At 50.2% G+C, this 257,648-nt stretch overlaps 6 protein-coding genes and 2 long non-coding RNA genes across 24 annotated transcripts; 5 read left to right on the top strand and 3 right to left on the bottom strand.

Annotated features, from left to right (window-relative positions):
* The first annotated feature begins 7,773 nt into the window (after positions 1–7,773).
* LOC113896135 lies at positions 7,774–19,934 on the top strand. The gene is made up of 5 exons (XR_003512001.1): positions 7,774–8,304; positions 12,812–12,920; positions 14,540–14,593; positions 18,730–18,825; positions 19,701–19,934. It is a non-coding gene; the product is annotated as an uncharacterized LOC113896135 (long non-coding RNA).
* Positions 19,935–19,993: 59 nt separating this feature from the next.
* JAK3 (Janus kinase 3) lies at positions 19,994–38,226 on the top strand. Of its 2 annotated transcripts, XM_027548230.1 has the most exons (24): positions 19,994–21,160; positions 23,960–24,156; positions 24,621–24,744; positions 25,073–25,184; positions 25,441–25,586; positions 25,987–26,281; positions 26,869–26,991; positions 27,097–27,254; positions 27,669–27,780; positions 27,995–28,181; positions 28,993–29,120; positions 29,351–29,482; positions 30,206–30,290; positions 31,085–31,212; positions 31,902–32,034; positions 32,118–32,269; positions 32,410–32,560; positions 33,185–33,324; positions 33,396–33,585; positions 34,182–34,306; positions 34,836–35,008; positions 35,427–35,544; positions 35,878–35,988; positions 36,905–38,226. In XM_027548230.1, the coding sequence occupies exons 2-24, from the start codon at positions 23,973–23,975 to the stop codon at positions 37,010–37,012; spliced, it is 3,315 nt and encodes a 1,104-aa protein (XP_027404031.1). In that variant the 5' UTR covers positions 19,994–21,160; positions 23,960–23,972; the 3' UTR covers positions 37,013–38,226. The 2 variants fall into 2 exon arrangements, with proteins under 2 accessions (XP_027404031.1, XP_027404030.1); XM_027548229.1 differs by lacking the exon at positions 19,994–21,160 and having other exon boundaries at positions 23,165–24,156.
* A 1,621-nt stretch (positions 38,227–39,847) lies between these two features.
* Positions 39,848–41,589, top strand: INSL3 (insulin like 3). Its single transcript, XM_027548228.1, has 2 exons — positions 39,848–40,215; positions 41,032–41,589. The coding sequence occupies exons 1-2, from the start codon at positions 40,023–40,025 to the stop codon at positions 41,235–41,237; spliced, it is 399 nt and encodes a 132-aa protein (XP_027404029.1). The 5' UTR covers positions 39,848–40,022; the 3' UTR covers positions 41,238–41,589.
* Positions 41,590–58,680: 17,091 nt separating this feature from the next.
* On the bottom strand, positions 58,681–78,733 carry B3GNT3 (UDP-GlcNAc:betaGal beta-1,3-N-acetylglucosaminyltransferase 3). Of its 4 annotated transcripts, none has more exons than XM_027548224.1 (4): positions 78,594–78,733; positions 65,199–65,258; positions 62,903–63,519; positions 58,681–60,232 (listed from the first exon to the last, which is right to left on the bottom strand). In XM_027548224.1, exons 3-4 carry the CDS (start codon positions 63,467–63,469, stop codon positions 59,681–59,683), a joined length of 1,119 nt encoding a protein of 372 aa, XP_027404025.1. In that variant the 5' UTR covers positions 63,470–63,519; positions 65,199–65,258; positions 78,594–78,733; the 3' UTR covers positions 58,681–59,680. The 4 variants fall into 4 exon arrangements, with proteins under 4 accessions (XP_027404025.1, XP_027404027.1, XP_027404026.1 ...); XM_027548226.1 differs by lacking the exon at positions 78,594–78,733 and adding an exon at positions 70,729–71,358; XM_027548225.1 differs by lacking the exon at positions 78,594–78,733 and adding an exon at positions 66,070–66,091.
* Positions 78,734–82,658: 3,925 nt separating this feature from the next.
* FCHO1 (FCH domain only 1) lies at positions 82,659–112,555 on the bottom strand. Of its 3 annotated transcripts, none has more exons than XM_027548221.1 (29): positions 112,432–112,555; positions 107,672–107,720; positions 107,352–107,437; positions 106,877–106,947; positions 101,389–101,480; positions 100,253–100,327; positions 99,023–99,164; positions 97,089–97,241; positions 96,739–96,843; positions 95,643–95,741; positions 95,472–95,568; positions 93,868–93,912; positions 93,674–93,752; positions 92,657–92,681; positions 92,197–92,254; positions 91,326–91,504; positions 91,199–91,223; positions 90,765–90,816; positions 90,098–90,189; positions 89,457–89,732; positions 87,667–87,779; positions 87,476–87,563; positions 87,211–87,319; positions 86,117–86,272; positions 85,692–85,824; positions 85,086–85,285; positions 84,161–84,216; positions 83,485–83,649; positions 82,659–82,942 (listed from the first exon to the last, which is right to left on the bottom strand). In XM_027548221.1, the coding sequence occupies exons 4-29, from the start codon at positions 106,901–106,903 to the stop codon at positions 82,920–82,922; spliced, it is 2,664 nt and encodes an 887-aa protein (XP_027404022.1). In that variant the 5' UTR covers positions 106,904–106,947; positions 107,352–107,437; positions 107,672–107,720; positions 112,432–112,555; the 3' UTR covers positions 82,659–82,919. The 3 variants fall into 3 exon arrangements, with proteins under 3 accessions (XP_027404022.1, XP_027404023.1, XP_027404024.1); XM_027548222.1 differs by lacking the exon at positions 112,432–112,555 and adding an exon at positions 109,162–109,180; XM_027548223.1 differs by lacking the exon at positions 107,672–107,720 and having other exon boundaries at positions 112,432–112,505.
* Positions 112,556–112,674: 119 nt separating this feature from the next.
* On the top strand, positions 112,675–118,173 carry LOC113896129. The gene is made up of 2 exons (XR_003512000.1): positions 112,675–113,298; positions 117,829–118,173. It is a non-coding gene; the product is annotated as an uncharacterized LOC113896129 (long non-coding RNA).
* Positions 118,174–121,405: 3,232 nt separating this feature from the next.
* Positions 121,406–156,118, bottom strand: MAP1S (microtubule associated protein 1S). The gene is made up of 7 exons (XM_027548219.1): positions 154,798–156,118; positions 153,439–153,540; positions 152,008–152,090; positions 150,852–150,992; positions 147,849–150,210; positions 124,099–124,334; positions 121,406–123,178 (listed from the first exon to the last, which is right to left on the bottom strand). The coding sequence occupies exons 1-7, from the start codon at positions 154,916–154,918 to the stop codon at positions 123,023–123,025; spliced, it is 3,201 nt and encodes a 1,066-aa protein (XP_027404020.1). The 5' UTR covers positions 154,919–156,118; the 3' UTR covers positions 121,406–123,022.
* Positions 156,119–174,306: 18,188 nt separating this feature from the next.
* On the top strand, positions 174,307–243,807 carry UNC13A (unc-13 homolog A). Of its 11 annotated transcripts, none has more exons than XM_027548209.1 (45): positions 174,307–174,496; positions 183,907–183,936; positions 184,528–184,627; positions 186,665–186,782; positions 188,388–188,511; positions 189,218–189,291; positions 190,141–190,195; positions 192,108–192,143; positions 195,394–195,601; positions 203,438–203,971; positions 204,480–204,588; positions 206,326–206,372; positions 208,190–208,268; positions 208,432–208,437; positions 208,926–208,997; positions 209,286–209,505; positions 210,498–210,725; positions 211,925–212,066; positions 212,184–212,353; positions 213,340–213,455; positions 214,741–214,904; positions 215,271–215,421; positions 215,731–215,799; positions 216,113–216,202; positions 216,432–216,566; positions 218,470–218,603; positions 219,757–219,842; positions 220,038–220,164; positions 220,937–221,033; positions 221,408–221,551; positions 222,380–222,460; positions 223,034–223,111; positions 223,339–223,427; positions 224,092–224,244; positions 225,405–225,528; positions 226,454–226,459; positions 228,022–228,060; positions 229,183–229,212; positions 230,633–230,689; positions 231,045–231,125; positions 232,246–232,393; positions 233,561–233,617; positions 235,947–236,039; positions 236,764–236,923; positions 238,801–243,807. In XM_027548209.1, the coding sequence occupies exons 1-45, from the start codon at positions 174,475–174,477 to the stop codon at positions 239,099–239,101; spliced, it is 5,184 nt and encodes a 1,727-aa protein (XP_027404010.1). In that variant the 5' UTR covers positions 174,307–174,474; the 3' UTR covers positions 239,102–243,807. The 11 variants fall into 11 exon arrangements, with proteins under 11 accessions (XP_027404010.1, XP_027404009.1, XP_027404012.1 ...); XM_027548208.1 differs by having other exon boundaries at positions 222,380–222,463; XM_027548211.1 differs by lacking the exon at positions 183,907–183,936 and having other exon boundaries at positions 222,380–222,463.
* Positions 243,808–257,648: the final 13,841 nt, after the last annotated feature.

Raw genomic sequence — 257,648 nt, 5'->3', positions numbered from 1 at the left:
GATGAACACTTGTGTGGTTTCTACTTTTTGGCTATTGTAGATAAGGAAATAATGACATTTCCATGCAAATTTTTGTGTCAATGTATGTTTTCATTTCGCTTGGATATTGCCAGGGGTGGAATTGCTGAGTCCCTTGGTAATTCTCTGTTTAACTGCCAGAGTGGTTTATAAAATGCCTGTATCATTTTACATTCCCATCAGCAATGTGTGAGAGTTTCAATTCTCCACCTCCTCACTGATGCTTTTTATTCTTTTTCTCTTATAACCATCCTAGTGGTGTGAAGTGGCATTTCATTGTAGTTTTGATTTGCTTTTTGCTGAAAAGCAATTTTCATTGCTTTCGGGCGTCTTTTCCTGTGCTTATTGACCCTACCTGTATCTTCTCTGGAGAAAGTCTATTCAATTTCACTGCCCATTTTTAAAGCATTTATTTTATTTATATATTTTTGACTGTGCTGGGTCTTCCTTGCTGTGTGTGGGCTTTCTCTAGTTGCAGTGAGTTGGGGGCTAGTCTCTAGGTGTGGTGCACAGGCTTCTCAGCGTGGTGGCTTCTCTTTTTTCAAAGCCTGGGCTCTGGGGCACTCGGGCTTCACTAGTTACAGCGTGTGGGCTTAGTAGTGCGTGGGTTTACCTGCTCTACAGCATATGGAATCTTCCGGAAGCAGGTATGGGACCTGTGTTCCCTGCACTGGCAGGTGGGCTGTTAATCACTGGACTACCAGGGAACTCCTGCCCATTTTTTCCCCCAGAAAAGGCCTCACATATTTGTTACTAAGGCAAAGCACTAGCTAACAACAGAGAACCAACCATTCCATCCGTCCTATAGAACACATGTGGGCTGTTCCAATGGTAGTTTAGTGGTTAAGTGATATGGCAGGATGCCAGCAACCTTGATACAGCATGCTGCTGCTGCTGCTGCTAAGTCGCTTCAGTCGTGTCCGACTCTGTGCGATCCCATAGATGGAAGCCAACCAGGCTCCCCCATCCCTGGGATTCTCCAGGCAATAGTACTGGAGTGGGCTGCCATTTCCCTCTCCAACGCATGAAAGTGAAAAGTGAAAGTGAGGTCTCTCAGCCGTGTCCGACTCTCAGCAACCCCATAGACGGCAGCCCACCAGGCTCCCCCATCCCTGGGATTCTCCAGGCAAGAACACTGGAGTGGGTTGCCATTTCCTTCTCCAATGCATGAAAGTGAAAAGTGAAAGTGAAGTCGCTCAGTCCTGTCGGACTTTTAGCGACCCCATGGACTGCAGCCTACCAGGCTCCTCCATCCATGGGATTTTCCAGGCAAGAGTACTGGAGTGGGGTGCCATTGCCTTCTCCCTTGATACAGCATAGATGTCTGCTACTTCGTATGTAGTGAATATGAGAGTGAGTGTTATTGTTTCCTTCAGATAAATATACAGAGGTGGAATTGCTGGATCATATGGGGCTTCCCAGGTGGTGCTAGTGGTAAAGTACCCGCCTGCCAATGCAGGAGCTGTAAGAGACATGGGTTGGATTCCTGGGTCGGGAAGATCCCTGGAGGAGGGCATGGCAGCCCACTCCAGTTTTCTTACCTGAAGAATCCCATGGACAGAGGAGCCTGGTGGGCTATGGTCCACAGGGTTGCAGACTCTAACATGACTGAAGCGACTTAGCACACATAGTAGTTCTAATTTTAATTTTTTAAGGGAACCTCCAAACTGCTCTTCATAGGTGGCTTCATCAGTTTACATTTCTGCCAGCAGTGTGACAGGGTTCTTTTTTCCTCCATGTTCGAAACTCCAACTGTTCTCTTGTCTTTTTTTTCTTTCTTTCCTCAATGCAGGGCATGAGGGAGGCTTCCCTCATAGCTCAGTCAGTGAAGAATCTGCCTGCAATGCAGGAGACCTGGGTTCAATTCCTGGGTCAGGAGGATCCCCTGGAGAAGGAAACGGCAATCCACTCCAGTCTTCTTGCCTGGAGAATCCCAGGGACAGAGGAGCCTGGCAGGCTCCATAGACTGCAGTCTATGGGGTTGCAAGAGTCGGACACGACTGAGCGACTAAGCACACACACAGGGCGTGAGGGATCTTAGTTCCCCTACCAGGGATGAAAGCTTCAGCCCCTGCAGTAGAAACTCAGAATCAACTGCTGGACCACTAGGGAAGTCCCACTCTTGTCTTTTTGATGGCATTTTAACAGGTGTAAAGTGATATTTCATTGTGGTTTTGATTTGCATTTGTCTGACGACCAGTGACTTTAAACATCTTTTCATGCACTGTACCTGATGGCCATTTGGATGTCGTCTTTGAAAAAAATTTCTATTTGGTTCTTCTGCCCATTTAAAAAAATCACATTCTTTGGGTTTTGAGTTCTTTATGTATTTTGGATATTAACCCCTTGTCAGATATAGAGTTTGCAAATATTTTCTCCCATTCTGGAGTTTGTCTTTTCATTTTGTTGATGGTTTATTTTGCTGTGCAGAAGCTTTTCAGTTTGATGTAGTCCCACTTGTTTATTTCTTTACTGCTTACTGTTGCATGAAGCAACTATTTTCTAACATAACATTTTACTTCCTTTAATGATTTTTCTCAGTATATATTTTGAGTTATTTCCTTAGTGACTGTTCTGGGGCTTACCATATGCATTTCAATTTAGAATCTCCTTGGATTTTTGCTGTCTTAAATTAAAAATATATATATTGATTTATTTTCGCTGCACTGGGTCTTAGTTGCAGTATGCTAACTCCTAGTTGCATCATGCATGTAGGATCTAGTTCCTCATCTGGGGATCAAAGCTGGGCCTCTGCATTTGGAGCACGAAGCCTTACCCACTAGACCATCTGGGAAGTCTCCATGCTGCCTAAATTTTAAGGACATATATGGAAATGCTGATCTTACATATCTCATTTCTTCTTCCCCATTTTGTCCTATTATTATGTGTGAAAGTCGCTCAGTTCTGACTCTTTGTGACCCCCTGGACTGTGTAGCCCACCAGACCCCTCTGTCCATAAACTTCTCTAGGCAAGAATACTGGAGTTTGTATTCCCTTCTCCAGGGGATCTTCCCGACCCAGGGATGGAACCCGGCCAGGTCTCTGGCGTTGCAGGCAGATTCTTTACCATCTAAGCCACCAGGGGAGCCCATGCTATTATTGTTATTATTATGCTATGATTGTTCTACATATTGCATCCACCTGTGTTACAGAACAAATAATTCATTGTTATAATGATTACTCCATGCAGTTATGTGTTTGATAAAGAATCCAAGAAAATAAAGGAGGGCAAATATCTAGAGTTGTTACATTGGTTTTCTCTTTTTGAATTTCTGGTTCGATTCCTCTGTTTTTGTCACTTAGAATTACCAGAATGGAGCAGGACCCTATGCTCTTCTGTCTGCCTTTTGTCTGTGACAAAAAAACTTTAGCCAAAGAATAAGTTTAATCAGAGAAGTGATAAAATGCAGAAACAAAGGGAAACAGTTCAACAAGACTAAACAGTAACAGTTTAGTCATTAAACACAGTCAAGGACTTTTAGTTCCTCTTCACGGGTTGTAAATAATATTCTGAGCAGTATGCTGTGTGCTGTCTTTAAGATACTGAAATCCCTACCAGGTGGGAGACGTGAACTACATGATAACCAGACCCTAGCCATGACATAAGCTAAGCTGTTACGATTTCGAGAACTGGCCTCAAGGACTTGGGAACAAACTGACCCTGGAACTGAAGATTAACTGTACAGAAACAGTCAGGGTGACGCTGCAGACCACTGAGCGACCAATTTGAAGACGACTGTCAGAGCTGGCTGTGCTCTTTCTGCATGCAGCCCCCTCCCTCTGTCTATAAAACCTCTCGCCCACTGATTGTCAGTGGGTGGGGGGTGTCAGCCTTTGGAAGGAATCCACCTCCCCTTCACCCCAGTTGCCAGCATCCAAAATAAAGCAAACTTGCTTTTCCACCAACTTGCCTTTTTATTGGCTTTTGAGCAGCGAACAGCCAGACCCCACTTTGGGTGACATTAGTACCTGGTGTTATTTCCTGATTTCAATACAGCTTTGTTCCTCTCATCTCCTTTGTGTTATTATTGACAAATATATTACTTTTCTACATGTTATACGCCCTCAAATAAAATTAATAATTTTTATACAACTGCTTTTTAAAATCAGTTGAGACAAAAGGAGAACTATGCATGCATGCTGTTTTTTTATAATTACAGAATTACCTTTATTTGTGGTCTTTAATTTTTTGTATGCATCGAATTAATGTCACTCCCCTCCCCTGCCCACCTTTTGGGGTCTTTCTCTGCTGAAGGGCCCAGGAGGGAGACTAGTCAGTCGATGCCTTTCAGGCGGACACTTAGAGTGTGAAAATTTGAACGCTTGGAGGGAGAAGAACATGAAAGAGAAAGGGTGGTCAGGGCCTTAGGCTTGCACCTTCCTGACTCTGGCCCCGCCCACGGCCCACTGGCCCGTGAGAGGTGACTGCATTCGAACGGTGCTGCCGTGAGTGTCCACTAGATGGCAGAAGAGCCTTTGCCTGTCTTTGCCAGGCTGAGGCCAAATAGCCTAGGACATTGATGTGGTGGTGTAAGCAAATTTCCTGGGCATTACTACTCTGGCCTCAGTTTCCCCATCTGCAAGATGAGCCTAATTATAGTCCCCAGCTTGTAGGGTTGTTGGGAAGTCTGGTGCGTGCATCCTCAGTCGTATCCACCTCTTTTGTGACCCCATGGACTGTAGCCCGCCAGGCTCTTCTGCCCATGGGATTTTCCAGGCATGAACACTGGAGTGGGTTGCCATTTTCTCCTCCAGGGGGTCTTTCCGACCCAGGGATCAAACCCACATCTCCTGCATCTCCGGCATTGGCAGGTGTATTCTTTATAACTGGGCCATCAGGGAAACCAGTGGGCAGTTTAAAAGGTGTATAATTGTCTGTACCGGGGTGGTAGGGGCTGTCTGTCTTTGCTGGCTGTACCCCTCCTGTTGTTGTGAACTCAATGCTCTGGGTCTCAGTTTCTCCAGGCTTCGGAGAGGGAACAGGCAGTGGAAAGAAGTCTTAGAGCCTGGTGCACAAAATGAATCCTGCGAGGGCAGGAGAGGATCCAGAGGAGGGGCAGTAGGAAGGACGGGGAACAGAAGGGAGAGGAGAGGAGGGTGAAGTGGAGAGGGAGGGTGATAGGAAGAGCCCTGGCCTTGGGACCTGGTGCTACTGTCGCCAAAGCCTGGGTCAGGATGACCCTTGCAGCTAAGAAGAGGGATGGACACTTGGGGTGTGTGTGTGTGTGTATTCTGTCTAAAAATGTTTTTTTGTTTGTTTGTTTTTATGTTTTGTTTTATGTTTTGTTTTTATGTTTTGGCCCTACCTGGCTTCTCTGCTAGCTCAGCTGGTAAAGAATCCACCTGCAAAGCAGGAGACTCTGGTTCGACTACTGGGCCTGAAAGATCCCCTGGAGAATGGATAGGCTATCCACTCCAGTATTCTTGGGCTTCCCTGGTGACTCAGATGGTAAAGAATCTACCCGCAATGCAGGAAACCCAGGTTTGATCCCTGGGTTGGGAAGAGGCCCTGCAGGAGGGCATGGAAACCCACTCCACTATTCTTGCCTGGAGAAACCCCATGGACAGAGGAGCCTGGCGGGCTGCAGTCCATGGGGTTGCAAACAGTTGGACACAACTGAGCGACTAAGCGCAGCACAGCACAGCACCTGCCTGGCAAGTGCTGTCATGGTTCCCGCTGCGCCCTTGACCCACCCTCTTGCCCCTGTGCACCCCTCCTGGCTGCCGACCCCGCCGGGGCCAAGCAGGAATCTGACCCGATAAGCTGGTTCTGGACCAGAGATCTCAAGCCAGGTGGCGCTCCCTTTCTGTCACATCATTCAATTAGGTGCAGCCAAGTTCCTGATTCAAGAGGCCGCCCCTGAGTGCCCTGGACCAGTTTGTTAATCCAGGCTTCTCATGCAATCCTCGGCTTGCATATCAGGTTGCCCTCCTGGGCTGTCCTGGCTGTCACATGTGGAGCTCCGCCATCCTGACCACTCCCTTCTCCACCTTGGCACCTCCATCCTTCCAGGGCTCTGCTGGCAAGAGTTCTGCCTCTGTCCTTTTGTCCCCCAGATGTCTGCAAGCCACCTGCTCCCCCGTACCCCAGGTGCCACCCCATCCTTGCGCTAGCCTCATTCCCCCCTCCTCTCCTGTCCCCAATTGTCCCTGCTCTCAACCTTCCTAAGGTTCCTCCTCTGAATTCATTCATTCATCACTCATTCATTCATCAGTACCTACTGTGTGCTGGGAACCGGGGACACAGCTGTGACCATGACAACCAAAAGCTCCAGCTAGGAGGGAGCTGACATAGCAATGGCGGAAATGGCCAAAAACAAGATAAAGAATAAAAATATGTACCACAGCTGAGTGTGGCGTGCAGGTTAGGGAGAAAAATTAAGAAAGGAAGGTTGGTCTCTGTGGGCGCTGTGCCGCTATCTGCCCTCCCCCCGACACACACCCAGGGGCCAGATCCCTATTTTCATTTCTCAGTCTATCTGGGGGGCATCCTAGGGCATTGTGAGGAGAAGCAAAGCAAACTAGAGGCTCTTTCTTCCTGTCACTCAACCGCCCCCAGCCTCAATTTTCCCCTCTGTAGATGGGTATCGCAGTTCACACCTCTGAGGTTGTTTCAAGGATTAACTGCATTACCCTCAGTGGGCACCTGATGTACTGGTGATCGCTTGATAAGTGTTGTTCTTATCACCAATGATTGGTTTGGTTCACTGTCAAGTTCTGAACAGCAGCTACAGGAATTCCTGTTCCCCGCCCCCCACAATCTATGTAATTAAATATACTTCCTTTTTTGATCAACACTTGAATTTTTTATCATTTTATTTACTTTTGGCTGTGCTGGGTCTTCATTGCTCTGCGGGCTTTTCTTCAGCAGTGGCGAGCGGGAGCTACTCTAGCTGCCGTGCTCCCGCTTCTCATTGTGGTGGCTTCTCGTGCAGCACAGGCTCTAGGGAGAGTTGGCTTCTGTAGTTGCGGCCCATGGGCTCAGTAGTTATGGCTCCCGGGCTCTAGAGCACGGGCTTAACAGTTGTGGCGCATGGGCTTAGTCGCTCTGTGGCACGTGGGATCTTCCCAAATCAGGGATTGAACCCCTGTCTCCTTACCATTGAGCCATTGCAGAAACCCTTAACTTTTAAACACTATTAACAAATACGAGCTTCCCAGGTGGCACTAGTGGTAAAGAATCTGCCTGCCAATGCAAGTAACACAGGAGATGAGGGTTGATCCCTGGGTCAGGAAGATACCCTGGAGGAGGAAATGGCAACCCACTCTGGTAATTTTGCTGGGAGAATTTCATGGACAGAGGAGCCTAGCGGACTACACTCTATGGGGTTGCAAAGAGTTGAACACGACTGAGCGTCTGAGCACAACAGATACAAAATTCAACAGGTACAAAAAGATAAACAGCATAAACCGTCTCCCTCTTTCACTTATCATGGCTCTCCAGTTCCCCTCCTCAGCAGACACCACGTGAAAAAGTTTTTTTTGTCTCCCTGCAGAGAGTCTTTGCCAGTATGAGGAAATCCTCAGTCTCTTCTCTTTCTATACAAACAGAAGCCTCCTGCCCAGGCCTTCTGCACCTTGCTTTTTCCTTCACAGAGTACCGGAGTGCAGGGGTTAATAATCAGCCTTCTGTTGCTCTGGCTAAGCCATGAGAAAATCACCATAATTTTTACGGAAATTGGAATAGAATTCCAAGCAAAGTATAGCAATACAGTAGAATCTAAACAAAAGTACATCGGGTTGATTAGTTGGGGTCATCATGCCCTGCTAAGCCAAGGATAAACATAGTGTGGACCTTGGAACACTGGGTCAGCGCAAATTCAGGACGCTGCTTGTGCACACACCAAGATGTTTTCCCAAAGCATATGCGGGTCTATGACCTCCAGCTGGGTGATACCCCTTGTACAAGAAAATAGCAAAGATAGTTCAAAGTAATCAATAAAATGGGAGATGTGACTGGGGACACAGGAGGCTGATTTTATTGTAACACAACAGATACTTTCTGCTTGCCAAGACACTAAATAAATAAAAGAGGAGCAGGGTTCTTGATCCTAGAGGTCTTGAGTCTCCCAGTCCCATCTTTAATACTTTAATTCTGTCTCTAGTTTCTTTTTTCCAAACTGTGCATGGATTACTTTCGATCCCTACCTGCTGCGCTGGCTGCAGCAAGTGGCACCCAAGGTGGGGCTCAAAAGCGAAGGATCGCCGAGAGCAAAGCTAAAGTTGAAATATCGGCACAGGGTCCTGAGGAAGAATGGGGGGAGGCCTCTGAAAATCTCCTTTTGGGTAAGTAACACTCTCTCAGGCATTGAAACCAGTGTTAAGCATGGGAAATTCAGAAAGCTCAGAACAATACCGGCCATATATATGCCTCTTAAGGCAGCTTTTCAAAGCAGAGGGAACAAAATTAAGTGAGGGCAGGCTATTGGAGCTTTTACAAACCATTGAGAAACACTGCTCAAGGTTCCCTTCTCTTGGTACTTTAGATTTAGGAACGGGGAGAAGATAGGTAGTGAACTAGAAAAACTTCTTTGCAGGGGAGTGAGTGCCCTTGCCTGCATCCATCTGGTCAACCTGGGCACTGACAAAACCCATTTTAGAACCTTTTCAGACCCCAGATAACTCAGAAGGGAGTGAGGATGAATGTGAAACCTCATCAAAGAGACGATCTGAATATGCTAGAGCCCGAGGTGGGTAGAGCAAAAAACTCAGGAGGCTCTTAAAGCTGCAGTTCCTTCTTTGCCTTTGTTTAGAGAAGACGAAGTTCTCTGCCTCCTCTTCCTCCCTCTCCTGTCTTAATTGCTGAAGTGTCTCAAGCTTTTCCTTTCTTACTACAAACGGCAGTTCTGTCACCCCTCCAGAAAGGTATTTGGTGGGCTTGACAGGAGAGTGACTTGAAGGCTATGGTGACTGGAAGGTGACTATGGCATTTCCAGTGACAATACATGAACGGATAGCTCCTGGGGCAGATCTTAATAATCCTAATGGGGTGTATGAGGCTGTACATAGATTCCCTTCAAAACATAAAGGAACTTAAGCAAGCTGTTCAGAACTATGAAGTTCTCCTTTTACCTTGTGAACAGTGCAGGGACTAGCTGAGGGTTCCTGTTTGATTATGGCGGCTCATAACCAAGCCAGGCAGATCCCCGTCTCTTTAGATCAATTGACAGACAATGGAAATTGGGGGAGAAGTCAAGATTGAGAGTTTATGGAAGATCAGGTGATAGAACAGGTGAGGTGATACTGCTTAAGAGCCTGGGAGAAAATAGAAGTTAAAGGACAGGCTTTCTTTACTTTAAGAGAAGACCTCACTTCCCCAGAGAGACAGTCCCTGCTGGAACATCTTGTCAGTCAGGCTATCTGGTCATCAGAGCCGATTTAAACATTCTCTGATTTAATTTTTAGCTATGAAACTATGATTACAAAAAAAGAGATGACATTTTTGACACTGAATAGCCATGATATTCTTTAGACTCCGGAGAAAACTGGTTAAAATAAATCTTTTTTGAAATTACAAAACCAGTTCTTTTTGCACATGCAATTAGGAATAAGTTGGCTTATTAAAATACTTTTTTGGAGCTCCAATTCTGCCTGAGAAACAACAATAGGCTTGGGTAAAAACCTGACGTTAACTCTTATCATGTCCTTGGGATACACAACCCACTCTATCTGGGACTCCAGCCATAAACAAATTGGTAGAACTAAAACCAAGAAAAAAAGAAGAGGCAAAGAGACATTTTAAATTTCAAGTGGAAAACTATGAGATCTCTGTCTGTCTGTCTGTCTCTCTAAATTTATCTGTGTCTCAGTGTGTGTCTTCGTTTTTGGATAATATGAGGTTAATTTATAAATGAGCTCTATTTAAATTCAGGTTCATGTGAACTGAAAAATATTCAATATTAAATATCTAACATTAATGTTTGTCTGCTAATCTAATTAAGACATGTCTCGAGTCATCAACATTATGTAACACTTTTAGTGTGCCTAGGTTTAATGTAACCTAAATTTGTCAGCAGTTCATGGTTGCTTAAAGAAAATGATTTATGTTTTTAATAAAAAAGGTATTAAAAATGAAATTACAGTCTACTAAAAAAAAAGTAAGTCTTAAAAAAAAAAGTAAGTCTAAATTTACAGGTGGCTAAGAAGGTAATGGCACCCCACTCCAGTACTCTTGCCTGGAAAATCCCATGGACCGAGGAGCCTGGTAGGCTGCAGTCCATGAGGTCGCTAAGAGTTGGACACGACTGAGCAACTTCACTTTCACTTTTCACTTTCATGCATTGGAGAAGGAAATGGCAACCCACTCCAGTGTTCTTGCCTGGAGAATCCCAGGGACGGGGGAGCCTGGTGGGCTGACTCTATGGGGTCGCATAGAGTCGGACACGACTGAAGCGACTTAGTAGCAGCAGCATTCTCTAAAGAAATAAATGAAGCAATGAATACAAAAAGTGTAAAAAAAGGTTTGTGGCAAATGAAAGAAGAGTTTTGTGCATGGTACAAGTTTCTTAAGACATTAAACTGCTTTTGAAGTCTTATTGTTGCTTTGACTAAGTAAATAATTATTTTTTCACAGTGAATATAAGCTGGGACCAATGTGGAATTTGGTTTTCTCTTCCTGTTAAAAGAACAAAGTTTTTTTGGAATATGGCTTTTGATAACAGACTATATAAAGTTCTTTGTCTTTAAGTGATTCATACTTGCGTTTAAAATCTTTTGTTACTTTGATAAAATGAATGAGTGTTATTTCACAATGATCCATGGAGACTATGGCACACATAGACAAAGCTCGTTCTGCTTCTACAAAATTAACTCCTCGTCAGGAGATTTAAAGTGGATAAACAATGGCTGTAAACCAGTCAGGGCTACGGGAGGCCCAAGACTGCTCGGCTTTCCCCGGCTCCCTGACAAACCTCGATTTTATTTGATAGGATAAAGCCTTTCCTGACTTCAGGGTTAATATCTCACAATAGAGGCAAAATGGTTAAAATGTGTTTTCTACAATCTCCAGTTGATTGGGGCACCCACTTTGCTGGACAGGTCATAAAGACATTGACAAAAAACTTCATAAACTTCTCCGAACCTATCGTTTTTACCGACATCCTCCATCGTCGGGCAAGGACCACAAAACAAAGAGACTGGTTACGTGAGATTGAACAGACTGCTAAATATGACTACAATTTTCATGACTTTTTGTCTGACATATTACTGGCTTCTAATCTTTGTTTTCAAATATAAAAAAGCTCTTCTCCTCAAGTCACTGATGGTTTAAAACAATTTGGTGATTTATACCTGTGGGTAAAATTAAAACATTTTTATTTTCTCTCTGCCTCATCCCTCCAGAAATTGGAGACATTTGGGTTCTGACCAGCCTCATCCAGGTAAAAAAGACTATTTCCAGACATATACAAAAACCTCAAGAGTATACTGGGGAGCTCTAAAAGAAAAATCCACCCAACTGTTGTCAGGCCTATGGTATCTATTATGTTTCACTGAATATTAAGTTCTAGCTTTGTTAATTAAGGTCTGTATTTATAGACTCACTTCTAATATAGTTCCTTGTGGTTATGTAACATTGCTAGGAGGTTTAATTAAGTTATTAAAAAGGACACTCTTAAGTTTGTTTCTAAAGCTTATCTCAGTAACTAGTCTTTAAATAAAGGTCGGATGCTCCAGGATCTACAACCAGGAAATTAACAACAAGCTATAGTCCTTTAACAAACTAAGTCAGATGACATAAAGATGTCACTGGACTATATCTAATGAAAGTTCTTGACTTAAGTTCTTACTTGTGATTTTACTATTACTGCTAACTATATTGTATTCTATATTGTCTGTTTCAAAAGGTGTTGTCCCCTACATTATGTGCGTGTAGTCACAAATGTGTGACTGAGACACTGATATAATGATGGTATCAGTTCAGTTCAGTCGCTCAGTCGTGTCTGACTCTTTGCGACCCCATGAACTGCAGCACGCCAGGCCTCCCTGTCCATCACCAACTCCCGGAGTTCACTCAGACTCACGTCCATCGAGTCAGTGATGCCATCCAGCCATCTCATCCTCTGTCGTCCCCTTCTCCTCCTGCCCCCAATCCTTCCCAGCATCAGAGTCTTTTCCAATGAGTCAACGCTTCGAGTGAGGTGGCCAAAGTACTGGAGTTTCAGCTTTAGCATCATTCCTTCCAAAGAAATCCCAGGGCTGATCTCCTTCAGAATGGACTGGTTGGATCATACCGTTCCATATAAAATCGATAGTTATAATGGATATAGCTCATATATCTTCCTTTGGTAAGCTCTCTTCTGTACATGTGACTATTAATATACGGACCACTACTCAATCCAGTGAGACTACGAAACATGTACGAAGACATTTATACGCTTGTTTTGCTGTTATAAAACAACCAAAAGCTATAAAAACTGATAATGGCCCTGCTTATACCAGTAGAGCATTCCAATAATTTCTTAAAATTTGGTCTATAAAACAGTCTACTGGCATTCCCTATAATCCACAAGGACAGGCTATAGTGGAGAGGGCTAATCAATCACTTAAACATATGATACAAAAAAAAAAGGGGGAGATGCCAAGGACAACAAACAATATTGAATAAAGCTTTATTTACCCTCGATTTTTTTGAATATTTCGGCACAAACTATGGAAACTGCAACTGAGTGACATTTTCAGGCTACATCCACAAATACAACTAAGCCTGTGATTTGGTAGCAAGATCCACTAGCAAATGCTTCGTCACCAGGGAAGTTAATTCCATGGGGAAGAAGGCTTGCCTGTATCTCCCCAGGAGGAGGTCTAGAACCTGTGTGGATTCCAGCTCATGGAGTAAAACTGAGCAGAAACAACCAGTGACTCCAGGCAACCTGACCCATGGCTACGCTTGCCCTGATATCACAGTGAGTATAGCCCTGGCTTTGGCAGAAGCAAAGAATTAACCTATTGGGCCTATCTATGTGCCAAACCCCCCATTGGTAACGCCTGTTAATTGGGGTGAAGGATCTATCCCTGTTTATGTTAATGACTCTTCCTGGATCCCTGGTCCAGAAGACAAGCATTTGCCCATTCGTAAAAAGGAAGAGGAGACCCCCTTTAATAGCACTTTGGGTTTTGACACTTGGCCTGTTTGCTTGGGTGTTGGCCAGGGCTGTCTTAATCTACCAATGCAGGCTTGGCTTTCTGTAAATTCTTTAAACAGAAATCACACTAAGGTTCAACTGCATTTACTTTCTGGGTTGAGCTTCGGATATCAAGAGACTAATAAGATAATCTAACCAAGCCAGATAGACCCCTGCGTGAGAACAGCGCATGTGGGCCGACAGACAAGGTCAAATACGCAGGGATAATTGTCGCGGGACTGAGGGGGTGATCTTACTTAATGGCTCCTATGGAATTATCTGGGATTGGTCCCCTAAGGGGTATGCAGTCTTTAATTGCTCACACCAAAATTCATCCTACAATCCTTACAAGAAGTTGCATTGGCCTGTATCTGAATACAATCACACTAATATTACTGCACATTCAGAATATCCCATTATCTGGCATGTCTCCTCCATAGCCACAGCTCAAATTAGGTAGGGCTCAAACAGAAATATGGAAGTTGGCCATAAGCCTGAAAAAATATCGAATTTGGGATGGAAATTATTCTCATTCCATGAATTATACTCTGTCATTCAATACATCAACAAATTGGACATTTTATACTCAAGCTGGTGTTAGGAACCCATATGTAATTATGATTGGCACTATAACTATTAATCAGAAAGGAATCTGACCTGCCAGGATCGTAAGCCATATACCTGCTTGAACAGTTCATTATTTAACTTTAATCATTCCTATGTGATTTTGCGCAGACATTTAGGAGTTTGGCTGCCAGTAACGCAAAGTAGGCCTTGGGAACTCTCCCCTGCTATGCAGTACTGAATACCATTCTGAAAAGATCCAAGCGTTTCACTGGGTTCCTTGTTGCCGCCATAATGGGCATTATTGCTATCACCACCACAGCGGCAGTGGGAGGAGTAGCTTTCCATCAGATGGTACAAACTATCACTTTTGTGCAGGAGTGGCATAAAAATGCCAGTTCTGCTTGGGGAGCCCAAATTCATATAAATGAGATTAACAACAAGTTGGTGGATTTAGAAAACACAGTACTACTCTTAGGAGAAGTACAAAATCTTAAATTGAAAATACATTTAAAGGGTCACTGGAACATTACTACTTTCTGTGTAACCCCTCAGGAATATAACCAATCTGAACACACCTGGGAAAATGTTAGACGGCACTTGCAGGGCCATACAGCCGACAACCTTACTCTAGATATTAAAAAGCTACAAGCAAGAATTATTGGCATACAGCATGCTTCTCTTAGACTATTACCAGGTACAGATACACTTCAAGGGGTAGCAGAAGGCCTTAACTCATTAAATCCTCTTGAGTGGATCAAAGGTATTGGAGGTGTTCTCACTGGAACACTAGCTATGTTTTGCTGTTTCACTATAATCTTCTGTTTAATCCTCAGATGTACACAAAAAGCCCTCCAAAAACTAATGAAGAAAGAAGTTGCGAGATCGAGGTATTTTCTGCCACAAAAACAAAAAGAGGGAAATGCAGGGGTTAACAGTCAGCCTGTTGCTCTGGCTAAGCCATGAGAAAATCACCATGGGAAAAGAATAAAAGCAAAATATAGCAATACAGTATAATCTAAACAAAAGTACATCAGGTTGATTAGTTGCGGTTGTCATGCCCTGCTGCTGCTGCTGCTGCTAAGTCGCTTCAGTCGTGTGACTCTGTGACCCCATAGACGGCAGCCTACCAGGCTCCCCCGTCCCTGGGATTCTCCAGGCAAGAACACTGGAGTGGGTTGCCATTTCCTTCTCCAATGCATGAAAGTGAAAAGTGAAAGTGAAGTCGCTCAGTCGTGTCCAACTCTTAGCGACCCCATGGACTGCATCCCACCAGGCTCCTCCATCCATGGGATTTTCCAGGCAAGAGTACTGGAGTGGGGTGCCACTGCCTTCTCCGCATGCCCTGCTAAGTTAAGGATAAACATGGTGTGGACCTTGGAACACTGGGTCAGCCCAAATTCAGAACGCTGCTTGTGCACACACTAAGATGTTTTCCCAAGGCGTATATGGGTCTATGACCTCCAGGTGGGTGATACCCCTTGTCCAAGAAAATAACAAAGATAGTTCAAAGTAATCAATAAAATGGGAGACGTGACCGGGGACACAGGAGGCTGATTTTATCGTAGCACAACAGATACTTTCTGCTTGCCAAGACACTAAATAAAAGTGTTATCACTCCGAGGAACAGGGCTCTTGATCCTAGAGGTCTTGAGTCTGCTGGTCCCATCTTGAAAACTTTAATTCTGTCTCTAGTTTCTTTTTTCCAAACTGTATGTCGACTACTTTAGATCCCTACCTGCTGCACTGGCTGCAGAATCTGGGAGGTCTTCCCACACAGTCAGCATTAAGCTACCTTATTCTTTTGCATAGCTGCATAATATTCAGTGCTGAGAATGGCAAATAGGTTATTCAATGAATCCCCTGTGACTGGACATCTAGGCTGTTTCCAACGGATTGCTGTTATAAGAGTGCTTTCATGACTAAATAATACTGTAAAGGTATCATTCTTGGAAGTCTCATTTGCTAGAAGGAGACTTGCTGGGTTTCAGGGCAATTTCTTCACCCTTGTCTGCTCCCTTCCATAGGGCTGGGTCATTTCCACTTTTTCTTTTTTGGCCACACCACGTGGCTTGTGGGATCTTAGTTCCCAACAAAGGAAATGAGGGGATTCCACGGTGGTTCAGTGGTTAGGATGCCACAATTTCATTGCCAAGAGCGTGAATTTGATCCCTGAATATATAACCTAAAACTATAAGACATCTAGAAATAAACGAAAGAAAAATTTTTGCAAAGTTGTCTTAGCTAGAAAACATCGATAAATTAGACTTCTTCATTTTGCTCTTCAAAAGACACCACTGAGAAAACAGAAAGGCAAGACATAGATTGAGAGAAAATACTTGCAACGCCAGGCTTTCATTCCCAGGTAACCCTGATCTGCTTTCCGTCACTAACATGAGTTTGCAAGGTTCAGAATTTTATATGGAAGCTTCGTGCTCGGCTTCTTTCACTCAGCATGATGATTCAGCGACTGTTCCATGGTGTGGTGTTTATCAACAGTTTATTCCCTTTTATTGCTGAGTCGTATTGCCCTGGATGGCTGGACCGGCTTGTTCATTCATTCACCTGCTGATGAAGTTTTCGGTTGTTTTCAGTTTAGGACTATGACAAATAAAGTTGCAATGAATGCTGGTATACAAGGCCTTGCAGGGACATCCATTCTATTTTTGCTAAATACCTAGGCGTGGAGTGACTGGGTCAGATTGTAATTCTATGTTTAGCTTTAAGGAATTGCCAAACTGTTTTCCAGGGCGGCTGCATCACTTCTCGTTTTCACCAGAAGTGCACTACCAACACTTGTTATTGTCTTTTTAATTTTTCCCATTTTGTGGGTGTGAGATGGTATCTTCATGTGGTTTGGGTTTGCACTTCCCAGGCTAGCGACATTGAGCATCTTTTCACATGTTCGTTGGCCACTCATATATCCTCTTTGGTGAAGTGTCTACTCAAATCTGTTGCCCAATTTCTTATTGTTTATTACTGAGTTGTAAGAATTATTTCTATATTCTGTACGCAGGTATTTTGTTTACTTAATACATACATTGCAAATATTTTCTCCTGATCTATGCATTGTCTTTCTGTTTTCTTGATGGTGACTTTTGAAGAGCAAAATGATGAACTCTAACTTATAAATTTTCTAGCTAAGACAACTTTGCTTACCAGTTTGCAAAATTTTTTTCTTCTGTTTTTTTTCTGAATGTCTTAGAGTTTTAGGTTACGCATTCAAGTCTCTGCGATCCATATTGAGTTAATTTTGTGTATGATATAAGGTAAGAGTTAATGTTATTTTTCATATGATGTCTAGTTGTTCTGATACTATTTATTGAAAAGAATTTCCCTTTCTCCTTTAATTGCCTTAGTACCTGTGTCAACAGTCAACTGGCTATATTTATATGGGTTTGTTGCTCTAGTCTGTTCTGTTTTATTGATCTACCTGTCTATCTTTTCACCAATACCAAACTGTCTTATTATTCTAGCTCTATAATAAGCCTAGAAGTTAGATAGAATAACTACTCTGATTTTATCTTCTTTTAAAAAATCAGCTTGGCCCTTTGTAATTCTATATGAATTTTAAAGTCAGTGCCAGTTTCTAAAAAAAAAAAAAAATTCTGCTGAATTTAGATTGGAATTACATTGACTGTATAGACCAGTTTCCCTGATAGCTCAGTTGGTAAAGAATCTGCCTACAATGCAGGAGTCCCTGGTTCGATTCCTGGGTCGGGAAGACCCCCTGGAGAAGGCATAGGCTACCCACTCCAGTATTCTTGGGCTTGCCTTGTGGCTCAGCTGGTAAAGAATCCACCTGCAATGAGGGAGACCTGGGTTCAATCCCTGGGTTGGGAAGATACCCTGGAGAAGGGAAAGGATACCCACTCCAGCATTCTGGCCTGAAGAAGTCCATGGACTGTATGCCCATGGGGTTGCAAAGAGTCGGACACGACTAAGTGACTTTCACATAGACCAGTTTGGGGAGAACTGATGTCTTAATAACACTGAGTCTTCCAATCCATGAATATGGTATTTCTTTGCATTTGTTATGTATTCATGAGTTTCTCTCAGCAATATCTGTAACTTTTAGTATAACAGTCTTAGACTTCTTTTGTTAGATTTATTCCTAGGTATTTTATCTTTTTTGGTGCTGTTGCAAATGGCATTAAAAATTTTTTTTTTCATTTTCAATTGTTTCTTATTAGTATATAAAAATTCAACTGAATTTTATACATTAATTTTTTAAACTGTGAACTTTGAACTAATAAATTCATTTATTAGTTCCAGTAGTTGTCATAGATTTCCTTGGATTTTCAGTATAAACAATCATATCATCTGCAAACAAGGACAAATGTACCTCCTTCTTTTCAATCTTTAAGGCTTTTATTTATTTTTCTAGCCTCATTGCAATGGTTATGAACTCTAGAACAATGCTGAATAGAAAATGTGAGAATGGACATTCTTGTTCCCAATCTCAGGACACAATTTAGTCCTTTATATTAAGTATAATATTACTTGTAGACTTTTTTGGTAGGTACTCCTTATCAGATTGAGGAAATTCCCATTTGCACATAGTTTGCTGAGACTTTTTTTTTTTAATCATGAGTAGGTGTTGAATTTCATCATTTCCTGAGTCCATTAAAATCAGCATGGTCTCACTATACTGTTGATCCTTGAGCAACTCTTAGGGGTTAGGACTGCTGACTTCTGTGCAGTCAAAAATCCATGGATAACATTATATACAGCCCTCCATACCCGAGGTCCCGCTGATTCAACCAACTGCAGAATGTGCAATACTGTGGTACATAGTTATTGAAAAAAATCTGTGTATAAGTAGACCATCACAGTTCAACCCCTTGTTATTCGAGGGTCAACTCTACTTTTAATTTGCATTTCTCCTATTATGAGTGAGGCCGAGCATCTTTTTCTGGGTTTAAGGGCCATTTGTACTTCATGTTCTGTGATCTATGGATTCATATTCTGCTAAGTCACTGGCATTTTTTTTTATTGTCTTCTAATTGTCGCTTGTGCTTCCCAGGTAATGCAAGTGGTAAAGAACCCTCCTGCCAATGGAGGAGACAAAGTGACGCGGATTTGACCCCTGGATTGGGAAGATACCCTGGAGGAGGGCATGGTAACCGACTCGAGTATTCTTGCCTGGAGAATCCCATGGACCAATGAGCCTGGCGGGTTACAAGGGTGCAAAGAATTGGCCATGCCTAATGCAACTTAGCACTCATGTATGCAGGAATTGTTCATACTATGAAGATATTTTATCCATGACATGAGTTTACCTTTGTCTCCAGTTCCATCTGTTTATTCTTTGCATTTTCAGGATTTATGCCAGGAGAAAATTTAGGATGTTTACATCAACAAAATTTCCAGCTTATTCATGAGCAAATTCTGGGCTGTGCCCCTTGGAATTGCCTCATGGAGACCTCCCACGCCCCTCTCTGGGGCTGAGGGTGCCTTTGCCCTCTCTGCTCCCCTTCTGCTCATTCTCAGTATACCGCAGTGGCCACCCCACTAGAGTTGTCAGTGGCCTAGAAACTCACTCTTTGCATTCTTCTCTGCTGAAGCCATCCCGGAAGTGAAAGAAAAATACTCTGGCTAAGCCCCCATGCAGCACTTCCTGCCACAAGCCTGCTCTGGCTCCTGCTGCACTGAGGATGCAACTCATGTCTCTTCCGTCTCCGCCCGCAAAGCCCACAAAGGCCCCACTGATGCCTCCAAACAAGGCTCAGTACACTTTTCCCCTGCCACCCTGTCCTCAGGAGCACTGTGACCTTACCCAGCTTCTCAGCCTTTGCCTGGGTTGTTCTGCCAGAACTACCCACGCCTCCAGATCACTGGTTAATCCTACTTGACCTCGGGTTTCAGTATATCAAAGTCACTTCCTCCAGGAAACCCTCCCAGACTTAGTGTCTCTCCTAGAAGCCTGGCACCGAGGGCCACTGAAACCCTGACTGGATACTAATTTATTTTCATCTTCCCTGTTGGCTCCACCAGGCAGAGACGAGACTGGATCTGTGCTGTACCCTGCTGTGTGGCCCCAATGCCCTGTACACCGGAAGTGCCCAGGAAGTGTCTGTGGGTGACTCAACTGAAGTCAACAAAATATGTACCAAAGCCAATTTTGTGCCACAGCTTGTGATGGGATTACAGAGATGAAAGTGAAGTGTTGGTTACTCAGTCGTGTCTGACTCTTTGGGACAGTAGCCTACCAGGCTCCTCTTTCCATGGAATTCTCCAGACAAGAATACTGGAGTGGGTAGCCATTCCCTTCTCCAGAAGATCTTCCAGATCCAGGGATCGAACCCTGGTCTCCTGTATTGCAGGCAGATTCTTTACCATCTGAGCCACCAGGGAAGCACAGAGATGAAAAGGTGCTCTAAAATTTATCCCATAGCCTTCAATAAAAAATAAATTAATTAAAAAAATTTATCCCAAAGCTCTACTTTCTGGGGTTTGTATCCTACTAAGGGCACTGCCCTGGCCTCCTGCCTCCTCCACATATGACAGCCTCAGGTGTGTTAAAAAACCTCAAGCAGACCTGGCTCTGTGAGCTGGCTCCTGCTGACTGCCAAACCATCCCCCTCCCTCCCCACTGCAGCCAGTCAAGCCCTCTGAGCCTTAAATAGCTCTACTCACTCTCACCTCTGGGTCTTTGCCCCTATGGTGTTCATCAGGAGTCATTTTTGTCTTGCTTCAAATCCCTGCTTGATCCATCATGTCCTTTACACAGAACGCGCCTCCTCCATCCCCCAAGCTCCCTGCCCCTCATCCCCTCCCTTCAGCCTCAGTCTGTGCCTGTCCCGTCATCTTGGTTTTCTTGGTTATCCATAATGATTAATTGCCTCCCTGCCAGACAAGACAGTGAGGTGACCCAGTCTGTCTGGTTTTCACAGATTCTAGGTCTGGGCTTGGGGCATGGAGCACAAAAAGGGACCGCCATACCTTTCAGGGCCTCATTGGAAAAATACTGTAAAGGAGAACTTCACTTTTGTTTGGGGCTACTTCCCTGCCTCCTTCCTGGGCAGATCCAGCCCAGTTCCCTTCCTTAGGTGTGAAATCAGTTCCTCTAGGTGCCCAACACACGCACACACGCCACAAATGGGTAAACTGAGGCCGGAGGAAGCCAGACTGTTGCCAGGGCCCCACGGAGACTGAGTCCTGGAGCCTGCTGAGACCCCTCAGGGTAACCTGGGCCCTTCTCTCCGCTGTCACTCCTTCCCTGAGTTCCAGGGTCTTCAGCAGGCTCTTCAGCAGCCTGAGCAGGACTGCTGCTGCAGAGGCTTCCGGAACTTTCTGCCCCTCCCCGTCCCCGGCCCCCACATGGCCATGACTTTCGGTAAGTGACAGCAGCTCAGGAAGCTGAGGGGCCCACACAGGAAGGAGCAAGTGGGACTTTCCTCCCGCTGCTGCCCGGCTCTGCCCTCCCGTCGCCAGCCCAGGGCCCTCACCTCCAGGTAAGAGCTGGTGGAGCCACTTGGCTCTGGTCGGAGGTGGGGGTGGGGGAAGACTGTGTGGACGGCCGCTGCTGGGGACAGGACGGCCGCCGCTGGGGACAAAGGCAAGTTTGCCTTCTAGGTCTCAGAGAAAAGCCGTCTGACAAGCTGGGACAGCTGGCGGTGCGGCCTCTGGCAAAGCGCTTCCCCTCTGGGCCTCAACTTTGTGCCGCACACGAGGCCGAGGCCTTGAATTCCCAGCATCCCGGACCTGAAGGAATCCTTGCGCATGCGCCCAGGGCTCCACCCTCTGGGGACACACTTCGCGTCTCCTATACTCCCAGTTCCCAGGCCCGAGCACTGGGTGACCAACCAACCTTCCCTTCTGGGCATGTGGAACTTTTGATGTTAAAACAGGGACGTTTCTCTGGGCACCAAACAGACTTTCTATTTTTACTTTCGATATTTTAAAAATCATGGTGGTTTTTTCTTTTTTTTAAAGATTTATTTTAAACAAAAGACACTGCGCTGTAACATTTACGTAAAGATGCAAAGATCAGGGCGACTGTTTGAAATAAGGTTTTGGGCATCTCTGTGAGAAGTGACACAGCGGGGTGGGGTGGGGAAAGTTCCAATTCCTGGTCTGGGAGCTGGTAACACTGGAGTGTCCCTAGGGGAAAGTTTTCTCTCCCCTAGGTTCTACCTCCCTGACGGTAAGCCTCAAACCACTGTCCTAAGGGACCTTCCCATTTGGTTTGCCTGACATTTGTCAAGTGCTTGCTGAGCATGTCACCAAGGGTTTGTATCATTTAGTGGGGATTAAATGTGTTGATGGGCTTTCCTGATGGCTCAGAAGGTAAAGAATCTTCCTGCAATGCAGGAGAACTGGGTTCAATCCTTGGGTTCGGAAGATTCCCCTGGAGAAGGGAATGGCTACCCACTCCAGTATTTTTGCTGGAGAATTCCATGGACTGAGGAGCCTGGTGGGTTACAGTCCATGGGGTTGTGAGAGTCAGACAACTGAATGGCCAACACTCTCACTTTTAAACGTGTTGACAGGTCGGACTGGACTCCATAAACTACCTCACTGAAGCAGGTGGGAGTCAGTGCACTTCATAGCCGAGAAAACTGTGTCCCAACTGTGCGAGCCCTGCTGGAGTCACAAAGCCAGGATATGGTGGGGCTGGGATTTGAACCCACAGCCTGAAGTTTTCATGGATCCTCAGTCTCAGGCTTATATTCTGAGTGTGTTAAAATCTCATTTACACTCTCTGCCCCCTCCCACTATTATTTTGGAACATAGTTTTGTTGTTGTTTGTTTTTTGTTTTACATTTTTTGGCCATATCCAGTGGCATGTGGAATCTTAGTTCTCCCACCAGGTATCAAACCCACATCCCCTGCATTGGAAGCACAGTCTTCACCACTGGACGGCCAGGGAAGTCCCTGGAACATAGTTTTTATCCAATATTCTCTTTGTATCATCTTCATTTGTGTCAATTTAAGTAAATCTTCTTCATCTTCCTCCTTTTCCTCTGGCATGTGAAACCCAATTCCTTCCTCTACCCAACCCAGGGTCCTGAGCTCTGGGTCCCCCAGGGTGAGAGAGATCTGGAAGGTGGCTGGTGTAGAACTCCTGGAAATAATGTTGGTGGTTTCCTCCTGGACCTAACCCAGGGAGGACTTCCTACTCTGGGGAACTAATGGAACAGAGATGCAGGGATCAGGGGAGACAGAGGCAGAGATCTCTGTTGATTGAATCTGATGATGACTAAGTCTGATGTCTGGATCAGCCCCCGAGGGATGCATTACTGATGCTGCTAAGTCGCATCAGTCGTGTCCGACTCTGTGCGACCCCACAGACGGCAGCCCACCAGGCTCCCCCGTCCCTGGGATTCTCCAGGCAAGAACACTGGAGTGGGTTGCCATTTCCTTCTCCAATGCATGAAAGTGAAAAGTGAAAGTCAAGTCGCTCAGTCGTGTCCGACTCTTAGCGACCCCATGGACTGCAGCCCACCAGGCTCCTCCATCCATGGGAATTTCCAGGCAAGAGTACTGGAGTGGGGTGCCAAACCAGCTGCTAAAGCTTCTTTCCCCAGCCTCAGAGGTGCTAGAATCCTCCAGCTTCACAAGGAGGGGTGGCCTCTTCTATCTCCTCAAACACCCACGTGCACAGGCCACTGGGCTTCATAGGTGGCGCTGGGCAGTGCAGGAGCTGCAGGAGTCCTGAGTTGGATCCCCAGGCCAGGAATATCCCCAGGAGGAGGGAATGACAACCCACTCCAGTATTCTTGCCTGAAGAATCCCATGGACAGAAGAGCTTGGAGGGCTACAGTTCACAGGGTCGCAAAGAATCAGTCACAACTGAGTATGCACACTTGCACAGGCCAATAACTATCTGCTTGCTGGTTAGCAAATCCCTATATCTGTGATTGATTGATCATGCCTGTCTGGAGAAGGGATTGGAATGTGGGTGCGTGTGGAGGCTGGAGGTTGACTAGAGGTGTTTGCCCTGGGCACCAAGAGTCTGAAGTGTGTGAATTCACACACAAATTTGTGTGAATGTCTTCCAGCTTCCCAGCACAGCCCTCACTGGGAGTGGTATGGCTCCTCACCCACCTTGCACACTCAGTTCCCTCTCCCTGCCTTTGTCCATGTCTGCCCTTCTCTTTCTGTCCCTCTCTCCTCCTTATTTCTCCGGCTTCATCCCTACCTCACTCAGTCATATTTCTTTCACCCCCCCCCCCACCCAATCCTACCTCAGAAGATCTGCAACCTTGTCCTGTGATCACAACTGAGGGGCTACCTTTTTCTGTGTTCAGACAGGCTGCACTCATGGCACCTCCAAGTGAGGAGACACCCCTGATTTCTCAGCGCTCCTGCAGCCTCTCCTCTTCAGAGGCTGGTGCCCTGCATGTGCTGCTGCCCCCTCGGGGCCCTGGACCCCCACAGTGCCTGTCCTTCTCCTTTGGGGACCACTCAGCTGAAGACCTGTGTGTTTGCGCTGCTAAGGCCAGTGGTAAGTGAGTCCCTAGAAGGCTTGGTCAGAAGAAGCGTTAGGGTTGTGTGGAACACAGATTGGGAGCTGGAATAGCTGTCAAGCAGAGTCAGCACTGGATCTGGGGCTTTGAGGGATGAGTAGGAGTTTGGTAAGGGAGGAAGTTGCATAGGGAACAGCATGTGCATAGACTCAGAGGCATGATAGTCTATGAGAAGAAACAGATGGTCATCCCTCGAGGTAAGCTGTTAGGTAGAAAGAGATGCTCTGGAGAGAGAGGCAGGGAGCCCTGAGAAGCAGGCTGAGTCCATGGCTTTTCTCCTCAGGGCACTGAGGAGCCCTGGAATGGGTGCCAGCAGGGGTGGGACATGATGTCAGAGCTGAAGGTGAGAAAGAGCCTGTGGGGCTGCATGAGGATAACAAGGCAGCCCTGCAGGGGGCAGGTGGGGAGATTTGAGAGGGAACTGATGTGACCGTCCCCTCAGGCATCCTGCCCGTGTACCACTCCCTCTTTGCTCTGGCTTTGGAAGACCTGTCCTGCTGGTTCCCCCCAAGCCACATCTTCTCCGTGGAGGACACGGGTACCCAGGTCCTCGTCTACAGGCTCCGGTAGGAAGTGTCTCCCCCCCTCCCCCTGCCCTCCAAATGTGGGTTAAATGATCCCGGGAGGGCATGCCTTTTGCTGAGGGCTTGGGAAATGGGAGTTTAAAACCACAGTAACCCTTGGATCATCATCTCCCTGCACCTCCTGGTCGGTGCCCCAAGGGAGGGCATGAGCACTGCTCATTTCACAGATGAGAAGACTAATGTCAGAGAGGGTGGGTCACTTGTCCAACATCACACAGCAAGTCAAGGGTATAACCTGGGCTGTGTGAGGTCTTGGCACAGTCCCCTCCTCATCATATCCCCTACTCCAGGGTTCTCCCCTCCCCCACAGCTTTTACTTCCCTAACTGGTTTGGACTAGAGAAGTGCCACCGATTTGGGCTACGAAAGGACTTGACCAGCGCCATCTTGGATCTGCCAGTCCTGGAGCACCTCTTTGCTCAGGTAGGTGTCTGCATGGGGATCAGCTCAGGGGTAGGGGTAGCCAGGGCAATGTCAGGGCTCATGTTTGGGCAGCCTTGGCTGACTCTCCTGTAAGTAGAGCTGAGGGAGGAGGTGGGAATGAATTGGGCGGTATGAAGAGGGAGGGGCTAGTTGGGTGGGCGGGGCTCAGAGTGGCAGCCCCAGGGTGAAGTTCAGCCAGGGATGGGGGTCTATTGACGACATCAGGGCTTATGGTTGGGCTGTGACCGGCTCCTAGCACCGCCATGACCTGGTGAGCGGCCGCCTCCGGGTAGGCCTCAGCCTCAAGGAACAGGGTGAGTGTCTCAGCTTGGCTGTTCTGGACCTGGCCCGGATGGCCCTCGAGCAGGCTCAGCGGCCCGAGGAATTGCTGAAGACGGTCAGGTGAGGGCTTCCAGGCTGTGGCGCCCAGCCTCTACCTGGGAGCGAGCCAACATGGCTCCACCAGGGCATCATGAGTCCGGCTCCCCACCTACAAGCCTACAGTGTGTTCATGGGACCCAACCCCTCTCCTTGAACCCAGCCCCCCTGAGACTCCATAGCCAGACCTCAGGCAGCTAAAAGGACTATGTCCCTGTCTGTCTCATGGACCCCAATGGCCCTTCCCATGGAGGCCCTCCCTACTCCCATGCCTGTCCCCGAGTGTGTTTCTGTGTGTGTTGTGTGGCCCCCTACTGAGGCCACACTCCAACCCTTCACCTAGAGGCTGGGTTGATGTGCCGCCTCGGTCCTCCCTGGCGGAGACCCCGCCCCATACTGAGGGCCCCATTCCTCCCACTTGCAGCTACAAGGTCTGCCTGCCCCCTGGCCTACGCGACCTGATCCAGGGTTTGAGCTTCGTGACTCGGAGGCGCATCCGAAGGACAGTGTGCCGGGCCTTGCGCGGGGTGGCGACCTGCCAGGCTGACAGGCACTCGCTCATGGTCAAGTACATCATGGACCTCGAGAGGCTGGATCCAGACAGGGCTGCCGAGACCTTCCGCGTGGGTCTCCCCGGCGCTGCTGGTGGTCAGGATACGCCGGGGCTGCTCCGTGTGGCTGGTGGCAGTGGCATCGCCTGGAGCCCAGGAGAACACGAGGTGTGTGGCGGGGCCAAGGGGAGGGGCAGGGTCGTGGGCGGGGATTGGGGGCGGGGCCGAGGGAGAGGAGGGGCAGTGAGGGGGCTTGGGACGGAGGGGCTAGCGCCCAGCTGAGTGAGGTGTGGGTAGGGCTGAGCGAGGAAGCGGAGATGAAAAGGGCGGGACGTAGAGGGAGGGTTTAGTAGGGTGTGCGGGGCTCAGAATGGGGCTAACAGCAGGTGGAGCGAAGAGGCAGGACTCGGGGTGGGTGAGGCTCCGAACTGGACTAAGAGACACCAGGAGATAAAGTGGAGTTAAGTGAGGGAGGGACTCGGGGCGGGGTCGGGGACCGGCCAAGAGAAGGACTCGGGGTTTGGCAGAGGTGAGGGGGCGGATATTTGGGATGAGCAGGGGAGGGAGTTGAGAGGGGTGGTGTGGCAGAAGGAGGCGGGGCTTGGTGGGGGCTTGACGGGAGAGGGATGGGACTCGGTGAGGCTGGGAGGAGAGGGTCTCGTGAGTGTGGACTTGTGGGGTCCCGGCTTCCAAAAAAGGACTTGGGGCGCGGAGGGGGCGGGATCCCCAGCTTCAGCCCTCCCCCTTCTTCACAGGTCCTCCAGCCCTTCTGCGACTTTCCAGAAATCGTGGATATCAGCATCAAGCAGGCGCCGTGCATTGGCCCGGCTGCCGAGCACCGCCTGGTCACCATCACCAGGACAGACAATCAGATCCTGGTGGGTGCTGGAACCCTCTCCCCTCCTGCCTTCCCCGTCCCTGGCGGCGGGGACGCAGGATTGTCACCCTCGGACCGCGGCGGGCCCTGACACCGGTCCTCACAGGAGGCCGAGTTCCCGGGGCTTCCCGCAGCGTTGTCCTTCGTGGCGCTCGTGGATGGCTACTTCCGGCTGACCACGGACTCGAGGCACTACTTCTGCAGGGAGGTGGCGCCGCCGCGGCTGCTGGAGGAGGTGGCTGAGCAGTGCCATGGCCCTATCACGTAAGGACTCACTGGAGACCAAATCTCTGGCACTCCCTTTCCCGGTGCCTCGGTGCCCTTGCCTCTCAGGAGCCCTTCAACAGCACCAGGTGCATAGCTGGCGCTCAGTGAGTCTGCAGTTTCACTTCAGCCGCTTCCCTCCCGTTGGCTCCTTGAGGCCCCAGAGCCATTTCCTGGGGCTGCTCGAGGTGCCCAGGTGTGGAGTTTCACCTGCGGTTTCCTCTTTAATCCCCTAGGCAGAAGCCCAGCTTTCGGTTCATTTTACAAATGGGAGGGAGTGAGGGAATGTTACCTGGTGAGGTTCCCAGGGCTTCAGAGAAACCAAGATTAGAGCTCAGGTTTAGTTTGGTTTCTCTGCCTCCATCTGTTTCTCACCATCTTTGACTCTCAGTTCTCTTCCACCTTTCCCCACAGCCTGGATTTTGCCATCAACAAACTCAAGACTGGGGGCTCACTTCCCGGCTCCTACGTCCTCCGCCGCAGTCCCCAGGATTTCGACAGCTACCTCCTAACTGTTTGTGTCCTGGTCAGTCTACCTCCAGGGGCCAGGAGGGCAAGGAGGGCTTCCTGGAGGAGATGATATTTGAGCTGAGAACTGAAATATGAGTCAGCATGGCTTCCTGAAGAAGGGGAGGGAAAAGGCATTCCCAGTGGAGGGAATAGAATATGCAAAAACTTGGAGATTTGAGGAGAAGAGTGCCTCCCACTTCCACTCAGAAACCACTCACTCCTCTTTGCAGACCCCCCTGGGGCCGGATTATAAGGGCTGCCTCATCCGGTGCGACCCCACAGGAACCTTCTCCCTGGCTGGCCTTGGCCGTTCCCACAGCAGTCTTCGAGAGCTCCTGGCAGCCTGTTGGAATGGTGGGTTGCACGTGGATGGGGTTGAGCTGTACCTCACCTTCTGCTGCAACCCCAGACCTAAAGGTGAGCCTGCTTTCTCCCCCAAGCTGAATAGGCAATCTGGGACCCTGCCTTTCTGTATCTGTTCCAGCTCTTGAGTGGCAAGTGACAAAGACTGCTGGTCAAAGTAGTCTAGGAGGGAAAAAAGGTGATCTAGGGCTTGTGGGATACAGGCTGCTTCCAGGGATGGCTGAATCCAGGCACAGCTGGATCTGAGTGATGTTACTAGCACTTAGCCTCTGTTCATCTCTTGCCTCTTGCTCTGGGTGAATTTTGCTCTCAGACAGACCCCTGGGATGGGACAGCTTTGAGGTGTGAGTTCTCCAGATTTTCCCAGAATCCCTAGTAGGACTTGAGACCAGGCTGCCCACAGCATCACCTGCTCATTTGTACCACTGCAGGGTTCCTTCCATCTGTTCTCACTCTCCCTCCCCTCACTGGGACTTCCTGGAGTTTCCTTTCAAATAAGCCGTGTGCCCTGGAACCCTCATCTTAGTCCTGGCTTCTGTAGAAGACCCCACGCTGAGACAGTTTAGCGTTTGTCACTCAGTTGTGGCTCTTTGTGACTCGGTCTGGCTCTTAGTGACTCCGCGGACTGTAGCCCACCAGGCTCCCCTGTCCACTCTCCAGGCAAGAATACCGGAATGGGTTGCCATTCTCTTCTCCAGGGGATCTTTCTGACCCAGAGATCAAACCCAGATCTCCCTCACTGCAGGCAGATTCTTTATCATCTGAGCCACCAAGGATGTCCCCACACTGAGACAGGGAGTGACCAATCCTTTGAGGACCTTTCACCTTTGACCTCTAGTTTTCTTCCTCCTTCCACTCCCCGTAGAAAAGTCCAATCTGATTGTGGTCCGGAGAGGCTGCAACCCACCCACATCATCCCCTGTTCAGCCCCAATTCCAGTGCCAGCTGAGTCAGATGACGTTTCACAAGATCCCTGCTGACAGCCTGCAGTGGGTAAGGGGCCCCAGGAAATGGGGGAAACATACTTCAGGTGGGATCCAGAGACCAGGTCTGCATCCATCTCTGCTGTGTGGCCTCAGTCGTGTGATATAACCTCTTTGTGTCTCTGTTTCATCATCTGTAAAATTGATCCATTACCTGTGCCTTGCTTGGGCCAGGGCTAAGGGACAGGGTCCCATGGGAGCCCTGTTACTGGCCTTTCATGTTGCCTCCTCACTCTCCAGCATGAGAACCTAGGTCACGGGTCCTTCACCAAGATTTATCGGGGCTGTCACCATGAGATTGTGGATGGGGAGGCCCGCGAGACAGAGGTACTGCTCAAAGTGATGGATGCCAAGCACAAGAATTGCATGGAGGTGAGCAGGGTTGGACCAAACCTTCTGGGTTAGGGCCTAGCTGGAGAGGGGGTTTTGGATTCATAGAAATTTAAAAACACACAGGGTCGGACTTCCCTGGTGGTCCAGTGGTTAAAACTCCATGCTCCCACAGCAGCAGGTGCAGGTTCGATCTCTGGTTGGGGAAGATCCTGCATGCTGCAGTGCAGCCAAAAAAAAAAAACAGAAAAGAAACCCAAAATCAAAACAAAGAGAATACACACAAGGTCTTAAAATAACAGAAATGTAGCCACAGCGTCTCCATGAAATATAGAAGGGTGGGGAATTCAGATGCAAACAGGCAGAGTATACCAGACAGAGGGAACAGCCGGTGCAAAGGTCCTGAGGCAGGGCCAAGTCTGGCATGTTTAAGGAATAGCAAGGAGAACAGTGGGTCAGAGAGGAATGAGCAAAGGAGAAGAGAGGAACGATGCGGGCGGAGGCATCTTCAGGGGCTGGGCAACACAGAGGAAGGTTTGAGCCAAAAGGTGAGTGACTCAAGGTAGACTACAGTGGGGACGTCCTGCCTCCATCAAAAAAATCAAGACACAGAGTGCTGTGTGCATTAATGGTGGACTCCAAGGCCAAAGGAAGCTGGCGGCCAGGTCTCCTGAGGCAAGTTTGTGAGCAGCAAGTTTGGGGTTCATTGATCTGACCCAGGAGTGGAAGAAATCCATACATGTTCTCTCCATTCTTCCCCCTCAGTCATTCCTGGAAGCAGCGAGCTTGATGAGCCAAGTGTCATACCAGCATCTCGTATTGCTCCACGGCGTGTGCATGGCTGGAGACAGTGAGAGACACTCCCCATCTCTGCCCTGCCTCACTGGGCCCACCTACAGCAGCAATAGCAGTACACAATCAGAGCCTGCCCTGGCTGGGGCTCCATTCCACCAGGGTCTATCATCTTGTACTCATGTACCTCCATCATCACTCTTTGAATAAGCAGCTCCTGGCTCCCCCCAATACTTAAGCCCCCAGAATTATCTCAAGTCAGGCAGACCTGGGTTCTGATCTATTGTGTACCATCTCTACAGCTTTGCAAGGTCCATGCTCCCTCTCCAAGCCTTGTTTCCGTCAGTTCAGCTCAGCAGCTGTTTATTGGGAGCCCAACATGTGCCAGGAGCTGGGTGCATAGCATAGAACATGACAGGCTGAGCAGGATGATAAATGATTGGGTGTGGCAGGGCAGCACAGGTCATTGTGGGTGATCAGAGGCTGCTAACCCACTTGGAGGTCAAGCAGTGATTCTGAGTAGGTAAGGATACATTCTAAGCTGGAAAGGCAAGAATAAATAGACATTAGGGAAGTGAGAGAAGAGGGGTGTTCCAGTCAGAAACACAGAACTTGCAAAGGGTTGGGAGTGAGTCATGGAGAGAGTGCAACACCTTCTAGGCATTACAGGCAAATGGTTCTGAGATGGGAAGTAGGGAAGCAGAGAGGTGAATAGGGTAAGGATGGAGGAATAGGGGAGGGAAAAGTCAGAGCTGAGAGTTCAAGCGACCCTTGAAGGTGGGGTTGGGGGCAGAGCCTGTTGAATACAATACAGTCCTACCTCCCAACCCTGCCCCTTCCTACTTCCATCAGGTATCATGGTTCAGGAATTTGTACGCCTGGGAGCACTGGACACATATCTACGCAAGTGTGGCCACCTAGTGCCAGCCAGCTGGAAGCTACAGGTGATCAAACAGCTGGCCTATGCCCTCAACTATCTGGTGAGTGCTCCTCTGCCTGCTCCATCCTCCATTCACAGAGTGGACGGGGCTTTGAGAGTGGGCTCTGTCGTATGGATAGGAGTTTGGCAAGGGTGGAGGGCAAGTGGAGGGCATTTGAGACTGAGGGAACAGCATACATACAGGCTCAGAGGTGTAAGAGCAGAAGGAGACAGCTGACCATTCATGGAAGTTGAGGGGACTGGCCAGCTTCCCCAGAAGAAAGAACATTAAAGTTGGGGCCTTGGAGACTGAGTAGAAGTTCATTAAGGAAAAAAAGGAAGGAGGGCATGTCAGGCTGAGAGAAAAGCCTGGGCAAAGGCTTCAGCTTAGATGTGTTGCTTGTCCAGGAGTGTATCAGGTCTGTTCACCTGGCAGGAGACCATAGTGGAGATGTGGGAGAGAGAAGCCCATGGGAAGAGTGACCAAGAGTTGGATTTCGAAGGGCCTTGAGTGCCAGTCTAAGGACCTTTGACTTTATCCTGAAGGGAGTAAGGAGCCATGGGATGAAGGAGCATTGTTTAAGAAGAGGAGGGACACAGGAGGTGTATTGCCAGTAGTGTAGGAAAGATGTTGAAGTATGGTCTGAGCAGTACCAGGTGGGCTTTGAAGGATGTGTAGGAGTTCGCCAACCAGCATATTCATTCATCCCCACCCCACCCCCGGCATTTCCCTGTGCTTGGTCCACTTAGGAAGACAAAGGTCTCCCTCATGGCAATGTCTCAGCCCGGAAGGTGCTCTTGGCTCGTGAGGGGACTGATGGGAACCTGCCTTTCATCAAGCTGAGTGACCCGGGTGTCAGCCCCACTGTGCTAAGCCTGGAGAGTAAGTGCTGAGGGGTGAAGGAGGGAGGGACCTAGTGGGGCAAGAAAGCGGATCCCTGATCCCATCCTTGCCTCCTGCACCAGTGCTCACTGACAGGATCCCCTGGGTGGCCCCTGAATGTCTCCAGGAGGCCCGAACACTTGGCTTGGAAGCTGACAAGTGGGGCTTTGGAGCCACAGTCTGGGAGGTGTTCAGTGGTGTCACAGTGCCCATCAGCACCCTGGAGCCTGCCAAGGTCAGAGCGCCAGCATTGGCTTCTAGAGCTCTCATTTGACCGAAGGGTAGAATGAAGTCCAGCTTGGGGAGGATGGGTGGGTCTAGGGGGTACCTCTGAGGGTTCAACTGGGGGTAACCAGCCCTTCATCCTGCCTTTAGAAGCTCCAGTTTTACCAGGAACGGCAGCAGTTGCCTGCCCCTAAGTGGATGGAGCTGGCCCTGCTGATCCAACAGTGCATGGCCTATGAGCCAGGCCAGAGGCCCTCTTTCCGTGCTGTCATCCGTGACCTGAACAGCCTCATCACTTCAGGTGCCCACTTGAGCCAGGCAGGGTGGGCAGGGCTGGGATGTCATATTGGACCCAGTAGAAGAGTGAGATTTGTATGTGGAGCCTGCCCTGCATGCCAGGCAAGGTTGGAATGGTTGATGACTGTAAAAGTCAGTATGAGCTTCAACAGCTATTGTAACAAACAAGCCCCTCAGTTCAAAGCCACATTCAATGAATGTTTGGCTCTCATTCAGTGAGGGTGTCCAAGTCAGCAAGAAACTCTCCTTTTGTGGTTCCACCCATCCTATGGCCTTAGGCCCCTATTGGATCCTCTGCAAACAGGAGAGAGAGTATTGAGGGTCCCACGCTAGGTTTTCATGGGCCAGGTCTAAAGGAGCTTCCAGTACATCTCTCTCCCCTGTCACCCCATGGCAGTGAAGTCTGGGAAATGCCTTTCTGTCTGTGTGCAGCATGTGCACTGCATAAGAGGGCTGCCTTTGCCAAGAGGCACCTTTTCCCAGCCCTACAAAGTACCTCTTGGCTTGCAGTGGCCCTGCCATAATGCACAGAGAGGGTAAGCATAAGATGGAGGTCACACAGCAAGTTAGCTTAGGAGTGGGGGCCCAGGGCCCAATACACTCCTCACTCACTGCCTGTGCCCCCCAGATTATGAGCTCCTCTCAGATCCCACACCTGGCACCCTGGCGCCCCGTGATGGGCTCTGGAATGGTACCCAGCTCTACGCCTGCCAGGACCCTACCATCTTTGAAGAGAGACACCTCAAATACATCTCACAGCTGGGCAAGGTGAGGTGGGTTAGGCTGGGGTGGGTGGGGGAGCACTCATGCATGTGAACACCAGCCCCATTGTCCCCCAGGGCAACTTTGGCAGCGTGGAACTGTGCCGCTACGACCCGCTGGGCGACAACACAGGGGCCCTGGTGGCCGTGAAGCAGTTGCAGCATAGTGGGCCAGAACAGCAGAGGGACTTCCAGCGGGAGATCCAGATCCTCAAAGCCCTCCACAGTGACTTCATTGTCAAGTACCGGGGTGTCAGCTATGGCCCAGGTGAACCGCTCTTCAAATTACACACCCTCATCCTTCTGCACGACCATTGAAGGTGGTCTGAGAACACCAGCAGGGGCGCTACTGACTGATCTTGTTTATCCAGATCTGCCTTGTTGTTTAGTCACTCAGTCCTGTCCCACTCATTTGTGACCTCCCTCCTGGATTGTAGCCCACCAGGCTCCTCTGTCCGTGGGACTCTCCAGGCAAGAATGCCGGAGTGGGTTGCCATTTCCTACTCCAGGGGATCTTCCCCATTCAGGGATCAAACCGGTATCTCCTGCAAGTCTCCTGCATTGCAGGCTGATTCTTTACTGCAGAGCCACTGGAGAAGCCTAAGACTACCTTCTCATCGTCAGTTTTCCCACCTGAAAAAAACGGGTCATTATGAAGTTAAAAAGAATTAATGTATATTATAGAAAGTACTCAAATAGATTAGCGATACGTGTCACTGTGGCCGTTCCCATTTTATAGAAAGCAATATTGAGGCCCGGAGGGGACACAAGGTCCCACTCTGATCGGGGAAGAAGAATGGAGAAGGGAAGGAGAGGAAGTTAGGCCCTGTGGTGACTCCTCCCTGCCTCCCCCGCCACCCCTAGGCCGCCAGAGCCTGCGGTTGGTCATGGAGTATCTGCCCAGTGGCTGCCTGCGCGACTTCCTGCAGCGGCACCGCGCCCGCCTCGACGCTGGCCGCCTGCTCCTCTACGCTTCACAGATCTGCAAGGTGCGGGGCGGAGGAGAGCGGGACAACCGTGGACCTGCCGCGTCCACAGAGCTGGCTTGATGGGCGGGGTCTGCATGGATTCGCCAGGAAGGCTGAGGGTTGAAGTTTGGGGTCCAGGTTAGGTTGGAAATGCGGTTGAGTTAGGGCTAAGGTCGGGGACTTCTCTTGTGGCTCAAACGGTAAAGAATCTGCCTGCAGTGCAGGAGACCTGGGTTCCATCCCTGGGTCGGGAAGATCCCCTGGAGGAGGGCATGGCCACCCACTCCAGTATTCTTGCCTGGAGAATCCCATGGACAGAGGAGCCTGGTGGGCTACAGTCCATGGGGTCGCAAAGAGTCGGACACGACTGAGCGGCTAACTAACACTTCTAGTAGGTCCAAAACAATAAGAAGGTGAGGACTGGAGTGCAAGATGGGTCAGCGGTAGGGTTAGGCCTGGGATCTGGGTTGGGGCTGCTGCTGGATTCCAAGTCAGACTTGGGGCCCCTGCGGAGTCATCCTGAGGGTCCACACCCCACGCCCGCCCGTAGGGCATGGAGTACCTGGGCTCCTGCCGCTGCCTGCACCGCGACCTGGCAGCCCGGAACATCCTGGTGGAAAGCGAGACGCACGTCAAGATCGCCGACTTCGGCCTCGCCAAGCTGCTGCCTCTCGACAAAGAGTACTACGTGGTCCGCGAGCCAGGCCAGAGCCCCATCTTCTGGTAGGAACCTCCTCCCAGCCCCACCCTTCCTCCGTACTACCCAGGCAGCTCCGCCTCTCGCGCTTTTCGGTTCCCACCCCGCCTCCCGCGGGGAGGGAGCCCGCTGTGGCCACGCCCCCATAGCCCTGGCTCCTCCCCATCACGCTCCTTTTCTGGTTCTGGCTCCGCCCCTCCCTGGCCCTGCTCCCCACCCCCGCTCAGCCCCGCCCCGCTCTGGCCCCGCCCCGGCCCTGCCCCGGCACCTCAGAGCTTTGGAGCAATCTCCCATCCCACAGCCAGGGAAACTGAGACCTCAGAACTGGCTGGGACTGACTTTCTCATAGTCACCTACCGGGACCAGCTACCCAAATCCAGGGCTGCGCCCTTTCCTGTCCTCTGCCTTACTGTCGCATCCCAAGACCTCCCGGGCCCCCTCCAGGTATGCCCCAGAGTCCCTCTCGGACAACATCTTCTCGCGCCAGTCGGATGTCTGGAGCTTCGGGGTCGTCCTGTACGAGCTCTTCACCTACAGTGACAAGAACTGTAGCCCCTCAGCCGTGAGTTGGCATCCCTGGGTTCCTCATACCCTCTTCCCACTCAGGTCAACCCCTGTCCTCTGTGCTGAGGGTCACCCGGTCCCATCCTTAGATGCTCCAGGAGGACCTCTTTTCACTATGACTGATACCTCCCGCTCCTCCCCTCCAGACACAGGCAGCTCCCTTCCCCATCCATCATAGACAACTCCTCCTCCCCAGTAGGAGCGCCTCCTTCCCTTACTACGGGTGGGTGATTTCCTTCCTCCCTTCACTGTGGCTGACCCCCACAATAACGGGCGGCCCCTCCCCTCTCCATGCTCCTCCCCCACCTCGGGCCCTCCCCCTTGGCTCCAGGAGTTCCTGCGGATGATGGGATGTGAGAGAGATGTTCCAGCCCTCTGCCGCCTCCTGGAGCTGCTGGCTGAGGGCCAGAGGCTGCCCGCACCTCCCGCCTGTCCTAGTGAGGTGAGCTCTGGAGGGCCTGCCTCTGTTTCCCACTTTGTAGATTCACCACGGTATCTCTTGGGCAAGCCTGCTGATCCCTCTGAATTACTCTCCACCGAGGATATCTCTTGGTTGAGAGCAGGGATCAGGGAATGAAGCTGAAGGGGATTTCTGGCCTCTGCTTTGCTGCTCTCTCACTGTATGGTAAAGCACAAACACTTTCAGAGCCTCAGTTTACCTGTCTCCAAAATGGGAATAACAATGCCTTATAGGGTAGGGGAGAACCAATTTGCTAACACCTCTCCAGTGCTCATCTCAGAGCCTAGCATACTGTCAGTCCTCAGTAAATGATGATTCTTACAGTTTCTCATCAGAGCTTTTGTGGAAGTGTCTGACATGTGGTTGGTCACTCACAAATTAATTTGCTCAGGCCACAGACATTTATTGAACTCTGACTGTGTGCTGGGCTTTGTGCTGGGTGCTGGGGACCCAGTGGAGGTCAGAACAGATAATACCCCTCTTTCTTGTAACCACCGGAAGCTAACAAGAATATTCTGGTGGTGATCAATGTCTAGAAAGAGATGAGGGAGGTATAGTCAGGAGCAGCTTCCTAGAGGAGGTGGTGCCTGAGGGACGAAGAGGATACCATCCAAGGGGAAAGCTGGGAGAGAGCATTTTCAGTGGAGTACAGAACAGGTGCAAAGGCCCTGAGGTGGAAATGAGCTTAGTGTATTTGAAAAATGAGATGGGGGCAGATGTGGCTGCATGGAACACGAGAGGAGGTGATGGAGGACTTTTTCTAAGACCCATAGGGAGCCATGGGAAGCTTTGGAGCAAGAGAGGGATGGAGTCTAGTTTATATTTTAAAACTGCAAACAGGAGTCTTGTCCTTTCTACCACTCCCATGTGACCCTGTTGTCTCTTCTCCACCCCTCAGGTTCATGAGCTCATGAAGCTGTGCTGGGCCCCTAACCCTCAAGACCGGCCATCATTCAGTGCCCTGGGCCCCCAGCTAGATGCGCTGTGGAGTGGAAGCCGGGGATAGTGTCCAGAGGCATGAGACTCTCACCTTCACTGCTTGTCTAGAGGGAGAGCACCATTCTCTGTCATTTTTCATATCTCCTGCACACGGACCTCTAGGTTCTGGTCTCCATGGACTTGCTGTGTGACCTTGAGCAGGACCCTGCTCCTCTCTGGTCCTCCTGCCTCACAGAGACCCCTCATAGGGCAACTGACATTGCACTTGGGGGAGCAACCCTGGCTTGCAGGGCAACAGCAACCTTGCGGCTTTTTGAACTTGGAAAGATTCAAGGCAGATGTCATGATGGGGTCTAATGAGCTCTATCCACTCCCCAGAATCAAGGGACCTCATTTAAGGCCCTTCCATTGTCCCAGCCTCTCAGAGTCTGGCCTGCAGCTTCCTGTTCTCATTTTCAGAGGAGACTTTATGTAGTTTTAAATATGTCATCTCCGGCTTCTATTCCCTTCTCCCTCTTTAGCTGGAGGAAGCCAAGGACAAGAGCAACTGTCCGGGCTGAAAATCCACTCTTTGAGGGGGAGCCTGCGGGACTGTTTGGAACCATGTAAGAGACCAGGAGAGGCTGAGGTCCCCGCCTCTGAACCTGAGTGTCCCAGGGCTTCTGTACACTGGCGCCCTTTCTGTCTGGACCAGAGGATCATCCAGTTGATAACAATGGAGCCTAACAGGAGCTTTTCATCAATTGAAGGAAGTAAAGGCATTCTTGGCAGAGGAAACGGAATAGCAAAGGGAAAAGGCTGAGTACAGGGGTTAGGAGCACGGGTGTTGGAGCCCACAGTTCTGCCAATTACTTGCTGTGTGATGGTGGGCGAGTTGCTTCCTTTCTCTGGCTTCAGCGCCACCCTCTGTATAATGGGCAATAGTGTTGGCCCTTGGGCTCCACAGAGTCAACTTCTGGAAGTTTGTGCGAAGGCATCTAGTGCAGGCTCAGCCCCCACCACTCCTTCATACCTGCCTGCAAGGTTTTTCTGCCACTTTCGCCTCCCTGGACAACTCTTATTCATCTCTCAAAACCCCAGCTATCACCTCCTTGCCGCCTTCCCTGGGATTCTCCCACTACTCCCATTCAGCCCTATACTTCCAGCTCTAGGGCTGGGGTACATCTATATCCAGCTCTGTCTCCTCTGACCTGGAGGCTCCTTGGGGAGCTGGGCTGGGGTGGGCACAAAGAGAACTCTGGGAGTGTTCATTGAATGAATAAAGAAGTTCAGTGGAAAGGATGGTTTGTTGCTGGACTTGGGCAATGGGAATTCTTGGGGATGTGTGAGCCAGGGAGGAATGTGATCAGAGTTGGGGGATAGAGACCCCTGGGGGCCACAGTGGGAGCCTCAGGACATGCTGGGGGAGGAGGGACAGGAGGGTGAGGCCCTCAAGGACAGAAGCCCTCCCCCAAACCCCAGCTGCTGGCCTTGGCTCTGTCCTGGGGAGCTGATTACAGGCTCTTGGGGGTGGAGGAAACAGGCTGCTCTGGGGGAGATCAGAGGGCAAGGCCCTATTGGGACGATTAGGCTATGGAGATGGGTCCAACATTACTGGGGGCCGAGAGAGCCCCCTGTTTGCTCCTCAGGACTGATGGAAAGATTTGGAGAGTGACAGAGACAGAGAGACACAGAAAGAGACTCAGAGAAGGACACAGGGAGCATAGGAGAGACAGACAGAGATCTCTGTACCTACCGTCAAAGTCTGCTTTGGTGAAAAGTGGTAGGGGGCTACAACACAGGGCTTTCAGCTCAGGGTCTCCCCTGAGCTGGATTGAGTAACCCTTATGCCTTAATTTCCCTCCTTGGTAAAACTGACACTCGGTAGAGGCCTCCAGCCCCTATCCAAACCAAAGAGACCCTGATGTGGAGGCGGAACCAACAAACACTCCTAGCCCCGGGGCCCAGCCTCTTGTGACCTTGGGCAAGTATGGGGTCCCCTCTCTGAGCCTCAGTTTCCTTATTTGTACAGTAATAAGGATCACAAGATTCTGAATGTCCTTGTTCTCAGCTGGTTGGATGCTCACCAGCACCATCCCAGGGAATTATTATATCTAAGTTTATTTCTCCTCTTTAAAAGAGTTAAAAAAAAAAAAAAAGACTCTTCAATGGTCCCCCTGGAAAAGATACACCCAGGAAGACAGACCATGGCCATTTTGTGTGGCTCTCAGCCTATCAATGGGTTTCCCAGGTGATGCTAGTGGTAAAGAACCCACCTGCCAATGCAGGAGATGTAAGAGACATGGGTTCCATCCCTGGGTCAGGAAGATCCCTTGGAGAAGGGCATGGCAGCCCACTCCAGTATTCTTGCCTGAAGAATCCCTTGGACAGAGGACCCTGGTGGGCTATAGTCCATGGGGTCACAAAGAGTTGGTCACCACTGAAGCGACTTAGCATGCACACACACAGCCTATCAATAATCAATGTGGTGGTTAGACTGGCCCTGGGAGTTCTTATTACGATTGCAAGATTCCTTTCAGCAATAACCATCAGGAAAGTTTGAAAAAATAAAGATGTATTACTTATAAATTACACGGCACACTAGGAGCCAGGTTCTCGTAGAGAAAGCAGCGTTGGCCTGGGTTCCTGCTTTTGTTAGGGTCAAGCTCGGGAGCCTAGAGGTTTGTGGGCTCACTCTTATTGGTGACTTTAACATGGGTTGGAGTTTAAAGCATAAGAAGAGAAGAACAAACAAAACAAAAACAAAGCAAAAAAGCCCAAGTGGCCCCAGTGGTAAGATACTGAAGTCAAGATGTCTAAAACAAATGTGGGAAGAGGTGGTCAGGCTCTTTAGTCATATTTATCAGGGAGCCATGGTTGAAGCTAATGCCTCCGCAATCAAAGGATGTCAGGCACTCACATCATAAAAATGAGAAAACTCAACTATCAGAGGTTCCACGAGGCTTGCCCTGACCCTGCCCTTGACCTCCCTGGGTCCTTCTTTGGGAAGGCTCTGTCCCTGCTCCAAGGCTCCCAGCTGGGGCAGGCAAAGCGCCTATAAGGGGGATCCCCGCTGGGGCCCGGTGCCTCTCACTACCATGGACCGTCGTCCGCTCACCTGGGCTCTGGTGCTGCTGGGCCCGGCCCTTGCAATCGCCCTCGGTCCTGCAGCCGCGCAGGAGGCGCCTGAGAAACTGTGTGGCCACCACTTCGTGCGCGCGCTCGTGCGGCTGTGCGGCGGACCGCGCTGGTCTTCCGAGGAGGACGGGCGACCTGTGGCTGGCGGCGACCGTGAGTGGGGGCGGGCGAGGACTGTGCGCTGGGGTCTCTGGGGCCGGGTAGGGGTGCAGGTGTCTGCAGACGGATTTGCATGCATGTTCTGGCTTCCTGCTCTGGCGTGTGGGAGTCTGTGGGGAGGAGCCCCTGCCTGGCAAGGGAATCAGTGCGAAGCTAGGTAGAATCTTAACAAGTGCAAGATTATATCCAAGCCTATCTTTACTTACAACTTCAATATTTTGATCTTCAGGAATTTTACGTTAATTTTACTAGTAAAATATTCAGTTATAATAGGAGTGATCTTGACTGTTGAGTGTTCCTGGCGCCCCCTTAAATTGCTGGCTCTGGGTCAGCGCCTAGCTCTCTTCACCCGACCCGACCTTGGGGCAGAGGCTATTATGCACAACGTCTGTCACAGGCGTCCTATGCGTGTGAGTCTGCATGACCCGGGTCCAGATGGGTGTGCCGAGATGCACGCGGTGGGGTTGGGGAACCGGGAGGGGCTACGAGGGCGAGTGGCTGTGTCCGGTGTGTACATACATGCACGTGTCACATGTCACCCTTACTGTCTTCTGCTCTGTGAAGCCTCTATGCCTTCTTACCATAGGTGGCATGTGGGAGTGTGCACAGCTGGGGACTTGAGTGTGGGCCTGGGTCGAGAGTGGACATGTCTGGATGGGGTGATTCAGTCTGGGCCTGGTATAGAGTAGGCACTTAATAAATGCTTACTTTGTATTTGTGTGCATGATGCATGTCTGGCTGCCATGCAGACAGTGTGGGTGGGGTCCTCTGGGGTTCCTCCCTCTATGCTGAATTCCTCCCTGTTCCTAGGTGAGCTCCTACGGTGGCTGGAAGGACAACATCTCCTCCATGGGCTGATGGCCAGTGGGGACCCCGTGCTGGTACTGGCCCCACAGCCCCTGCCCCAGGCTTCTCGCCATCACCACCACCGCCGAGCAACTGCCATCAACCCTGCCCGCCACTGCTGCCTCAGCGGCTGCACCCGGCAAGACCTGCTGACCCTCTGTCCCCACTGAATCCTCCTGGGGCGTGGCCTTGGGGGAGCCTGAGACCCACAGGAGTCCAGTTTGGTGAACTCCTGATGCCACACAGCACCATGAAACCCCACATCTAGGGGGATGTTGTTGATTACCTCCTAGGACAAGGTGCTCACCACCTCACCCAGGCCACCTGTCCTCTGGGGGATCAACTAGGGATACCACCAGACCCCAAATCTGGCTTGGAGGATCCTTGGTTTTGCAGAGATGCCAGACACTCTTCTCAAATGTTCTCACCTCAGAGGAGCCCCAGGTGCCCCACTCCCTGCTTTTGACACCCTTCTTGTTGTCTCCTCAATAGTAAATAAATAAGATGCCTGCAGAATCTGAAGCAACGTTGCATTTTCTCACAAGAAAAAGGGACAAGCCAAGGTCAGCCCTCATTTGGGATTTTTCCCTGACAGCTGCAGACACACCAACACTTCTAGAAACTTAATAACAATTGGAGAGTCATCACAATACACAGTGGGGAAACTGAGGCCAAGGGAGCTGGCTGTTTGCCTAGTTCAGACAGGGAGGGAGCAGCCAAGTTCAAGATTCGAATCCAGGTCTCTGTCATGTCTCAAGCCTTAAACTCATGTAAGGTCCACTTATCAGTGAACACGACCCATGAATGTGTGAATGAGTCACAGTGGATTTTTTTTGGCAGGGGGGGGGGGGGGGGGCTATGCTGCATGGCACATGAGACCTTAACTCCCCGATTAGGGATTGAAACTGTGCCCCCTGCAGTGGAAGCATGGAGTCTTAGGCACTGGACTACCAGGGAAGTCCCCTTGTGGTGGATATATATATTTTTTTAATTTCGGGGTGTAGTTGCTTTACAATGTTGTGTTAATTTCTGTTGAACAGCAAAGTGACTCAGCTATATGTATATCTCCTCTTTTTTGGATTTCCTTCCCATTAAGGTCACCACGGAGCACTGAGTAGAGTTTCCTGTGCTACACAGTAGGTTCTCGTTAGTTATCTATTTTATACATAAATGTATGTATATGTTGATCCCAATTTCCCAATTCATCCTCCCTTCCCTTCCCTCTTTGGTACCCATACATTTGTTCTCTACATCTGTGTCTCTATTTCTGTTTTGTGGGTAAGTTCATCTGCATCATTTTTCTAGATTCCACATATAAGCGATATTATACAATATTTGTTTTTCTCTTTCTGACTTACTTAACTCTGTATGACAGAGTTAAGTAGGTCCATCCACATCTCTGCAAATTGCACAATTTCATTACTTTGTATAGCTAAGTAATATTCCATCGTATATATGTAGCACATCTTCTTTATCCATTCTTCTGTTGAAGGACATTTAGGTTGCTTCCACAGCCTGACTATTGTAAACAGTTCTACAGTGAACATTGGGGTGCATGTATCTTTTCAACTGGAGTGGGTTGCCATTTCCTTCTCCAGGGGATCTTTCCGACCCAGAGATTGAACCTAGGTCTCCCACATTGCAGGCAGATGCTTTAACCTCTGAGCCACCAGGGAAGCCCCCAGGTATCACAGTGGGTACTTATTGGTCCAATGCTCACCATTCTTTTCACTTGCATCCTCCTTTAATCCTGAGATGGAAATTATATGATTTGACCCTCTTGGGAAAAAAAAAATGGTATTTGACTATGTGATCTGTTCACATGTATATTTGTTTCCTAAGGCTACTGTAATGGCCACAGATTGGATGGCTTAAAATAGTAGAAACATACTCTCCCAGTTCTAGAAGCCAGAAATCAAGGTATTGGCAAGGGGTTCTTTTTGAAAGGCCCTCAGGAAGATTCTATCCCCTGCCTCTCTCAATTTTTGGTGGCTACTGGCAATCTTTTTTTTTTTGGCTGCACCGGGCCTTAGTTGCAGCATGTGGGATCTAGTTCCCTGACCAGGGATCAAACACCCAGGCCCCCTGCATTGGGAGCTTGAAGTCTTAGCCACTGGACCATCAGGGAAGTCAATCCCAGCTACCGGCAATCCTTGGCTTCTAGGTGAATCTCTCCAAGCTCTGCTCCCGTCTTCACGTCATCCTTCTTTCCCGTGTCCCTCTGGGTTTTCAATTCGGCCTCTTAAAAAAACACACTCGTTGGATTCAGAGTTCACCCTAATCCCACACGATCTTGATTTCGGACGTGCGCAGCACTCAACAGCAGCTTGCAGCAAACAGCAGCGAGGTGTAACTGGAAGCAAGGTCTTCGTTTCCCAGCCCGGGAGTCCTAACCACTGGGCCACAGGAGCCAGCAGTTAGCGCTGGACTCCCTAGTCCTTGCCTGCCTAGTCAGAACGAGTTCAGGCGAGGAGGCAGAAGGTAAAGAGGAAAGTAAGAAGTTTATTGAAAAGTACATGCAAAAAGGCACATGGGTGAGCTGAGAGAGAGACTTGCACTTTCGGGAAGTTTAAATCCTTTATAAGGAGGAAGTTCTTAGGGTCCTTGTCTTCGCTCAGGCCAGTCTCTTGCTTTGTCCCTCCCCTGGTTATTTGTCTCGGAACCCTCCCCTGGGATGCGATGCACCCCTTAGCCAAGACGGATCGCTAAGTGAATGCTGCTGGGAGGAGCAAGATTCATTACAACTTGGAATTATCCTCTGACTTTTGACCCCAAGGAGCCTTTCTGCGCATGCGTAGTGTCTCCCTTATCCTAAAAAGGGGGAGGTGGAGATCCCTTAACCCTTTACTCCCTTATCCCTTAATCTCTTTACAAAGAGAGGCAGGGTTTTGCCTCTCTGTCCTTTGCTGTTGTTCAGTCGTTCAGTCGTCTCCCGCTCTTTGCAACCCCATGGACTGCAGTGCAGCAGGCTTCCCTGTCCTTCACCATTTCCCAGAGTTTGCTCAAACCCCTGTGCACTGAGTTGGTGATGCCATCCAACCATCCCGTCCTCTGTTGTCCCCTTCTCCTGCCTTCAATCTTTCCCAGCATCACAGTCTTTTCCAATGAGTTGGCTCCTTGCATTGATAGCTTATGGTGAACGATGTCAGATTCATGATCTCTGAAGAAGAAGATTTAGCTTCGGGACCAGGGACCAGGCTTGATCACTCAAGAGCTTTTGCGTAGCAGAGTTTTATTAAAGTGAAAAAGGGAACGCTTCTGACACAGACTTCAGAAGGGGGATGAAGAGTGTTCCGTTCCCTAGTCTTAGCAAGGGAAGTATATACTTTTTCATTGGTTATTACAATAAATCAAAAGAATGTCTCAAGATTGTGAAGATCTTACTAGACCCACTCCCATAATACACATTTTAAGATAACAGGATTAGTCAGAAGGTTTTCAGGAAGGAGAAACCTGTCCTCAAACAGGATACATTATTGTTATATAATCCTTACTAAGGAATGTAGGAAAAAACATTTGTCCTTTCCTCCTCCTTGAGAATTCCAGACCCCTTTCTCCTCCTTGGGGACCCCGAAGACTTCTTATCCACCTGCCTAGGAATTGACTTTCTTAGCATCAGGTGGCCAAAGTATTGGAGTTTCTGTTTCAGCATCAGTCTTCCAGTGAATATTCAGGGTAGATTTCCTTTAGGATGGACTAGTTTGATCTCCTTGCCGTCCAAGGGACTCTCAAGTCTTCTTCGGCACCACAGTTCAAAGGCATCAATTCTTTGGCATCAGTCTTTTTGATTGTCCAGTTCTCACATCTGTACATGACTACTGGAAAAACAATAGCTTTGACTATTCATCCTTCTGTAGGCAAAGTAGTATTTCTGCTTTTTAATACGCTGTCTAGGTTTGTCATAGCTTTTCTTCCAAGGAGCAAGTGTCTTTTAATTTCATGGCTATAGTCACCGTCCACAGTGATTTTGGAGCCCAAGAAAATAAAGTCTGTCACTTTTTCCACTGTTTCCCCATCTATTTGCCATCAAATGATGGGACCAGATGCCATGATCATAGTTTATTGAATGTTGAGCCTTAAGCCAGCTTTTTCACTCTCCTCTTTCACCTTCATCAAGAGGCTCTTTAATTCCTCTTCATTTTCTGCCATTAAGGTGATTGTCATCTGCTTACCTGAGGTTATTGATAGAACCTGTTGGTTATTGTCAAGGTTATTGTCCTTGCCATGATTATTTCCTTGAGATGCTTACAAGAGACAAAGACTGGCTTTTGACCCTGTTTCTGTTGTTACTTCTATTTTGGAGAGCAAACAGGCAGCTGATTGTAAATTCTTCAACTGCAGTCCATCTGTCTCTTGCCTCAGGAAATGCAAACGGAAAGGTGGCCAATTGTAAACGCTCAACCTGGAGTCTATCTCCTACCTTAGTCTTATCTGAGCCTTACCTTAATGACATCTGCAAAGACTCTATGTTCAAATAAGACCGTATTCTGAGTTTCCAGGTGGATGGGAAATTTTGTAAGACACTGTTCAATCCAGTGTAGCAGGGTTTTGTGGCTTTCCCAAGGGCAATGGGGAGCCACAGAAGGTGTTTGAGCAGTGGCAGGATGAGGTCAGATCTATCTGGTAGAAACGCCTGCAGCCCCCTGACTCATCCTCCTCTGGCTTGGATGCTGTCTCAGCCTCCGCCTTCCTTTCCAACAGTCTCCACAGCAGCCACAGTGCTTCTTAAAACTTGAAGCCAGTCATGCCACAAGCTTCCCTGGTGGTCCAATGGTTAAGACTCCGCCTGCCAATGCAGGGGACACGGGTTTGATCGTTGCTCCGGGAAGGAACCAAGTGGGACAACTAAGCCCGTGCACTGCAACTACTCAGCGTGTGTGATGTAGAGCCCGTGCTCCAAAACAAGAGAGGCCACGGCAATGAGGAGTCTGCACACCGCAACTAGAGAGAGGCCATGTGCAGCAACACAGACCTAACCCAGCCCCTCCCCTGCAAACAAAACTCAATTGTGTAATTTCCTTGCTCCAAAGGTACCATAACCCTCAAAACTACCCTCTCTCCTCAGCCCACAAGGTCCCATGTGACTTGTCTCTATGATCTGTTCCATCTCCTCCTTACTCACCTAGCTCAAACCAGCTTCCTGGCTGCAATTCAAATGCTCCTGTTGTAGCCATGCATTCCGGGAAACAAACTCACTCAGAAGGAAAATGCAGGTAGCAGAGTGCAGTTTATTATACCGGCGGGGCCAAGGCAGAGTCTCTTCTTAGCCCCAGGACCTCGACCAGTTTTTGTGAAAACCTTATATACCCTAAGTGTATAAGGTTCCCTGAAACTAGTTTGAACAAAGGAAAAAGAAAGATACAATCAAAGTTAACCCGTGATTTATATGTGTTAAGCCTACATAGTTAACAGTGGACAATTATTAATAGGCCTGTGGTCATACCCCAATAAGAATAATAGAATGTATGATTCTGTTTGGTTACACAGATAATTAGGGCAATATGTGAACCGTGAACTTCCTGATGTTCAAGCTGGTTTTAGAAAAGGCAGAGGAACCAGAGATCAAATTGCCAACATCTGCTGGATCATGGAAAAAGCAAGAGAGTTCCAGAAAAACATCTACTTCTGCTTTATTGACTATGCCAAAGCCTTTGACTGTGTGCATCACAATCAACTGTGGAAAATTCTGAAAGAGATGGGAATATCAGACCACCTGACCTGCCTCTTGAGAAATCTGTATGCAGGTCAGGAAGCAACAGTTCGAACTGGACATGGAACAACAGACTGGTTCCAAATAGGAAAAGGAGTACATCAAGGCTGTATATTGTCACCCTGTTTATTTAACTTATATGCAGAGTACATCATGAGAAATGCTGGACTGGAAGAAACACAAGCTGGAATCAAGATTGCTGGGAGAAATCTCAATAACCTCAGATATGCAGATGACACCACCCTTATGGCAGAAAGTGAAGAGGAACTAAAAAGCCTCTTGATGAAAGTGAAAGTGGAGAGTGAAAAAGTTGGCTTAAAGCTCAACATTCAGAAAACTAAGATCATGGCATCTGATCCCATCACTTCATGGGAAATAGATGGGGAAACAGTGGAAACAGTGTCAGACTTTATTTTTTGGGGCTCCAAAATCACTGCAGATGGCGACTGCAGCCATGAAATTAAAAGACACTTACTCCTTGGAAGGAAAGTTATGACCAACCTAGATAGCATATTCAAAAGCAAAGACATTACTTTGCCAACAAAGGTTCGTCTAGTCAAGGCTATGGTTTTTCCTGTGGTCATGTATGGATGTGAGAGTTGGACTGTGAAGAAGGCTGAGCGCTGAAGAATTGATGCTTTTGAACTGTGGTGTTGGAGAAGACTCTTGAGAGTCCCTTGGACTGCAAGGAGATCCAACCAGTCCATTCTGAAGGAGATCAGCCCTGGGATTTCTTTGGAAGGAATGATGCTAAAGCTGAAACTCCAGTAGTTTGGCCACCTCATGCGAAGAGTTGACTCATTGGAAAAGACTCTGATGCTGGGAGGGATTGGGGGCAGGAGAAGGGGACGACAGAGGATGAGATGGCTGGATGGCATCACTGACTCAATGGACGTGAGTCTGAGTGAACTCCGGGAGTTGGTGATGAACAGGGAGGCCTGGTGTGCTGCAGTTCATGGGGTCGCAGAGTCAGACATGACTGAGCGACTGATCTGATCTGATCTTTAGGTGATGGAGAGCCCTGGGGCTCTTCCTTCCGGGGACCTGGTTTTCCAGCTGGGCCTGGTTTTCCAGTTGGTATGTCATGTCCTTATATACTGGGCATATAGCTCAAAGTCCACAGTCCAGCCCAAGATGGAGTCCTGCTTTCAAGACAGAGCCTGTTCTGTTTCCTCCTTCACTCCAAGATCATCTCATTTTCGGGCCTTTGTATATGCTGTGCCTTCTGCCTGGAACATCCTTCCTCCCAATTCTCCCCATAGCTTCCACCTTCAGGCCCCATCTTTGCAGATCCAGCCCCCTGACCTCCTGACCTCCTGACCCATTACTGTGTGTCCAGTTGAAACTGTTAACCACAGATTGGGACTTGAACTCATGTGCTGGGACTCAAACATAGCCAAAACCCTGCTTGATACTTGAACTCACATGGTTCAACCCAGCCAAAACCCACAGTACCTGGTTTCAGAACCTAATGAAGTTCAGGTTCTTGATGTCTCATTGGAGAAAGAATTCAATGAGAGACAAAGTGATAGGTAAGAAGTGGATTTATTCAGATACAGAGGGAAGCACACTCCAGAGTGTGGGCCATTGCAGAAGGCAAGCACAGCCCTGTAATTTGGTGTGGTTGTTTTATATAGGCTGGGTAATTTCATATGCTAATCTGTGGGAGGATTATTCCAACTATTTTGGGGAAAGGGTGGAGATTTCCAGGATTTCAGCCACCTCCCACTCCTTGGTCTTTTAATAGTGCCTTGGAACTGTCAGGGCACCTCTGGGTGTGTCATTGCACTTGAAGATTAAGAATCAAGGTCTAGTCTTATCTGCCATAAGACTGGTCATGATTCAGTTCAGTTCAGTTCAGTCGCTCAGTCATGTCTGACTCTTTGTGATCCCATGAATTGCAGCACACCAGGCCTCCCTGTCCATCACCAACTCCCGGAGTTCACTCAGACTCGTGTCCATCGAGTCGGTGATGTCATCCAGCCATCTCTTCCTCTGTCGTCCCCTTCTCCTCCTGCCCCCAATCCCTCCCAGCATCAGAGTCTTTTCCAATGAGTCAACTCTTCGCATGAGGTGGCCAAAGTACTGGAGTTTCAGCTTTAGCATCATTCCTTCCAAAGGACACCCAGGGCTGATCTCCTTCAGAATGGACTGGTTGGATCTCCTTGCAGTCCAAGGGACTCTCAAGAGTCTTCTCCAACACCACAGTTCAAAAGCATCAATTCTTCGGCGCTCAGCCTTCTTCACAGTCCAACTCTCACATCCATACATGACCACAGGAAAAACCATAGCCTTGACTAGACGAACCTTTGTTGGCAAAGTAATGTCTCTGCTTTTCAATATGCTATCTAGGTTGGTCATAACTTTCCTTCCAAGGAGTAAGTGTCTTTTAATTTCATGGCTGCAGTCACCATCTGCAGTGATTTTGGAGCCCAGAAAAATAAAGTCTGACACTGTTTCCACTGTTTCCCCATCTATTTCCCATGAAGTGATGGGATCAGATGCCATGATCTTAGTTTTCTGAATGTTGAGCTTTAAGCCAACTTTTTCACTCTCCACTTTCACTTTCATCAAGAGGCTTTTTAGTTCCTCTTCACTTTCTGCCATAAGGGTGGTGTCATCTGCATATCTGAGGTTATTGAGATTTCTCCCAGCAATCTTGATTCCAGCTTGTGTTTCTTCCAGTCCAGCATTTCTCATGATGTACTCTGCATATAAGTTAAACAAGCAAGGTGACAATATACAGCCTTGATGTACTCCTTTTCCTATTTGGAACCAGTCTGTTGTTCCATGTCCAGTTCAAACTGTTGCTTCCTGACCTGCATACAGATTTCTCAGGAGGCAGGTCAGGTGGTCTGATATTCCCAACTCTTTCAGAATTTTCCACAGTTGATTGTGATGCACACAGTCAAAGGCTTTGGCATAGTCAATAAAGCAGAAGTAGATGTTTTTCTGGAACTCTCTTGCTTTTTCGATGATCCAGTGGATGTTGGCAATTTGATCTCTGGTTCCTCTGCTTTTTCTAAAATCAGCTTGAACATCTGGAAGTTCACGGTTCATGTATTGCTGAAGCCTGACTTGGAGAATTTTGAGCATTACTTTACTAGCGTGTGAGATGAGTGCAATTGTGCAGTAGTTTGAGCATTCTTTGGCATTGCCTTTCTTTGGGATTGGAATGAAAACTGACCTTTTCCAGTCCTGTGGCCACTGCTGAGTTTTCCAAATTTGCTGGTCATGATTAATTGGTAGCAATTTATTCTAATCGTTTTATGTTGTGTCATTCTTTCAAAAGTTATGCCCTGCCCCTTTCCCTCCTGTTACATTCCCGCTCGGAGGTTTCACTCCCATATTCTTATGGGAAGCAGGAGGGTGAAGGTCCATCTTCTGTAAATTGCTTCGAGGGTGAGTAGAAATCCCTACCTAGCCATCATCTTGATGTAGAACTGCTGTAACTAGTTCCTTAGTCTTCTTATGTATCTTTTTGATTGATGAAGCATGTTTGTACCAGCACCGGTATACAGAAATATCTCTAAATGACAGAAGACTCAAAAGGCATGGTCAAATATCTGATTATAGTGTAACATAAAGTTTGGTTACAATAACCAGAATTAGAAATGATCACATTTAACATAACATACCAGATAACCCTAGTTAAATATTTCTCTTTAAGATGACTCAGGAGCCCTCTAAAACATCCCAAAGTTAGTTTTTAGTCAGATAAGATCGTAAGTTACTGGGAGACAGTCAGATCAGATCAGATCAGATCAGTCGCTCAGTCGTGTCCGACTCTTTGTGACCCCATGAATCGCAGCATGCCAGGCCTCCCTGTCCATCACCAACTGCCAGAGTTCACTCAGACTCACGTCCATCGAGTCAGTGATGCCATCCAGCCATCTCATCCTCTGTCGTCCCCTTCTCCTCCTGCCCCCAATCCCTCCCAGCATCAGAGTCTTTTCCGATGAGTCAACTCTTTGCATGAGGTGGCCAAAGTACTGGAGTTTCAGCTTTAGCATCATTCCTTCCAAAGAAATCCCAGGGCTGATCTCCTTCAGAATGGACTGGTTTGATCTCCTTGCAGTCCGAAGTTATAAAGATCTCAAAAGCAAATACAAATCACTTACAGCAAAGAAATTCACCTCAATCTATTTGTCAAAAGCAGCATTTCAGGAAAACTTCAGAGGGAGAAACCAAATACAGTCTTGTCTTAGCCCATTCCTAACAAAATCCATTTACCCAACTAAATTTAATCCGATCTTAGAAAATCCTGATCATGTGTAACTCTTTGCCTATATTAATCACACCAAAAAGCTTAAACCACTTTCAATGCCAGATATCCGTTTTGTCCTGAACATTTTTCAGATAACATGAGCCTGAAATTCATTCTGGCCAGATTATTTTGTATTTTTGAGTATTTACATGAGTATTTAATTTCCTTTAAGTCAATGAAATAGAACTCCTTTATGAATTAACTTTTGGCAATATCATACATCTATAATGATGCTTCCCTTGTGGCTCAGTCGGTAAAGAATCTGCCTACAGCGCAGGAGACCCGGGTTCTATCCCTGGGTCGGGAAGATCCCCTGGAGAAGGAAATGGCAACCCACTCCAGTATCCTTGCCTGGAGAATCTCATGGACACAGGAGCCTGGTGGGCCACAGTCCATGGGGTTGCACAGAGTCGGGCACAACTGAGCAACTAACACTTCCTTACTTCCTTATACATCTATAATACACATATAAACACATATGAACACACAGACACAGAGACCTCATAGTTCCTGTTCCAGAATTTCAGCCATGATCTTGAGAACCAAACCATTTTTCAAAAATAGTTCCTAAATCCAGGAGAGATTCCTTATCATCTTGTATATATTAAGGTAATCTTAAAGGTGGGATTATCCTTTTAATCAAGTTCTTTGTTACTCCTGCCTTTTCTATCTGTATGGCAAAAGTCTCCACCCATCCAGTGAATGCATCTACCTATCCCAATAAATATTTGTATCCTCTGGACCTGGGCATCTGAGTAAAATCAATTTACCAGTTCTCCATGCTGCTTCCTTGGTGTTGAATGGATCTAAATAATGGAGGAGGGCGTGGCATTGTTCTAGGATTGTTTTGTCAACATGTGTCACATGATTTGGTAATCTGGGCCGCCATCATTTCCATTCCTTTACCCACAATCTTTGTAGTAAATTCCAAAGAGCTTCACATCCATAGTGTGTAGTTTCATATAGAAAGAAAGAAAGGGGAAAGTGAAGTCACTCAGTCGTGTCTGACTCTTTGCGACCCCATGGACTGTAGCCTACCAGGCTCCTCTGTCCATGGGATTTTCCAGGCAATGGTACTGGAGTGGATTGCCATTTCCTTCTCCAGGGGATCTTCCCAACCCAGGGCTCAAATCCGGGTCTCCTGCATTGTAAAGACATAAAGACATAAAGACAGACGCTTTAATGTCGGAGCCACCAGGGAAGTCTAGTTTCATATAAAGCCTTGATTACTTTCCATTGCTGAGCTTGTGTAAACATAATCTTTTCATCTAAGATATACCATCCCTTTTGATTTATTAAGCCTCTACTTTTAGCCCAGTCTTCTTCCTTGGTGTAGCAATGTTGTGACATTTCCTCCGTCAAGCCTAGGACTTCTAAAACTGCCCGTATTTTATCTGCTGATATGTCAGCTGCTTTCTTTGCTTCTTGGTCTGGTGATTTCCCTCTCCAATTTCAGACCTGGGATTCTGAGACTGGTGGGCCCTACAGTGAGCAGCAGCCATTTCTTGAGGGTCTTGCATAGTAACCTGTCAGGGAGCGTTTAACTTTAGGATGTTAAAGCGTTTAACTTTAGGATGTTAGGATGATTGTTTTTTGTTGTTTTCTGTTTCTCGTTAACCCTCTGTTCCTTATCAGTTCCTGGCAGACAGGATTGAGTGGGGCGGCATGCTGTTCCTAGGACTGAGGTCATAGGATGGAACACATGCATGGATTTCCTTCAGTAACCTGTTCCCCTAAGGTAACATTGTTTAGTCACGACCCTCTTACTCAAGTTATGGATTGTCTTCTGGCCTTGTGACGATTGTTATTTCTTGTTATTCCCTTGGTAACGGTTGTTATACGTCTGGTTTTTTGTTCTTTGCCTAATTTTTTACCTAAAGCTTCCTTGTATAACAATATATAAGTGAAAGTGAAAGTGAAGTTGCTGTCGTGTCTGACTTTTCACGACCCCATGGACTACAGCCTACCAGGCTCCTCCGTCCATGGGATTTTCCAGGCAAGAGTATTGGAATGGGGTGCCATTGCCTTCTCTGATATATAAGCTCAAGCAAACATGAATAAAGCACCCTTGTTCCACTAGAGACTTGGGTCCCCCGTGTCCTTCTTTCCCTTTCTGGCTAGTTCTTTGGAGCGTGGAGGCCTGCCAAGCTCATTTTCCTGCCCGGGCTTTCAAGACTTCCTCCAGAGAACGCCCTGTGCCTTTGTGAGCAGTACAAGCCCTATTCTAGGGCTTTATTGGTTTTCCACATAACCCAGAGAATATTAGTCTCTCTCTCTTTTGCTTTCTTTTTGTCAACTCCGATCCACCAGGTCCTGGTTTGTAAAAAAGACTGCAACAGTAGCCATTGGCTCGACCTCTTTGGCCAGACCTGGAACCTCGATATTCTACATTCCAGGGCCTATGAAATCTTCTATCTCAACTTCAGATTCAATCTGTCTCTTTCTGTTTTCTGTTAAAATCATTTGACGATGAGGGTGGTTCCTTTCCCCTTCCAGAAACAGAGTGGCCGCTGTAAGGTAAAGAACTAGAGAAGGTGAGGTTCGGAAAAAGAACGAGACCAGCACTTTACAGGAACAGATCACCTTTAATAAGGCGAGAAGGGGCAGCAGTGAGATTAGAGAGCTGCTGTGCTAGGTCAAGAAGAGAGTACGTATATATAGAAAACATATATGTGGAGATACATTGTTTTGAGGGAGTCTGTTTTTCCTCAAGATTATTTTTGATTAGTTAGCTTTAAGCAACTGGGGCAAGAAATTCCTGAGACCGGCCGCAGACTGGGATTGGCTGGGAGCTGAACGTACTCAATCTTAATGTCCATTCCTTTCTTCGGGGGAGAAAGTTCTTTATTCTGTGTAGAATGGTGGGGAGAACCTGGAGGGGAGTTTTAACTACAGGGTATTTTGAGCCATGTAGCTTTCCTTCAGCCCCTGACTTAGTTAATAAATCTCTTCCCATTAAAGGGATGGGACAATCAGGCACAAACAGAAATGAATGTAAAAACAGCTGACTGTTCATTTCAGTTCAGTTCAGTCACTCAGTCGTGTCCGACTCTTTGCGACCCCATGAATCGCAGCATGCCAGGCCTCCCTGTCCATCACCAACTCCCGGAGTTTACTCAAACTCATGTCCATCACTTCAGTGATGCCATCCAGCCATCTCATCCTCTGTCATCCCCTTCTCCTCCTGCCCTCAATCCCTCCCAGCATCAGAGTCTTTTCCAATGAGTCAACTCTTCGCACGAGGTGGCCAAACTACTGGAGTTTCAGCTTTAGCACCATTCTTTTCAAAGAAATCCCAGGGCTGATCTCCTTCAGAATGGACTGGTTGGATCTCCATGCAGTCCAAGGGACTCTCAAGAGTCTTCTCCAACACCACACTTCAAAAGCATCAATTCTTCGGTGCTCAGCCTTCTTCACAGTCCAACTCTCACATCCATACATGACCACAGGAAAAACCATAGCCTTGACTAGACAGATCTTTGTTGGCAAAGTAATATCTCTGCTTTTTAGTATGCTATCTAGGTTGGTCATTACTTTACTTCCAAGGAGTAAGTGTCTTTTAATTTCATGGCTGCAGTCACCATCTGCAGTGATTTTGGAGCCCCCAAAAATAAAGTCTGACACTGTTTCCACTGTTTCCCCATCTATTTCCCATGAAGTGATGGGATCAGATGCCATGATCTTAGTTTTCTGAATGTTGAGCTTTAAGCCAACTTTTCCACTCTCCACTTTCACTTTCATCAAGAGGCTTTTGAGTTCCTCTTCACTTTCTGCCATGAGGGTGGTGTCATCTGCATATCTGAGGTTGTTGATATTTCTCCCGGAAATCTTGATTCTAGCTTGTGCTTCTTCCAGCCTAGCGTTTCTCATGATGTACTCTGCATATAAGTTAAATAAGCAGGGTGACAATATACAGCCTTGACGAACTCCTTTTCCTATTTGGAACCAGTCTGTTGTTCCATGTCCAGTTTTAACTGTTGCTTCCTGACCTGCATACAGATTTCTCAGGAGGCAGGTCAGGTGGTCTGATATTCCCATCTCTTTCAGAATTTTCCACAGTTGATTGTGATGCACACAGTCAAAGGCTTTGGCATAGTCAATAAAGCAGAAGTAGATGTTTTTCTGGAACTCTCTTGCTTTTTCGATGATCCAGTGGATTTTGGCAATTTGATCTCTGGTTCCTCTGCCTTTTCTAAAACCAGCTTGAACATCAGGAAGTTCACGGTTCACATATTGCTGAAGCCTGGCTTGGAGAATTTTGAGCATTACTTTACTAGCGTGTGAGATGAGTGCAATTGTGCAGTAGTTTGAGCATTCTTTGGCATTGCCTTTCTTTGGGATTGGAATGAAAACTGACCTTTTCCAGTCCTGTGGCCACTGCTGAGTTTTCCAAATTTGCTGGCATAGTGAGTGCAGCACTTTAACAGCATTATCTTTAGGATTTGAAAGAGCTCAACTGGAATTCTATCACCTCCACTAGCTTTGTTCGTAGTGATGCTTCCTAAGGCCCACTTGACTTCACATTTCAGGATGTCTAGCTCTAGGTGAGTGATCACACCATTGTGATTATCTGGGTCATGAAGGTTTTTTCTGTACAGTTCTGTGTATTCTTGCCACCTCTTCTTAAATATCTTCTGCTTCTGTTAAGTCCATACCATTTCTGTCCTTTATTGAGCCCATCTTTGCATAAAATGTTCCCTTGGTATCTCTAATTTTCTTGAAGAGATCTCTAGTCTTTCCCATTCTGTTGTTGTCCTCTGTTTCTTTGCATTGATCGCTGAGGAAGGCTTTCTTATCTCTCCTCACTATTCTTTGGAACTCTGCATTCAGATGTTTATATCTTTCCTTTTCTCCTTTGCTTTTCGCTTCTCTTCTTTTCACAGCTATTTGTAAGGCCTCCCCAGGCAGCCATTTTGCTTTTTTGCATTTCTTTTCCATGGGGATGGTCTTGCTCCCTGTCTCCTGTACAATGTCATGAACCTCCATCCATAATTCATCAGGCACTCTGTCTATCAGATCTAATCCCTTAAATCTATTTCTCACTTCCACTGTATAATCATAAGGGATTTGATTTAGGTCATACCTGAATGGTCTAGTGGTTTTCCCTACTTTCTTCAATTTAAGTCTGCATTTGCCAATAAGGAGTTCATGATATGAGCCACAGTCAGCTCCTGGTCTTTTTTTTTGCTGACTCTATAGAGCTTCTCCATCTTTGGCTGCAAAGAATATAATCAATCTGATTTCGGTGTTGACTATCTGGTGATGTCCATGTGTAGAGTCTTCTCTTGTGTTGTTGGAAGAGGGTGTTTGCTATGACCAGTGCATTCTCTTGGCAGAACTCTGTTAGCCTTTGCCCTGCTTCATTCCGTACTCCCAGGCCAAATTTGCCTGTTACTCCAGGTGTTTCTTGACTTCCTACTTTTGCATTCCAGTCCCCTATAATGAAAAGGACATCTTTTTTGGATGTTAATTCTAGAAGGTCTTGTAGGTCTTCATAAAACCATTCAACTTCAGCTTCTTCAGCATTACTGGTTGGGGCATAGACTTGGATTACTGTGATATTGAATGGTTTGCCTTGGAAACAAACAGAGATCATTCTGTCTGCTGGTTCTCAAACCCAGCCAAAACCCTGCTTGGGACTTGGACCCACGTGACTGGGATTTAAACCCAGCCAAAACCCACGATACCTGGTTTCAGAACCTAATGAAGCTCTGGCTCTTGATATCTCATCACAGAAAGAGTTCAGTGAGAGACAAAGAGATTTTAAGAAGTGGATTTAATCATATACAGAGAGAAGCACACTCCAGACAGAGTGTGGGCCATTGCAAAGGGTGAGTGCAGCCCTGGAATTTGGCATGGTTGGTTTTTGTAGGCTGGGTAATTTCATATGCTAATCAGTGGGAGGATTATTCCAACTATTTTTGGGAGTTTAGTTCAGTTCAGTCACTCAGTCATGTCCGACTCTGTGACCTTATGGACTGCAGCACACCAGGCTTCCCTATCCATCACCAACTCCTGGAGCTCACTCAAACTCATGTCCATCGAGTTGGTGATGCCATCCAATCATCTTATTCTCTGTCATGTGTGATGTCTTTAATCTGCCTTCAATCTTTCCCAGCATCAGGGTCTTTTCCAATGACTGAGTCTTTGCATCAGGTGGCTAAACCTTTGGAATTTCAGCTTCAGCATCAGTCCTTCCAGTGAATATTCAGGACTGATTTCTTTCACCTCACTTTAATTCTCTTCAAAGTTCTTACCACTTCTGGTAACTTCCTATTTCACTGTTCACAGGTTTGTTTTCTCACTATAAGGTGGCTCAGTGCCCACTGACCTTTCCCAGGGGCTGGAGGAGGAGTACAGGGCAAGGTGTGTAGCATACAGTATGACAGAAGGGGAACTTCCCGGGTGATCCAGTGGTTATGAACCTGCCTGCCAATGCAGTGGACATGGGTTTGATCCCTGGTCCAGGAAGATCTCACGTGCCATGGAGCAACTGAGCCTGTGTGCACCAACTGTTGAGCATGCATGCCGTCACTACTGAGCCCATGCAGGACAATAGTGAAGCCCATGCGCCTAAAGCCTGTGCTCCACAATGAAGAGGAGCCCCTGCTCGCCACCACTAGAGAAAGCCCTTGTGCAGTAACAAAGACCCAGTGCAGCCAAAAATAAATAAAATGAAATTGAAAAAAAAAAAGCAGAGACACAAGGAAGGGGACAGAGGAAGGGGACAGAACTGTAGTCCCAGTGGGAGGAGGTGAACCCAGTGAAGAGAGGGAGGGCGGGTGGGAGCATTCACAAGGAGCCTGGCCAGCAGCGGGTGGGTCCAGTGTCCCATGTAGAGAGAGGAGCACTCTCTACATTGTGTCCCTCTTTCCTGAGCCTGCCACTAAACTGGCAGTGAGAATCAGTCTGGGGAGGTAATATTGTTAGGAGAAAGCATGCTGACTGAAACTGCCCACCCTGGCCAGGCACCATAGCAGCCATTTGCGTGAGTTATTTTATGACAGGAGGTCCTTGTAAGGTCCTTGTAAGGAATGCAGAACTAATAAGCCACCATCAACCAGAAGAATTTGGAAAAGGTCAAAAGAAGACATCACGTGTCCAACCACCTCCCAGAATCCTCGCTGGCATCCATCCTGGCTGAGCAATGCGGGCACCACCAGGAAGGATTCTGAGTCAGAATGATTAGTCAAAGGCAACCTCAACTCATGGGGAACTAACCCCATCACCATAAAACCTGAGACTGTGAGCCACGTGGCACAGCAGTTCTCCAGCATTCCCTTACCCTGCTGCTCTCCACCCAGGTGCCATTTCCCAACAAAGTCTCTTGCTTTGTCAGCACACGTGTCTCCTCGGACAGTTCCTTTCCAAATGTTAGACAAGAGCTCACTCTCAGACCCTGGAAGGTGTCCCTCTTCCTGCAACAATACGAGCTGAAGGCAATAGGGAGCCATGGAGGGTGTGTGAGCAGGTGGGGGGATAACGTGAGATCTGCCTGACAGAAGGTCTATAACTTCTTCATCCATGCCCTATTTTTACTGGGGTATATTTTCTTCTGGAAATAAGATTTTAAGGATGAATGTAGACTGATCTGATTTAAAACTTGTAAATCACTGTGAAAACAAAAGACCTCAAATTCTTTTGTGAAACATTTTATTCCCTGAGGTCTGCTCTCTGCAGTGAGACCCCCCTTGCCACCGTCCCAATTCCTGTGAAGCCCATTTCAGACACCTGTTTGAGGGTAGCAGGGTGGGGGGTCACCAGTTCACTTGGATCTCCTCAGTGGGAGAGACACACTGGGGTGGGGGCCAGACTGGGAACTTAGGCGTCCCAAATACCTGGATATCCCCCTTCTCTGGGCACAAAAGAGTGTGTATGCAGGACTTGGACCCAGTCTGGCTTCATTACTCTTCCCTGAAATCTTGGGGAGCACAGATGTGGGTGCTGGGCCCTGCCAGGGACACCAGAAACTCTGAGCTCCCATAGCCTGAGACAGATAGCTGCCTCCCTCCGCTGCTCAATATTCCCACTATTAGAGCGATTGACGCCATAAACGGGGAGGAGGCAGTCACGTTCACAGCCTTTCTGGCCCCTCCCACCATCTGAGGGGTCCAAGATCTGGAGAGGCATGGAGAACAGTAACCCTCTCTCTAGCTGAAAAATCCCTCTCCCTTCAGCTATGTGTGGACCCAGAAGTTCTCAATTGGCCTTGAACCATGGCCAGAACTCACCTACCACAGCAGGTTCATGACCGAGAAGCAGCTGGCCACTGCTTAGGGTTCAGCCCGTGATGAAAGTTAGGGCTAGGAGGTGGGACACTGAAAAGGAATGGATGTAGCAGCAGTAGCTGGGACCTGAGCAGAAGTGCTTCTGCCCTTAACAGCCATGGAAAGAGACGGTCCCTCCAGCTGAGAATCTAGGGAGGAAGATGGAACATGGTCTAGGTAGTACCAGGTAGGTTTTGAAGGATGTGTAGGAGTTCACTGGCCAGATGATTCACTCATCAAGCCCTCCCTAGTACCCTCCTAGCTCCGCCTACTTAGGAGGACAAAGGTCTCAGCTTCCTGGATGGAAGATGCTGCCTTTTCCATAGGGATGGAGATAGTAGCCTCAAGGCTGGGGGCATCGACACCACCTCAGTAGACCTGTCCCTGCCTGCCACAGGTGACATTGGGCTGGCTCAGTGCATCCCACATGAGCAGCATCTCATAGGGTAAGAAGCGGTGCACCAGCAACAGCTCTCGGTAGAAGCAGGGGTCAAAGGAGGACAGGCGGCTGGAAGGGGACTGAACACCAGCTGTGCGAATACCACTGTGTGAGGCAGGCTCCAGGCCCTCCTGCTTCAGGCACATGCCCAGGAAGACATCATCGATGGGGAAGAGGTCCAGGGTGCGGGAGGCGTGGCGCAGGGCGGTGGCCGTGAAGCGGGACAGTAGGAAGCCACCACCCCCGCAGTAGGGCGGGTAGTGTTCCTCCTCCATGATCACCTTTGGCACGTAGTACTTGCTCCATGGAATCCGGATGGGGCCCACATCGTGGATCAGGTGGCCCACAAAGAGGTGGTGGTCAGGGTTGTGGCTCTGTAGGTAGGCGACCATGTTGTCTGTGTGGGCAAAGACGTCATCATCCCCGTTGAGCAAAAAGCTGGCATTGGTGCACCGTGTCTTCTGCCACTGTAGGAAGAGCACCTGCAAGGATCGGGGGTGGGGTGGGGGTGGGGTGGTAGACAGGGCATGAGGGCTTGATGCCTGGGCTATCGGCTTTGGGTCCCTATCGGCCACCCCAGTAGCCCCCAGTCAGGCTAACCTGGGTTCAGTAATTCACTCTGTGGGATGATCTTTGCAACCAACAGCCCCCTCTCGGTGCCTCAGTTTTCAACTTCCCAGACAGGACTTGTCATAAGACCTACCTCCTGGAGTGTTGGGGATCTTCAGAGATGATGCTTTGTAATGTCCCATCACTTCATGGGAAATAGATGGGGAAACAGCGGAAACAGTGTCAGACTTTATTTTTGGGGGCTCCAAAATCACTGCAGATGGTGACTGCAGCCATGAAATTAAAAGACACTCACTCCTTGGAAGAAAAGTAATGACCAACCTAGATAGCATATTAAAAAGCAGAGATATTACTTTGCTAACAAAGGTTCGTCTAGTCAAGGCTATGGTTTTTCCTGTGGTCATGTATGGATGTGAGAGGTGGACTGTGAAGAAGGCTGAGCGCCGAAGAATTGATGCTTTTGAAGTGTGGTGTTGGAGAAGACTCTTGAGAGTCCCTTAGACTGCATGGAGATCCAACCAGTCCATTCTGAAGGAGATCAGCCCTGGGTGTTCTTTGGAAGGAACGATGCTAAAGCTGAAACTCCAGTACTTTGGCCACCTCATGCGAAGAGTTGACTCATTGGAAAAGACTCTGATGCTGGGAAGGATTAGGGGCAGGAGGAGAAGGGGACGACAGAGGATGAGATGGCTAGATGGCATCACTGATTCGATGGACGTGAGTCTGGGTGAACTCCGGGGGTTGCTGATGGACAGGGAGGCCTGGCGTGCTGTGATTCATGGGTTTGCAAAGAGTCGGACACGACTGAGCGACTGAACTGAACTGAACTGAATGTACCAAGAAGTGCTTGAAAATTGTCTTATTTACATTTATTGCTATTCTTTCTCACTCTGCCTTGCCAAGCACTGCCATCACAGAATTACTTGTATGATTCTTATATAACATCTACTTCCCCTACCATGGTTCAGATGGTAAAGAATCTGCCTGCAATGCAGAAGACCCAGGTTCAATCCCTGGGTCTGGAAGATCCCCTGCAAAAGTTAATGACTACCTACCTCAGTATCCTTGCCTGGAGAATCCCATGGACAGAGGAGCCTGTCAGGCTTCAGTCCACGGAGTTGCAAAGAGTCAGACATGACTGAGCAACTAACGCTTCAGTACTTCCCCCACCAGACTCTGGACTGCCGCTGGGTGGGAGCTGTGTCTCTCCTATATGCCATCAGCACCCAGGAGGGGGTCAACACTTCGTAGACTCTGGATTCATGTTTGTCAAGTTGACGTTTATCACAGGCTGTTATGTTTTGCATTAAGAGGTTCTGGGTCCTCTGCCCACCTTGGCTTTAGTAACCTTCGTAACAACTATTGCTGCATGCCAGTACTTGCTCAGTGTCTGCCCTACCTTGAATCCTTAATACAATTTTAGGAAGCAGGTGTGGTCTTCAACCCCATTTACAGATGAGAAAATAGAGGCTCTCCAGAGAAAGCGCCTTGAGTAAGGTCACACAACAGAGATGGTCTATTGTTCAAGGTCTTGAACCCAGACCTTTCTGTACTTACTATGAGCAGGAATCTGCACTGGGTCTCTTTCAACCTGGATCTCTACTCAGCTTGCTCCATCCCTCCTACCCCCCCAAGCTGGTTGGGTCCTTGGAGCCTTCAATTCCTCCTCTGAGCATAAGCAAGATGACCTCGACTTCTCATGGTTTCTCTTCATCAGAAAGGTCTTTGTTGAATATCTACTGCACAGACCTGAGCCTCAGAGGGATTCAGACCAGAACAAAGAAACAAAGTGTGCTCTGTCTGGTGTTCCCCACTGTGGGACGTCGCTCAGTCATGTCCGACTCTTTGCGACCCCATGGACTACAGCCCACCAGGCTCCTCAGTCCATGGGATTTCTCTGGAAAGAATGCTGGAGTGGGTTGCCATGCCCTCCTCCAAGGGATCTTCCTGAGCCAGGGATCAAAGCCAGGTCTCTTGCATTTCCTGCATTGGCAGGTGAGTTCTTTACCACTAGCTCCCCCTGGGAAACCCTACCTGGCACTGGCCTAGGAACTTTATAAATATAATATCATCTCAGGGACTTCCCTGGCGGTCCAGTGGTTAAGACTCTGAGCTTCCACTGCAGGAGGCGCAGGTTTGAGCCCAGATGGAGGAAATCAAGATCCTGCATGCTGTACCACCAAATAAATAAATAAATAAAACCTCATATAATCCTCACTGTAGCCCTCAGAGGTGAATGAGTCCAATTAATATCCCATTTCCTTGATGAGGAAACTGAGGCACAGAGAAGTGAATGATCATCTAGGGCAAACAGCAAATAAGACGTTTGAACCCAGGTCATCAAGGCTTGGAAAGCCAGGCTTGCAAGCTCATACCACACTGTCCTTTCTCCCTGCCTTTCCTGGATAAAGAAGACTTCAGATCACTATAAGGACAGTAGAGGGGCTGGGGGTGAGGGGGATTCTGGTCTCTAGTACCCCTCAGAGGAGATGGTAGCAACTTCGGGCAGGAAGGACAGGTGGCCCCAAGTAGGTGACACCCCGCCCCCCCCGCCCCTCCCCCCACCACCACCCCCAGGCAACCTGCTTGAGCGTGAGGTTGAAGAATGTGTCATAGAAATCCCACTGCAGAATGTCCTCGTGTGTCCGCGCCTCCATGGCCAGCAGCCGGTTGACCTTTCGCGCCTCCAGCGGGTTGGAGTCGGTGCCCACCAGGAAGAGGCGGCGCAGCTGGACACCGAGAATCTGGCGCTCACGGCCCCACGTGCGCCGGACCAGCTCCCGGCGCTCGTAATTGCTGGGCGAGGACTTGATCACTAACAGCAGGAAGACAGGGTCCGCACACTTGTCGGGTGGCACTTCCTGGAGCAACGCGAAGTCGCGGCAGTGTTTGTACAGCAGGAAGTCGCGGATGTGCGGCGGCTGCCCTGCGAAGTCCGGCAGGGACATCAAGGAGGTGTTGGGCTGGCAAGGGGCGGGCGGGGCGCGGAAGTGCGGTGAGGGCCAGTCAGGAGCCTTGGGGGCGCGCGGCGGCTCCTTCAGGTGGGGGCAGGTGGGTGGTGACCAGTGCAGACTTAAGAGAAGGAGGGTGAAGGTGGCTAGAAGCAGAGCCAGGCCCGCCTCTTTCCGCAGGGGACGGGAACACCTCATTGTGGTCCACCGGAGTTCCGGAGTGGTCCGAGGAGACCCCTGGGGAGCTCCTGCAGACAATAACAGTCGCTGAACAGTTGCCAGAGGGGCCAAGCGCTTTTCCCGAGCTACCTGTGGACGCCAGCGCCTGGTTGCAGCCTTACAGTTGCTCAAGTCGGTAAAATGCTGAAACCTACCCCGAGATTCCCCTGCCCCCCACCCCCTCCAGTACCCCATTTGGCTCTGACTGTTGCCCAGGGCCTACTGGGGATCAATATTTACAGAGAAAACAGGCACGGAGATGCCAACGGGAGCCTCCTAGATTCAGTGTGCCCAGAATCCTCGACATCCAACCTGGCCCTCTTTATGTTCCAGCCTCAGAGATGGCTCAGGAGCCTCCCAGAGAAAGAGACAGAGAACTCCCCTTTTAGTAGCTGAGAGCTGCTGGGATCCTTTCTGCTTCCCTTTTCACTTGCCCCTCCAGGAAGCTCTGAGCTTCTGATATAACCATCACTCATTCTACATTCTGGTAGCAGGGCACTGTATGTGGGATCTTAGTTCCCCCACCAGGGGTTGAACCTGCTCCCCACTGTGGTGGAAGCACAGAGTCTTAACTCCTGGCCCACCAGGGAAGTCCCATGACTATTTTTAATGGTCCTGTGAGCTGAGCATGGACTTTCCTGATGGCTCAGTTGATAAGGAATTTCTTCCAAAGCAGGAAACTCAGGTTCAACCCCTGGGTCAGGGAGATCTCCTGGAGAAGGGAATGGCAATCCACGCCAGCATTCTTGCCTGGAGAATCTCATAATCAGCGGAGCCTGGTGGGCTCTAGTTCATGGGGTCACAAAGAGTTAGATGTGACTGAGGGACTAACACACACTGAGCTGAATGAACATGGGCCCTGGCTCTTCACAGACCTCTCAGGCTCAGCATGTCTCAAACAATGCTATCTTCTTTGGCAAACTCCTGTTTCTCTTCTAAAGCCCATCTCAAATGATCCATTCTCTGGGCTCAAATGATCCATTCTCCTGGAAGCCCTCTTTGACCCCTCAGGAAGAGTCCTGGTTCCCTATTCACCACCTCTAGTCCCATGGCCCTCTCTGGCTCAGTCATGGTTCCATGAGGGTGTCTGTATCTGACTTTGATTTCTTAAGCCTGAGGGCTCCTTGAGGGTCCTGGCATTGCCCAGCATGAGGCAGACACACAGGGGAAGCAAGGAGTGTCTGAATGAATAATTTATGAATAAAAGTAAGTTCACTTAGTTTCTTTCTGGCAAACTCTTGTTCATCCATCAAAACCCCTCCTCCTAGAAGAGTTCCTTTCCCATATCTATGCAGAGCCCTTGGTCTCCTGTTCAGATCCTTTCCCAGGCTTCCCTGGACTCCCTTGATGTCCTTTTGTCTGAAAAGGTGGTATCTGTGCTGTGTTCCGGCCCTAAATGTGAAGATGAACAGCATGAAAATGCTAAATTAGACCCAAGGCAGGACCTACCGATCCATTAAACGCTTACTGGCTTATCTCAAAAAGGTGCCCCCTGGAGCCACATTCCTGGGTTTCAATCCCAATTCCGTCACTCCCTGGCTGTGTGCCCTTCATACCTGGGGCCTTAGTATCCTCAGCTATAAAGGAGACACGTGAGCAACCCCCAAGTCACTGGGTTGTGCGGGTGTGAGGAGAGCTCCTGGCACCTGGCACCTAGTGGGCATTCGACCAGTGTTTGTTGAATGACTATGTGAACCTCAGCATTTACCTCAGATTGCTTCAGGAAGTCCGTGCTGGTCTGGGGTCCCCTCGTTCTCCCCTTTGGCACCTGAAACACCGTAGGGCAGTCAGCAGATCCTCCTAGGCCCCTCCAGCTCTAAGCAACTTCAACCAGCTCTTCCCTAAGAGCAAGAGTTTCCCATCTTATCTAGAGCCACAAAAGCGTGCTGGTGCTGGGGACAGGGCTTCCTTCCCTGATCCATGAGGTCGTTTCCCCAATGTGCCCATCATTATCTCTGCACACTGCCTAGCCAAGGACTGTCTGGCCAGGTATGTCCCCAAGAAAGGGCTCAGACTCCACTCTACAAGTTCTACTGTGTGACTTTGGGAAAGAAGCTTGACCTCTCTGAGCTTCAGCGTTAAATGGGAATTAACCCTATGTAAGAATGTGATTGGGATTTTAACCTCAAACATGCTGAGGACCTCAAAAATGGTCCTGCCTTAGGACCTCTGCGCAGGCTGTCTCCTCTGCCCGATTCCCCAGATTTCCACACATTCCCTGTCTCACCCCCTTCCTGTCTTTGCTCAAATGTCCCCGTCTCAGGAACACCTCCTCAGGACACATCGTCTCACTGGCAGCCCCGGATCCTCCACCTCAGCCCACTTTTTCTGTCTTCCACAGCGCTTTTCATCTTCTGAAGTGAAGTGAAAGTTGCTCAGTCGTGTCCCACTCTTTGCGACCCCATGGACTATGTAGTCCGTGGAATTCTCCAGGCCAGAATACTGGAGTGGGTAGCCATTCCCTTGTCTAGGGGATCTTCCCAACCCAGGGATCAAATCCAGGTCTCTGGTATTGCAGGCAGATTCTTTACCACCTGAGCAACCAGGGAAGCCCAAGAATACTGGAGTGGGCAACCTACCCTTTCTCCAGCAGTTCTTCCTGACTCAGGAATCGAACCAGGGTCTCCTGCATTGCAGGCCGATCCTTTACCAGGAGAGCTACCAGGGAAGCCCCTTTCATCTCCTAAAATACATGATAAAACTTTAAAAAGGTACTGCTTTTCATCCATCTTCTCCACCAGAACACGAGCTCCATGAAATGTCTTGTTCACCATTCTATCCCCAGCCCCCAGAACTGTGCTTCGTGCATAGTGGGTGTTCGGTAAATGAGTATTGAACGAATGAATGAATGCTCAAATGCCAAAGATTCTGAAAAAATATTGACTCTTGGGACTTCCCTGGTGGTCCACTGGTCGGGACTACTCGCTCCCACTGCAAAGTGCACAATCCCAGCTGGAGAACTAAGATCCTGGAAACCCCACAGTGTGGCCAAACATACCAACGTATATATAGACTCTCGGAATGACTTTATACATTCATTCAAGCCAATATTTAGTGCTTGTCCTATGTGCCAGGCACCTCCTGGGAGCTGAGGACCCAGTGATGAACAGGCATGGGTTACCTCAACATTTCTGCCACTCTGGGACCCACACTCTCCAGGGGGGAATAAACACTAAATAAAAACGTCAGTGAAATGACTTGGGAGGAAATGGGGTCTGGTGTGTGTGGAGTGTGGATTTTGAGATGACATTTAAGTGGGATGTGAATGGCACAGAGGAGCCAGCATGGCTGAGGTCGGTGGATGTGGGAGGAGGGCAGGAGGATACCAGGGAAGGAACAGCAAGTGCAAAGGCCCGGAGGTGCGGATGAGTCAGTGGAGTCTGAGTAGCTAGGGACCCTGTCTGCTCGTGGCACAGAGCCTGTCTTATTGCTGTGTGTCCCCGGCTTGGCTGCCGGCCTGAGAAGGGGTGGTTTCATCATCTGGAGGGCAGGTCTGTGAGTCCTAAAAGGACATATCACAATCTTGGAAATGACAAATGTGATGCAAGAATGAACAAATCCAAGAAGGACATTTTCCTGAGCTGAAGAGGAGCCTGAGTTCAGAGTGGACCACAAGAAAGGAGTGTTTCAGGCAAACCTGGCAGATTCCTGAGCTCCAAGGATGGGGGCAAAAAACTCAGGAGCTGCAATAGAAAGCCCAAGTCACCAAAAATCAGACGACAGATGTCACAATGTTCTTTGGTGACACTGGTGGCCAGAGACGCACAGATGCTGGAAGACACATGGGACCCCAACTTCTAACTCAGACACCTTCATTCAGAGGGTGAATTCATTTACAGTCTAAATCAGTTTCAACCAGGGATTATTCTGCTCCCAGGGGATATTTACTGGGCAACGTCTGGGGACATTTCTGGTTGTCATGATTGGGGGAGGGTAGAGATATGGGGCTGCTAATGGCATGGAGTGGGCGGACGCCAGAGATGCTGCTTAAATGAACATCCTACAGGTCACAGGACAGCCCCCACAACAGAGAATGATCCAGTTCCAAACGTCAATGTTGTCAGGATTGAGAAATCCTGGTCTTATTTAAATAAATAAGAAACGGAATAGAGAATTGAAAAGGAGGATGGATTCAAAGAGGGGAATGAGGGCTGGACACAGAACCTTGATATAGGTTTAGATAAATTCCCTGGATGGAGTATTTGAGATTTATTAGTGTTTATTTCTATTTAAATAGAAAATCAAACCTAAATGGCCAAAGATCCCTTAGCTGGGAATGTGTTTAGTTCCCATAGCAAAGAAAAATAATTCAGTGAAATAGGAATACCTACAACTCAGCAGGCTTCCCTGGTGGCTCAGTGATAAAGAATCCACCTGCCAATGCAGGAGAAAGGGGTTCAATCCTTGGGTCAGGAAGATCCCCTGGAGAAGAAAATGGCAACCCACTCCAGTATTCTTGCCTGGGAAATTGCACGGACAGAGGAGCCTGACAGGCTACTGTCTATGGGGTCAGAAAAGAGTCAGACACAACTTAGCCACTAAACAAGAAAAACAATTCAGCCAAACCTGGGCATTGGGAAGGGGGAAGGAATGAGAAGGGATAAAATGACTAAGTGGCTCATATTACAGGGATCAGTGTCCGGGCAAAAGAGAACCTCTTGAGGGTGGTCATTTGGTTCTAATTAATTCCATTAATGCTTGTTCTTTTCCTTGCACTTTCTTTCCTCTTTACTTGTAAGAACTCTTTGCATATGAAACATTCACTCTTTGTTGGCTACCTGCATTCCCAACTTTTTCTTGCCAGATCTCTTCTTAAAATGGAGGGAGCTTACAGAGACTCCATCTCCCAGTCTCTGTGAGTCTCCTGACTGGGATCTGAGAGTTCAGGTTGGGAGCAGGGGAGGGGATGGAAGTTCATTTCCCCTTCTCCCTACACTAGACCTCTATTAATGCACCCCAGTTCTCCTTCCCTTTTTCATCCACCAAGGTCACCCTCAGTGCTGACTCATGGCCCCTTGAAACTTCAAGCAGGAAATATTTCCGAACTCACAACATCCCACATCCAGATTGGCATAAAAAAGAACCCCTGGGGCTCCCTTTCAGTCAGGCTGAGAGTACTGGGGATTCACTGATCCAGAATACCTTGCTGGGTATCTCAGTGGATGGTACCCCACGTGGTCCCCAATCTCCCCTTATAGGCTTTACTTTCTTAAAGAGGTAATGACCTCACACCTACTGTGGGAAAGACTGGGTCTTAGGGGCCCAGTTGGGGAATCCCTTGGCATTACTTCCTCCAAGCAGCTATGCAGCAATTCTGGGACCTTTGTTGGGGGGCTGGGTGAGAAGTCCTTCTTGGTGAGAAGTTCCTCTCAGGCCTGCTTTCAATTCTCTGACCCTCCACCCCACCCCAAAATTCTGCTGTCTACCCTCTCCAGACTGGGAAGGACCGGACTTGTAGAAACCGAAATAGCTGCTCACTTTGAAGTCTGGGGGTCTGAATAACTCTGGGAGAATCCCCACCCTCACTCCATAGCTGGGGAAGTGAAGCTCAGAGAGTCATCCTAAGGTGGCCCAGCAGGTGACTTGCATTGCCGCAGAAACCCACTTTGTCTCCAAGTTCTTCAGTCCTAAGAAGGGTGTTGTAGTCTCTTACCCCAAAGCACACATATGAAACATTCATTCATTCAACAAACAGATTCTGGAGGAACTGAGAAGCCTCAGCCCTGGGCCTGGCCCTCCAGAAGCTCTCAGACTTGGGGAGACAAATCCAGACACCTGTGGTTTCAGGTCTGGGCCAGAAGAATGGATTGGGGTATTGAGGCTGAGGTTTTGAAGGACGCATATGAGTTCACCGAGGGCGTTCAGATAGGAGGGTGAATGCAAAAGCAAGTTAGAGAAAGAAAACAGACTATTCAAGGAATCATGTGGTTTATTTGGTTGAAAAGCAGAATTTGGAGAGGGGTTGATTTCTGAGGCTAAGAGGTGGGGCCAGACCCCATAAAGACCTTGAATGCCAAACTGAGTACTGGGGTTCTTTCCTGGGGGTAATAGAGAGCCATGAAATGTATGTGAGCAGAGAGGCCCGATTCCTTGTTGAAGGGTCCCTCTTTGCTCAGAGTTGAACTTGGTTAGGCACTTCCTCTGGGGCATCTATTTCTTTGCTAGCAGAGGGAAGTACTGAGAACATGCCTTGCCCTATAAACACACAATGGGTCACTTTCTATATTAAGTAGCAGAGGGCTTGGCATACACTGACTATGTGGGGACAACCTCAGTAACCTTGGCTTATGGTCCTGGATCCTTTAATGCCCCCAGAACCCCTACTTACAGATGGGGATAATGAGGCTCAGCATAAGGCAGGATTGGAACACAGAATCCGGATGGGTGGGAACCCTGTAGTTCCCACCTGGACGTCCCTCCAGAATCTGTCACAAGGAACCCATGTGCTAAACATCTGATGTAGGACTGAGAACCTGGTGAGCAGGTGGGGCATGCTGGGGGGAAGGAGGGAGTGGGTGGGGGGGACTGGTGAGTGAACCTAGGAATAGGCAGTAATCCTGTTGTTTCACTTGTTGCACTGACTTGTGGGCCACAGAGTATTTACTCTGCACCTACTATGTGCAAGATGCTGGGGACACAGCCACGCCCAAGTCAGCCCCTCTCTTATGATATCAACACACGAGGTGGTTCTTTTAGTTGCAACCGTGTTAAATGCTGTCAAAGACAAAGGGATCCGTGGCAGGGAAGGGACCTGACCAGCCTGCGGATCCCCTTAAGGATGAAGGGAAATCACGTGGGCAGAGCCCTGGGAGGAGGACATTCTAGGCAGAGGGTGCAGCAAGTGCCAAGGCCCTGAGGTAGGCACAACTTCAGGTTTTTGAAGGGAGAGGCAGGAAGTGGTGTGGCTGAAGCCGAGGAGGGGGAGGAGGAGGAGGAGGGGGAAGATGAAGGCAGGGTTGCCAAGGATGGCAGGGGGAGGAGCAGGAAATGGGGCCTGGAAACAGCTCTTGTGTTGCCGGTAAGGAGCCATGGAGGGTGTGTGAGTAGGGGAGGGACAGAGACTGAGTTATGCTTTGAAGATGTTCCCTGTGGCTGCTGAGCGGGGAAGTGCAATCAGGGCCCGAGTTAGAGGTCAGGGCAGCAAGAATTTGGGGACCTGGATAGGGGCTGGCTGGCAGGGTTCAGGGATGTGGGTGAGTTCAGCAAATAGGATGAAGGGAGTAATCAAAATTTAGAACCTGAGTCTTCCCCGGAGGTGTAGTGGTTCAGAGGCTGTGCTTCCACTGCAGGGGGCATGGGTTCAGTCCCTGGTCAGGGAATTAAGATCCTGTATGCAGCGCAGCGTAGCCAAAAAAAAGAAAACAAATTGAAACCTGGATGTGGGGGAAAGAGAAGAATGGACCAGGCAGAAGAAAATGTGGGAGGTCTCTGAGCCTTTCACAAGGGGATGTTATGGGACAGCAAGTGACCCAGGTACAGGGTCTGGGCAAGAGCCTTTGGCACACGATGGCAGGTACACCAGGAAGACCCCCCGGGTATCTGATGGATGAACACATCAGTCTATTGCTTGCACTTGGCAGGGCCTCCTCCCTCTAGCTCATAGTGCCACTATGTAGAGAGTTATAGCAGTGATGTCCAGGCTGACTCTCAAGGCCCATCACCCAACCCCGCACTGCAATACCAGCCAATCCTGCCGGGGGCTGTTTGCCTTCCATGCACCACTGCAAGTTCACCATCACCCAGAGCCTGCTTCTTCCACTGCACACGGCAAAGCCTCTTGTTCCCCCTGACTGAGACCCATGGCCTCTGCCTCTTGCTGTTCAGTCGCTCAGCCGTGTCTAGACCTTGGTGACCCCACGGACTGCAGCACACCAGGGTTCCCTGTCCTGCACCATCTCCCGGAGTTTGCTCAAATTCACGTCCACTGAATCGATAATGCTCCCCTCTCTTGGGTGCTCTCAACCCCCTTCTCCCCCCGCCCATGACCTCTGCCCCTTCTCCTCCACTCCAGCTACACACAACCTCTGGTGGCTCAGACTGTAAAGAATCTGCCTGCTGTGCAGGAGACCGAGGTTCGATCCCTGAGTCGGGAAGATCCCCTGGAGAAGGAAATGGCAACCCACTCCAGTATTCTTGCCTAGAGAATTCCATGGACAGAGGAGCCTGGTGGGCCCCAGAGTCCATGGGGTCACCAAGAGTGGGACACAACCGAGCGACTAAACACACACGCACTCAAAACCCAGGCTTGACCCTGCCACAGAGCCTTTGCACCTTCCACTTCAGACGCCCTTCCCTCCTGCTCTTCCCTTGGTTCTCCTTGATCTTCAGGCCTCCGTCCAACATTATCTCCTTAGAGAGGCCCCGGCCTCCCAACTAAACCACCCCACCTTGGCTCCACCACTGGACAAATCTACTCGCTTCTTTCCTGTTTATTTCCCCAGCCAACATGGAGTCCCAGAAATGGGGCCCAGCGTCTAGGCACTCACAGCTCAGTCCCCAGGTGACACTTGCTGCTGTTTGTTGTACGGGCAAAAATACTAATGATAATTCCCGTATCGGCTATTTCCTTGCGTGTCGTTTCAGCCTAACCCCATGGCAGACAACGACTGTCACCGTTCCCTACTCAGGACCCTAGAGGATGCAGTGATTCAGTCCTGGTAAATCAGCAAGCCCAACCGTGGAGCCAAGGGGGCAGGACCAAGAAGCACTGAATATCCCTGACTCCTTCTTAACATGTGAAAGGGCCAAATATTCCTGGCACTGAAATAGATTCACGGTGTATTTAATGAGCAAGAAGTGTTAAATATGAATGACCCACTAACTATACAGGAGACACTCAGTATTTATAAGACATGAAATAGTTATAAGGCAACAATTAAGAGTTGCAAGGTGCATTTGTTATGCATTAATGAATATGCATATTATCATAATTGTATTCAACTGTTTGCGACCCCAAGGACTGCAGCCCATCAGGCCCCTCTGTCCATGGGATTCTCCAGGCAAGAATATTGGAGTGGGCTGCCATTTCCTTCTCCAGGGGATCTTTTCTACCCAGGGATCAAACCTGGGTCTCTTGCATTGCCAGTGGGTTCTTTACCAACTGAGCCACCAGGGAAGCCCTAATGAATATGCATGTTATCATAATGAATATGATATGGACCAGCCACTAAACAGCCCCGAGGCACCAAGAGACATGCTCACTGAACAGTATTGATTCATTGCATGTATACATACACAGTACTTCTTGTTAATAACTTATTGAAAATTCATGAGACACTAGATGTGCAAAAGAGGCCAATCACTCAGCAGAATTAATTAGGAACCCCCACTGGTGAAAGGTTGTTGTTGAACCACGAAAAGATGCCTGGATTCTTGGCCTCCGGAGGAGAAGAATTTAATCCGGGGCCAGAAACAAGGCTTGATCGCTCAGAGCTTTTGTGTAATAAAGTTTTATTAAAGTATAAAGGAGATAGAGAAAGCTTCTGACATAGGCATCAGAAGGGGGCAGAAAGAGGATCCCCCTGCTAGTCTTCAGCTGGATGTTATATAGTCACTAGCAGTCTGTTAATTAAAGAAAGAAATGTCTTAAAATTCAGAATGGCACCAGGCCCCTCATCCATAAAATGTATTTTGGAATAATCTTGGCACCAGATGAGTCATCCTGGGCCGTAAAACGATTGACTTGAATCTTGTAGAAGGGCAGATTACCATACAAATAGTTTCCTTTACATAGATTAGGGGACAATGTCTAACACACTGGTTTGTCAAGTAGGTTCTGAGCCATTAGGCAAACCGAATTGAAGGCAGAGTCTGGGGTGAATGACATTAACATAGCTTAAGACAAACATTTTCATAAGAAAAATACATCGGTTAACTCAAGGTTTGAAAACTTGTTAACTTCAGGTGAAACCAGGTGTCATTATGGCAACACAGTATTTTAAGAGAAACCTCCTTTTTAAATTTGTATGGAGAAGGCAATGGCACCCCACTCCAGTACTCTTGCCTGGAAAATCCCATGGATGGAGGAGCCTGGTAGGCTCCAGTCCATGGGGTCACTAAGAGTCGGGCACGACTGAGTGACTTCACTTTCGCTTTTCACTTTCATGCATTGGAGAAGGAAATGGCAACCCACTCCAGTGTTCTTGCCGGGAGAATCCCAGGGATAGAGGAGCCTAGTGGGCTGCCGTCTATGGGGTCGCACAGAGTTGGACGTGACTGAGGCGACTTACCAGTGGCAGCCGCATCAGAGAAGGAAAAAATATCGCTAGTTTGTTTCCTTCTGTCGCTTAAGATAGAGAAAAACGTCTGACATTTGCAGCCTATCTCCTCCGTTTGGACACTGCTGGCCTTCCTGCCTGTTACCCTCTCACTGGTAACAGTGCTGTAGCCCCCATCCTCTGTCTACACCCCCAAGCGGCAGCCAAGGTGTGGCAAGGTCCGGGCATGTGTGGGTCCAGGCACCTCTATTCTCACCTGTTCTTGTCACTGTCCCTTGGGAGGCCAGGAAGACAGAGAGGCTGAGACACGCGTGCTTAGTCACTCAGTCGTGTCCGACTCTTTGCCACCCCATGGACTGTGGCCTGCCAGGCTCCTCTGTCCATGAAGATTCTCCAGGTAAGAATACTGGAGTGGGTAGCCATGCCCTGCTCCGGGGGATCTTCCCAACCCAGGGATTGAAACCAGGTATCCCACACTGCAGGCAGATCCTTTACCGTCTGAGCCACCAGTGAAGCCCTGGGACACGTGGGGAAGTGAGAATGCCACACCATCCAGGTTAGCATCCTTGGGGGTCTGGGCCAGCCCCGCAGCCCCACCCGGCACTAGTTCACAGATGGTGAAGGCGTGCCTGGCGCCAACTTGGAGGTCATGTCAAGGTGATTTCCCACACGAGACTCCCAACTTGCAGATGAGAGCACTGAGGTTTGAAGAGGGTGAATCCCGGGTCCTTCTCCAGACCTGTCAGACACACAGCCACCTGCCCCACTTCCTACCCTCCAGTCCCAGGTGCTCCCAAACAGCCCAGGCCCTGGGCTCCGTTTTTAAGTCAGGAACATGAGGGCTCGTTCCCCTCTCACCCAGCAGGTGTGAGGACCAAGAAAGCTGATGCTTCGGAAGCTGCCATGGTGGCCCCTGGGAGTAGGAAAGCCTGACCCAGCTGCTACTGGCCATCTGCAGACTCGGGGCAAACAGCTGTCCCTTCCCACTCCAGGCCTCAGCATCCCCTGTCCAAAGCCGCCTGGTGTCAGCTGACCACTCATGGTTACCCTCAGCACGTGCTAAATATCAGCCACTGGGGCTTTCCTTGTTCCTCCTCTCCCCAACAACCCTCAGCTGGCATCTGTATGGGGATGGGGACCTGAAACATTCTGGGGTGACAGGAGAACCCGATTTGTATATATAACCCCCTGAGCCCTGGGAGAGGCTAGAGGACCAAGCGGTGACTTTTCCTCCAAGTCACACACACAGTTATGAAGTGCCAACATAGTGCCAACAGTAACAATATTAGAGCAGCACCAGCTATTGATATGACTTGCACACTAGTCACATCTGGTCAGCTCTGAGGTGAACACCCAGTGTATGTATACCAGGCCCTACTCTAGGTTCTAGGCACCCAGCCAAGTCGAGGGAGACAAATCACCGTTACCATTGTCAGGGAGGTGATGGGCTAATAGGGGACAGAAGTATCGATTAAGACAATTTTCCAGGAAAGCCCAAGGATGGGAGTCGGGGGTGCTTGCAGGAAAGGGTGCGAATCGCTGGCCTGTGGATGGGCCTCTGTAGCTCTCAGTGAGCCTCCCAGGGAGGTCCCAGTTCCTGGGGGTGGGGGGTCAGGTGAGCACAGAGAGGGCATCCACTTACCAGAGGCCAGGCTGCTGGAATTTGAACACTGACCACCTGGACTGTGGGTGACCCCTCACTGGTTCATACCAGTTTGGCCTTCCAGCAATGATAGGCTGGTCCCTTTTTACAAGAACCATGGGTTGCTTTTGTAAACAGGAATAAAAAGGAGCGAAAGCCCAGTAAAGATAATTTCTAAGAATGGCTCATTATGAGCTGACATTGCTTACCAGGTGTATGAGTGGGTTTTATGCAAATATACGCCCAACATTCACTCTGGTGAACCCCTGGGTGTGGAAGAAAGGGTGGGAGGGGGCAACACATGCCCTTTAGACCCTTGAGTCCTGTTTCCAGGTCCCAGGGCTCCTAATGGATGACTCATTGAATGAGCCAGCCCTCACCTACTGCAGAAACTGCCCGGGGTATCTGGGATGAGCCCAGGAAGGATTCTGAGGCTGGACATAGGCCCCTGATTAAATGCCAGCCCTGCCCCCGGATAAGCCACAAAGGGCATCTCTGGGCTCATTTCTTCAATGGGAAAACTGAGGCTGGGGGAGGCAGGCCATGCATCGCAGATCAAGGCTTCAACTCTTCCCATGATCCAGGGCTGATATGGAAACTGAACCCCTGGGAACCTTCTGAAGGACTCTCAAACTAGGTCAGGGCCCTTTTCCGGGCCTTGTTAATTTCTCGCATGCAACGATCAATAAATGTCATGAATGAGAACATAATCAAAGATAGAGTTAACATGCAGGTCTTGCAGGCAGCCTTTCCACCTGCATTGCGCACCTGCGCTGGGGTAGGGCTACGTTAGCGTCATTTCGTTTCCTAGGAGAACTGAAACACAGAGAGGTCAAGGAACTCATTCAAGGGAGGTTAAGTGGTAGCCCATTCCCTGCCTTTAACCACCACCTGGTGGGATCTCCTTTAGTTTGTGATGTTGGTAGTGAGTTTCCCTATCATGGGGGTCAATCAAGCTGAACCAGATTCCCATCAGGTGGAGGGACCACAGTGCATCCTCCTGGGGTCATGGGGGCTGGAGGGCAAACTATTGTCCCACTCTGAGCCTCAGAGGCCATTGGCAGGAAAAGAAGACTCAGTGACACCTTATCTCCTCCCCTTGGGCTAACCCAGCCCAGCCCTAGGGTCCCTGGGCCAAGCCGGCTTGTCTGGATTCCCCACGGTCTGGCTTGGAGGAGAGAAGCTCCAAGGCCCCTCCTCAGAGGTGTGTGGCCCCTCCCCTACACCCAGAGGATCAATCTTCACACTCTGTTGTTAGGGATCAATCTTCACACTCTGGGCTGAGGGAGAGGTGAAGGGAGGGTGTCTGGGCTGGGCTGTGCAAACATGAGCTGTTCACACACGCAGCTAAGAGGTGGGGGCCCAGTAGCCTAACGCAGGGGCCACACCTCTTCCTCTGGACTCTTCAGACCTGTCTGGCATGGTGGCCACCTGGGAAGGCAGCTATACTCACCATTAAACCACCAATGCTGGCGGCCACCTTGGGAACAGACAGGGCTGTGGGAGAAAGCTGCGGCCCCAGTTGGAAGTGTGTGGCTAGTCGCTCAGTGTCAGACTCTTTGCGACCCATGGACTGTAGCCCACCAGGCTCCTCTGTCCATGGGATTCTCCAGGCAAGAATACTGGAGTGGGTAGCCATTCCCTTCTCTAGGGGATCTTCCCGACCCAGGGATCAAAACAAAGTCTCCTACATGGCAGGCAGATTCTTCACCATCTGAGCCACCAGGGGAAGCCCATGTGGCCCCAGGGCGAGTTCCAAATCCAGCAAACTTCCCCTGGGTCCTGAATTCCAGATTTGGACAAGGAGGCCCTGGCCCAAGGGATAGGGGATAAGGGTAGGGGTAGGGAGAGGGAGTGGAGAAGGCGATGGCACCCCACTCCAGTACTCTTGCCTGGAAAATCCTGTGGACGGAGGAGCCTGGTAGGCTGCAGTCCATGGGGTCGCTGGGAGTCGGACACGACTGAGCGACTTCACTTTCAGTTTTCACTTTCATGCATTGGAGAAGGAAATGGCAACCCACTCCAGTGTTCTTGCCTGGAGAATCCCAGGGACGGGGGAGCCTGGTGGACTGCCATCTATGGGGTCGCACAGAGTCGGACACGACTGAAGTGACTTAGCAGCAGCAGGGAGAAGGGGCAGGAGAGGCCGGGGTAGAGGGTCGGGGGGAAGGGGAACAGGTCCTCAGTTTCTCCATCTGAAAAGTGGCCATAAAAAAAAAAATCGGGCCCAGAGGGAAAGTTGGTGGAGAAGCCATAAAGATGGCTAATGATGCAATGTAATAATTATAGTTACTAATATATTCATGGGGATGGCTGGCTTTCTGTGGCCCCACAGTTTGGCTGCTGCTCTTATTTCACCTTCACCACAGTTCCACATCATGAGCCCCACTTGACATACAGGGAAGCCAAGGCTCAGAGACATACAAGTCAGTTGCTTGAGGTCTTTCAGTGGCCAGAAGCGCCCCCACCATAAAAGCTTTTGCAGGCTAACCGCTCAGGCATCCTCGTGGAAGCTAGGTCATTTTGCTGCCCCACAGAGGGGACACTGAGGTGCATTCAGAGAGCAGGAGCAATCAGAAGCAAGCTATATAGCCAGGCACTGGCTGACCTGAATGAATTAGGCCTGAATGACCAGGACCTGAATGAATCCCAAAGGCAACTGTGAGCTGGGGTCCCGCGAGGGAACCAGGTGCAGCGCCTGACAAGGCTGTTGCTGTTTCTGCACAGACCCTCCCAATCAGCGTGCTAACAATCTCAACAATAACGATAACAGTAATAGTAATGGCCAGCGTGTACAAAGCGCACTCCACTCTTCGTTCGGTTCCCACTCTGTCCTAAGAGGAAGGCGGGAGGTGGGGGTCCAGGGTGGCTTCACTTTGTGCACCACGGCTGCAACGGGACACTTACAGGATCAGGGGCCTCGGTGTCCCTCCATTGCCCAGGCGTGAATGAGGCTTCCTTCGAGGCCAGGACTGATTCGGCCGTGGGAAGCAGGCGACTACTATTACCGATGGGTGACGGCAACAGGGTTATTGAGACCCGGGGCTCCAGGATCTCCCCCCATGGGATCCGCCCCCATGGGATCGCAAGAGTTGGTCACGACTTAGCGACTAAACCACCACCACACTTCAGGGTACACGCAGCGGGATACCGCGACCCCAGGGACCAATCCAGGTTTCCCTAGAGCCCCGACTCCGCCCCTCCACCAGAGTTCCACTAGATCCTCAGGGGCCCCAGTACTTACCCCTAGACAACCGTCCAGCCTCCGACCCCTTATCCTGCTCCGGAGCAGGAGGAAGAGTTTCACTTAAGCGCGAGGCCCCGCCCTTCCAGGCTTCAAGCCTCCGGCCGGACCCCACACCCTAGCTGAACCGCGTTCCAGGAGGGCCGGGTTGGTTTTCCGGCCGGCCCCGCCCCTTCCCTCCCCGGCCCCGCCCCTGTCCCTCCACTGGCCGGATCGCGCCAACCCCGCGGCTTCTAACCTCCCCCGACCCTATTCTGGCCCCAGACCCCATTTGAGGGAGCCTGGAGCCAGAGAGTGAGCACTCCGAGGCTGGAGATACGCAAGAGGCGCCTTCCTATCTCTGGCAAAGGGCCCCAGGATTGGTCCAACATGTGTTCGATAAGAAATTATTAAGAGGGTGTGTGTGTCGAGGGGGTGGGGTGGGGGAGCAAGGAGGCGAGTTGATCCCAGTGGCTCTTCAAGGGGTTACAATATTTCAGAACTCCATAATCTATCCGGAGCCCCCAGACGTCCGGGTGCCGCGGGCTGGCATTGGAAGATTCTTGAGGTTGGGGCTGGCCAAGATGCGAACCCTGCCTGTGCTGCGTTTGAGTGTCTAGAACTTTCTGGTGTTGGCACATTAGATGGGTCGGGTTGCGGAGGAGAGCTCCAGTCCACAGGTGTAAGCCAGGTGGTGATTCAAGCCATCCTCTACTTCCTTCCCCATCGCGATTTTCTCCCTAGGAGGAAGAGGAGCAGGTCCTGGCTGCACTTCAGTTTCCTCATCTGTAAAATGGAGGAACTACACCCGGGCTCGTCCAGCTGGGACAGGTCTGGGGAGCAAGGTCAGCACAGAGCAACTGCATGAGCTACTCTGCGGGAGTTGAAGAGCGATGACATTAAATGTCTGCCTCAAATGGGGGCATCAGATCCCTGGGTCGGAAGATCTCCTGGAGAAGGAAACGGCTACCCAATCCGGTATTCTTGCCTGGAGAAGTCCTTAGACAGAGGAGCCTGATGGGCTTCAGTCCATGGCGTCGCAAAGAGTCGGACACAACTGAGCGACTAACACTTTTGGGCCCCAGAGACCCTAGCTCTTGCACTTTTTCGCAATGACAAACCTTTGAACTATGGAACCCGTTGAGGTTTCCTGGTTTAAAGTTCCTCTTTAAAGGATGTGGCCCCTCGGGTTTCCTGCGTTCACAAGCCCCGTGTGTGTGCATGGTCAAGTCGCTTTAGCTTTAGTCCTGCCCGACTGTTTGGGACCCCCTGGACAGTAGTCCCCCACGCCTCTCAGTCCATGAGACTCTCCAGGCAAGAATACTGGAGTGGGTTGCCATTTCCTTCTGCACAAGAGCCGGGTAGGAGAGCTTAATCAGACAACAGATCTGGTGGGTGTGCCTCTGCCCATCCCCCTCCACATCAGGCAAGGGCCCCCTTCCTGTGTCATCCCTCTCCCCAACCTCCCCTCCCCAAATGTGTGGGCCCTGGGAGCTGACCAGGCTCTCCCAGCCTGGCTGGCCGGCCTGGTAGGAAGTTGGAGTCTCTTATTACAGCCAGGGTAGAACCGTGGGGCTGGAGGGCTTGAGTTCAAATACAGACTAGAATTATCATATGACCCAGGAATTTAATTCCACTCCTAGGTACCCACCCCGCTAAAAATAAAAAACAGGTGTTCAAACAGGTGTACACCCTGTTTATAGTAGATCAAGACAATCACCAAAAGGTGGAGACAACCCGTGTCCATCAAAGGATGAGTGGATGAAAACAATCTGGAATATTATTGAGCCACAACAAAGAAGAAAGCAGTGACACATGCTACAATGGGCTTCCCTGGTGGCTCAGAGGTTGAAGTGTCTGCCTGGAATGCAGGAGACCCGGGTTCAATCCCTGGGTTGGGAAGATTCCCTGGAGAAGGCAATGGCAACCCACTCCAGTACTCTTGCCCGGAGAATCCCATGGACAGAGGAGCCTGGTGGGCTACAGTCCATGGGGTTGCAAAGAGTCGGACACAACTGAGCGACTTCATGATGCTGAGTGAAAGAAACTGCCTCGTGTATGAACCCACTTACATGAAATGTCCAGAACAGGCAAATCTCTAGAGTCAGAGAGCAGATTAGTAGGTACCAGGGCCTGGAGGGAATGGGGAGTGGCAGCTAATGGGAATGGATTTCCTTTTGGTGTGTTCGGAATGTTCCAGAACTAGAGGGGACAGTTGACAACATTGTGGTTGTGCTTTCTGGCACTAAATTCTTTTGTATTTAAAAAAAATATTGTTTTATTTATTTATTGGGCTGCGGGAGGGATCTTTTCACTGTGGCATGTGGGATCTAGTTCTCAGATCCAGGACCCTGCATTGGGAGCCCTGTGTTTTTAGCTACTGGACCACCAGGAAAGTCCCTGAATTGTTTAAATCATTAACTTTCTGTTATGTGAATGTCACCTCAATTAAAAAAAAAAATATCTCAGGCCATTCACCTACTGGGGGTGGCCTCTGGCTGGTCTCCTAATTGCTTTGTTTGGAGGCCTCCACGGTGTAGAAGACCAGGGCATTGTAAATCACCAAATGACAGGGCCGCCTGCCTGGGGTTGGCCACTTAAATGGGGATCCCACCTTCCCCCCTGGGACTCACCCTCCCACATAGGCACCTGTCACACCAGTTCTGGATGTCCGGGCACTTAAGAGGCCGCACCCAGAAATGCCCGACGTGATTTAAAGGTTGCCCAGCCTCACTTGTGACCCAAGGAAAGCAAATGAAAGCCACCAGGAGGTACCATTTTCCTGCTTCTTATCAGATGGGCCAGAACCCAAACCCAGATAATGCCCGGAGCCGTGATTAACACCAGTGTCTCCTCACGCTCTGGTCCACAGCGTGCATGTGGCACCGCAGCCTTTCAGCCATACAGGACTAGCAAAGGGACTGTTCTGGAGGGCTCAAAGCCACTGAGAATACACGTACTCATGTATGCACGTGTGCAAATGGAGGGAGGGGACAATCCCACAGGCTGTGACATATGATTCTAGCTTATTTATGGGGCTCATGACTTAGGGAACCTAGGGTGAGTGTGGGCTATGAACCTGCAGCTGAGGAGTCGAGGGCCTGTGAGGGGAAGGACCCACCTGTACTGGCTCTGAAGTCCTGCTGGAGGCAGCAAGGTATGTGCGCTGGTGCCATCCTTGGGATCTCCATGGCCTTCAGGGTCAGGTACCCAGGATCCCCACATGTCCACCCGGACCCAGGACTTTCCATCAAGCTCAGACCTGCTCCCCACCGCAGTATGCTGGCTACCTCACTTGTTCTGGCCCTCCCTCAGGCCCCCTTGCCCACCTGCACTTAGGTCCCCACCTTCCCCCCGGGGACCCCTAGTAAATAAGAGAACACCAGGACTTCTGGAGTGCTTACTCTGTACCAGGCACTCTTCAAAGTATGTGACCTCCTCACAAGCACCTAGTGAGCTGGGTTACAGATGAGGCCTGGGGAGCTCATTACTGGCTCAGTCACACAGCCGCTGGCTCTAAACCCTGTCTTTTCAGCTTCACAGCCTCACGGCTTCCAAGAGCTTTGTTTTGCTCACAGCAGTAGGTGGCTGCAAGTCCTCGGTCAGTGTTTGTGGGCTATTCGCTGCCTCACACTAATTGCTTTTTGCACCATTTTCTTTTGGCCCCACAGGGCTGTGTGTGGTTTGCAAAGGAATCCTGCCTCGAGGTCTTTGCACCTCCTGTGCCCACCCCCTGGGATGCCAACTCATATTATTCTGCTTGGCATGTCCATGCCAGCCTGAAAACTTCTACTCAAACCTCAAAGCCCCGTTTATAATGCCTTCTGCTTAGGAAGTCTTTCAGGCATCCCCCACTAGGTTCCTGTAGTCCATGTTCTCTTTCACCAGCCCACGGGACTGGAGGTATCCATAGGGTTCAGGGTGTTCATATCTGGCTTTTTTCACCTCAATATCACCCTGCACTGGCTAGGTAAGGGTGGAGGGGTGGTGGTAAGATCATTAGGAACTTTAGATCTCTGCTACCCATCTGTCTATTCTTCCTCTCCTCTCTGGAAATGTGAAGGAAACTTCCTGGTGCAGGAAAAGTCTTGTTATTTATTTTATTAGAAAATAGAGTGTTTATGTAAAGAACATCAAAAGGTCGAGGACCTGCATGGGAGTTGGTGTGAGCAGGAGTGGATCTCAGGCTCAGCCAAATTGAGTACGGGGATCCTCTCCATGGAGTCAGGGCCTCAGGGGAGGCCAGGTGGGGAGCCCCCGGGGCCAGCAGGAGGGCAGGAAGCAGTCAGTGAGCACCATGATGCAGTGCAGAGCCGGGGCCAGCAACGCTGGTCAGCTTCTGCGGGCTTAACAGCTCACCAGGTACTTCCCTGTGGAGATAGAGTGGTGAGGGGAGAAAAGAGCCCCTAAGCTCTCCCAAACACCCCTGTAACTCACTGTTCCCACTGTCCCATGGACCCCAGCAGCCGCTCATGGGGACAGAAGCATGGGATGGGGCTGCGGTTGGATGCGCCAGTGGGGCTTCCGGCTCCCTGCCTCGGGTTCTTACAAGGACGCCAGCCAGCCAGGGGACACTTCTTTTTTTCTTTCTTTTTTGGCTGCACTGCACATGTGTTGTCTGACTAGGGCTCGAATCCACACCCCTTGTAGTGGAAGCATGGCATCTTAATCACCAGACGGTCAGGGAAGTCCCATAGAGGATACTTCTTGGTCCCTTTCACTGGGGCTCTGACCACCCATCTCTCCACCCGTACCCCCCACCTTGGGTCTCCAGGCCCCAACACCCACCTATCTTTTCCAAACACCCCAAATGTCTCCCCTCCCCCTGCATCCTAGCAGAAGCAATAAGTGGGACTCAGAGCCCGGCCTGGTCTTGGCTCTGGGGATGCGCAGTGGCAGGGCGAGGGCGTACCTGTGGCGAACCTCCTCTTTACCAGCGACATGCGGTAGCCACTCCCCACCAGCTCCAGGTCCACGCCGGACAGAGTGGCCCCCTCACTGGTGAACTGAGCAGCCACAGGGCTGGGCGTGCTGGGCCCAGAGCACGGCTCCCAGCTGGCAGACAGGCGGCCAGAGCCTGGGGAGGTCTGAGGTCAGCTGTGCCCTTTTCCTCACCCCAGCCCTCCAGTGCCCTGGGCTCCTCCTCAGCCCTGCACGCAAGCCCTTTAACCTGTGGCTGTGTTCCCTTTGACTTCTTCTTGTGTCCTGCACCCTTTCCTTTGGTCCTGCTGGGGTTGTGTGTGGTTTCCAAAGGAATTCTGTCTCAGGGCCTTTGCACCTCCTGTGCCCACCCTCTGGGATGCCCTCTCTTCCCACTTTGTCAAAGCCCTTTTAAGCTTTCCTTAATGCCTACATTTCTCTGCCTCCAGCACATCCCTAGTTTTCCCCTAGTTTATTTACAAAACATTTTTAGCCATGTCCCAGGGCTTACTGGATCTTAGTTTCCCACCCAGGAATCGAACCCCCGCCCTTGGCAGTGAAAGCGTGAAGTCCTAGCCACTAGTCTGCCAGGGAATTCCCTCTTCCCTAGTTTAAATAAGCCTTTCCCATTTGAGACCTCCAAGCCCTTACGTACAACCATAACTCACCCCCTGCCTCAGACACATCTGGAAGCTTCCATAGGAGCCGCTTCTCCTCCAGGTTCCTGGCATCAAGAGATCAGGTCAGGTCTTTCCCAGAAAAGATATTCGGAGCCCAGGGTCCCAGCTCAGTTGCCTCTTGGCTACATGACCCAAGAAAGCCATGTCCCCTCCCTGGCCTCAGTTGCCCCATGTGTGAAAACGGGGGCGGGAGTGTGGAGCAGCTGTTTCCTGAAGGCTCCTCAGCCTTATAGGACTTGTAGGTGATGCATCCAGGCCTATAAATTTGGTTTCTTGGTTGTAGGTTCTACCTTTTGTACAAAACAAAGTGGAACTGTGACTAAAACCCCGGGGCCACGAGTGGGCGGCTGGTTCACATCCTGGTGTGACCTCCGGTAAGTGAATTTGCCTCTGTACACCTCAGCTCCCCCTCGGTAAGTGGGGATGATGGTGATCCACCCCTCAAGGGATTGCTAAAAGCCCCGCCCCAGTCAGTGTATGCAGAGATGGAGAACAAGCCTGACATGTAGGAAGCCTTTGGTGTCAGACACGACTTTTGTTAATGATATTGCTCTTAGCTCCAAGCAAGGCACGTGCATGCGTGCTCCGTCACTCCGGTCCTCCCTGACTCTTTGCGACCCCGTGGACTGTAGCCCACAGGCTGCTCTGTCCACGGGGATTCTCCAGGCAAGAATATTGGAGTGGGCTGCCATGTCCTCCTCCCGGGGACCTTCCTGACCCAGGGACTGAATCCACGTCTGCTGCGTCTCCTTGCACTGGTGGATGGGTTCTTTAACACCAAGCTTCTTTGGGAAGCCCCTGAGCAAGGTGAGCCCACAGTGAATGGTCAGGCCTACGGTGGACCCATCAGTGGCTGCATTGAAGGGAGGTCCACTAGGTTCTGAGCCTCCCTCGGCCTCCTGCTCGCCCTCACCAGGTGGCAGCTGGCTGCAGGCGGACATTGGTCACAGGTTCCCCCACGGGCAGCAGGATCTGGACATTGGTGAGTGGCGTGGGCACGGTTGTGGCACCGGGTTGGTAGCTGTACTCCACCGAGACCTGAGTGAGGGTCGGCCCACACTGCCAGTGGGCGCTCAGCTGCAGAGGCATGGACTGGGGACCGGGGCGGGAGAACTAGGGGGAACAAGAACAGGAAAGAGGATGTGGCTTGAGCTGCCCTGTCCTGCCACACCGCACACTATCCAGCCACGCTGCCCCTGCCATGCCACCCACCAAATGGCCTGATCCAAGGAGCTCTTTGTTGATGAGAGGTTGTACTACATGACATGTCCAGCAGAGGGCAGTAGAGTGCCTCATTCTAACAGTCTTGGGGACAGGCCCTGGGAAAAGGCCCCTTCTAATTTGCATAATGCAGCCGCCTGCCCCAGCAGAGTCCTGGCCCCCTTACACTGCCCACCCTGCCTACCTCCCACAGCTCACCCCGCTCTCATTGCTCTCACCAGTGAGAGCTGCCTGCTCACCCTGCCCCCACCCACCATCCTCTATGCCTGCTCTGCCCCACCCCATCTACCTGACCCACCTGGTACCGCAGGAGTACTACATTGTAGTAGGAGGCGGCTGGATTCTGCTCTGCCTGGCGCTGCAGAGTTTCAGTCAGAGTCGCCATGTTCAGCCAGAAGTCTTTGGTCTCCGGGTCACTCTGGGAAGGGTCACTGCAGAGACCGAGAATAATCACCCCAACCCTTGGGAGATGCCTACACCAAAGGCTTCCTAAAGATGCAGATTCCCAGGCTAACCTTGGGACCAGTGAAGTGTAACTCCCAGGAAAGGGGGGTGGTGGGAAGCAAAAGAGGGAAGGAAAGTGAGTTTCGGAGAGGGAGAGTGACTTGCCCAAGGTCACACAGCAAATCCCAGGAGGCAGAACAGAAATTCAGAGCCGGGGAGCGCCTGGCCTCCACCAGCCCCTGGTACCACCTAACTTTGCACCCTTTTCTCTAACGGTACCTGAAGAGCAGGTCAGCATTGGGCTGGAAGTGCTCAATGGGGGCCGTATGCACGAGGCGGAAGCTGAGGACGGGAGGGGGTGGGGTCCCGCTGAACACGCGTACGATGCCGGCAGGGAAGGTCATGGTCAGCTCCCCAGTTACTCGAGCCAGGCAGCTGGTGGGGGGAGTTGAAGAAACTGGGCATTGGCTTAGGGCTCTACCAGGCCCCTCATCCTCCCCTCGCTCCTAGCTCCACTGTAGCCTGTGGCTCACCAGGTCCATCAGAATCAGCAAGGCCCTGACCACAGCAGCGTCCCAGCCCCAGCTGCCTCCCCTTGTGTCCCTGCCTGGACAGCAATCTGGACACCAGGAAGAATCCACAATGAGCTGAAGGAGACAGGGACACTCCCTTCCCCAGTTCTCTTTTCCCCTAGGCCACCAGGAAGCTCAAAGCAAAACATTCAGCCCTCAGCTTAGGTTTTGGGTCTGATACTCTCCTCCTCTTTGTGGCTTGATCTTATGGTGTCTTTCAGCTGGGCGCTGCCCCCAGATTATCCCTGGTCCCTTGATTCACCCTACCCTTTCCCGCTCTGTGGCTGGCCTCTGGTCTTGCTCCTTCAGTGTGATGCCCACAGCAGCCTCGGAGGAGCTCCTCTAAACCATGGATACATCAGTGCCTGTCTGCCTGCCTGTGAGTGTATGCACACCCACTCAGTCACTAAGTCACGTCCGACTCTCTGCATCCCCATGGACTATAGCCCGCCAGGCTCCTCTGTTCGTGGGGTTTTCCAGGCAAGAATACTGGAGTGAGTTGCCATTTCCTTCTCCAGGGGATCTTCCTGACACAGGGAATCTGAATCTCCTGCTTGGCAGGTAGATTCTTTACCACTGAGCCCCCCTGGGAAGCCCACATCAATGCCTTAGCCCAGTTCAAACGCCCTCTATGGTTCCTATTGCTCTCAGGATGGGCCTAGTTGTTCAGCTCCATGTTCGCGGCCATTCCATGGTAAAGCAGATCATAAAACCCCGCTGAACGCTGGCCCTGCTGGAACCCAGATGCACAGCTCCCAGGAAGCCCTGTTTGCTGGTCACCATCTGCCCCACCCCGTGTACCTGGGGCTGTGGCCACGGAAGTAGGCGTGGACGTACTCAGTGAAGGCAGTGGCCACGGGCAGGGCATCCTGGGAGCCCAGGACCACAGGGCTGGGACCCCGGGAGACTCCTGGGGGTGGCAGGGAGGGAATGGGGGACAGACAGAGTGAGCACAGGTCCCAGGCTCCCGAACCCCCACCCTCTGCAACAAAGCCTCCGTTGTATCACTTGGCCACCCACCCGGACTGGAGAAGGTGAACCTGAAGCCCAGAGAGGACCCACATACCATGTCCGGTCTGGGATGCGAAGCTGGGCCGTTCAGGGATAGAGCTGGGAGCTGAAGAGCCCAGTGGGGAGGGGCTCAGCGAACGAGACTGGAAGGGAAGAGAAGCCGGCCTGTGAACACCCTAGCAGAAGTGCCCCGATGCTGGTCCTGGAGGCGACCACCCAGCCCAGCTCCTGCTCCCCCGACCCTACCAGGTCTCCATTGCTGCGCATGAGGGGACAGGATGCCTTCCTGGAGCGCGGTCTCCGGGATGGGGCTGCCAGACCCTCCCTGACTGCAAGGTCAGCAGGTACAGGCATCAAGTCTGGGGAACAAGCATAAGCACAGACGTGGCTTAGCTGCTGTCTGGGCCTCTCGGCGGAAGAATTCAGCCCCAATCTGAGAATCGGGCTTACAGGGGGAAACCCCCTGATGGTCAGAAGTCCTCGGGCTGCAGAGAAGGTGCTGGACACGACTGGAGACACCACATGCAACCCTGAGTCTCCCAGACACTAGACTCGCAGCTCAATAAGGGGTGAGCTCCCGATTGCTGGAGGCATGCAAACAAGGGCTGGATGTTCAGAAGGCAGGCACACTGTTGCGGGGGGTGGATTTGGCAGAGACCTTTTATCCAACATTTGGCAATTCTACGACCTTCACCCTCTCTGAGAGGGTCTCTCACCCTGGCCAGTGTCGAGTCACACCCTTCTAATTTAACTAATCTCGGTGTTAACACCTCAGTTCCCCTTGCTCTCCTGCTTCCCTAGTATTCCTGCTTTACTCCATCTATAAACGCTTACTTGCCCACCTACACCCCAGACTATGCTGTCTATCCCAAGGTTCTCAACAGGGTCAGATCCTTTGCTGTGGTGGGGTTGTCTTCCTCCCTGGCCTCCATCCTGCAAACGTCAGGTGTACCCTGCCCCCAAGTGGTGACAATCAAGTATCAGTGATGCCGTTGCCAAGTGTGCCTGGAGAGTAAAGGGGCAGAACCGGCCCAGTTGAGAACCTTAATTCTACAATAAACCTCTGATAGCTTCATCTGTCTACACTTGTGGTCTACACTCACTCCTCTGAGCCCTGAGCCCTCCCTTGAACCATGTCCAACCAGGCTCTTTCTTTACACCAAGGATGGTACCCTCTGCCCCCACTGCTGGGGATCTCACGTGGCCACAGCCTGCAGCCCCTCTAACTCAGGCCCCAGAAGCCAAGCCATGCCTAATCCCCTCCTCCTTCCCAGCCTTGACACACCCCCACCCCAGCTTCTTCCGCCCCATCCTTTCTGCTCTTTCCGTCCCTCCCTCTCCTTTCAGCTGCTCTCAGGCCCTCCGCCCTGACTTCTCTTCTCTCTGGGCCCCATGTCTCTCAGCAGCTTCTCCCCACTGTTACCCCATCACCACTTACCTGGACTCACCTCCCTGGTCTCCAGCTCCCATCCTCACCGACCAAGTGGTCAGAGAGCCTGAAACCCCAGCAGGTTTCACCCCTCTCTGCTCACAGCCCCTCCCTTCTGTGGCTCTGACCTTGTTAGGGGTAAAACTCACGTTTCTTCCTGGGATCACTGGGCCTCATCTGGTCCCATCTCCCTGTCGACATCTCCCCCTCCACTCCCTCCTTCTCCTTGTCATTATTCTGTTTCAGTCACACTGGCCTCCTTGCTCGTTGTTCTTCAAAGGGCCTAGCCCACTTCTACCCCAGGGCCTTTGCACATTCCTCTGCTGAGAATTCCATTCCTGGAGTCCACATGGCTTCATCCTCACCTCCATCAAATCTCAGTTCAGCCTCTGTAGCAGGCCCTACGTTTCGGAGCCGCCACCAGGCACCTGTCACCTCCTGCCTTGTTAAACATTCATCTCATTAATGTCCCTGCAAGGATTAGGGTTTCTGCCTGCCTGGGTTCCAGCTGTGTCCCTCAACACCCTGTTCAGGCCCTGGCCACACTAAGAACTCTCTCATCGCCCAGGGCTCAGAAAACTCTCAGACCAGGGGTAGAGGGACTCACCTCCTCCAGCCACAGCCTCCGGCCCCCAGGGGCTCGGGGATGCTGCAAGGGGATGTGGCGAGTCTGATGGCAGCAGGGACTGTGTGCCCCTCGACTCTGGGGGTGACACCCGACAAGTAGGTGGGCTCTGTGGGGTGCCGGGGCGTGGGACCCAGGAATCCGGGGAGGGACCCGGCGCCGCGTGGGATGGTGAGTCCAGTCCGGAGTCCTCCACGTTCTCGGGAGACGAGGAGGAGAAAGGCGAGGGGCTGGAGGTGAAGCCGAGGCTGCTAGAGCCTGGGGGAGGGAAGGGGGCAGCCAGCTGGAGACCCGACTCATACAGAGTGCTGTCAATCCTCCCGCAGGCCACGCCCATGCTGAGATGGTCCGCCCCCATTCAATGTCTTGCCCTCCTCGGCAGGCCTCGTCCATCTCTACTGGTGCCCCGCCCACCCACTATGGTCATCCCACTCCCACAAACGCCGCACCTTCTCGCCAGCTCCGCCCATTCCTGCTGTGGCCTCCCCAACCCTCACTTTGACCCAAAGGATCCCCACCTCCTCCCTCCAACCCGTCCCGCCTATCCGAGCCTCCTACTCTGGTAGTGGCCCCACCCACCCTCCTGTAGCCACGCCCACGCCCCAAAGCCCCACCCCTATCACCTGTAAAGTCTTCGTGGTCCAAGGCGGACTCTAGGGTAGGCCCAAAGAGGTTCTTGGAAGCCTGCTCATCCGATTGCAGCTTCTCCACACAGCTGGGGACACGGATTGGACAGGCGGGGTGCGTTCTATTACTTCCACGCTTCCTCCCTTCCACTTCAGGACCTTGGCATACCCTGTTTTTGGTCTTGAGCTCTGTTCCCCCAAATCTCCCTACAACCACGTCCTGCTCCTCTTCAGGAGTCAGCTCCAGGCCCTCCCCACATCTCCTGCGACCCCTCCTAAAGTCACTCACTCCTATCTTCCATCACGGTCCCTGTTTTAGCTTCTTCACAGCACTTCGAAGCATCAGAGATGCTCTAACGTACTTACTATTTAAAAAATCCGGGCCACTAGAATGTGACTCCGAGAAGGATGATCTATCTAGATCATTTATCTTTGGAACCCAGAACAGCAGGAGTACACACAAAGCACTCAATAAATGTTCATCAAATGAATGACTAAGTGGTCCCTCAAAAATGGCACGTCCGTAACTCCCTGCCACGGTAAAAGAAGGGGAGTCAGAGACCTGGGGAGGCAGCAGGGGAGGAAGAGGAAGAGGTGGTGTTGGGGACGGGCCACCCACCTGCCCACTCATGTGGGCCCAATGCCCCACCCCCATGGAACCCACCTGCTGGCCCTTGGGGCTGACTGAGGCCTCTGCGGTCTCCCGGGAGTGTCCCCTGTGAGAGATGGACCTCCTGAGCCTTCCCGTCGCCAGGCCTGCACGGCTTCCCACTCCATAGACCAGGAGACCAAGGCTTGGGGCTGTCCAGTCAGCCGCCCAAAGTGACCAGCAAATCAGGCAGAGAGGGATCTGAACCTGAGCCAACTTGTCTCCAGCTTTTGGCTTCTCTCCCAGCCTCAGTGATCCCTTTTGGCTCTCATTTAATTCTCATGAGTCATGACCCCATGTCATTAAAGGAGAGTGAGATCAGAGTGGGCAAGCAGCTTGCCCCAAGTCACATAGCAGAGCTGGCATTCAAACCCACACCCACACTCTAGGCCCAGTCTCCCCTCTGCGGGCGTCTTGTCGAACTAAAGAACCCTCAACAGACTACTTACGTGAAGAATGGCGTTTCATGGTGCCCTGTGGAGAAAGGGGTGGCGTCAGGTCCAGCGGCATTTGGCCAGTGCTCCCGCCCCACGCAGGGCATCTCCCCACGCCTCACCCCGGGGCCAGGCGCCTCACCCCTGGGCCGGGAGGAAGAATGAGGCTGCCTGCTGTGGCCTTGAGCTGGGCCGCAGCTGCCTTGGGACTGCAGGGTGGGGCCCGGGCTGAGGCAGGCTTGATGTGCACGTAGATTTTGCGGGGCTCCTCGTCATCAAAATCAGAGTCGCTGGATGAGAAGTGGGTGGACTCTGCTGTGCGTGCAGTGTAGTCAAGGCACCAACACTGGCTCCCCCCAGTCAACCCTCACACCCATCCCTTCCTGCTCGTACCGCTTTGGGGTGCTGCACCATCTCCGCTCTCATCACTTGCCCCCCTCGCCTTGACACCACGCATTTGCCACCATGCTCCTCTCCCCACAAGCCTTCATACAAGCGTGTGTGTGTGCTCAGTCATTAAGTCATGTCTGACTCTTCACAACCCCATGCACTGTAGCCCACCAGGCTCCTCTGCCCATGGGATTTCCCAGGTAAAAATACTGGAGTGGGTAGCCATTTCCTCCTCCAGGGGAAATTCCTGACCCAGGGATCAAACCCGCGTCTCCTCCGTTGGCAGGCAGTTTCTTTACCACTAATGCCACCTGGGAAGCCCCTCATATAAACATTCCCTGACCTAATTAGTAAACTAGCTGCTAAACCCCAACACATGACCACCTCTTCCAGGAAGCCCCTTTTGTTCCCCCCTCTGGGATAACCAAGCCCTCCTCTCTCTCTCTCTGGCTCAGCTCTGACCCCTCAGGGTGAGTGTCTGCATTTGAATCTGCTTGCTTCACAACTGGAGGCTCCACCAAGGATGTTCGCAGAGAGGGTTGCTAATGGTGGGTGGATCCCTGTGGATGGAGCTTTGTCCTTGCTGTGCCAACAACTGCCCCCAGAGGGCGCCAGGAGGATATTGTTCTGGGTGACATCAGGCCTGACGGTGAAACCTTCCTCATCCACCTCTGGACAAGTCTGGAGAGGGACAAGCAAGCAATGCGTTAGGCTCTCCGGTACCAAACCTCCCATCTCACCCTACCATGCCTGCCTCCCACCTCGGGGCCCTGACTCAGATAAAAAAAAAGAACCCCAATGGCAATAACTATCTTCCCGCAGCGTGCGGGCAGGTTCTTAGAGGAAGAGAACATGCCACTACCTGTCCTGAGGGGCAAACTGAAGCGAAAGGAGGGTATTGGTCCCTCCCACATCATCCACGGGGCTTTGCAGCTGATGTGGGACTGGAACCTGGTCCCTAAGCTGTGTGACCTCTAGCCCCCTGAGCTCCAGGCGTGGTTTCCAGGCATGGGAATGGGGAGCAAGGCAGGACTGGACCCCTCCCACTGGGCAGCGCGGCCCGGCCCGGCCCATGGCACTTACCCCTAAATCAGGTTCCAGGGAATCTCTGCGGATGGAGAGCAGATGTCAGTGTCTGCGTTGCCATCTCCTCTGGCCCTCCCCTCCGCCCCCAACACCAGGTGTGGAACCTGCAGGCAGTCCCCTGGGCGGCTCTGTGGTCCTGGGCCAGCCCTGCAGGTGGGGCAACCTTGGAGCTAGCTTGGGGCTGGGGCCAGTGAGTCTGAGTTAGCTGAGTACAGGGCATTCTCAAACAGCTTGGAAGGGGAGGGACTTGGAAATCAGTCTGAACGCAGGGCTCACCTTGGCAGGGAAATAACGAGGCCAGCCTTGGCAAAGAGAAGAATTCTGGGCTAGCCTGGGCAAGGCTAACCCTGGTCTAGCCAGGGAGACCACGGGTATAGGGAAGAATTTGGTACTAGTTTGGGCAGAGAGACTCTTGGGCTCATCTTGACAAAGGTAGAATTACCAGGCTAGATGAGATGAGGGAAACAGCAAGTCTGGCCCTGCCAGGGAGAACTCCCGGGCCAGCCAGGGCAGGGGTAATCCTGGGTGGGTCTGGAACAGGCCGCCCCTGGTCTAGTCTTGGCAAAAGGAGAATTCTGGATGGCCTTGTGTGTGCGCTGAGGCACTTCGCTTGTGTCCAACTCTGTGTGGCGCTATGGACTGTAGCCCCCAGGCTCCTCTGTCCATGGGATTTTCCAGGCAAGAATACTGGAGTGGGTTGCCATGCCTTCCTCCAGGGGACCTTCCCCACCCAGGGATTGAGCCCACGTCTCTTAAGTCTCCTGCATTGGCAGGTGGGTTCTTTGCCACTAGTACCATCTGGGTAGCCCCCTGGACTAGCTTGGGCACTGGTAATACTGAGCCAGCCTGGACAGAAGGGCTTCTGGGTTGGCCTGGGTAGAGGGGATCCTGGGCTAGCCTGGAATAGAAATTCTCTTGGGCTACCCTAAGCAGGGGGCTTCCAGGAGAGCCTCAGAATGAGGAGGGATCCTGGGTTAGCCTGGGCCAGGGCTGGGGGTCGGGGTGCTTCCTCACACAGCTGTAGGTGGCTCCCGCTCCCGCCGGCTCAGTCCTGGGAGGCGAAAGGCCTTGGCTCCACGCAAACGTTTCATTGCTGAGAACAGAGGAAGGGGTGCAGATCAGCCCTGGGTGGGGGTCCCCTTCCCATTCAGATTTGCCTCCCTCATCCCCACGGTCCAGCCTGGGCATCCAGGCCCAGACGTACTTGCCTTCCTGCAGCGTAGCCGTTCTGTATGCCTCAAAGTCCAAAGGCCCTGGGACAGAAAAAATTGAGAAACTCAGCCAGGCAGGGGGACTGAGCCTGGGAAGAGTAGCAATATACCTTTGGCCACACAGTGGCACCTGGATCTGAGCTTAAGGTGAGTCAGGGTCCAAGTCATGAGCCAAGATGCTGAACCAGTCTCTGAGATAGTCATGAGTGGGATGGGCCAAGGGTTCTTGGTCTTGCCTCGGATGGCTGCCACCTTGGGATGGACTGGAGGGACTGCCTGAGTTACTTCCACTTCCAGAATTTCTGGGTAGAACTTGGGTGGGTCAGAGGATGGATCATAAATGTCAGTGCAGTGGGCTGAGCCTTAAGTCCCAGGATGAGGACCTGGGACTCTCTCCCAAGGGTGATGGGAAGCCATAGAGGTTATGTGAGCAGGGACAGGGCATGGGAAATCTGGAGCCAGTGAAAGACAAGAATGAAGATTCACACAATGAGAGGTAGCCTGAGCTGGTGCTGAGCTATAGAGACGGGAGGAAGAAAAGACAGACCCTAGTGGTTGTCTATACCTAAGGATGTAAACAGCATTTACTAAAGTGCCTACTGTGTGCCAAGCACACATTTTTGTCCTTTATTTGCATCAAATTAGTGAACCCTGAATAGTCATTGGAAGGACTGATGCTGAAGCTCCAATACTTTGGCCACTTGATGCAAACAGCAGACTCACTGGAATAGACCCTGATGCTGGGAAAGACTGAGGGCAAGAGAAGAAGGAGCCAACAGGGGAGGAGATGGTTGGATGGCATCACTGACTCAATGATGTCCATTGAGTTTGAGCAAACTCAGTGAAGGACAGGGAAGCCTGGCGTGCTGCAGTTCATTGGGTTGCAAAGAGTCGGACATAACTTGGCGACTGAACAAGAGTAACAGTGAACTTTCACGACGCTGTCAGTTGGGCGCTACCATCCCTGCTTTACAGAAGAGGAAACAAACTCAGAGAAGGCAAGACTGACGCCCAGGGTAACACAATGACTGACAAGGGAAAGATACAAACCCAGACGTGACCCTACAACTTGGGCTCTCAGTTCTTCCTTGACCCTGTACCTGGGACATCTTCAAATGGGCCTTTTGCTCAACAATCCTCAGTGGTTCCCTTGGCCCCTCAGGGAAACAGCTGAAAGGCTGACCCTGGCATTCAAGGCCTCTCTGGCTTAGGCATCAAGTTCTCTCCCTCTGTAGGTTGCTGAGTTAGATTTGTCTTCAGTCCATTTGTTTAAAAGATTGTTTTTTAAAATGTGGACTATTTTTAAAGTCTTTTATTGAATTTGTTACAGTACTGTTTCTGTTTTATGTTTTGGTTTTTTGGCTGCAAGGCATGTGGGAGTTCCCCGACCAGGAATTGAATCTGCAGCCCCTGCATCGGAAGACGTCAACCTCTGACCACCAGGGAAGTTCCGTCCATCCATTTTTTCCTTTTTTTTTTAACCCCATTTTTCTGGTGAGGAAAATGAAGCTCAGGGAGGTTCATCCTCTAGGCTCTGGAATCCCATTCCTTCCCCATAGCCGTGGCTCCACAGCCCAACTCCTATAGACGCCCCGACTCACCAGGCTTCTCCTGGCCTGTGCCTTTGCTCTCTGCAAACTTCCTCAGCAGCATCTCCACGCTGACGTTTTCTACGTTCTGCTTAAACTCCTCGTGCACCTGGGCCAGGAGGACGGAGGCTGTAACCAGGCAGGGCCTTCTTGCCCAGCACCCCAACCTCATGCCCCGCTCACCTGCCCAATCTGCACATGGGTGTCCTCCACTGAGTGGGCGTAGGACCCCATCAGTGCCTTCATTTGCCGCAGGTGGGTCTCTTCCATGGCTTGGAAGCGCTGAGGCAGGAGGGGAGGAGCAAAATGGGAAGGTGTGGCTAGTGACCCCACCTGACCAATCAGAATGTTCCAACCCCCTGGCCTCAGTGATTGATTTGGGTAAGAGCTCTGGCACTTCTGCCGGAATCATAGAAAAAACACCTTCATATCCTGAGTCGATGAATTGGTAGATAAATGGGGCCGCTGCTGGTGGCTACTTTGCTACACACACACACACACTGAGGAGGATATGTTTACCTGGGAATGAAGCCCTCAGGGAGAAAAACAGATTTGAGAAGCAAAGAGGCACAACTTCCTGCCAACACCATTTGGGCACCTGGATCCAGCCATGCCTGAAGCTCTGCCCCACCCTGAACTTTTCAGTTCCCTGAGCCTGTAAGTCTCCTTGTCAGTTTGAATGAAGATTTCTATTGCTTGCAACTTTCTATCACTGCAAAATCAGAAGGAAAAAAAAAAATCTAATTCTTAATCCTGAGCTCCCAATCTGCTTTTTAAACCTTTGAGTAGACAGAGACCCAGAGAGGTGCAGTGCCTGGCCAAAGGGTGTACAGCTGGTGACGGACAGAGGCTAGACCAGGAATCCAGGCTTTTCAGTCACCATAACATGTCAGGAGACTCTTGGCTTCTAAATCCTGCCCCATCTTGTTGAAAAACCTCATCAATAATAATAATAATAATACATCTTAGAGTGGTTTCTATGCACCTGGTACTAGTCTGAAAATTTCATATATGGTGACTCATTTAATCTTCCCAAGTCTATGAGGCAGGTAGTATTACTGTCCCCATTTTACAAATGGTGAAATTAAGGCACAGAACTGATTTGGTCTTTGAAATAATAATAACAGCAACAACAAGAGCTAACTGGCTCTAGAATTTTACAGTTTTAGCCTGTGATTCTAAGGCTTCTGGGAGTCGAGGGTTTGGAAGGTTCTGGACTTCTGAGGCCCATAGCATCCTGGGCCCAGGAATGTGTAGGTCTCCAAGGCCTGGTTCTTACCAGAGCTGAGTCCAGCATTTTCTGCTCAAAGTCAGAACGGGCTGAGTTGTATTTCTCCACCAAACGCCGCAGGCTCTCTGCTGCCTTCCTGGTCTTGGTCTCTGCCTAGAGGGCACAGGGAGGGGACGGGGCTGGGAAAGGGACACTCGGGGCACTTTCCCTGGCCCCATCCCCCAGCACGTGGACTCCCGGGGTGCCCAGGGTGCCCAGGGTGCGGTTCATGCAGGTTCAATGACCATGGCTCTGTGCTATGTTTTCACTCTCCCATCAGGCAGCCCCGCCACCTCTCGGCAAATCCCTCGGGTTTGTGTGGGCCAGTGGTGGCTGGGGACCTGCAGCTGTGCGCCCACCTTGTCCATCTCCTTCTGGCTGGTGCTCTCCCTCCGCAGCCGCTCCTGGTCCATGCAACGGTTCAGGTAGTTCTCACGAGACTTGGGCAGGAGCTGGCTGACCCCTGTGAGGACCTGTATGGCATCTAGGGTGCCCACTGCTTCCTCTTTGCACTGTGGGGGTGGGGAAAAGCATGAGGACCCCCTGAAGCCCCTGCTGGGGTGCAGGACCTGAGCAGACCCTGGCACACCATGAAATTCCCAGCCTCCCAAACTTGTGGGGTTCCAGGTCCTACAGAATACTTTTTTTCTGAGAATTCTATGAATTTCAAAAATTTTAACTCTTTAAATAGGTAATATTTACACATAATTCACATTTCAGAAAGTTTTAAGGAGTGAGCTCCTCTCCCATAATTCACATATCAGAAAGTTTTAAGGAGTGAGCTCAGGTAAACCTCCTCTCCCCCCCTTTTTTTTTACTATGAAGTCTTTTATTTTTCTTTTGCCCCACTGCAAGGCAGATATGTGGGATCTTAGTTCCCTGACCAGGGATCAAACCCACACCCCCTGCATTAGAAACACAGAGTCTTAACCACTGGACCACCAAGGAAATCCCAAACCTCCTATTATTACCATGATACATTTCCCGAAATAATGGGCATGAAGATCAGTGAATATGCCCATTTTTTATGACAAATGGTGACAGGCCATCCTGTTTAACTGACTGCTTTTTCCACTTAATAATTCATTCTCAAGACTGTTCTGTATCAGTCCAGAGAAAACTTCCTTGTTCTTTCATTTTTTTAAAGAAAGTTGTGGTAAAATACACATAACGTAAAATTTGCCATCTTAACCATTTTTAAGTGTATGAAGTACTACAACTCTCTTCCTTAATGGGGGTTAAAAACTGCAGATTCTAGGGCTCTGTAAATGCAAACCCTCTATGACTCTAGATTTATAAGCTTCAAATATTTTGGAATCTTGAGAGTCTAAGGTCTGGGTCTTCCAGGATTTTAGTTTTGTCAGGAGTCTAGAAGCCTGGCACTCTGTGACGACATAGAGGGGCAGGATGGGTTGGGATGGGAGGGAGGTTCAAGAAGGAGGGAATACATGTGTGTTAGTCACTCAGTTATGTCTGACTCTTTGTGATCCCATGGAGTTAGGGTCCTCTGTCCATGGAATTCTCCAGACGAGAATATTGGAGTGGGTAGCCATTCTCTTCTCCAGGGGATCTTCCTGACCCAGGGATCGAACCCAGGTCTCCTGCATTGTAGGCAGATTTTTTACCATCTGAGCCACCTGGGAAGCCCCATGTTATTGTATGGGAGAAACCAACATGACATTGCAAAGCAATTACCCTCCAATTAAGAATAAATTTAAAACAACTTCATTTAAAAAATAAAAGTTTAGGCTACAAAAAAAGAGTCTAGAAATGTCAAATAACAAGATCTGTAGCTTCTAACGCTCTAGATCAAGGGTCGGCAGACTTTTGCTGTGAAGGCTCAGGTGGTAAATCTGACACTAAACTCAGCCATTGCAGTTCACAAGCCAGCCACAGAAGATCTGAACGTGAATGGGCATGGCTGTGGCCAACACAACTTTATTTACTGGCATTAAAAACTAAATGTCCTGTAATAGTCACACACCATAAAATATCCTTTTTTTAATTTTTTTCCCCCAATCCCTTAAAAGTAGAAAAACTACTCATAGCTCGAGGTGGTGGTCTAGCCATCGCCCGCTGGCTGTAGTTTGCAGACCCCCTGCTCTTAGAATTTTGAGAGTCTGAAATTCAACAATGCTCAGGTCTGTGAGATTCTGAGTTTGATGTCGTGGAATTAACAGAGCCCTCAGGGGCACACACCAGGAGCTGGGGTTCCAAGGCCCCAGAAGTCCTGGGATCCTAGCAGCCACAGCTGTTCCCCACCCACCGGCCCGGCGGCACCCATGGCACAGACCTTCTTGTGCGCCTTGAGCTGTTCCTCCCCGTGGCGGAGCACATCCTTGATGAGATCCTGAAGCTTCCGCGTCAGCTCCAGGTGGCAGAGCGCCAGCTTGTCTGAGGAGACTCGGAAGACCTCCCAGAGCGGGGCAAAGGTCCTGGAAACAGAGAGGTGGGGGTCACACCCAGGGCCCAGCAGGCCCAACCCCAACCCCTCGGCAAGGGACCCCTCACCCAGCATGGCCGGCTTTGGCTCAGACACCTCATGTGTTCTGGGCCCTGCTAAACATGAACACATATGAACTTATTTAATCCCCACTGCAGTCACAGAAGGTGGGCGACAGGGAAACTGAGGCATGGGAGGCCCTGTCCCTCACCCAAGGCCCCTCAGCAAATGAACATCAGAGCAGGAGTTTAAACGTAGGCTGACGCCTGCCGTCCTCTGTCTGGACTCCAGGCCCAGCCTGATACTCCCCTTCCCCTCTCTTTCTCCCCCACCTCATCTCCACTGTGCCCAGGCCCTGCAGCCACGCCTGCCTCCTTGCTCTTCCTCGAAATGCACAAGTGCGCTGCTGCCTCAGGGCCTTTGCACTGGCTGAGCCACCTCCCTGGGTCTCTGTCCCTCGGACACCCCCAGGCCTGATCCTTTCTCATTACTGAGATCTCAGCTCCAGATACAGTGCCCACCTTCTAATGCTCCTATTTCATTCTCTTCCTAGTACTGTTCTCTCTGGGAAAGGACTCTGCTCGTGTTTGGTTAACATCTGTCACATATCCCAGACGCACACCCGATGAACAGGGCATGACGGTGGCTGGAGGCTTGATCTGTTTTGATTGCCCCTGGGCCCCCTTGTGCCTCGAACAATGTCTGGCACACAGTATGGGCTCAGTAAATAGCCACTGAATGAATGAATGAATTATAGCCCGTCAGGCTCCTCTGTCCATGGGATTTCCCAGGCAAGAATACTGGAATGGGTTGCCATTTCCTTCTTCAGGGAATCTTCCCAACCCAGGGACTGAACTCAAGTTTCCTGCATTGCAGGCAGATTCTTTACCACCAGTGCTACCTGGGAAGCCTCTTTACCACTGAGCCACCTATATATACATTCATATTCCTCTGTCCAATTAGCCCATAAGCACAGGGATGACTCCATGCCCCACATATCACAAGTGTGAGGAGATGTACAGCCAAGGGCAGCCTCACCCACACCCTTGGCGACTCCTGCCTCACCCACAGCCCACTCACCCCATGGGGGTCCCGTTGCTGGCCAGCTTGGAAAGTTTTGCCATCGCCTTCGAGTAGGTCTCCTCGATGGTGGCCCTGGGTAGGAGGACAGGGAAAGGATGGGGAAGGTCCTGGGCACCTTGGGACAGGCCCCATACCCCTGGGCCTCAGTTTCCCCATCTCAAACATCTGAGCAGAGGCCTCCAGGAGAATGATACAGCCCCCTGGCAGGGGAAGATGCTTGGGAAATTCACGGGAGAGGTTTTCATCCTTACATAAAATTTTACTAACAGAGTAGTAGTAGCAGCAGCAGCAAGAGCAAGTAAACAAAATTTCGAGCTTAGTATCAATGTTTCATGTGCTTTGTCTCATTTAATTGCAGAAGATAAACTCAGATTTCTTTATTCCCTCTAGACAGACACTGCTAAATGCTTACCTAATATCCACTCACATTTTCATCCTAATAGAATTTCAGTTCTGTGTGGGGTAGCCATGTGCCCAGTTTAAACTAGTTACCCACTGGGGTATCTTTTGAAAGAGGCACCCATGGGGTACCACAGGCAGTCGTGGATGGATCCAGGGTCTGAAGCCTCATGAAACGGAGCACGGCTGTGACAGTTCTTGTGTGACAGCCTCAGAGAGGAAAAACCTGGTTAATAATCCTTTGGACTCTCTGCCCGGATTTAATGGGCATTCAGCTGCTGAGTGGCTAGGGAGCAGAGGTTGCCTTGCAATTTGAGTTTATTGTGTTTTCAGGGACGTCAGAGCATTTACAAGCTGAAATGTAGATTATTTCATCATACATGTATTTTCTTTTATTGTACCCAGGGCCCGAGATTGAGTTTTCAAATTTCTCCTTGTAAGTAGGTCATATTATCATCTCTACAAGAGGAGGCCTTAGAAGTCTGGTGATTATTGCTTAAAATGGGGCATAGGGCTGACAGTGTTGAGAACTGTCGGTCAGGAGGGTCTTCAAGCTCATTTGGTTCCTGGAGACCCCAGGGATCAAGACCCTTTCTGGCAGAATGTGGTGCCCTGTCAGGGTGGGATGGGCAAGGGAAAAAGGGGGCAGAGCCTGGGTGGAAGTGCAAGATGGGCGTGGCAGTGTGGACTTCAGGTCTTGGCCGTGGGGATGGATGGGGCTTGGGGAACCTCACCTCTCCCGGATGAAGTCTGCCAGCTCCTTGGTGGAGATGGGCCCCTGCTTCACGGTGTGGTACAGGACCTCAAAGCCATGGTTCTTCTCTCCCTGCAGGGGGTGAGGATGGAGATTGAGAAAGGGGATGGAGAGGACATCAAGGATGCCTAGCAACAGGGGCCTGGGCTGAAGAGCTAACGGGCAGAAGTCCATCCTCTTGGCCATAGGCATTGGTTCTGGCCTGAGCCAATCACCTGTTGCATTTCCCCTGGTCCTAAGGATTGGCTTATGGACCTTAATTTGGTCTAATTAGAAAAGACCCTGGGATTCTTGTGCCATAGTTGAGAGAGAGGCAGTCTCATTCACTCTTATCTTCCTCTCTCACTATCTTTCTGTCTTTCTGTGCGAGTGTGTACATATCTCTCTACCTCTGTTTGCTCCTTTCTCTTTGGTCTCTTCCCCTCTGTTTTTTCTCTGTATCTTTCCATAAGTGAGAGATTATGTGGTCACAGGAGATCATGGAAACCACGAATTTTGGAAAGATGCTGAACTTGAAGGTCTGAATAAAAAGCCTGTTGAGGGACTTTCCTGGGGGTCCAATGGTTAAGAATCCACCTTCCAATGCAACGGATGTGGGTTCAATCCCTGGTCAGGGACCTAAGATCCCACATGTCGTGGCGAAACGAAGCCCATGTGCCACAGCTACAGAGCCCAGGCACTCTGGAGCCTGTGTGTTGCAACAAAGGTCTTGGTTGTGAAGTCTTTAAAAAAAAAAAAAGCATCTTGAGTAGAGAAGTGCTGGATCAAACCAACCCTGAAAGCCACACTACTGCACAACTCTTCAGTTTTATGAATTAATACAACCCCTGTCGCTTAAGTCACTGTAGCCTTATTTTCTGTTCTCTTCAACATGAAACTTCTCTGAGGACCCCACAAAGCAAGATGTGGGTCTGATACTCTCTCAGGACCCAGCAATGTGCAGTGCAGGGCGGGGCGCAGAAAGGGCATTTGAGTTGGTTGAATAGAAGGACAAGCTATTTTGCTGTTGCCTGGTGCTGGTGGGGACAGAGCCTCTACCCTGGTGTCTGCTGATGCCTTGCACAGAACCCCTTTTCTCCCAGTTCTGGGCTCACCATAGTTTGAGCGGGGGCTAGGGCTACACTGTGTGATCCAGACCAGTCATGTCTCTCATCGAGCCTATAGTGCCTCCTCATTAAGATGGGGGCAGGGCGTCATCTACCTCTGATATGGGATGATCTACATCATGGTCCTCTAAAGTCCCAAAGGCAGCCCTCCTTGCTGAATAAGTCACTAGGTTAGTCACTATCATGCCCCACTCTTTGCAGCCCCATGGACTGTAGTCCACCAGGCTCCTCTCACCATGGGATTCTCCAGGCAAGCATACTGGAGTGGGCTGCCATGCCCTCCTCCAGGGGATCTTCCCGACCCAGGGATCGAACCCACATCTCTTGCGCCTCCTGCATCGGCAGGCAGGTACTTCACCACTAGCGCCACCTGGGAAGCACAGTGGGGAGGCCTCAGCAAACAACCCCAGCAGCCCCCTGCCCACCCCACCCAGGGGATCCTGGGGTGAGGCTGCACCAGGCACTGCTGCCCAGGCCGGCATCTGGAGCTGACTCAGAGCCAACTGCTGGCCTGCTTCCCAGACCTGGCAAACGCCCAGCAGTGTCTGACCCCCTCGGGCTGGGCTGGCAGCCGAGGGTCCTGGGAGGGGCTGTCTTGAGCCTATGTCTCCTATCAGAACCTCTGGACACCAGTCTTGCTCTCAAGCCAGGCCCAGAGAGATGTTTCTCTCTCTTTTAAACTTATTTGTTTTTGGCTGTGCTGCATCGTTGTTGGTGTGCAAGCTCTTCTCTAGTTGCAGTCCGTAGGCTTCTCATTGCAGTGGCTTCTCTTGTCGGGAAGAACGGGCTTTAGGGCGCGAGCGCTCCGGTTGTTGCAGCATATGGTCTCAACAGTTGCGGCTCCCCGGCTCTGGAGCGCAGGCTCAATAGTTGTGGCGCACGGGCTTAGTTGCTCTGCAGTATGTGGGCTTTTCCTGGATCAGGGATCGAACCTCTGTCTCCTGTATTGGTGGGCGGATTCTTTACCACTGAGCCACCAAGAACACCCAAGAGATCTTTCTAATACAGCTTGATCATGTCCTTCTCTTGCTCATACTTCCCCCGAGTGCCCTCCATGCCTCCAGCCCTGCCTTGGCCCAACAAGACTGGGGCATCCTTGTCTGGCTTGATCTCTCCCAAATGGAGCCTCCTTCAGATCAGTTTTTATTCCAATCCCAAAGAAAGGCAATGCCAAAGAATGCTCAAATGACCGCGCAGTTGCACTCATCGCACACGCTAGTAAAGTCATGCTCAAAATTCTCCAAGCCAGGCTTCAGCAATATGTGAACCGTGAACTTCCTGATGTTCAAGCTGGTTTTAGAAAAGGCAGAGGAACCAGAGATCAAATTGCCAACATCCGCTGGATCATGGAAAAAGCAAGAGAGTTCCAGAAAAACATCTATTTCTGCTTTATTGACTATGCCAAAGCCTTTGACTCTGTGGATCACAATAAACTGTGGAAAATTCTGAAAGAGATGGGAATACCAGACCACCTGATCTGCCTCTTGAGAAATTTGTATGCAGGTCAGGAAGAAACAGTTAGAACTGGACATGGAACCACAGACTGGTTCCAAATAGGAAAAGGAGTACGTCAAGGCTGTATATTGTCACCCTGCTTATTTAACTTATATGCAGAGTACATCATGAGAAACGCTGGGCTGAAAGAAACACAAGCTGGAATCAAGATTGCCCAGAGAAATCTCAATAACCTCAGATACGCAGATGACACCACCCTTATGGCAGAAAGTGAAGAGGAACTCAAAAGCCTCTTGATGAAAGTGAAAGTGGAGAGTGAAAAAGTTGGCTTAAAGCTCAACATTCAGAAAACAAATATCATGGCATCCGGTCCCATCACTTCATGGGAAATGGAGAAACAGTGGAAACAGTGTCAGACTTTATTTTTTTGGGCTCCAAAATCACTGCAGATGGTGACTGCAGCCATGAAATTAAAAGACACTTACTCCTTGGAAGGAAAGTTATGACCAACCTAGATAGCATATTCAAAAGCAGAGACATCACTTTGCCAACAAAGGTTCGTCTAGTCAAGGCTATGGTTTTTCCTGTGGTTATGTATGGATGTGAGAGTTGGACTCTGAAGAAAGCTGAGTGCTGAAGAATTGATGCTTTTGAACTGTGGTGTTGGAGAAGACTCTTGAGAGTCCCTTGGACTGCAAGGAGATCCAGCCAGTCCATTCTGAAGGAGATCAGCCCTGGGATTTCTTTGGAAAGAATGATGCTAAAGCTGAAACTCCCGTACTTTGGCCACCTCATGCGAAGAGTTGACTCATTGGAAAAGACTCTGATGCTGGGAGGGATTGGGGGCAAGAGGAGAAGGGGACGACAGAGGATGAGATGGCTGGATGGCATCACTGACTCGATGGACATAAGTCTGAGTGAACTCCGGGAGTTGGTGATGGACAGGGAGGCCCGGTGTGCTGCAATTCATGGGGTTGCAAAGATTCGGACACGACTAAGCGACTGATCTGATCTGATCAGATCAGTCAGGGCCCCAGCATCATCCAGCAAAGAGCCAGCAATACTAATAATAGATTAAAAGAAACATTAATTAAAAGAAATAGACAGGGGACTTCCCTCACAGTGGTTAAGAATCTGCCTTGCAATGCAGGGGACACAGGTTCGATTCCTGGGCAGGGAACTAAGATCCCGCATGCCCCTGAGCAACTAAGCCTGCCTGCCGCCACTACTAAAGCCTGCATGCCCTGGAGCCTGTGCACTGCAATTACTGAGCCCACAACTAGACAGTCCGTGCACCACAATCAAAGATCCCACATGCTGCAACTAAGATCAGACACAGCCAATAAATAGATAAATAAATAAACAAATAAAAGAGAAACAGACATTCTGGGGTGCTCCCTGAGCCCTGGGGAAGTAGGAGCTTCATTCTCCTTTCCCAGATGGAGAAACTGAGTCTTCAAGATGCAAAGTCACTTGCCCAAGCGCTCCCAGAAGAGCCCAATTCAAATCTCAAACTCAAAGCTCTCATCCACTCTGTACCAGGCTATCTTTGGAGGGAGGGGTTGGGGGTAGCTACTATTTTCTCTTTGCTAGTCTGAATTTTCTGCAGTGAACTTGCCTGCCTCACACAATTAAAAAGAATTTAAAATACATGTAGGTGCCCCCGTCAGGACTGCAAAATGTGGGCAACAACTGATCCTCAAAAGGTCAAACCCCCTTACACAAAGTGCCACCGGGGTCTCAGAGAGGGGCAGCCCTTGGGTGAGGTCACACAGCCATTCAGAGGCAAATCCAGGGATTGTGACCCTTGGAAAGAAGGTGGAAGTCCAGCCCTCCCCCCAGCCCTCCCACCCCCCTACCCACCACCCGCAGGTGGCAAGGGGGTGCTGCCTCTTTAAGAAAGCAAATGCTAGTAAGAGGAGCCCCAGCTGGGGAGGGAGAAAGGCCTGTTGCCAGGGGCAACTAGTTGCCTAGCAACGGGCTTCCTCTCTGCAAGCTCTGGGCCTGCAACCAAGGAAGGGGCTTTCTGCCCTGCGTCCTACCCTATTCTCCTGTTCACATGTCCTCTGTGTCTCCCCATTAGCCTGGCTCTGCAAGAGGAGTCCTTGTGCCCTCCACTGGCCACCCCGTGTCACGCCTCTTTATTTTTGCCCAGGTGGCTCCCCCTGCCCAGAATGCCTTTCTGGCATCCTGGAAAATCAGCCTTCAAAGCCCATGGCAAACACAGCTCTGCATCCTGCTCCTTCTCTCGCACACACAAGGTTGGGCTCAGTCCTGACTCAGTAGGACTAGAGGTGTCTTACTAGCTCTGTGTCCCCCAGATTTGGGGTTCCTCAGGGTCAGGGTTGGGAGGCAGTCTCCTGGGGGCTCCAACATCTCCTAGAGTGGGCTGGGTGGGTGGTAGTGGTGACAGAGAGAGAGGAAGAGAGTGAACAAGTAAAAAAAAAAATCTGTCTCACTTGGCTCCTTGGGTCATACTATTTGGTCCCCAGTCTGGAGAGCAGACAGGTGAGCCGGTCCCTAGGGGTCAAGTCAAGAAAACCCCCCAACTCTCCAGCATGGGGAAGATGTGGAAATTCCCGGCTGGAATGATCCTGGAAGCTCGGTCGGGCCCTGGGTTTGAGACCTGACTCTACTTTCTCGCTGGGCAACTTCAGGTCAGAGATTCCTACTCTGGGCCTCAGTCATCCTGTTCAAGCTGTGACATGCCCAAGACCACAAGGCCTATGACATCTGGGGCTATAGATTCAAAGCCAGCCTGACTCTTCCCACTTTTAACTTCTAACCCCTGCAAACCCTCTGTCTGCCCAAAACTCTGCCCACAAGCCACCAGGTTTCTCCATCTCCATAAAAGCCCCCGCAGCCCTTCCAGGACACCCCACCAAAATAAGAGTGAATCTTACTTACCCAAAAATACTCCCCAAAATATGACATTTTGATGGCCTCTGTGGAGAGCCCTGAAGGTTCCTATCTTGTGCCTATACAAAGAGAGAGGCAAATTTGAGTTGCAGTCACAGCCAGCTCAGGCCTAAGGAGGGGAAATTCCAACTTCTCTCCTTGTGGAGGAAGGAGAAAGAGGATGGAGGAGGAACCAAAAGCCCCAAAGTTGGGAGTATGCCAGGGTCCCTGGAGTGATTCAGCTTTGGGCATGGTCCCCAAGTAGCTCCCAGCCTAGGGGGACAGAGTTGGATACAGATACCCCCAGCCCTGTGGGGTCAGAGCTAAACTAAATGAAGGGATAGGGGCTGGGGGAGCCTAGACTAGAGGAAGGGGCATGGGGGTGGGGTTTTTAAGCATGAAGAGGAGTTCAGGGTGGGGGATGGGTAGAAAAGCTCTGGGCCATTTCAGAGACAGAAAAACTGAGTCCCCTCAAGCTACTTGCCAAGGTAACAAAGCCAGGAAATGACAGTGGATTTGCGCTTGGGTCAGCTGAGTCCCGTGAGCACTCGGCTCTGCACCGGGCAGCTCCTGTCGGAAGAGGGTCTGGTAAGAGGTGGATACTGGGACTGTGATTGGCCACATGGGAGTTGGGGTCCTTCAAGTGGCCCTAAGGTTCCCTTAGGGTCTCCTGAATCCCTTTACAACAGTCCCCATGCCATGCACATTCCTGGGATGGAAAGTCCAACCCTTGCCACGGTGACTCAGCTGACACTGGTGTGTCCATGAGTCCTGCCCCTGCCCCCTGGAAGCCCGTGTGTTCACCTGGTAGGTATCTGAGTCACTGTCCAGCTCCGTGCCTCAGTTTCCCCATCTGCAAAACACGAGGAAATGCCTAGAAGGGATCTTACTGGAGGACCCCAGGCCTCCCAGGCGAGGGAGGGACACTTGGTGTCCTTGGCATGTTGTCAAGGTTGGGCTTGTCACTAGAGCCCACAAGCCTCATCCATAATTCATGACCCCGAGGGCAGTTCAGCAGCAGCTGGGAGCCCAAGAGGCACAGTAGCATCAGAGATGGGGCTGGTAACTGCAGGGATGGGAAAGTTACCTGGGCCTCACTAGAAAGGACTGAGCAAGGACCTTGGGCAAGGCTGCCCCTCTCTGAGCCACAGTTTTCTAATCTTGAGTTTAATTTGACCCTTTATCAGCTAGCCTCCAGTTATATGACTTCTATAAGTCACCTAGCACCCACCATGTGCCTACCTGGCCAGGACAATACCAGGGTCCATGAGATGATTCGGCTGGGGGACTTGAACTAAAGGAGAGGGCATGGGAGTTGGGATTTTAAAGCATGAATAGGAGTTCACCAAGCAAACAATTATTTTATTCAACAAATATTCCCAACCACCACCCTGTGTTGGGTGGTGCTGGGACCCCTGAGAAACTCCAGCCCCCAGTGTAGCCCATGAAGAAACCTAGTCTAACTGGGGACATACAAAGCTGACATCCCAAGAGGGAAAAGCCCTAAATTCCCATCTCATTTCTTAGATTTTGGCCATGACCTAGACCCTGAGCATCTTCAAATCCCTTGGAGCTATGCTAACTGATCATGGGAACCACTAGCCCCCATGTGGCAACTTAATTTTAAACTAAATAAAATTAACCTCCTACTTCCTCAGTTGTGCCAGCCTTGTTTCCAGGGCTCAGTAGCCACACAAGGCTGGTGGCCACTGTACCAGAAAGCACAGATGAAGTTCTGCTAGAGAGTACAGGCCTAGAAGATCCTAGGAGCCAGAGGGCCTACGTTCCCCCGAAACCAAGAATCTTTGCTACTGTTTTTACAGCTCCCATTGGATTGCCCCTCCCCGTTAGACATACACTGAGCACCAGTGTGAGTGCGACACTGTGTCCAGCTCCTTTCAGGCACCACACACTCATTCAACCTTCACAAGCACAACGTGGGGCTCAATATCAGCTTTACAGATGAGGAAACTGAACACAGAGAGGTCACTGACTGTCCCCAGGTCACTATGGTTTTGTCCCTGACCTGTCTGCCGAAGAACCCCTGTTTGAAACTACCAGATGGGGCTCTGGTTCGCCATATTTCCGCGACCGCCCTGCCATCCATCCTGCCGCTCAGGGTTGTAAAGTCGGGGAGCACAGTGGCAGAGCAAAGGGTGACCCTGCGCAGGCCCAGGAAGTGACACCTACTGTTTCTCTCGAAACCCGGGCCAGGTGGGGGGGGTGTCTCCCTTCTGTCCCTGAGAGGGGAAAGGAGGAGCAGTGGGGGCCTCCTGGCCTGGGCTCAAACTCACCGGACAGCGAGTGGGAACAGAGCCCCTGAGACAGGGCGGGTACCAGGAGATAACCACGTGGCCCCTGCCGCTTCCGTTAGCTGAGGCCCCTGTGCCTGGGGCACAGGAAGCTCACCCAGCCCCGCCCATGGCCCAACCGCCAGCTCACCTCCCCCGCCAGACCAGCACCCCTGGGACCTCCCTAGAACTGCGCAGGTGCTGGCTGGGAAAGCTGAGGCCCCCACCTTGGGGCTATTATTAGTGCGCAAATACAATCTTGATAACAATTGTCAAATAGTACCCACAAATTTGAGCACCAACCACATAGACTAAACATTCCACATCTCACCATTCTCAGGTGGGCCAAGACTCAGAGAGGGGAGTCCACGTGCCCAAGGTTGCACAGCCTGTGAATGGGAGCACCAAGACTCAAACCCAGGGCGGGATGAGGCCTTCCACGGGCCTGAGGCACTTTTGCTTTCAGAGTCCCTTCCTCCACTAAAAAAAGAGTCTAAACTATTTTTACAACTACATTTGACATAGAGACGAATATATTAATGGGAGGCTGGTGGCTCAGAGGTTAAAGCGTCTGCCTCCAATACCATATATTAAATGTTTTCTTTGACCCCAAAGCCTGGGTTTTCTTTCCCTTCTGATTTTAAAAGAAGTTAAAAACACCTTTATGGACTCCACGGTTGTGCCTGAGACAGGGTGGTCACCGTGTCTGATGGAGAAGTCAGCCCTGTGTGAACCCAGGTCTCCCAGCCTCCTCAGTGCCAGGGCAAAGCCCAGAGATGGACAGGTCCTTGCCCAAGGTCACAAAGCAGGCTGTCAGCTGACCCGGATGCCCCCATCCTCTGGCTGCTGGAAGTGGGGAACAGAGTCCTTCCCAGAGATGGCTGACACAAGCTCCGGGCACTGCCTGGAGATCCAGCCTCCCCAGCATCAATTCCCAAAACCCTGGGGTTTCTCGCCAGTTCAGCATTTGAGCAGGTCCGGGAGCAGATAAAACAAGACAGGAACCAAGTCAGCAAAGAAGGCAGGGCTCCTGTTCCTGACGGGTTGTCTGGAACTCCTGACCTCTCAGTAGGTGGCCTTGGGCTGCCCCTGACCTCTCTGGGCCTCTAGGCCCTTCTGCAAAACAGGATCTATCATTTTGCTCTCCCTCGGACTCCAGTTTGCTCACAGTAGGGCCAGTTTGGGGTCTTTCTCTTCTTTTCCTGTGACTGGCCTCTTGGCTATGCTGCTTCAAGGACCAGCTCTGTCATGCACTTGCTCCCCTCTAGGGCTGGCCACCAGGGTTGTGCCCATTTACACAGTCTGGCTTGATTCTCACAGTGGCACCTGGAGGCGGGGTCTCGACTCAGCCATCACCCCCAGTGAGGCAACTGAGGCAGTGGCCCCATGTCATACAGTAACTGGGTGATGAACAGCCTCTGAGCTTCTGCTCAGGAATTTTTCAATCTTCCCTGCTGTCTCCTCCCTCTCCGTCACTTTCCTTAGCCAACACCTATTGAGCACCAACTGACTACTGAGCTCTGGAGACACAGCAGGCAATACCCTTGCAGATTTCCTCCTTTCCTATCCTGCCCTGACCTGAATCAGCTGTTGACCCTGTTTATGCTCACTAATATTGCAATTAGTATTATAATTACAATATGGTAATGATTATAATACTGTATGATAATGACTATAGTATTACAATGTCTGCATTTACAGCGCTCCCGTTCTGCCAGTCTGCTCTGATCTTCCAAGGGGAATTCAGCCCATTTCATAGAAGAACACACCAAGGTGCAAAGGGCAAAACCACTCACAGGAAAGCTGGATTTGAACCTGGGGACTCTGGACTTCCACCCCCACCACAGGGACAGAGCCCCAAGGGACAGGGGATAGACTAGCCCAGCACCTCCCACCTCGTCCTGCCCAGGATCCTATCTAGGTACTGGCTTGCCCCTGGCGTGGGTGAAGGTATGTGGGTCAGGATATGCCCTGGGCAGTCCCGCCAGCGTGACAAGGGTGGAGGAGCCCCTGTTCTGAAGATAGCAGCTTGGTAATACGTTTTATTGTCTGGCAAAGCAACTCCTCTGGCAATGCCAGAGTGTGACCATCAGCCCACTTTTCAGTGCAGTAAACCGAGGCTCTGAGCCCAGCAAGGCATATGGAGGGATCTCCAAACCTGTCTCTCTCTCTCCTGCGACCATCGTCTTTAACAAAAGGGTGGAGTCACAATTTAGCAAAAGATGGAGTGGGTGGATTTCAGAATCAGTAGAGTACAAGCTTTGAAGCCTCAATCCCACTTTCAAATAAAAAAATAATAATAATAAAGGCTCAGGGAGGTCTGTCATCTGTCCAAGGTCACCAGTGAGGCAGGTCCATCCGAAGCTACCTCCTGGTACCTACTGCGGATGAGGCAGGCGAATTCTGGGATCTGAAGCAGATGGAGGGGCCGCCCACCCCCCAACCCTCCTCCGCACCCCACTTTCAGTCAGCCTCCAGCAAGATCCTAATTTACCTCGATTTATTTTAATCCCTGGGAACAGATGCTCACTGCCCATCTCCCACTGAAGTAGGGACCACCACTGAGTCCACGCTCCAGGTCTTTCCAAGCCTGGCCCGGCCTGGCCCTGCCAGGCAAGGGACTCTATCTGACCCTCCCCAGAATTCCAACCTTGGGGTCCCTGCAGAGGATGCCAGTGAAATGTCCCTCCATTACCCCATCCTTGTGGTAGGGAGCTAGAAAAAGACACTCTAGAGGAGGGACCAGGGGACCCCCAGCTCCTTAGCCAGGCCTAGATAGGGGTTCACAGAGGAAGGGGTTCCTCATGTTGGTCTCGGGGCCGGGGGTGGGGGTGGGTGGGGCGATCTACAGGCCAGAGCTGGGAAGAGGGAAATTGGGGGTGGTCTCCATTTCATCTGTCTTGAGTCCCAGGCTCGAGGGAGAGCGGCAAGCTCATCTTTGCAGCTCTGGAACCTAGACCCAGATCCAGGCTTAGAATAAAGGGATTTTGGGGAGGGGTCTCGATTCATAGCAGCCCCGCTGCACGCTCCAGTTCTAGGCCAGGAGATGGAGGATTTAGGAGGGGTCTCTATCTCCCTCCGCGGATCCCCGGTTATCACGCGGGAGGTGGAGGAAGGACCGGGTACCCACCGCGCAGCCCCCCACCCTCTGTTCTCCGTCCCTCACATCCCGCCGCGCCTTTGACCCTGGAGCCGCCGGGCTGCCAGGCGCGGTGCGCACGGGGTGCTGCGGGGGCCAGGGGGGTTCGGGGTGTTTCAGGGAACAGCACTCACCTCCCGAGCTCGGGCCGAGCCCCGCGCCCGCCGCCACCTGCGGCTCGGTAGCTGATACCCGAGCCCGCCCCGCCCCTCCCTCCGCGGCTGCGGCGCTGCCGCCGGATGGCCCCGCCTCCGGGGCGTGGCCGAGAGAGTCCCCACCTCCGCGGCGGCCTGGGAGGCAGGGGCGGGCTGCGAGTGCGCGCGGCCAGCCATTGGGCCATTTAGGCGGCCAGTTCCACCAGCCCTGCGTGCTGATAGTCTGGGGGAGCGGCTCCTTTTTTTAATCTCCCCGCCCCACTACCCGCATTCATTTGCATAATTTAAAGCGATAGATCCGGTTCCTTCCACCTGAGACTCTGTGGGAAGAGTCTCCAAATGTGTGACAAGCACTGAGAAGGACTCTTCTGATTCCTCCTACAAGCCTGTGAGCGGCACATATAGATCCTCATTTTACAGATGGGAAAACTGAGGCTCAGAGAAGGCTCCTGCAGGCTACGCAGCGAATCTACAGCCTGATGCAGGCACCCTCAGGATCTGGTCACAGGGGTAGGGGAGAGCCATCCTTCAGAATGTTGTCATGTCATAAACCTGAGAGGCTCCGGTCGCCCTCAAGTGAGTGCTCTTAAAATGAGATTCATACAGCGGCCTTGGGTCCTCCATTCAAATCTCTGTTCCTGGCTGATCTGCTTGCCTCCAGACCTGCTCTTCCACCAGCCTCCCGAACTTAGAAGGGCCGCCCAGGAACCTGGCCAGAGGCCTGGGAGTCTCTGAGAGCCTTCTCTTCCGTTCATCATCCACACTGGTCACAGTTAGCTCATTTCCTGTACCCTGCAGTGGCCTGGGCCCAGGGTGCAGCCTGGATGCTGCCTCGGCTCCCTATTGGTACGTGTGCCTCTTCTTGCCTTTCCCCCTTCCTCCTGACAATCCCTGTTCCGCATGGCAACTATAGGGCTCCCCCCCAGCAAAGATTTACTTATTTAGTTGTTTTTGGCTGCTCTGGGTCTTTGTTGCTGTACAAAGCCTTTCTCTAGTTGCAGCGAGCAGGGATTACTCTCTAGCGATGGCATGTGGGCTTCTCATTGCGGTGGCTTCTCTTGTTCTGGAGCACAGGCTTCAGTGGTTGCAGCGTGTAGCCTCAGTCGTTGCAGCACACAGGTCTAGTTGCCATGCGGCATGTAGGCTCTTCCCAGACCAGGGATTGAACCTGTGTCCCCTGCATTGCAAGGCGGATTCTTAACCACTGGACCACCGGAGAAACCCTATAGAGGTTTTTAAAAATACATTTTAAATTGTAGAGCAGTTTTCAATTTACAGAATTACTATGAAGATATTACAGAGAGTTCCTGCATATCCCACACCCAATTTCTCCTGTTATTAACACCTGACATAATATGGTACATTTGTCACAGTTAGTGAACCAACACTGAGATGTTGTTATTAACGAAAATGCATACATTATTCAGATTTCCTCAGTTTTCCCTAATGTTCTTTTTCTGTCCCAGGACTCCTTCTGGGGAAATCAAGACATCATATTTCTTAGGCTTTTCTGAATTAAGCAGTTTCTTAGACTTTTTTGATATTAATGACCTTGACAGTTTTGAGAACTGGTTAGTTATTTTGTAGGATGCCCCTCAATGGGGATTAAATTTTTTTAAATTTAACTGTGTTTGACATATAATATTGTGTGAATTTCCTGTGTAGTACATGTTGATTAGATATGTTTATATACTGTTATATGATTGCCACAATTGAAATTTGCCTGATGTTTTTCTCTGGGTTTGACTGGGGTGATGGGTTAGAAGATCACAGAGGTGAAACCTCCTCCCATCACAGTGTGTCCGGGGCGCACGCCTTCAGCATGAAATTTCAGTGACGTTGAGATTGCCTGGCTAAGCTAGTGTCTGGCAGGGGTTTCCATTATCAGGTTAGTCTCTGCCTCCTTTCCAAGCTCTATCCTTGGGAAGGAAGTGACTATTTACAGCCCACATCCAAGGGATAAGGAATCACTCTCTCCTACCTCGAGGGCAAAAAATTACTTGGAATTCCTCTGATGGGAAATAAGTTTCTTCTCCCATATTGGTATGGAATCATGGATACTTATTCTATACTTTGGGTTATAATCCAATACTACTTTATTGATTATCTTGTTCAAGTTGTTCCAGCCTTGGCCACTGGAAGCTCATTCAATTGGCTCTCATGTTGCTTTGACATGCCCCCATCTTTTGCATTTTTTGTCCTTTTGTCTTTGTCTTTTTTTCTCTTTTAACACTTCCCTTTCTTTGTCACTACGACAAGCTTCAAGCTCATCTGATACATTTCCTGCCCTAGTCCTAGAATCAGCCTTTCTCTAAGGAGCAGCCCTGGTGCCTTCGTTGGAGAGTACTTTTAGAAAACCATTTGGACAGTAAGTGTGCTCATCACTACTGGAGTGTAGTTCTTTCTAGGCCCTCTCAGTGGACAGAGCAAGGACATATATGTGTGTATATTAACTTGTGTATATACCCAGATCTATATATATTCCCATACATAACTGTATCTATAGGAATTAAACGTGAATTCATACAGATGCCTTTACATTTACTAAACTGATCCTCCTCACCTTCTACTTTGCCTGTCTATAACCTCCCACTCCAATAGGGAGAAACCTGGCTCCTACCATCCCCTCTCCATTCGCTGAATTATTCCATTCAGGGCTACAGGTATAGAGGCTCAGGATGTTAACTTGTACTCACAGGGAGCAGGTTTCAAACAGAGAGTGATCACCTGCCTCTCTAGCTCCAAACCCTGCCCCAGTGCCCAGGACCCTCAGTAAAGACCCTACACCCCCACCCTCCCCATCCCTAAGCCCTCCAGGCCAGCGCAGTCTGGCCTCGCTCCTCTCACGGCAGTTCTACAAAGTTGGTCTCACCTCAGAGCCTTTGCTTCTGCTGTCCCCTCCTCCGGGAGTTCTCTCAGTTCCCCATCTGACTGGTAACTTAGCTCTCAGTTCCTGCGCGGTAGCTCTGGTCTGGCTTTCTTTCAGCTCAGAGATAACCCCTCAGGGCTGGGGCATGGTTAGGCTTGGCGCCCGCCCCATCAGAAGCTGGGAGGTCCATGGGGGCTCTGGCACCACCCGCACCAGCTAGGTGGTGTCTGAACTTCATCCATACCCCCATACATGGCTTCCTCAAGCCTGGGCCAGGGGCAAGGTGGGGAGAGGGCTTTGATTCTTGTTTTACAGGTGAAGGGACCAAGGCTGATAGACAAGAGGCTGCTCTCTGAAGTCACACATGAAGACATGTCAGAGGCAGGGCTTGGCCCAGGTACACTGAGGCCTAAGCTCTCACCGGTCCTGACCTTGGATCCCAGCAGATGTTGTGAGGATGGGGGAGGACAGGATGCAGAACAGGCCTGTCTGGGGTTGGGGAAGGAATCTCAGGTGTCTGGTCACCACCAATACAGTTCAAGGGTACCCGGAGGCTCATACCAATCTTCTGTGACTGGGTGTGGGATGAAGGTGTGGGGTCCAGAGAGCTTAAGTAATATTCCCCAGGCCGCAGTCCCAGTGCTGCCAAGCTGGAACACAACCAACGTTTCCTGAGCACCTGCTGTAGGTCAGGAAGGGAAAAGGCACATGCTATACAGGTAGGGCACCAGCCATGCCTGTCTCAGCAGCAGCCCTGGTTGCAGACCAGAAGGCAGCAGAAGAGTGACTTACTGGTGGACAGGGTGGTGTTTTAAACTGATCTGTTTTTGACTGTGCTGGGTCTGCATTGCTGTGCATGGGCTCTCTCTAGTTGAGCTGAGCGGGGGCTACTCGTTGTGGTGTGAGGGTTTCTCAGTGCAGTGGCTTCTCTTGTGGCAGAGAGAGGGCTCCAGTGGTTGTGCTGTGGGCTTAGCTGCCGCTCGCCATGTGGGATCTTCCCAGACCAGGGATCGAACCCATGTCGCTTGCATTGGCAGACAGACTCTTAAGCACTGGAGCACCAGGGAAATCCAGGGTGGCGTTTAAAAGGGAAGAGCCAGAGGAGGAAGAGGCCAGAGGAGGCCCTGGGCTGGGGGTGGGGACCAGAAAGAGAGGAGGGAGGGCTTCCTGGAGATGGATCCCTAGGTGGTGGGTTTGGAAGATGAGAGCTTTTATGTTGCTCTCTCGGAGAAAGGCTACCCCTCCCCTCTCCATCTTGGCCTTTCAAGAGTCCACATCTTTCCAGATAAGTGCCCTGGCCACGCCCCACCAGGAACCAGGTCCCCCTAGCCCCGCCCCAAGCCCCTCTGGAAAGACTGCCAACTCTACATGCCAATCCTGGTGTGCTCACTGCTCCCCAGCTTGGCTGGTCTCTTCCAACACCCGGTCCTTTGAAGGGCAAGTTCCATTTGCTCAGTGGGGTGTCCATGAAGCTGTAGGGATGGCTCCACCCCCAGCCTCCCAGTGTTCTTGAAGCTTCAATTTTATGTCTCCTCTCGGTTCCTCAAAAAGACCAAGCCTCTGCTTCTGCGGGTCCCTCTGCCACCCTTGCTCCCAGTCGTCCCCTAATACTGGCTTAATCCTTTGCGTCCTTAATGTTTTTCCCCACCCCCAGGTGTGGTGGACTCCTCTGGCACCCAGTGCCAGCCAACAGGCCCGGCATCGTGGGGTGTTGTCCCCTCCTATGTGTCTGGCTCCCCTACTTGACACTGCTCCCCAACAGGGCAGCAGCCAGTATGCGTTGACTGATGCAAGGCTGGACGGTGGCATTCCAGGGAGGGGACACGTTGGGTGCAAAGGCCTGGAGGCATGATCCAGATGTTGGAGCAACACTGAGAAACCAGGGGGCAGTTGTTGCTCAGGCTCTGGGCAAGTATTGGGGAGGGGCTGCCGATGAGCAGGCAGTGCCCAGAGTGGGTGCCCAGGACAAGGTCACACACGGGTCACACATCTGGCTCCTGCCAGGGCTCCAGGGCCCCCGGTACTCAGGCTGCTGCCGGGGTATTTTTAGTGCATGCTCTGTAGAGGCTGGGCCAGACAGCTGTCAGCAGAGACTGGGGTGGGGAGGGAGGAAGAAGAGAGACGCAGAGAGGAGAGAGAGGAGAAAGGGGGTGGGGAACTCCAGGTCCCTAACTGTTCTAAGAGGTGAGATGGGAAGTCAGAGTAATGCCTGACACCAGCCGTTGGTAAACCACAGCCTTCGTAAGCTGACTCCAGCCCACTGGTTTCTTTCTGTAAACAAGATTTTATTGGAATGCAGCTATTTATTTCCATTTGTTCAGCTATAACAGCAGAAATGAGGTCTGGACAGACTCTATGGCCCACAACACCAAAAAAAAAATTTATTTTTTTAAATAGAACAAGCTTGCCGAACCTCCTGCCCGCCAGAACAAAACTATCTCTTTGGGGGAACTTGTCAGTGGCTATTCATTGATTTCCATCACTATTTCTGATTCTCCTCCTCCTAGGTACAAGAGAGGAGTATGTATCTTTCAGCTCCTGTATTGGGCAGAGTCATGTGACTTGCTTTGGCCAATGAGACGAGAGTGGAAGTGGCACATAACTTCCTGCTGGAAATCCTTAGGAGCTGGTGCCTGATTTGTCGCATCCCTTTCCTGTCTGGCCACCCAATGTTCTGGGTGGTGGAAGCTCCGTCATGCTGGGCTGCTGAGTGAGGGTGATGAGAGTCACAGCAGCATGGGGAATCTGAAGGGCAGGGAAAGATCCGCCAAGTGTTGAGGGCAAAAGCCCAGACCCCTCCCTGCTCCCCACAACACACACAACTTATTGAAATAAAAATATAAGAAAATAAATATAATCCAGGTGGAGTTCTTTCTAGGAACGTAAAGACAGATCAATATTGAAAACCTACTGATAGATTAAAAAAAAAAACACAACATTTTGGCCCTGCTGCATGACATGTGGGATCTTAGTTCCCCAACCAGGGATTGAACCTGCACCCTCTATGGTGGAAGACTGCCAGAGAAGCCCCTAGATTTTCTTTTTAAAGATAAACTTACTCCCTCTGGTGGTTCATAACTTTGAGGCCCTGTTATTAGATGCATATAAATTTGGAACTGTTACATCTTTTCAGTGAGTTAAAAGCTTTCATCTGATAGTTCTTATTTCTAGTGTGTCTGTGCTAAGTCGCTCAGTCGTGTCCAACTCTTTGTGACCCCATGGACTGTAGCCTGCCAGGCTCCTCTGTCCATGGGATTCTCCAGGAAAGAATACTGGAGTGGGTTGCCACGCCCTCCTCCAGGGGATCGTCCCAACCCAGGGATGGAACCCATGTCTCTTGCACTGGCAGGCGTGTTCTTTACCCACTGAGCCACCCAGGAAACCCCTTGTTTCTAGTAATACACCAAAAATAAAACTTCATTAGTGTGGATGTATCAGCTTTAATTTCTTTCTGTAGTATTTTCCAGGTTTATTCTCCCCCACCCGCCCCCCCATCATTTACTTTCAAAATTTCAGCATCTTCATGTTTAGATGTTTCTTGTAAGTAGCACAAAAATTGAACTAAAAAATACAGTCTGAAAAAAATCTTATCTTTTAACTGGAGTTTTCTGCCCGTCTGCATTTACTTAATAACTGGCACATTTTTATGTATGTATTTTTATTATCTTGTGCTTTCTATTTGTACCTGTTTCCTTACGGAAGAATTTGGGACTTTTCTTTTTTTCAGTCTAATTTCTCCCCTCTACTAATCTGGAAGTTATAGACTGCTTCTGTTCACCCAGTATCTACTATAACTATTAATACTGCTACTCTGCTCAACTAAGCATATGTCACTCTCCCCTCAATGTAAAGATTTTAAAAGTTTACTCCACTAACTTTTTACTTATTTGCCACTGTTGCCTAAATGCAATTTTTCATCCTACATACAGGATACTGTAATTCTTGTTAAGGAGGGTGACACTTCGGCTGTTATTCAAACTTCTTTGCTGTTTCCTTGTGCAAGTCAGCTCTTCCACTTGGATCATTTTCTACCTGAAAAAAATTCCCTCAGGATTTCACTCAACAAGGGTCTTCATTTTTCTCACCCTCCAAAGATGCTTCTGCTGAATGAGAACTTCTGGGTTGCTAAAGACGGTACCCGACTGTGTCCTGAGTTTCATGCTGTGGGGCTGAGGAGCTCTCTCCGTCTACTATTCTTGCTTTTCTTGTTGACTTTGGCTTTCTGCACTGTTGTTCAGCTGCTCAGTCGTCTCTGACTCTCTGCGACCCCATGGACTGCAGCACACCAGGCTTCCCTGTCCTTCACTATCTCCCTGAGTTTGCTCGAACTCATGTCCATTGAGTCGATGATGCCATCCAACCATCTCATCCTCTGTCATCCCCTTCTCCTCCTGCTCTCAATCTTTCCCAGCATCAGTCTTTTCCAATGAATCTGCTCTTTGCATCAGGTGGCCAAAGTATAGGAGCTTCAGCTTCAGCTTCAGCATCAGTCCTTCCAATGAATATTCAGGGTTGATTTCCTTTAGTATTGACTGGTTTGATGTCCTTACAGTCCAAGGGACTATCAAGAGTCTTCTCCAACACCATAATTCGAAATCATCAATTCTTTGGCGCTCAGCTTTCCTTATGGTCCAACTCTCACATCTGTACATGACTACTGGAAAAACCATAGCTTTGACTAGATGGGCCTTTGTCAACAAAGTGATGTCTCTGCTTTTTAATATGCTGTCTAGGTTTGCCAAGTTGTCTTTTTATATATCCTGCTTTGGATTTGGCTGGCTTTCTGAATACGAGTGAATTGACACCTTTCATTACTTTTGAAAAATTCTCCACCATTATCCCCTTCAGAATTTGCCCTGCTCTCTCTCCTCTGCCTCCTCATCCCCCTTTTCCCCTTCCCCTGTTTAGGAAACTCATTCAGTCCCATCTTTCAGTTCACCTATTTTCTCTTCAGCTACCTACAGTTCACTGTTGACCCAACCCAATTATTTGCTTTTTCATTTCTCTTAGTCCTATTTGGTTCTTCTACAAATATTACTGTCTCTTGCACTTTGTTCACTTTTCAGGATTAAACACAGCAAAAACACCAGGATTAAAGACATCAGGTCTTCGCCACTGGCACTGACAGGCTGTGAATTTTGATGCTGGCTCATATGTCCTGGGATGTGACTGGGAGAACTCTTTAAGATTAGGTGAAAGTTCCCCCAGGGTCTCCAGCATCCGGGACTGCTTTAAACCATGTCATCCACCTAAGTCTGCTTTCCATCTTTGAGAAGATCTTATTTTGATATCTGCTTCATGCTCTGAGGTCTCTACTTATCAGACGCACCATCTTGAAGGTCCATGAAAAGAAGATGAAGACCACCTTGTGTAACAGAAAAGCTGTTTCCTTTTTCCCTCCTGGGGTTTCTGTCTGCACTGTTCTGGCCTCTGACTGTTCCTCATTTTCTGGGTGCTCACTGATACATTAACCAACACTTAACTCATTTTCACCCAGCAATTTTAGTTGTTTTCATTGGGACTCTAGCTGCCACTATCTGGTCAGAAGCAGAAGTTGACAGCTTTTCTTACGCATGTGTTTGGGCCCCCTCTGTGAAGGTTCTAGAGCTCCAAGAGGAATAAGAATGTAGAAACAACCTTTTATGAAGGGAAAAAGCAAAATTAAGGAGAAAGAACCTGCCTGATGACCTATTGAGGCACAGAAATCTATACCAGAGAAAGCAAGGAGATGGCCAGAAAAGTTGGCGATGGATTAGTATAGATTCGGAAATAAACAACACATTTGGGATCTTTTTCAGGGAGGAAGGCATGTTTTGAATCTGTACACTGCATTGAAAATTGAACTGTCCAGGTTGGGGCAATCCCTACCTCTCCCTTTATCCCAAAATAAGCCCTACGTGGGTAAAAATAAACAGAAAAAAAAAAAAAAACCCAAAAAACCAACCTTGGGAGAATTTGTGCCAACTGTGCAAGGACCTCTAAAAGTACAAAGGAGAGACATTTAAAGAACTGAGGTTTGAAAATCATAAAAATAAAATGTTTACAGCAAAACTGCTCCTAAACAAAACTGAAAGGCAAATTTGGGGAAAAAAATTTTACAACGCAAGAGTTTATTAGTGGTTAAAATGGCAAATTTTATGTTATGTATTTTTTACAATTAAAAACTTTAACAAGTTTATTGTCCCTATTTAGAAAAAAAAAAGAATTATGATATCTGAATGAGAAAAAGACAAACGTCTAAATAAAAAAATTGAACTAATTAAAAATAAATATAAGAAAATGTTCCTAGAAAGAAATGAAATGAGAACAGGAGGCTGCACCTGTACTCAACAAGATGAAAAATCAGGGTGACATGGTATAAACAGTAAGCCTTCTTCAGACCCCAGACTAAGAGGTCTCTCCTTACAGGAAAACGAGCGTAGGTATTGAGGGGTTAGCACTTGTCACATTTTTCTTAGGTCGCCATCCAATCCAGTGAGATGGCATCTTACTGAAAATTAAATCTAGGTGTTCCTATACATGCAGAACAGGGAGATTAGGGAGGGGGGTTCATCGGGAGATTGGTGTTTTGTAGCTTTTAGGTTTCAGACTGCGTTTTAAACACATTGCTGACTGAAGACATATTAATACATCTTTTGTTACCTGAACATTATTGACCAAAGACGTATCAATATTTAGACAGTAATACAATTAACAACACCAGGCAAAGTTGTCAGAGCTTAAAACTGGTCAAGGGTTCATTATACAATGTACGATTGTCGTTACCATTCACGTTTTCCTCCATTAGTTCCAACCTTGTGTATTTTATAAACACAAGTTTGTTACCGTAAATTTTTCAAAACTGACGTATTGCTACATTCTGAGGAGACCTTGTCCGCGGGTTTTACGAGATGCCGGCTCTGACTGTCCAAGTGAGATACGCAGTCATGTCGCCAAAGGCGGCAGCTCTTCAGACGACAGCTCCGATTCAGACGGCGTGAGCGTCAGACCGATGCAAGACGAGAAACCCCAGTGACTGACTCGGACACAGAAGCGAAAATGAAACGCACGGCGCTGGAGAAGACCTCACAGGTGTGTCAGGAGTAACTACTGAACGTAATAACCCACACAGTGTTAGTGAAACAACAGAAGAAAATTTTGGCCGGCCAAAATAAAAATGCTGGCCACGAGCATTAGTGTCTGCAAAAACCTCCCGGTCGATAATGAGTTGAGAGCTTGCTGTAGAGTATAAGACTGTCCTGCCATGAGTGTCAATCATCTCTAGGAACAGAGGGTGATTTCTATTGTAATGGATCGGGAGCAGAGTCAGGGCTCGGATCTCACCTTGGTTTGTGCAGCTGGGGTTTGGCAGCTGCCTTCCTGTCTATAAACCGGGGGACCCACAGGCACAGTTGCTGGGCTGGAGGGCTGATGTCGGCAGCCAGCTCTGCTGGCCTGGGAGGCACTGCCTCCCTGGGCCTGGGTTTTCCATCTGTGACATGGGGGCCAGGGCACATGTGACCTGGAGGCTGCTGGGGATTCCGCAGAAGCTGTCCCTCCCCACACTGGGGACCACCCCTTGGCAGCAGTGGCGTCTGGAGTGCGGCCGAGTCTCCTGCCGGCAGAAGGAACTGAGGCCACGGCTGAGTCGCACCCTGTTTATTTCTGATGCAGGCGCGTCCCAGGACAGTGGCGGGTGCTGGGGGTGCTGTTGGGGGGGGCCTAGAACTCCACCTTGCAGGCAGGGAAGGCCTCGTCCTGCATAGACACGGTGCTGTTGCTGCCCAGCACCGTGATGCCCAGCGCCTGGTGCCGCGTGTGTGTCTCCTCATACCACTCATGCATCGCCACCGAATCGAAGGTGGGGATCAGGGTCACCTGCGGGTGGGACAGATAGACCGACAGTGAGGGGCGCACCCTCTGCCCTCCCGGCCCAGCCCCAAGGCATCGGAGGCCCCTCTTCTCTGACCACATTTGCGCTGCCTCCGTTCTCCTGCTGAGGTGTCTGCAGCTGGCAGCCGGCCTGTCCCTGAAGTGCCTTTTCTCTCCCATGGCACCCCGAGCGCCCTTTCACAGCCGGGAGACCAGACCACTCCTCTGCCAATTCCTCTCCATGCTTCCCAGCCCCCCCCACTCCCCTGCTGTGTCCCCTGCTGTGTTGCCCATACCGCCCGCCAGCTCCCTGCATACAGCGTGCTCCCGCCTCTGCTCGCAACACGCCCTCCCAGCCGCTCTGTAACCTGGGTGCCTGACCGGGTGTCAGCACACTCGCACTGTGTGGGCGGCCAGGCACTGGAGGCTCCTTCCACCCAAATTCACCTTTTGCTTCGAGGCTGTATTTCAAGGATTCTCATGGGGACAACCCCAGCCGTCAAGGGTCAATTGTCAACACACATAGACACCATACACCCCGTCCCTTCCTCCTGGATGATCCTCATAATATCAGGGAGACTCAATGCTAGGGCTCAGGTGAGGTGATCAAACCAGCCCTGCCCTACAACCTCACCCAGGGGTGCTGCAGACCAGGAAGTGGCGGTAACAGGAACAGAGCCCTGCGAGCTGGGCGGGCGGGTCCTGCATTTGCCCTCATAGCTGCATGGCCTTGGGGACAGGGATTAGTTTCTCTGAGCCCCACTCCCTCTTTGGATGTGGGTGAAGGTCACACCAACCTCACAGGACTGTGTGGGTTCGGCAGGAAGACCCTAGGAAGTGCTGCCCTGCCCAGTGCCAGGAGCTTGAAAATGCCCCAGGGACCTGTGCTGTCATCGGGACTGTCCGACGCCCCGGTCATCACACACCTGGAGCTGCCGATCCCACTGCTGCTTGCCAGCCAGGAGCGCGTCCAGGACAGCCCGCATGCCCTCTTCCTTGTGCTGGTCCTGGCCGCTGATGACGTAGCAGAGCGCACGCACCCGCCGGAAGAACTCCTCATCCACCAGGCGGGCACTGCCCCCGCTGGGCAGGTAGGCCAGGTCAAGGTAGACAGGGGAGCCCGGTGGGGCCGCTGACCCTCCTGACCGACTGCCAGCTGACCCTGTGGGTAAGAGGGATGGGATCAGTTGTGAGCTCTGGGGAACAAGGAAGGGCTGGCTGGAGACCCGGGGCCCAGGACGAGGCTCCCAGCTCTATCTGCACCTCTCAGAGTGGCTCCCTCCCTGGCAGGAGGCCTGATCTCACCATTTCATGGCAGACAAGTCCTCCCTGGCAGGTGCAGTAACTGGATGAATCCTGCATACACCCCAGTCAACCCCTCAAGGACACACCCTGGCCACTCCCTGGACATAGACATCCCCAGCACCTAAGGGGAGGGGTATTCAGGGAGGGCTTCCTCAAAGAGGGGGTTTTGGAGCTTGAGCCCCTGAAGCAGCAGTATCTGGAACGCTCTGCAGCAGCATCCATCTGTTTAATTACTCATGGGGAGTTTATCTGTTGTTTTTCAATTACTCATGGGCACCACAGCCATCCTAGGGACACAGCAGTGACCGGAACAAATAACAATCCCTGCCTTCAGGGTTGATGGGGAGCCAGAGTGGGTGTGGGAAGGAGAGAGTCGAGAAAGGGAGATGCAGGCTGGGGCAGCTGCAGCAGGGCCTTGTCTGCACCCTGAACCCAGAGCCTGGTGCGAGGGGGACAGGGCCATCACTCCCGGGCCAGTGAACCCATCAACTCTTGAGGATGTAGCCGGCTCCTGGGCACAGGAAGTCTGTCAGATGTCTGATCATCTTAAAATCCTAAACACTGCCCAGACCAGGGCGAGGGACCAGAGGCCTGCTGCACGGTGCGGGGTGAGGAGGGGGAGCATTTGCAGGACGAATGAAACCCGCCAGCTTTCAGCAAGTGGCATCCCTCACTTATGACTGGGTACAGTGATGCAGCAGGAAGGGAAAGCCACCAGAGCTGAGGAAGGCGAGAGGCAGACGGGAACAGGAGAGGCAGAATGGCAAAGAGAAGACAAGGGGAATGAGGACAGAAGCCAGGGGGCAGGAGGCCGAGGGTAGAGAAGAGGCCAGCAAGCTATGGCCTGGGGGCCAAATACAGCACCTGCCTGCTTTGGCCAACAGTTTTACTAGAACACCCATCTGGGTACTCACTGAGCTGCTTCTGTGCTAGTTGAGCTGCTGGGACAGAGACCCTCTGGCCTGCAAAGGTGAGAGCCCTCTGGCCCTTTAAGACAGGCTTGGCTGGAGCTGGAGTGGGCCGCTGGTTTGTTAGAGGCAGTGGGAGCAGGAGACCCCAAGTGGCCGAGACGTGTGGTCTCTGAAAGAGGCCAAACACCCCAGCAGAGAGGACCTCAGATGACCCCCCAGTCTCTGGGTGCCAGCCTTGTTCATCGCCCTGAGGGCCACCATCTCTCCCCTTGTACTGGGAACCCTTGACTTGCCAAAGGTCACAGGAGCCCACCAGGTGCCTCTCTTGTAATCTACCCATGAAAGACAAGAGGTGGTGGCTCAGGGAGGCGCTGAGGCTAGAGGCCCCAGAGACCAAGAGACCAAGGTGGCTAGGAACCCAGGACAGGCCATATGGGGAGAGAAGCTGGAGATGTTTCTCAGCTCCTGGAGGGCAGGGCCACCCCAAGCAACTAGCACACTGCCTAGCCCACAGCAAGCTGGATTCAGAAAAGTCAGAGGAACCAGAGATCAAACTGCCAATAGATCACAGAGAGGGCAAGGGAATTCCAGAAAACAATGATTTTTGCTTCACAGACTACACTAAAGCCACTGTGTAGATCACAACAAACCGTGGAAAATACTTAAAAGAGACGGGAATACCAGACAACCTTACCTGCTTCCTGAGAAATCTGTATTCAGGTCAAGAAGCAACAGTTAGAACTGGACATGGAACAACAGACTGGTTTAAAACTGGGAAAGAAGTACTGTTTCAAGGCTGTATACTGTCACCCTGCTTATTTAATTTGTATGCAGAATACATCATGTGAAACGCCAGGCTGGATGAAGCACAAGCAGGAATCAAGACTGCCAGGAGAAATATCAATAACTTCTGATATGCGGATGGTACCACTCTAATGGCAGAAAGCGAAATAAAAAGCTTCTTGATGAGGATAAAACAGGAGAGTGAAAAAGCTGGCTTGCAACTCAACATCCAAAAAGTTAAGATCATGGCATCTTGTCCCATCACTTCACAGCAAGTAGAAGTGAAAAAGTGGAAACAGTGACAGACTGTTTTCTCGGGCTCCAAAATCACTGTGGACGAGGACTGCAGCCATGAAATTAAAAGACGCCTGCTTCTTGGAAGGAAAGCTATGACAAACCTAGGCAGTGTATTAAAAAGCAGAGACATCACTTTGCTGACAAAGGTCCGTATAGTCAAAGCTATGGTTTTTCCAGTGGTCATACATGGATGTGACAGCTGGACCATAAGGAAACACCGAGAAAGTAATGCTTTCAAATTATGGTGCTGGAGAAGACTCTTGAGAGTCCCTTGGACATCAAGGAGGTCAAACAAGTCAATCTTAAGGGAAATCAACCCTGAATATTTGTTGGAAGGACTGATGCTAAAGCTGACACTCCGATACTTTAGACCCTGATGCTGGGAAAGATTAAGGGCAGGAGGAGAGGTGGGGAACAGAGGATGAGATGGTTGGATGGCATCACTGACTCAAGGAACTTGAGTTTGGGCTAACTCTGGGAGACAGTAAAGGACAGGGAGGCCTGGTGTGCTGTAGTCCATGGTGTCGCAGAGAGCTGGACATGACTTAGGGACTAAATAACAGCAACAGAGAAAGCACTCAGTGAGATGAGCTGGAGCTACTATTGCTGCCATTGCTGTGGCTGCTTTCTCGCCAGCCTTCCGGGTAGTTGTCGGCCTGCTCTAACTGACGCGTCGGCCACTGAGCACTGGAGCACGGTGCGAGCCGAGCTATGCTGGGGGTGCAAAGCGCGCACTGGGCGCCCAAGATGCAGTATGGAAAAGGGAAAAGGGGACTGCCTAGTGGTGTTCAATGCTGGTTATATGCTGCACTATCATTGTGATACAGTAGCGTGCAGGCAAGAATGGACATAGCAGGATTCTGGGACGATGGCAGAGCAGGAAGCTCCAGGAATCTGTCTCCCCTTCTAGGCAGCTGTGCTGGCAGCCCCGCCCTGTAGGTGTGGAGCTACTTGAAGAAGATGATAAGAAGTCGCTCAGTTGTGTCCGACTCTTTGCACCCCCATGGACTGTAGCCCACTGGGCTTCTTGGTCCATGGGATTTTCCAGGCATGAATACTGGAGTGGTTGCCATTTCCTGCTCCAGGGGATCTTCCCGACCCAGGGATCAAAGCCAGGTTTCCCGCACTGCAGGCAGAAGCTTTATTGCCCAAGCTACCAGGGAAGCCCCAGGGGCTTACTCCCTACTTACACAGGATTTAAGAACTGCAAATTTTTAATTCTTCTTTTCTTCCCCCTTCATTTTTTTTTTCTTTTTCCCCTTTTGGGAGCCAGAGAGTCAAGGACTAGGACACTCAAAAGCAGATACAGGGGAATTCAGAAAGGAACCACAGATGCCCAGGGAAAGGTACAGGATCAGAAAAGGCAGACTGCTGCTGCTGCTGCTAAGTCACTTCAGTCGTGTCCGACTCTGTGTGACCCCATAGATGGCAGCCCACCAGGCTCCCCTGTCCCTGGGATTCTCCAGGCAAGAACACTGGAGTGGGCTGCCATTTCCTTCTCCAATGCATGAAAGTGAAAAGTGAAAGTGAAGTCACTTCAGTGGTATCCGACTCTGTGTGACCCCATAGATGGCAGGCCACCAGGCTCCCCTGTCCCTGGGGTTCTCCAGGCAAGAACACTGAAGCGGGTTGCCATTTCCTTCTCCAATGTATGCATGCATGCTAAGTCACTTCAGTCACGTCCGACTCTGCGCAACCCTACGGATAGCAGCCCACCAGGCTCCGCCGTCCCTGGGATTCTCCAGGCAAGAACACTGGAGTGGCCTGCCATTTCTTTCTCCAAGAAAAGGCATAAGAACACCTTAAGTTTATACCTCAGACTGATCTCCAGCACAGAGACAGCCCACAATAATCAAACCAAAGAGCCACAGCAAACCCTGGGGAAGAGGAAATTTTGGCTCTCTAGAGTCATCACATTTGTTAGATTCAAGTGTAAAGTTTTCAATTATAAAAAATCACAAGCCACACAAATAAACAGGAAAGTATGGCCCAGTCAAAGGGAGAAAAAATTAACAGAAACCATCCTTAAGGAAGACGAAAGGCAAGATCACCAGACAAGACTTTAAAAAACTGTTCAAAAAATACTCAAAGAACTAAAGGAAGATGTGGAAAAAAATCAAGAAAAACAATGTATGGACAAAGCACAAATATCAATAAGGAGACAGAAAACATAAAAGTAAACGAGCTGGGAAGTATAATAACTGAAATGGAAAATTCACCAGGAAGATTCAACTCAAGGTTTAAACAAGCAGAAGATCAGTGGTCTTGATAACAGAACAATGGAAGTGATCGAGTCCAAGGAACAGAAAGAAAAATAACTGAAGTTAGTGAACAGAGTCTAAGGGACCTATCAGATACTATCAAGACGATCAACATACACATTATGGAAATCTCAGAAGAAAAAGAAAGAGAAAGGGGCAGAGAGATTATTTCAAGAAATAATGGCCAACATCTTCCCATTTTTAATGAAAGACATGAATAGAAACATCTGAGAAACTCGATGAACTCCAAATAGGATAAACTCAAAGAGAACCACACTGAAACACAATATAATCAAACTGCCCAACAATAAAGATACAGTGATACAGAGATTAAGGGATGTTTAATGGTATAAATGCTGTTATTAATATCTCAGATCAACAACCTAACTTTACAACTGAACCCAAAGGCAGCAAAGGAAGGAAACAGTAAAGATTAGAGCAGAGATTTTAAGAATAGGGAATAGAAAAACATCACAGAAGAAAAAAAGCAAAACCAAAGGTTGGTTCTTTGAAAAGATCAACAAATCTTCAGCTACACTGACTAAGAAAGAAAAAGAAGACTCAAATTAGTAACATCAGATATGAAAGGGGATGTTACTGCCAGTCCTATAGAAATAAAAAGTAAAAAAAAAAGTAAAGAAATAAAAAGCATTGTGAGAAAACTATGAACAATTATATACCAAGAAACTGCATAACTTAGAAGAGATGTATAAATTCCTAGAAACACAAAACCTGCCTAGACTGACTCACAAAGCGTGAACAGAATTAAAACTAGCAAAGAAACTGGATCAGTAATCAAAAACCTCCTGGGCTTCACTGAGTTTCTACCAAACATTTAAAGAAGAACCAATCCTCAAACTTTCCCAAAAAACTGAAGAGCAGGAAATACTTTCCAATTCATTCTGACAACATTCGGAGGCCAACACTGCCCTGATGCTAAGGTCACACAAAGATATTATGAGAAAAGAAAACTACTGACCAATACCTCTCATAAACACTGATGCAAAACCCCTCAAGAAGACACTCGCAAGTTGAATTCAGCAGCATATTAAAAGGATTATACACCATGACCAAGGGGGAGCTATTCCTGGGATGCAGGAATAACTAGCCTGACACATAAAAATCAGTGTAACACATTAACAGAAAAGGTTTTGACAAAATCCAACACTTTCATGATAAACATACTCAACAAACTAGGATTAAAAGGAAACCATCTTAACATAATAAAACCATATAATGAAAAACCCACAGTTCACAGATACTCAGTGGAGAAAGACTGAAAGGTTTTCCTTTAAGATCAGGAACAAGACCAGAATGTCTGCTTTAGCCACTTCTGCTTCATACAGCCAGTGAAAACAAGACCAAGAGCTGACAATGGCTCAGACATGAACTCCTTATTGCCAAATTGAGATTTAAATTGAAGAAAAGTACAGAAAACCACCAGGCCATTCAAGTATGACCTAAATCAAATCCGTTATGATTATACAGTGGAAGTGACAAATAGATTCAAGGGATTAGGTCTGATAGAGTGCCTGAAAAACTATGGACAGAGGTTCCTAATATTGTACAGAGGCGGTGATCAAAACCATCCCCAAGAAAAAGAAATGCAAAAAGGCAAAGTGGTCGTCTGAGGGGGCCTTATAAATAGTTGAGAAAAGAAGTGAAAGGCAAAGGAGAAAAGGAAAGATATACCCATTTGAATGCAGAGTTCCAAAGAATGGCAAGGAGAGATAAGAAAGCCTTCCTACGTGGACAATGCAAAGAAACAGAGGAAAACACTAGAATGGGAGAGACTAGCGATCTCTTCAAGAAAATTTGAGATTCCAAGGGAATATTTCATGCAAAGATGGGCTCAAAAAAGGACAGAAATGGTATGGACCTAACAGAAGCAGAAGATATTAAGAAGAGGTGGCAAGAATACACAGAAGAACTGTACAAAAAAGATCTTCACGACCCAGATAATCACAATGGTGTGCTCACTCACCTAGAGCCAGACATCCTGGAGCGTGAAGTCAAGTGGGCCTTAAGAAGCATCACTACAAAGCTAGTGGAGGTGATGGAATTCCAGTTGAGCTATTCCAAATCCTAAAAGATGATGCTGTGAAAGTGCTGCACTCAATATGCCAGCAAATATGGAAAACTCAGCAGTGGCCGCAGGACTGGAAAAGGTCAGTTTTCATTCCAATCCCAAAGAAGGGCAATGCCAAAGAATGTTCAAACTACTGCACAATTGTACTCATTTCACATGCTAGCAAAGTAATGCTCAAAATCCTCCAAACCAGGCTTGGAGAATAGTACATGAACCAAGAACTTCCAGATGTTCAAGCTGGATTTAGAAAAAGGCAGAGGAACCAGAGATAAAATTGCCAGCATCCGCTGGATCATAGAAAAAGCAAGAGAGTTCCAGAAAAACATCTACTTCTGCTTCAATGACTATACTAAGCCTTTGATTGTGTGGATCAAAACAAACTGTGGAAATTTTTTACAGAGATGGGAATACCAGACCATCTTATCTGCCTCCTGAGAAATCTCTGTGCAGGTCAAGAAGCAAGAGTTAGAACCAAACTTGGAACAACAGACTGGTTCCAAATTGGGAGAGGAGTACATCAAGGCTGTATATAGTCACCCTGCTTATTTAAACTTAGATGAAGAGTATATCATGTGAAATGCTGGGCTGGACGAAACACAACTGGAATCAAGATTGCTGGGAGAAATATCGATAACCTCAGATATGCAGACGACACCACCCTTATGGCAGAAAGTGAAGAGGAACTAAACAGCCTCTTGATGAAGGTGAAAGAGGAGAGTGAAAAAGCTGGCTTACAGCTCAACATTCAGAAAACGAAGATCATGGCATCTGGTCCCATCACTTCATGGCAAATAGGTGGAGAAACAATGAAAACAGTGACAGACTTTATTTTCTTGGGCTCCAAAATCATTGCAGATGGTGACTGCAGCCATGAAATTAAAAGACATTTGCTCCTTGACCAACCTAGGCAGCATATTAAAAAGCAATGACATTACTTTGCCAACAAAGGTCAGTATAGTCAAAGCTATGGTTTTTCCAGTAGTCGTGTATGGATGTGAGAGCTGGACCATAAAGTAGGCTGAACTGATGCTCTTGAGCTGTGGTGTTGATGAAGACTCTTGAGAGTCCCTTGGACTGCAAGGAGATCAAACCAGTCCATCCTAAAGGAAATCAATCCTGAATATTCATCAGAAGGATGGATGCTGAAGCTGAAACTCCAATACTTTGGCCACCTGAAGAGCTGACTCATTAGAAGAGACCCTGATGCTGGGAAAGATTGAGGGCAGGAGGAGAAGGGGATGACAGAGGACGAGATAGTTGGATGGCATCACCAACTCTACGGGCATGTGTTTGAGCAACGTCCAGGAATTTGTTGCAGTCCATGAGGTCGCCAGGAGTCAGACACGACTGAGCGACTGAACAACAAGCCACTCCGGGTCAACACAGTGCTAGGAATTCTAGCCAGAACAATTAGGCAAGAAAAAGAATTAAAAGGTAACCACATTAGAATGGAAAAAATAAAGTTCTCTGTTCACATGTGATATAATGTTATGGGTAGAAAATCTGAAAGATTTCACACACAAAAAAGAAACCTGTTAGCGTGCCAATGCAGGAGACACGAATTCAATCCCTGATCCGGGAAGATCCCACATGCCTTGGAGCAACTAAGCCCACGCGCCACAACTATTGATCCTGTGCTCTAGATCCCAGAAATGCAAGTGCGGAGCCCAAGCGCCACAACTACTGATCCTGTGCTCTAGGTCCCAGAAATGCAAGTGTGGAGCCCACGCGCCACAGCTACTGAAGTCTGGGCGTCCTAGCGCCTGCGCTGTGCAACAAGAGAAGCCGCTGCAGTGAGAAGCCCGCACCACAAAGGGAGGCAGCCCCTGCTTGCCACAGCGCAACCAGAGAAAAGCCCGCGCAGCCACGATTACCCAGCACAGCCAAAAATAAATAGTTTTAAGAAAAAAGACTTCTGTTAGATGAATTTAGAAAATAGCTGGATATAAAATTAACACACAAAAAGCAATTGCATTTCCATACACTAACAATGAACAATTCAAAAAGAACATTAAGAAAACAATAACCTTTATGATAGATAGCATAAAAAGAATGAAATAACTGGGAATTAACTTAAAAAGAAGGTAAAATATTTGTACACGAAAACTACAAAACAGTACCGAAAGAAACTAAAAAGAACATGAATTAACGGAAAGCCGCCCCCTGTTCATGGATTGGAAGATAATACTGTTCGGATGCCAACACTACAGGATTTTTTTTTTTGGTAGACATAAAAATTTACACTCTAAAATTCAGATGGAATCTCATGGGATCCCAAATAGCCAAGATAACCTTGAAAAGGAAGAACAAAATTGGAGGACTCACATTTCATGATTTCTAAAATTACTATGAAGCTATAGTAATCAAGGCAATATGGTAAGACTATTAAGACAGACCTACAGATCAATGGAACAGAACAGATAATAAACTGTCACATATATGCTCAGATGATTTGTGACAGGGGTGCCAAGAACGTTCAGTGGGGGAAAGGACAGTCTTTTCAGCAAATGGTCCTGGGAAACTGGATATCAACATGCAAAAGAATGAAGTTCAATGTTTATAATAAGCACTATATCTAAAAACTGGGACTTTCCTGTAGCTCAAACGGTGAAAAACCTGCCTGCCGTGCAGGGGGCCCGCGTTCAGTCTCTGAGTGAGGAATAGCCTCTGGAGAAGGGAATGGCAATCCATTCCAGTACTCTTGCCTGGAGAATCCCATGGACAGAGAAGCCTAGCAGGCCACAGTCTGTGGGGTTGCAGCGTTGGACACAACTGAGCGACTAACACACACACACACGTATCCAAAAATTAACTCAAAACCGATCAAACAGCAAAATGTAAGAGTTAAAACTATAAAATTCTTAGAAGAAAACATAAGGCAAAAGCTTTATGACACTGGGCTTGGCAATGACACCTACAGCACAGATAACAAAAGAGAAAACAGAAAAACTGGGCTTTATGAAAATTAAAAATTTTTGTGCATCAAAGGATACTAGCAACAGAGTAAAAAGGCAACCCACAGAATGGAAGAAAATATTCATAAATCATGTATCTGATAAGGGATGAATATCAGAATATACAGAGAACTCACAACCTAACCACAAAAAGACAACCTGATTCAAAAATGGGCAAAGGATGTTTTCACAAAGATATACAAATGTCCCACAGGCACATAAAATGGTGCTCAACACCACTAATCATTAGTGAAATGCAAATCAAAACCACCACCAGATACCACCTCACACCCATTAGGAGGGCTACTGTCAAGAAGCTATAAAGCGAGTGGCAGCAGGGATGAGGAGAGACGGAACCCCTGTGCATTGCTGGTGGACTCTAAGACGGTGCAGCCGCTGTGGAAAACCAGGATGGCAGTTCCTCAAGAAAATAAAAATCGACTCACCGTAAGATCCAGCAGCCCCACTTCCGAGTATGTACCCCAAAGAATCGAAACCAGGGGTCCCAGAGAGGCATCCAGGTTCACAGCAGCCAAAGCCAGAAGCAACTCAAGGGTCCATCCATGGATGAACGGGTATGTGGCCCATCCACATGATGGAACATTTTTCACTCTTAAAAAGGAAGTTCTGACATATGCTACAGCATGGATAAAGCATGAGGACAATATGCCAAGTGGAAGAAACCAGTTACCAAAAAACCCCAAGACTCTATGATTCCCCTTACATGAGGTCCCCTGAGGTGCAAAGTAGAACGGCAGTTGCCGTGGGCTAGGGGCAGGGAGGAGTGGGGAGTTCGTATCTCATGGGGACAGAGCTTCCAGTTTCACAAGATGCAAGGAGCTCTGGAGACAGATGGTGGTGATGGTCGTACAACGAGTCCAGTATACTTCATGCTACTCAACTGTGCACTGAAAAATGGCTTAAGGTGGTTACTTTTATGTTAATTTTATCACAATTTTCAAAAATTGAAAAGAAAAAGTTAGTACATGAAGCCTGAGACTGCTATCCTTAGAAAGCTGACAAGATGGCCCTTGGCTACCTTCTGGGAACTTGAATTTCAGAAGGGTTCCCAGCGTTTCCCAAATGGTAAAAGTGGCTCACTGCGCCCACACTGCCTGTACAGCAAGGCAGTTTATGCTGTGCACCTGCTCATTCCTTTCTGGTGGTGGTGGGGGGATGTCTGAAACTTTGGTGTATACAATTTTGTGATTTATTATATATATATAATTTGATCATTTGCAGATGTATCTGGTCTTTATCCACAGTTCTGCCTCTTCGAGCCCTTGAAATTTTCTGATCTGTAAGAGCAATGTCAGTTATCTGTCACAATAGTTGGTTTCTTGTCTTCACTTCCTGAAACCACTTCAGGGTCATAACAGTGAAGTGAGTGTCTTGTTATTCAAAACAAACCCTTTCCATCACAACTGGGTTTCTGCTAATGAAGGTGACTTTGGCCCCCCTCTGCCCCCACCCCCTGCCAGGATAGGGGCTGGCTCCCAGGAGAGCCAAGCCTGTGATTAAAAAGTTGAAACTTTCAGTCTTGCCCCTTGATTTCGATGGAAGGGAGAGGGACTTGAGGTTGAATCAATGCCCTTGGCCAATGATTTAGTCACTCACAACTGTGTAATGAAGCTTCCATAATAGCTCCAAAGGACAGCTTTCTGGCCCTTTCCCACATCAGGGAACCTGGAGGCTTCTGCATGCTGCTGTGTGAGCCCCAAGCTCCACAAGGACATCAGATCCCTTGTTGGGGACCTCGTTCTACGTATCTCTTCATCTGGTTGTTGATTTGTATCCTTTAATAGCCTCATATATATAATAAACTGGTAATCTAGTGAGTAAACCTGTCTTTCCCTGTGTTCTGTGAGCTGTGCTACCGAATTAACCAAACCCAAGGAGGGGCCAGGGGAACGTCTTATCGCTAGTCAGTCAGAAGCACAGGTAACAAACCAGACTTGCAACTGGCATCCTGAGTTGCACAAGGTCATCAGAACCTCCAGTCTGCAGCTGGTCGAAGCACACGTAGAAACCTGGGCTTGTGACTGGCATCTGAAATGGAGAGCGGCCTTGTGAGACTGAATGGAACACGATTCCATCTCTGGGTAGATGGTGGCGGGACTGAGTCAAATTCCTGGACAGCCTGCTGGCACCCAAGCTTGTTAGTGTGCAGAAACCTACACACTGGACCTGGGTACAGCAACCTTCTTTGGTTGGTGTCAGTAGTGGGATCCACTAGAACGGCCCTGGCTGACAGAAACGTGTTTTTTGAAGAGTAAGGATAAAAAGATGGGGAATGAAGAAACCCTGGTCCCTGGATGGCTACCTAGGCAACCACAATGAAACCGCAGCTGTGCTGCAATCAGTTACTAAAGGTAACTGTTACCAGTGGAACCCAGACACGACAGTAGAGCCAACTTCCAAGCAGTTGGCTCACAGGATATATAAAGAGATGCAAAATTACACGCAGCACACAAAATACACAGCTTCCCGATGACCGCTGCAGTGAAAAGGGAAAAAGAGGAATGCGTTTTTCTTTCTTGAGAACAAAGACGATAAAAAGACCAGGGACCAGGCTTGATCACTCCGTTTTCACTTCAACCATTCCTCGTCTGCGGTGTGTAAGTCTGCTTTTCTGCCCCCTAACTTGGTGTGAGCTACATTTTGCACCCATCACCCTTTGACTCTCTAATCACATCTTGCATCCAGTGCTCGCCTTTACAGCACTCTCTTCAGACTACCCCTTGTGGTTCTTCTCTTTTTGCATTACAGAAACAAGGCCGCAGTACGACAGACAGAAGACAACGCACCCAGTTACCAGGTTACCTGACGCCAGCCTACGGCTGTTTCTGAAACAATGCAAGAGAAAGAAGACAAGATCCTTGCGCCTTTGTTCCTCATCACCCACCCGACTGCGTGCTCTCATCTTGTGTAATCCCCCAGATTCCTCACGGAAGGGGGGCTGCAGCTCGAGGCCCGAGCCTACTGCACTCTCCCACTCTGCAGGCCGAGGAGTAAAGCCACCTTTCTGTTTCCTCCAAACTCTGCCTCTGAATTTTTTTAAATTTGGCTTCAGTAGGCAGAAAAAGCCAAGATTTTAACAGCAATGTTATCTGTAATAGCCTAAATGAAATTTTTAAAAAGTGCTCACTCAGGCCTTGATCCTGCACCAAGTTCAGATTTAGATAGATCCAAGCTTTGGCCATTAGCCTCAAAGCTGCCCCAAACTATGCAGGGACACCAGCAAGTACCTCTAAGGTCTGTCTCTGGTCACCAAGAAGGTAGTTCATGTCGGGGGAAGGCAAAACCAAGGAACAACTAAAACCAAGGGGTGGAGTGTGAAGAAGCTGACTCACTTTGCGGACTGGTATCGCCGGTTTCCCGGAGCAGCTGTGTCTTTGGTTTTGAAGGCTTCGGGTGGAAGAATACATTTGGGTGGATGCAGGACCCGTAGCTCACTACTGAACAGTCACAGACTGTCCCAGACACACAGGAGGTTATTCCCGAAGGAAGAGCCAGCCTGGTCAACTGGATAAAAGACACTGAAAAGGGTGCTTATCCTGAGAGCGGGGACTGCCCAGCTGGCCCTATAAACGCCGAGTGGGACACCCCAGATGAAGCAGCTGAGGTGCTTCCTGTGCAAGCTACATGGGACTGGCTTCACAGCTGGGACATTCACCACTGACAATGCCTATTACCCAGGTTTTGGTCAATGCTGTGATTTAGGGACCCTTACTGCATGGGCACCCCATGGAACATTACTTTCCAGTTTACAAAACTGTTCTAGAAGCCTTATTAGATCTGCTATTTCAGCTTCCCCTATGGCACCAAGAATATTCAAGTAATTTAGAAAACAGAGAGAGACAAAGCAGAGTCAAGGGACTCAACCAAGCAGAGTGGGAGTCTTCAGATGGTTGTTGAAATGAAGAGAGAATGAAGCATGGATGGAGCTGAAACAGGGGTCAATGTGAAACCAAGCGGGACCCTGTGGGGCTCCTGGGTACAGAAGCCGCTCTGTGTCCCTCCTTATTTGTAGGGAAAAGACTCCATCCTCCAAGACAGACGTTCCCTGAGGTCCAAAGGGCAGATTCAAGCAGGTGCTAAATCAGGGATGGGAGGGGAAGCGCAGGAAAAGAGAAGCAGCCAAGAAACCAGGTTCTACCTCAAGGGCTACTCGGAGCTCTTTACAGAACTAAAATCAACAAACAGAAGACGTCAGCATTCTTGACTCCAGAGACCACCACCAGATTAAAGGAATTAAAGGATGCTCATCAGGAGAGTACCTGAAGGACTTCCCTGGTGGTCCAGTGGTTAAGAATCTGCCTGCCAATGCAGGGACACAGGATTGATCCCTGGTCTGGGAAGACTCCGCGTGCCCCAGAGCAACGAAGCCCCTGCGTCAGCACTCTGGAGCCTGTGCTCTAGAGCTCGCCAGCTGCAACTGTGTTCATGCACCGCAACCACTAAAGCCCACATGCCCTGGGGCCTGCAAGCCTCAACTACTGAGCCCGTGTGTGGCAACTACTGAAGCCCACAAGCCTAGAGTCCATGCTTCCCAACCAGAGAAGCCACCGCAATGAGAAGCCTGCGCGTTGCAACGAGAGAAAGCCTGTGCGCAGCAACCAAGACCTAGCACGACCAGAAACATAAATTTAAAAAAAAGAGAGAGAGAGAGAGAGAGACTACCCGACACCAGATTACAGGTGTGCAGGCCCGGCACACACCCTAACCTCATCAGCAACTGTGCCCTGGAACCTTGGCTATTAAACTCATCAAATCCCCCCGGGTTGGGGGACAGTTTTTCAGGGGCACAAACCCACACATCCCCTTTTGCCTGGCAAAGTAGTATAACAGTCCTCTTTCCTACTTCATCCAAAACTGTCTCCAAGATTTAATTTGGCACCGGAGCCCAGAGGCTGAGTTTTCAGCTGATGAAGTTGTCAACTGATGCAGCACTCCCAGATGGGAGTGGACCAGTGTGGACCCCAACATTAAAGGGCCCCAAAGAAGTCCATGATTTACTCTAGAAAATCCCATGGATGGAGGAGCCTGGTAGGCTGCAGACCATGGGGTCGCGAAGAGTCGGACACGACTGAGCGACTTCCCTTTCACTTTTCCCTTTCATGCATTGGAGAAGGAAATGGCAACCCACTCCAGTGTTCTTGCCTGGAGAATCCCAGGGATGGGGGAGCCTGGTGGGCTGCTGTCTATGGGGTCGCACAGAGTCTGACACAACTGAAGCGACTTAGCAGCAGCAGCAGCAGGAAGAGTTTGAAAAGCTGGAAGCAAAAAATTAAATAAGAAACCTGACTAGGGATCCCTGGGTGTTCACTGATTAATCAAGATAAAGACTGGAGCCAGGGCCAGGGCCTTCTGGTCCCACGCCTGGGCAGGGACCCAAGGCCGTATGCAAACGAGTGTGTGCTGTGTCACTCAGTCGTGTCCAACTCCTGGAGACCCCACGGACTGTAGCCCGTCAAGCTCCTCTGTCCACAGGATTCTCCAGGAAGAGAATCCTGGAGTGGGTTGCCATTTCCTCCTCCAAGGGATCTTCCCAACCCAGGGGTTGAACCCAGGCGTCTCCTGTCTCCCGCACTGGCAGGCGGGCTCTTTACCACTGGTGCCACCTGGGAAGCCCACGTGCATATGCAGGTGTGGATAAAACGGCCAGGAGAGGAGCGAGGCCTTCCCCAGGACTCCTAGATACAGGAGCCCGACACACTGTGATTCCAACCCTTGCTGGTGAAGGCTTAGCGGGCAGCTTAGGTTAGACTGGGATGAATGGAGATGAAACGTTGATGGGATTAAGGTGAACATTTGAATGAAAACTGGGGTGTATGAACAGATTTTGTGTGAGATGGTCACATCTCCTTTACATGAATATATAACTACGATGGAGATTGTCTTCCTTACATAACACTGTACAGCAAAGACCTGTTAAGTCTGCCCTCTGGCCAGTTTTAATCAGAGACACTAGGTGGGAACCTGAGTGCATATAGGTGGCTAATGCAGAATGATCTAGAGTACCTGGGGAGCAAAAAGAGTTGGCTACTTTAATTCATTACAGACTAGAAGCGGAGTGCCGGTGCCAATGAGTTCACTGTACCATACAGCCCTGTGTGGCCTGAAAAAGGCAGATGGTTCGTGGAAACTGCAGACTATTGAGGCTGAAATCAAGCTGTACTGCCCACTGGCTCAGCAGTTTGGACACGGTCTCAACCACACAGAAATTGCCAGGGGGCTGCTACTCAGCAACTCATGTCTCGGATGCTCTTCTCTGTCTTGATCTCAGAAGAGGGCCAGCAGCAACTGGCCTTCACGTGGGAAGGATCCCACCATTCTTTTTCTGCACTGCTAAGGGATCCGTGAACTCAGTCGTAATCTGCTCAGAAGCGACGTGGCCTCGAGGCAGATCCCCAGGTACTCATGCACGCTGCTGATGCCACTTGGTGGCAGTGGAAAGCAAAGAGCAGGGGAGGGCTGATCTGAACGCAATGGGACACACATGACCAGCTTGTTCAGTCCCTCAGTTGTGTCTGACTCCTTGCGACCCCATGGACTGCAGCACACCAGGCTTCCCTGTCCTTCACCATCTCCTGGAGTTTGCTCAAACTCATGTCCACTGACCAACTAGGGTGCGTAAATAAGCCCAGCACCAGTCCCCAGGCCGGCCCAAACAGGCAAGTTTTCAGGGAGGACCTGGGCAGGAGCTGCCTGGGATAGTCTCCCAAAGACTAAAAACAAACGGCTGTCACTACTGTCCCCGGGGCTGAACGGGAATCCCAGCATTTGGCTGGGTTTGCGTTTTCATTCGGGAACCGTGCTAGCTCTCATCTGTAAGACCACCCGAAAGACAGGTCTATCTGAACTGGGGACCCAAACCAGCAGGTTGCGTCTGAATTACAAGTGGCGGCAGCCCTCTCAACTTGGCCTTTGGGCCCTGCTGACCCCGCAACTCAGATATGATTTGGGGAGTCTCTGCCACCATACTCTGAAGACTGGAGCTTCTGGCAAAAGTCCACAAGTGCCTTCTAGCAACAACTGTTGAGATTTTGGACCACAAAATTCCAAGATGCTGCCGTCTGAACAAGGTACTTGAGAGACAGTTAGTAGCCTGTGACTGGGCATTCACTGAGCTGGCCCTGATGACTGACAGACATAAAGCAATCACGAGACCCGAGGCGCCCATAATGTCCTGGGCGATGTCAGAGAAGCACTGATGAGGGGGACAGTGCCCAGGAGAGTTCCAGAATACTTTTTTTTTTGCTACACCGCACAGCCTGCAGGATCTTAGTTTCTTGACCAGAGAGCAAACCCGGGTCTCCTGCAGCAGAACTGCGAAGTCCTAACCACTGGACCACCAGGAAAGTCCTAAGAGCTCCATCATAAAATGCAATTGGTTCAGAGGGCTGCGGGCTGCCAGGGGGAACCAGGGAGGCACCCACTGTATCCTGGGCACATATCCTCTTTTCCTCCAAGACCGACTTTGGAGCCAACTGAGGAGCTGCTGGAACCAACTGGCATGAGGACAAGCCCCGTGGACAAGCTCTCAAACGAATCACAGCGAGCGCTTGCTTTATGGATGGCAGTTTTAAGATGAATGGATAATACCCTGTTTGGCAAGTGACTGCATTAAGACCAGGAGATGGCCAGACTGTGATTGAAGGCAGCAAGAACAAATCGGCTCAGTGGGCTGAAGTGCATGCTGTTTTCCTAGCGGCGGTGGAAGAATTGAGCAACGGTAAAAGCCCCTTCGTGTTTTTACTGACTCCTGGCGGTGTGGTCAGGTATGGGCAATGGAAAGCTGGGCTATAAAAGGGACGTCTGCAAGGGGCACAGCCCTATGGAAAGCACTCTGGGAATTTAAAGGACGTGGTCAAGTAGGACATGTCAACCTCCAACAGAAGAGCCCCTTCTAGATCTGGAAGGTCACTGAACCACAAAGGACATGTTCTGGGGGCCCAAGAATGAGTCAGCACGGGGAGGTGCGCTGCAGCAATTCAGTGAAAGTGTTAGTTGTTCAACTGTGTCCGACTCTTTGCGACCCAAGGACTGCAGCCTGCTAGGCTCCTCTATCCATGGGATTCTCCAGGCAAGAATATTGGAGTGGGTAGCTGTTCCTTTCTCCAGGGGATCTTCCTGACCCAGGGACCAAACTCAGGTCCCCCTCATTGTAGGCAGATTCTCAGCAATGAGGAGGAGGGGGCCAAATCTAGACCTAGATCTAGTCCTCTGGCGCCCTGCGAGGCACAAAAATGCAGGTGAGGACACTGTCAACAAGAGAGAGAAACTGCAGGTGGCTCTGGGGGAAATGCCCCGGGAGATGGAGCTGGCAAGCGGGTCACAGTGGACCGAGGCCAGTAACCCTGGGGGCTATAAATGAGTCCCAACAGGAACAGACCGTCTAGGATTGCATACCTGAAGGTCCAACGCAAATGCTCAAAATACTATTGAAGAGTTGGAACAGAAAATACTGTAAGTTTGAGCCACCGAGTTACATTCCTTCAGACAGACAAAGAGATGTACTTTTTCAGCCCATACTGTCCAACAGTGGGGCAAGAGATTTCACATCAGGGATGTTGCGTATCATCCGCTGAGTGATGGTTTAGTAGAAAATTCGACTGACTGGCTGGAACATTTGCTGTCTAAAACCAGGGTAGATGATAAAGGCTTGAGAGGCTGGCTTACTCGCATTCCTGAGTGTGTGCTCACACTCAACACGAGGGCTAAGGGAGGGTCCCCACTGAACAGCTTCCTCCACTTTTCTGGAGGGTATGGGGAAGCAGGCGTGGATGCTGGTACATCTTCCCCACACCATGGCAACCCACCCCCGCCCCGCCCAGCTACCTGATGCAGTGGCCCCAGAACCAGGCATGCAGCTGCAGACGCCAGCAGCACGGCCGAGGCCCAAACAGGAAACTAACTGCACCTTTAAATCTGTCAGAATTCCTAAGGGCCCACTGGGGTGGAAAGCGCCCTCATCCCCTCTGGCGACGTTGGGGCTGACAGTGAATGCTGCTGTGTTGTCTAGAGGTTGTGAAAGCCCACCGGTTCTGTACTTGTGCAACCCTGGGAGGGGAGGGGGCGGGGAGGAGGTTGGGGTTAGCTTCCTGGCAGCAAGATGGACCAGTGTAGTGGCCAAACTAATGTCCCTTCCAAGGGTGCAAAAGTGTGAGCAAAAGAGAAATGACAAATGGAAAGGAGAAAGGAAAAACTACCTCTGAGGGTAAAGGGATGATTAAGTGGGTTATGCAATGAGGGAAACCCAACATTTTATTAATACCTGGAGAGAGGCTTAGAGCAGAATAATATGATCTCTTAGCAGAAGCATGCCAGATGCCTGGCAGGCTGAAGCTAGTTTGCTGAGACCAGCCCTGATCTGGGGACCTGACGAGATGGAGCAGCAGCCTGCAAACCCGAATGGTGTCACTCTGGGAGACATTCTGGTCCTAAAATATATTAATGAACAGGAAAACTGTTCATGACTAAATGGAATTTAAGCGATGTGCCTGTATCTCGGACTCCTATTTTTAGGCTACATCTACTACACAAAGGACAACATTTGGGAACCCTTTCCTCTGGGACTGCAAACCGCATGGTGCGTGGCTCCCAGCAGACTGGTCTACGTAATCACTGTGTAACCGCAAATCCTGATCATCAACTGCTTAGAAACGTCCCTGGCTATGATGTTCAAAATATAATGGCAGCATGCCCAACATGGGGCTTCCCCAGGTGACACTCGTGGTAAAGAACCTGCCTGCTGATGCGGCAGACTTAGGAGACATGGGTTAGATCCCTGGGTCGGGAAGATGCCCTGGAGGAGGGCATGGCAACCCACTCCAGCATTTTTGCCTGGAGCATCCTATGGACAGAGGAGTCTGGTGGGCTACACAATCCATTGGGTCACCGAGTTGGATACAACTGAAGCGACGTAGCACACACGCACACCTGAGGGTGTGCCGTGCCCAAGCACGTGGCATCCTGTTTTTGCAGACAGAAAACTATTCATCAAAAAGAGGGAAAAATAGTGGGTCCCTGATGGGATTAAAGCAGAGGGCATCACTTGGTGGCTCAAGTTCCTTGGGGGAACGACCCCAGCAGAGACAAGGCAGGCTGTGCGAAGTCTCGTGGCATGCTCCAACTAAACTACATTTAGGCGACTTCCCTGGTGGCTCAGATGGTATAGCATCTGCCTACAATGCGGGAGACCCGGGTTCAATCCCTGGGTTGGGAAGATCCCCTGGAGAAGGAAATGGCAACCTGCTCCAGTATCCTTGCCTGGGAAATCCCATGGACAGAGAAACCTGGTGGGCTACAGTCCATGGGGTCGCAAAGAGTCGAACATGACTGAGCGACTTCACTTTCTTTCTTTCTAGGTATGCTTACCATGCATCTAACTCTAGTCTGGGGATCCAACATTTTGGGGTGCAAAACACGCATGCTCAGTGCACCCAGCCACTAGTATACAGGGGCATCAACGTCCCCACTGGATTCAATAATGCACCCACAAGCCAGAGGCTGAGGCTGAACAGGTGCTAATGGGGATCTGAGGACAAGTGGAATTTGCTTTTAATGAGGAGCAGCATTCAGAGGAAAAAGATGACCTAGAATAGGCAGATCAGGGGGAGTTCTCTTCCAGGTGGAAGGCAAAGGATGGGAGCCAACCTGGAGAGATGAGGGGAGAGAGGGAGAGAGAGAGAGAGAGAGTGTGTGTGTGTCTGTGTGTCTGCTCAGTTGTGTTCAATGCTCTGTGATCCCATGGACTGTAGCCCCCCAGGCTCCTCTGTCCATGGGATTTTCTAGGCAAGACTACTGGAGCAGGTTGCCATTTCCTACTCCAGGGGATCTTTCTGGACCAGGGAAAGAGAATGAGGTAGTAGCAAAGTGGGTCAGGCAGATTCAGCCAGCAATGCTGGATACACTGGAACCCAGCGCTGGGAAGGGGCCTGTACCCTGACCTAACAAGCCCAAGGCCTCTTGACTGTTTTACTACGAACAGAGGCTGAAGTGGCCAGGGGCACGTGGCCCTCCGTTCTAGCTACTGAGGCTTGGGGCACACACACTTATTGCAATGCTATGGCTCTTCAAGATTAGAGAAGTCCTCTAGAGGCATTAACAATTTAAACAGATGCACCCAGACTGCTCTCGCCTCCAGGAAAGCTAGAAATAAAATATACCCCGTGGCAGAGCCAGTAGGGACAGGAATAACCTAAATGCCATTTATGTTCTCCTTATAGAAGAGGTGGGCCCTGCTGTAAAACACAGACTCAGTACAAGCCTGTGAGTTTGTCCCTGGTTACCTTGGAATTCAGAGCTAACTGAATCACGATCATCCGTTACAACCTCTAATAACGTCTGGTACATGGGCGAAGGCAGATGCTGTCGGGGAGGCAAAGTGAACACCTCCATGGTTCTTACTGATTTGTTCTGTAATGAAACTGAACCGTACCCTGGCCATACTTTGACACGGTACAACCCTGGCATTGGTAAGCTTCAACTACCTCTTGTAAATGAGTTTATGGTAACCCTGCATGTGTGTGTGCTCACTCAGTTGTGTCTGACTCTTTTCAACTCTATGGACCGACAAACTGTAGCCCCCCAGCTTCCTCTGTCCACAGGATCTCCAGGCAAGAATATACTGGAGCAGGTTGCCATTTCCTCCTCCAGGGGATCTTCCTAAAGCAGGGATAGAACCCTTACCTCCTGCGTCTCCTGCACTTCAGGCAGATTCTTTACTGCTGAGCCACTGTGGAAGCCAGTGGCTTCACCAGTAACACTGCATTTTGATGATCCAATGTATTGAGGGCCTGAGTTAAGTCTCCTGAGGATGTAACAGTTGTGGAAAATGACTGGCCTGAGGAGGAAGAGGATCTAGCTAATCTACCAGCTGATTTCTGTGCCAAATAGTTCTGTACAAATTGACTGTAAGGTTCAAGGTGCAATGACGTTTCTTTAAATCAATCCCACACTGATTTCTCCCAAACGTCAGGCCTATTTGTGTCGGTACTATTGTTTTATCTGTTCTATAAATGTGACCCCAAATGTAAGTCTGTAACAGGGACCCACAGTTTTCCACTACTTTTGATTAATCATTTTCTATCCACAAAAACAGGGTGTCATTTGCCATAAGGGATCTATTCCACCAGGGGGTAGACTGCAATACTGTGATTTATGAGAAATAAATGTATTTGGTCATTCTCAGGTATCAGTACAGTTGCTCAGTTGTGTCTGCTCTTTGCAACCCCATGGACTGCAGCACGCCAGGCTTCCCTGTCCATCACCAACTGCCAGAGCCTGCTCAGATATACTTGGTCTTTATCCCCAGTTCCTGACTCATAGTTCTCAAACTCTTGGAATTTTCTGATCAATAAGAGCAATGGGAGCATCTTTTGCCATATTTGCTCTCTGGTCTTCAGTTCCAAAAAATATTTTAGGGCCAGAGAGGTAAAATGGGTGTCTTGTTATTCCTCAGAAGCTCTCTTCCATCACAACCAGGTTTGGCTAACGGCTTTAGATCCCAGCCCAGGGTGGGGGCTGGTTGTCAGGAGAACCAATCATGTGATTAGAGGGTCAGAACTTTCAGCCCTGCCCCTGAATTTTGAGGAGGGGCATGGCATGAGGCTGAACCAACTGCCATTGGCCAATGATTTAGTCAATCGTTACTATGTAATAAAGCCTCCATAAAACCCTCAAGCTTTCTAGCCCTTTTTCTGAGCTTTCCACCTCAGGGAACCAGAACTACACAGGGCCCCAAGGCTTGTGAGAAAAGAGAATCCCTTGTGCGGTATCTTGCCCTAGGTATCTCTTCATCTGGTTGTTGATCTGTATTCTCTAGGACCCTTTTGTAATAAAATGGTCATCTAGTAAGTACACAGGTTTTCCTGAGTTCTGTCAGCTGCTCTGGCATATTAACAAATGGAAGGAAGGGGTCACAGGAGCCCCTGATTCGCAGCCCGTGAGCAGCACAGGTGACAGTCTGCACTGGGACTGGCACGGGAGTGGAGAGTGCCCGTGGGACTGAGCCTTTTGCCTGTGGAATGGGATTCTCTCTCCAGGTAGACGGTGTCAACACGCAGGGGAATGTTGGGCCCCCAGCTGGTGTCCAAGATTTGGACCAGGAAGCCTTTTCAGTGTGTGTGTAAGGCGGAAGGTGCCTGCACGCCCAGCGCCACTAGAAACCCTGGGCCCTGAGTCTCTAAGGAGCTGCCCTGGAAGGCGGCATGTCACATGTGTCGTCACAGCTCGGAGATCAGGGACTCGAGCATGTGATGTGTAATTCCACTAGGGTTCAAACTATGTGCTGGAGAAGACTCTTGAGTCCCTTGGACAATAAGGAGATCAAACCAGTCAATCCTAAAGGAAATCAGTCCTGAATATTCATTGGAAGGACTGATGCTGAAGCTAAAGCTCCAGTACTTTGGCCACTGGATATGAAGAGCCTACTCATTAGAAAAGACCTTGATGCCGGGAAAGATTGAGCGGAGAAGAGGGCGACAGAGGGTGAGATGGCTGGATGGCATCACCGACACAACGGACTTGAATTTGAGCAAATTCCACGAGACAGTGAAGGACAGAGAAGCCTGGCGTGCTGCAGTTCATAAGGTTGCAGAGTTGGACGTGGCTTAGCAACTGAACAACAAAGGCTCCAGAAGCTTGTGCCTGGTTTCCCAGACTTCCCCACGCCTCGTCCCTTTGCTGATCCTCTATGTCCTTCTGTTGTAATACATTTACAAGTATGACCACACACTGAATCTTCCTACCCAATCATCAAACCTGGAGGTGGTTTTGGGACCCTGGACACAAAGGGGTTTCATGACAATGTACCATTAAAATTAATTTCACTGGTTTCTTTCTGCTTCAAGTGGCTACTGGAGATATCACTACCACAGATGTACTCACTGGGATGATGTTTCCACTGACGATACTGCTCAAGCACCTCAGAACTGCAAGTGCTTAAGACAGTCAGGCCAGAGCTTCCATTTTATAGAATAAACAGAGGCCAGAGAGGGTGGTGGGTGTGGCTGAGACCACACTGAATATAGGAAACCCACTGCAGGATTCCAGCCCACGGGTACTTACCAGATGGACCTCGAGTGGTTGTCTTGGGGACCGAGGGCTTTCTGGACAGGGATGCCCGATTTCCTTTATCACTGGGCTCGCTGCGGGCGCTGAGTGGCCGACTGGCCCTGTCCCCACTGGCCAGCCCCTTGGTTTTGGCAGCAGTCACTGGAGTGGCTTTGGGGGGAGTAGTGCCAGAGCTGGGGCGGGTAAGGGGCTTCCGGGTACGGCTGCCACCTCCTTTCAGCCGGGCCTGCTCGGGAGGCAGCATCTCCGGGTCCACCATGCAGATACTAGGTGGGGTGGGCAGCGGTGGGGGGATCTTGAGGGGGTCAGGCAGCGGGTCACGGCGGGGGACCCCGAAGCCCTCCGTGTCCTCGTCTGAGTCGGCAGTGCCAGGGGCAGCCGGCAGGGGGTCCGAGTCAGACAGGGTGGGCAGGGACTCGCTGACAGATGTGGGTGGTGTCTCCTCGGCGCCTCCCGGAGCTCCCGCCCGCTCCTGCGACCGGGCGCTGCTGTCATTGGAGCTACCGGGGGACACGGGGGCTGGCGCCATGGGCACGGCCTTGCGGTGCTCAAACTCACAGGGCGACACCAGGCACAGGTCCACGTCGTGCGGGGAGGCTGAGCGCCGCACTCGAGGGCCGCAGAGCGGGAGGCTGAGCCCAGCTTCACTCGCAGCTGCAGCTGGTGGCGGGAGCACCTGCTCAAAGGAGACGGACAGGGACTCGTCCACCTCTGTGGAGTGTGGGGAGCCCACCTCCGCGGGCAGCGAGGGCGTGGTCACTGTGGGGGAGGCATCTGGCCCGGGCTCCCCACCCCGCAGGGGGCTCAGCGACAGCGGCCCGCTGCTCTCTGTTGGGCCCTGCTGGGCCCCGGCGGGAGAGGGTGTGCACGGCTCGGGGGTGCTGGCGGCCAACAGCAGCTCCAGGGTTTTCTCCTCTAAGCTGCCGCCTTCCTCCCCTGCCGGGCTGAGCCCCAGATCCAGGCTGCTCTCTTGGCTGGGTGTGGCCACAAGCTGGGGGGCCGGGGAGCTGCAGGCCTCTGTCGGGGGGCTGGCCTCTCCGCTCCGGAAGCTGGGGGGGCTGCGGGGCCCATTCTCAGCTGGTGGGACCCCTGGGCGGGGTGTGTTGGGTGCTCTGCGGGTCTTGGGAGCCACCTGGGCACCCACGTTCTTGCCACTAACCACGGCAGAGGCTGCCCGGCGCACCTCCCGGGGTTGGGTGCGAGGGGCACTGGGTCTGGGGTCCTTCTTCACCTCCTGGGAGGGCCTGGCTTCTTTCTCAGCCCTGCGAGGGGCCTCAGTCCGTGGAGAGTCTTTCCGGGCCACCCCAGGGCGCTCCTGGGTGGGCCTGGAGGGCACCGTCGTGCGGCCCTCTCTCCTCAAGCTGTCCCGGGAGGCCACGCTCTCCTTGCTCTCAGCTCGCTGAGGCCCCGCCAGGTCTTGGGGCGTCACCACCGGCTCCCGCAGGAACCCCAGGTGCTGCAGGCGGACCAGGCCATCCAGGAGGCGGGCGGGGGGCGTGCAGCCAGGGAATAGCACACGCACCACCTTCTCTGAGGGGCCCGCAGGGTGCCACACCAGCAGGGCGCACACGGAGGCCAGGGTGTGGTCAGTGGTGGCGGCTGAGGGCGGGTGCAGCACATACATGTCCAGCCGGCCCACGCCCATCTTCTGGAAGAGCACGGTGGGCTCAGCAGGCAGTGGCCCTCGGTTCAGGGGCACAGGGGTGATGCCCAGCTGGCTCAGGAGGCTCAGGGCCAGTTCGGCCTCATCCTCGCCATGCACCAGCCGAGAGGCAGCAGCGCGGGCGTTGAGAAACACGACGCCCAGGTTGGGGGAGATCAGCCGGCGGAGCCGGTCGTCCCCGGAGCCCCCGCCAGCAGCCGCCTCGTCGCGCTCCGCCAGCTTGCGTCGCAGCAGACTGTTGAGGCCCGGGAGGCTGTCGGCGCCAGCGTGGGTCACCAGCACAGCGTCCACCCGGTCCAGGTGCCGCACCAGCTTCCAGAAGCTCGACTTGGGGTTGGAGCCGCCGTTGACCAGTACGGTGAAGCCATTGACGGCGAAGAAGGCGGCATCACCTAGGCCACCAGGGAAGATGTAGCAGCAGGGCCGGGCGAGCCTGAGGAAGCCCACAGAGGCCGGAGGCTCGAGCAGCTCGAAGGGCGAGGGCGGCTCCAGTGACTCGGCCACGTACTCCAGGAACTCGCGCAGGCCCTCGGAAGCCGGCAGCTGCACCGGAGGGTTCAACCGCAGGTGGAGCACGCCCTGCAGGCCGGGCACTTCAGGGGCCAGCCGGGCCCAGTCACCAAAGGTCGGGCAGGTGATGGTGAGCTTGGGCGGCGCTGCAGGCGGGGGTGTGGAGGCCAGGAGATCCCGGATCTGAACAAGGGGGAATGGTTAAGGGGTCACCCGGAGCCAGGCAACACCCAGCCCCTTAGGAAAGCTAAGCCCCTTTGCCTCCCCTTGTCACCCTCAGGACAAAACCAAGCTCTCCCCACAGCCCAGCAGGGCCCATGGTCCTGTCTCACCACATGTTCCCCTCCGGCCCTCCCCCACCTTCTCACTCTCCCTGCCTCTGGGCCTTTGCACTTGCTGTTCTCACACCCTAGAGCACACTTCCCTGCAGGGAGACTTTCTACACACACCCCGACCCCCACCTCCATCTACTGGCCTTTATCTTACCATCACTACATCACTCACTACAGTACGAAAACATGGTTTCCCAGTTTTCTGCGCATTTGCCCCGCTCAGACTAGGGGTCAGAAACGACCCCATCCAGTTGTGTCCCAGATGGGACCTAGAATCTGGGATGCCACTTGGAGCCTTTGCAACATCTGATCTGAAGGCCCTCACCTTGCAGTGGGCCATGGGACTGAGCCTGACAGTACATGTTGTTACCATCACCCTACATAGGAAGAAGGGACGATGCTCGGGGCGGGGGGACAGTAGGTCACCTAGGCAGCTCAGCCCAGTGGGGATAAGCCAGACTTCAGAGGCAGGATGGCGAGGGGGCAGCTCACCTCTTTGTCCCCCAGGACCTGGAGGAAGTGGCGGGGTGAGAAGCCCCCGGTCTGGAGCAGCAGCTCCCCTGTCTCCTCCAGGCAGGGCCCCGCCAGCACCAGCAGCTTGTGAGAGGCAGGGTCTAGCAGAAGGTTCCGGAGCTGAGAGAGGGGGAGAGTGTTCAAAGCGCTACTCCATGCAGTGAGATGGCCAGCACCCCTCTTTGGGGTGGTCCCCAGCCCCAGATCTATGTATAACCACCCTACTCTTGTCCTATCAGGGCTTCCCTGGTGGCTCAGGGGTAAAGAACCTGCCTGCCAATGCAGGAGACACGGGTTTGATCCCTGGGTTGGGAAGATCTCCTGGAGAAGGACAGGGTAACCCACTCCTATATTCTTGCCTGGGAAATCCCATGGACAGAGGAGCCTGGTGGGCTACAGTCCATGGGGTCACCAAAGAGTCGGACACGACTTAGTGACCAAAACACAACAATCTGTCCCCCAAGTGGCCTGGCTAGTACTAAACTAGAAGCCAGGATTGTAGCCTGTGGGCCTCCTGCTGGAGCTGGCCCCCATCCTCCCTGCCAACTCCTGCTCATTCTACAAAGCCCAGCTCCAGCGCCCCGTCCAAGTATTCCTGGGCCCCCCCAAGCCCACATTTCCCTCTGGCCCAGCCCAGGTGCCATAGGGAAGAGGGGACTGTGTCTGGCTGTTTCCACCAGAGCCTCCTCAGGGAGCAAACAGGGCATTTTTGATCAAAGGCATCAACCTGTACAAGGATCTCTAGAGGGCTCTATCTCATACGAAACTGAGAGAAGAGTGCTGATGTCCACAAGCTAGAATTATTAACAAGTCAGTTCAGACAACTAGCAGGGCCCAGCCCACAGGAACACATGAGACCCAAAAACACCGGTTGGGTTCTGCCCTCCCACACTCCAGCCCTTCCCCATCCCATTCAATCCTCCCATGCTCCAGCCTTTTCTGACTCCACCTACTCCCATCAGCAGCTCTGAAGAGGGACTAAATTGAGGCTGGAGTCATCAGGGGAGGCTTTGTTGCTGCTGGGTATCAGGAAGAGAATTTCAGGCAGATGAAGTCAGGGGCCCCCAGAGGCTGGGGCCAGGGTATGGCAGCGGTCCCAGCAGCCCATTTCCCCCAGAAGCCTTCCCTTTCCTACCTCGTCACACAGGGATTTGTCTGATGGATTCAGGAGGACCAGCGTCTCCAGGGTGTCACCACGGTGGTGCAGACTCCGCTGGCCTGTGGGAGAACCGGGCCCTTTAACTTTAGGGCTGAGCCACACAGCCAGGGTCAAATCCCGCCTCACTGGGTGACCCTAGGTGGCCAGGAGCCCCTCCAGCACTCTGGTTTCCCAGGACCTCCAGCCAGGGGGTCATCCGGAGATTAACAGACATGAGATAGAGCTGCAGGTGAGGATGAGGCAAGAACAAGAAACCGCCTTGGCAGGCCCCATGCTGGAGACAGCAGGGACAAGGCCTCCACTGCTGGCAGGACCCAACTGCAGCTGTCAGCCCTGTGGGGGACAGCATCGTCACCCCACTTTATAATCAAGGAGCCTGAGCCCAGGGAAGGCCAAGGAGGGTACACTAGGAAAAGGGTGCAACATGAGCACAGGCCCTGAGGCAGCACTGAGCTCTCGGTGTCTGAGGATCAGGAAGGGGCGAGAGCGAGGGGCAGCAAGAGGGAGCCGAGGGCAGGGAGGCCTCATGGGTCACGGAGAGGGCAGTGGGGTTGATTCTGGGATCTGAACCCTTACCCTTTATCAGCTTATCACAAGCTTCTTATCATGTGTGCATATTGCCCCATTCAGGCAGGGAAAGTAAGGCACAGAGAGGGGAAGTGGCGGCCAAGGTCACACAGCACAGACGGGATTTCCAGCCCTCCCCAATCCCCCCAATCTGATACAGTGAGGGTCAGGAAGCCACCAGGAACCGCTGGGACAATGAGGTGACGGACACTTCCTTCCCCTCCTGAAGCAGCCTGGAGGTGACTCAACAGGCCAGCTGAGCAGGGGCTAGCTAGGCAACACCCAGGCCCCACCCAGCAGCTACTCTGCTCACCCCAGTCACCCCAGAATCCCCAGGGAGCACGGGCCATGTAGGGCTGCCCAAGAGTCCCAACCCCCTCCTCGACCTTGCTTTCTCAGCTCCCCATCTACTGAGCACTTATTTGTACCCTGTGCAAGAATCACAGCCATAAACCACACCCAGTCCCTGCCCTGCTCTGCCCACACGCACCAGCCCCTCACTTTCCAAATGTCTTGTCCCTTTGCTTGGGGGTGTCCCTCCACCCTCCCCACCAGCTGCTTCTCATCCAAAAAGACCCTCCTCAGAGGTCTCCCTGTCCCCCACACCACAGAGTCTCATTTGTTACATGGGAACAAAAATGCAAGTTCTGACCTCATGAGTTGGTGATGACTGAGGAGTGAGTGCTGGCTCAGGGGCTGCCCCTGCTCTTACTCAGCGGATCTCAGCTGTATTATTACTGTTGTTTACAGCCATCCCTGACGCACACAGCTGGCACTCGGAGAACATCTGCCCACTGAGTGAGCAGCTGGTGCACGCAGGGTCACCTTTCACAGCCTCACCTTTCACAATGCTGGAGAAGGTGGCTGAGTGCCGGGACACGAAGACCTTGAGCTGCTCATCGAGGCTGCAGACGCCAGGGTCAATGTCCCAAGACCGGATGCCTGGTGGGGTGGGCGGGAAAGGGAGATAGGAAATCAGTTGGGCTCCCCAGCTCCCAGAATATTTCAATAACTAGCAAAGGGCAGGTGAGGGCCACCACAGCCCCCTCTCCCCCAACCTGTCCCCACACACAAAGGCCAGGAGATTCAGAAACATCCATTGTGCCTCTGGATCTCACTGCATCCACCATCAAGGAACCCCAAAAGTCGGGCACTTTACAAAGAAGACTTAGGACCTCAGCAAGAAAGTCCCCACCTCCTAGACAGTCATCTTGTCCCCTTCAGTATCCTCCCACCCCCACCACTGGTTTCACTGATCCTCAGCCCTGCCACGCACAGGTTCCACCTCTAAGCTTTTGCAGGAACTGATCCCACTGCCCAGAGGCCCCTCTCCCTGCCTTCCCATCCTTCAGGTCCTCTCAGCCCTTGGCATCTTCCTCTGAACAGTCCTGAAACCATCTGACCTTAAAACTTGATCCATCTCCCTGCCTCCCTCCCCACCAGACCATTAGTCCTGAGAGTGCAGGTCTGAACCTGCCAGAGGTCCCCGCCCTATCCTCGACGCCCTGCGGGGTGACATTCCCTAAACCCATGAGCTGTGTGCTGCCATCCCATTTTCCTGGCCATGGAGGACAGGCGCTGACGATCTGAGAGATGCGGGATGACGGATCTAGGGTGCCCTCCAAGCAGCACGGTGCGGGATGCACCACGCCCGCCGGTCCCACCGTGCCAAGTGCTTGGCAGGTGAATCCTGCAGGTGCATCTATGACTCACATATTCAGGTGCCAAATCCCCTAAGCAGGCCGCACCCGCCCACACCCCAATTAGCAGTTCCTCATGGAGCTACGGAAAGTGGCCCCCGGGGCTCCGGGCCCAACCTCCCTATCCCTGCTCCTCCCTCCAGGACGTCAAGGCTACTAAGAGCCGGGGAATCGAGGCGCGCCCGGAGAGCGGGAAGCGGAGCCGTTGCCCATGCTGCCCAGTCGCGTGGGCCCCCAAAGCCGGGGCCCGTGTCCCCTCCCCGGTCTGCACCAGGCTCGAGGCGGAGCAGCTGAGCCCGACCCCGAACGCTGCTTCCTCCGCGGGCGCCCATAGACTCTGCCTGCGCCCTGCGTCTAACGGTAAGAGGATAGGGGCCCGGGCCACCCCCGCCCCCCGATCTGGCCGGCCCCCGCCCCGACCGCTCCATCCTCCGGCTCTTAGGCCGAGATGCGCGGCCGCTACCGCCTCCCCGGCACCGCGTTCCCGGACCGGTCCGACCTCGTTCAAGCTCCTCCAGCACGTAGGCAAGCAGCCCCCTGCATCCGCACTCGCCGCCTACTACGAGCAGCAGCGAGCTGGGGACCTCGGCCGCCCCGGACCCTGCGACCGTCGCCGCCATCTTAGCGCCGCCCTGACGCTCCGAGCGCCCGCCCTACTGTCCCCGCCCCTTAAAGGGGCCGGACCGGAAGGGCTGAAGACCCCTCCCGGAAGCCCCTCCTCGCTCGTTATCTGCCCCCTTGCGCCCTCTGCGGTAGTGGGACTTGCGGATACAGGCTCCTAAGCGTTAGCCGAGTCTTGAATCTCGGCTTTGGACACCTCTCCCAAATGACTACTGTTTCATTCATTCATTCACTCATTGATTCTTTCACTCATTTATCCAGCAAGTTCTGACTGCGTGTCTACTACTTGCCAATTGGAATCTCTGCCCTCCAGAAACTCATATTACATGTCAGTGGGTCCAGTCTTGAACCAGATCCCAGATGGTCCCGGTTCCCTAGGTCAGGGCTTAAACAAAGAAAACAAGGGTAACTTTGAGGGCTTTGAGAGATGTTTAGGAGTTTTCCAGGTGTGGGTTATGAGATAATGACATGTGAGGTGTAAGTTAGAGCATGTGCAGAGCTTAGAGATTAGGAAAGTACATATGAAGTTGAGACAGATTCCAGAGCACTCTGGATCTGGAGCAGGGCACCACAGTTATTCTGCACCTACAGTTTGCAGGGCATCTTGCTCATTGAAGATATGCATAAATCTATGAAGTTGGTAGTTATGAAGTAGGCTGTGGGCACAGTCATTTCAGAGGAATGGAGAGGAAATAGACTTGGAGAGATGAAGTCACCAGACGCATAAGAGGTAGAGGAGAGATTCAGGTGGGTTTGACTCCAGATCCAGCCTGCGACAGGGACTGGCTACCTGGTTCACATGGGTAACCCTCCTTCCCCAGTCAATTGCATTCAGCCTTTTTACCCACGGTGGCCACTACTTGAAAAATCATGTTGCATCAAACTTCTTGACAGATGATCATGCCTAGGAAGGGCTAGGTTGCATCCCTCAGGAGTTAGCTCCCCATCTTTGGAGGTATACAAAACCAACCAAGACAAGCGAAAAGATCTGCCAAGAAGGGTTAACCTCCCACTGCCCTTCATTATCTATTCAGTCCAACTTCCTCCCTGGTCAGTGTATAACAGTCGCTGGCCACGTGCCGTCCGTCTAACGTTTGAGCGCTCCACTTCCTCTCTCTTTATGGCCCTGGCATCCTTCCTCTATCCCAGTCCCTCCCCCTTGGCTCCCTTCCCTGTTTGCTGGCTGCCTGTGATTTCTTCTATTATTGCTCTCAACAGTAATAAAAGTGGGAATGTCTGTGTCAGGTTCTATCTTCCTCAGCAGGATAGGAGATTGTTGGAGGCCAGACTAGGCTGAGATTTCTCTGGGATCCCAGTTTTTTTGCAGGACAAAGCTGAGCATCTGGGAAGTGCATGATAAAGGGTGTGAAATGGGAGCGAAAAGCTCCTTCATCCACCATTCACTCATGTGTATTGATTGATTGGGTCAGGACAGGAACCTGGGACCTTCTGCTCGAAGTCTATGCTCTCTCTTCTGCCCAAGGCTGTGAATTATGATGGGCAGTGCTCATTCTGAAGGTGAAAGTGGGAGTGGCAAAGTCATGTCCAACTCTTTGCCATGGAATAATCCTTAGAATTCTCCAGGCCAGAATACTCGAGTGGGTAGCTGTTCCTTTTTCCAGGGGATCTTCCCAACCCAGGGATCAAACCCAGTCTACTGCATTGCAGGCAGATTCTTTACCAGCTGAGGCACCAGGGAAGCCCAAGAATACCTGTGTGGATAGCCTATCCCTTCTCCAGTGGATCTTCCCTACCTAGGAATTGAACTGGGGTCTCCTGCATTGCAGGTGGATTCTTTACCAGCTGAGCTACCAGGGAAGCCCTAATGTTCATTCTAGTGGGTCTTAAAGGGCTCTGAGTTGCCAAGGCATCTGGGACCTGATGTTCTGAGTGTTCTGGAGTCCTGAGGTTTTCCTGTCCCAGAGTGTCTCTCAGTCTGGAGACCCTAATGTGAAGAGTGGGGGGAGCATCTCCCAAGAGATGAAAGAAGCGTCTGGGGACCATTTCTGAAATCCCAGGCAACAGACTCCAGTCACTGCTCTCCTGCTTTTGTCCATGCCCAGCTCCATGCCTCTTTTCAGGTCATCAGTTACCAGAGGGATCAGGTGCTGAAATTATGGGGGAAATGGAAAACCCTCAACCGTCAGGACTGCTGGATGCCCTAGTCTCCTTCCCCTGGCAAATCTTTTCTCTTTTTAACATTTTTATTGAGGTTGAACATAAACATGGTCAAGTTCATGAATGTCAGGAGTGGAGGTTGATGGAGGTCAGGATTTAGGACATTTCCAGCCCCCGCTGCACCACCTTGGATACTCCAGTTCATTCTCCACTCCCTCAAGGTGAGCACTTATCTGACTGTCATCACTTGGGTGAATTTACCTGAGTTTGAACTTCTCAGAGATGGGATTGCACAGGGTATCCACTCTTGGTTCTGGCTTCTCTTGCTCCTCATGTGTGTGGAACAGGCATTTGTCCCTTTTCATGGTTATGTAGTATTCCCAAGTATCTTTTCTTTCTTTTTATATTGTGATCAAATAAATATAACATATTACTTACCATTTTAGGGGCTTCCCTGATGGCTCAGCAGATAAAGAATCTGCCTGCAATGCAGGAATCACAGGAGATGGAGGTTCAATCCCAGGGTCGGGAATATCCTCTAGAGGAAGAAAATGGCAACCCATTCCAGTATTCTTGCCTGAAAAATCCCAGGGACTTGTGGGCTACAGTTCAAAGGGTCAAAAAGAATAAGACACAACTGAGTGACTAGGCATGCGCTTATTGTTTAACCATTTAAAGTGTATAATTCAGGGTATTTAGGAGACTCACAATGTAGTATGACCCTCACTAGCATCTAGCCCCAAAATACCTAAAGGACCCCACACTCTTTAGCAGTCTTCCCCAACCCCCTCCCTCCCAGCCACTGGCAACCACTAATCTGCTTTCTGTCCCTGTCGACCGTCCTGTTCTGCACATTTCATACGATACGAAACCATTTCTCTCTGGCTTTCTTCACTCAGCATAATGTTTTCAAGGTGCATCCATGCTGTATCATATGTGACCACTTTATTCCTTCCTGTGGACCCATCACATTCGGCTTGCCCATTCATCTGCTGATGGACATCTGGATTGTTACTACCTTTCCACTCTTGCAAACAGTGCTGTTGTAAACATTCATGTGCAAGTTTTTCTTGAACATTGCTTTCAATTCTCTTGGGTCTGTACCTAGGAGTGGAATTGCTGGGTCATATGGTAAATCTCTATTTAGCTTTTGAAGAACTGCCAGGCTGTTTTCCACAGCAGCTGTTAAATTGTACATTCCTACTGGCAGTGTACAGGGGTTCCAAAGGCTCCACATCCTTGCAAACAATTAGATTTTTTTCCTTTCTTATTGTAACCACTGGGTACCAATTTTTCACGATTCATCCATTTTCCTCATTGGTGAGCATTTGGGTTGTTTCCAGTCTGGAGCAATTGTGGATAAAGCTGTTTGAGCATACTTGTACATGTCTCTTGGTGACTATACTCTTTTCTCCCCCAGTGTGTGCCTAGGGGTGGAATGGCTGAGTCATGGGGTAAGGAATGGTCAGGCTGTTTTCTCAGGTAGGCTGTGAGGGAGGAAATGTCCCCCGTGTCATACCAACACTTAGATTTCAGCCTTTTTGTTTTGTTTATATTTTATTTTTTGAAGTATAGTTTATTTACAATATTGTGTTAGTTTCTGGTGTGCAGCAAAGTGATCCAGTTGCATACACACACACACACACGTCCTTTTTCATGTTCTTTTCCATTATGGTTTATCATAGGATATTTAAGATTATTCCCTGTGCTATACAGTAAGGCTTTGTTTATTCATTCTATAGATAATAGCTTACATCTGCTAATCCCCAAATTCCCAATCCATCCGTCCCCCACCCCTCCTCCCGCTTGGCAACCACAAGTCTGTCCCCAAGTCTGTGAGTCCGTTTCTGCTTCCTAGATAAGCTCATTCATGTCATATTTTAGATTCCACATACAACTAGGGTCATATGGTATTTATCCTTCTCTTTCTGCCTTACTCCAGTTAGTATGATAATTCTATTTCTATCCATGTTATTGCAAATGTCATTATTTTATTCTTTTTTATGACAGCTATTTTAATATTTGCCTTTTCCCCCTTCTTCCCCCACGCCTATCACCAACCCTGTTCATCAACATTCATTAAGCGCTTGCGTTGACAACACTCTAGCTCTGGGTGCTGAGAAGGGAACAAAATGACTGGTCCTCCATGCAAATCACTCTGAATCTGGAACGGCGGGGGGGAGCCTGAGGCTTGTATGCCTATATGTCAGTTCGTTTCATTCTTGCAAAAACTTGGCCCCAAGCTCTGAGTAAACACATTTAATAAAGGAGAAAAAAGGATTCAGAGAGTTAAGGGGCAGATCCAGTATCTAGCACCCCAGCGGGGATGTGAACCCCGGGTATGTGACTCCGGGCCCTGCAAGAGGCATTCATTCATCCATTCAGTAAACACTTCCTGACAAATTTCCTATGCCTCCAAGAGGTCCCCAAGGAGACCCCAGTCTTCAGGAGGAAGAGCTGGCCACAGATGCCCCCTAACTGTGGAGCCAGGGCTGGGCTAGAGGGTGGACCTGGAGCTGGAGGAGTCCAGAATGGGGCAGTGAAGGCTCTGTATGGGGAGACAGGGAAGGTATCCTGGGAAAAGGGACATTGAAGCTGGGCTTTTGAAGAATGCACTTGAGTTCATCAGGCAGATCTTGCATTCATTAATTCAGCAAACACCCTCAGCCAAATCCTCTGTGCCAACCTCACCTCAGCCTGGTTGCAAGGAGCTAGGAGAGACAGAACCAGACATGGACTCCCCATAGCGTCATGGATGGGCTGGAAGGGGAGGGAGGGGCTGGTATTGCCCCAAATGGAAGAACATAGAAGTTCTTCAGGGGACCAGCAGGGGTCTCCTGAGAGGAGGATGTGGCTTCAATTCCCTCCTGCAGAGCAGAGAGTTGATGCTAAATGTTTTTGTTTTGGAATATATTGCATGAGTTAAATGAGACCAAGAAAACATGTGTGTGTATGTGTTTGTGTGTGTATGTGTGTGTGTGTGTGCTGAGTTTCCCAGTCATGCCTGACTCTTTGCGATCCTTTGGACTGTAGCCCATGGCTCCTCTGTTCATAGGATTCTGTAGGCAAGAATACTGAAGTGGGTAGCTATTCCCTTCTCCAGCAGATCTTCCCGACCCAAGGATCGAACCTGGGTCTCCTGCATAGCAGAAGAATTCTTTACTGTCTGAGCCACCAAGGAAGCCCTCTTAAACCCCACACTATGGAGCAAAAAGGAAAGAGGCATCTAGGAGTGACTTGATAGGGATAGGCACTTGCTTGCAATGAGTTTATTTCATAAAATCACCAGGATGTGGGGTGGGGGTGGGTGGAATGGGGGAGAGAGGCTGCCTCTTGTTTATGATCCAGGTCCTCTCTGGATGGGTGATCTCTCAGCCACTCCCCCAAATTCCCCAATTAGTGCAAAGATGCCCCCAGAAATGGTGATTCCCTCCTTTCTCCTCTTATCAGCCCAGGGTCCCGCCAAGCTCCGCCTCCATGGGGGACTGGACAAGACAGCCCACTTTGGACATCTAACAGAGGCTCGCGGACATGAATGCCCACCCCTTCCTCTCCCTTGGGCCACTCCAAATCCTACCTCAGTGTGGGCCCTAGATAGAGGATGAGTAGGGAGGGAGGTGCTAGGCTGGAGTGGCTTGGATCCCTGAGGGCTGCAGAGGATCATGTAGGGGAACCATGGAGCACATGTTGTGCTCAATGTCATCCTCACAAAAGACCAGTACCCTTTCCCTGCCCCATTCCACACACATGTATTGAATGCCAGACCAGTAGCGGGGGAGTCTTGGTCCTGACCTCAGGAGCTTCTAGCTCAGAGTTCCCAAAAGTGTTACCAAACTGATCTCAGGTCCTCTCACCCAATGCACTGAAAAGCCAGTCAACTGGTACCAGGTGTGGTGAAGGAAAGTGCAGCATTCCTTCGCACAGTGCCAAGCAAGAAGAGAAGGTAGCCAAAGTGCCAAAGATGTCCGACCTCTGATGGCTTCCAGGAAAGGGTTTTTCAAAGCAGCATTAGGGGTGAGGGTCACAGGGTGTATGACCATGTCATGGACATTTTTCTGATTGGTTGGTGGTGAGTTAACAGAGTGATCAATCTTCTGCCTCCAACCAGTTTAGGCTCTATATGTTTGAGGTCAGCAGTTTCCATCTGGTAGGGTCCTGGTTTCTGCCAAAACAGCATAAGAATATGTGTCAGAAGGCTCTCCATAGAGGGGTAACCTCAAGGAGAAGCTAGGGGTTTTGTGACTCTTTTTTCTGGTGGACCTATTATTTAATTTGCTATTACTTTCCCGCTTGACTGCTTCATTTTTGTCCCTGATTTCCCACTTCTCCAATCATCAATTGCTGAGTCTGCTCTCAGATAAGGCCTAAGAGGCTAAAAGCTTTTTCTACAAGCAAGAAGTGGGGAACACAGATGTCTGTCACTGGGAAGGCCCCACAGGGCCTGTTTCTGTTTCACAACGGTGGAGAGCTCCCAAATCTCTGCTACCAGATTAATTCATTAATTATACCAGTCGATATTTATTTCTTTTTAAATTTTACTTATCTTCAGCTGCGCGGGATCTTTGTTGCTGCACGCAGCCTTTCTTTAGCTGTGAAAATGGAGCTACTCTCTAGTCTCTAGTCTAGCCAGCTTGTCATTGCTTTGGCTTGTCTTGTTGAGGAGCACAGATTCTAGGGCACCACAGGCTTCAGTAGCTGCAGAAACGCGGGCTCGAGATCCCTCAGGCTTCAGTAGTTGAGGTGCACTGGGCTTGGTTGCTCTGCTGGCATGTGGAATCTTCCCAGACCAGGGATCAAACCCGTGTCCCCTGCATTGGCAAGCGGATTCTTAACCACTGGTCCACCAGGGAAGTCCAACATATATCGATTGCTTGAGCTCCCTCTGTATGCTACTGGGCAACGGGGAGACAATGTTTTCTGAGCCCCAGCCTTAGCTTCTAAACAACTTGCTGCCTGGTTGGGAAACAGACAAGAAAACTGGTATAAGAACAGAAGATGCTGAAGGCCCAAGGGGTGTTCTCCCACCAGCCTTGGGCATCAGGGCTTTCCCAGAGGAGGGGACATTTCAGCTGAGAAGGGGAGAGAAAGCAGCCTATACAGGAGAGAGGAAGAGGTGTTTCTGGCAATGGGAACAGTGCGTGCAGAAGCCTGCACAAGAGGTGTGTCAGAGGAATTAAAGACATCTTACTGAGACACAGTTTGGAGGCAGATGCTAGAGGAGAAGGGAAGATTGGGAGCCAATCACCGCGCAAGAAGAGCCGTGCAGGCCGATCTTTCGAAGTACGTCCTCTAATTCGCTACCAGCTGTTGTATGAAGTACTGCTCTAGGGGTTACACCCACCCGGATCCAATCAGAGCCGGCCACCAGGGCGTGGTCAGGGGCGGGGCTGCACACTGTCTGGCAGCCAGGTCCAGGGCGGGAGGCGACCTGCCTTGGGTGGCTTGCAGTCCGGGGAGGAGAACGGGGATTGGAGGGGACATAGAGGAGTCCTGACCTAGCTTCCCACCATCGTCCAGATCTGGAACCCCAAACTGCGCCGTGCCCGACATCCATACCCTTTCAAAATCAAACGGTCACCATGGTATCCGCATCTCCAGTTCCACGGAAGACTCTGCCGTGAAACACAAGGCTGAAGACAGCACAGGGGTCAAGAGTGCCGACCACATGAGGGGGTCTGGTGAGGTTCAAACCCCAGCTGTGTCCCTCCTCAGCTCTTTGACTTCCCTGTGCCTCAGTTTCCCTATCGCATGGACCTGTATCAAAACAGCCGCACCCAGTAGAGGCGATGTTGGGATTAAAGGAGTTAAAACACTCCCAACTCGAAGCAGACTCTCCACGTGCTAAATGCGCATCGGGTTAATTATTCTTGTAATTTATCATTTTGCTTTGGAAATCTATTGGCCACAGGCAGCTCTCTAAAGTAGACAACTGCCGGCGATCTGCTTGGGGTCTTCTCAGGGAGAGCATTCCCAACCCAAGCCTCTTTCCAGATGGATGGATTTTAACCACAATAAAGTTGACATCCTGTTCTTAAACATAATAAAACATGGGTTCATTTGGACTTGGCGTTCCCCTTTTGCATTCTAGAGCCCAAGTGTTTATGCATCTGGGTCTCAAACATTTTCAAAGGATTCTCTGCAGTTCTTGGGTGCCTTGCGCACCGGGACTCATACAGACCTGCCTGACAGTGCCTTAATGGTAGTCTTAGAGGCATGGCTCCCGTCCAACTGTTACCTCTTACTGTCAGCAGTTTGGGCAAATGTTTTGGCGTTTCTGATCAGTTTCCCACCTGTCAAAGATGACATCACTGAAGCCCCTTTGTCGAGTGTTCTCAGCTCTCTCCCTTGGCTGGGCGGGAGTCCATGGGGTCTTCAGCCAGTCTGGGGTGGGGAAGCAGGTCTCGGAAGGGTAGCATGAATGAGGGTGCATCTCTGAGTTGGGGCACGCCGAGGGCCTTGACTGGGGCAGTGGTGGCAGCAGGGGCCTGGAGACTGGAAAAGGCAGAGGCTTTGGGTTCCTGCTGGTTCCTTCCCTGAGCTGGCCCGAGGGTGGATGAGCCTCACAAACTCTTGAGATTTTCACTTTGGACATAAAAGCATCTCGACTCCAAGAGTTACTCGTTTATGCCTTGGTTTAATGGTACCGAAGCATAAAGGAGTAATGGAATGATTGTGCACACCTGGGGAATGGGAATGATTGTATGCACCTGGAAAGATGGCCACAAGAAAGGTAAGCAAGAAGAGCTCAGTAATTGTTGAGAGGGAGCCCTTGCTTTAAAAAACAAACAAAAACTATCATTTTAGAGGATTTGGGAATGTAGGTGTTAAGGGCTGCAGCTGAATTCCCTGGGTTTAAACCCCAACTCTGGCACTTCCTTGCTGTGTGAATTTGGGTATGTGACTTAAATTTTTTGTTCTGTTTCTCTGCCCATATAATCAATTTGAGGATTAAAGGAGTGAACATTTGTAGAGTTTTGCCCAGCACCTGGCACACTGAAGGAACTCACTAGATAAATTAACTCCTCTCGAGCTGGTACCTCACTCCGACCCCCAACCGTGGGCACCAGCCGTTGGCCCAGTGCTGCCCCCTGCTGGTCACTCTGGGGACTTTGGACTGAGCCCCGCCTCTGAGGCCGGAGCCCCGCCCGCCATCCCATTCAGACCAGTCCCATGACTGTGCCCCTTTCGAGGCCTGATGCTCTTGGCCAATTCAATCGTTGTCTTGTATTATTAGCCTCCTCAGGCCAATCCCTCATAGCTCATAACCAAGGCATAAAGGAGTAATGGGATGAGCTATGAGGGAGGGCGTCCTCCCTTTGCCGTCGGACCCTTGTCCTCAATGTCTCTACTTTTTAATATGCTGTCTAGGTTGGTCATAGCTTTTCTTCCAAGGAGCAAGTGATTTTAATTTCATGGCTGCAGTCACCATCTGCGGTGATTTTGAAGCCCAAAAAATAGTCTCTCACTGTTTCCATTGTTTCCCCATCTATTTGCCATGAAGTGATGGGACCAGGTGCCATGATCTTTGTTTTTTGAATGTTGAGTTTTAAGCAAACTTGTTCACTCTCCTCTTTCACTTCCTTTTGAAAGTTCAAGTTGCTTTTGAACTATGGTGTTGGAGAAGACTCTTGAGAGTTCCTTGAGAGCAAGAGGATCAAATCAGTTAATCCTAAAGGAAATCAGTCCTGAATATTCATTGGAAGGACTGATGCTGAAGCTGAAGCTCCAATACTTTGGCCACCTGATGCAAAGAACTGACTCACTGGAAAAGACCCTGGTGCTGGGAAAGATTGAAGGCAGGAGGAGAAGGCAATGACAGAGGATGAGATGATTGGATGGTATCACCGATTCAGTGGACATGAGTTTGAGCAAGCTCTGGGAGTTTGTGATGGACGGGGAGGCCTGGTGTGCTGCAGTCCATGGGATTGCAAAGAGTTGGACACGATTGAGTGACTGAACTTTCATCAAGAGGCTCTTTAGTTTTTCTTTGCTTTCTGCCATAAGGATGGTGTCATCTGTGTAGCTGAGGTTATTGATATAATATTTGCTATGCTATCTGCTAGGAATGCCCTTCCTCCAATTCTACAGTGCTTAGGGAGACCTCTTCACTCTCCAGTTTCCTCTTTTCCAGGACACCTTTCCCAGCATACCAATCAGAGCCTCCTTCCCCCTTAGTCATCTCCCAGCGCTGACTGCAGAGATCGGATTCTGTGGCCCCACATCCTTCTCCTGGACTCCAGGCAGGATCCACCCCCTCCCCCAGCCTTGGACGTGGCATGGACATGGGTGTGGATCCAGGCTGTGTTTTTTGAATGAATGAGTGATTACATGAACATCTGTGTTGCATAAACAGCCTATTCCGAGAGTTGGTCCAATCTTGTTTTATATTCCAGCCTTGTCTCCCCAATATCTCAGGAACTCAGTCTTCCTATTTGTGAAATGAGCACAGTATTGCACCCACCTCGGGTTGCAGAGGATTAAGGAAAATAGGATATGTCAGGCACCCAGCATGTTGCCAAGCACACAGTAGGCCTTCAGGAACCACGTGAGCTCTCTTGTGCTCTCCAATTATGAGAAATAATTATGAGAAACTTGGACTCAGGACTCATGTCCTGCCTCATCTATTGCAGTACTCCCCCATTCCCAACCTGCCCCAGGACAAGGCCATTGATAACAGAACTGTCAGAGGAAGAGGATTTGTTCCACAGGACAGTCCCAAGGGCTCTGAATTCCATGTCCCCCACACATAACATTGCTTGCTACCCTGATTACAGGGACTGGAGTCACAGATAGACAAACAGCTGGACGGTGGAACCCTGAGTTTGATGTCTTGATTTTGGTCCTAGAAGCCAGGCAGCCCTTTACCCTCTGTCTGCACTCTGGCCCCAAGTGGCTACACCCCATCTCATGTTGATGGCTCTCCCATTTGCATCACCAGCCCAACCTCTCCCCTGAACTTCAGACTCAAATATCCACCTGTACTGGGTCTTCTCACTGGGTACCTTGTAAGTATCTTGCATTCAGCCAGTCTGAAGCACAGGTCCCAGTTCCTCACCCTGAGATCAACTTCTTCATCAGCATGGCAGGGGAATGGCTGCACCATCATTCTGCTCCCCAGGTCCCCAAACCTCGACTCATTCTCATCACTTCTCTTCCTTCACCCCACATGTCCAGTTCATCCAGTTGTCCTGTAGGCTCAGACTTCAGAATGAACCCAAACCTGCCCAGCACTCCTGTGGGTCCTGCCAGCTCCTTCCTGGATCCTTCCCTGGCCTTCCACCACTTACATTCCCGCCCTAAACATCCCTGCTCCCCTGGGCAGCCTCAGAGAGATCCTTAAAATGATAAATCAGAGATTCTTAAAATGACGCTGAGCTCAGCACAGTGCAGTCACCCCTCCCCACGTCCAACCTGGGCAGTTGGGGCATCAGAGAGAGGTCCGGCATGGGGTTTGTGGGTGAAGATGAGGCCTTGTTGGTCACAAAACGCCCATGGAGTCTCTGGTCCTCCTGGGTCTCTGTTCTGCCCCCCGGGCTGAGGTCTCATCTCTCCCTCTCGGTCTCCCTCTCTCAGTCTCTCTCTCTGCATCTCAGACTCCTCCCCATATCCCCTAGGCTCTTTATAACCCTTGCTATCTCTCACCTCTCTCACTCTGCTCCAGCCACACCAGCCTCCTTGGTTTTCCTCCAACACACCAGACACAGTCACACTTCAGGGCCTTTGCATCTGCTCTGCCCTCTGTCTCGAACCTCCCTCCCCAAACTCTCCCCATGCCTGTTTCCTTCTCAGCTTCTGTGTTGCCTCCACCAGGAGGAGGCAGTTACCTTCTCCTCCACCATTTCTATCATGGGACCCTTCCTGTTTTCCTCCTAATTTTCCTTGATTTTCTCTGTGCATGCTTATTTTCATTTCCAATTCTCGAGTTAGGGACCATGTCACTTTGTTGGAACCTGTTGACAAGAGTAGTTCCCAGCATCCAGATGGCGCCAAGAAATGTTTGCTGGATAAACTGATTGACATCTGATTCATATCTGTCTCCTCCATGGAGCTTCACTCAGTGCCAGAAACATCACATGTACCCAGTAAGGACTGGAAATTTATCTGAAGACCAAACAGTGTTGCCCTGTGTGGGGATTCTAGAAGCAGCTCTGTTCATTCCCCACTAGAAAGCTGAGCTCAGCAGATGCTGTGGAGGAGGAATTTTCTTATTCAAAGCCCAAACCTCTCCACAGCTTCTCTTGGCACCAGGGATTGAAAAGTTTTAATAAGAGCAGAGTCTCTGGGGATGGCCAGGAGCTTGGATGGCTGGGAGGGATGTGTGTGTGCATTTGGTGGAGTGGGGAGGGGGGTGGGTGCACTCTTCACAGATATGTGTGTCTATATGTGTGTGTTGCACTTTTCACCAGTCTGTGAGCTATCTCCCGTCGCCTCTCTTTCAACAGTTTTTATCTGTGGATTTCATAGGATGGTGGAGAGAAAGTGAGACATCGGAAGCTACGTGAGAGATGGAGGGAGAGATAGATAAAGAGTGGAAGGGAGTTTGCAAAATTCATGAATGTAGATGCACAGTGAGCAGAGTCAGGGAAAGAGGGAACCACAGAGAAGAGAGGGCAAGAGAAAGACAGCAGGGCATAATTAAGTGGGGAGATGAGATAGCTCAGATAAATAGCTTTGGAATGAGCCAAGTTGTTGCTGGGAGCGAAATGGGACACCGGGGCTTAAAAATTAATTGGATCTGAGTGATCAATTTATCAGGGTCTTTGGCAAAAGGACAGAGATCAGGGATGGGTGAGAGAGAATAAGAGAGACCAATGGGTATCAAACATATTAAGAGAACATAATTCACACTAACAAATTAAAGGTAAAGAGTTACATAGTTATCCTGACTGATGTAGGAAATGCAGTTGCTAAAATTCACCACCTGTTCATGATAAAGAAAAATCTTTTTTTTTTTTTTTAAAAGAAAAACATTTTAACACACTGGAAATAGAAGTAGATCTCCTTTATTTGATTTTCTATTAAAAACCATAGCAGGTATCATATTTAATGGTAACTGTTGAAATGTTTTCTTTCAAATGCAGAACAAGGGAAGGATGCCTGTTACCATGGTGTCTGAGATTGTGCTGAAGTACCTGACCTGTATGGTAGGCTAGGAAAAAGAAATGAAAGGCCAAAGGACTGGAAAGGAAATGAAAGTGTCTTTATTTACAGATGACATCTTTGTGTACAATGAAAATCTCAAAGAATCTGCAGATCTATTTCTTGGATTTACAGAAGGTTAATAAAGTTTCTTAGATACTTGAGCCAATTGCATTTTAAACTCCTATGATTAACAGGTAAAAAAAAAAAAAAAAAAAGTAACCTAAAAAGGCCACTTATTCATAGCATCAAACATACAAATTACCTAGAAATAAATCTGAAAAACAAAGACATGGAAGATTTATGGAGGAAGTTGTCAGCTTTATTGAAAGATAGACAAATGGAAAGACCTTTATTCACACTTCGGATGAGTCAATATGAGGAAAGATTCTTCCCTTATTTGGTTATAGATTCATGCAATTTCAATCAAAGTCCCAACTGGATTTCTCCACAGAACCCAACAAGCTGAGAGAAAAAGAATAATCTGGATGCTCTGAAGATGAAAGAATGGCATTATTAGCAGATATCAAGGACAGGCATAAAGTTCTGTAACAGTGATAGATGGTCCCAGGACAGAAGAAGCAGCCAGAACAGACCCCAGGTGGGACAGATATCCTGCAGCACTGTGTACTCTGGTTGCTCTGTGTCTGCTATGAAGTCCACACTTGTTCAAAAACTTGCTTTGTGACCGTTTCATTAAAGAATGTTGGGACAATTGATTATCCACATTGGAAAAAATATACACAATTGGACTTTATCTCACTCCACACTCCCAAATCAGTTCCAAGAGAGATCAAAATGCTGCTGCTGCTGGTAAGTCACATCAGTCGTGTCGGACTCTGTGCGACCCCATAGACGGCAGCCCACCAGGCTCCCCCGTCCCTGGGATTCTCCAGGCAAGAACACTGGAGTGAGTTGCCATTTCCTTCTCCAATGCATGAAAGCGAAAAGTGAAAGTGAAGTCGCTCAGTCATGTCCGACTCTTAGCGACCCCATGGACTGCAGCCTACCAGGCTCCTCCATCCATGGGATTTTTCCAGGCAAGAGTACTGGAGTGGGGCACCATTGCCTTCTCTGAGAGAGATCAAGACTTGACTGTAAATGACAAGGCCTAGGATATAGAAGATGCTATGAAAATATCTTTCTGATCCTGGGACAGGAAAGAATTCCTTAAACAAGACTTAATGTCTGTTCATCACAAGAAAAGAAATCTGTCACTATGTATAGTGATGGATGTTAACTAGACTCTGCATAATGAGCATTTCAAAATGTGTGCAAATATCAAATCATTATGTTGTACATCTGAAACTAATATAATGTTATATGTTGATTATGCCTCAAAGAAAAAAGTGTGCTTACTGTAAAGGTAAATATTGATCAAGTGGAAGAATTTAAAATTTAATCCATAGAGACAGAAAACAGATTAATCGTTGCCAGGGCCTCAGGGGAGAGGGGAATGGGGAGTGCCTGCTGATAGGGATGGGGTTTCCTTTTGGGGTGATGGAAATGTTTTAGTTCTAGATAGAAGTAGTACTGTTTTTTCCAGTGGTCATATATGGATGTGAGAGTTGGACTATTAAGAAAACTGAGCACCAAAGAATTGATGCTTTTGAACCGTGGTGTTGGAGAAGACTCTTGAGAGTCCCTTGGACTGCAAGGAGATCCAACCAGTCCATCCTATAGGAAATCAGTCCTGAATATTCATTGGAAGGACTGATGCTGAAGCTGAAGCTCCAATACTTTGGCTACCTAATGCGAAGAACTGACTCATTTGAAAAGACCCTGATGCTGGAAAAGATTGAGGGCAGGAGGAGAAGGGGATGACAGAGGATGAGATGGTTGGATGGCATCACTGACTCAATAGAGATGAGTTTGAGTGAACTCCGGGAGTTGGTGATGGACAGGGAGGCCTGGCGTGCTGCAGTCCATGGGGTTGCAAAGAGTCGGACACGACTAGCAACTGAACTGAACTGAACTGAGTAGTGCCTGCACAACATTGTGACTATACTAAATGCCACTGAACTGTCCACTTTAATATACGTAAATGGTAAATTTTGTGATTATTTTATGACAATAAGATAAAGGAATTTAAAATTAAGAGCTTCTTAGAAACTTCCACTCACCACTTCCATTCACCACTTCAGTTCAGTCAGTTCAGTCGCTCAGTCGTGTCCGACTCTTCTCGACCCCATGAATCGCAGCATGCCAGGCCTCCCTGTCCATCATCAACTCCCGGAGTTCACTCAGACTCACGTCCATCGAGTCAGTGATGCCATCCAGCCATCTCATCCTCTGGCGTCCCCTTCTCCTCCTGCCCCCAATCCCTCCCAGCATCAGAGTCTTTTCCAATGAGTCAACTCTTCGCATGAGGTGGCCAAAGTACTGGAGCTTCAGCTTCAGCATCATTCCCTCCAAAGAAATTCCAGGGCCCATCTCCTTCAGAATGGACTGGTTGGATCTCCTTGCAGTCCAAGGGACTCTCAAGAGTCTTCCCCAACACCACAGTTCAAAAGCATCAATTCTTCGGTGCTCAGCCTTCTTCACAGTCCAACTCTCACATCCATACATGACCACAGGAAAAACCATAGCCTTGACTAGACGGACCTTTGTTGGCAAAGTATGGTCTCTGCTTTTGAATATGCTATCTAGGTTGGTCATAACTTTCCTTCCAAGGAGTAAGTGTCCCTCCCCACGAGTCTGGGCTGGGCTTAGTGATTTGCTTACAAATGACAGAGCAGGGAAAGGTGAAAACGATAGCTTGAGAGTGGATAAACTTGGCAGATAACACCTTACCCAGGTGATCAAAATTAACATGCTCTGTGACATCATTGGCCATCAGGGACCTCCGGTATGAAATGATGTGGAGGGAACCCCAGATCTGTGGTCTTCCTCCCGAACCCGATAACCCCAGTCTAATCATGAGAAAATATTAGATGAACCCAGATCAGGGTGTTTTCATCAAAATACCTGGCCAGTGCTCTTCAAAATTATCAAGGCCATGAAAAATGAGGCAAAAGAAACTCACAGAGAGGAGGAGATCAAGGAGATAAGATGACTAAATGCAACACAGGAGCCTGGATTGGATCGTGGACCAGAAAGAGACTATTAGTGGAAAAACTAGTGAAATATAAAGTTTGCAATTTAGTTAACAATAAGTGAATAATAAATGCCAATGTTGATGTTTTAGTTTTGACATATGTATCTTGTAGGGCCTTCCAGGTGGTACAGTGGTAAAGAATCTGCCTGCTAAAGCAGGAGATGCAAGAGACGCAAGTTCTATCCCTGGGTCGGGAAGATCCCCTAGAGTAGGAAACAGCAACCCACTCCAGTATTCTTGCCTGGAAAATTCCATGGACAGAGGATCCTGGTAAACTACAGTCCATGAGGTACAGAGAGTCAGACATGACTGAGCAACTGAGTATGATGTACCTTGTAACCATATGTAAGATGTTAATATTAGTGGAGGCTGGATGAAGGATATGCAGAAATGCTCTGTGCTTTTTAGAGCTCTGTACTTCTGCAGCTTTTTTATACATCCAACATCTTTCCAAAATAAAAAGGTTATTTTAAAAATTAAGAGCTTCTGTTGAGAAAATGACACCATGAATAGAATAAAAACAAGCCACAAAATTGGAGATTTTTACAACACATGAAACCAACAACAGAGTCATAACTACAAATCAATAGGAAAAGACCATCGTATTTTTTAAATAAAAGACTTCAACAGGCATTTCACCCTCATAAGAAACCAAAAAATTACATAAAGTGTTCTACTTTATGAGCAATCGGAAAGCTAATCAAGACAAAAATGAGGCACCATTTCACCCTTTCTATTTTGGAACAATTCAAAAACCCAGACAACTCAAAGTGTTGGCAAGGATGTGGAACAGTCAGATGCTTATATGATGCTATTGCAATGTAGATTGCTGAAGCCACATCAAAACAAGTTGAATATTATTTCATGAAGCCAAGTATGTAGGTGTTTTATGATCAAGCTATCACTACTCGCGTGTACCAGCCTACATTTCTGAGAATGGTTATAAAAGCTGTGTTTGTGATAATCCCAGTGGGCAAACAACCTTAAAGTTCACCAACTGGAAGGTAGATAAAGAGGTACTAATCAGGAACTTCTCTGGCAATCCAGGATTAAGACTCCTCGCTTCCACTGCAGGGGGAATGGGTTCGATTCCTGGTTGGAGAACTAAGATCCTGCATTCCATATAATTAAATAAACAAATACTTTAATAAAAATGTAATAGGTCAGAGGAATACTATACCTCAGTGAAAATGCATGCTCTACAGCTAACCACAGAAACTCAGATGAATATCAGTAAAATCATGTTGCACACACACACAAAGTTATAAGAATGTGAGTTTCATTCTAGTTGTGTCAAGTAAAAAATATACAAACCGGAACCATGATAAATATGTGGTAAAACTATGAGGAAAAGTAGGGGAATGAAAAACAAATTCAACATAGTTCATCCTTCAGAGCCGAGACAATAGATTGGGGAGGGGCAGCGGCCCACAGGATCTTCCACTGTGATGATACTGTTCTGTATTCAAGCACCTGTCATTGCTGCTCCTTATTCCTCATGCTTGCTCCTTGGAAGAAAAGCTACGACAAACCTAGACAGCGTATTAAAAAGCAGAGACATCACCTTACCGACAAAAGTCCATATAGCCAAAGCTTTGGCTTTTCCAGTTGTATTGATGTGAGAGTTGGACCATAAAGAAGGCTGAATGTTGAAGAACTGAGGCTTTGGGGCTCTGGTGTTGGAGGAGACTTTTGAGAGTCCCTTGGACTGCACGGAGATGGAACCAGTCAATCTTAAAGGAAATCAATCCTGAATATTCATTGGAAGGACTGAAGCTGAAGCTCCACTACTTTGCCCACCTGATTTGAAGCACTGACTCATTAGAAAAGACCCTGATGCTGGGAAAGATTGAAGGCAGGAGAAGGGGATGATATGGCAAGATGGTTGGATGGCATCACTGACTCAATGGACATGAGTTTGAGCATGCTCTGAGAGATGGTGAAGGACAAGGAAGCCTGGTGTGCTTCAGTCCATGGGGTCACAAAGAGTCAGACACGACTGAGTGACTGAACAACAACAAAGTCCTTACCTATGGTTAATGGGTATGGAATAAAAAATGTTAAGGCAATGAGAATCACAACAATGGTTAATGTTATACATTACTATCCCAAGTGCTTTCAGGTGTTAACTTATACAGTATATCCTGCAACTCTGTGAAGGAGTTCCTGTTACCTCTGTTTTACAGGCAGGGAAACTGAGGCAGAGTGGTCACATGACCTGTCTGAGGTCATGCTGGTGATTACAGGCAGAGTTGGGTTTTGAACACAGGCTTCACTAACTCCATATACATCTTGTGTTGATGAAGTTCCTTCATGTATGCTGGGGGCTGGGGACTCTCTGGGGCTCAGCCTCTGGGACTGTTCTGGGTACTGGCATTACGGAGTGAACAGGTTTGTTGGCCACCAGCTCACTTGGAACTGCCGGGTCAGATGTGTGGAGAGAGATGGTGAGCAGAGCTATGCTGGGGTCAGGGCCCAACCAGAGGAAGAGTTGGAATCCAGGGGAGTCCAGAAAGGTGAAGTCAGGGCTCAGTTTGGGGGAATTAGGTAAGGCTTTCTGGAGAAGGGTATATTCAAACTGGGCATTGATGGATGAATAGGAGTTGCCAGTTACACAAGGGAGTGAAGGATGGAATCCAGTCCAAGTATGTGCAAAGATCCACAGGCTGAGCAAAACAGGGACACAGAGAGAGACCTAAACAGGACGTGGCAGAGACACAGAGAGACTGGACAGAGGCACAGAGGGAGACACATTACCGAGAGAGACCGGGAGCCAGAGAGGAGAACAGAGAGACAGAGGCAAAGAGACAGAGAAATAGAGATACTCAGAAAGAGCAGAGAGACAGCCAAGATCTTGAGGTTGAGGGCTAAAGGAGAAACGAAAACACGTAGAATCAGAAGGGAATCTGCGTGGTGGCCGCCCTCAGCCCCCACCTGCTCCGGCCCTTTAAACCCCACCCCCACCCCTCGAGCTCGCTGCGCCCTCGCCCCATCAGGCGTCCGTGGGCTCCGCCCGCCAGGCTCACATCAGCACCACGTCAGGAGCTGTCCGCGCCCCCGGTGCTGAACCAAGATGGCCGGCGGCGGAGGCCGGGCCCCGGCGTGAGCTGAGCGAGCGCGGGCTGCAGCCCCCGCCATGCCCCACCCCAGCGGCAGCTAAACCTGACCTGACAGAGCCGGCCCGCCGGCGACTCTGGAGACATGTCTCTGCTTTGCGTTGGAGGTAGGAGGCGAGGCTGCGGGACGGGGAGCGATGTGGACCCTAACTGGGCTCGGGGTCCGTGTGGATGCGGCTGGGCTCCTGAGGGGGTGACCCGCGTACACGCGGCTGGACTTATGAGGGGGTGGCCCTTGTAGAGAAGTCAGGGTGCCTGAGAAGGTGATCCATGTAGACACAGCTGGGCCCTCAAGGGGTGCTGGTTGCCCCTGTTGGGGTCGTGTGGACATGGCTGAACGCGGAGGCCCGTGTGGACGCGGGCAGGGGTTCGGGGCTCCATCTGGAAACGGTCTAGTCTGGGTTGTCTGTGTTGAACAAGTTATTATAGGGTTCGTGTGGAAGGAGCTGTAGTTCGAATGAATCCTGCAGGGTCCTTGGAAGGAGTCTTGGACTGTAGGCTGGGATGCGGACCCGCCTCGGAATTCGGAGGAGTGCAGGGGGAGCGGTCTCCAAGCCCTGGGCGTGTAAGATTTGGGTAGAGGGGCTTGACTGTTAGGACTACCGGTGCGCTCTAGGCACTCCTCACCCTGGGAGTGGAGCGGACTTGGGGAGGAGGCCGGGGAGACCCCTTCCAGCATCCTAAGAGAGCTGTGATGGAGGGGTCTGGAGGCGCTTTTCCAGTTACCTCTTTGGTTTCCCTAGTGGGGGCTGGGGGAGTCGCCTGAGGGCCTCACCCTCTCAGCCCTCTTTGGCCCCACGGAACAAACACCTATCCGACCTTCTCCGCAGGGAGCCGACCCCTTGGAAGTACAGTAGCCCCCTGCACCCCTCACGGCCCATCCTCACCTCACCCACTTTGCGCTGGAGGGAGGGAGGAAGGGAGAGGTGGGGTGGAGCTATTTTGGGGCCAGAACGCCATCTGCACCGAGGCCCACGCCCAGGCCCACGCTCTGCGTTTGGGTGGGTGGAGTGAGAGATTCCGGAGGGCCATGACTCCTTCCACCACCCCCCCCCAACCCGCCGCCGCACCCCTGAGGCAGGGTAGGGGAGAAGCCAGCCCACCTGGACCAAGGCGCCTGGGGCACTCCTGAGTTCTCAGCAGGGGGCCTTGGCGGCGGGGGTGGTGGCCCAACCAGGGTTCAAGGCTTATAGAGAGCTCAATCTTGGGTTTTAAGTACCGAGGTCCACCTCCCCTCACTTCTACTCCCTTCCAGAAGGCTGAGGTGGAAGAAGAGGTGTATTGGCCAAGCCTGAGCCAGCAGGCTTCAGGACACCTTAGGCAGCCCGGAGTGTGATGTGTGTGTGTGTGTGTGTGTGTGTGTGTGTGTGTGTGTGTGTGAAAGAGAATGAGAGAGAGAAATCTAGAGATGGGGAGAGAGAGAGAGAGAAGGATGATGAACCCCGGCCTTCTGGACCCTGGTGGGAAGGCCCAGGAGCCGGGAACCGCCCCCGCTGCCCCTCCCCCTTTCTCCCCTCCCCCTGTGCTGTGACTCTCCATTCACAAACCCAGCCCCGCCCGCCCGCTCCCCGCCGCGGTGGCTTCCCGTGTACTGCTAGCGCGGGGCTGTGCTGGCGTGGACGCGGGTGTTCTTAAAGGGACAGGTGCCTCCTTTCCTTGAACTCATTCCTGACGGGCGGGGCTGGTGGTGGGCGAAGGGCCGGTAAAATCAAAAGTCAACTCGTTCAGCCCTTAACCTAAGGAGTTAGGAGAGTCGAGAGGCGGAGCAGACCACCATGCATCCCTCACAGTCTAGGCCCAAGGGGAGGGGGAGGTGAACATCCAAACCCCCTACTGGCCCCTCTCCCCTCCTCTGAACTGCCTAACACTTGAGAGGGGATAGCCCTGGAGGAGGGGGTCAATGGGGGTTCCTGGCTGACTCCTCCAAGCTCACTCTCCTCTGCCCCCTAGCCCCATCTCTTCTCTGAAATCTCACCCTTAACTCTGATGCAAACTGGAGTCTTGGCTACAGGGGTGGTGTGAAGCGGAGGCAATAAGAGGGGTGAGAAAGAATTGTATTGGATGACTTTGTGGAACTTATAGGGAAGGAGTCAGCAGAGTAGAGGGGGCTCGCTGGGAGGAGTAAGAAAGGGGATGAGGTGGGAAGTAGAGCCCTGAGGTGTAACACGAACAGCTGATGCTGGGAAAGGCTGTGTGTGTGTGGGGGGGGGGGGAGTGGGGGGGTGACAGGGAGAAGCAGGGAGAGAAAGAATTGCTGAATGGAGTGGGGGTGATGCCCAGAGTGGGACGTCTTGAAGGCTGAGGGGGAAGGGGGAAGGATCAGGGCTTTCCTTGGATCTGAGTTCATCCTCAGAGTTGAGGAAATACCTGCCCCTGACCCAGGGACCCACCCATGTTTGCCCACACCGGCACACACTGGGGCCAGTACATCCATGCTCAGGCTTGCCTGCCTTGTGTGAACAGAAGTGCTTAGGATTCACCAAGTATCTATGAAGACCATGTGCCTGTGACTGTGCATTCATGGACACATGTGCAGATTTGCATGCCTATTGACACACACATACATATACACTGGACACAGTCTGTGCCACGGACATGGTCCCCATGATACAGGCATGTGTATCTGTACACACACACACACACACAGATATATATCCACACATGTTTGATGCATGTTTATAGTATCCATGTCACCTAAATATCAACACATGCCCTAACACTCAGTCCTGTACCTATGTATACCTGTTAGGGCCCAAATCACAAAAGACACACATGTACACAAGAGTACATGCCAAGGCCATATAGGTACACACATGATAACCCTTCCCTGGACTTTCAAAGCTGTCACTTTGAGCAGGTGGCTGATGCTGCACGCACACACACACTAGTATATGTAGTTTCAGAGGAGTCTGCACGTGTATGAAAGTAAACAAAAATACACATGCTATACAATTGCATAGTGCATACACACACACACACAACAGGTGTTTGTATTTAAGATATCACTCAAAAGCCTGCACATACCTAAGCTCACACCAGCATGTCCCACATACAGCCACACCCCACTCCACAGCACATATGTGCAGGCCCTCACCTGCACTCAGATGGTGCACATGTGTAATTATCCCACCACACATGTACACACACACACTCGTGTACACTCACTTGCCTGCCCTGGTAACGAGCAAATACACATTCAAGCACACACAATGCAATTCTTGTGTGCATATCCTGAACTTACATATGGGAGACTACCCTGTATAGACCTGGCCTCTGTCCCCTCTCATTTCATTATGTAGAGCCCCATTGCCCCTCCCCAACCTTAATTCACTTTCTAAGTCTTGGCAGAGTCCCGAGGCTGCTAATAGCAAGTGCCACTTAACTCCTTTGTGAATTTATTCATATATTTACTCAGCAAGCATTGAGTACCCACTATATGCCAGGCACTGGTCCTGGCTCTTAGAACCTGGCCTTACTCCTGGCCTCATGCTGGTGGAGTCAGATTGGGAGGGATGGGGAGCTAAGGAGAAGGGTTTCCATGGCCCTTTTCCTCTGGCAAGCCTACCCCATTCCTATCATCACCATCTGCCTGTGTCTCAGAAGATGAGGGGAAACTGAGAAGAGAGATCTTGCTCTAGGTGGAGGGCATATGCAAAAACATGATGGTAGTACTTTGGTTCCAGACCTCCCTATATGCCTTGTGGCATTTTGTTAGGCCACTCAGTGTTTAAAAGGCTTCATAAATATTTGATGACTGAATGTTGCATATAAATTAACAATGCATTTGAAGGTGAGTTTGCCTCACAACTGATAATGATATCTACAACAAGTTCCACCTATCCAGCATTCCACAGGCATAGTTTTTAGGACTTTTATGCCCATTCCCCACTTTAATCCTCAGAGCAACCCATATTACAGATGAGGAAAACTGAGGCTCATGGAAGTTCAACAACTTGCCTGGTGCCACAGAGTCAGAGGTGTAGCTGCCTGACTCCACAGTCTACTAGGAGTGAAGGGTGAAGGTCAAGGCTACCCTCAGCCTTCAGGACCTGGAGACACCTAAGTCCTTGCCATGGGGTGAGAATCTGTCTCAGGTTCATCCTTTTCCTTCATCCACTCAGTAAACAGACACATCATGATTTCCCCATTCATCATGGCTGTTCCCCTGCCTCTCTCCCAGGAAGCCTTCACAAATCTCTCTGCCTCTTGCTGCCCTGTTTCTGATACCATCCAGCCAGGGGGTGGGGGAACTGCATCTGGGTATTTGCTTCTACCACCCTCTTAGGCTGCCTCTGGGTTTGGCTCTGATTCATCTTCAGGGCTGCAATCTCAGCTATCTACCTATCTTGCACCTCACTTTCCTCCTGCATACAATGGGTTTCCTCTGTGAATTTATTTTATTTTTAGATTTATCAACTTACCTGTGAGGTGCCGACCAGGACATCCTGAGTCCAGAAGGCCTGGGTTTGAATCCCCAAATCCACCACTTCCTGGAAAGTCCCATAACTTTTTCATTCCTCAGTGTGTCTATCTGTAGAATGGGCACACTAATAGCGTACACTGCCTAGATTTACTGGAACTCTCCAGTCAGATGAGGCATGGAGAGATACCGGCATGATGCATGGCTTCTGGAAAGTTTCAATAAGTGTGAGCCAAAGGCAGGAAAAATCAATGACGGTGTTTTTATTAATGGGGACTAAAAGCTCCGTGAGTGTAGGACATTTCCTGAGAGCTCACTGCGTTCTCAGGCCTGAGGATGGCTCAGTGATACACAGAGGGGGGCAAAAGAAGTACCAATTCTTGGAAGTACTTGGGTAGGGATGAAAAGTTCAGCACCACGGACAGTTCAGAGAGGAGCCATAGATTTCAGCACCGTGGACAGCACGGTTCCGCGTCACTGGACCCGCTCTCAGTGCTGGACTGCTGGAGGAGGCAATGACGTCATTCTTTCAATGACCAGTATTTAATAAGCACCTACTATATGCCAGACATAGTTCTAAGTGGTGCTTGGTAAGCAACACTGACTATCTGTCAAGGTTCTTGGTGTGTTTTTTTCACCTATGGCTTCAATTGGGTTCTGGCTTATTTCTGTCCATGGATGATGAGAGTCCTCATTTATTCTCTCCCAGATGCCAAGTCAGAGGGACCAATGTCCTCATCACAAAGCCCATGTCTGCTACAAACATTGCATATTAAATACCAGACTTCCTAGAATCTAGTTTTGAATTCTCTATGCTTCCCTTCTACCATGTGTAGTGTCTTCTGACACCCAATAAGCACCTCCTGTGGGTGGGCTTTTGGAAAGTGAAAGTCGCTCAGTTGTGTCTGACTCTTTGCGACCCCATGGACTATACAGTCCATGGAATTCCTCTGGCCGGAATACTGGAGTGGGTAGCCTTTCCCTTCCTTAGGGGATCATTCCAACCTAGGGGATCGAACCAGGGTCTCCTGCATTGCAGGTGGATTCTTTACCAACTAAGCTATCAGGGAAGAACCTCCTGTGGGTGGGTTTTTAGCCGCTTCCATTGATGGCTGGAACTCTCTATTCCTCCACTCCCACCACCAGGCCTGGCAGGTTAATGGACCCCAAGGACTGGAGTCTATCTCAATTAGAATCCAGAGTCATCTAGGCCAGTGCGTTCTCAGGCCTGAGGATGGCTCAGTGATACACAGAACCTGTGCATCTGACTACCCACCCCTCCATTCCCCTCCCCTTTCCTGTGTCCCCTCCCCCATTGTGAGCCGCCTCCAGCTCTCTGAGTCCCCATCCCTTAGTCCCGTACCTTCCTCCTCCTTACCTCATACCCTATTCCCCCGCATCCAGGGTACACTTAAAATTCAACCAAATAATAAAGATACTAGTGATGGTAATAATAATAGGAACAACAGTATAATAATGGTAATGCTAATAATGAAGAAGAAAGGGGAGAAGACAGAAGAGAAAGGAAGAAGAAACTGAGACCAAGCAGGGCCATTTCTAGATACAGAAACCGAGGCCCAGAGCCTGGCAGTGCCAATGCCTTGCTCCCACCGCCACCGGCTCTGCCCCCGGCAACAACTGCCTGTGCAACGACATTAATCAGCCAGCGCCGATGGGCGCTGGGGGGTGGGGTGGGCAGGGACCGAGGAGTCCGCAGGCTGCTGACCTGGCCGTGACGCGGTATCTCCAGCCCGCCTGTCAGTGGGCACCTCCCCCACTCAGCACTCCCCGCGGTCGCGTAGCTCACGCCCTCGGCGCCCACGTTATAAATAGCCCGGTGCTTGTGACCAGGAGCTCGCGAAGGAGGGGCGGCGCTTCCGCCCTGGTGACCCCGATACCGCGGGCAGGAGGAAGGCGGCGGGGCGGAGATGTGATGACAATGACTCGGTTCGCTGGCTGACGGGGAAGAGAGATGGGGAGAGAGCCGTGACTCTTTCTCGGAGCCCCTGCCTCCAAGCCCTCTCTTCCTACAGAGCCCCTCCCCCAGGCTACCCGCCCCTCCATTCCCCTCCCCCTTCCTGTGTCCCCTCCCCCATCGTGAGCCGCCTCCAGCTCTCTGAGCCCCCATCCCTTAGTCCCCTACCTTCCTCCTCCTTACCTCATACCCTATTCCCCCGCCATGAGCTTCCTACTTTGAACCCCCTTCTCTGATTCTCCATTCTTCTCTGAACTCCATCTCCCACCCTGAGTCTGACCCTCCTCCCTCTGAGTCCCCATGATGAACCAACACGGATGTCCTCACCCTGGATTTTCTGAAGGGGCCTGGGGCCCTGCTGTTAGAGCTAGAGCTCTCTGACAATCTCCCACTGCCAGTGGACCCCAGCTGAGCCCTTTACCCTCTGGCCTAGAAAGGATTAGGGAGAAGGGAAGGGAGAGAGACTGAGGGACTAGGAACAAGAGAGACAGAGACAGAGAGAGAAAGGGAAGAAGACAGACAGAAAGATGACAGGAGTGGAGAGACACAGAATTGGAAGGAGGGAGCAGGGAGAGACCTTCTTCCTGGAGGAGAGGATGTAGGACAGACCTTGGACAACTTGCTTCCCCTCTGAGACCTGCCCCTCCTAGAACTGCAGGGACCCAGGTTGGGTCAGACACCAGTGAGCTCTTCTGATCCCCCAGGGCCAGGCACCTACCCCACTCTGGTACCTGCTCCCAACTTTTCTTTCCCAACCCTGCCTCTCCTCTCTGCAGCATCTCCCCTGCCCGCCCTCCCTAGTGCAAATCTGTGTGTCTCTTTCTGTCTCTCTGTGTCTCTGTCTGTCTGATTCTCATGTCTTATCGCCTCTCACTTCTTCTCGCTCATTTTCCTTTCTCTCCTGTTGATGCCCCTGTGTGTGCCTTTCTGAGCCTCTGTGTCTCTCCCATCCTTCTCCCTCCCCATCCTCCCCGTGCACCCTCCTCCCCCATTACAGAGTCATTAGGTTTGCCAGCTGAAGCTCCCCCAGGAGGGAGGCCTGGAGCTCCTGCTGGGCACAGTCCTAAGTGCCCCTAAGCCTCACTCAGTCCCAGGGGTGAGGGGCTAGGTGGGTGGGCTCTCTGTAGTCCGGGTGGGGCTGAGGGTATGAGAGGGGGCATGTGGGACAGGGGGAGGGACCTTGTGGGAGAGAGAACTTTGCCTGTGCAGTTATGTGCCTCAAGTGGGAAGATTTTGGATGCGGAAGAAAGAGACAGAGAGGGAGAGACGGAGATGGAAGCCCATAGAGGGGGTTTCACTTGCCCAGAGTCACACAGCACCATAGTCTGAATCCAGCTCCACCTGACTCCATGCTGAACCAGGGCTCAACTTTCCTAATGCCCAGTCAAGGGCTCTATCTGCCTTCTACTTTCCAAAACCAAATCCAGGTATAGTGGGCATTTGCATTTAAAATCTGGGTCTTAGGGTGATGGTGGTGTTGGTATAGGAAGGCGCTCATTCCCTCTTCTGCTCTGCAACTCTGGGGAGCTCACTCAGTGCTTCTGGGCACCAGTTCCCACCCCCACAGTCGATCTGCAATGGGAACAAGTAGTATTTACTGACTAGTGTTTAGAGCCACCCTACTTCCCCAGCCCTTGATGGGAATTCTCTTTTCACTGGCTCCATTCAGGTACTTCTTTGAGAAAGAAATTCAAGTGGTGAGGACAGAGAAATGAAATCCCTATGGGAGATTGAATCCCAGATGGGAGGCCATTGTACTTGCAAGGAAAAAGGCTGAACTTGACTCTCAAAAAAAAAAAAAAAAAAAAAGGAGAAAGAATAGAAATGCAATTCTGATTGTAGGAATTTATCCTTTAACTTACTTGCACACACTCTTCAAGACATGCAGAGGGTATGAAATGTTACCATTTGTGTAGGAAATAGCACACACATGCACACAACTGCTGATGCATGGACTATCTGTCTCCAGTCCCATGAGGAACAGCTAATGTTGATTGCATCCTGGAGGGATAGTGAGAACTGGGGTAGAAAGAGCCTCATTTTCATCGTATAATCTTTGGGTTGCTTTGGATTTTGTAAAATATGCATGATTGCTTGCTCAAACAAAAATAGTCTCTTGAAAAGTTTAAAGGGAAAAGGAAATACAGAAACCAGGAGTGAGGCCTCAGTTTGGCAGCAGCTTTTGGGTGGGAGTAGAGAGTAATGGTAGAGAAACACATTGAGGGCAGATATAGAATCTGGGAGATACTGAAAGTGAAAGTTTAATACCCTGTAAGAAAGTCCAGTAATGAATGAAATTGCTTTGAATCACTCGGGGCTGTGGGGTTATGTAAAATATGAAGAGACTGGACCACCTGGGACCCTGAGGTATATCTGGCTTGCGCCTTTCACAGTCAAGTAGGGCTGGACAAACTAGCAACCTACCTGGCCAGGACTGGGATGTCTCTATGTACACTGCAGCTTCAGCTCTCTGGGTTGATTTTTCTCACTTCTCCCAATCCCTTTTGAATATTGGACTCTAAACCCTGGGAGCATTTGATAGGACACACTGAGCTGGACAGTTAGGGGAGAAGTCTCACTAATCTAACTGGGGGATGGGAATCATTGGAGATTGATTCTCCTTCCTCCTCGACCTCCTTCTCCCCGACTCCCTGGCTCCTTCTAAAGAAATCCTGGAGGGCTTCCTGTAGGAGGTCTCTTCTTTTGAATCTTTGTTCAATTGTGAGTAAAGTCACCACTGGAGGGAGGGAGGGAGCTTTGGGGAAATTTGATGGGGAGGAGGGTGGGGCAGAGAATATTCCCAAGGTCCAAACTTCCTTCCGTCACAGGTCTGCCTGTGCTCATCTGTCTGATGACTTCTCTCTCTCCCACTCATCCCTGCCTCCCTCCTCTCCTTATTTCTCTCCCTCTCATTGTCTCTGCCTCTGTCTTTATTATTCTCTTTTTTTAATCTGGTCTCTTTATCTGCCTCTTTTGCTCTGTTTTTTGCCTCTCTTCTCTCTCTCTTTCTGCGTCTCTCTCTCTATCTCTCTCACTATGTCTCTATTTTCCTGTGTCTCTCTGTCTCTCTCCTCCCCACCACTCTCCCCGTCTCCCTTCCCTATTTCTGTCTCTCTCCACAGTCAAAAAAGCGAAGTTTGATGGTGCCCAAGGTAAGTACCCTCTATTCCTGTCCTGTCCTGTGTTGCCTGTCTGTCTCTCAGAGAGATGAGGGAGGGTGTCTGAGCCAGTGATGGGGAACTTGGGCTGCACGTCTGCGAGCATCACAGAGAGCATCGGAATTGGTCCGGGGTCCCCCAGCAGTCTTCCCAACCATCCCCTGAAAACCCTAATGGGAATAGGGCTCACCCTGAGCCAGTGGTGCTTCCCAGGATCCTAAGAGATAGGGCAGGGACTCTTAGATTAGGCTACGGGGAACAAAACTGGGGCTCAGAGAGGCAAAGGAAATTTCTTATGTCCGTGGATATTGGAGGTCATCATTTCTAAGCATAAGGATTAGGCATCCCCAAATTCCCAGTCTCCCTGCACCAAGGCCCCACCCTGGTGTGCTCTGAGGCACTGGGGTGGGATTCTGGGGGCTGACCTGGGGGTGGGAGGCACAGAATCACCCCAGTGTATTGGACTTGGGGTGGCCCCCAGAACTCACAGACCCTTGGGGATCATAGTGGGGTCACTGAGAGCTTGGGAAGGGACACAGGGGGGTGCCTGAGCCCCTGCACTGACATCTGCCTTCACTGCCACAGAGAAATTCAACACCTACGTGACCCTGAAGGTGCAGAATGTCAAAAGCACGACTATCGCTGTCCGAGGCAGCCAGCCCAGCTGGGAGCAGGATTTCATGTTGTGAGTCTGCAGTGACTGGAACCTGCATGGCCTCACCCCCTGGCACAGTCAGGCCTGTCACTGGTCCCGCAAGGCACAGCCGGACACTCGGGTGTCGTCTGGGACTCCCCTCCCTCCTCCTTCAGCCCCTTGTCCAGTCATCAGCTTTGCCTCTGAAGCGCTTCTCGAATCCAGTCACTTTCTTTTGTCTCCGAGGCCAGCAGCCAAGTCCCCGCTGCCCGCCAGCCTCCACCCTGGCCTCCTGCTGCCATCCGCCTCCCGCAATCTGTTCTCCTCCAGGCAGCCAGGGGGATATTTTTAAAACTGCAAATCATATCCTGCCACTCTCCAAACTTGCCCCTGGCTTGTGGCTCATCAACCTCGAAACAAAGCCCATATCCCTCCCTGTAGCCCCCCGAGACCTGGTCCTTGTGACCTCACACCAGTATGTGCTCCATTTCTCCTGGCTCACCTGCCCCAGATACACTCACCTCTGCATGGTTCTGCCAACATGTCCAGCTTGTTCCTGCCCGCAGGACCTTTGCTCTTGTCCTCTCCCCATCCCAGCTGGCTCCTTCTGGTCCTTTGGGTCTGAACTGTGTCACCTCCTCAGGGCAGTCCCCTCTGATCACCACCCTCAAACTGTAATTGAAGAGTAGTGTCATGCCTCACCATCAATTGTAATTTTATCCATTTGTGTGACATTTGATACATTTCTGGCCCCTTCCCCTGGACTATGACCTCCAAGAGGGTAACGCCCTATTGGTCTCTGCCCCTGTGACCTCCATGCCAAGCACAGAGGCTGACACATAATAGATGCTCAATAAATATTTGTCTAAGAACTGAATGAATTCATGGTCTGGACCCTCTTCTCAACCTGGAGCCACTTACGACCTCCTATTAAGTGAAGTGAAGTCACTCAGTCATGTCCGACTCTTTGTGACCCCATGGACTGTAGCCTACCACGCTCCTCCATCCATGGGATTTTCCAGGCAAGAGTACTCAAGTGGGTTGCCATTTCCTTCTCCAGACCATCTTCCTGACCCAGGGATCGAACCTGGGTCTCCCACATTGTAGGCAGATGCTTTACCATCTGAGCCATCAGGGAAGTCTCTAGGAAGGCCTCCTATTACATCCTTCCTACTCTGATGATGGCCAACATCTGCCGTGACCTCTTCCAAGGTGTTGATTAAATCAGTTTTGCCTTACAGCCCTGGGAGAGAGTGTGCTAACACAATCCTCATGTTACAGATGAGGGAACAGAGGACCGGAGGGGCAAAGCCACCTGCTCAGTGTCATATAGCCTCTAGCTGGCAGAGCTGGAATGGGGACCCAGGCAGCCCTCAACCCCTGAGCAGAGGCTGGCTGGAGACTGTGGGAGGCCATGGGAGAATCCAGAGTTGGGATTCTGGAGCAAGGGGGCACTTAGAGAAGGGGAGGAAGGTGCTAGTCCTACAATTTAGGGGAAAGGTGAAGGGAGAGGGAAACAATAGTCCTCAACTTCCCCTAAAGCCAGTTACTGAATGACCAGGTATATTCAAGGAGAACATTCCTTAAGATGAATCTTTGGTAAATTGGTAGATTCAGTGAATTGGACATTCATGAAGATTTTCCCCCCAAATCTCTACATTTCCTGCAGGGAAAGTGCTTAGAGGTGGGATCATTCATATGCTTAAGGGTGTCCCCGTATGATTGGAGAGGGATGACACTGGGAAGGATGAATTGCCCTTATCATGGGAGTAATAGGGAGCCATGGAGGGTGTTGGAGCCTCTTCCTCACTTAACCAGCATTCTCAGGGTCTGAGGGCTAGAGGAAGGGCCAGGTGAATTGAAGGTACATGTAATACTTGTCCCCACTCCTTCTTTCCCAACTTGGAATCCTGATTCTGCTGTGACACCCTAAGCATGTAACTTAGCCCTCTGGCCTCAGTTTCCCTCTGTAGAACAAGAACTACTGTGTCACCTTCCTGGCTGGCACTCATTCAGACCTGGGTTTGCATTCCAGTTGGTCGTGTGTCCAAAGGCTATTGAACTGACTTTTCTGTCCTCTCTCAACAGTGAGATTAATCGCCTGGATTTGGGGCTGACAGTGGAGGTGTGGAACAAGGGTCTCATCTGGGACACGATGGTGGGCACTGTGTGGATCCCCCTGCGGACCATCCGCCAGTCCAATGAAGTGAGTGGTTGGATAGGAGTGCCTGGGAGGGGCCTAGAGGCCAGTGGTCTAAACGAGACAGGCCTCTCTCTCCATCTCCTGACAATGTTCACATAGGCGTTCAGGGTGGCTGTGGCAGCTCCAGTCACCAGGCTGTAAAGTCCTTCCATCTTGTCATTCTGCCTTTCTCCCCACGTGGCTTCCATCTCATGGCCCAAGATGGCTGGCCAAGGATTACCATTGCATCTGCATTCCAGTCAGGGGAGGGAAAGGTGACAAGGGAGGGGGTTTGCACTCCTAATCAAGGGCCCAAACTGGAAACTGCTCAAGGCACTTCACTCACATGTTATTGTCCAGAACTGGCATGTGGCCCCACCTACCTACAAGGGAATCTGGAGAATACAGTCTTTAGCTGCACAGCCCCACTAGAAATGTATCCCTACGGAAGAGAGGAGAAGGGATATTGTGAGCAACTAGCACTTTGTGCCCAGGTGGGCATCCGGGAGGGAGGTTGCAGCTGTCCCAGAGAAGTACTAGAAAATAACCTTGGCCTCCTTCTCTAGCCGCCTGGCCTTAAATCTCACCCCCTCCACTTGACCCCTAGAATCCTATCCTGCCCTCCCTGCCTATCACCCTGGGAGGCCTTCCAGGTGGCATCCACCAACTTTGCCAGCCTTATTTCCCCCACACCGCAACCTACACTCCTCACGGGTCCCACAGATGGCTTTTGAGCTTTCTTTCAGATACACTGTTCTCTGGGTTTCAAGTGTCCTCCTTTCCATCACCTTTAAGCCCAGCTCCAATGTCCTCTCCTCCAGGAAGCCCCCCTTGAATCCCTCAGCTCCCCTTCCAGCTTCTGGTCTTCCCATGGCTTTGTGGTGCTGGGAGTGTCTGTGTCAGACTCTGTGACTGTGGGCTTCTCAGGGATTGCCCAGTATGGCCCAGGCTTAGAGCAGGCACCAAGGAGGGTTTATTGCTTAATGAGTGAATGGAAAGGGAAGAAAGGGGTGCAATAGTCCAGGCAAGCGATTCCAAAAGGAAGCCTTGTGGCTGAACCACAATGTCCTCAGTGACCCCTCCCCCCAAGCGTGAGGAGGGCCTTGTCATCTGGGACAACTGCGACCTATGGCTGGGGACCCTGGACTGCTCCCCTGACCCCTGCCAGCCTCTCCCTGGGGCTACAGAGCATCAGTCTCCTTTGAGAGATGAAAACTGAGGTTCAGAGTGGACCCCACTGCTCAAGAGCTCATTTCCCTGAACCAAGTGGGACTGGTTCATTCACTCTGGGGGTTTCCTCCCAGGATGGTGGTAAGATCAGGTCTTCTATCTGAAGCTGACCCCTCAGGAAGGATGAGCGCTGTGCGAGGCTGGGACCACCCCTACCTGACCCTGCAGGTCCCTCTCTCTGGGTTCCCCAGACCCACCATGATGCGTTGAATTTGTGACCCTTCTTCTTGGTTTCCTTATCTGAAGTGAGGATGTGGCCCTGTTCTTGGCCTAAGGGTGAGATGAAGGGAGAGAGGCATGGCACGTGAGGGCAGAGGCCTGCTGGCCCATGCACAGCAAGTGTGTGACTCACCTGGCCTCACGCGGGACCCCACCCCCTGTCACCCCACCGCCCCGCAGGAGGGTCCTGGAGAGTGGCTGACCCTGGACTCTCAGGTCATCATGGCGGACAGCGAGATCTGCGGTACTAAGGACCCCACCTTCCACCGCATCCTCCTCGACACCCGCTTTGAGCTGCCCTTAGGTGAGTGTGGTTGGGGAGGCGTTGGGAGGAACACTTGCTCAGCCTCAGGAGAATGACCAGGCCTGGGTGGATCCAGATAACCCTTCATGTCTATAGCCATACCATCCTGAACGTTCCTGATCTCATCAGATGACCCTTCATTCTGAGGATGAGGCTCCCCCTCCCCAGAAGAGAGTCTCCCAGATCATAGTCAGCAGAGATGTGTGCCTGCTGGGTACAGAGCACACTCCAGCTCCTGCAGGTCACGAATGGGCTGCCAGTGCTTTTCAACCTATGGGGCTCAGATATGAGCTGTCCTGGCTGGCCCTTGGTGAGGTCTTAGGCTGCAGCAGTGAGCTGGATATGGAGAAGATACAGACAGAGGCAGAAAGACAAAGAGAGAGAATCAGAGAGAGATGTAGAGATAAGCAAAGGCAGAGACACAGAGAAGCCTCTCTACCTTTCCTGGAAGCAGCTCAGTTCTCCCATGTCATCCTTCCAAGAACCCATGGCATCCCCATCCCCTAATGCTAGGGTACGCCTCCTCTCCTGTCTTCCATTCATTCCCAAGGCAGCTCTGGGTGGCGTGGTGGAGGGGGTGTTTCTGTTTTCCTGTCCTCTCTCCCCACTCACTGGAGACCAGCCCCATAGGCGGGCAGGACACACTGGATGGAGGCTGAGGGGCAGGGAGGGGCTCCCAGGCTCACGGCCAGGCCTCTGCCTCCAGACATCCCGGAAGAGGAGGCCCGTTACTGGGCCAAGAAGCTGGAGCAGCTGAACGCCATGCGGGACCAGGATGAGGTGAGCGTTGGCATCATCTTCCTCTCTTTCCTTCCTCTCTCTCTCCTTGTCTCCCCATGTCTTCCACCCTCTATTTCTCTCTCCACTTGTCTTCCCCTGTGTCTGTGTCTCTAACTCTGTAACCTGCCTAAATTCTGTGATTCACGTGGTCCAGTCTCAAGCCAATGATGGCGTCAAGGAACAGACAGCCCACCAAGGACGTGATGATATCAATGGACTGAGGTTCTATATTTACTAAATACTCTTAAGGAGATGCAGAGGCCCCGTTACAGTTCTTAAAACCCCCTTTCTGCCCCTCACCCCTCAACTCCTCAAGTCACACTTTCAGGTTTTCTTAAAAATTTGCCTTTCCCACCAGCCCTTGCCCCCGTACCTGTTCTTCCCTGCCATCCCCCTTCTTCTGGGCTCTGTATTCTCACAGCTCAAAAACCCAGTGTGGCCCGGAAGACAGTCTTCAGAAGGTAAGGGCAGGGAAGAAAGAGCAGGCAAGTTTAGAACATTCTTTAGTGGGAGGCAGGGGGCAGAGGGAGTATCACTCACTTGTTAGTAATTTTTGTCCAAACTCAGCTCTCACCTTCTCCTTTCTTTAGCTCCCCGCTTCAGGGTTCTCTCTTCTCTCTCTCGTTCCCCTCTGGGTTTTCCCCTCGTCTGTGTTTCTTTTTCTGTTTTTTCTATATCTGTTTCTCACTGTCTTTGTGTATCTCTCTCCCTCTTCCTCTGTGGACAGCTGTATCCTCCTCCAGAGAGAGGGAACTTAAGAGGCAGGGAAAGTCAAGAGGGAAGAGAACAGAGGGCCACGGCTTCTGGCAGCCCACTGAGATGAACCCTCTCTCCTTCCCTCCCCCACAGTATTCATTCCAGGATGAGCAAGACAAGCCTCTTCCTGTTCCCAGCAATCAGTGTTGTAAGTACTTCTCAGCTCCTTCCTGGGCACCAGATGAAACTCTCATCCTTCCTCTACCCCATGACTGTGCTCTGTAATGAATGGGTCACTCCCCTCCAATGATACGGGTCCTAAGAGTGAGCAGAATCCAGTCACAGTGTAGTGGAAAGAGGAAAAGATCTGGCCCTTGGGTTTGAATCTTGCCTTGCCATGTGGCCACTGGCATGCCAGGGTCTTTGTCTGATCCTTAGAGTTCCTCTCTTTGAAACAGGGGCATCTGATAGCCCCCCGCATTCTGATCTTTTTTGGAAGAATGCAGGACATCTAGAGGGTTGAAAAGCATTTTGCAGAGTCTTCAGTTCCGTTCCTTAGGTCCTGGATGAGGACCCATAACTCATTCAACAAACTTTCTTGAGGCCAGCACAGACCCCCAAGCAGCCCACAGTCAGACGATGTAGACAGACAATCCTGCCGACACATGTATAACAGGCTCCTATTTTCTTAGATAAAGAAGTGGAGGTCCAAGAGGAGGGGTGACTTGCCAAGGTCACACACGTGGCAGGAGGCAGAGCCCGGGTTTGAACCCAGGTTCCAGGGACTCCGAGTTGTCTTCTCTTTCCACTCTGCTGTATCTCTTAATGATGATGATGGTCACTGTATTCCTCTACACACTGCTCCTTCACCAAAGGCTGGACTTTTCAAGAGTGTTTATCCTCCTTGGTTGGCCCTGTAGACACTCGGATGCCCCCAGACCAGGTCTTCAAAGATCTAGGAGATGTCTTTCTCCTTAAAGCGCCCTCCAAGTCCTCTGAGATGGGGAAGTGAAAATTATAGTCTCTGGGCAAAACCCAAAGCCATGACACTTTGCCTCCACCCCACCCTTCAACCTCTTTCTCCTCTTCCATCTGCTTCCCCATCCTCCTCTCCTCCCCTCTCATGGTCTCTCCTGTATCCGTCTTCCCCCTGCCCCCCCCCCATTATGCCCAGGATATGTGATGATGGAGATTGGTGGAGGGAGGAGCTGAGCAACTGCAATTGAAGGACCCCATTCCTACACTCGCTTGGGGTGTGAGATGGAGAAGGTCCCTTGATTTCCACACCTGGGAAGGGATCACCACTGTTCTGAAGAAATTATAAGCCCCCTCTCTGGTGAATGGGGTCATTGAAGGATTGTGGTGGGAGCAGGGCCAGGCAAGGTGGGGGCAGGAGCAGATGACAAAGAGTACCTGGGCCGGTGACCTGAAGCCAGAGGTGGGTTCGGTTTAAGAATGGAGACCTACCACCCAGCATTTACTGCCAAGGTCTCCTGGGACTGTTTTATCACACTTATTTCACAAAGGAGGCAGCCGAGTGTCAGAGGAGTCAGAATTCTGGTCCAAGCTGTGTTTCTGAGATGCCAGAAGATGAGCTGAGGGAGTGAAGGTGTAGTTCTCTCCCTGGTTCTGACGCTCGGGCTCTGTGACTTTAGGCTGTTCACTCTGCCTTTCTGAGCGTTGTTTCTTCACTTATAAAATAAGAATCGTTAAAATAAAAACTCACACAACAGGGATGTTTCAAAGCTGAAGATCTCCAGTGCAGTGTTTCCTTCATTATCTGGAGGATGGGGAGGTGGGGGGAGAGGAATGAGGCGTGCTGACCCCAGACTTCAGAGATGGAAAACCCTGGGTCCAAATGGCTTCTTTATCACTTCCTGGCTGAGCTTGTGGTCTTGTCAGACAATGAGGATATGCTCCCTTCTTCCCAAGATGGTGAGTGAAGCTATAACAAAAGTCAGTGGTTACAGTGATACTCGGGAAAGATCCTCAGGGCAAAAGGGCATGGGGTCCTGGGTGGGAGGAGGAGATGGGGAGAATGAGGAGGATGGGGGAGCCCCCCTCCCCATGCCTCCCCCTCTGTCTGCTCCCTTTTATTATTTCTGCCCTTCTCTTTGTAGGCAACTGGAATTATTTTGGCTGGGGTGAGCAGCAGAGTAAGTACTCAGCTTGATGTTCTGGGAGGCCACGGGGAGGTAGGCCCCTTGGAGACCATGAGGCCCCTGCCCCTTCGATCAGGGAAGCAGGGAGCCTGTGGCTGATGCATTGAGGCCAGAGGACCGGCAAGACCACTCTTGTGCCCTCTGCCCCCCCATCACTAACATCTGCTTGAGGGTCATGATCTGTCTCATGGGGAGTGGGTCCCATCATTCGGGTGGGGGGATTCAGCTGGGAGGAGTGGGCATTTAGACAGGAGACCTGCCTGTCTCCAGCTGGGCACTGTGATCTCCCTACCACCTTGCTCCCCATGTATAACCTCATTTCCTCTCCTGTGATTCCTTCCTCTTTTTGTCTCCCCATCTTCCTCCTCCACCTGGAGCCCTCCTCCAGCCCCAGTGTCACTCAGAAGCTGGTGGGTGGGGAGGGGAGAGGGTCTCAGACAGAGCAGCTGGGCAGAGAACCCCCCAGGCAGATAGCACTCTGAAGAACTCAGCTCCCAAAGCCCCCCCACCCCCAACACACACAGCTTCCTCCAAGTTGCCCCCAGGGAAAGGAAACAAGCCACCTCTCCCCAGATTAGAGGACTGTGTTCTCTCTAAGGAATAGCTCCCTTTTCCCCATGCCTTTTCCCCAGAAATCTAGCCCTCTAGTCTGACCATGTACCTACCTCCTGATTTCTACTCCATCAACTGGAGGCTCCTCCACCCCATCCCCACATCCCGATGGGCAAGTTCCACCCCACCCTCCCTTCAGGATCAGGAAAGTGTAAGTTACTCAGTTGTGTCTGACTCTTTGTGACCCCATGGACCATAACCTGCCATGCTCCTCTGTCCATGGAATTCTCCAGGCAAGAATACTGGAGTAGGCTGCCATTCCCTTCTACAAGGGATCTTCCTGACCCTGGAATCAGGAAAACTGTTTACAGATACAGCTGACCCTTGGACAACATGGCTTTGAGCTGCACAGGTCTACTTACATGTGGATTTTTTTCAGTAAATACTACTTCAGTGCTACACAATCCCAGTAGGTTGAATCCACGGATGCAGAGTGTGACTATGGAGGGCCAATTATAAAATCACACGTGAATTTTCGACTGCCCAGAGGGTTGGCATCCCTAGCCGTTGTATTGTTCAAGGGTCAGCTGTATTTTGACCCAAAAGAATTTGTCAAAGCAAGTTGATCAGAAGCCAGTTTAGCCAAAATAGACATTTGGCAGACAAGAAGGCTTGGTCACAAGCAGTTTCACACAAACAAGCAATACAGTTAAAAAAAAGAAAGAAAAGACATTCTGGATTAAAACCAATTTAGCAAAAGCCTGTAACAATAATTGGGTCAAGAAGAGCAAAGACGATGGGGCCCAAAGCAGATCATTTTGTCAAAACAAAAGTGGCTGAAAATGTCTTATCCAGAAGCAGGCAATTTGGTCAGAAACAATTTGGTAAAGAGCAGAGTCTGGGCAAAAGCAGAAAGAATCCAACAGAGAGCAATCTTCCCCTTAAAAACTGATAATCTGTCGAAAAAAAAATCAGTGTGGTGAACATGCAGAGAGTCTCATGTGATTTGAATGGAAATATTTAAGCCTGGTCAAGGGCAGTTTGGTAGACTCCAAACCCAAATAACTGTGTAGAAAACAAGTTGGTGAGAGGGGCAGTTTGGTAGCCCTGCCACATTGTCCCCAGTCTCAGATGCCCCACTGCAGGCCTGAAGGCCCATCAGTTTCACCCTGACGCTCATACATCTAAGCTGTGGAAATTCACAGCTGTGTCTGCCTCTGACGCCCCACAGCAGGTGGCGGTGGTCGCATGGCAGGGACAGGATGAAAAGCTCGCCGGTCACAGCGGCCCACATCAGATGAGAGATCGGGAAGCCAGAGCTATGCTAAGCAAAGCCAGAGCTATGCTGCTAAAGCCAGCACTGCTGCTAAAAAGGACTTTAAGGTTTTTCTGGAGGCAAAATAGGGACTGAATCAGATAGCTAGTTCTAAGCAAAGGATGAAACTAATATTTTAATTGTTTACCATATTAAAAAAATTTGACCTTTTTTTAATATAAAGAAATAGACTCTATTAGAGGGAGAAGGAATTAGAAAGTTAAAATAATAAAGCAAAAAAAAATCTAGGAGATGAGAAAAAATGTTTAAAGACATAAAAATAAGTATAAGCCAGGGACTTCCCTGGTGGCCCAGTGGTTAAGACTCTGCACTTCCAATGCAGGGAGTACAGGTTCAGTTGGGGAGCTAAGATTACAGATCGAAAAAAAAAAAGCAATATTGTATCAAATTCAATAAAGACTTGAAAAATGGTCCACATTAAAAAAAAAATCTTTAAATAAAAAGTATAACCCACCCTCTTGGTGTTTAAAATCACCAGTAAGTTGGTACCACAGCCTAGTGTACCATGGGGGACCCAATCAGGAAGTTAATTTGGGGCAGGCAGCTCACTTCTTTTCAGCTCAACTATTGCTTTCCAAATAAATTGAGTCTCTCCTGTTCGCACCACAATTTAACATCCTTTGAGACGGTTTCTTTTTTACTGAGAAAGAAAATCTGTTTTGTGTTTACTAAGGAAAGCAAACTGAACTGAAGTACTCTTTAATTCTTACTAAACACTTGGAGTTTGGCAGCCCTACCTTGTTCTATCTGAGCGATAGATTCTGGGCTTGTGATGGTGCTGCCAACCCAATAATCTAATCTTTCTGAGGGAGACAATACCTTGTCAGAGCTCCTCCCTATACATATGAGTTCAGGTCTGGGTCTGAAGGACATCAAGAAATCTCTGAAGGTTAAAGGGCATTTATACTCTACCTTGTCTTCCTGATCTCCCTCCAACTTCCCCCTAAGTGTCTGGGTGACTCTCATTATGGGAAACTCATTACCTGATGGAAAAACCCATATTGTTTTCAGAGAGCCTGGACTGGTCCATTCTCACATCTGAGCTGAAAGACACCTTCCAATTTGTTCCTGTCCTCTTCACATTGTAGGACCTACCCTCGTCCCCAGACTCTAGGTCCCATTTGACCCACATACAGAAAAGCAGGGTTTTCACCTCCTTTATTCTAAAACCTATACCTCTAGTAATATGACCCAAGATCCTTTATTCATTTTGGTAGATTCCTCTTCTTGGGTTAGCAGTCAATGAAGACCCTCCTAAGTCTGCAAGGCTGTGTTGGCCTCCACTGTGTGCTCACTCTCTCTCTCTCTCTCTGCCTCCCTTCCTCACTCTCTCCCCTCACCTCCTCTCTCTTCCAGATGATGACCCTGACAGCGCAGTGGATGACCGTGACAGTGACTACCGCAGTGAAACAAGCAACAGCATCCCACCACCCTATTACACTACGTCCCAGCCCAATGCCTCAGTCCACCAGTATTCTGTCCGCCCACCACCCCTGGGTTCCCGGGAATCCTACAGCGACTCCATGCACAGCTATGAGGAGTTCTCCGAGCCGCGGGCCCTCAGGTAGTCACTGTGGGATGGAGGGTGTGTGTGTGTGTGTATGTGTGTGTGTGTGTGTGTCTGTGTGTGTGTGTCTGTGTCTGTGTGTGTCCAACTCTATCTCCTGGAGTGGAGAGAGGAATAGGAGGCTGGAGGGAGCTGGAGGCAAGTGGGTCTAAGGAAGCAGCATCCATGCTTTCTTGTAGGCACGAGAAATTTTCTTTACCCAAATCTTACCAAGAAAACCCCGCAAGCCTGATAAAAAAGGGGTTTGCTTTGGTTGAAGGAGGAGAAGGAAGTCACAAAGCCCCTAAGAGTTTCCCCTGCAAAATGGGGCTCCTTGGCACTCCAATTCAAAGCCTCTGGTCCCTGTGTACTCTCTAACTGCTTAGGCGAGGAGGTGGATGAAGAGATGGGCATTACCAGGGATGGGGAGGGGATGAGGGTGGTTTGAAACACAGTTGTGCTAGAAAGACACCCAGCAAGTGGGTGGCTCGTGGTCCTGCTCAGCCTTCCTGGTGGCCCCTGACTCTGTGTTCCTGACCAGCAGGCATGGGCACTGCTAGTCAGGCATGGGCATGTGTGCGACTCTTTGAGACCTTATGGACCATAGCCTGCCAAGCTCCTCTGTCCATGCATTCTCCAGGCAAGAAGACTGGAGTGGGTTGCCATGCCCTCCTCCAGGGGATCTTCCTGACCTAGGGATCAAACACGCGTCTCTTACAAATCCTGCATTGGCAGGCAGGCTCTTTACCACTGCGACCCGGGCGTGGTGACTTAGGAGTTACCCCTTCTTAGCCCAGCCACCATCACTACTCTTTTCAAAGTAGGCTGTCCCCAGACCTACCTCATAGATTGGTCCCCTGGCTTACATGGGCATGGCGTGTTGGCCCTTGAGCCCAGGAGACTGAAACGTGTGCCTGCAGCTCCCCTCTTCGCTGACTTGATCTCCCCAGTCCTGGTTTCTTAACAGCAGCAAACATGATATTAAACAGGTTGGATATTTGTAAAGTACTTTGGGTGGCTTCTGAAAGTGCTGTGTAGTGACTGTTAGGTAAATAACACAAATAATAGTATTCGGAGCTAACTGGGTGCCCAGCTCTGGTCCAACTTTTTTCCTTCATCATCTTATTTCATTCTCTGGGTGGGAATATTATTGACTCCATTTCACAGATGGGAAATCAAGGCCCAGAGGGGTTAAGTCACTTGCCTGAAGTCACACAGTTGGTAAATCATCATAAGGACAAGTATTTGTGGTGAACCTACTGGGTGGAAGCAGTGGCTTGGTGAATTACTGGTCGTGGGTCTTCTTCTAAAATGTTTGCTTCCCAGAGAATACATTTCCTTCACTAAAAGATGTGCAGGATGAAAATTTTGAGTGTTCTCTACTCTCTTGTTGAACCTATACTTCTATTAATGCATGTGCGTGCTAAGTTGCTTCAGTTTGTGTCTGACTCTTTGAGACCTCATGGACCGTAGCCTGCCAGGCTCCTCTGTCCATGGGATTCTCCAGACAAGAAGACTGGAGTGGGTTGCCATGCCCTCCTCCAGGGGATCTTCCTGACCCAGGGTTCAAACACACGTCTCTTATAAGTCCTGCATTGGCAGGCGGGTTCTTTACCACTATCACCACCTGGGAAGCCCAATTCTATTAATATGACCCCTCAGATCTCTGTAAGATATTAGATCAGGGACTTCCCTGGTGCTCCAGCAATTAGGACTCTGCACTTCCAATGCAGGGGTTGTGGGTTCTATCCCTGGTCAGAGAACTAAGATCCCAAATGTCTCATGGCATGTGGCCAAGAAAATTAAAAATAGAACATATAAATAAGTAAATAAATAAGATATTAGGCTCAGTTCACACATACACCAGGGCCTCCAATTTGTGTGAGACTCTGATATAGCAGCGGAGAAGGCGATGGCTTCCCACTCCAGTACTCTTGCCTGGAAAATCCCATGGACGGAGGAGCCTGGTAGGCTGCAGTCCATGGGGTCACGAAGAGTCGGATACAACTGAGTGACTTTACTTTCACTTTTCACTTTCATGCATTGGAGAAGGAAATTGGCAACCCACTCCAGTGTTCTTGCCTGGAGAATCCCAGGGACGGGGGAGCCTGGTGGGCTGCCGTCTATGGGGTCGCACAGAGTCAGACACGACTGAAGCGACTTAGCAGTTGATATAGCAGAGTTGGAGGTTAAACCCTGTAAGATAGGTCCAGGACTAGGCTGGGGCAAGTGTGGTACACTTGAGGTTGACTCAAGTACAAAATTTAGAGGGTGCCAAAAAACTCAGTCATCAAGATCAATATGTCAATGCAATATTTTAAAAATCAGAATGAGTCTCAAAATAGCCCATGACAAAAAATTCACCAAAATACATCTTCGTAAGAGTGAATTTTGTTGTATGTAAGTTACACTTCAGTGAATTTTCTAAAAAATCCATGCTGAGGAAAATACACAGTTTAAGTAAAAGCAGGAGCTGAACTTGCACTCGCAGGACTCGGCTGCACCTGCCTCATCCTGTCTTGGTTCTGCCATGTCTATAAGCAAGAAAAATAATGCTGGTTAATTGAACACTTATTAAGTGCTACATTTGTTTTGTTTTGTTTTTTTATGAGACTTCCCGGGTGGTCCAGTGGTTAAGAATTCGCCTTGCAGTGCAGGGGATGCAAGTTCAGTCCGTGATTAGGGAACTAAGATCCCACATGGCTCAGGGCAGCTGTGGAAAATGAAGCAGAGAGATTAGGTGACTTTCTTAAGATCACACAGCTAGTAAGTGATTGAGCCAGAATTTAAACCCTGTCAAGCAGACTTCTGAGTCCATAACCACAGACACAATGCCACACTGCCTATCAGCCCTAAAAAGACACCTGGGAACCCATATGCCGCAAAGTTAGCCTCCCAAGGTCCTACAGCTGGACAGAAGTGCTGTTCTTTGTACATCAGCAGCAAGGACACCCACCAAGGAGATGGTCATTCTCTCTGCTCCTAGCAGTGTCTTAGAACCACCCCTGGGTTGACCACATTCTGGCTGATTCATGTTGATGTTTGACAGAAAACAAAATTCTGTAAAACAATTATCCTTCAATTAAAAAATTCAGGGACAAACCCTGAATTCAAAAATTCAGGGGCAAACCTGGTATTAAACATAGCCATCCAGCCTCCTGAATGGCAAGACTTCTCAACTCTTGACAAAAACGTTAATGATGCACACAAGTGTTTACATCCTGGTTGAGATTTGGAGAACCCCTCAGAATCACTTTATTTTGAATAAAGCAGTAAGAAAAGAAATCTTAAATGGTTTCTCTTTGTGCCATAGAAGTAAATGAGCTTTCAGAGTTGTGCCATCTACATGGCAGCCCCAAGTGGCTTTTTAAAGTTAAATGTTAAATGCTGAGCACTGTGCTTTATCGCTCAGTTGTGTCCAACTCTCTGCGACCCCATGGACTGTAGCCCACCAGGTACTTCTCTCCATGGGGATTCTCCAGGCAAGAATACTGGAGTGGGTTGCCATGCCCTCCTCCAGGGAATCTTCCCAAGCCAGGGACTGAACCCAGGTCTCCCACATTGAGGGTTGATTCTTCACCATCTGAGCCACCAGGGAAGCTCATATTTTAAATAATAAGTAAAATAAAATTTTAGTCCCTCCAGCATACTGGAAGCTTTTCAAGTGCTCAACAGCCATGCACGTATGGCTACTCTGTTGGATAGTATGGACAGAAAACGTTTCCATTGGACAACACTCTAGAGCGTTTGGGTAGAACATAAGTTGGAGAAAACCTTGATAAGCTCCCTACTCAGTCTTTTTTTCTTAACGTTTATTTTCTTATTTCTGGATTTGCTGGGTCTCCCTTGCTTTGCATAGGCTTTCTCTAGTTTGCAGTGGGTAGGGGCTAGTCTCTTGTAGCTGCGCTCTGGCTTCTCATCGCGTTGGTCTCTCTTGTCACGGAGCACAGGCTGTAGGTGCGAGGGCTTCGGTAGTCGTGGCAAGTGGGCTCTAGAGCGCGGGCTCGGTAGTCGCGGCACGTGGGCTCTAGAGCGCGGGCTCGGTAGTCGCGGCACGTGGGCTCTAGAGCGCGGGCTCGGTAGTCGCGGCACGTGGGCTCTAGAGCGCGGGCTCGGTAGTCGCGGCCTGTGGGCTCTAGAGCGCGGGCTCGGTAGTCGCGGCCAGTGGGCTCTAGAGCTCGGGCTCCTTAGTTGTGGCGCAGGGGCCTGGTTGCTGCACTACATGTGGAATCGTCCCAGACCAGGGATCGAACCTGTGTCTCCCGCCTTGCCAGGTGGGTTCTTATCCACTGCACCACCAGGGAAGTCCTCCCTACTCACTCTTTAGCACCATCCAGTACAATGTTGTTTTTTTTTTGCAGGTATTTAAACAAGTTTTATGTTAAACTTTTCTATGTTTTGCACATACCATAGAAAGTTCAGATAGTTTATAGATGACATGTGTTAGAAGGAACTTTTTCCAGAGTATTTTTGGATGCAACTAGGAATTATCATAAGAAGTAAAGTAACTCAGAAGGAGAAAACAAATATTTAATATATGATACCACTTATATGTGAAATCTAAAAGACACTAATGAACTTTATGAAACAGAAAATTTCAGGCATGGAGAAGAAACTTATGGTTGCCAAAGGGGAGGGGTTTGGGGGAGGGATGGGGTGGGAGTTTGGCTTAGCAGATGTAAGTTATTATATATAGAATAAATAAATAACAAGGTCCTACTGTACAGCACAGAGAACTATATTCAATATCTTCTGATAAACCATAATGAAAAAGAATATGAAAAGAATATATATGTATAACTGAATCACTTTGCTGTACAGTAGAAATTAACACAACTTTGTAAATCAACTGGACTTCAAAAAAGAGAAAATGAGATTGAGCATTTAGTCCAACCTCTTTATTTTTTAGGTCCAAGGAAATGAAATGACATACTCAAGGTAAACCGCTTAGTGATATAAGAGGGAGTAGAATTAGTCTTACCCTGGATTTACTCTAGTATCCTTCATTTAACTCCTTTGTGTGTGAGCCATCCTGAAAACAAAGAATTAGATCCCTTTCTGTTTGTATTAGTGACTTCCTTATTCCAAATATCTTCAGAAGCATTCCTGTCTCCCTAACAGCCTCTCCTACCATTTTTTCCACCACTAACATTTGTAAAGCATCATTCACTTGCATATTCAAACTGGCTCAGACTCATGCAATTATTGGAACAAAGTTTCAACATATGGGAAACAGCTGAAAGGAGAGTAAGATATCAAATATAATGAAAATATGAGCTCTTTTAGTAGGTGGAAGAGTCTTCTCTTAGAGGAAAAAAGCAGAAGAGTGCCCTTCTTACAGATAGGGAAACTGAGGCTCAAAGTGTAGGAGCGAGTTGCCTGGGTCTCAAAGCAGGGTGTGCACAGAGCTGGTCCCAGACTGGCTCCCATTCTGTGTGCATGGGCTTGTCTTGTCCTTCTCCAGCCCTGGGTGTACCTGTATGTCCCAGGGAGAGTCTGTTTATTGTAAGCATTCCTGGGATGGAATGGGGGGTGGGAATGGAAAAGAGGGAACCCTCTCCACTCTCCCCATGAACAGGTCGCACAGCAGAGACTGGGTGCATAGGCAGAACAGTCTGACAGTGACTCAAGACACCATCCTGTGCCACCCTGGTCTTGCTGCCCAGTGTGGGCACTGCATGTCCCCAGAGGAATAGACATCCCATCCTGCAGGTCAGGGCTTGGCTTAAGGGAGGGACACAACTGGACACCCTGGTGGTGGGAAAGGGCAAGGTGGGCTTCCTGGAGGAAGGTGCCCGGGAGCTAGCCCTCGAAGGATAAATGAGGAGTCTGAGGAGAAGAATTCCAGGCAGAAAAAACAGCTCAGCTAAAGGTAGACTTGGCCAGATCATACAGGGAGGTTCTTGGTGGCTAACTCAATGGGATCCAGGAGAAGCGTCTGGGATCAGAGTTGTGTTGGCTCCCGAATGTCAGAGCTGGGGTGGGAGGAGTCTTGGGCACCATCGGTCCCACCATCTTGTGGCCTGGAGCGATTTACATGGTGCCTGGTGTCACAGGAGGGAATTTCCAGACCTGTGTGGGGACCCCAGTCCTAGGCACACTCCTCACTTGGGAACCCAGAATGTGCCGGAGTGGACTTTGGGAGTATTCACCAGCAGAGGGAGTTGGGAGTCTGTTCCAGCCCAATAATACCTGAGGATTCCTCCATCCTTGCTGTCTATAAGGACAGGCAATGAAAAGCAGTCAACCACATACATAGCTGAGCAAATAAGGATGGGGCGGCGGGTGGGGGTGGGGAGAAACCCCTGTTTGATTCCTAAAGCATCCCAGGGGCTAGTTGAGAAACAGGATCCTAGTCACTGAGAGTGGAGGAAGTGTTTAAGACAAGGAAAGCTGTTTATTAAGTGTCTGAATGAGTGGTTAGAAGGGGCCTGTGTGTCTGCCCTCACGATGTTTTTTTCCTGGTTACGTTGAGTGTGATCCAGGGTGCATATAAGGAGCATATAATGTGGATGGGGGTAGGTTTGACCTGACTAGAGGTTGAAGGAGACTCAACTCACCCAAAGAAGTGCTATTTCAGTGGGCACCAAAGGAATTTTCCAGGTAAAGCAGGCAAGGAAGGAGGTTCCTGGGGGAGCACAGCAAGTGCTAGGGCCCAGTTGCTGTTTAGTTGCATTCTGCTCTTTTTGCAACCCCATGGACTGTAATCCGCCAGGCTCCTCTGTCCATGGTATTTCCCAGGCTAGAATACTGGAGTGGGTTGCCACTTCCTTCTATAAGGGACCTTCGTGATCCAGGGATCAAATCTGCTTCTCTTACATCTCCTGCATTGGCAGGCAGGTTCTTTACCACTGGTCCAGAGGTGGGAGCAGTTTAGGGTGTTGGAGGGACAGTCGGGAGGTCAGTGTGGCTGGAGCAGGGGGAGAGAAGGGACGATGGAGGCGGCTGAGGGTAGGGAAGTTGGAGGGCCTGGGCCACACACAGGTGCAGAGATGGCATGGGGTTTTAGAGAATCTGCCTGCGATGTGGGAGGCCTGGGTTCGATCCCTGGGTCGGGAAGATCCCCAGGAGGAAGAAATGGCAACCCACTCCAGTATTCTTGCCTGGAGAATCCCTTGGACCCAGGAGCCTGGTGGGGTACAGTCCACGGGATCGCAAAGAGTTGGACATGACTGAGCGACTAACTTTACTTTTATGGTCGAGTTTGGAACAGAGGAGGTCTGTGATTGGGTTTATGATTCCGATAAACCCATAGTGGCTTTCGTGGAAAATGTTAATGTCCAGGAGAGAAGTGGACATTGAGTAAGACAGCATCTAATGGAGATGGCAGAGCCTGGACTAACGTGGGGCCCAGGATGCAAGGAAGTGGATGCATTGCACATATGTCTTTGAGCTGAGGGGGAGTCCTGATGAATGGAGGGGGCTCAGCAGGGGGAGAACCAGGCTGAGGTGGGGGTAGGGGAGACATCAGGAGACAGGGGCAACTATGTTTGTTGCAGGAGGGCTAGGTCTCCAAGGGGGCTGTGGCAGGGACACTCATTCGGGGTCCTCAACATGTGGGTGAATGCCTTACAGCTTCCACAGTGCCTGGATAGGTGCGCAGTAGGGCACTGATTTTGTCGTCAATCTGACTTTATTGCCTGCCCCCCAAGATAGTCAATGACCTAAGAACAGGTGTTTTGTCTCTTTGGTTCACGGCTGCGTTTTCCTGGTGCCCAGAGGTGCTCCACCAATGCTGGGAATAAAGGGAATGACCAACCCAAAGAATGACTGGGTGAGGGAACCTGTGTGACCAGGGCTGGGACAGGCAGCAGCTCTGTGCTCCAGCCCCTGAGCCCTGGCCCAACCCTGTAGCCCCACAGGCAGCAGCCGCTACGCCTCCTCAGGGGAGCTGAGCCAAGGCAGTTCACAGCTGAGCGAGGACTTTGACCCGGATGAGCAGAGCCTGCAGGGCTCTGAGCTAGAAGATGAGCGGGACCGGGACTCCTACCACTCCTGCCACAGCTCGGTCAGCTACCACAAGGACTCGCCTCGCTGGGACCAGGACGAGGACGAATTGGATGAGGAGCTGGATGAAGAGCTCGATGAGGACCTGGAGGACTTCCTGGAGGAGGAGGAGGAGCTACCTGAAGACGAGGAAGAGCTGGAGGAGGAGGAGGAGGTGCCAGATGACATCCGAGGCTATGCCATGCGAGAGGAGGTGGCCGTGGCCGAGCCCAAGGACTTCAAGCGTGTCAGCCTTCCACCTGCCGCCCCCGAGAAAGAGGAGCAGGCCCCAGCCATGCCCACTGAGGCCCCTGACGTACCCAAGGTGGCCCCTGAGCCAGCCGTGCCTGAGGAAGTGCCTGCATCTGAGCAGGAGCCTGAGGCCCCCAAGGCTGAGGAGAGGTAATGGGAAGGGGTTGAAAGGTATCACAAGGTTACAGGGTCAGTGGTGTCATGGTAGGGTCAGTGCAGACCTGGGGAATAGGGAGGAGGGCTCTCACAGAGTCATGGGTCTAGGATGGGATAGGAGGGTCTCGGTGATCAGAAAGGGCTCAGTGGGGTCAGAGTGGGTCAAGCAGGGTCATGAAGGAGTCTTGGGGGTTGTGAGGGGCTGGAGGGCTTTCCAGGGTTGGAGGGGTCACAAAAGCATCAGAAGAATCTTGGGCAGATAGGATTACAAAGTTACAGAAGGTCCAGGAAGGTGGCAAGGGGACACAGGGGGACCCAAAGGTGTCAGAGAGGTGATGGGCATATGGGAAGTGGGGAGGGAAACTGAGGATGGCCGGAGGGTTGTGGGTGGGTGATTGTATCTCTGAAGTGCCAGGGAGGCCACGGAGGGCCCAGCATCACTTAGACAGTGGAGGACGAAGAGAGTGCTGGCCCTGGAGCATCATGAAACCCTTTGCCTCAGTTTCAGGCCACGAGAAGATGAGGAAGGCCAAGAGGGTCAGGACTCCATGTCTAGAGCCAAGGCCAATTGGCTGCGAGCCTTCAACAAAGTGCGGCTGCAGCTACAGGAGGTGAGTGGCAGCAGTAGCCTGGCCATGCCACGCCTCATCCACACCCACGACCAGGCTGGCCACGCCCACGCCTCACCTACACCTGTGACCAGGCTGGCCATGCCCGTTTCCCCACTCCTTCCAAGCCCCAATCTACTACTGTGGTCCTTTCCCTGGCCCTGCCCACGCAAGCCCATGCCACCCACTTCCCCCTTCCTTAGCCCCACCCACGCCTGCCCTGGCTCCAGCCCCACCATTCCCAGCTCAGCGCCTGCCCAATCTGACTCCTCCCTGGCCCTACCCATGCCTACCTACTCTCTGGTGCAACCTGCTGCCTCCACCAAGCCCCAGTCCAACTTCCCCAGGGCAGCCCTGGATTTCTAACTGGGGAAGAAGGAGAGGTGAAGTAGAACCTGGAGCTGAAATTTAGCTGAGAGCATGGCTATGGCCAAGTTCAGGGGCCAGGTTCACGGACAGGGATGCAAGCCAGAGATAGGAATGGACATCAGGGTTAGGGCAGCAGCCAAACATTAGTGTTCAGGGTTAGACTTGGTGTTAGGGGAAGAGGTCAGTGCTTGGGGTCATACTGGGTGTCAGTGTTGGGATTAGGGAAAGGTCTGAAGTCTGATCAGTATTGGAAAAGGAATTAGATGAAAAATAGAATTAATGTCAGGGTCAGGATAACTGTTCTAATGGGCAGCAGGAATGAGGCCATTCATTCACTGCTTTATTCATTCAGCCTTCTCTGGGCTGGGGACAGAGCAGTGTTGTTATCCAGAGCGACCTCCCAAACTGGGGTGAGGCTGGCAGCAGGAGGAGATCCTAAACAGACTCCCAAAGTCTCAGACCATCAATTATCAGAGCTACAAAAGTTTCAAGTCAGATTTCTTATCAGTTGTGCAATAGAATTTTCTTTTACTATACACTCCCATGGCTCTAGATTCAAAGAGTAGCAAAGAATATGCTGTGAAAAGGCTATTGACTAACTTTCCCTAAGTCAACAAATGAAATGAAAAAATGCAGTAGCTATCCTTGTAATGAAACTAATAATATGACAAGAAAAAATAAACATGAGTGGGACCTCTGGGTTTCATAGAAGGGGCATAAAGCTAATCTGGCAATTAGGAAAACTCACGGAAGGAGATGATACTTAAAGTGAAGTGATATTCAAAGTACTTTAACAGTATTTCAGGAGAAAGTGCCAGACCATTCTCCCTGCCCTGCCCGTCGCCCCCTCTCCCTGACCCCATGATGCCACCCTTTAGTTGCATGGCGGGAGGTGTTGACTTTGGGTCTAGCTGAGACCTAAATGATAGATGGAGGCTGGTTGAGAATGAAGATGGGAAAGCATACAGAGAGGTAGTGCAGCTTGTACAAAGGCCCTGGGGCATGAGATCAAATAATCAGGTGACATAATCAAATGACAGGCTCTTATGAATGTTGAGCCAGCTTCTAAGAATTCCAGGACTATAGAGCATGAGCTGTTGCTTGAGATGATGCTCAAAAAACCCTCCATTTTCACAGACAAGGGGACTAAAGTTCACTGCAGTTGGTGGCAGAGAGTATCTCCTTTCTTCTCATTTTACAGATGGATAAACTGAGGCCCAGAAAAAGTCAGTGAGCTCCCTAAGGATACACAGTGAGGACTAGGACCCAGGCTTTGTGACTCCCAGCGCAAAGGGGAGATGGTTGTGGGTGTGGTACCTGTGCTGCCCTGGGAAGGGGCAACCACACCGACTCTATCTATCTGTCCTGCAGGCCCGGGGAGAAGGAGAAATGTCCAAGTCCCTGTGGTTCAAAGGCGGGTGAGTAATGGATCTTGGTGGGGAGAAAGAGGAAGTTTTGAATCCAGAGCCTGAGGCTGGTTTGCACCATAGCCTCAGCCCAACCAGAGCAGGGAGAGATTCCATTTAGACAGGAGACAGATTGAGCATGAGTGAAATAATGTAGCCACTGTCGTAAGACACTCAAGTCCAGCATGAGCCAAAGATAGTAACACATCAAATCCTCACAATGAACCCATGGGGGACCCACTACCCCTATTTTACAGACGAGAAAACCGAGTCCAGAAAGGTCTTGCCCAAGCCACTCATATAATTCAAGACCGTTTCCCCCTAGACAAAATGTAAGGTAAAGAAGAAATCCACTTCCTGCATGATACAGCTGCAACCTTGGAGTGAATTTTTTGCTTCAATTCTGCATTTCTCAGATTTTTGCTACAGTTGCTGGCTGTTTGATGACACTAGTTGTTCTTACATGGAACATTTTTCATGTCTAGTTTCTTAAGTTACTGATTTTCCAGGGTGCTTTTTCAGCATTTGTGCATTCCAGCACAATTCAACCCTTAATGCCTGGGGAGATTAAGTGTGGTTAGAGGATGTGCAAGATGTTCGTAAATTACACTAATATTTTAAATGGCAGCTGGAGGGTTACTACTTTCCCTTGTACAGACTTTGAAGCTGTGACTCCCAGGTGGGCAAGTGTCCCAGGTGGGGAGCCCTGGAAGCAGGATCTGAAAGTGGGGCTCCTGTGTGCATGATTTATGCAGGAAGCGCTCTCAAGAGTGCTTCCCTCACAGGCAGGGCCAGGCAGGGGAAGCAGCCAAGCAGAGACAGAGTTCAGACGTCTCCAAGCCTCTGTCTGATCCTTCAGGGAATGCTGGTACATGAATAGCACCCCAGGGCTTGTCCTGGTGTCATTGGCCGCAGGCATCACTCTCATTGGCCAGTGGGAACATTCAGGAGAGTAACCACAGCTGAATTGTCTCCGGGATTAGTCTCTCAGTAAAGTGAATTTGGACTTGCCGCCAGGCATCTGCCACAGCCCTCATTCCAATTCACCAGCTATGCCAAAGCAGCAGAGAGGAAATAGCACACATATCATTTCCTGTTTCCTCCTTCCCATGGGCTTTGAAGTCCCTTCTTCCAGGATAGACTTTAAATATGCACATATATTTCCAATTTTGAGCATAAAGTTTTCATTGATTTCTTAAATATATTTTTATTTAGATTTGCCTTAATTCGAATTTTCATTAAATGTGGGCAACTGCATCTCCCCATTCCTCAGACCAGGAAGTTGAGGCCCAGTGTCTTTGTTTCTTAGGGCTGCCGTAACAAACTGCCACGAACGGGGCCCTTAAAGCAACAGCATTTATCCTCTTGTGGTTCTTGGAGGCCAGAATTCCAAAACCAGCGTTGGCAAGGGTCATACTGACATCTGTAGGGGAGAATCCTTGCTTTTCTAGCTTCTGGTAGTTAGTTGTTGGAAGTCCCTGGTATTCCTTGGGTGGTAAACGAGTCACTCCAGTCTCTGCCCCTGTTATCACACCACCGTCTCCTCCTCGTGTGTCTCTCTTCTTATAAAGATACCACTTACATTGAATTAGGAATGAATCCTACTCCAGTATGATCTTGCCTTAACTAATTACTCCTGCAATGACTCTGTTTCCAAATAAGGTTCCATTCTGAGATACTGGGGGTTAGGTCTTCAATGTATCTTTTGAGGAGACATAATTCAACCCTTAGTATCTGGGGAGATCAGGTATCCTCCCCAGGGCTAAGATAATGTCTGTTGAAGGAAGGGGGACTTCCCTGGGCCCTTGACGTTCCTGGATGTCTTGCAGCCCTGGCGGTGGTCTCATCATCATTGATAGCATGCCGGACATCCGCAAGAGGAAGCCGATCCCACTCGTGAGCGACCTGGTGAGCGCCTGTGCCCTCCCCTCCCCCAACAGAGCAGCCCTGCCTCAGGCAGTGCTCAACCTGTACAACTGCCCATGGCAGACCTGGGGCTAGGGGCTGGCCAGGCATTCTCTGAGACTAATGTGATCTGATTTCTATTCTGCGTGCTGCCTGGACACTTCAGGCCATGGTGAGTGACGGTGACCCAGGCCCTTGAATATCCTCCCCAGGCCCCCACCCCGCACTGGGATCTTCCAGCTGGCCCCCAGCACATGGGTTCTAGGGAGGGAGCCTTGCCATGTACTACATACAGTTCACTGGTGGGAAGAAAGGAGGTGACTCCCCACTTTGGTTCATGCTGTGGCTGGTGGTTTTGTTCTGTGGCTGGTGACCACGGCCAAGTGTAGTTCCCTAGTCTGGTCCATTGTGGTGAGGGATGGCTGAGTCAGAGATGTGGAACTGCTCCCCTTCCAGGGTCTCTTCTAACCTGGAGCTTCTGTTACTTCCCCAATTTTTTTTTTTTTGCCATTTTTGCTCTCACTGCTGTGACCTGTTTCCTGTTTGTGGCTGTGACCTGAATCGGTGGTTGGTGGCCTCAAACCGTGGATTCTGCCTGCGGTGATAACCCTGGGTGTCAATGGACCCTTCTGACTCCCTCGATGACTTCCCTGTTTCCAGTCCCTTGTCCAGTCCAGAAAAGCAGGCATCACCTCCGCCTTGGCATCCAGCACTTTGAACAACGAAGAGCTGGTACGTGGGGCTCTTTTCCCCAGATTGGAGGGTGGACTGGGCTGGGGGTTCCTGGAGGAAAGGAAGTGGGGTGTGGCAGAGACAGGCACTCCTCACTTTACAGAATTCGACAACACAGCAGCATAGTCTATACACAGAAACCGTGGATTCCTACAGTGTGGAGGTGGGGGAGGGACGGGGACTTTACCGTACTCAGCAAGCCGAGGAGGTGGAAGGCGGAGAGGGAGAGGGAAGAAGCCAGTGCCCCCAGGTTAGGGCTCTATGTCACATGCCCTGCTTCCCCCGCAGAAAAATCACGTTTACAAGAAGACCCTGCAAGCCTTAATCTACCCCATCTCGTGCACGACGCCACACAACTTCGAGGTGTGGACGGCTACCACACCCACCTATTGCTACGAGTGTGAGGGGCTGCTGTGGGGCATCGCGCGGCAGGGCATGCGCTGTACCGAGTGCGGTGTCAAGTGCCACGAGAAGTGCCAGGACCTGCTCAATGCAGACTGTCTGCAGCGTGAGTGCTGGACGCTGGCGGGAGCCGAGCGGAGACCAAGGGGAGGGACTGTTAAGGATAGGGGCGGGGCTCTGACGAGTGGCGGGGCGGGGCGGAGCTATGCTGCTGGGAAGTGTTGGGGGGTATTGGGAAGGGAGAAGTGCACGAGGTCCTAGAGGGGTGGGGCAGGACTCAGGGAGGAGCTAAACGGTACACCATGGAAGGATGCGCGTGCGTGCTCGGTTGTGTCCGACTCTCTGTGACCCCACGAACTGCAGCCCGCCAGGCTCCTCTGCCCATGAAGATTCTCCAGGCAAGAATACTGGAGTAGGCTGCCATGCCCTTCTCCACGTTTGGCAGGAGGGTTCTTTACCACTAGCGCCACCTGGGAAGCGAATAAACTGTACAAGGGGTGGGCTTAATGGGAGGTAGAGGTTTTTTCACGGAGAAAAATGGATTATGGTTAGGGTTAACTCAAAGGACAGAGAGGACTCAAGTTGGGCAGAAGAGTAAGAGAAGGGGGGGTACTGGGCGAGGGCTGGGGTCAGAGCAGGAGGGGACTCCCGCGGAGAGGAGGGGCTAAGACAGAGGGTGGGAACTTTAGAGGGAAAGGCCTGTTTGGGGGAGAATTCAGAGAGCTGGTAGGAGCTCTGGTATCTCTTGAGCGCTTCCCAAGTAGCTCAGTGGTAAAAAAAATCTGCCTGCCAATGCAGGAGACTGGGGTTCGATCCCTGTGTCTGGAAGATCCGCTGGAGAAGGAAAACGTGGATTGCCACCCACTCCAGTATTCTTGCCTGGGAAATCCCATGGACAGAGGAGCCTGGCGGACTACAGTTCATAGGGTCTCAAAGAGTCGGACACAACTGAGCACGCACTCTAGCTTGGGGGCAGTGACTCACCTGAACCCCGTATCCGTGACAAGGGACGAGGAAGCCCTGGAATGAGAATCAGGGCTGTCGCTTCTGGGAGGGGGTGCACTGTGTAAGATGACGCCTGTCTGCGTCCATCCTCAGGGGCGGCGGAGAAGAGCTCCAAGCACGGGGCGGAGGACCGGACGCAGAACATCATCATGGTGCTCAAGGACCGCATGAAGATCCGGGAGCGCAACAAGCCCGAGATCTTCGAGCTCATCCAGGAGATCTTCGCGGTGACCAAGACTGCACACACGCAACAGATGAAGGCAGTCAAGCAGAGCGTGCTGGACGGAACATCCAAGTGGTCGGCCAAGATCAGCATCACTGGTGAGGCCTCGGAGTGGGGGAGGGGCTGCCACGGGGTTCCATCTTAGCCTCCTGCGGTCCCTCCCACGCTCCTTCCTTCCCTTTGCTACACATATCTGAGGGTTTCCCTGACTTTCTCATGGCTGTGTGTACATGTTTGTGCCCACAGTTGGGCATATCTCCAAACGTGTGTGCATGAAACGGTTTCTAGGTGTATCTCGGTTGGTAGACGCTAGAACCAGACCTGAAGAAGAGATGAGGGCAAGCAGTTTATCTGGGAGGTGAACCCAGGAAGCACCCAGGAATATTGGGAAGTGACACCAGGAGGGAATAAGTCCTACCAACTGGCTCTAGTGGTAAAGAACCTGCCTGCCAATGCAGGAGACATAAGAGATGCAAGTTTGATTCCTGGGTCGGGAACACCCCCTAGAGGAGGGCATGACAACCCACTCCAGTATTCTTGCCTGGAGAAACCCATGGACAGAGGGGATGTAGGGCTACAGTCCTGGAGGTCTACAGTCCATAGAGTCGCAGAGTCAGATATGACAAGCGATTTAGCATGCGCGCGGGGTGCCACCTAGCAAGCGATGTAGTGGACACATGCAACCACTAGGGGACACTATTGAGCTCCCAGACCTGAGAGGTCCTTCCCAGGGGCTGGGGCCTTGTAGTGTTTATCCGTTCCTCACCCTCCTTGGGATTTCCCGGGAAACAGATGACAAGATGAGGATTTCAGGGCAGATGGGTATCCGGGATGCTGTCCCAGAAAGTCCCAGTGGGAGATGGAGACTTGGATGGAGTGGGAGATGCCAGCAGGAAGGATTTAAACAAGTAGTTAAGCAGGACTTCCAGATCCTCCCTCAATTTGGGAGCAGGGAGGTAAGAAGCTCAGAGGAGGATGCCAATCGGGTCATACTGTGGGCAACTGACGGCTCAATCCTTCTGGGGACTTTATGGGGGCTGTGTAGAGCATATGCATGAGAATGACCCGCCCCAGGGGTGACCATGGGGCACCTTCACCTTCACCGGGTGAGGTTTCCCCGGGTTGTTAAAGCGCGAGCACGTCGCGCATGCGCAGTGGGTATGCTTACGGCTCCTGTGGCCAGAGCAAAGCCCTCAGTCCTCGTCACAGGGGTTCCCTGCGGAGCCTGTGGGCGTGACTGTTCTTGGCCTGCCTACTCCTGGAGCCCACATTTATATTTGTTTTGTGTGTCTTCCAGTGGTCTGTGCCCAGGGGTTGCAGGCAAAGGACAAGACGGGATCCAGTGACCCCTATGTCACCGTCCAAGTTGGGAAGACCAAGAAACGGACAAAAACCATCTATGGAAACCTGAACCCCGTGTGGGAGGAGAACTTTCACTTGTAAGTGTCTGGCTGGGGCCTCCCATACGGAGCTTCCTATGGGGGCAGCTGAAGGCGGCGGGGATGGAGGGGGGCAGCTTCAAGAATCCTGCCCTGACCTCCTCCTCCCCTCTGCAGTGAATGCCACAACTCCTCAGACCGAATCAAGGTGCGCGTCTGGGATGAGGACGACGATATCAAATCTCGCGTGAAGCAGCGGTTCAAAAGGGAATCAGATGACTTCCTGGGTCAGACGATCATCGAGGTGCGGACACTCAGTGGCGAGATGGACGTGTGGTACAACCTGGGTGAGCAAGGGTGGGGTTCGGTGGGGGGCAGGGGAGGGGGAGTCCCAGCCGAAGTGGGGAGCCTGGCTGGAGGGAAGAGACAGTGTCCGGAGGAGTTAGTCTAGGAGCCCAGTCTAATGAAGGGGGCATGGTCAGTGGGGCCCCATCTGATGAGGAAGGCAGAGTCTGTGAGCCCAGTCTGATAGGAGCAGGAAGCCCCCAGGCTGAGAGGGTGAGCAGAACCTAGGCGTCTCTTAGTTCAGTTTGGGAGATTGAGGGAGGGGCAGAATCTCCATATCCCATTCTGATGCGGGAGGCACAAACAAGACCAGAGGATCCTAGTGCAAGGAGAGAGGCACAGAGCCAGGCATCTAAACTAAGAAGGGGAATTGAACTTTGAGAATCCAGCATAAGGGAAGAGGGAAGAGGTGGATTTGGGGATTCCTAATCTGAGAGCGGGAGCCATAAACCCAAGAACTCTAGGAAGATGAGTAGGATCTGTGAGCCCAAACCAAGGGCAGAGGAAGAACCTCAGTCTGAGAGGGGTGAGCAGAGTCTTGGAACTTCTTAGTTTGGTTAGAGGAAATCTAGATCTCCCATTCTGATGGGGGAGCCAGGAAGCAAGACCTGAAGACAGTAGTCTGAGGAAAGAGGCACAGATCCAGGAATCCTGTCTAAGAGGATAAGTAGATTCTGGGGAGCTTGATCTGATGAGGAAGACAGAGTCTGAGAGCTCAGCCTCGGGAAGAAGCAAGGCTCTGAGTATAAAGAAGGAGATGCAGACCAAGGCATTTAATCTGGGAGAGGAAGCAAGATCTGGGATCCTAGTTAGAAGGCAGACACAGGGCTTAAGAATTCTAGTCTAATGGGAGAGACACAAGTCTAGGGAGCCAATCTAAGGAGAAACTCCTAGGTCTCATCAAGGAGTCTGGGAGGCCTGTAGTTAGGCATATGTGAAAATAGCCTGGGGCTATAGTTCCGACACTGCCATCATTTCTGCTCTGCAGACAAGCGGACTGACAAATCTGCTGTGTCAGGTGCCATCCGGCTGCACATCAGTGTGGAGATCAAAGGTGAAGAGAAGGTGGCTCCATACCACGTCCAGTACACCTGTTTGCACGAGGTGAGGCCCGCTGCTCCACCTTGCCTTTGGAGTCCACCTTCATCCCCCACGTTCCCTCCGCTCACCACTCCTACCTGCCCCAGCTGCTTCTTCCTCTTTCTGACCACACCACCCACACTCCTCTGGGCCTCTAAGACTGTCCCCCATGCCATTCTTTCTGCTCCGAAAACTCCTCCCCATCAATCAAGTTCCATCTTCAGGCCCCTCTCCTCTGGGAAGGGGAATGGACCCCCACCAGCAAACTCCAGGTCTTCCATCTGTCTCAGCCCTGAACACTCACAGTTAGGTTCTTTGTGCCAAGGTTTGTCTCTTCTAACTGCCTGGGGGTTCCTGGAGAGAACTCAGTTTGTTGATTGAATGGATGAAGGAGTGCTGAGTGGATAAAAAGTGCGTGAAAAGATGAAAGGATGGGTGGATGGATGTGTGGTTGAATTGTTGGAAGTACAGATGAATTGAATTGGTGAATTGGAAATAGTTGGATAGATGGGTGAGTAGATGGATGGACAGATGGATGATGGATGGAAAGATGGATGGATAAATAAATTGATGGGTGGATAGATAGGATAGATGGTTGAATGGGTTGATAAATTATTAAATGGAGAGATTAAGCTGAATGGGTAGTTAGATGGGATAGAAGGATGTGTGGTTGAATTAGTTAGAGGAAAGTTTGAGTATAGAGGTGAATTTGGGGGTTGTTGGAATGGTGGGTAGGTAGGTGAGTGGATAGACAAATGGATGGAAGGAAGGGTGGGTGGATGGATGTGTGGTTCAACTACTGGAAGTATAGGTGTGTGGATGGGAGAGTTTTGAGGTAGGTGGGTGGATGTGTAGGTGCACAGACAGGTGAGTGATAGATGGGTGGATTGATGGTTGATGGGTAGAAGGATGAATTATGGATGGACAGTGAAGTTGTGGGTAAATGTATGGGATGGATGGATGTGCGGTTGAATTATTGAAAGAGTGAATACGTGAACAGGTGGGTTTTGGGGTCGTTGTATTGATGGGTAAATGAATAGATGGATAGCGAGATGGATGGGTGGGTAGGTGGCTGGATGGCCAGACGTACAGATGGATGGGTGTGTAGTTGAACTGTTGGAAGGATGGATGAGGGCTAACTGAAATTTGGGGTAGTTGGATGGATGGATGGGTGGTGGATAGACCAAAGAGATGAATGAATTAGTGAATAAACAGATCGGTGAATGAGGTAAGCTGCCGTCTACCTGGGATCCCTGACCCTTTGTGTCCCCTTATACTCTCGATGACACCTTCTCCCTTGTGGTTGCAGAACCTGTTCCACTTCGTGACAGACGTGCAGAACAATGGGGTCGTGAAGATCCCAGATGCCAAGGGTGATGACGCCTGGAAAGTTTACTATGATGAGACAGCCCAGGAGATTGTAGATGAATTTGCCATGCGCTACGGCGTCGAGTCCATCTACCAAGCCATGACGTAAGGCTGCAGACTGAGGTGGACGTGAGGTGCAGGAAACGTGGCGGGGTGGAGGGATGGTTACTAAGAGGCCACTGGCAGGTCTGGGGTGGAAGGGGCTCTTGGGAGGGAAATCCAGGGAGAAGATGAGTGTGGTCGGGGTTCTGTAATTTTCCTGGAGGCTAGGGAAGTGTCATTGGTGGGAACCTGAGTGACAAGGATGAGAGCTGGAGATGGAGGCAGAGATAGGGCAGTTCAGAGAAGAGACAGAAACTCAGGGCAGAATCAAGCAGAGGGTAAGGGGATGGTTTGCGAGGTTGGGGGCTGTCTTGGAGGCATTCTGGGGTCTGGACACCAGGCCCAGTGCTTCCCATTCCCTCCTACCAGCCACTTTGCCTGCCTCTCGTCCAAGTACATGTGTCCTGGGGTGCCTGCCGTCATGAGCACCCTGCTTGCCAACATCAACGCCTATTATGCTCACACCACCGCCTCCACCAACGTGTCTGCCTCTGACCGCTTCGCCGCCTCCAACTTTGGGGTCAGTTCCAGGAGCCTAGAGATAAGGGAGAGCTTGACCCTGTGCTGGTCAGACCTCATGTGACTCCCAGATCCCCAGTCTGGACCTCACTTGCTGTGTGACTTTGCACCATTCAGTTCCCCTCTCTGAGCCTAAATTTGCCCCTGTGTTGAATGGAAATGGATGTTATGAGGGGTCAGTTCAACAGTGGATGGGGTGTTTGAGTATATAGCAACCTCTTAGCCAATATGTCAGCCAACTTTGGCTGGTGCGCTTGATCCCCAAGTCCCTGCTTTCGCCCAACCTCCTCCTCCACCTCTGCCTCCTCAGAAAGAGCGCTTTGTGAAGCTCCTGGACCAGCTGCATAACTCCCTGCGGATAGACCTCTCCATGTATCGGGTGAGAAGTGCACGTATGACGATTCACTCAGCACATGCATGTGTGTGCCTGGAGGAGACTGCTGCCAGCAAGCATGCATATCGGAGGGCCCATCTTAACATGTGGAATGTGTTCCTCCAACACATGTGCACATTTGTGGGCAGCACCTGCTCAGCACATTTAGTACATCCAAGAAGATACCCCTAGATACTTCAAGATGTTCTCAATTGCCCCTAACACACCTCTTGAAACTTGGAGGCTCTTGTGTCTCCCCTAAAACATGATCTCCCATTAACCCCTAGCCTTCTTCCATAACTCCACCTCCCTTCCATAGAATAACTTCCCAGCCAGCAGCCCAGAGAGACTCCAGGACCTCAAATCCACTGTGGACCTTCTCACCAGCATCACCTTCTTTCGGATGAAGGTAGGTAAGGGGACCTAGTTCCATTAGCTCTCCGAGAAGGATACTCCAGGACTGTTAGGTCCTAAACAAGTAACATTTCATCTGGAAAGCAGGGCCCTTTCTCAGTGACCCTGTGCTTCCATATTGCTACATCATTTCCTTAAACATAGATCCACCTGTAGCCACTTTCTAGGTACCTCCTGTCCCAATTTTGCACAACCATACCCTTCTCCCTTCCTCCTCCCTCCAGGTACAAGAACTCCAGAGCCCACCCCGAGCCAGCCAGGTGGTGAAGGACTGTGTGAAAGCCTGCCTCAACTCTACTTATGAGTACATCTTCAACAATTGTCATGAACTCTATAGTCGAGAGTACCAGACTGACCCGGTGAGAACCCCAGATGAGGCAGAGGGGACCAGGGGGCTCCAACTAGACCCTGGTCTGAGTCTCACTTCCCAAGTGATTTAACTCTTCTCAACCTCCGTATCTTCCCCTGTAAAATGGAGTCATAAACCCACACCTCAGGACTGAGGAGGAAATTCAATGAGATGCAAGCTTTAGATAAAGTATAGTTAAGTACTTAGCATCTGGTACACAGTAGGAGCTCAATCAGTTTGGTTTTAGGGGCTTCCCAGGTAGCTCAGTGGTAAAGAATCTGCCTGCCAATTCAGGAGCCGCAGGAGTCAAAAGTTCAAACCCTGGGTTGGGAAGATCCCCTGGAGGAGGAAATGGCAAACCACTCCAGTATTCTTACCTGGGAAATCCCATGGACAGAGGAGCCTGGCAGGCTACAGTCTGTGGGATCACAAAGAACCAGATATGACTGAAGTGTCTGAGCACAAACTTAGTTGAGTCTGGCATAGTACAATGTGCCTGCAGTAGAGTACCTGTTCAATAAATGTTGAGTTGAATTGAATTTCTTCAGTTCAGTCTTGAACTCAATTTATTTGAGTATTTATTTATCTATTTGAGATCTTTCAACACATTGTTTACACATATAATATCCCAGGATTGTCAATGAGGTTTCAAGGAGTTTATAGTCTACTGGGGGGAAAGTGTATAAATTGGAAATTTACAACCGGAGTTATTAGCATTGGGATGGAGAAATCACAAGAGGCTGTGGGAGCTGAGCCCTTCCATCAGCTTGGGCTTCTGATACGAGATAACACAGATGCTGAATTCCGCTCAATTTTCTTTTATTCCGTTCATTTACATTCAGATGACTTGAGTTGAAATCAAGTAGCTCTTAACTGGGTTGGGATGAAGTAGATTAAACTGGATTTGGTTTAGTTCAATTATTAATATAATAATCAGTTTAGGTCTGTTTATTTCTATTCATGTGACTTAAGTTAAAATTGCTCTAGGCTAATCAGGTGAGCATCACCAAGTTGGACTGAGTTGAGTAAAAATTTATTCATTTCCAGTTAGTTTTATTTGAAATTGTTCTTGACTGGGTTGAATTGGCTTGAGTTAGGATGAGCTTGGCTGTTGGATTAGGTATAGTTGAGTTCAGTTGAGTCGGACTTATTTCAGTTGAGTTTATCTACCAATATTTTCTCGTTTCCATTGATTGACCAAAGTTGGATTGAGTTGGCCTGAGTATGTTAGGCTAAGCAGGTGAAGTTGGATTGGGTTGACTTGGGTTGAATTGAATTAGATTACTTTAGGTTGGATTGAGTTCAAGTTGGTATATTTCCATTATTTTGATTTAGATTGATGTTGATCTTGGGCACATTGGTTAGGTTCAATCCAATTGGACTCATCTGAGTTTAATTCAATCCTGTTAAGTTTAATTCTATTCATTCAGTGTAACTGGCCCTGTTCCACTGAATTAACTCTGAGAAGTGCCATCTGTTAACCTAAGTAGTCCTGATTTGCATTTATTTCGATTCTGTTTGGTTTAGTGGGCTTGAGTTTGTTCAACTAAATTCAGTTCCACTTATTCTTATGAGTCTAATTAAGCTTCGTGAGCTGTGTGGACATGAGCTCTCTTGAGGCCTGTTTTGTTGTTGCTGTTCAGTCGCTAAGTCGTGTTTGACTCTTTTTGACCCCATGGACTGCTGCATGCCAGGCTTCCCCGTCCTCCACTGTCTTCCAGAGTTTGCTCAAACTCATGTCCATTGAGGCCAGTTTACATGAGTTTAATTCCTTTTTCAAGAAGACCTCCCACCTGAATCATACACATGTTAGTTGGGCCCTTCCTCCCTAACCTCCTGCCCCTCAATAATGAACTGTCTGAGCTCCCTACCCCTGAACCCTTTGTGACCAACATCCCCACTGTTCTTTCCAGGCCAAGAAGGGGGAAGTTCCCCCAGAGGAACAAGGCCCCAGCATCAAGAACCTCGACTTCTGGTCCAAGCTGATCACTCTCATAGTGTCCATCATTGAGGAAGACAAAAATTCGTACACTCCCTGCCTCAACCAGTGAGTTCTGTGTCTGTGTAATTAATTATCTGGAGGTCGTCATGAATGTGTGTCACAATTTTGTGTCTTGTGTGTAAAGGCAACCCTATCTAATTATATACGAAATGTGTATATGGGGGCAGCTGTGCATGTGGTTGTGCATGGATGAAATACAGCATAATTTGCAAATGGAATTGTGCGTATATACACAACCACTGGTCTAGTCAGACATGTATTTTCTATGCGTTGATGTGTGTAACAGTGTGTACCTATATATGTATAATTTTATGTGTCTGTAGGTTCATAAATAACAATAGTGTTGCTCGAGTATTCCCTGTGTGTTAGATACTCTGCTAAATCTTTTGCATGTACATTGCATTATCTCTTACATGTGTGAATGTAATTTTCTGTATCGTTGCGGTCTGTGGGTTTAATTGTTATTTGTGTACAGTTGTGTACTTTAATATGTGATGTGAATTGGGTAATTATGTATGAATGTGCGCACAGTTTTGGTTTGTGGCTTTACATGTCTGTAGAATTTTCATCTGTGTTAACTGAGTGAGCTATTGTGTTTTCTTGCTCCCTGAAGTGAATGCTAGAAGGGCTCCTGACTCTGGAGTGCCAGCATCTCTTGGCACTTAATATTAAGTTAAGATCAGGGATTTTGGATGAATGGACCAAAGGGTGGACAGATGAAGGGATATATGGACAGGTGAATGGAGATGGATAGATGAATAGATGGATATATACACAGGTGGATGAATGGATGGGTGAATGAATAGATGGATGGACAGACAGATGGCTGGATGGATAAACAGATGGATTAATAGGTGGATGGATGAATAGATTGGTGGACAGATGGTTGGGTGAGTAAAGGAATGGATGCAGGAATAGATGGGTGGTGAGATGGGAGGATGGGTGACTAGACAGATGGGTGGGTGAATGGATGGGTAGACAGATGGATGAGTGGGGTAACGAATGAATGGAGGGATGGGTAGGTGGAGGCTCAGAGAGAAGCAGACCTCAGTGCAGAGTCACTTAGCAAGTCAGTGGCTATGAATGAACTTGAATCCAGACCCCTTGCCTGTCCCACACTACCCTCTAGGACTGGGAAGGCCAAAGCAGCCGATCTGCTTCTGTCCGCCAAGGTTTCATACTTTATGACCTTCACTAGGTTTCCCCAGGAGTTGAACGTGGGTAAAATCAGCGCTGAAGTGATGTGGAATCTGTTTGCCCAGGATATGAAGTATGCAATGGAGGGTGAGTGACCCCAACCCCTACATCTCCCAGCCTGGAAACAGCGGTTAGCTTTGCCTCAGTGTCCCTACTAAGGTTGTGAGTTCCCCTGGTCCCTCATATTGGAGGTCAGACCTCAGTGATGGCCAGAGTGGGCACTGCCAAAGCAGAGAGAGGTAGACACCTCCGGCTAAGTTGCCCCCTTGCTTTCCCCACCAGAGCATGATAAGCATCGCCTGTGCAAGAGTGCCGACTACATGAACCTCCACTTCAAGGTCAAATGGCTGTACAATGAGTATGTGGCTGAGCTGCCTGCCTTTAAGGACCGAGTGCCTGAGTATCCTGCGTAAGTCCCCTGTCCTGAGCCCAAGCCAGAACTGTAGTGCTGACAGCTAGACTGAAGTCCCATATGGGAGAGTTGACGTCCTCAGAGTTCCCTGGGCGTCAGACAGCTAGACTGAGGTCCCGGGCGGGAGAGTTGACGTCCTCAGAGTTCCCTGGGCGTCAGACAGCTAGACTGAGGTCCCGGGCAGGAGAGTTGACCTCCTCAGAGCTTCCTGGGCATCAGGGGGGCACAAGTGAGGTACAATCCCAGTGTTCTCCATTCTCAGCTTTTGAACTATGGACTTCTCTAGCCAGATAGTTAATGATCAGAAGATCCAGGAACCATGCTGAGCAGTCCCACTTGTTCTTTCTCCTTTAATCCTTTTGCCAATTCTATGAGATAGGAGTATTGTCATTTCTACTTTGTGGATTGAAAAATAGAGGATAAAATACTGAAGGATTTGCCCAAGATGATGTCCAATTAGTGACAGAGCCAGGATTTGAACTCGGGACGTCTGACTCTTGGGCTCTGTTGGAAAGTGGGATGGTCACCGTTTACCAGGACCTACTGTGTGCTATATCAGGATCTCAGAGAATAAACCCACTTGCCCAAAGGCAGTTTATCCACCAGGATCCCACATGTCTGGGCCTTGCTCCGACAATGGTCATTCAGTCCATTTCAAGGGTGAGGTAGGAGGGGAGCTGGGGAGTGGCCACCCAGGCCATAGGTGAGTCTGGGCAGAGGATTAGGGAGACAAGAGATGGTAGGGCCCCATCTTGGCTGTCCATTCCAGGTGGTTTGAGCCCTTTGTCATCCAGTGGCTGGACGAGAATGAGGAAGTGTCCCGAGATTTCTTGCATGGAGCCCTGGAGAGAGACAAGAAGGATGGGGTAAGAAAACTGATCCACCACCAAGCTTCCAGTCTGCCCGCAGTGGCCTCACTACTTCTGGGGTCCATTGAGATCCAATCTGGGGTCAAAACTGCCCTTGGGATGAGACCAGTCTCTGGAAAACATGTCCATCTTTGTCTTGTTCACAGTGTTGATGGGTCTTTTGTTCCTCTATCAAATGAATGAGAGTTTATCAAGCCTGACCCATCCCCCTGCATCCACCTCTGAGGCTTGGCTCTGAGTTCACCTTGCCCACTATCCATCTCACTGTCATCCCAGGGCATTCTGGTTCTCCCTGTAAAGCAGGAGGGTTGGACTGTGGGGACTATCTGGCTCTGACCTCTCTCCTCTCTCCATCCTCCATTCCAATGCAGTTCCAGCAGACTTCAGAGCATGCCCTGTTCTCCTGCTCTGTGGTGGATGTCTTCTCCCAGCTCAATCAGAGCTTTGAGATCATCAAGAAACTCGAGTGTCCTGACCCTCAGATTGTGGGGCACTACATGAGGCGCTTTGCCAAGGTTTGGGGGTGTGGATGGGGTCCAGGTGGGGGATGGAATAGGGTCAAAGTCGGGGTTGGTGTTGAGGTGGGATTGAGGTCAAGGTTGGGGTTGTTGATATCACTGGTGTTAAGGTAGGGGTTGATGCCAGTGTTGGGATTGGTCATGCCATAGACATTGGAGTCGTGGTTGGAGTTTGGGGTTGGGATTCGAGGTTGGAGGTTGGGTTGAGGTTAGGGTTGAGGTCATTGAGATTGGAGTTGAAGTTGGGATCAGGGTTTGGGTTGAGAGTTTGAGGTTGGGGTTAAGGTCAGGGTCATAGTTAAAGTTGGAGTTGAATTTGGACCTGGGGTCAGGGTTAGGGGTGAGATTGAGATTTGGGTTAGTTTTTGGGTTACTATTAGGACTAGGACTCAATCAGACATTGAGTTTGGAGTGAGTATTGGGATTTATATAGAATGTGAGCAGGTATTGAGGTGAGTTTGAAGGTTGGGGCCATTGACCTGGGGTTGAAGTTCAGCTGGATTGACTTTAACCTGGGGTAAAGTTGAGGATTGTAGATAGGAATTGGGATTCAATTTGGGACTGAGTTATGCTTATGCTTGGGGTTAGGTTAATATGACTGCTGGGTTGCTCTGAAGAGGAGCTATGTCTGTGTGAAACGATCATCTTCATTGGTGGTGTCTCCCCTTCGTCATGATGGACATTCTGGGTGGAGAACTTGCCCAGCCCGGTGGTCCATCGTAGGTGCTGGTAGGGGTTCAGGTTCATCCCTGATCTCACTAACGGTTCTTGCTGGGCCCACCAAGCCCAGCCCCTTGTCTCACCCACCCTCTGTGTCCCCTCCAGACCATCAGTAATGTGCTCCTCCAGTATGCAGACATCATCTCCAAGGACTTCGCTTCCTACTGCTCCAAGGAGAAGGAGAAAGTGGTGACCTGCGGGGGTCCCTGTCCTCTTTCCCCCAAGCCCATTTTGTACCCCCAGAGCATCCTTCCCTGGGCTCTGATACCTGTGTCTGCATGTATGTCCAACTGTGTGTGTGTGTCTCTGTGTCTGGCTGTATGAGTCCAGGGGGATCTACAGGTGAGGGGACATGTCTTCAATGTGTCATCGTCTGGTTGTTGTGAATGAAGTCCTCAGGGAGTATGTATGTGAGCTTACAAAGTTTTGAGCCCATGTAGAATACTGGTGTGTGACAGAAACGCCCCTTTCTGCTACTCCCAGAGGTCCAGCCCTTCTGGACTCACCAGGTCCAGCCTACCCAGAGGGGAAGTTCTCCTTCCCCCTCTTGATCTCTAGAGATCCCCCCAGGACTCCCAGGGACCTGATCCCAAATGCTGTCTTTCATGCTCAGATGACCTTATGGGACCCCAGCTTCCTCCAGACACAGACCCTGTAACCATCTGAGGTCCCTGGCAGTGGGAGGGTCAGGGAGGCCCTGGGGGGAGGCCCTGGGGAGAGGTCCTGAGCCCTGACTCCCTCCTCTTTTCCCATCTGCAGCCCTGCATCCTCATGAACAACACTCAGCAGCTGAGAGTTCAGCTGGAGAAGATGTTCGAAGCCATGGGAGGGAAGGAGGTGAGCCAGGGTCTGGGCAGGGTCACTATCATCCCCATGTCCCCACAGGCCCCAGAACTCGTACCTGATGAATTCCAGCTCAGCGACTTCATCAGACCCAAGCAAGCAGCTTAACTGTCTGAGCCTCAGTTTCCTCTCCAGCTCCTTTCCCCTGAATTGGATGGGAAAATGCCCCATCCATGCGGATGCCCTATGAGCCTGACCTGATGTTCCTTCTCGCTCCTCAGCTGGATGCCGAGGCTAGTGACATCTTGAAGGAGCTACAGGTGAAACTCAACAACGTCTTGGATGAGCTCAGCCGGGTGTTTGCTACCAGGTGGGGGCATCTCCAGAGCTGGGAGCAGAAGGGAGGGGACAGTCCCCAGCCTGGGGCATCTGGAGACTCAGCAGATGTAGTGGCGAAGACCTCAGGCCCTTAGGAGCTATACAAAGCTGAGTTCAAGCCTAGATTCCCTGCTTACTACTGTGTGGCCTTGGGTGAGTTGTTTAACTTCTCTGAATGTTAGTTTAACCATCTATAAAGTGGGGATGATGATAACAATGTGAAAGTGTTGATCACTCAGTCGTGTTCGACTCTTTGTGACCCCATGGACTGTAGCCCGCCAGGCTCCTCTGTCCACGGAATTCTCCAGGCAGGAATACTGGAGTGGGTTGCCATTCCCTTCACTAGGGGCTCTTCCTGACCAAGGGATTGAACTCAGGTCTCCTGAGTTGCGAGCAGATTCTTTACTGTCTGAGCCACCAGGGAAGCTCAGATGGTAAAGATGATTAACAGTAGTACCTGATGTGTACCATGTGATGAAATAGACAACCCAAGTAAATATCTTAGCCTGATGCCCAATTCTGCTATTAAACCCCACTCCTGTTATATGCCATGGCTCTCTGATGCTGGTGATAAAAGATCCACAGATCAGCCTCATCCTGCCCTTCTTCCAGAGGCCAGGAAGTCTAATCTGAGGTCCTCCTCTCTGTGTCCCCAGCTTCCAGCCACACATTGAAGACTGTGTCAAGCAGATGGGTGACATCCTCAGCCAGGTGAAAGGCACAGGCAATGTGCCAGCCAGTGCCTGCAGCAGCGTGGCCCAGGACGCTGACAATGTGCTACAACCCATCATGGACCTGCTGGATAGCAAGTGAGCCAGGCTGGGTGGCCAGGGTCCACAAGGGAGGGCTCCTCGGGTGGGGCCTCAGTAACCTTGGGGCTGGCCTGGAGAGGATAGTCAGGGTATGCTTTCTGGGTGGTGGTTGAATGGTTTGGATGGGCGGGTGAGCAGAGGCATGAAGAGATGAAAAGATGGGTGGGATAATGATTGGAAGGATCAGTGGGTCAATATTTGTATGAATGAATGGATGGTGAAAGCCATGAGGGATGGATGGGTGGATGGATGAGTGGATTAAAAGAAAAATGCTTAGAAAGCTATATGGAGAGTATATGGATAAAAGGATGGATGGACAGATGGATAAATGGATGGAGAGTTGGGTAAATATTTGGATGGATGAATAACTGTTTGGAGGATAGGTATATGGATGTATGGGTGGGAGGATGGAAGAAAGGAAAGAAAGGAGGTAGGGAAAAGTGATGGTTGCTGTTGTTCAGTCACTAAGTCATGTCCAACTCTTCGCGACCTCATGGACTGCAGCATGCCAGGCCTCCCTGTCCTTTACCATTTCCCAGAGTTTGCACAAATTCACGTCTATTGAGTCAGTTCACTTTCACTTCATTTTTTTCAAAAAATGATAGAGGAAGCATTAGGGTTGGGGGAAGGATGATTTGGTGGAGGGTGGCTAAGTTGTTGGAAGGATCATGACAGATTACCCTCTGTCAACCCCATATAGCCAGTTATGAACTCTGTCGTTTTCCCTCTCAAGGTTGTCCCCTTCCCTAGCATTCCCTTCTTCTCCTGAGCATGGCCCCAGCCCCCGCATAGCCCGTCTCCAACCTTCCTATTCTAGTTCATCCCCCACTCTATTCGTTCAAATAGAAAAATCTGGCTCTCTCTCTTGAACACTCCACAGCTCCCCCATTGCCCTCATGCTAAGGCCCAGGCCTTCCTCCTAGATTTTGAGGCTCCTTCCGAGTCCCGCTCCTGCTGATCTCTCCAGCTGCCGTTCACTCTTCCCCCTGTGCGTCACACACTGTAGCCCCATCAGACCACCTGGGGTCTGTGTACAGGCTCTGGACCCTCTTGCATGTCCATGGCATGCCTTCCCACCTTGCCCATGTAGTGAGGGGAAGGGGTTCCTCAGGTTGGGACCATCTGGGCCCTTTCTCAGACCTATCCCTTGCCCCCAGCCTGACTCTCTTTGCCAAAATCTGTGAGAAGACGGTGCTGAAGCGGGTGCTGAAGGAGTTATGGAAGCTGGTCATGAACACCATGGAGAAGACCATCGTCCTGCCACCCCTCACTGACCAGACGGTGAGGCCTGCAGGGGCCCAGAGGGAACACCTGGGCCACTCCTCTGTGAGAGCCCAGAGAGCTTGATGTCAAAGGCACTGGGGCTTAGAGGTCATCCAGGCACAAGGGCCATTTGAGAGGTCACACATGGGTGAAAAGTCATAAAAGGGTCAAAAGGTCACTCGGGTCAGTTATTTAAGGGTCAAAGAGGTCAAGTAAAGAGACATCTAGGGGATATAGGGGTCATAGGAGGAACAAGTGATTATTTAAAGGTCAGAGATTACCCAGAAAATAGATCAGCTTGGGCATCAAGGCCATCCATGGGTCACAGAGGTTATAGAGGTCAGTGGGTTCATCAGGGGGCTGTGGAGGTCAATCAAGAGGCAAGTAAAGGAGATACCCAGGTTTCAAAGCTCAGAGGCCAATAAAACAGAGTTCCAGGAGGTCAACCAGAGGTTATAGAGAGCTCGGAAGTTAACAGATGTCAAGCAGAAGTCCGTGGTCATCTGGAGACCAGGACCGTGCCCCTGGGACTCTTCTGGTCACAGCCCAGGGATAATGATCTGCAGAGTCAGGCTGCTGGGTAGGGGTGAGGGATTGTGTCATCTTCAGAGGGGTGTGGCTGGATGTGGCTTCCCTGGGGAGGTGTCGGGGCCTAAGGACAGTGAGGGCATGTAGTTAAAGGCACAGCATAGAGTGGGAGGAAGTTTCTGGGTGGATGAGGGAGGCGTGGGAGGGGCGGCGGGGGCAACCGAGAGGCAGGGATGGTGGGGGATGCTGGAGACCTCCAGCTGTCCGCCGGCCCGCTCCTCCCCTGGACTGGGCTGGGCTGGGACACGGGGTCCGCCCTTTGGTGCCGTCTCCGCCCCCTCCCTGGCTTTTCCGGGAGACTCATGGTGACTTATTCCCCCCTCCCCCACCGCCCCGCCCCCATCACGGCTGACAGATGATCGTAAGTAGAGGCCCCTCTGTCCGTCTGTCTGTCCGTCCGCTCTGTGTCTGGACTCGGCCCACCGCGTGGCTGCACCCTCCCCCCCGCCCCCGCCCAGCGCCCCCTCCTCACCTACTGGCCCCCCACCCACTGTCCCACCTTCCGCCTAGATGTGCCTGTGTCTGTCTGGGGCGGGGCATGGGGAGGGGCGGGGCCGGGAGGGAGGGAGGCCACGCCCCACCCCGCCCAATTAGAAGTACGGAGGAGGGGCCTTCCGCCTTCCGAAACCCGAAACCCGGGTCCACCACCTTCACTCTGCTGACGTGATTTAGTTAGAATTCACCCTTACTGCCATGCTGAGACGCCACCAGGATATCTGGGTCTCTCCCTGAAGCTTAAAGGATGTTCAAAGTCAATGGAACTTCTCTGACCTCCCTTTTCCACTCTGAACTGTTAGTAACCGTACGAACTACACCTTCACCACCCCGGTTCCCAAAGCTATCGGATCAGGCAGACCGCCCATCACCCCTGCCCACCCGACTCCCACCACACATGCTAACACACAGGAATCCCAGACAGGCACCCAGGTGGGGACAATGTTGTGACTCCTTGGTGTCAGGCAGACTTGGCATCAAATCTCAGCCCAGCCGTTTTCTCTGTGACCTTGGGAAGTCACTTCACCTCCCAAACTCCATTTCCTTGTCTGGGGGGGAAAAAAAGAGGTTAATTGTAGCAGCTCTCTGAGTGTTGTTTTCAGAACCAAGTAGGATGATGTGTTCAAGTGCTCAGTGACTGACTAAGGCAGTGCTCGCTAAGTTAGAGCTAATATTATTGGTGGTGGTGGTTGGGTGTAGACACACAAAAGGGCAGAGATCAGTTAGAACCACTCTGGAGTCCTCTTTTTGGGCAAGACAAGGCTGTTATAAAATTCAAGTTTTGTCGAAAACTTGCTCGGGCTCATCTCACTTCTTGTGGCTGCAGTCTGACTGTAACCACGCGGTGGCAACCTATTCACCTACAGACAGTGCGTCTGTGGGTAGAGAGCTAAGGGAATATACATTTGCTGAGGATTTCCTGTATTCCAGACCTCACGGCTATTGTTTCAGCTCGCCTTCATGACACGCGTTTGAGTGAGATAGATATTATTATTTCCATTTTACAGATGAGGAAAGTTGAGGCTCAGAGAGGAAGAGTCACCTGGTCAAAACCACATAGTAAATATATGCCAGGATTCAAATTCAGGTCTGTCTGAACATGGAGCCCATTTACTTTCCTGTTGACTCAAAAACCAACAGCCTCATATATACAGTAAATATAAATGGATTATATTTTGGCAGTGACTTCTCTTTCTCTGGCTCTGAATTTCTATTTCTCCTTCTCTCTCTCTTTCCTGCCTCTCTGGCTCTCACACCTTTTAAGTCAGTCATTAAGGCACACACATTATTCCCCCCAGCAACTGTCTCCAGCCCACTGTGCAGTGAAGATGCCCTCTACTTCCTATCCCCATGAGTGTGTTTTCTCACCCTGGGTTCCCACCCCACACAGCTTGCTAGGTTGATCACCCTGTGACATTGTCTCTGCAGGGCACCCTCTTGAGAAAACATGGCAAGGGATTAGAAAAGGTAATGAGGGCCTCGCCTGTGCTGAGGCCCCAAACTCTGCTGTGTGGGTGTGTGTGTATGTGTGTGTGTCCACTTGCATGGGCAGGGAGGTCAGCTGGGGGTTTCATGGGTAGGAGGTGGGTGCCCTAACCGAGTCCCACAAAACCAGGAATCAGAAACAAAGTGGATCCCCAGGGACATAGCTTGGAGCATGTGTGTTTGTGCACACACAGCCCCTGTCCTCTCACAACAGTGCCCAAAGGGCTAATCCCAGTCCTGGGCTCAGCTGAAATTCTTTTGCCTTTAGAAGGGCCCAGACACTGGACTGCCCTGAACTGAGACATGTTTTGTTCATTTTAATGGATGTTTGTTGTAAGGAGATGGGAGCTGTGGTAATACATGAACAGTTACCCTTGCTGTGCACTCATATAGGAGCTATCGTGCCTCTGTGCACGCAAGGTGTGTCTCCACTTCATGAACAGAGGTTGTAGGGCTTCCAACTCACCCATCCAGCCCTTTGGAGGGCATATGTGTTCAGTATGTTCAGGCACTCTGTGCATGTATGTGCATCCCTGTCAGGGTGGAGAGTGTGGGTTTATTTGTGTGATTGTGTACATGTGGCAGGTGTTTAGTAGTACATGTATTTTAGCTCCTGAGTTCTTTTGCATGTGTGTGTGTCTTTGTATGTCGATCCAGGTGTGTGTGTGCATAAACGTTCTGCATACCCGTGGATATGCCTGGGTGTGTGTCTGTGTATTGTGTGAACTTGTGATACTTGTGTTAGTATGTCTCTTTAGAGTCAGGCCTGCTGGGGTGAGGTCTTGGGAGTTGAGGAAGGAGAGACCGCAAGCTCTGTCTCTCTCTTCCCCGCCTCCCCAAGGCACCCAGTCTTGGGGCAGGCTGACTGTGGGATTGGATACCTGTCCCAGGTGATGGGCTGACTCTAGTCTCCTGGCAGTTCAGAGTCTGACCCCGAATCCCCACCAGGGGAAGGGAGGTGCCTAGCTGGGGAGGGGGTCCAGCATTGGACCCAGAACCTGGGAGGGAGCTTGTGGGCTGTGTGTTGAGGGGGACAGGAAAGCCCCACTGAATATCTTCTCAGCAGCAACCCAAACTCTGACCCTCACCTGATTCTCTCCACAGGGCAGGGTGAAATTGCCAAGCCACTCAGATGTAAGACCGGCCTCTCACTGTCTGTCTGGCTCCCACCCTCACCCCTTCCCCCGCACCCCACCCACGCCTCTTTCCACTTCTGTGATCCGTGCCGTCTGGGGGTGTACTGTGACCCTGTCTGTCGGTCTCTTCTTCCTCTGTCTGTCTGGCTTGCTCGTGAGGGGTGGCAGGGGCGGGTGGCAAGTGGGGAGGAGGGTGTGGCAGGGGAAACCGAGGCCCAGGCTGGGCTCGGGAGTAACTGTGCCTTGTGACAGCCTCGGGGACCACAGACAAGGACTAAGAAGAGTAGCTACAGCCAGGATGATAATGCTAATACCACTAGTGGCAGGGTGACCGGACCCCACTGGCCAGCTTGGAAAAGCATCAGTGTGATTCCAAATATTCCAGCTGAAAATGGCCCTCCTCCCTGCTTAGCCTTGCCCAGGTCTCCCAGGCCACCCCAGGACCAGTAATTCAGGGCTCGTAACCTCAATGGTACTCAGCCCCACCCCCACCATCCCCTAAGCTAGTGTAGGTGCCCCTAGCGGCCAGGGGAGGAAACTGAGGCCCAGAGAGGGCTTGAGACATGTCTCAGTTCACTCAGCATCATGATGGGGGCTGAGGGGCAGGATATATAGCTTCCAGGCCAGGGCCCCGTCTCCCCTAGCGCTGCCCATGACCTTGATACCGAGTAGTAATAACTGTGAACACTGAACAAAGACATGTTTAGTCCCAGCTAAGCCACAAATGGAATAGGATTTCCTCCATCGGAGATGGGAAAACTGAGGCTCAGAGAGGTTCAGTGACTTGCCCAGGACCACACAGCAGAGCTGGGATTTGAACCCAGGCCCACCTGGCCCATCGGAGCCATAACCAGGATGTCATCTTGCTGATGTCTGTTTTGGGGAGGAATGGGAGATGGGTCCAGAGGTGGGTGTTAAGGGGGAGGATTCTTTCTTTAAAAGTTCAGGTTAACAGTCCCCTACCCACCCCCTCAGATTACTGGGGAAGTTTTCCCACAGAGGGAGTTGGGCCCATGGTGGGTGGTAGGTTTCACCACAGTCCATCCCGTGGTTTTTTCAAGGCTCCGTGGCCCGGGGCTGGCAAGTCCCACTCATACCCATAAACATCAAGTTGGGCTTCCCCCTCCCACTGCCCTGTTTTCTTCTCTGTGCCATAAACCTGGGGCCATGGTGGAGGTGGGAGGATGGGTAGTGCCCCTCACAGGACTGAGATTCCTGGGGACAAGGTCACCATCTCCTCCTCAGCACTTTCTGGGGGATCCAAACGTCTGTCCCCAGGGTGCAACCTGGGGACAAGGTTGTCCAGAGCCTTTGGACAAGAACCAAGATGGCGTCCAGGGCTAGGGTGTCAATGAGGGCTTGGGCACTGGGCAGGAGGGCCTCACCCTCACCGGGGTTATGTCGGTTATTACCCACAGGGAACCCAGATGATCTTCAATGCAGCCAAGGAGCTGGGTCAGCTATCTAAACTCAAGGTGAGGCCAGGGGTTGGGGGCTTCCTGGGGAAGAGGTCTGAGAATAGTGGCGTGCTTTGCAGGCTCAAAGGACAGAAACCCTATTCAGACTGGCTTAAGCATAATTTATTTGCTCAGTGTATTGTAAGGTTCAGCTTCAGATACAGCTTGATCAAGAGGAAAATAATTATTCAGCAAATGTTTATTGAGCACATGTCGAGTGTCAGCCACATGCTAGGCACTGAGAGCACAATGACGAAAAGAAAGACCCACTTGTCCAACTCCTTGGAGTTTAGCGAAGATGAGACCCATAGATAGGCAGATCTCCAGGGAAGAGTTTGCACTGCCCACCTGGCCCCTCTCTCCATCCATCCAGGACCACATGGTACGAGAAGAAGCCAAGAGCTTGACCCCGAAGCAGTGTGCAGTTGTTGAGCTGGCCCTGGACACTATCAAGGTGAGAGGCCTCCCCTGCCCATCCCAGGGGGGGCAAGCAGAGGATGTGGCTAGTGTGGACATGAATCTAGGCTGAAACCCACCTTAATCCATTCCATTTATAAACACTCCCTGATCACCCTTCTTTGTCAGTTCAAGGCTGGCTGAGGGCAGACCCCTGTGGACATCCCCAGCTCTGTGGGGTCAGGACAGGGTACTGGAAAGGATGGGAGAGCCCAGGGAGGGCTTTCCGGAAGACAGCATATGGGAGGTGGAGTTTGAGGAATAGAAATTCACAAGGCAAAACAAATAGAGCATTCTTAGGCAGGGAACCAGCCCTTGCGATAACATGGAGCCGTGAAAGGGAGCTGTGGTTTCCATGAAATAAAAAGTGTGAAGACTACTCTTGTAGAAGGAAATGTTTTGTTGAAATGGAGAATTACAGCGAAATATGGTTGGCAACATATTAAGGAGCGGTGGTTAAGGAAAACCCTTTGAAAACTTAATCAAAGAAAGACAGGGAGCCAGCCATGGCAAAATGGAAAATTAGGGGTGGGGACTGGGAGGACCTTCTCACCAGCAAACATAGAAAGTGAAAACGCCATGAGGCGAGGGAAGACTTTGGGAAAGGTTAGGAGATTGCAGGTTAGAGCTGCAAAGGGCCAGGGAGGGGGTGCAAGACATGGGTGTTATTCTGAGGGTGCTGGTAGCCCACCTGTGGGTTTGGGGCAGGGGTAAGGGTGGGAGTAGCAGGACCTGGGTTTTTTGTTTGCTTGTTTGAATATTTATTTTTATATATTTACTTATTTGGGTGTGTTGGGTCTTACTTGCGGCTCGCAGGGTCTTAGATCTTCAGGGCAGCATGTGGGATCTTTAGTTACAGCAGTGAACTCTTAGTTGCCCCACGTAGGATCTAGTTCCCTGACCAGGGATCAAAACCACACCCCTTGCATTGGGAGCGCAAGGTCTTGGCCACTGGACCACCAGGGAAGTCCTGGGCCCTGGGTGTTATGAAGACCCGCCCTGTCACCCCACCCATCACAGTAGAGGGCAGCAGAGTGGGGGAGGGGCGTTGGGGCTGCCCAGCCAGAAGGGCAGGTCGAGGGTCCGAGCCTGACCTCTTTCTACCCTGCTCCCCACAGCAATACTTCCATGCAGGTGGCGTGGGCCTCAAGAAAACTTTCCTGGAGAAGAGCCCAGACCTGCAGTCCCTGCGCTATGCCCTGTCCCTCTACACGCAGGCCACCGACCTGCTCATCAAGACATTCGTGCAGACGCAGTCGGCCCAGGGTAAGGAGCCGCTGGTTAGCGCGAAGAAAATCCCACCTCCCGTAGGGGCAGCACAGCCCCAAGCCCCGGCGAGGCGGTCGCCTTGGACTCACCTCTGTGACGTCACGAGTCCGGGAAGAATTGACAGCTCCGGGGCGCACGTGAGCTCCATTATGTCACCGGGCCAATGAATGATCTACAGCTTGTACGAGCGACATCAGTGGGCCAGGAGGGAATACATCTCCTGGGAAAACCCATGACGTCAGGGGGTCAGGATGTAATAGAAATCTGTAGAGCGGGACCTCTGTCCGCAGGGACCAGGAGTGATTGACAGCAGTTGGGGGGGGACCTCGACTCCTTGGTTCCAGAGAGTGGTTGATAGCTTTAGGGGAGGGACTTTGTGAGTCGGAGACAGTGATTGACATCCATGGCAGGGGCGGGATCTCTGACGTCACGAGACCAACGAATGATTGGCAGTTCCGGGGGAGGGACCTCTGGAAGAATGGTTGAAAGTACCCTGGGAGGGACCTCTGTACTGTCGGGGGCTAAGGAGTGACAGCACCAGAGACGGGAGGGACGCCGACCTGGAGGGGGCGGACGGAGAGGGAGTTCTTATTTCTCAAATTCTCTCTTTCTCTTTCTTCTCTTGCCTCTGTCTCCTGTCCATCTCTGAGTTCGCACACAGCAGCTGGGGCTGGGGGGCAGGACTCTAGGGTCCTAGTTCCCCTCCCTGGGGACCCTCCTTTTCAAAATTGGCCCTAAGAGTGCAGACACGGGCGAGAAGGTTGGCCGCTAACCCAGGCTTAGTACCGGCAGTGGAAGAGGAGGCTGGGGTGAGGGGAGCTAAACCCTACGGCCACCAGCTGCCCCCTTCCCCCCGAGTCAGCCCAGGGCTTAGGGCCCTCCCTGGGCGTCGGGCCTCTGCGCTCAGCTTCGTGCCCAGCCCACGCTGCTGCTTTTAGTGTTCCTGGTGTCCCCCCGGAGCGGGAGGCTGTCTGTCTGTCCGTCTGCAGCTGACGTTTCTCTCTCTCTTGTTTCTCCTCCCTCTCACTCGCCGCCCCCTCTCCGCGCCTACCCTGCTCCCCGCCACGCACACTCGCCCTCCATCCTCGCCTCTCTCTCGCTCGCTCGTCTTTCCCCTCCCTCCTCCCTCCCCTCCTTTCTCCACCTCCCCACTCCCGTGATTAGTCCATGGTGGAAAAGGGACTAGGTTTACCCTTAGTGAAGACATTTATCCTGAGAAGGGTACGTGCTTCCGCCGCCCGCCCGCCCGCGCCCGGTGCCCGGTGCCTGCACCCCTCCTGGCCCGGCTAGTAAAAGGCCCGTCCTTCCGCCTCCCAGGCCTGCGGGGCCCCTCCCAGGCCCGACTGGCTTCAGGGGTGCCTAGGCGGACCAGGGGGAAGGACGGCTTGCTGGTTCCACGTGGGGAAGGAGTAGCGATTCGAGTCGGAATCTGTTTCTCCCTAGGTGCTGCTCTTAACCCAGATCCCGGGTCCCCCAGACAGGCGCTTGCCCATCTCAGATTCCAGCTGTGCCACTCCGTGGGTGGGCGCCTCCCGCAACCGGCTGCCTCCTTGAGCCTCAGTTTTCTCATCTGTAAAATGAGAACAGTCAAGGACCCTAATTCATAAGATTATTTTTAGCACTAGATGAATTAAATTTAGAGCAGTTCTTGACATGTACTAGCTGGCAGCAATTGTTAATTGTATTATTATTGTTATTATTTTTATTGATGTCACTTTTATGAGCAAAGAAAACGAGCATTTTTCAGGCTCTAACTCTGAGCTAGCCTTTGTGCCAAGTATTTCTCGGTATTCTAGAAGACATTCCTTTAGGTTGCCCCTCAGGGTGATCCGTTATTCCATAGATGAGGAAGCTGCCTCAAAGGAGATTAAGCCCCTTGCCCAAGGAACCTTCCCCCTCAAGGGGGCCTGGGATTGGGGGAGTGGGGGTGGGGTTGGGACAAGCACAGAGAGGCCTGGGAAAGACACTTCCCCTTGGAGCCAGCAAACCATGGGATGGGGGTGCCCAGCACTGCCCCCCTCCCCCTTCTTACTAGCTTTGGCCGTGATCTGACCCCTCACCCCACCCACCACTGTCCGACTCCCCCCTGGCACCCCTCAGTCTGGCCCGGATTGAGCTTGCTATGAAGCATCAGCCTGGGGTGGGGGTTGGGGGGGTGAGGCTGAGCATGTGACTGGTTGGGGGAAGTGGGGTGGGAGCCTGAGATGACAAGGAAGGCAGCCTGGGGTGGGTGGCAAAGATGAGGGGGTGCATACCCCAATAATGGGGCAATGGGGGACTTCTGCCCCCTGAGCCTTGGTCACTAACCGCACAGAGCCAGGTAACCTGATCAACCTTGGACTGACCCATTCTCCTACCCCACCCCACCCCAACTTTCTCCCTGTTCCTCCCCCCATGCATGGGGTGCTCCAGGCGTGGTAAGCTTCCTGAGGGGCAGGGGAGGGGCCTGGTGGAGGTGCTGGCGGTCACAGGTCCCCAGGCCCCACAGGATGCCCTTCCCAAGAGTCACGGAAGGTTGGGGACAGAAGCTTCTAAACTGCTCCTTCAATGATCCCCATCAGAATCAATCAATCGGGATGCTTGTCGTGGCTGAAATTGAAAAGTACCTTACCTTGATTCAGGCAGACTAGAGAATTTGTGAGCCTGTAACTGAAAGCCTGTGGATTGATTTGCCATCAGTAATAGCTGGATCTAGAGTCTCCAACAATGCCATTGGTCATTGGTCTCTGTTGAGACCTCTGTGGGATGAGCTCTCCCCTCAGTGGGCCTTGGAGCAGCTTAACCAGAGAGAGACTCTTTGCTAAGAGTTACAGCAAAAGTCCTGGGCCAGTTCCTATTGGCCCAGATTGGGTCACATGACCATCCCTGAGCCAATCACTGCAGCCATGGTCGGAGAATGCTCTGATTGGGCAGCTGTGGTTCATTTAGCCATACCAGAAGTATGAGATGGAGCCACATGGTTGATGGGGACTGAACCAGGATGGAGGCTGTGGAGATGGGCCAGAGTCTGGATGTATTTTGAAGGCAGACCTGGCAGTATCTTCCACCATATCAGTATTTAGCAAGGAAGTGAAAACAAAAGAGGGGTTGAAGACTGAGGTACAGGGTGCCCCAACAGTTTGAAGATCAACAGAGTAGGAAATGGAAAAAGAGGGTGAGAAGGAGAGACTAACTGTAAGATGAGAACTTGGAGAATGTAGCCTTGTTGCAGCCAAGAGGAGAAACTGAGGCACAGAAAGCCAAAGTGTCAGATGCTGCCAAGATGGTGTGAAAGATGAAGACTGAGTCTGATGACAGGGAATGAAGAAGAGGACATTAGGCTCAGAGAAGTTAAGAGATGTGCCTGAGATCACAAAACAAAGTAGTGAAAGGCTGAGGATTCCCGGCCTCCTTATGAGCACCCATCTTCCCAGCCTGCCCTCAGTGCCAACCTGTCATGGCTGATGACCTGATGCCGCCAGCATATGGTGGGTGGGAGGCAGTCCACGTCCTTTCTGGTGGGTGGGAAAGAATGAAGCTCATGCCAAGCACCCTCCCCTGCCCTGCCCAGGCTCGGGTGTGGAAGACCCTGTGGGTGAAGTCTCCGTCCACGTAGAGCTCTTCACTCATCCAGGAACTGGGGAACACAAGGTCACAGTGAAAGGTGAGTGGCCTGAGGTGGGAGGGAGAGTGCCTTAGTCAAGATGCACTAGATTCTAAGACTGAAACCAAACTCAAATAGGCTTAAGAAAGAAAAAAAAATTTTTTTCATTAAAAAAAAAAGTCTTCATAAAACTGAAATGTTCAGAAGTATCCACCTTCAGGCACAGCTGGATCAAGAGGTACAAAGAGTGTTACAGGACTCATTCCACTTTCTCTCCCAGCTCTGCTTTCCTCTTGTGGGCTTTAATTTTCTAGTTAGAACACAGATTGGTCTGTTTTATCCAAGACCTAAAATTACAATGGCTTAAACAAGATATTATTAGATGGAATGAATCTTCCTGTGGGGTAACTCCAAGAACAATCAACCCAGAACTCATGTGGGGGCTGTGTTGGGGATCCAGGCTCCAAACATCTTTTGCTGTATTTTTATCTCTAATGTGTTTTCTTCCTCTATAGGGTCCCAAAGAACTCAGCCCCCATCAGCTTCCCAGTCTGCAGCTAGGGGAAAGAGAAAATGTAGGGCATTCCCCCTGCCTTTGGGGCATTCCCCTGCTGAAAGTTGTTTGTGTCACTTCCTCTTACATCTCATTGGCTGGAAGTTAGTCACGTGGTCATATTTAGCTACAGAAGCATGCTGGGAAATGTAATCTTTCAGCCAGGTTTCAAAAACCACAGCTATGTAGTGCGGAACCCTAAGCAGTCTTACCTTTTAATTCCCCCAACAGTGGTGGCTGCCAATGATCTCAAGTGGCAGACTTCTGGCATTTTCCGGCCATTCATCGAGGTCAACATCATTGGGCCCCAGCTTAGTGACAAGAAACGCAAGTTTGCGACCAAATCCAAGAACAACAGCTGGGCCCCCAAGTACAATGAGAGCTTTCAGTTGTAAGTCTGGGATGCTTTGGGGAGCATGGCTAGGGGACATGATCCTATATGGACCTCAGGGCCCAGTAGGCGGGAGGGATGTCTGGTGGACCAGTGGTTTCTGGGGACAGGAACAGGAGGGATCACATTGTAAGTGGGGATGCTGGGAAGGGAGACACCTTAGTGCAGGAGTGATACCAGGATGGAGTTGACCACCTTGGGGGACACACAGGTCAGGGTCGGGGACAGTGAGTATGATATAATAGCATAATGAAGGCTCATGAAGGGGAGAAGATGTCTGGCCAGAAGGAACATGTTGACCTGGGGCATTTGGGGGCTAAAAATTCTGGTCTGAGAGGTGTGGGTGGTCATGATGAGGCAAGAAACTTGGGGCTGAGGGGCATAGGGGTGGACCTCCTGGAGTCAGCAATGAGCTTTCTTGGTGCTATTGGGATAGGTCATCTGGAGAAGTCTGCTCTGGGGAACAAGATTGGAATGTGGCTTGGTCCAGGGCATGGGGATATGTGTCATGTGGGTAGGGCTGAGATCACATCTAGATGGGGCTTCGCAACAAGCAAGAGTAATCTTGGTCAGAGGCGTCAGGGACCTAGAGGAGTGGATGATTTATAAGGAACATAAATAAGTCTGATCAAGGTATATACCTGGGGTGAGGGTGAGGGTTGGCGGATCTTTGGATCATGTGTGAGCCCCACTGGGGCAGCGTAACACTGGGGAGGTGTTCTTGGGGGACAGAGTGCAGCAGGGGAAGAGGGAATCAGAGCTGAAGGGAGGGGTCCCCGGAGCCTGGCCAATCCTATCAGAGAAGAGCTCCTGGTCAGAGGACTTTGGAGAGGTAGGTCACCTAAAGCAATACCTGGGAACAAGAGCACCGCCTAGTAGGGGCAGATACCTCCTGGGGGTGGGCCCAAATAGTCGAGGGCTAGGAATGCAGCCTGGGAAGGAGATGCAAGAGATCAGTGTGGGTGTAGCCGGAGAGAAGAGAGTTCTTGACTAGCCAGCATCAGGGCAGGACCCAGCAGCAGGAACTTTGTAACCTGGAGGAAGGGGAAGAGTGCTAGAGTGGGCAGTCACTCATGGTGAGACATCAGGGCAGGGTTATACGGAGAGGGCACCTTGGGGGTAAGAAGAGTAGGCTAGGGAGCACGGGGGAGGGGCCACGTCAAGGGGAGAACTTGAGTTCAGATGGGAGCCTGGTAAAGGGTCTTCTGGGTGCCACATCTGGGTCAAGGTGGTGCAGGCAGCAGTTCAGCCGGCTGTGGGTGTGGGCGCTGGTATCACGGGGTGGGAACATGGGTCTCTTGGGGTGAGGATGTGGCTTGGCTGGGGGCTGGGAGTAGTTTCATGGGGGTGTCCTTGAGTGAGGAATGAGAGAAGTAAAGGTAGAGAGAATGGGCAAGGATCATGCTAGGAAGAGGAGTTGTCAGCTGATGTGGCCGTGGCCCAGCATGGGGTTGTGAGGCAAGACACCTGGGGCAGGGGCAGAGCCAGGCTCATTCTCTTGGAAGGCTATGAAAATCAGTTAGTCACTCAGTCGTGTCGGACTCTGCGACCCCATGGACTGCAGCACGCCAGGTTTCCCTGTCCATCACCAACTCCCGGACCTTACTCAAACTCATGTCCATCGAGTTGATGATGCCATCCAACCATCTTATCTTCTGTTGCCCCCTTCTCCTGCCTTCAATCTTTCCCAGCATCAGGGTCTTTTCCAATGAGTCAGTTCTTCGCACCAGGTTATGAAAATAGGATCACTTAATGTGGGCGTGGCCCAGCCTCGGAATGCCCAGGTGTGGGCGTGACCCGGTGAGGGAGGAGGAGTCACCGGTGGGGTTGGTTGGCCAGGGGGGCGAGGCCTGTCCTCACGCTCCGCCCTCCCGCAGCACGCTGAGCGCTGACACAGGCCCTGAGTGCTACGAGCTGCAGGTGTGCGTCAAGGACTACTGCTTCGCGCGCGAGGACCGCACGGTGGGGCTGGCCGTGCTGCAGCTACGCGAGCTGGTCCAGCGCGGGAGCGCCGCCTGCTGGTTGCCCCTTGGCCGCCGCATCCACATGGACGACACGGGCCTCACGGTGCTGCGCATCCTGTCGCAACGCAGCAATGACGAGGTGGCCAAGGAATTCGTCAAGCTCAAGTCGGACACGCGCTCCGCCGAGGAAGGCGGTGCCGCGCCTGCCCCCTAGTGCGGTGCACGCAGGCAGGCACCATTGCGCCTGCGCAGAGCGCGCAGGGCGGGGCGGTGCCTGTGCGCTTGGACCTCCCTGAGGGCGAGTCTCCGGGCTCTGAACGGAAGGCATCCTGCCTCTGCGCCTTTGATTTAGTTTCCCATTCTGGGGAAAGGTGAATGGCAGCGCCCTACCCCCTCAGGAGGCCTTGCGCCAGGGCAAGAGGAAGGAAGAAGCCACATCCCCCCTACTTGAGGCTACTCCCCCAGCGTTTAGGGGCTTTTCGAGCTGGAATGGGAGGAAAACCAGCCCCTGGAGAGGAGGCCAGGTCCCAGAGCTGTGTTACCGGGACGCCCTGCCTCCTGCCCCCTGGAAAAGCCATAAGATGGGTCCCAACCTGTGGGGCCCGAGACCAATTTGCCAAGTATGGAACTCTCAGCTCCCTTGGGAGAGCCTTGGGCAAGGGGCAGGGTTTCCTGGCGCGCCCCCTGGGGTGGTGTGGGGACTGGAGGGGCTAGGGTGGTGGTTAGAGAGCCCCCCCACCAAGGTGGACCAGAGTCCCTTTTGATGTTTGTGCAAAAAATAAGGAAGCGGGGGAGGATGGGATTTCAAAAGCACATGCGCTCTTGGGCGCCCAAACCCGGCCAAGGGGTCTGCTCTGGGACATCCACGCTGCCCCAGCTTCCCTACGGGGTTTTGCCTCCCCCGTTCCCCACCACATATCATAGAGTTCAACCCCCTCGTTTGACAGATGGCAAAACCGAGGCCCAGAGAGCTGCTTAAGACAATGCCGAGGGTTCCAGTACCACATCCCCTCCCCATTCCCTTTGGCCTGTGTGCCCCTTTGAAGGGTGAGCTGACATCGGATAACCCGATACAGCTCCCCATTGCTGCTAACCCCCCTCAGGGGACTGCCCCCAATCCTTAAAGAGGTGGGGGTTCAGGGCAAAGTCCCCCAGTGCCCCCTTCCACCTCTGGCTGCCACGCAGAACCCCTGCCTTCACTGCTTTCCATTGGGACACCAGGGTTAGATACCTGAGAACTCTTGATCTCCCACCAAAATAGAGTGAAGATTTGGGATTCCCTGGACCCAGTTCCCTGCCCCAACCACTTCCTCCCCTAGAATGCTCCAGTCAGGAAAGAACGGAAAGAGACCAGAAACTTGAGAGGGGTGTGTGTGTGTGTAAGTGAATATACAAATTTGCTGGGGAGCTTACTCCCCCCAAATTTCATTCATTCATTTAAACACACAGGCCACAGGATACCCCAGGTGGAGCCTCTACCTGCCTGAAACTCTTCCTCCACCAGGGATTTTGGGGCAGTTTGGCCACATTTCTCCATTTTAGCTCACACAGGCATTTGGGGAGACGTTTTGGGAAAGTTTGGCATGGCTTGTCTTTGCTCAGGATCTTTTTCACGTTGGACCAGTATGTGTATGCTGTGGGTTTTTTTCCCAGCAGATTGATAAATACAGGATTGTGCTGTACAAGGGAAAAATTTAAACAGAGGGATGAGAAGAGAGTTAACTAGGCTCCTGGAGTGATGGGGGCTACCTCAGATGGGGAAGGGCTTTCTGCGGAGGTGAAAAGTGTAAAGGAACCACCCATTGGAGAGAAAAGAGCTCCAGGCAGAGGCAACTTCGGATGCAAAGGCTTGGAAGTGGGCTGACTTGAAGCATAGCCAGGTCAGGTGGCTGGAGCTGAGTCAACCAATGGGGTGGTGGGAGATGCTGATGAGGTTGAGGAGGTCTGCCTAGGTCTCAGGCCAGGTGGGATCTGGTATAAAGTCCTGAGGAGTTTTGATTTTACCCTAGAGACTTGGGAGGCCCCAGGAGATTTTAAATCTGGGGAGAGTCTGGATTTCAGGTTTTGACTCTCCCTCTGGCTACCTCATGAAGAATAGACTGATGTGGTGGTGGGGGAGGACAAAATGCTTTCAGGACACTGAAATTAATTCTTGGAAAGATTTTGGAGGATATATTAAAAACTATGCCTTGGATGAGCCCCAGGGCCCCTTGGTACAGATGTCCCGATTGTGCACTGCCCAGGGGTTGAGCATCTTTAAGGAGGCCATGTGCAAACTGAGGGTTGTATATTTATGGTAATGGTTTCCCCATCTGTGAACAAGGGTTTGGATGAAGTCGCTGTTATTTCTAATTTACCTGAAAGTATTTGTGTGTCCCCTAAATTCCCTGGTGGCTCAGACTGTAAAGAATCCACCTGCAATGTGGGAGACCCGGGTTCAATCCCTGGTTTGGGAAAATCCCCTGGAGAAGGGAATGGCTACCCAGTCTAGTATTCTTGCCTGGGAAATCCCATGGACAGAGGAGCCTGATGGGCTACAGTCCATGGGGTCACAAAGAGTCAGACATGACTGAGCGTTTTGAGTGTGTGTAAATTCAGGCAGTTTCAGGTGACTGACGGTTCAGAATTAGAGATTAGGATGAAAGTTCTCATTCAGGATGGTGGGACGGGAGGGCCCCCCCGCCCCAGGGACAAGGGACAGGCTGGAGGTGTCTTGCAGGGAACTTGGAGTCTCCGTCATGAGGCCCAAGAGGGAAATTTGAACTTCAGACCATCCAAGAGGTGGCGGTGGACTGGATGGCTGACTTGGAGATGCGGAGAGGAGCAACATCCAAAGGGGAGTTAATCTGTGATTTGGAGTAGGCTCTGAAAGACTTCCTGAATGACTGGCAGGAAAGGGCAGGGGGAGCTGAGCTTCTGCCAGAGAAAGCCAAGGTGTTTCCCAAAAGCTTTATTGGGAGGTGCTCTGGTCTAGGGTGTGTGAGTGAGTGTGTGTGTGTGTGTGTGTGTGTGTGTGCTTCCCCAGCACCGGGCCAGGCACATGGAGGGAGCCTCAGGGAGTATTTGTCAAATGACGTTTTCTGACTCCCAGGCTAAAACTGTTGGGGAAATTTTTTCTCACTTCTTCCCCCCAGAGAACTGGTAGTCATTTCTCAAAACTCATCACAAATATTCCCTTCTGTGGAAAACCTCTGATCCCCCTCAGGACTTCCCCAGACACTGTCCCTCTGTCCGCCCCTCCCCCAGCCTCTGTCTCTGATGCCATGGAGCTGAGGGTATCTGTGAAAGGCTCTCTTTCCCTGCAAGATGGGGCTCTGAAGCCCCTCGAGAGCCCCAGTTTCAGTGAGCAAAGGCTGGGCCCGGGGGGAGGGGATGTCTAATTGAATTATGTCTCAGGCAGGGAGTTCTGTGTGTCCCCACACATTCACGTGTGTCTGTCCATACCAACCTTCCCCTCCCACACAGATCTAGGCACCCAGGAGGTATTCCCAGCAGACTGGCTGAGCCACAGGGCAAAGAGTAAAGAGAGGACAGAGGGGACTGGAAGTGTTTGAAATCACAACGACAAGGCTCAGAGAGGAGCAGAGGGCCACCCAGCATTGGACGATACCTTTGGGCTTCCACCATTTCACCTGGGGTGCCTGGGGTTCTGAGTGCAGGTGGGGTCCTGGCATTGCATTTGGAACTTGTTCCATGCGGGGAACTTGCCCCAGACTTTCATGGATCAGGAAAAGGATAAAATAGGCTCGTAGTGGGATCAGGGTAGGGTGGGGGGTGACATTGAGGGACACAGCCAATCCCCCCTCAAAAGGGAGGAGACAGTAAGGACCCAAAGAAGAGAAGGGAGGGAAGGAGAGAAAAGAGGGGTGGGCAGACAGAGGAAGAAGTCAAGAGGATCAGATCCTGCCTGGATGGGAACAGCCAGAACTTTGAAATGAAGAGAGAGCAATTCAGAGATGGGGCTGCAGAGACAGGAGAGAAAGGGCAAAAACAGAACTAGAAGGAAGAGGGACCTCCTTGCTCTCTCCAGTCTGTCCTCAAAAGATTTACCTAAAATAAGGAGGTGCCCAGTGGCATCCCCCAATCCTGGTTCTCTGGCACTACATCCTGAAACCTCACCATGCCCCCATCAGAGATGCAAAAAAAAAAAAAAAAGACTTAGCCAACTAGAAATCCTTGGGACCTCTCCAGCTGGGACCTCAGAGACCTTTCTGTCCTTCACCCCCAGCAATGTCCATCTTACAGGTGGGAACACTGAGACACGGGGGCAGAGGGGAGACAGCCCAGAGTTGCCCCAACTCTGCTGCTCAGGCAGAGAGGGAGGGGAACTCACTGTGGAGCTGCTCTACATCACGACCCCTGCTGTCTCCTGAACATCCTTTCCTAATAATTGTCAAGGACCAAAGTCATTTTCGCTGACACGTGTTGCTTTTCTCTTTGCCTTTTTTTTTTTTAAAGAGACAAATCAAGTTGACAGTGTCAAGTAAGACCCCCTCCATCTGCCCCCCACCCCCCGCCCAGCCACAGTGACTCTTGTGCAAGGCATAGGTCACTGGCGGACGGTCCCTAGGCATCCCTGGCTACACAGTCTGGGAAACTCAGACCCCACTTCCGGCCCCGGCCCCTTGAGACCCTGAAACCTGGCCACGCAGTCCAGGGAGGTTCTTCCTCCACACACCTTCTCTTAGCATGTGATTGCAAATGTGAACTCAAAATGCTGTTTGTCTGTTTTAATTCCATCCCGTCAGTCTGGCATCTGCACAGATGTCCCCATTTCTCTGTAAATATTGGAACAAATGTTTAAAACCAATGAGAAGTGGTCATGAATGCATGGTGTTGAGATGTTTTGCACTATTCTGACTTTTTGGTCTCTGTAAAAATATTTTATTAACAGCAGACATTAAAAGAAGAAAAAGCACACAGCCTCGATGTGTGGTGACCTCCTTGTCTTCCTAAATTGGCCAAAAAACCACAAAGCACCTACTGTGAGCAGCCACTCTTCAATATACTTCCCACCCACGAATGCAAATCATTACAACTACCATGGTCTCATTTTACAGAGAAGAAAGGTCGAGGGAAGGGAGATACTTCGGAAGGGATGGAGCCAGGCTCTGAACCCAAGATATTGGGCAGCTGTCGCTCTTTGCTCAAACAAGACACAAATGCCAGAGACACATTTAAATTCCACCCACTCACCCTTGTTTGGAAGTATTTTTGTTTTGTTTTCTGATGTAGCAGGTGAGAATCTCATGTTATCAACTTGGATGGGCAAAGAATGAAGCTTCATTTTTCTATATATCTGAGTTTGACTTCTCTGTTGATCCCCCATCCCACCAGGGAGCAAAAATGGAATCTTACTCAACTCAGGGTTTCCTCGGTAAAGTCCGGAGATTCCTCTTGAGGTTTCGTCTATAGGTTTCCCCCTAAGACCTGGAGTTGTCTCTACATTTGAGTGGCCAGGGCAGGGGCTGTGGGATCCACCCCTGGAAGCGAGTTTGATAAGTGCATTTGGCTGCAAGTAACAGTCAGAAAGGCTAAAAGTAGGGGACTTCCCTGGTGATCCAGCAGCTAAGACTCTGTGCTTCCACTGCGGGAGGCATGAGTTTGATCCCTGATTGGGGAACGAGCATCCTACATGCTGCATGCCAAAAAAAAAAAAGGGTAAAATATAAAAGAAAAAGTGGCTAAACCACAGGGGTAACCCATAGCTCAGTAACTCTGTCCTCAAGAGAGGCTTGCATGTGGGCAAGATTGGAAGCCGCGTCAATGACATGGTATCTTCATACAGTGGAGGAATATTATACAGCTATGAAATGGATAAGGCACACGTGTCTGCCTGACCTCTGTGCAGGCAGCCTGCAGGTCCTGAGCACCCTGCAAGTTCTTTTTTTAAAAATGAATGCTTTTTAAAAGTTATCTGTTTGAGTAAAAGACTCCTTACTTCTATTTCTGCAGACTCCACCTGGCTTTCAATTATTCGGATACATTGTCTTTTGCAGTTCTTCACTTATAACAGTTTCTTCAGCAACGTCCTTTGCTGGTACTGTTAATACTTGTTGTCCATCTGGCCCGACCACAATGATGGGCTGACCTAGTCCACTTGTTTGAGCGGAGTGCAAATTTCCAAGCTGAATTCCATCTGTTAACTATTGTGATGACCTGAGGGATTTTTGGTCTTTGTTACATCATGCTGGTTCCTTGGTTGTGGCATGCGGAATCTTTAGTTGTGGCACTCAAACTCGTGTGGCATGCGGGATGTAGTTCCCTGACTAGGGATTGAACCCAGGCCCCTGCACTGGGAGCTTGGAGTCTTAGCCACTGGACCACCAGGGAAGTCCACCTGCAAGCTTTTGCTGACTGTGCCAGACTGCAGATGCGTACTTCTCCCAAGACCAAGCAGTTTCCATAGCTAAGCACATAGGCTACACAACATGACTTTCTTTTCTTTTTAGCTGGGCCACGAGGCATGCGAAATCTTAGTTCCCAGACTAGGGGTTGAACTCATGCCCCTGCGGTGGAAGCAAGGAGTCTTAACCATTGGACTGCCAGGAACCCTGCCCCCGCGCCCCCTGCCCAGCATGACTTCTGCGTAACTAATTCGTTCCTGACAGAGGGAAGCCGGCTTGTTTACCGCTTTCTACAGAAGGTGCTCAGCCCTTGGCCCCCTGCCTCTCAGCATGTGAGTCCACTGTGTCACCCATGAGGCTTGGGGGCTGAGGCTCATGCTTGCTGAACTGTGAGAAAGAAACTTTCTTGCTCCGATGCAGTGAGTCCCACAGCTGACTCCACACCAGTGGCTGAAGGACAGGCTTATTTCTGCCGTTCTCTAGGAAGTGAGCTGCTTCATTCTGACGAATGAAGTGTGATGATGAGTGAAAAAAAAAAATCCTAGAAGGTTTCAAAGAGCATGATACTACCTTTATAAAGCTCAAAAGATCTACCAGGTACACCCACAGAGATTTTGTCTAGGGATAATTAAGGGTGAAGGCAATGGCACCCCACTCCAGCACTCTTGCCTGGAAAATCCCACGGACGGAGGAGCCTGGTGGGCCACAGTCCATGGGGTTGCTAAGAGTCAGACAAGACTCAGCGACTTCACTTTCACTTTTCACTTTCATGCATTGGAGAAGGAAATGGCAACCCACTCCAGTGTTCTTGCCTGGAGAATCCCAGGGACGGGGGAGCCTCATGGGCTGCCGTCTATGGGGTCGCACGGATTCAGACACGACTGAAGCGACTTAGCAGCAGCAAGGGTGATTAATAAAACAGGATAAGCACAAAACTTCCCCAGTGGCTCAGTGGATATCAGCAAAGCGGGAGACATGGGTTCGATCCATGAGTTGGGAAGATCCCCTAGAGAAGGAAATGGCAACCCACTCCAGTATTCTTGCCTGAAAAATCACATGGACAGAGGAGCCTGGTGGGCTACAATCCAAAGGGTCGCAAAGAGTTGGACACAACTGAGCGACTAAGCACAGCACATACAGCAAGGTTGAAAAATTGAGAATTCTACCCTTATATACATTGGCTGTTATCAAAAAGCAAAACAAAACAGAAAACAAGCATTGGTGAATATGTGGTGAAATTGGAACATCTGTGCACTGTAGGCGGGAATGCAAAATGATATACCTGTTGTGGAAAACAGTACATGGTTCCTCAAAAGATTAAACATGAAATGTAAGTTGGTTAGCCACTATGGGGAAGAGTATGGAGACTCTTTTAAAAAAAACTAAACACAGAGTTACCATATGATCCTGCAATCCTACTTCTGGGCATATATCTGGAAAAACAAAACTCTAATTCAAGAAGATACCTGCATCCCAGTGTTCACAGCAGCACTATTACAATTGCCGAGACACGGAGAAATAGCAACAACCTCAGATATGCAGGTGACACCACCCTAATGGCAGCAAGCGAAGAGGATCCAAGGAGCCTGTTGATGAAGATGAAAAAGGAGAGTGAAAAAGCTGGCTTAAAGCTCAGCATTCAAAAAACGAAGATCATGGCATCCAGTCCCATCACTTTATAGAAAATAGATGGGAAAAAAGGTGGAAACGGTCTCAGATTTCATTTTCTTGGGTTTCAAAATCAGTGCAGATGGCGACAGAGTCATGAAATTAAAAGACACTTGTTCCTTGGAAGAAAAGCTGTGACAGATCTAGACAGCGCATTAAAAAGCAGAGACATCATTTTGCAGACAAAGGTTCGTATAGTCAAAGCTATGTTTTTTTCAATAGTCGTGTATGGATGTGAGAGTTAGACCGTAAAGAAGTCTAGGCGCCAAAGAATTGATGCTTTGAACTGTGGTGTTGGAGAAGACTTTTGAGAGTTCCTTGGATTGCAAGGACATCAAACCAGTCAATCCAAAAGGAAATCAACCCTGAATATTCATTGAAAGGACTGGTGCTGAAGCTGAAGCTCCAATAGTTTGGCCACCTGATGTGAAGAAATGAATTTATTTACAAAAGAGAAATAGACTCACATATAGAAAACAAACTTTTGATTGCCAAAGGGGAAAGGAGGGTACAAATTGATAATTTGGGATTAAAAGATACATACTACTATATATAAAAAAGATAAATAACAAGGACCTACTGTATACACAGAGAACTATATTCAATATCTTGTAATAATTGAAAAGAATCTGAAAAAGGAATATATATGTATAAATATACATATAACTGAATCACTTTGCTGTATACTTGAAACATTCTAAATCATCTATACTTAAAAGTCAAAAATAGAATTACCAAATGATCCAGCAATTCCACCTCTTGGCATATGCCCCGAAGAACAGAAATCAGGGTCTCAAAAAGATATTTGTACACCAATGTTCATAGCAGCATTATTCACAATAGCTAAAACATGGAAGAAACTCAAGTGTCCCTCATCAGAAGAATGGATAAGCAAAATGGGATCCATCCAGTCAATGGAATATTATTCAGCCTTAAAAAAGAAAGCAATTCTGCTGTATGCTACAACCGGATAAACCTTGAGGACATTCTACTGAGTGAAATAAGCCAGTTACAAAGTGACAAATACTCTATGATTCTAATTATATGAGGTACTCAAGACTAAGCAAAATCACAGAGACAGAAAATATAGTGGTGGTTTCCAGGGACTGGGGAAGGGGGAATGAAGAGTTAGTGTTTAACAGGTACAGAATATCAGTTTTACAAATGAAATAATTTTGGGGATGAAGGGTGGTGATGGTACGCAACACTGTGAATGTATTTAATACTACTGAGCTGTACACTTAAAAATGGTTAAAATGGTAAAATTTAGGTTATATGTATTTTAACACAATTTCTAAAAATCAAGGATTAAAAAAGGAAACATAAAAACCAAGGACAGTGGTTGCCTTGCGGAGTGGGGAGGGCAGGGAGGTGGGAGCAGGGAGCAGGGAAAAGTGGGCGAGATATCAATAAAAAGCTGGTCCTTTAGTGGGCAGTGGCTTTGTAGGGGTTTATTTTATAATGTACAACATATATTTTTGTGGTAGAGGTAGATGGTTACCCCTCCCCCAGCACTTTCTTCCCTCCTTTAGTACAATAATAGAAGCATCATTTGTGGACATGGCTAATCAAAGGCTACATTTACCAGCCTTCCCTGTAGCTTATGGTCATGTGACCATTTCTGGCCAATGAGGTATGAGCAGAAGCCACATGGATGAAACTAGGTCATATCCTTAAAAAGAAGGCTAGACAGGTCCTGTGTTGGCCAGTGTTTGCTGTCTTTTCTCTGTCTTTAATGGCCTTTTTCTCAATCCCAGAATGGCTGTCAGAGCTCCAAAACTCCATTTGTGTATATCTCTTTTTCTAAGGCAGTTAAAATTTTCTGGGACTCTCCTTTTGCACACCATTGGCCAGAAATGGGTCACAAGCCTACACCTAAGCTGACAAGGGAGATGGATCACCAGGGTTGGTGTAGACCAATGAGACCTTTAATACTGGTTCCTACCTCCCACCAGGCTACCCAGCCCATGAAGCAAATGGTGGCTTCCAGGTAAACAGCCCCCAGAATCAGCCACGTTCATTGTCCTTGCTCCACTCTGGGATGGCCTCTGTATTAGTTACCTAACACTATGTAACAACTGCCTTCAAATGCACCAACTTAGAACAACAAATACTGGGACTTCCCTTATGGTCCAGTGGCTAAGACTCTGAGTTCCCAATGCAGAGAGCCCAGGTTTGATCCCTGGTCAGGGAACAAGATCCCACGTGCTGCAACTAAGAGTTCATATGCCGTAACTAAAGATACCACAAGTCACAGCTAAAAAAGATGCAGCATGCTGCAGCTAAGGCCTGGCCCAGCAAAATAAGTACATATAAATACTTTTAGGAAAAAAAGAGCAACCAATATTTATCATCTCACGGTTTCTCTGGGTCAGGGATATGCCTCTTCCTCAAAGTCTCACACAGGCCACAATCAAGATGTTGGCCAGACCTGCGGTTTCATGTGAAAGCTCAACTGTGGGAGGAGCTACTTCCCAACTCACTCATGTGGTTGTTGGCTGGTTGATGGCTCCTTGCTGGCCGTTAGCTGGGGGTTCCCTTCAGTTCTATGCCAGGGACCTCTGCACAGGACAGCTCACAACATAGCAGCTGGCTTTATCAGAGAGAGACATAGATGTTCCAGTCCTTTGTAGCCTAATCTCAGATGTGACATCCCATTACTTTTGTTATAATCTATTAGTTAGGAGGGAGTCATTATGTCCAGCCCGCATCAAGGGGAGAAGATGACACAAGGGCTTGAAGACCAGGCAGAGATCATTGGGGGCCATCTTGGGGGTTCCCCAACTATGACCACACTCCCTTTGGTTTTAAATTCCCACCCTAATCCTGAGGCTTACAGGAGTTTGGCCATTTTGGTCTGCCTTTTTTCTGCTGGAAAAAATGCATTGGAACTGAATGACAATAGAGTATAATCCAACATCAGAAATAAATGGAAGATAATCCTGCCAGAAGTTTACAAGGGCTCCACTGAGGATTTTCATAAAAACAGAAATGGGGTTTCTGTGTCAAAAATTAAAAGCAAAGCATTTGAGGGCCCTGGCTTACCCAACATGAAACTACTCTTGTTGAACTTCTAAGTCATGTCAAACTCTTGGTGACCCCATGGACTGAAGCCTGCCAGGCTCCTCTGTCCGTGGGACTTCCCAGACAAGAATACTGGAGTAGGTTGCCATTTCCTTCTTCAGGGGATCTTCCCAACCTAATAATCAAACCTGTGTCTCCTGCTTGGCAGGCAGATTCTTTCCACTGAGCCACTTGGGAAGTCCCTGCATGAAATTATATACAAAACCCAACTCTGGGCATATTAAACATTGTGAAAAGCAAAATGATAAAAGATTTTAGGAGTCAGTGTAAGAAAATAGCTTTATGACGTTGGCACCAGGAAAACTTTTTAAAGGAGACACAACAAGCATGAAAAGGAAGATACAGGAAAAGATGATCAACTCAACTTCATTAAAATGAAATATTTCAGTTCATCAAAGACACCGTGAAGAGAATGAAATGACAAGCCAAATATTGGGAGCATATGTGTGCACCACACCTGACCAAAAAAAAGAATAGTATCAGGACTTCTCTCGTGGTCCAGTGGTTAAGCATCCACCTTCCAATGCAGACAACTTGGGTTTCATCCCTGGCTGGGAAGTTAAGCTCCCATACGATGTGGGGCAACCAAGTCTGAATGCTGCAGCTGGAGAAAGCCAGAGCCCCACAACAAACAGCCCTCATGCTACAACAAAGACCCAGTGTGGCCAGAAAGAGAAAGAAAAGAATAGGATCTGTGAAGAACACTGAATTAGTAAGGGACAGATCACACCCTATAGAACATGCACTAAAACATGTATAGGAATTTCCTGAATGGAAAACTTGGTGGCTGATAAATATATGGAGAGGCACACACTTCTGGTAATCAGAGAATGAAACTGAGAGCCACAGTGGGCTCTCATATCACATTACATTATATTACCAGGGCTGATACGGCCATGCGGAACCATCTTTTCATCTTGCTTCTTCTCCCTCAGGGTCCAAGATGTCTGCTCCAGCTGGTGGTAAAGGGGGAAGGCCGGAGGAGGTCAAATCTCATCCCTTCAGGCAAGACCAAGCGGCTGTGATCATTGCCTCCATTAGGAGTCCTCCGGCCAGAACCTCCGTATGGCGTGTACCTAGTTGCAAAGGATGCTGGGAAATGCGCTCTTTGCGGCCATTTTCTCAACCATAGTTACAGTTCTACAGGAGAAAAGAATGTTATTGGGGCAAAACCAGAAGTTTCTACAAGCACAGAGAACTATATTCAATATCCTATGATAAACCATAAGAGCATCCCTGGCGGCTCAGATGGTAAAGAATCTGCAGCAGTGTGGAGGACCAGGGTTCAGTCCTTGGATATGGGACGTTCCCCTGGAGTAGGAAATAGCAACCTACTCAGTATTCTTGCCTGGAAACCTCATGCCCGGAGAAGCCTGGCAGGCTACAGTCCATGGGGTCACATGGGGTCACATGGACACGACTGAGCAACTAACACACACATAACACGATAAACCATTGTGAACAGAATATTTTTAAAAAAGAATATACATATATATGTATAATTGAATCACTTTGTTGTACAGCAGAAATTAACACATTGTCAACCAACAATAAAAAATACATATTGAGTAAAAAAAAAAAAACCTAGCAGTTTCTCCCAGGTGACCCAGCTCCCAAATTCATTCACTCAGAAGTCAACAAATTTTTTCTGTAAAGAGTCAAATAATACATAACTTAGGCCATACAGATTCTGACACCACTCTTCAACTCTGCCACTGTAGCATGAACGCAGCCCCACGTGAATGATGGCGAGGGTTCAGCGGCGATAGAACTTTGCTCAGAAAAGCAAGCCGCTCTAGTTCAGGGGAGCACTGCTCACAGTAGTCAAAGGTTGGAAACAACCCCAGATGTCCATCAACAGATGAGTGGATGAACACAATGCAGTCCATCCATACACTGGAGTATTACTTGGCTTTAAAAAGGAAAGAAGCACTGATGCATACTACAATGTGAATGAACCTAAAAAGCATGGTGATGAAAGAAACGAGCCATAAAAGACTGCATAGATATGATTCCATTCATATGAAACGTCCAGAGGAGGAGACAGAAAGCAGATTGCCAAGGTCTGCAGGGAGGGGACATTGGGGAGTGACTGCTCAAGGGTACCCGGTTTCCACTGGGGTGATGGAAATGTTCGCATAACTTGGTGAATGTATCAAATGTCATTAAATTGTACACTTTAATTGGTTAATTTGATATTATGTGAGTTTCACCAAAATGAACAATAATAAATAATTTTTTAAAAAGAAATGGGCTTCCCTGCTGGCTCAGTGGTAACGAATCTGCCTGCCAGTGCAGGAGACACAGGTTGGATCCCTCATCTCGGGAGCTCCCACATGCTGCAGGGTAACTAAGCCCGTGAGCCACAACTACTGAGCCTGTGTGCTGCAACTGCTGAAGCCCTCGGGCCCTGGAGCCTGTGCTCTGCTACAAGAGAGGCCACCACAGTGAGAAGCCCGCACACCGCAGCTAGAGAGGAGCTCCCGCTCACGGCAACCGGAAAAAAAGCCCTCGAAGCAACGAAGACACAGCACAGCCAAAAATAAAATATGTAATTTTTTAAAAAAGAAATGGGGAGGGAAAAAAGGAAATTTGGGCTTCCCTGGTGGTCCAGTGGTTGAGAAGCCACCTTCCAATGTAGGGGACAGTCATTTGATCCCTGGTTGGGGAGCTAATATCCCACATGCCATGGGGCAATGAACCCTGTGTGCCACAAGTACTGAATCTGCAACAAGGACCCTGCATGCTGCAACTGCTGCTGCTGCTGTGAAGTCGCTTCAGTCGCGTCCGACTCTGTGCAACCCCATAGACGGCAGCCCACCAGGCTCCCCCGTCCCTGGGATTCTCCAGGCAAAAACACTGGAGTGGGTTGCCATTTCCTTCTCCAATGCATGAAAGTGAAAAGTGAAAGTGAAGTCGCTCAGTCGTGTCCGACTCTTATCGACCCCACGGACTGCAGCCTACCAGGCTCCTCCGTCCAACTGGGACCTGATAAATAAATAAATGCTTAAAAAAAATTTTTTTTAATGTAGCCACTATAGAGCATTGGATGAGAGTTCCTCAAAAAATTAAACAGAATTACCATATGATCCAACAACACATTTCTGAGTGTATACCCAAAAGAACTGAAAATAAATATGGAACAGATACTTGTACATCTATGTTCACAGCAGCTTTATTCAGAATAGCCAGACGGTGGAAGCAATCCAAGTGTCTGAATAGGTAAACAAAATGTGGTCTGTACATACATGCAGTGGAACTGAGGCAGGAGAGAGATGAGCTCCAGGCTGAGCAGCTGAAGTCTGTCCCCTGTGGACAGATATTCCAAGATAAAGACAATGTCAGGGACAGAGAGGACCTGTGTCCTGTCCAGATAAAAGATAAAGAGATCCCTTAGGTCTTGTTCTTGAGGTTGAGGAGACCTTTCCAACTACACACGTACAGAGAGGCTCCTTGGGGGCCAAAAAAAGAGGCCACGCCAGCCCATCATAGGTGGTGTCAACCTTCCCATAGGCCTCTGCGCTGGAGTCCATCTTGGCTAAGAGATGCACACGCACACAGAGGAGGGCCCTGAGTTATACTAAATACAGGCTCAGAGCCAGGGAAAGCAGTGATTGGCCAGAGGAAACCGGGAAGAAAGGGCCCTGTATAAATGATTTAGACTACCACAAAGGAGAGATTCTCCGAGTCTATTCACACGTGCTCTTATTCTCCTCCTGATACACACTTTACTTGTTTCACCACTTTCTGTCTCTTTAAGAATTCATTTCCACAAAGCAGAAAAGCCAGGGCCTTGTCACTGGCCACTGGCCCTCATAGTCTCGTGGTTAGCAGTCAGTGCTCTCGCTGCTGCAGCCTGGCTTCAGCCTCTGGTGGGTGAGCTGAGAGCCTGCTTCAAGCCGCTGCCGGCCAAGGCCACCCAGATCAGAAAATTGCTCAGCCTTAAAAAGGAAGGCAATTTTCAGACTTCCCAGCAGTCCCGTGGTTAAGACTCTACACTCCAAATAATGGGGTCCCCAGTTCAATCCCTGGTCAGGGAACTAGAGCCCACATGTAGCAAGTAATAAGAGAAAGATGAAAAAATAATCCCACATGCCCTAGTGAAGACTGAAGATCCCATGTGCTGCAACTAACACTTCGAACAGCTAAATAAGTCAATAATTTTTTTTTAAAGGAAGGCAATTCTGGTTCTTGCTACAACATAGATGAACCTGGACGGTACTATGCTGAGTGAAAGAAGCTACATACAAAATGACAATCACAGCATAATTCCACTTATATGAAGTCACTAGAGTCATCAGATTCATAGAGAGAGAAAACAAGATGGTGGGCGCCAGGGGCTGGGAGGGGGAGAAGGGCGAGTTAGTCTCTACTGTGGACAGAATTTCAGTTTCAGAGGATGAAAATGTTTGGAAATGGCTAGTGGTGATAGTCGCACAACAACGTGAATACGGTGAATGCTATGAGATTGTACACTTTAATATGACTGATTTTCTGTTACCTGCGTTTCATCTCAATAAAAATTTTATTTTTATTTTTTAATATTTATTTATTTATTTTTGGCTGTGCATGCGTGCTCAGTCATGTCCGATTCTTTGTGACCCCATGGACTGTACCCCACCAGGCTCCTTTGCCCATGGGGATTTTCCAGTCAAGAATACTGGATGGGGTGCTATTTCCTCCTCCAGGGGAATCTTCCCAACCCAGGGATCAAGCCCATATCTCGTGTCTCCTGCATTGGCAGGCAGATTCTTTACCTCTGGCGCCACTTGCTGTGGCTCAAAGGTTCAGTAGCATCCCCAGGGCATGTGGGATCTTAGTTCCCTGACCAGGGATCAAACCTGAGTACCCTGTACTGCAAGGCAGATTCTTAACCACTGGACAACCAGGGAAGTCCCAGTTTTTAAAAAAAAACAACGATGAAACATGGTTGGCCAGATTTGGCCCTCAGGCCATAGTTTGCCAACCCCTGACTTAATCCATTTTTTAAAAAATATTTATTTTTTATTTATTTGGCTGAGTTGGGTCTTAGCTGAGACACATGGGCTCTTTTGTTGTGGCATTCGAACTCTCAGTTGCAGCATGTGGGATCTAGTTCCCTGACCAGGGATGGGAACACAGGCCCCCTGGATTGGGACCTCAGAGTCTTAGCTACTGGCCCACCAGGATGCTACATGACTTAATCCATTTTTCTTCAACTTCCCTCTGGTTCTCCTCACTTCTCCCAACCTTAGGCTAAACTGTATCACCTCCCTTCCTTATACTCACCCCACCCTCCACTCTCACCTGAACCCTCTGCTCCCCCTTAAACTACATAATCCCACCCTCTCCCCATTTACCCACACCTCTTCGTCATGACACCTGCCACCACAGCAGGCTCTCTCAGAGAAAGTCAGCAAAATGCACACTTAGTTCCTGGAGGGTGTAACATGACTATGTGATTCCGGATCTACGTAGGATTACATTTCATTCTGTAATTTGTTATACTGCATTATAATTATTCAGTTCCTAATCCTGCAATTACATAGCATGGTTTCTATGATTATGCAGTCTGCAATTACACAGTCATTCTTCCCACCATCACAATGGACAGTCACTAAATGAGAGGGAGTGCTGGGTTGGCATCAGCACCCGCCCCCACCCAACTCCTTTCTGGGCAGAGGCTGCAGAGCTGTAGCCACACTGCGAGAAGTCCCTGCATCAGTGTCTGCGCTCAGGTCCACAGGCCAGAGGAGCCCTCGGGCGGGGGCGGAGGGTTGGAAGGCAGAAGCAGTCGGAGATGTCTTGGTTTTGCTTTCACTTCACACTGCCGGCAGTGGGGCATGGAAACATCTGATATTTTGGAATTCAAATTCCCTTGTTCAGTGACCAATTTGGAAGGCATTGAAAAGCAGCTGTGGGACGTCCCTGCCAGTCCAGGGCTTAAGACTCCGTGGTTCCATAGCAGAGGCACAGGTTTGATCCCTGGTCGGGGAACTAAGGATCTTGTATGCTACATGGCATGACCAAAACTCAAAACAAAACCAAAAACAACAATAAAAGAAAGGCAGTTCTGATGGAGGTGCCCCAAGTTGGAGGTTTCTAGAATCTCCCAACTGCCCTTTCTGTGAGTGTGGGGAGCCTCAGTTCCCCCTGGTAAGCCAGTTCTGTTGGAATGTTCTAGAAGGATGCCGTTCTCCCAGTTTCAGAGAGCAAAGGAGAGATCCAAGTTAGATAACAAGATGCCTACGTATGTGCTCAAGTCACCCAGTTTTGTTCAACTGTTTGCGACCCCACGGACTATAGCCCACCAGGCTCCTCTGTTCACGGGATTTCCCAAGCAAGAATACTGGAGCGGGTTGCTAGTCCCTTCTCTAGCAGGATCTTCCCAACCCAGGATCAAACCTGAGTCTCTTGCGTCTCCTGCCTTGGCAGGTGGGTTCTTTACTGCTGTGCCACCTGGAAAGCCCCATAGACAATTGGACTGTTGTTGTTCAGTGGCTAAGTCATGTCTGACTCTTTGCAACCCATGGATGTAGCATGCCAGGCTTCCCTGTCTTTCACTATCTCCCAGAGTTTCTCCAAATTCATAGTCACTAATGCTATCTAACCATCTCATCCTCTGCTGCCCTCTAAATAAAATTCTGGTTCTTAGGCATCACCTCCAAGATTCTGACCCCTTCAGTTTGGAAACAGAGCCTAAGAATCTACATTTGAATCAGAGACATTTCATAGCAAAGGCAATTTTACTCACGCCAGGAAGAAGTCTCTTCTAGAGGCTCATGTCTTCAAGAGGCTGAATGGAATTGGGTGTGACTGTGGACTTCTGGGGCCAAATCATTCTTTGTTATGGACCTTCTCCATGCACTGCACGGTGTTTAATTTCTGTCCACCAGATGCCAATGGCACCCACCCCCAGTCATGACAACCAGAAATGTCTCCAGACATCACCAAATGTCCTGGAGAGACACAATCCAATCCAATAGTGACCCACCAAATTTTAAAATCTTAATTTAACCCCTAAGAGTTAAAAATAAGATATGGAAACATCACTTGCAACAGTAACACATGAGAAATGATTCCAGTGTTTGATGAGAGGGGACTGGACACCCTGGTAGACAAACGATGAATAGTTAGGCTTTAACAAGAGTAAATAAGATAGTCTCTACTGAATCATCAAGCGTTCATTTCTGTTAACCCAGCAATCTCATCTGTATCAACTTACCCAACTGAAATAAAAAATCCAGTAGGAAAGATGTGTTGTACAATGCTGTTCACTGCCGGACTGTAATGTTCTTCAGTCAGGATGATTAAGTAAATGGCGGTCCATCCTGATTATGGTATTTATTATATGTAACAATCCAAAAAGAGCTGGTAGGTGCCTGAGCTGATTAGAATGTCCACAATATGCTGTTAAACTTAAAAAGAACCTTGACAGGAGAGAAAAAAAAAAACAAAAACCTGGGTACAATTTGATCCTGTGTTTCTGAAATAAAAATGTGTTGTGTGGGAGAAAATACAAGCAGGTTGTAACAGAGTTTATGTAATATGAAACTTCTTTTTTCAAAACATGTATATATTTGCACCATGCACATGGTAAGACTGAAAAGGTTTGTCACCAGAAAGTTAAGTTGTTGCCTCTGAGGAGGTGTGATTTAATTTTGCTTTTTTCAGTTTGCTTAG

Source organism: Bos indicus x Bos taurus, chromosome 7 (genome assembly GCF_003369695.1).
Source record: "Bos indicus x Bos taurus breed Angus x Brahman F1 hybrid chromosome 7, Bos_hybrid_MaternalHap_v2.0, whole genome shotgun sequence".
Taxonomy (NCBI): Eukaryota; Metazoa; Chordata; class Mammalia; order Artiodactyla; family Bovidae; genus Bos; species Bos indicus x Bos taurus.
Note: the sequence above shows the minus strand (reverse complement) of the source record. Positions and strands in the feature narration are given on the sequence as shown.

Excerpts from the sequence above, each read along its gene's own strand:
- JAK3 (XM_027548229.1), top strand. The coding sequence starts at position 23,700 with ATGTCTTCCAGCTTCCCAGCACAGCCCTCACTGGGAGTGGTATGGCTC. Across the intron at positions 25,587-25,986 it reads GAATTGCTGAAGACGGTCAG|CTACAAGGTCTGCCTGCCCC; the intron begins GTGAGGGCTTCC and ends TCCCACTTGCAG. Across the intron at positions 27,781-27,994 it reads TCCTAACTGTTTGTGTCCTG|ACCCCCCTGGGGCCGGATTA; the intron begins GTCAGTCTACCT and ends TCCTCTTTGCAG.
- B3GNT3 (XM_027548224.1), bottom strand. The coding sequence starts at position 63,469 with ATGAGGTGTTCCCGTCCCCTGCGGAAAGAGGCGGGCCTGGCTCTGCTT. Across the intron at positions 60,233-62,902 it reads TCAACCTCACGCTCAAGCAG|GTGCTCTTCCTACAGTGGCA; the intron begins GTTGCCTGGGGG and ends CGATCCTTGCAG.
- FCHO1 (XM_027548221.1), bottom strand. The coding sequence starts at position 106,903 with ATGTCATATTTTGGGGAGTATTTTTGG. Across the intron at positions 91,224-91,325 it reads TTCTTCCTCCCGGCCCAGGG|GGCACCATGAAACGCCATTC; the intron begins GTGAGGCGCCTG and ends CTTTCTCCACAG. Across the intron at positions 85,825-86,116 it reads AATGCTGACCTGCTCTTCAG|TGACCCTTCCCAGAGTGACC; the intron begins GTACCGTTAGAG and ends CGGTCTCTGCAG.
- MAP1S (XM_027548219.1), bottom strand. The coding sequence starts at position 154,918 with ATGGCGGCGACGGTCGCAGGGTCCGGGGCGGCCGAGGTCCCCAGCTCG. Across the intron at positions 152,091-153,438 it reads CTTCTCCAGCATTGTGAAAG|GCCAGCGGAGTCTGCACCAC; the intron begins GTGAGGCTGTGA and ends GTTCTCCCACAG. Across the intron at positions 123,179-124,098 it reads AGTGGGATCGGCAGCTCCAG|GTGACCCTGATCCCCACCTT; the intron begins GTGTGTGATGAC and ends TCCCACCCGCAG.
- UNC13A (XM_027548208.1), top strand. The coding sequence starts at position 174,475 with ATGTCTCTGCTTTGCGTTGGAG. Across the intron at positions 215,422-215,730 it reads TCGCCGCCTCCAACTTTGGG|AAAGAGCGCTTTGTGAAGCT; the intron begins GTCAGTTCCAGG and ends CTGCCTCCTCAG. Across the intron at positions 220,165-220,936 it reads CGAGTGCCTGAGTATCCTGC|GTGGTTTGAGCCCTTTGTCA; the intron begins GTAAGTCCCCTG and ends TGTCCATTCCAG.
- INSL3 (XM_027548228.1), top strand. The coding sequence starts at position 40,023 with ATGGACCGTCGTCCGCTCACCTGGGCTCTGGTGCTGCTGGGCCCGGCC. Across the intron at positions 40,216-41,031 it reads ACCTGTGGCTGGCGGCGACC|GTGAGCTCCTACGGTGGCTG; the intron begins GTGAGTGGGGGC and ends CCCTGTTCCTAG.